We start from the raw sequence: 288,358 nt of genomic DNA on the forward strand, positions 1-288,358 counted from the left end.
GAGGAAGTTTTATTTTCAAAACACGTTTTACATTTATTGTTTTGAATATATTCTTGGATTTCTGTTACAAGATTTTTTTATTCCTAAACTTTTTCTTGCTTGATTCTATGTATATATATTTTTAAAACCATTGAACGTGCTATAACATTAATTTTTCGTTAACTTGCGTGTAAATTTGTGCCATTAGTGCCTCATTTTGGTACTTTATTTATTATAACTATATATTTACATATCATATTTACATCATTATTTTGTTTTAATTTTAAATTCCCTACAAGTTTGGTTCACATTGGGAAAAATTCTACAAAAGTGCTTATTTTACTTTTCTTTTGCTAGCGATCGTTTCAAATTCAACATGGAATTAAATTGCGCAATGAAATTTACATTTAGCACAAAGAACTTCGTGTATCGTCTCTTAAAAATATACACAAAAAGAAACAGAAAAAATAAAAACAGATACAGGCTTACAACAAACAGCGTTTGAACAATTTTCCCTTGAACTCTGTAGTTTCCGAGTATCCCCTGAACGCATCACCATGTCCAGCGGCTGTCAGCGGTGATGAGGGAAATTATCCTTCTTTGGTCTAACACGGATCCAAACAGGCTGGAGGTGATTCCTGAAACAGAAAATGGGAAACGCGGACACCAAACTTCACTTCAGAAAAGCGGTGATTCAGCTCACAACCAAAACGCAGGTCGGTTTTTCAAAATAAAACTCTAAAAATGACAGAGACGTTTGAGGAGAGCGTCGGTTTGTGGTTTAAAGTCAGCTGGGGAGATAAAGTTAGTGTGCCAGATGGTAGCTTCAGCTGCAGCCCTTTGGATAGAAAGTGTGCTCTATTTACATGGGAAACACTCCAAGCGGTTTCTAAAATAGGATTTCAATCAATTTACACAATTATCTTTTGAAATATTGTGATTTTTTTGAGTTTTAAGTCTCATGAGAGGCTTGCTTTTGGCCTTCAGATGACACAACTCCCTCTCATTTTTGTTTTACTTCTTAAACGAACCTTTAAACGCTGCTAAAGGAACATTTATCTTGAAATACATTGATTTTGATATGATCTACAGCACAAAGGTGAGGACTGTATCCCTAGCAGGTGTATTTAAGGTGGACCTAACCAGATAAAGTTGATGTGGCTCTGTTCTCCAACTCTCTGTTCCAGTATGACATTTGGGATGTAGCTACCATGTTAGCCCATTAATATATATACACTGTGTGGACTGAAGTATTTGCCTTCACCAGTTAATTATTGAATTCAGGCGTTTTGATCAGACTCGTTGCCACCGGTGTTTAAAATCATCACCTAGCCATGCAGTCTCCATTTACAAACATCTGTGATCCTAAATGGGTCGTTCTGAAGAGCTCAGTGACTTAAACAATCAATAAATAACCCACTAAGGGAAAATGTGACTTTAAATATGTGAAATTTAACCGAATTTGACTCATCCATATCTGGGGCATGATCTGACTCTGTTATCAGACCTGCTTTGGTTTTAAATTTGGGATGCAGCTGGAAGAAAAGTCCAAGTCTATATATTTTAGCAATCAACAGCTTTATTCAAGCCAAAAAAAAAAAAAAAAGTTACTAAACATCTGTATTTTTGTGTAGAACAAAACTGAGAGAAGTTAAGTTGCAGCTTAGGTAAATATATTGTTTGTTTTTACTGCTTTTTGGAAACTTTATGACAAATTGAATAATCCATTTATCTTTAGGGCACAAAAAAATTGCAAGCAAACACCATCACACTGTGTAAATTGGACAAACAGATTGGCAGCGTTTCAGTGCTGAAACCTTGCTATTGCATTTGTACATTTTGCAGGATTTTGCATGCAACATTTGATGGATTCATTGCTCCCCTGCTGACCTAAATATGTAGTTTTTTTTAGATGCTATTGATAAGTAAACAACTCTGCAAAAAGAATTTTAGTATAAAAAATTCTGGCGCCCTTAATCGATGTAGAAGCTACCTTTATGTTTCCTTTAGCATCTTAAATGCACTCTTTATGTCTAATCCAGACCCATCTATGTGTGGATTTTTAAAACAACTGTCAGATTCTTCTTTCTTTTTTACCAAATAACCAGCTGATGGAGTCATAAAGTAGTGAAAGTGTTAAAATAGCACACACAGGATGTAGGCAGATTGATGTATACCCTTGCTGTGATTGTTTTCTCAGTAATATTGCTGCCTGTTGTCATCAGTCTATCTTTAGCAGCTGCCATGAATAATGAATGAAGATGAGTGCAGAATCACAGCTGGAGCTCATGTGGAGGTCACAGCTCTGAGATGCGGTGCTGCTCTGGACTGAAATGAGGATACTTGGGTCAAATTAAAAATACTTACATACAAACTCAATGACATATTTGTGTTTGTCCTCCTGCAGCCCGTAGAGGCCACAGACGACGCCTTCTGGGATCAGTTCTGGGCCGACACCTCCACCAACGTCCAGGACATTTTCGCTCTGGTGCCAGCCGCAGAAATCCGAGCTGTTAGAGAGGAGTCACCGTCAAACCTGGCAACCCTCTGCTACAAGGTAACCTGGGTTAACACCAGGGTCTTTTTTGACCCCAGCCCGCAGCACTTGAACTTCCTCTCAATCCACCACTGTCTGTGCTCCATCCTGGATACAGTCAGACTCTGAGGAATGCTGCTGTTTGTTGTTCCCACCCTTTAACTGTTACACCTCATTGTTGTGAACATTAAAGGTATCTGGGGAAAGCAGCTAAAACAGGCAGGAAGCAGACATTTTTATCATCAAAAAAATTGCAATTGCATGTTTCTGTTTGCAAGCTGCAGAGTAGAGCAGATAGTTTTGAGCTGGATTGATATTTACTTATTTTTCTGATCAGATCTGTCTTGGTTTCGAGCCAGTAGTTGTCCACTTTAGGGCAGAATTCTTTCTCCCTTCCTAGACAAAGTCAAGCAGTTACCACTGACAGAGTATTTGAATGCATACTTATTTTGGGGGGAAATGCTCCTTTGTTTTTTTTTTTCCCCTTAATTTCAAGTTAGTCGATTATTATAAACCAACAAGAAGCACATTCAGACTTCTTTCTAAAGTGGTCTAGGATGCCTTTAACCTTGTATCCTTTATTCTTTCAACACTAATGGGTCCAGATAAATAAGGGCCAAGGACATTAATTTTATGATCTTTGTAGAGTATCTTTGTAGAGTATCTATCACACAGTATCTGTGTGGTCCTACCTCTTCCCCTTGTTCTTTTTTTATTCTTAGGCGGTGGAGAGGTTAGTCCAGGGTGCAGACTCCGGCTGCCCCTCAGACAAAGAGCGCCAGGTTGTCTTAAACTGCACCCGCCTGCTCACACGCATCCTGCCCTACATCTTCGAGGACGCCGACTGGAGAGGCTTCTTCTGGTCCACCGTGCCTGGAGCCGGCAGAGCGCGGGTATGACTCTGACACAAATGCACTGACAAGATCTTTTAGAGGAGCGATCATGCAGGTGTAAACCTGCAACATTTAGAGGTTTCTTTAAACTACAATGATGATCACAACAGTGGTAGATTTATTCATTTATAACCTCTAAATCAGTGATGCTCAATGCCTGGCTCATTTCTGATGATTTGTGGCTCTTTTATGTCTTAATTCGATAGATTATTCCCCCAGAAAATCTTAAAAAGGAAATTTTTTCCTTTGTCTGGATATTTCTATTGCCCTTATTTCAATTTTTTGCTACTACTATTCCATTTTTACTGCTTTTAGCCCATTTTTGCCACTTCTTTTTGACACGTTTATCCTGCTATTTGCAATTTTTTTTAGCCTTTTTGAGTCTTTTTTTTGCCACTTTTCACCCATTTAAGCTGTATTTTGCAATTAAATGCCACCTATTTCCCATTTTGCCAGTCTTTGATGCTTTTTGCCCATTTTCCCACCTTTCTTCTGATTTTTTGCCCATTTTAAACACTTTTCACACATTTTTTTGCCGCAGTTTTGCCACTTTTGGACCATTTCTGCCTCCTGTAACTCATTTTTCTCCACTTCTCATGCATTTTTTGCCACTTTCTGCCTCATTTTACCACTGTTTCTCCCCATTTTTGCCACTTTTCTCCCAGTTTGTGTCACTTTAAGCCCATTTTTACAACTTCTTTCTGTCAATTTTCAACGATTTGTAACACTTTTATCCTGCTTTTTGCATTTTTATGCACTTGTTGCCTGTTTTTTGCCACTTCTAGCCCATTTAAGCTGCCTTAAAATGCCACTTTATTCTTGTTTTCCAATTTCAGTCACTTTTCACTTCTTTTTTGCTAGGGGTTTGCCACTTTTGGACCATTTCTGCCACCTGTAACTCATTTTTTTGCTACTTCTCATCCACCTTTTGCCTTTTTCAGCCCTATTTTGCCACTTTATCTCCCCATTTTTGCCACTTTTCTCTGAGTGTTTGCCCCTTTTTGCCTAATTTTGCCACCTTTTTTTCTGGCATTTGCCATGTTCCCCACCTTTTTTTCTGATTTTTGCCACATGTTGACAATTTTTTGTCACTTTAACTTCTTTTTTGGTCACTTCCTGCCCAATTTGCCACTTTCTGCCACTTTTGTCTCTGTTAACTTATTTTAATTGTCACATTTACACTTACAGTGTGGCTCTTGCAAATGTATTTTTCAACAGTTTGGCTCTTTGGTTAAGCAGGGTTGAGTAACACTGCTCTAAATGAATAGTATTTTGATTATATTGTCTGTCAGTCCTTTACCTAGGCTCTAATAGCAAAATACTGCCTCAAAGGAGCAATAATCCACCTTCTCTTCTAGCTGAACTCACCTCTTTCTGTGTGGCTGTGGTTGTTTTTACTGCAAGAGTTAAAGGCAGTCCCCGTCTTTATCTCCTTGATCGACAGTGGTGTTAAATGATTTTTTTTTTTTTTTAATTTACAGGAAGTAATTTAGTGGTAGTGACTGGAAACGCCATTAACAGTTTGATGTGACAACAGCGGCTAATCACATAAGCACGCTCAGACAGACTTTGGCTGGATACAAAGACAACAAACAATCTATTATGTCACCTTTTAAGGGAGCAGTTCACTCAAATAATCATAATTCTCACAATAGATTTGAAGTTAGAGCAAAGATGTTTGTTTTTTTTTTTTTGTTTTCTCTATTAGCTTAAATATTTGAGAGAATAAAGATCCTCTACAGCAGTTGTTCTATACTGGTCAGGACCCACCACCAACTCTTTATGAGAGACTGTGACCCATTATTTTTTAAAATTCAACCAGTTAAATCAATTTAATGGAAAATTTCGCTTTTTTGGATCTAAGATGGAACAAACATAGTTGAACACATGCATACATTTCATTTATACTGCCTTTACTGAGATATTATGGAAATGTTGGTGCTTTCTTAAAGAATTACCTCATTATCTCATTGCTATGTTCATAATAAAACAAAGAAGTCAAAACCTTAAGAAAATCCTCAAATGTGTTTTTGAAGAGAGAACAAAATAAAATAGAAGTATGGATGTGTGTCCACTTGGGGATTCCATACATCCTAGACTTTTTTCAGCTTTATTTCTTAAGGAACTCATTTGTGACCCACTCCTGGGTCCTGACCCGCCACTTGAGAACCTCTTCTCTGCAGCTAATATAAGCTAATAGGTTTCTGCAGTGATGGTGTATTTTTATAGCCTAACCTAGAAGTTAGGATTACGCTGGTTTTATTGGCCTATGGGTTTTTGGATTTCTACTTATCAAACATAAGTTCTGTTGTAAAAGGTTTAGGCTTTAAGTCCTGTGCATGAGCTTTAGGCATGCAGGGTGATGAGGATTCATTATGGGGCCTGATGTGACGTCAGGAAATCCTTCGATTTTTGGAAATGGATGAGAAAGTTCCACATTTGAGTCAATTTCTGTGAGGTACTTTTACATCCCTTGGTTTTTTTGTATGTTTTGATGCAAATGAAATGATTATATTGAAGTGAAGGGTTTTAAATGGTCATAAAGTTCCCCTTTTCTCTCCGAGTCTCCCTCCTGTGTTGGGACCCTCAGGACTTCATAGACGAGAATCCATCAGCGGTCTTTCAGCTCCGCAGACATCAGAGGATTGTAAACCCTCTGAGATTCTCAGTTCTGATAATCTGCAGCGTTTAGAGACGATGCTGTGGTCTGATCCAGGATCTGGACTGTAAGATGAGACTGTTGTTGCTGCTGTGATGCTGTCCAGCTCAGACCCCCTCCTCTTCCTCCCCCCTGTCCCGAAGGCAGCTGGTTCTCTGGTTACCTGGTCGGCTGGGACCCGCAGTGCAAACACTGCCCATATTGTATCTCCCTCTCCTCCTGGTCAGTGGTTGAATTAAGGAGGGATTGAATGTCCCTTAATTAAAGTGTGGGACCGAGGCAAAGAGCAGAGCTGCTGCAGGAAGAAACAGGCTGATGGTTGTTTGTTTAAATTCAGTTTAAGATTTAGAGAGAAAATACTGATGTCAACTTCATTTAAATGAGGCATATCTGTCTATTACATCTGGCATGTTACTTCATACATATTTGTACTGAACTATTGTTTATGCTTGGTGCATAAAAGAGCTGTTGATCCTAAAGAAGAGTTATCACGATACTGGAGTTTTGAAAATAAAATTATATCAATACCTGTTTGTTACCAGTGCAACAAAAATAGAGGTCATAGGCACTAAAATAAAAAAAAAAAAAAACATTTTTAAATTTTAAATACCAGGAAATGCAAGCAAACTCTTGCACATCGAAACTAAACTGAAATGCTTTAGCACCAAACTGATCTTACCCATATTTCCTCCACTGATGTCTGTCCAGTCTCACTCGTTGTGACAAGAAATCTGTTTTTTTTTTGTTTTTTTTTTTTAAGAGATCCAGATTATTTTGCTCAGCTCAGTACAGTTGGTTAGCTCCATAGACTGTAGAAAGAATTGGACAAACCCCATGTGACGTCAGCCGTCTGCTTAAAATAGGCGGACTCAAACAGCTCTTGAAGCCAATCCGCGGAGGCTTCCATATTGAAATCGCTGTCTCAACCGAACTTTGGATCAACCTAACGACCCGCCAACTAAGCTCGACTTCCTGTCAGCTAGCTAGCTAGCATTCTGGTTGACAGAAACGTAGCTTCTGCCTGTCGAGCTATCTGTCAATCAAATAAGACGCGGCAATCAGTGCGCAGTGAGGTTTTTCTTGAATATAATCTAAACCATTGTGGTGCAAAAAAATTCACACACATGAGGACACTAGCTGATGAGACATGTTTGCTTTTTTGAGCCAGGCTGTAAACCAGTTTATTTCTAGTGTAAAAACCAGCTGTTTAACAGGTGATCAGACGTGACCTCCAGTGTTCCTGCAGCCAGCCTCAAGTGGACACTCGCGTTATTGCGATTTTTTGCACTTCTGCATCAGCTTCATTTTTCAGGACAAGAGGTTGCCACTTGGTAAACTCTCAAACAGCTCTTCATTTGGTCCAAGTTTGGCTTTTTAAGTGTGGATTAAATAAAGACAAAGGATGGAGGTCCAGTGAGGTTCATTTGGTCTACTGTTAATTTATTCTTAACAATTCTTTTGACAGGCCAGAAAGTTTTTTCATACCTGACAGTTTCGACTGCTCACTCGCAGTATTCTGCACACGAGCAACAAAACACAAAGCAGAACAAGAACAAATCTGCCATTTCCGACCATTGCAAAAGAGAAAACCACATCATGGACTGGGATGGAGAAAACATCACTGGGACAGAGGACAACAAACATCGTGGCTGGATTAAAGAGGCAATCGAAACACGGAAACGCGCCCACAGGACTATAAACCGGGATGAGGGGGCCTTTTTACCCTCACACACCTGGGATATTGTCCTGAAGAAGTCGGACTGCAGATTGCGCTGTTGTCCTGCCTCTACCGGTAGGAAGACAGTGCCAAAACCTGTGTAAATCAGCTGACAAGACACGTCACAGCAACATCACGTGACCACTCTGAGGGAGACTGTGAGTGAGCTGTCAAAACTGTCAGTTATGAAAAAACTCTCTGGTCTGTCAAAAGAATCGTAATATAATATTGAAGAGTCGTTTTGCAGCACAGGCTCGTTAGTGTACTGCACATCTTTCCTCAGAAACTCACTCCACAAGGTTTATTTAGTTGGAAGTCTATTGCTGTTTAAATTTAGAGAATGTTTGTGACAAAATGAGGGATTTTTATGATATATTAAGGAGACTCCTGTTTTCCTTTATCCGGCTAGAAAAACTAGGATGTCTGCAGGACTGAGTATTTGTGATAATGATCACCTCCATGCCAGGTAAATCAGTTAAACTGTCCCTTTTTTGTAAAGTGTAGGGATCGTACTCAATGTATGGAGAATTTTCTGATGATAACTGCAGCGTAGAGGCCCATTTAGAGCTGTAAGGTAGAAAACTTTTCAGTTCCCATTCATTCCTAATTGATGTCCCCTGCTTCCTGACCCCAACGCCTCATCAGAATCACGTGACTGCAAAGAACCCATTGTGGCCACTTGCCCAGTACCGCCATCTACCGCCAGGCTGTCCTGGGGCAACCCTCAATTTCCCAGTAGAGACCTATGGCCTTAGTCTTTGAGGTGCTGACCCTCATTCTGACTGCTTCGGACTGGGCTGCAAACTATCCAAGTGCCTGCTTGAGGCCAACAGAACCACATCATCTTCAAAAAGCAGATAGGAAATTCTAAAGTCTCCAAAACGGCAAACCCTCCTTCCCTCTGCAAATTCACAAACAGCTGCCTCATATATTATGTACAAATATTAATTATTTGTACTGATTTTTTCAAATAATTGGCATGAAAAGTGGTGTAGAAAGAAAAAATGCTGTCATGCTTTGTGTTACAAATGGAAAGTGCGTCTTTATGGAGTAGTTTTGCTGTTTTGCCACTTCACTTAAACTTCACCTACTTGTCTCTTTATTCTGCAGCATTTGGATGATGATGGTGACGATGATGAAGCTCGACCGCTGGCTGAGTCTCTGCTTCTCGCCATCGCCGATCTGCTCTTCTGTCCAGATTTTACCACTCAGAGCCACAAGAAGAACAGCGCAGTGAGTCCACTACAACTCTTCATGTACAAAATGTTAGAAAGGATCGCTCAAACATCTGAGGTGGTAATTTAAGAGTCGTTCCATGTAAGGAGTCAAACTCGCGTGCTCAAGCTCTGTTTGCTTTCTTTCAGCCCTGAAGCTACAACAGTTCAAACACCGCACTGCTGGTATAAAAGGAGGCTTGTCTGTATTACTCAGCCCGTGGTGATACCAGCTATCTCCTTCACACAATCCTCTCAGGCAGTAGCTTCTGTTAATGAGTTACTCAGCAGGGACCGAGAGTGGGAGGAGTGGCCATGTTTGTCTAAAGGGCTGAGGAGAGCAGGGTGGACGCGTCTCAACTGTGTTGAGTAAACACCGTCTGTCCGTCCTGTAGGAGCAGCTCTCACACCTTTAGAGTCTGCCTCCCTCAGAGGAAATGTTTGAGTCAGTGGAGCGTGTTTAAAAATGCAGCAGAAGGTGGAAAATGACCAGCGGCGGTCGTTTGTTCCCACCTGGCCTCATGCATGAGAAGTCTCCTCCCAGTAAGGGTTTTTGAGGTCAAATTGTGTTTGTATTAAAGGCTCAGGTCAACCAAATTACCCAGAAAGCCATATCACCTGACTCTTAATGGTGTAAACAGACTGAAAGTTCAGGTTTCATTTGCAAAAGATACCTGCAGCTCCCTCATTACTACTGCTTCATCCACTGTCCGAACAAAAGAAGCTCAAAAATCCATACATCCATCTTCTTCTGCTTATCTTAAGTCGGGATGCGGTGGCTACAGGCCAAGCAAGTCCACCCAGACATCTCCTTCCCCAGCAACGTATTCCAGCTCTTCCTCGGGGATTTAGTGGCATTCCCAGGCCAGATGAGCAATATAATCCCCTCAGTGAGTCCTGGGTCTATCTCCTGGGGTATCCATCCAGTTGGACGTGCCTGGAAGACCTTCACAGGGAGGCGACCAGAAGGCATCCTGATCAGATGCCCGAACCACCTTAACTGGCTCCTTTCAAGGTGAAGGAGCAGTGCCTCTACTCTGAGATCCCTCTGGATGTCTGAGCTCCTCACCCTGTCTCTGAGGCTGAACTCAGACGCCATCCTGGGAAATCTCCTTTTGACTGCTTGAGCCCACAATGTCATGCTTTTGTCAAGCTCATGACCATAGGTGAGGGTTGGAACGAAGATCGACTGATAAACTTAGTTTTGTCCCCAGCTCAGCTCTGTCTTTACCAAGATGGTATGGTAGAACATCGTCAGTACCAGTCTGCCTTTCGATCTCATAGTCCATTTCCCCCTTACTCATAAACAAGACCCTGAGATACTTAAACTCCTTCACTTGGGGCAAAGACACCCTCCCCACCTAGAGAAAGCAATCTACCGTTTTACAGCACAAAACTATGGCCTCGGACTTGGAGGTGCTGACTCTCGCCCTGACTGCTTTGCATTCAGTCACAAACCCAATCGACAAACCTCCTCCCCCTTGAGATCCTGTCTGTGAAAACCACAAACAGAACTGGGGATAAGGGGCAGCCCTGGCAGAGGCCATCATGCACTGGGAACGTGTTCGACGTTGTGCCTAGGATGCAGAAACAACTCTGACTTTAGTCATAGAGGCTCGCCACTGCATCCACAGAACCCCGTATTCCTGCAGCACCTCCTGTGGGAGTCATAAGTCTTCTCCAAGTCCAGAAAAATCATGTTAACTGGATGAGCAAACTCCCATGTTCCGTCAAGGTGCCTTGCAAGAGCAACGAGCCCTGTCCTCTGTCTCATGACCAGGATGGATCTGCGTTATTCCTTCAGTATCTAAGGTTTGACAATAGGCTAGAGCAGTGGTTCCCAACCTTTTCCAACTCAGGGCCCACTTTTAAGTCTTCACGGCCCACCTCCGACCTCATAAATACGGAGGCCATATAATGCGTTCTCAGAGAACTTTTTTTATTGAAGATTGAACATAAAGGAGTGAACTGAATACAGGAGAAACATGTTGGAAGCTCCACAGTCGCTAACGCAGCATCTGTAACATGTTGCAACACCTTCAATATTACAGTTTTCAAGGAGCTGTCCACACAATAACCTCTAGATAACAACAAAAGTTCCTATCTCTCATGATCTGAAATGATTTGGCGGCCCACTTGCAATACCTTTGCAGCCCACCAGGGGGCCACGGCCCACAGGTTGGGAATCACTGGGCTAGAGCCTCCTTTTCAGCACCCTAGAGTGGAATTTCCCTGGGTAGCTGAGCAGTGTGATACCCTCATAATTGGAGCACACCCTCTGGTCCTCCTTTTTAGAAATAGGAACCACCATCCCACCCTACTGCTCCACAGGTACTGTCCTAGTCTTCCATGGGACAAAGAGGAGGCATGTCAGCCATGACAGTCCTTAAAAAGAAAGATGACAGCTATTAAAATGGTCTTTTCTGCACTTTAAGTTGCATTTTTACCTTTCCCAGCATTAAAAAAATAATTTAGATGCTGATGAAGCAACAATGGCAGTTTACTCATGCAGTTGTTGCCAAATTTGCTCAGCTTTAACCTAATCCAGTAGTTTTAGGGTTGCAAAAGGGTTTAAAGTACAAATATTAATAGATGAGGTTTATTTTGTATTAAATATCAAATAAATATGGAAAAAGTTATTTGCGACTCACGCATCGATGAATTTCATTAGAAATCCCCACATAAACACGGTTTGTGTTTGTGTTGAGTGTCCTGGCCTGTCGCCCTTTGCTGTCAGTTTAAGTCCTGGAGAATGATGGCAGCTCCTCGTCACGTCTATTCATAAAGCCGACGTTATCAGAGCTGAGGTGTCAGACATACAGTTTGTCAGCAGAGGACAGACACTTGTTGAATCACGCTGTAGTAGGTGTTAACATGGCCGCTCTGCTCCAAACAGACCTTTAACTGTGAGAGAAAGAGAACAGAGAATATTAAAATAACTAAAGAATAAAATAATGTCACTTTATTCAGATCCTTATTTACGTTATCAGTACGATAGTAAAGAATACTCTCATAATGCCTTTTTTTGTTAAGTGTTTTTGCCTTCGACAACCTAGAAACAAAATACCTCATCAGTATGTGCCTACTTTGATGCTTTCATCAGCTCAAACACTCATGATGAAGGCATTTGTGTTCTGTGGTGTAGGATTTTTCTGAGGATATCCGCTCCATCGACAGCTGTGAGTACATCTGGGAGGCCGGGGTTGGCTTTGCTCAGTCTCCTCCTCTGAATTACGTCCATGACCTTAACAGGTAAGACGCCGAAAGACCTGTTTTACTATAGTTGTTAGGTTAATATTATAACTTTTAAATTAAACTTTATTAAAAAGTTGCAATCAGTTCAGAATAGAAAACTAGTTAACCTGTAGTTTTGCTTTAAGAAATTAATATTTCTGGTCCAACTGATCAGGACGGAGCTGCTGAAGCTGCTGCTCACGTGTTTCTCTGAGGCGATGTACCTCCCTCCGTCCTCTGACAGGAAAAACCTCAATCCCTGGGTCTCCTTCTTCTGCTCTGCAGAAAACAGGTAACACATGCAGCTACAGAAACCACTGACTCACTTGTAAAAATGTGTTGAAAATTTACCAACCCTAAAATCACTGGTCACATCTCTAAAGTCAGGAGAGTCAAAGCACATGACACAATGTTGCTGCAGTAAAAGTTAAAATGCTGCTGGTCCCCAACCTTCCCTAAAATACCTGTATATTGAATTCTGATGTTATTTTTACAAATGCACTTAAAGCACAGGGACATGACCATTTCTACCCCAAAAGACCTCAGGCTGTCACTGAATTTGCTGCATCTAAGTTGCTGAATTTTTTGGCAGTGGTAGCAGCATCTTAGTTACTTAGCAGCATTTATTGTTTCTCATGCAGTGAGTTCCCTAATGGACCAATTTTATAAGCTTGTTAGTTTAATTAAACCAGGCTGAGGAGTTTTTAGGTTGTTAATAACCAGAATAAATGTGCTGATCAAAGGTGAGTCTGAATGACAGTTCCAGAGGTGATTCAGAGATATCGCACCTATCCAGTGTTATGGAGAGACATGACCTTTAATAACCCTGCATGGACAAACTCAGGGAAAAGGCACCCAGTATGTAAACAACCCTAAACATGTTGAATCTGGTGGAGTTAATTGAAAGGAAGATAAAAAAGGAGCTCCTAGTTCAAATTTGACCTTGACCATGTGTCTATGCTTTATGCTGTGTACCATAAACGTCTCGCCTGAAGAGCCTTTGACTGATCGTCTCTAACACATGGAAACTCTGACAGCACAAAGATAAACAGCAGCCTTACAGCTTTCACTACCTTTAACCTTCACACAGACACGCTCTGCCTCTCTTCACCTCCCTGCTCAACGTGGTGTGTGCGTACGACCCCGTGGGCTACGGCATCCCCTACAACCACCTGCTGTTCTCCGACCACCGAGAGCAGCTGGTGGAGCAGGCTGTCCAGATCCTTATCGTCACCCTGGAGCACGATGCCGGGTCGGCCACCAGCGCCGCACTCAAGGCCCTGGAGACCGCCGTGTCGTCCTCAGGTGTGGAGGATGTAGAGGTAAGAGCAAATGAAAAAGTTAACACTTTAAGACATTACATAAAAATATAATGATAAGGTTTCTACGGTGGCCCTGAAGGGCAACAACAAAAACATTCAAAGAGACACAAAAACATTTCCTAAGATATATAAACAATGTCCTATTACAATAATTACAATTTTTTTTTGCTTTTTATGTTTTTAATGTCATGTTCTTACATTTCATAAAATGTTTTTGCATTTTACAAAATGTTTTTGCATTACGTGTTTTTACATTTTTCAGATGTCTTTACATTTAACTTTGTTGCATCACAAAATATGTTTTCACATTGCTCAACATATTTTTCTGCATTTCATGTTTTTGCATTTCTTTTTGTTTTGGATTCTGCAAAATATTTTTGCATTTTACAAAATGTTTTTCCCTTTTTTGCATTTTACAAAATGTGTTTGCATTTTACGTTTTTGCATTTCATAATATTTTTTACCATTTCACAGCTTTCAATCTTACAAAATATTTTTGCATTACATGTGCTTGCATTTTACAAAGGTCTTTGCAGGTATTATTTTTGCATCACAGAAATTATGTTTTTTTGGCATTGCACAGAATTTTTCTGCATTTCATGTTTTTGCATTTAATTTTTTTTTGCATTTCACAGAATGGTTTTGCATTTCAAACATTTTTTTTTTTTGCTTTTTTGCATTTACAAAATGTGATTGCAGTTTAGTTTTTGCATTTTACAAATGCCCTGACATGTAATTTTTTTCACAAACTTTTTTTTCACAAAATGTCACCAAACATTTTGCATGCTGTTTTTTTTTTTTTTTAAACCTTTTTTTGCATTTCATGAAATGTTTTTGCATTTCATGTTTTTGCATTTCATGAAATGTTTCAGTATTTCACAAAATGTTTTTGTTTACATTCATTGTTTAAGTTTGGGTGTTTCTTTGCATCTTTGCATGTCATTAAATTATTATTATTTTTCTTTTTTTGCATTTAATAAATTATTCAAATGTTTCACATTTTCTTCTTGTTTCTCAAAATGTTTTTGTTTAATGAAATATGTTTCACTGGCTTTTGAGGGTTTTAGGAAATAATTTTTGTTTTTGTGAAACACTTATGTAGTCATTACTGATTTTTGCGGGAGAGTTTATGGGCTACCGTACAATCAAGACTTTGTTCACTCTTCTTTTTGTTTTTCAGCCGGTGGGACCTGATAACCTCTTTGTGAATTATCTGTCCAGGATCCACAGAGAAGAGGTACTAATACACCTAAAGACTTAGCATCAACTGTGGTGATTTTTCATGATGTTTAAGTGTTTTTCTGTTTTTTTATCAGGACTTGAGCTTCATCCTTAAAGGTCTGGCCCACCTGCTGAACAACCCTCTGATCCAGACGTACCTGCCTCGCTCCACCAAGAGGATCCAGTTTCACCAGGAGCTCCTGATACTCTTCTGGAAATTCTGCGACTTTAACAAGGTAAGAAAATAGATTTTTTTTTTGTAGAATGGCCTCAGAGCTCAAAAGAATCAGCATGAATGTCACTACAGTGCTGACTTGTTCAGCTATAACATTTCAGAAAGGAAATTTGAACACAGCTGTTTTCTGAATGAAAGAATTACTAACAACTCTTAAGACTCCTGTAATACTCGTGAATTTTATGTGAGTGTTAAAATGTAAGAATCACATGAAGTCCTGACTCTGTTGTGTTTGTAGAAGTTCCTGTTCTTTGTGCTGAAGAGCAGCGATGTGTTGGACATGCTCGTTCCCATCCTCTTCAACCTGAACGATGCCAGAGCCGACCAGTGTGAGTCACTGCCTCTGTTTGTTCCAAAGATCAAATACTGATTTATACATAAGCATATAAAGATAGGTGTTAACATGCATGGATTATATTCAAATCTGCTCTAAAAACACCATGTTTTTGTTTCATGAGCAGCTCGTGTGGGCCTCATGCACATCGGCGTGTTCATCCTGCTGCTACTGAGTGGAGAGAGAAACTTTGGCGTTCGTCTGAATAAACCATACACGCTCAGAGTCCCCATGGATATTCCTGTTTTTACCGGAACCCACGCAGACCTGCTCATCGTGGTAAGAGGTCATGGGGGAAACAAAAGATGGCTGCTTTAGGTTGTCTGCAGTCATGTGACCCTGACAACGTGCAAATGTGTGATGGGGTCAGGAAGTGAAGAATGCTGTTAGAAATCAATGGGAACAGAGGAAGGTTAGTACATTAAAGCTTAAAAGAAAAAAACACTGTAGTTATCATCAGAAAATCCTACATATATTGAAAATGATTCCTGAATTTGACAAAAAAGTGATTATTCCCACGGGTTAACAGATTTACCTGACCTGAAGATAATAATATCACAGACTACACATCTAACCAGATGAAGAGAGATAAGTCTAGGGAAGTCTAGTACTGAGAGAAGAGGCTAGCTGAGCTTTTTTAACAGCTTTTCTCCCTTGCAGAAGTCACTGTCTGCCCCCCATCTGGGGTTCTCTGGGCAGACAGCATCAGATGTGATGCTGTCTGCCAACAACTCATAGTAAATTCACTATTTGTGAGCGATTGGGGCTGAGGCTACGAAGCAAGACTATATGATTTGTTGTATCAGTTTGTAGGAATGCTCAAAATTAGATTTATGCCAGTATCATATGACAATATTAATTACAAATTTCTTTTGGCTGATAATGATATTAAGACTAAAGTTCAGAACTAAAATTTCAATCCTGAAAAAGACCTTAAAGTTTGAGAAAAAAAGGATTAATAAAGAAGAAGACTTCAGCTGATAAAGGTCTGCTATCTTGCCCAAAACTCTGCAAAATTCTTTGTACATCAGGCTGATACTTACAGCTGATAATATTGGTTGCAAATGTCTGCAGAAATCTGTACATCTGTTGATACCAATAAGCCACTATCTGCCAATAGAGGGTATGCATTGATGCCACTTTTAGCACAGGATATCCGTACATTATTGGGACAGACAAAAGCGAGAGGAAAAACAGGCTAATATCCACTTAAATAAGGGATAACTGGCTTTGAAAGAGATCCATACAGTTTAATCAAAATGAAGTTGACCATAGTTGGTATGTATCCAGAGCATTTACTGGTCTTTGGCTGGTTTCACAGGCAGAAGTACTGCAGATATGGATTTAATGGGGACATATGATGCAAAAATCACTTTTTCAGGCTTTTCTAAAAATATGTGCCCCTGGCCTGTCCACAATCCCCTCAAGTACCAGAAAAATCCATTCCCTCACCCTCTCTTTCTCCACTTTACAGAAAATGTGTGCTGAAACAAGCCGTTCTCAGATTTTCCCCTCATGATGTCGTGGGGAGTTTGCCCCGCCCCCAGGTTCGGTTGGCCCTCCCCACTTGGAGGAAAGTTCTGCCCTCCTCTCAGAGCCATATCCAAAAGCCACACCCATTTCCTGAGAGGAGCGGAGTCAGGGGCGGAGTTAGATAGCTCAGTAACATCTAAAACCACAGACACAGAAACAGCTTATTTCAGAGCAGGGCTGAAACAGAGGGAGTTTTAGACATGCAGAAATCCAGTACTGGAGTGTTCAGCAACAGACTTCACAGGCATAAACTTGTCTTAAAGGGGTTAAATATGTCCCCTTTCAGTGGATATTAGTCTGTTATTTTTTTGTTTTCACCCAGTGAGCACACAGACATCTTTTGCTGCTCAGACTGGCTTTCAGCTCTTCCTGAAAGTGATGTGGAACTCCCTTTGGGTTGAGTGGAGAAACATTCTGAAACATGGCTGTCTGCTAAATGGAGAACAGGAGGAAAACAGACTAATATTCACTCAAATTAGGGATATTCAGTCTCAACAGAGATCCATGCTGTTAAACAAAGACACAGTGGACCATGGACATTGATATGTATTGACAAATTCAGTTTCCTGACCTTTTATTGACCAGATTTAGAGCATGGGACCTGAAGGCAAAATGAAGTTTTGGGTTCCTTAGAAGCTACAGATCAGTTCTTATTCTGTATTTTAAAAGCTAACTTTTAGTTTGTGTGTTTTACTTTACCTAAAACACCTTGGCTTTAAAGTAACATTTAAGATATTTATATTCAGGAAAATGCTTTTTAATAGTTAGAAAAATCATCATTTTTATTGTCATTTATTGATTCTGATTTATTGACCTGGGCTGCCGGTAGCTTGGCAGTGAGGTCATGCCCAATATACTGACTACAAAAAAATAAACCAGCTAATCCAATGTTACTCAACCCTGCTTAACCAAAGAGCTAAATTGTTGAAAAATACCTTCGCAAGAGCCACAATCTAAGTGGTGAAAAGTGGCAATTGAAATAGGTTAAAGCTGGCAAAAAGGTGAAAAGACGGCAAAAAAGTGGCAAAAACTGGTTGAAAAGTGACAAAAGTAGGGGAAGAAAGTGGCAAAATTTGACAACATAATTACTTATAGGTGGCCAAAACAGTCAAAAAGCAGCAAAAACATGGCAGGAAAATGAGTGAAAAGTGACTAAAATGAGCTAAAAGCAGAAAAAGGTGGGGAAAGTGGGTCAAAAGGGGCAAAATAGGCATAAAATGGCAGAAACTGGGTGAAAAATGGCAAAAATAATCAGATAAAGTGGCAGAATAAGGGCAAGAAGTGGCAAATTGGATGAGAAGTGACAATAAAATGAGTAACAGGTGGCAAAAATGGTCAGAATAATGGCATAGCCATGGCAAAAATGAGTGCAAAGTGAATTAAATGGGCAAAGGGCAGCAAAAAGGTGGGACAAATGGTCAAAAAATGGAAAAAAGTCGGGGAGCAGGTGGTCTAGTGGTTAAAGGCGCTCCCTATGTATGCGGGCGGCCTGGGTTCGAATCCGGCCCTTTACCGCATGTCTCTCCCCCACTCTTGACCCTGTTTCCGGCTCTATCCACTGTCCTCCTCTATCTAATAAAGGCACAAAAATGCCCAAAAATAAATCTTAAAAAAAAAAAAGAATGGAAAAAGTCCCATTAAATGCAAAAGTGGGCTTAAAGCAGTAAAATGGATTAAAAGTGGCAAAAATTGAAATGAAGTGGAAAAAAATGCAAGTAAGGGCAATGGAAATATACAGACAAAAATAGGATTGACAAATAAAGCAAATTCTCTGTGTGGGAAACGAACTGATTAATGTGACTTGCAATGGATAATTTCCGAGGTCAAAGTTTCCCTTTTTTTGAGGTTTTCTGGGGGAATAGTATTTCAAATTAAGGCATAAAAGAGTCACAAATCATGACGAAAGACCCACATGTGGTTTAAGAGCCAAGCATTGAGTATCACTGAGTTCATCTGTCCTCCAAGCTTATCTTCCACTTTTCCTCTTTTGTGTTCAGGTCTTTCATAAAATCATCACCAGTGGACACCAGCGTCTCCAGCCTCTGTTTGACTGTCTGCTCACCATCATAGTCAACAGTGAGTATTACTCATGGAATGCTGCCCCCTGGTGGACAAACAGATGTATTGCATTTGACTTTTTGTGCCTCACTCCACCACAGTCTCCCCTTATCTGAAGAGTCTGTCCATGGTCGCTGCCAACAAGCTGCTCCACCTGCTGGAGGCTTTCTCCACGCCGTGGTTCCTCTTCTCCTCCTCCCAGAACCACCACCTGGTCTTCTTCCTGCTGGAGGTCTTCAACAACATCATCCAGTATCAGTTTGATGGTGAGAACAAAGACTCAAGTCAACATTCAAATCGCTCCCAGCCTCCACTGATTCTTAAATCCCCCTCACAGGTAACTTTAACCTGGTCTACGCCATCATCAGGAAGAGGAATGTTTTCCACCAGCTGGCCAACCTGCCGTCTGATACGGCGTTAATCCAGAAAGCTCTGCAGAAGAAGAAGCAGACGGGGATTTCTAGAACAAACTCTAAGGAGAATGAGTCCATGGAGGGCTCCAGACCGGCTGTACCTGCTGAGCCCGGGACGTTTAAAACCAGTTTAGAGGCCACTCCAGGTAGGAAGTTTGAAGTATTTCATTAGCACTGCCATCAGTTAAATTTGCAAGCTGCTCTTGAAAATACCTTTGTGTGTCCTACAGGTATTGATAAGATCACAGAGAAGTCCCAGGTGAGTGAAGATGGTACGATGGTCACTGTTCCTCACTCAGAGCCTCCACAGATGATGGCTGACGGCAGAGCTGCAGCTGGAGCAAGTGACACAGAGTCGAATTCTGGGAGAGAACACGAGGTACAGCAGATCGTTATAAAGGAAGCTCTCTCTGTTTTAAGGTGTGTTTACCTGCCTTTAGTCCTATGCTTTTATTTTGTTAACAGTTGTACCACACAGAGTCAGAAGCAGCAAGGAGTCGTCTGTCCAGCGTGTCATCATCAGCAGCCTGGAGCGCCAATCCTGACTGGGTTAGTACAAATCTGTCCTGCTATAATACTTATCGTTGTTTCAGAAATATTCATCGTCTTGCCTGCCTCTTTTTTCTCTCAGGTGTTGTCCTGGAAGTCCAAGCTTCCTCTTCAGACCATCATGAGGCTCTTACAGGTTCTGGTCCCACAGGTGGAGAAGATCTGCATCGACAAGTAAGAAATTATTCAAGTTTTTATCTTAGACAGATTACAGTCGTTTTTTTCCACCATTAAAGGATGTATAAATCAATAAGTAAAACTTCCTATTTTAACTTTATCTTAATTTTAATTTCATGAGAAAGTAGAACTACCACCTGGCAGTTTCTTGCCTCAGAGAATTTTCCATTTGTCAGCCAGTGGAAGTACAATGGTGGGTTGGGCTGGTGGTTGGAGGTTTGTGTTGTAAAAATGTGTGCAAAGGTTGAAGAAAATCCCTTATATATAAGTTATTGTGCATAAGAATGATCTGGAAGACAAGAGATGAACATGAGGTCTAATTACATGGACCAGTGACAATCCAGTGATTTTATCTTTGTGTCAGGATCAACATTTGTGCAAAGTTGGATGAAATTTTACAAAGGGATTTGAGATAGTGCATTCACAATCTACAGCTCCCTGAATAAACTGTCATCTTTTTATGGTAATTTATTGAAATTCTATACTTTTACATGCTATATCATTGTTTATTGTAGGCCTGTATATTTATTTGCTGGCCTCGTTGATGTATTTTTTCTGCAGTCTGCAAAGCAAACTGCCCCGTACAGGGATACTTGAACCTTAGCAAGAAAGTCCTGGATGCACATACTGAGAATTTGAAAATAATGCTTCTGACCCAGGCTGTTGCAGGAGCTTAGGCATTAAAACTGACAAATGGATTATTCTGTTATTTCCTCTTGCATCCATAGTAGTTACTTTTTCTCTAAATACTAGAAAATGGACAGAAACGCCTCTTATAATTCCCCAAAGATCATAATAACACCTCACTAAAGTCTTTTTTTTGTCCAAAGTTTTCCCTCTTGTGGTGCTGGCTCTTCTGTAATGAATGCACCATTTTCTTCTCCAGCCAGTTGCTCATTTTCAGTGCATCTAATATTTTTTTTACTTTATGAAAACTTACCTTAGCATAGGAGGGGGTGAGGCTGCAGATGGCAGATCTCAGGCACCCTCTCTTGCAGACCACCCCTGTGAGATGCCCTCCTTCAGAGCGAAAGGACCGCAATTGGCCAGTACAGTGTACTTCCCATTTTAGGAGGGTTTTTTTTAATTATTTTTTTTATTCAACTTTATTTATAAACAAAGTCTAGCAGTTATATTCATGAAATAACCACATTACAAACATTACAGATGAAGAAACATATTATAAATAAAACAGAGAAAAAGGTCAGAGCTATAATCCAGGATTAAATTATGTACAGGCCCGTTTTAGAAGTAGTCTCACAAACTGTAGCTTGCTTTAGCTTTCTTACCTTTAGCTAAAGCCAACAAAGCTACACTAGCTATATAGTTAATGTTACAGCATAAGCCAGTGTAGCTACATTTTATTTTGAAAGAAAATGAGAAACTTAGGGTAGGTCAAAGATTATGACATGAACTTAATTGAAAAAAAGAGCTTGTTATGGATTGTAAAGGAAATAATAGAAGAGTAAAAAGACAACCTTTGACCTGTCCACTGAGCTGTCTGTGAGTTTTTCAAAGTGAATTGTCACATTACAGTTTTTTTAAAGGGACAATTAAGCATGCGATTAAAACAAATTAATGCACTATTTACGGACCTAAAATAATCAAAACAATGCTTCAACACTGACAGCCCGTTAAAATTTTTGAAATGACTAAATTGGTCAAATCCCAGGATCTTTTTAAAGTTAAGTGCATGTAAGATAAAGTGATGAAGATAAAATGTGAGTTTCTGTCTTTAGGGGTTTGACAGACGAGTCAGAAATCTTAAAGTTCCTCCAGCACGGCACGCTGGTCGGCCTCTTGCCTGTCCCTCATCCCATCCTCATCAGGAAGTACCAAGCCAACGCCGGCACCGCCATGTGGTTCAGGACATACATGTGGGGCGTCATCTACCTACGGTAAAACATCTGAACATGAGCCTGTGTTAAATGCATGTATTTATTTAGATGTCACAGTAAAACCTAATAATCACAGAGAACTTACTTTCACAGTTTGAGTTTTAACAATGGCCCGTTTCTCTTCCTGTACCCTTAGCAATGTGGATCCTCCAATCTGGTACGACACGGACATCAGGCTCTTTGAGATCCAGAGGATTTAAAGATGCCGGGTGGGATCCACGTTTCTGTTCGTTTCAGCCTGTCCACCTTCTGGGATCCGTGGAACTCCACACACCTTCTCTGGTGTTTTTTTTTTTCAGGAAATAAAAGCAGAGAGTGTGTTTTTCTTGGCTCTTCTTTATGACTGTTAGACCTCCGACCAAAAATGAAGGTGTAAAATATTTTAAGACTTGCCTTAAACTGCTTGTGTTAGAAGTTAGAGGCTGAAAATGGTCATGTAACGTGACAATGATCAATTTGCCAAAAACAAAAGTCATAGTTTCGATTGTTGATTGTTTTTGCACATGGTTTTGCAGCGTATCTTGGACTTGTTCAATGCATGTCTTTCTTGCCATTATCAGAAGCTCTAAACTGAACACTGAAGGATTCTGTCATACGAAAACTGTTCTGCTGATGGGAAACTGGATGATCTGACTGGGAACTGAAGCTCGAGGTGTAAATGTCTTTTTGTGCCATTTTTCTGAACAGAAAAGCACCATAAATGTTTACTGTTGCTTTAACAGAAGGAGAATCATGTGTAGATGTGATTATGAAGTTTTATATCCCGTCAGAATTAAAAAAAAAAACAAATATGAGGATCCAACACCCTCGACGTTGGTTGGACATTCACAGAACACATGGCTGTTTTATTTTGGAAAGAGTTCAAGCTGTACATTTCAGATTTTAAGGCATGCAGCCAGTATTCTGAGATCTGAGATTAAATGGAATGCACCATGACTACGCCACAATGCCCGATAGGAGACAACCTTTGCTCTCACAGAATTTGGACCCAGAAAGTCAGAACAACCCCCAGTACCCCCAGTTACAAACTCCTTGGAAATGGATGAACTTCGGTGCGATGTCAGTCCAAGCTCCAACATCTGAGGTAACTGGAATGCAGCCTGAGCGCATGTGTTATCCAGGGGAAGAGACGTAATGGGGGATGAGGAGGAAGGCAACATTGAAGGGAAAGGTGCAACAGTTTTGTATTTTATAGAAAATCTGTACATATTTATGATTTTTATGGCACCAGTTTTGAACCAGTACACCCAAGAAAGTCTTCTGAGAGGGATCAAGGACAATTGGACCAACGATGTGGCATGCAAGTTGATGCAGACAGTCAGATATGGAGCTATTATTGCTGCAAAACTATTTACAAATGTGCACACAGATCTGTACACAAATTCAGATGTGTAGATTGCAAATGCATGCACAAATCCACAAATGTACAGATCTGCAAGTGTGTCTACTGATCTACAGATGCATGTTTAGATCTGCAAATGCAAAGTTGTGCAAATCTGTTACAAGATATGTAAATTCACACAAAGATCCACAAATGCCAACTAATCCTTAATTTATTTTGGTAAAAGAGAACCTGCTCTTTTTTTGCTTTAAATTGTCAAAATACTCTCAAGCTCTTCTTCTAAATTGGCTGTCGTACACACATGACTTTTGCAAAACTTCTGTATGGAGCTATAATTGTTGCAAAACTATTGAGCAAATGCATACACACATCTGTGTACACAAATCTGAAAATATATTGATAAATGCATGCACTAATTCACAAATTGTGTATACTTATCTGTAAGTGCATGCACAGATCTGTACAAATTTGTATCTTTTAACAGATGTGCAAAACATTGCATGCATTTGCAGATCTATGGATTTGCAGATTTGTGACAAATCTGTTTACACATTTATAGATAGTTTTGCAACGGCAATAGCTCCATAAACAGACATACTGCCAGTTACAGTGGTAAAATGATACAGTGGTTTAGCTAAATGGGGTAGGGCCTCATATTAGCTGTTGCCTGGGGCTTCCAAATAACTAAAACTGCCCCTGGGGTCAGGAATGAGAGACAAGGAAATAGTTCAGGAAGTTTTTTTTTTCATCATGGCTTTCATTCAAATCAAAAGTATGATAATAATGTTGAAATACAGTTAAGGAGTTGATCTTTTTCTCATGTAGGCTAGTTTCCAACAAAAGGCAGGAAAAATGTAAAACTCCAACCAAAAGAATGGAAGTGTGTCCACAAACTCAACCATATTGTGTGTCTTTTTCCCCAAATATAACAGTCATGCAGTCATTGTTTCCCATCATGCACTGAGGAACAGCTCCATCAGAGCGCCTACTGAGTGCATCCTGTAGAAAACACTGAGTGGCTGACCCAGATTCACCAGAACAAACCAGGCACTAAAGCCAAAAAAACGCTTCCCGATCCCATTCTCGAACTGAGGGTGGACTCCGAACGCCGGGATGATCCACAGCTGCAACAAGAGCAAACATCAGCTGAAGAAATGAACATAAAACACGCAAAAGCGTATTTTTCATATTTGTTAGGCATGGGATTTTACCATGATGTTAGAGAAGATGAGGAAAACGCAGATTTCTTTAATCGCTGTTTTCATCCAGGGCTTTTTCCCATCATGCTCTTTAGCAGTGTCTGATGTCTTCCCCTCCGGCAGTGACATTTCTGTCTTTCTCTCCTCTTGTGTCGGATCAACAGCCTTCTTTTTCTTGAGCTGTAGGACACATTATCGTATAAATAACTCATTGGTATCGGCCCTGAATTTTACAATTGGTGCACTTTTCAGTTGGAGAGTGATCTGCATGCCAACAAGACACTTGTATGATACTGCACCTTGAATTTGCTGCTCCACTGCTTCTCTTTCTTCTTGTTGAAGCGACTCGGGTGTCTGTGAAGTCCTTTAATGATGAAGATGTTCTGCAGGACGAGCTGCAGCAAGCTGAGGAGAGAGTAGGACAAGTCCAGGCCCCCCAAAAGCCCTTCAGTCCCTACAGCGCTGGCTGCCACCAGAGAGAAGTAAGACAGGATAAGCTGACCGAGAGCTGCTGCCAGCAGGAGCATCACATCCAGGCTGCGAGTCGGGTTGTGCTCTCCTTCGCTCGCCCTTCTCTCCAGCCAGTGAACCAGCATCCCAGCCAGGCAGCACAGACACATGAGGGGCATAATGGCTAAGTGGTAGCCATAAAACAGGAGGAAGGCAGTGAGGCGTAGGTGGGGCAGATCCACGAAGATCTGGTAAAGAATGAAGATGGTGACGCCCACTAGGAGGACCAGGCCTCCAAATATGAGGCCGTAGAAGATCCTGCTTTCACAGACAACCTGAAGAGTCAGCTTATGAGCGACGTGGTGGTGATCTGGATTCATCCTGCGGCCCACGTTCTTCCACATCACGTAGATCATGCAGCCTGCCATCAAATAGTACTCCATGTGGAAGGGATGAAGGACTTCAATGGCTTTCCTGAAGGCGAGGCAGGCTGCAGTCCCTCTGCAGTGGCAAAAGGTTGAATTTGCAGCTCCTACAAAAGACAGAGAAGACTTTAGTAAAAGCTTGATTTTCAAAATACTTGACAAATATTTTACATGTTTGGAGGTATTTATACAAATTATAATTGCTTATGCAGATTGCTTCAACAGACTTTCAACTCTGCAACCTTGGTCCTGTACTTCTCCAACCCCCCTGATGGCCAACGTCCAGGCCTGACCCATCTCTCCAGGTGTCCTCCCAGCTGACCCCTCCATGATGCATGCAGCCCCTGAGTGCTGGTCCAGGCACCCAGTGTGCTCAGTGCTGGATCAGGCCTGCTAGGTGCCTGTAAAAGTGCAGCTGTTGTTCCCCTATCTAGCAGCACATCAGCATTAGACGCATCAGTGAACTTACCAATGATGCCCAAAATATGCTGAAGGACAGAGGAGTCCAGCAGACATCTCAGTCAGTGACCAGGTCTCATGAGAATACAGTGAGACCTAAAGGACCAAAGACTGAATGACTCTGACTGGACTACATTGGTTTTGAATTGAAAATGAGCACTGCCAGCGGAGAACAGCTGGAGGAGGATTTTGTAACAAATCAGCAACATGACTGGGTATAACAGGAGCATTTTAGTGAGGCAGAGACCGCCAATACCACAATGAATTGTGGGATAGGTAGTTCCCTCCTCCTTGTAAAGACATATGTACACAGTCTTGTGCACAGAATAAGGATGTAGCTAAGGTAACTTGAATTACCTTCTAAATCAGAGGTGTCTGCCTCTGATGAGTTTTTGCTTTGGAAAAGAAGACTGCCTTCTTCTTCTGCCTCGATCTCTTCATGAATGGTTTCCTCTGTCACTGCGTTCAGCCACAGCAGCAGGTCGGCCGAGAGAATCAACATCAGACCGATCCTGCAGCAAACACAGCATGCAAATAGACACGTATTCAAATACGGCACGGAAATGTACAAAAAAACAGTCCCTAACTGAAATGACAATCCTCCTTTTCCAACAAAAAACTACAAACCAAATGTATGAATAAATGAATTTAGAGTTGTGCACCTGGTCATTATCTTGTGTGTATGCATGCAGTCTTTTGAGTGACGCCACAGTAAATATGTCTACAAGAGAAAAAATAATAAGCGGTTAACTTGGCAGTTTAAAAACAGTAAATGTGGCAGAAAAATCCCCACTGGCAAGCTAAGAATTTTATGAGTTTTGTTGATAGGAGTGGCTTATCTGCACAGTAGCGCCCCCTAGAATTATTAAAAATTAGTAACCTAAACATATCAACCAAGAATTTTGAAATTTGGAACACAGTGTATATACAGCATGCCAGGAACAACAGAAAAAAAACCCTTTAGGTCTCATGTTACCAAATCAACAGATCCCCCATTTCAGATTTTTTGGAAAACAAACAAACAAAAAATACGAGAAAGTTCCACAAAGAGATCAAAAATAGGTTAAAGGTGTCAGAAATGAATGAAAAGTGACAAAAGTCAGCAAAAAACTAAAAAATAGTTAGAGGTAGAAAAACAGTTCAAGATGGCAGAAAAAAGTGGCAAAAGTGGACAAAATGTGCAAAAAAGCAGCAAAAATGGCCAAAATGGCAAAAAGGAACAATACTAAAATAGTGTTTAAAAGACATTAAAGAAATGGGCAAAAAGTAGCAAAAATGCATCAAGACTGGGCAAAAATAGATGCAAAGCAGCCAAAAAAAAAAAAAAAAAAAAAAAAAAAACTGACAAAAATGGGTGAGAAGGGCAAAAATTAAAAGAAGTACTAAAAGTGACTGATATTGGCAAAAAGTGTCAGAAATTAGTAAAAAGTGGCAAAAATCTGCACAAGGTTTCAAAAAAGTGGCAAAAATGGTTCAAAGTAGCAGAAAGAAGTGGCAAACATGGGCAAAAAGGAGCAAAAAGTTGCAAAAAATTAGCCAAAATGGGCAAACTGGTGTTGAAAATAACACAGAAATGGGAAAAGAGTAGCAAAAAGGAGTCAAGGTGGCAAAGAAAAGAGGCAAAACAGGAAATAAGCAAAAACAGATCAAATGGAAGCAAAAGCGGGCAAAAATAGACTAAAAACAGCAAAACAAGTGGCAAAAAAATGGGTAAAATGGGCAAAAATTAAAGGAAAAAACTAAAAGTGGCTAAAATTGGTGGAAAGTGCCAAAAAGATGTTACAGAAATTGGTAAAAAGTGGCAAAAATGAGCAAAAAGTGGCAAAATGGCTTGACAATGGCAAAAAGGTGAGGCAAAAAAGGCTAATAAGCAACGATGGGATTAGAAGTGGCAATAATGGACAAAAAAGTGGTGAAATTGTTTATTTGCAAAAATAGAGATTAACTGTAACAGGTTGCCAGAATGCCTCTCAAAATTGGTTTCTAACATCCTCATATCATGCCCATTATATCATACAAAGCTCACAGATATGCTACATCAGTAATCACTGTGATGCTGTATTATACGCCAATCAACAGGAAGTGGTTTCTGAAAGGCCGAAACAGGTGTACTGTTGATTCCAGTCAAAATATTAAAATGATTTCATGAAAAAAAGGATTTCTGGCAGACATGTTCCATTCTAGGGACTACAAAAAGGTCTAATAGACCTATTTAAAAAAACAAACAAAAAAAAAACAAAACAACTGGAAGTCTTGCCAGTAAACAGGAAGTGTACTCTCTCTTAAACATATAAATACATACCAAACTGCCTCAACGGTACTCCTTTGCTTAGTCTTCTTCTGAATAATGCCACCATGAAATATATGTCCAAACACCACCCTGTAAAAACTGCATTAGGTACTTCATTTAATGTTGGATGTTAGACACAACAGGTCTGAGAATGTTGGTACCGCTGTGTCTGGTAGACTTTGCTAAAGCAGCCCATTTGGTGGCTGTGCCACAGTCCTGATGTGAGGGAAGGTGCGAGTGACATTCTGTGCTAGTTTTATATTGTAAATCTGAGAAAGTTACAGAGCAGGTTTCAAATTCATGAAAGTGTATACATCTGGTATTTAAATGTGATCTGCATCTGTAAACAGGATTATCAGATATTTTACCTCTTTTCTTAAACTTATTTAAGGCTTGACTTCATTAAGGCCAAGTTGTTTTACACTATTGTGTTAGAGAACAAAGCTGATGGTGGATATATTAATACCTGCAGAGCGAGAAAAGGAGCCTCGATAAAAGGAGAGAGCACTTTAGCAGCAGGTTTACATTCCCTCGTGCTGATGAAATATCCGATCTTGCAGATGTACAACAGCAGACTGAAGACAGCAAAAACATGGACGACAACTGGACAAAGACAAACACAGATACTGGATGTTTAGTTACTGAAGTGTTGCATTCAACTCCATTATACAATCTGAATAAGAGCTAACCTCCTTCTGCAGATGGATTTCTGTAACAAGCAAATAAAGAGGTGTTCAGAGGCCCAACAATGGTCACCATATTGAAAATGCTGATTGAATTTACTTAAGAGAAACAGCAAAAAGCTGGAGCTGAGGCAAACCAGATCTATCTTTGTTGTTTATATCAAACAGTAACCTCTGTGACTGAAGAATAAAGTGAAGAAGAGGCTTTTAGAGGCTGGCCACAAACGCCTCCTTGTCCCATTGACACCCATATCAAAATATCAATTTTTACAGCAGAAATAAACACGTTTACAATCAAGTTCAAAGAAAAAATTTGGTGCCATTGACTCTTTTTTTTGTACATCTGGTACACCTTCTACAAACTGCAAATTTGTAATAAACAGGAGCTTACAGGTGACAGGGCCTCCTCCAGCGTGGTGGTCCTTGTGTGGGGAGAAGCCTGGCTGTCTCCGAGCCCACAGCAGGTACCACAGCATCCAGAGCATGCTAACCCCCATCAGCAGCAGCATGAACACCCGCGACTCCTGGTTGTTCAATCCTGCAGGGTTTAAAACATGCCCGACCACCAGAGCAGCTCCCAGCAGCACCACGTTTAGACCCAGCAGGCCAGAGATCAGACGCCTCCCGGTGGGAACCAAAAGCAGCATCGACTCAGAGCCATGCTCCTCGATCTGACGATCCGGATCTTCAGCAGGCAAATCCAGCTCTGTGACACCGGGATCTGGATCCATATTCATCCTTTATTCTCCTTCTTTTGCTCCCTTTCTCTCGTGCACCTTCATTAAATCCTTCAGCTGGACATGTGCTGGCATGAATCTGAACGGTGCTCCATCTACCCTTCAACTCTGGTCTAGGTGTGGCCTCGATCCTGCGCATTATGGACAGCCTTTTAACAAGATAAGCAACAGGTGTATTGTTTACCTTTCATGCTTATCTAAGTCAAACCTGGCATACACCTTGGACAGAGTTTGCTCAAGGCTGCAGCAACCTGAAGCCCATGTTATTTAATATGCATTCTTGTTTCCCCAAACCTCAGTGAGGTTATTTTACCTTGAAGGGATTATTAGACAGGCTTGCTGCCAGGCAATATCACAGTATGCACTCATTCAACAGCAGGAACAAGCATATAATTCAGCCTGATCTTATCCCTGCAGAGCTTCAAAGCAGGTAACAGTGCAGTTAAACCTCCTGACACTGAGAGAGAACAATTACAGAATCAGATTGAGGGGATCATTTTGCAAGGTGCATGCAATTTGAAGCTTATTACAAGACTTTATGTCCCAATTTTGTCCTTTTTAAGCAATGCTGCCCTGTATTAACCTGACATGCCAGATGGATGTGTTTCACACATCCATCTGGGAAAGCTTCAATAGGAAATGTTTGAGAAAAGGCAGAGGCTTTGAAAAAAACTCAGAATGTGATTGGATGAACGTTCTGTCCATCACATCTCTACGGGCCAAAAAGAGCGACAAAACACATGATGTAGCCGCTATCTGTGCATGCGCAGCTACTGAGGAATAACACGAAACATGGCGACTATAGACTTCTAAGTTCTCGACTTTTGTTGTTTTTGGAAAGAAAAAACAACTCACTGCTCTTCTTTGTTCTTCTTTTAACCAAGAAATGTTGTCAAGTTCTGATAAAACTGGCGCTTTAGCAGCATCCACGCTAATCTCTTCCTCCATAACTGCACCAGCTCTTGCTGCTGCTTGTTTACGTCATGACTCTGCCATGCCTGAAAATACTGGCCCTCGTTGCTGATTGGTCCTGTCACTTTCTAACCGGACCCAAACGGTTCAGATGGGAGCTTTGCAAGATGGATTCGCCAGTGAGAAACAAGGAAACGGGCGTATCCATCTGCTTTGCAAGGTTAGCCCTGCATAAGACTCCACTCCATTCATTTCAGACATTTATTAACTTGTGCAAACAAAAATCTCTTTTGCAAAAGCAGAGATTTTCTTTTTCATTTAACAAACACAAACATCAAAGTAATGGATCAGACAATGGATCTTACGCTGGATCAAAAATGTCAGTCACATGACCTGGTTTGTTCTCTGTTCATACTGCAAGTTTTCCTTACAAATAAACTGGTTTTCTCTGGGTGTGCTCCTTTATCTTATGCCTTCCTGGTTAAAAACCATTCAGCTTCCCTGGTGCCCGCCCATTCTAACATACCTGACCATTTTTTTGGTGTCTACAGGTGCCAGAACTACAGATTCTTTCAAAATAAAGCATTAATATACTCATATGTTATAAGCTAACTTAATCGTTAAGAATCATCTAACACAGTGTTGCTAAAACCTGCTCAACTAAAGAGCCAAATTATTTCATTTAGTTTATTTATTTAACAGGACAGTGTGCAGTGTCAATAATTATTTAAAAACAATAAAAAGATGGCTGCACCAGATTTAGCGTAACACTATTTTCCATCTGTAGTACTCACATTAAAAACAGACATACACAAAGTGCTATCAAACAGAGTCAGGTATGTAAAATGCAGGTGCTGCGCATGATGTCAAATAGGAGGCATTCACTGTAAAATGCATACTAAAGTGAATAAAAAACATACAATTCTCAATTATCAAAATACAGTCAATGAGTACACAATAAGTCCATTAGATGCAGTGTTATATTCAGTCGTTACCTTGTTTATAGTGCCTATACACTCATGTTACATAATTAAATAACATCACAAATCCTGCTATTTGATGTATGATGTCCATGCGGGTAACCTCTGAAGACTAGAGTCACTCATGGGCTCGGTGCAGTGGTAATCTGATATAATTTTTATATTCCATGCTTTGGTAGCTTTGTAGGAGAAGGCAGACTGGGAGAAGGCAGACCTTCTCTGTGGGATTCTACAGTCACCTCTGGGTGCCGACCTCAACGTTCTGCACAGTGACTGGGAGCAGGGCTGCACAAAGTTCTTCAAGGAGGGTGGGGCAGCATCATGTGAAATTTTCTGTACCAGGCAGACATCAGAGTACATGATTAGATTGTCGAAGCTAAACACTTCATATTTCCCAAGTACATTACATGGATGGTGCCTGCGCGGCTTCTTAGTGGGTTCAAGACAGACGGTTCAGCCTGAGACCAAGATGACGAACAGTAGAGTATGTGAGACAGAATCATAGCGTTCCGCAGTGCTGCCTCGCCACTAGCCGTTGGTGGTATCAGTGGTGCGAGAAGACTGTGAGAACTCCGTGTTATTAACTCTTTGTTTACTCAAAGCTTCTTCTTCTGTTACACAACATTCAGTGGGGTAAGCACTTCACTAGCACCCTCTAGTGTCTAGGTACATATTACCACACATCACATCTCCCGTCTTTAAAGAAAGTTAGAATACTCTATCAATACAAAATCTGACTGTATGCAAACAAAACTAAAGCACTTTAATGCATATCATTTTTAAAGCTTAAAGGTGACTTTTCAAAGCTAAAACCATTAGCTTTTCTTTAGAGTTTTACTCTCTGTAACACATTAACATGTACATTATTTTACTAGTAACACAAACTTTAACAAAGAATACCGGCATAGTATAATATTATTAACAATGCTAACTCAACATTGCATATCCATGCTCTGTAGTTTACAGTAAGTAACGTTTTGGAGTTTTAATCCTTCTGCCAAAGCGGGATGTCTTTACTGGAATGGTTGTCGTTGTTTCTGGTGTTACAGTTTCTTTTACAGGAGTAGGAACAAATTCTGGCATCACCAAAATGTTGTCTGGTGGTTCCTCCAACTCTGTCTGGGATCTTTCCTCACCTCAATCAGTCCTCTCTGCTCTTCAACAGATGTCGCCTGTTTCTGCGAAAGGTGTTTCCTTCAGGTGTTTGGATCCCAAAGGACATTGGCTGGTTATGGCTCTGTTTCACAACAGCTGGCTGCCATGTTTTACCAACTTTGAACCTAACAGTCTCTCCTCCCTGTATTTCAGGCAGGACTCGGGCTCCATGATCAGAATACTGCTTTTGTTTTAGCTGTCTAGTCTTCATGTTTTCATGCACTTTCTTGTGCAGCTGAGGCTTCAACAGTTGTGTAGTTGCTGGTAGTTTTGTTTTCAGTCTTCTACCCATTAACATTTGTGCAGGAGACAGTTTTACTCCATCAAGAGGTGCATTCCTGTACTCAAGGAGAGAAAGATCGGGATCTCCTTTGCTTTCCTGCGCTTTTTTGAGCAGGCTCTTTATGGTCTGAATTGCTCTTTCACTTTGACCATTTGATTGTGGGAATCCTGGACTTGACGTTGTGTGCTGAAACTCCCATTTTTCTGCAAACTCCTCACTTGCAAACTGCAGTCCGTTATTGGATACCATCTCATCCAGAATCCCTTGTCTTGCAAACATAGATTTGAGTGCTGTGATGACATGTTTGCTTGTTGTCTGTGAAAGTTTTGCAATTTCTGGGTATTTGTATTTTCAGTTTTATTATTGGATTATTTTATATGCATGATTTTATGTTGAAATTAAGTTTTTATCTACTTCTGGCCACAGTAACTGAACCATTTTATATTATTGACCACACCTGCGGAGTTGCATGCCTTTTGACTGACAGTTTGAAGGACCAATGGCAGGGAGGAGCGGGGACCACCTCAGCCAATGGCAGCTCAGGGCTGCCCTTTTCAGGAAGAGCAGCACGGAGAGAGCAACACAGAGAGCAGCACGGAGAACAACCCTGAGCAACAGAGAGAGCGACGTCCAGGGCAGCACAGAGAGAGCAACACGGAGAGGCGTCCAGGGCAGCAGAGCAGAGCTGACAGGATGCTTGCAGAGAGGGGACGTTCGACGGATACCAGAAAGTCCAGGTGTTACGACGCGACATTATAACTGCGGCAGAGCGTGAAGCTCTGCCCAGCGCGTAAGTAGCCTAACACCTGTAGTAACACTTTGGCAAAAGAGAGAGTGAGCCGCAAATGTTTGTTGCCTGTGCCCCCCCGCCTGCTGCTGTGATCTCTGTTCCTTAGGGCGGACCGGAGTGCCACCGAGGGGGACACGGACGACGAGTCCTGAAAGGAAGAAGCCTCGGAGTTTCCTGCCTGCTGCACTTTCGGACTTTGGTTGCCATCAAAGACTGGTTTTTATAGTTTTATTGGATTCCTGGGAACATTTTTAGAACAATAGATTTTAGAAAAGTCATTGCTTTTGCTGTTTAATTCATTTGAAATAAATTGTACCTGGTTGCATCTTCCTTACAATTTCTCATTGGTTTTAACAAGTTGCTCACTCCTTAATTTTAGAACCATAGCACCTTTTAAAATAATCTTCTGGGTTTTTTAAATTTTTATTCCTTTTGCCCCCCCCCAACTACCCTCTTTACACATTTGGCACACTTTAAGACCATATCTTTAATTTGTTTGGACATCCCAGGCCAAAAGGGTACATCTCTTGCTCTCTCTTTACATTTCACAACTCCAAGATGAGCTTTGTGAATCTTTTGTAGCGTTTCTACTCTCAGGCTCTGGGGTACAACAAGTCTAGAGTTCTTAAACACAAGTCCTTCTGAACAACTTAGTTCTTCTCTAAATGTCCAATATTTATTTATTCCGGCAGGAACTTGGTTTTGTTGCTCTGGCCAACCCAACAGAACTGCCTTCATCACTTGTTGTAGTTGCACAATCTTCTGCTGTAGCTGATTTGAACTGACTCAGTTTTTCTTCTGAGATTGGAAGATATGCTGTTAAGAGGTTAACTTGTAGTTCCTCTTCAAGCAGATTTTCTGTCTGTTCTTGCAGGTAAGCTCTGCTAAGTGCATCTGCAATATGCAAGTCCTTACCAGGTCTGTATGTGACATGCAAGTCAAAGGCTTGTAGTCTCATTAGCATCCTTTGGAGTCTGGGAGAAGCTTTGTTAAGTCCTTTTTTGAACACTGACTCAAGTGGTTTGTGGTCAGACTCCACCTGTACTTGTTTCCCATACAGATACTGTTTGAACGTTTCACATCCATACACGATAGCTAAGAGTTCTTTTTCTATCTGTGCATATCTTTTCTGTGTGTCAGTGAGAGATCTAGACCCATAGGCCACAGGCTGTCCCTCTTGCATTATCACCACTCCCAGCCCTTCAGAGCTTGCATCCACTGACAATGTCACATCTTTGTCAACATCATAAAACTTGAGCACTGGAGCATTGCTAACCAGTTTTTTAGATTTTCAAAACTATTTCATTGCTGTGTCACCCAATGCCATGCAACCTCACCTTCCAACAGTTTTCTTAGTGGTGCACTCACCTCAGACAGGTTCGGGATGAACTTTAAGAGGTACTGCACCATGCCTAGGAACCTCATTAGTGCAGGTTTGTCGTGTGGCTGTGGCATGTCTCTTATAGCTCTGACCTTTTCTTTGTCTGGCTTCAGGCCTTCTGCACTCAGAGTGTGTCCGACGTACTGTATCTCTGTCATTCCAATCTTGCACTTGTCTTTGTTCAGCTTTAGGTTGATGCTTCGTATTCTGTCAAGAAGCTGTCTCAATCTCTTGTCAAGTTGTTCTTTATCAGCACCCCATACCAAAATGTCATCCATAACATTCACAACTCCTTCCAGATCTTCCGGTCTCTGTGCAATGCATTTCTGGAACACTTCCGGAGCTGATGAAACACCAAAGGGAAGCCGGTTAAAACGGTACCTACCGAAAGGTGTATTAAAAGTGCATAACTTTGAACTGTCTTCATCCAGTTGGATCTGCCAAAATCCATGATTTGCATCCAGAACTAAGAAGATTCTTGCATTTCGGCCACAACCTCCTCCACTGTTCTCAGAGGGTACTACTCTCTTTTTATTGCCTTGTTAAGGTCTTGGGGGTCAATGCAGATTCTTATTTTCTTGTTGGCTTTCTGAACAGTAACCATGCTGTTAACCCTGTCTGTAGGTTCTGTCTGCTTTTCAATCACCCCAAGTTTCTCCATCATGTCCAGTTCAACTTTGATTTTGTCCTTTAATGCCAACGGCACTTTTGTCGGTGGGTGGATGACTGGAGTTACCGCTGGATCAATCTGAATGTGATGCTGCCCAGGTACACATCCCAACCCTGTGAAGTCATTTAGGATGTCTGTTTCTTCTTGTTTGTCTACTTTGTAGAGTCTTTTTATCAGTCCTATTTGTGCACATGAATCTCCTGGGAAGTTGGTTTCCATTATCTGGAATTCCAACTCATGCACTTTAGCTTTATACTCACATTTTAGCCCTGCCATGCCCAATGGCACCACCTTATGACGGGAATATGCCACTAACTTGGAGCTGGACTCTAGCAGCAATGTGTCTTTTCGGGCCACTTGAAATGTTATGAGAGCTAACACACTGCAGTCAGCACCAGTGTCTAGCTTGAATGTGAGTTTTTGGCCATTTACTTTGAGTACTTCAGTCCATTGTTTCTGTCTTGTTTCTGAGGTATTTTGCTTTCTGAAGTGAGCTGTTTTTCTCTTTACTCTTGCTTTTGTTTGAAGAGCTCCTATGAACATTTCATTTTCTTCTTGCTCTATTTTATTTACATTTCTCTCCATTTTCTGAAAAGTTTCCTTTGGTTTTCTTGTTCAGCACATACGAGCATAGTGGTTCTTGTGAGAGCATGCTTTGCATGTTTGACCATATGCTGGACACTTGCAAGGATCATGTTTATGTCCACATTTAGTGCATTCACTTTTATCATTGACACTGTTGTCTTTGGGCTTCTTTGTTCACTTAATCTTGCTTAGCTTGTTAACTGCCACTTCAGTCTCTTCGTGCAGCGCTTTCAGATGGCTCTGTGTAGCTTCATTAGCTCTGCAGATATCAGTAGCTTTGCTCAGTGTTAAATCTGGTTCTCTTAGTAGTCTAGCTCTGACAAGCTCATTTGTGACTCCACACACTATGTGGTCTCTTATAAGTGAATCTGTGAGATGATCAAACTCACAGTCCTTAGCTTTATTTTTCAGGTCAGTCACATATGCATCAATTGACTCACTTTTGCCTTGAATCCTTGTGAAAAACATGTGCCTAAGGTACGCTATGTTCTTACTGCCGAAACTTTTCTTTCAAACCATCCAAATCATCCACATCGTCATCAAAGTCCATGGTATTGAACACCTGTATAGTTTTTGTCTCCAGCCACATGTAGAAATGTTGTGCACTTCACCTTCTCCGCCTTCTCGGAGATGCTGCTTGCTACGAGGTAAAGCTTGAACTTCTGGATCCAAGAGCGCCAGTTTTCCGGCAGGTTTCCTTCGAGGCACAAGCTGTTCGGTGGCTTTAGTTGCTCTATTGTTTACTTCTGAAACCATGTCCTGTATTTTATGTGTGGAGTCTAATGATTTGGAAATGAATAAAGCCTGTGAGAACTCAGTGTTGTTAACTCTTTGTTTACTCAAAGCTTCTTCTTCTGTTACACACCATTCAGTAGGGTACGCACTTCACTAGCACCCTCTAGTAGCTAAGTACATATTACCACACATCACAAACATGTTTCAAAAAGAGCTGATGCTCTAATAAACTCTTCAGCAACAAGTGACACACAGCTACCCATGTGTCTGTGTAACCTGCAGAGAGGATCTCATGCAGTGTCTTTGGATCAAACCAACTATGGGGAGAGGTGTGGATGTTTTTGAGGTTTGGATATAAAGCACAAGTAGAGGACTTGCTTTGACTTGAAAGATATTAGAGATGACAGGACAGGACAATACTTAAAAATAGGGGGATAAGTGGCAGAAATTACAAGTCGGGAGTCGAGAGGGAAACAGGGTAAAAAAGCTGTTGCAAAATGAAGTTGTATGTAACGAGACTGAACGTGATTGGTTTATGGAATGTTGAGATGGGTGGAGTCAAACACCGAACGTTGAGCACCACCCAATCTGCACGCTGCAGCCAGGGGCATCTCGCTCGTGTGGGCCTCATGCACATCGGCGTGTTCATCCTGCTGCTACTGGGTGGAGAGAGAAACGTTGGTGTTTGTCTGAATAAACTGTACACTCTCCGTGTCCCCATGGATATTCCTGTTTTTACCGGAACCCACGCAGACCTGCTCATCGTGATAAGAGGTTATGTGGAGAAACGGAAGACGGCTGCTTTAGGTTGTCTGCAGTCATGTGACCCTGACAACGTTCAAATGTCTGATGGGGTCAGGAAGTTAAGAACGCTGTTAGAAATCAATGGGAACAGAGGAAGGTTAGTACATGAAAGCTTAAGAAAACACTGCAGTTATCATCAGAAAATCCTACATATATTGAAAATGATTCCTGCATTTGACAAAACAGTGATTATTCCCACGGGTTAACAGATTTACCTGACCTAAAGATAATAATATCACAGACTACACATCTAGCCAGATGAAGAGAGAGAAGTCTAGGGAAGTCTAGTACTGAGAGAAGAGGCTAGCTGAGCCTTTTTAACTGCTTTTCTCCCTTGCAGAAGTCACTGTCTGCCCCCTATCTGGGGTTCTTTGCACAGATGTGATGCTGTCTGCCAGCAACTCAGTAAATTCACTATTTGTGAGTGACTGGGGCTGAGGCTACGAAGCAAGACTATATGATTTGTTGTATCAGTTTGTAGGAATGCACAAAATTAGATTTATGCCAATATCATATGACAATATTAATTACAAATTTCTTTTGGCTGATAATGATATTAAGACTAAAGTTCAGAACTAAAATTTCAGTCCTGAAAAAGAACTTAAAGTTGAAGGAAAAAGGATAAACAAAGAAAAAGACTGCAGAAGTACTGTAGATGTGGATATTAAAGGGGACATATGATGCAGAAATCCTTTTTTCAGGCTTTTCTTACAAAAATATGTGCCCCTGGCCTGTCCACAATCCCCTCAAGTACTAGAGAAATCCATTCCCTCACCCTCTCTTTCTCCACTTTACAGAAAATGTGCGCTGAAACAAGCCCGTCTCAGATTTTCACCTCATGTCATGTGGGGAGTTAGCCCCGCCCCCAGGTTCGGTTGGCCCTCCCCACTTGGAGGAAGGTTCTGCCCCGGGCCACATCCAAAAGCCACACCCATTTCCGGAGAGGGGCGGAGTCAGGGCAGAGTCAGACAGTTCAGTAACATCTAAAGCCACAGAAACAGCTCATTTCAGAGCAGGGCTGAAACAGAGGGAGTTTTAGACATGCAGAAATCCAGTACTGGAGTGTTCAGCAACAGACTTCACAGGCATGTTTTGGAGCCCTCTGAGACAAATATAAACTTGTCTTAAAGGGGTCAAATATGTCCCCTTTCAGTGGATATTAGTCTGTTATTTTTTTGTTTTCACCCAGTGAGCACACAGACATCTTTTGCTGCTCAGACTGGCTTTCAGCTCTTCCTGAAAGTGATGTGGAACTTCCTTTGGGTTGAGTGGAGAAACATTCTGAAACATGGCTGTCTGCTAAATGGAGAACAGGAGGAAAACAGACTAATATTCACTCAAATTAGGGATATTCAGTCTCAACAGAGATCCATGCTGTTAAACAAAGACACAGTGGACCATGGAAGTTACGCTTTAAGATATTTATATTCATGAAAATGCTTTTAAATAGTTAAAAAAAATAGTCATTTATTTTTGTCAGTTATTAATTATTAATTCATTGACCTGGGCTGCCGGTGACTTGGCGGTGAGGTCATGCCCAATATACCCACTACAGAAATAAACCTCTTAATCAATCCTCCAAGCTTATCTTCCACTTTTCCTCTTTTGTGTTCAGGTCTTTCATAAAATCATCACCAGTGGACACCAGCGTCTCCAGCCTCTGTTTGACTGTCTGCTCACCATCATAGTCAACAGTGAGTATTACTCATGGAATGCTGCCCCCTGGTGGACAAACAGATGTATTGCATCTGACTTTTTGTGCCTCACTCCACAGTCTCCCCTTATCTGAAGAGTCTGTCCATGGTCGCTGCCAACAAGCTGCTCCACCTGCTGGAGGCTTTCTCCACGCCGTGGTTCCTCTTCTCCTCCTCCCAGAACCACCACCTGGTCTTCTTCCTGCTGGAGGTCTTCAACAACATCATCCAGTATCAGTTTGACGGTGAGAACAAAGACTCAAGTCAACATTCAGATCGCTCCCAGCCTCCACTGATTCTTAAATCCCCCTCACAGGTAACTTTAACCTGGTCTACGCCATCATCAGGAAGAGGAATGTTTTCCACCAGCTGGCCAACCTGCCGTCTGATACGGCGTCAATCCAGAAAGCTCTGCAGAAGAAGAAGCAGACTTCAGACCGTCATGAGGCTCTTACAGGTTCTGGTCCCACAGGTGGAGAAGATCTGCATCAACAAGTAAGAAATTATTCAACTCTTAATCTCAGACAGATTAGTCTTTTTTTCTACTGTTAAAGGATGTATAAATCAATAAGTAAAACTTCCTATTTTAACTTTATCTTAATTTTAATTTCATGAGAAACTAGAACTACCACCTGGCAGTTTCTTGCCTCAGAGAATTTTCCATTTGTCAGCCAGTGGAAGTACAATGGTGGGTCAGGAAGAAGGGCTGGTGGTTGGAGGTTTGTGTTGTAAAAATGTGTGCAAAGGTTGAAGAAAATCCCTTATATATAAGTTATTGTGCATAAGAATGATCTGGAAGACAAGAGATGAACATGAGGTCTAATTACATGGACCAGTGACAATCTAGTGAGTTTATCTTTGTGTCATGATCAACATTTGTCAAAGGGTTTTGAGATATTGCATTCACAATCTACATTGCCATTATTAATTTAGGCCTATATATTTATTTGTTGACCTCGTTGATATATTTTTACTGCAGTCTGCAAAGCAAACTGCCCCGTACAGGGATACTTGAACCTTAGCAAGAAAGTCCTGGATGCACAGAGGCATAATAATAATGCTTCTGACCCAAGCTGTTGCAGGAGCTTAGGCATTAAAACTGACAAATGGATTATTCTGTTATTTCCTCTTGCATCCATAGTAGTTACTTTTTCTCTAAATACTAGAAAATGGACAGAAACGCCTCTTATAATTCCCCAAAGATCATAATAACACCTCACTGAAGTCTTTTTTTGTCCAAAGTTTTCCCTCTTGTGGTGCTGGCTCTTCTGTATTGAACACACCATTTTCTTCTCCAGCAAGTTGCTCATTTTCAGTGCATCTAATATTTTTTTTTACTTTATGAAAACTTACCTTAGCATAGGAGGGGTTGAGGCTGCAGATGGCAGATCTCAGGCATTCTCTCTTGCAGACCACCCCTGTGAGATGCCCCCCTTCAGAGTGAAAGGGCTGCAAATTGCCAGTACAGCGTACTTTCCATTTTAGGAGTTTTTTTAATTCAACTTTATTTATAAACAAAGTCTTTCTAAACTAATTTTTGAAACGACTAAATTGGTCAAATCCCAGGATCTTTTTAAAGTTAAGTGCATGTAAGATAAAGTGATGAAGAGAAAATGTGAGTTTCTGTCTTTAGGGGTTTGACAGACGAGTCAGAAATCTTAAAGTTCCTCCAGCACGGCACGCTGGTCGGCCTCCTGCCTGTCCCTCATCCCATCCTCATCAGGAAGTACCAAGCCAACGCCGGCACCGCCATGTGGTTCAGGACATACATGTGGGGCGTCATCTACCTACGGTAAAACATCTGAACATGAGCCTGTGTTAAATGCATGTATTTATTTAGATGTCACAGTAAAACCTAATAATCACAGAGAACTTACGTTTACAGTTTGAGTTTTAACAATGGCCCGTTTCTCTTCCTGTACCCTTAGCAATGTGGATCCTCCAATCTGGTACGACACGGACATCAGGCTCTTTGAGATCCAGAGGATTTAAAGATGCCGGGTGGGATCCACGTTTCTGTTTGTTTCAGCCTGTCCACCTTCTGAGATCAGTGGAACTCCACACACCTTCTCTGGTGTTTTTTTTCAGGAAATAAAAGCAGAGATGGAGTTTTTCTTTTTCTTTCTTTTTTTTAATATTTTATTTTCATTTCCCAAGCAACAAAAGTTACACAGATGACAACAGAAATATACAATTATCATAAAAACAACCCAAACAAGAAAAGAAACAAAAACACACAAAAACAGAACCAAACAAAACCATTACACAAAAATAAATAAGTAAATATACAACATAGAAGTACAACAGACCCACATGAACAACAAAGAAGCTCAACTTCCTCCTCTCATGTCCTTTATCATAACTTTAATCACTATAATCCAGCAAATTCAATATACTCATCTCTCTGAACAATTCATATAAATTTCCATATATCAGGCATTGCTATTGAATTAACCTACTGAAAAAATAAATCAATACTCCATCATCAGCACAGACAATTCATACACAAACAACAGGGAGTACCAGAATGGTATACTAGTAAGACATAGACTACTTATTTGTTAAATATATAATTTTACGAATTCAGCACTTGCATTATTTTTCCCCATATGTTCTCAAATTGAGTCACTTTTTTTTTTCAATGGCAAAAAACTTTTCCATATTCAAATAATAAGATAATTCATTTTTCCAGTGATTAAGGGATGGAGGATGTGTAGATTCCCATTGTTTTAAAATAAGTCTCTTTAATATCAGTGAGGAAAGGAGAATGATCCATTTTTGTGGAAATTGCACACTATTATTTGAAACATCTTGTAAGATACAAAGTGATGGGTGGAAATTAAGCTTCGTACCGAGAGCCTCTGATAGCCAGTTCTCTATTTCCAACCATATTGTCTGAATTTTACCACATTGCCAGAACATACAAAGAGTCTGTGGTTCCACACATTAAGCAGTTCTTTGAAACCTTCCCATCAGACTTATGCATTTTATCTCTGGTACAATAAATTCTATACATTATTTTAAATTGAATCAAATGTAAATTTTCATTGACTGTAATATCATTTGTTATGTTCCAACATTGTTCCCACTTGGAATTTATATCCTCCCTTCCTAAATCCTGGTTCCATAAACAAATTCTGGATTTCAACAAAGCGTCAACCAAATAAGATTTCTGCAAGATTTTATAGACTTTATCTGTCAGTTTGTTACATGTTTCAGACTTGAATATAACTTCCTCTAACTCACTGTGTTGTCCAAAAGATTCAAGGTCAAAACTTTGTAATAAACTCCTCAGCTGCATGTACCTGAAGAATTCCCCATTGGACTGACCATATTTGCGTTTAAAGTCAGTCCAGGAAATAAATTTTGTTACCATTCATTAAGTCCTTCACCGTTTCTATACCTCTCTCCCTCCATGTAGACCAATTTAACACTTTATTATGAAGAGTTATCCAAGGATTATTCCACAATGAAGTATGCTTTGGCAGTGTTATAGATTCCCTTAAAAGACTCTTCATTTTTTTCCATGTTGCTGATAAATTTCTAACCATAAAATTAACAGAGGTTTTTTCTTCAGTTTTAGAAAAGATGGAGTTTTTCTTGACTCTTCTTTATGACTGTTAAACCTCCGACCAAAAATGAAGGTGTAAAATATTTTAAGACTTGCCTTAAACTGCTTGTGTTAGAAGTTAGAGGCTGAAAACGGTCATGTAACGTGACAATGATCAATTTGCCAAAAACATAAGTCATAGTTTGGAATTAATGATTGTTTTTGCACATGGTTCTGCAGCGTATCTTGGACTTGTTCAATGCATGTCTTTCTTGCCATTATCAGAAGCTCTAAACTGAACACTGAAGGATTCTGTCATACGAAAACTGTTCTGCTGATGGGAAACTGGATGATCTGACTGGGAACTGAAGCTCAAGGTGTTAATGTCTTTTTGTGCCATTTTTCTGAACAGAAAAGCACCATAAATGTTTACTGTTGCTTTAACAGAAGGAGAATCATGTGTAGATGTGATTATGAAGTTTTATATCCTGTCAGAATTAAAAAAAAAAAACAAATATGAGGATGCAACACCCTCGACGTTGGTTGGACATTCACAGAACACATGGCTGTTTTATTTTGGAAAGAGTTCAAGCTGTACATTTCAGATTTAAAGGCATGCAGTCAGTATTCTGAGATCTGAGATTAAATGGAATGCACCATGACTACGCCACAATGCCCGAGAGGAGACAACCTTTGCTCTCACAGAATTTGGACTCAGAAAGTCAGAACAACCCCCAGTTACAAACTCCTTGGAAATGGATGAACTTCGGTGCGACGTCAGTCCAAGCTCCAACATCTGAGGTAACTGGAACGCAGCCTGAGCGCATGTGTTATCCAGGGGAAGAGACGTAATGGGGGACGAGGAGGAAGGCAACACTGAAGTGAAAGGTGCAACAGTTTTGTATTTTATAGAAAATCTGTACATATTTATGATTTTTATGGCACTAGTTTTGAACCAGTACACCCAAGAAAGTCTTCTGAGAGGGATCAAGGACAATTGGACCAACGGTGTGGCATGCAAGTTGACGCAGACAGTTACATATGGAGCTATTATTGCTGCAAAACTATTTACAAATGTGCACACAGATCTGTACACAAATTTTCAGATGTGTAGATTGCAAATGCATGCACAAATCCACAAATGTACAGATCTGCAAGTGTGTCTACTGATCTACAGATGCATGTTTAGATCTGCTAATGCAAAGTTGTGCAAATCTGTTACAAGATATGTAAATTCACACCAAGATCCACAAATGCCAACTAATCCTTAATTTATTTTGGTAAAAGAGAACCTGCTCTTTTGTGCTTTAAATTGTCAAAATACTCTCAAGCTCCTCTTCTAAATTGGCTGTCATACACACATGACTTTTGCAAAACTTCTGTATGGAGCTATAGTTGTTGCAAAACTATTGAGCAAATGCATACACACATCTATGCACACAAATCTGAAATTATAATGATAAATGCATGCACTAATTCACAAATTGTGTATACTTATCTGTAAGTGCATGCACAGATCTGCACAAATTTGCACATCTTTTAACAGATGTGCAAAACGTTGCACGGATTTGCAGATCTGCACAGCACTAGCAGGTCTGTGCATGCATTTGCAAATCTATGGATTTGCAGATTTGTGACAAATCTGTTTAATAAATAATAATAATAATATCTTGAATTTATATAGCACCTTTCAAGAAACCCAAGGACGCATTACAGGAACACACAGACATAGAAAAACTATGTGAGGAGTAGGATGAGTGTAAGGGGTGGTTTAGTGAAGGCTGCAGGCTGTGGTGAACAGGTGGTGCTTGAGACGTTTTTTTGAAAATGTCCAGAGTCTGCAGGAAGAGTGTTCCAGAGGGTGGGAGCTGCAGCACTGAAGGCTCTGTCTCCATAGGTTCGGAGTTTGGTTTTGGGCATGGAAAGTAGGCCAGTGTCTGAAGATCAAAGGTTGCGGGATGGTGTGTATGGATGGAGGAGATCAGAAAGGTACACATTTACAGATAGTTTTGCAACAGTAATAGCTCCATAAACAGACACACTTCCAGTTATAGTGGTAAAATGATACAGTGGTTTAGCTAAATGGGGTAGGGCCTCATATTAGCTGTTGCCTGGGGCTTCCAACTAATTAAACCTGCCCCTGGGGTCAGGAATGAGAGACAAGGAAATAGTTCAGGAAGTTTTTTTTCATCATGGCTTTCATTCAAATCAAAAAAGGATGATAATAATGTTGAAACACAGTTTAGGAGTTGATCTTTTTTCTCATGTAGGCTAGTTTCCAACAAAAGGCAAAAAAATTGTAAAACTCCAACCAGAAGTATGGAGGTGCGGCCATAAACTCAACCATACTGTGTGTCTTTTTCCCTAAATTCAACAGTCATGCAGTCATTGTTTCCCATCATGCATTGAGGAACAGCTCCATCAGAGCGCCTACTGAGTGCATCCTGTAGAAAACGCTGAGTGGCTGACCCAGATTCACCAGAACGAACCAGGCACTAAAGCCAAAAAAACGCTTCCCGATCCCATTCTCGAACTGAGGGTGGACTCCAAACGCCGGGATGATCCACAGCTGCAACAAGAGCAAACATCAGCTGAAGAAATGAACATGAAACACGCAAAAGCGTATTTTTCATATTTGTTAGGCATGGGATTTTACCATGATGTTAGAGAAGATGAGGAAAACGCAGATTTCTTTAATCGCTGTTTTCATCCAGGGCTTTTTCCCATCATGCTCTATAGCAGTGTCTGATGTCTTCCCCTCCAGCAGTGAGATTTCTGTCTTTCTCTCCTCTTGTGTCGGATCAGCAGCCTTCTTTTTCTTGGGCTGTAGGACACATTATCGTATAAATAACTCAGACTAACATTGGTATCGGTATAAGCCCTAATTTTCACAATTGGTGCACTTTTCAGTTGAAGAGTGATCTGCATGCCAACAAGACATTTGTATGATACTGCACCTTGAATTTGCTGCTCCACTGCTTCTCTTTCTTCTTGTTGAAGCGACTCGGGTGTCTGTGAAGTCCTTTAATGATGAAGATGTTCTGCAGGACGAGCTGCAGCAAGCTGAGGAGAGAGTAGGACAAGTCCAGGCCCCCCAAAAGCCCTTCAGTCCCTACAGCGCTGGCTGCCACCAGAGAGAAGTAAGACAGGATAAGCTGACCGAGAGCTGCTGCCAGCAGGAGCATCACATCCAGGCTGCGAGTCGGGTTGTGCTCTCCTTCGCTCGCCCTTCTCTCCAGCCAGTGAACCAGCATCCCAGCCAGGCAGCACAGACACATGAGGGGCATAATGGCTAAGTGGTAGCCATAAAACAGGAGGAAGGCAGTGAGGCGTAGGTGGGGCAGATCCACGAAGATCTGGTAAAGAATGAAGATGGTGACGCCCACTAGGAGGACCAGGCCTCCAAATATGAGGCCGTAAAAGATCCTGCTTTCACAGACAACCTGAAGAGTCAGCTTATGAGCGACATGGTGGTGACCTGGATTTATCCTGCGGCCCACGTTCTTCCACATCACGTAGATCATGCAGCCCGCCATCAAATAGTACTCCATGTGGAAGGGATGAAGGACTTCAATGGCTTTCCTGAAGGCGAGGCAGCCTGCAGTCCCTCTGCAGTGGCAAAAGGTTGAATTTGCAGCTCCTACAAAAGACAGAGAAGACTTTAGTAAAAGGTTGATTTTCAAAATACTTGACAAATATTGTCTATAATTGGAGGTATAAATGATTAATAGCTTGAATTATAATTGCTCATGCAGATTGCTTCAACAGACTTTCAACTCTGCAACCTTGGTCCTGTACTTCTCCAACCCCCTGATGGCCAACGTCCAGGCCTGACCCATCTCTCCAGGTGTCCTCCCAGCTGTATGCAGCCCCTGAGTGCTGGTCCAACCCACTAGGATCCAGGCATCCCGTGCACTCAGTGCTGGATCAGGCTTGCTAGGTGCCTGTAAAAGCGCAGCTGCTGTTCCCCTATCTAGCAGCTGACCCTTCCTATCCTTAGTCTCCTGAACACATCAGCATTAGACGCATTAATGAACTTGCCACCGATGCCCAAAATATGCTGAAGGAATCCAGCATGCGTCTCTGTCCATCAGTCAGTGTCCACACCTTACGAGAATACAGTAAGACCAGAAGCACCACAGACTGAATGACTCTGACTGGACTACATTGGTTTTAAATTGAAAATGAGCACTGCCAGTGGAGAACTGCTGGAGGAGGATTTTGCAACTAAGTAGGTTAAGTGGCAACAAGCCAGCAACATTACTGGGTATAAAAGGAGCATTTTAGTGAGGCAGAAGCTCACCAATACCCAAAGAAGCTCAAACAGACGCTGATGAGTTTTTAATCTTTGTCAAAGGTTGTTGACTGTTGATGACGACCATTAATGCGCCACAGTATGAAGCAAAAAAATACTCTAAAACATATATCAAGATTTGGATTTCACATATAATTACTTTAAAAAAGGTAAGTGTAGGCAAAGATGGTTTGAAAACTTGAAAAGCTATCAATGACAACAAATAAAATGAATTGCAATGGATAGTGGGACATGTAGTTCCATCCTCCTTGTAAAGAAATATGTACACAGTCTTGCACCCTTTCCTTTTTCTCTGTTTTTGAACACTGTTTTTGCACTAAATCAAATGTTTTACAATTATGAGAACTCCAGTAACCAGTTAGCTTGGTTCATGCATTTACAGCATTGCAATAAGGGTTTTACGAAATGTCTACCGGGGATCTGAATGGTGAAATTTGTTTCCGGAAACAGCGCTACCATAAAAGTGGGCAATTAAAAGAAGCCAACTGGGGCTTTGTTTCTCTCAAAACAGCCACAGTTCAATCTCTATCTATAAAGTTTAGTAAATATTCCTGCCAAGTCTGCCACGATAAAAGCCTCCATTGCTAGCCAGCCTAAGAGAAATAATGCACAGAATAAGGATGTAGCTAAGGTAACTTGAATTACCTTCTAAATCAGAGGTGTCTACCTCTGATGAGTTTTTGCTTTGGAAAAGAAGACTGCCTTCTTCTTCTGCCTCAATCTCCTCATGAATGGTTTCCTCCGTCACTGCGTTCAGCCACAGCAGCAGGTCTGCCGAGAGAATCAACATCAGACCGATCCTGCAGCGAAGCACAGCATGCAAATAGACACATATTCAAATATGGCATGGAAATGTACAAAAAAACAGTCCCTAACTGAAATGACAATCCACCTTTTCCAACAAAAATATCAAACTAAATGTATGAATAAATGAATTTAGAGTTGTGCACCTGGTCATTATCTTGTGTGTATGCATGCAGTCTTTGGAGCGGTTAACTTGGCATCTTAAAAGCAGTAAACATGACAGATGAAATCCCCACCGGCATGCTAAGAATTTTTATAGGCTTTGTTGATCGGAGTGGCTTATCTGCACAGTAGCGCCCCCTAGAATTATTTAAAAATTAATAACCTAAACATATCAACCAAGGAATTTAAAATTTGGAAATATATATATATAGCATTCCAGGACCAACATAAAAAAAACCTTTTAGACTCACCTCACCAAATCAACAGATCCCCCATTTCAGATTTTTTGGGAAAGCCAAAAAAAAAATAAAATAAAATAAAATAAAATAAAAAATAAATAAATAAAATGGGAGAGTCCCTCTAGGTCCTAGAGGGACCTAGAATCTTGGAGATCAAAAATGGGTTAAAGGTGTCAGAGACGAATAAAAAGGGACAAAAATCAGCAAAAACTTTTGAAAAAGTGGAAAAATGGCTTAAGTTGGCAGAAAGAAGTGGAAGAAAATGGTCAAAATTTACAAAAAGCAGAAAAAAAAAATTAGAAAAAAGCCAAAATGGGCAAAAATGGCAACAAAAAAAGAACAATACTAAAATGGTGTTAAAAAGACATTGCAGAAATGGGCAAAAGTAGCATAAACACAAAAATAAGTGCAAAAACTGGAAAAAATTGATGAAAAGCAGGAAACAAGTGACAAAAATGGGGGAGAAGGGGGAAAATTACAAGAAAATGAACTAAAAGTGACTAAAAATGGTGGAAATTGAAAAAAAAAACATGGGAAAAAAATTAGACAAAATGGCCAAAATGTTGATTAAAGATATTACAGAAATGGGCAGAAGTGGCAGAAATTGATAAATAGTGGCAAAAATAGAAAAAAAAAAGCAAAAACACATAAAAAATGTGCAAAAGTGGGCAAAAATAGACAAAAGCAGCGAAACAAGTGGAAAAATTGGGTGAAAATGGCAAAAAATTGCAAGAAAAAGAACTGAAAGTGGCTAAGATTGGTGAAAAGTGCCAAAAAGATGTTGCAGAAATTGATTTAAAAAAAAAAAGTGGCAAAAATGAGCAAAGATTCAAAAATGGGCAAAAAAATCCCAAAAGTGGCAAAACGGCTTAAAAATGGCACAAAAAGGCTAATAAGCAACAATGGGGTTAGAAGTGGAAATAATGGATGATAAAAATTATAAAATTGTTTTTCTTTTTTCTCGTCAAAAATTGTGATTTACTCTAACAGGTTGCCAGAATTTCTCTCAAAATTGTTTTCTAACATCCTCATATCATGCCCATTATATCATACAAACTTTGCAGATATGCTATATCAGTAATCACTGTGATGTTGTATCATACGCCATTTAACAGGAAGTATTATTTAAAAGGCTTAAACAGGTGTACTTCCATAAATAGTGGTAGCAATGATTCCAGTCACAATATTAAAGGGATTGCATGGAAAAATGGCTTTTTGGCAGACATGTCCCGTACTAAGGGCTACACAAAAACCTAATGGACCTATTAAAGAGAATTTTGGTACCTCTGCAGCTGACAGCCTGAGCTAAAGCAGCCCATTTAGTGGCTGTGCCATGAGCCTGATGTGCACCAAACCCTGATATGAGGGAAGGTGCGGGGTCATGTTCAGTGCTGCTTGCAGCTCTGGTTTAAAATTGTAAATCTGAGAAAGTTACAGAGCAGGTTTTAAATTCATGACACCGTTTATACCTGGTATTTAAATGTGATCTGCATCTGTAAACAGGATTATCGGATATTTTACCTCTTTTGTTAAACTTATTTTAGGCTTGACTTCATGAAGGCCAAAGTTTTTTTTTTACATCATTGTGTAAGAGAACAAAGCTGATGGTGGATATATTAATACCTGCAGAGCGAGAAAAGGAGCCTCGATGAAAGGAGAGAGCACTTTAGCAGCAGGTTTACATTCCCTCATGCTGATGAAATATCCGATCTTGCAGATGTACAGCAGCAGACTGAAGACAGCAAAAACATGGACGACAACTGGACAAAGACAAACACAGATATTGGATGTTAAGTGACTAAAGCTTTGCATTCAACTCCATTATACAATCTGAATAAGAGCTAACCTCCTTCTGCAGATGGATTTCTGTAACAAGCAAATAAAGAGGCGTTCAGAGGCCCAACAATGGTCACCATATTGAAAATGCTGATTGAATTTACTTAAGAGAAACAGCAAAAAGCTGGAGCTGAGGCAAACCAGATCTATCTTTGTTTGTTGTATCAAACTCTTTGGTTGAAAATTAAAGTGAAGATGGAACTGTAAGAACCTGCAGTTTCTCTAGTGTCCACTAGAGGCTGGCTCCAAAAGCCCCCTTGTTCTATTATCACCCTTATTAAAATATCTACTTTTACAGCAGAAATAAACACATTTATAATCAAGTTCAAAGAATAAGTTTCAGTGAAAGTGACTCATTTTTGTATGGCTTATAAACTCAACTATTTTGAAATAAAGCTAAAAATTATACATTTTCATAATTAAGGATAACGTTGGTGACAGGTGGGCTTGCATTATGACTGGAAAAAATGGATTTATTTTATATATTAATGTCTGTGAATATTCAGAAATAATCGAAGAGTTCTACTGTAAGCTGTACTTTTTAATCTACAGGATTATTAAACAAACTGATTCTAACATTTCCTTGCAAATTTGACAAGAAAAGGACAGGAGCTTACAGGTGACAGGGCCTCCTCCAGCGTGGTGGTCCTTGTGTGGGGAGAAGCCTGGCTGTCTCCGAGCCCACAGCAGGTACCACAGCATCCAGAGCATGCTAACCCCCATCAGCAGCAGCATGAACACCCGCGACTCCTGGTTGTTCAATCCTACAGGGTTTAAAGCATGCCCAACCACCAGAGCAGCTCCCAGCAGCACCACGTTTAGACCCAGCAGGCCAGAGATCAGACGCCTCCCGGTGGGAACCAAAAGCAGCATCGAATCAGAGCCATGCTCCTCGATCTGACGATCTGGATCGTCAGCAGGTGAATCCAGCTCTGTGACACCAGGATCTGGATCCATATTCATCCTTTATTCTCCTTCTTTTGCTCCCTTTCTCTCATGCACCTTCATTAAATCCTTCAGTTGGACATGTGCTGGCATGAATCTGAAGAGTGCTCCATCTACCCTTCAACTCTGGTCTAGGTGTGGCCTCGATCCTGCGCATTATGGACAGCCCTTTAACAAAAAAGCAACAGGTGTATTGTTTACCTTTCATGTTTGTCCTGTTCAAACCTGGCGTACACCTTGGACAGAGTTTGCTCAAGGCTGCAGCAACCTGAAGCCCCTGTTAATTAATATGCTGCCTTGTTTTCTCCAAACCTCAGTGAGGTTATTTTACCTTGAAGGGATTATTAGACAGGCTTGCTGCCAGGCAATATCACAGTATGCACTCATTCAACAGCAGGAACAAGCATATAATTCAGCCTGATCTTATCCCTGCAGAGCTTTGAGTAGCAGGTAACAGTGCAGTTAAACCTCCTGACACTGAGAGAGATCATTTTGCAAATGCATGCAAATTAACACTTATTACAAGTCTTGTTAAACTTCTGTCCTTTTTAAGCAATGCTGCCCTGTTTTAGGGGTGTTTTAACTCCACTCCATTCATTTCAGACATTCATTAACTCGTGGAAACAAAAATCTCTTTCGTAAAAGCAGAGATGTGCTTTTTCAATTAACAAACACAAACATCAAAGTAAAGACACCCACTGTGGACGGTGATAGTGGATCTTATGCTGGATCAAAAATGTCAATCATACAATCTGGTTTGTTCTCTGTTGATACAGCAAGTTTTCCTAACAAATAAACTGGTTTTCTCTGGGTGTGCTCCTTTATCTTGTGCCTTCCTGGTTAAAAACCAATCACCTTCCCTGGTGCCCGCCCATCCTATCATACCTGACCACGTTTTGGTGTCTACAGGCGCCAGAACTACAGATTCTTTCAAAATAAAAGCATTAATAGATAGACGTGTTATAAGCCAACTTAATCATTAAGAATCATCTAACCCAGTGTTGCTCAACCCTGCTCAACTAAAGAGCAAAATTATTGAAAAATAGCTTTGCAAGAGCCAAAATCTAAGTTGTGAACAGCAGCAAAACTGGGTGAAAAGGAACAAAATAGCATTAAAATGGCAAAAACTGGTTGAAAAGTGGAAAAAATGGGTAAGAAGTGACAAAAAAAGAGTTACAGATTGCAAATGTGCTCAAAAGCCAACAAAAACATGGCAAAAAATAGGTGACAAGTGACAATAATGGGCAAAAAGCAGCAATAAGGTGGGAAAAAAGAGCAAAAAGCAGCAAAGAGTGGCAAAAAGGGAAAAAAAATGGGGGAAAGTGGCATCTAATGGCAAAAGGCAGCTTAAATGGGTGAAAAGTAGCAAAAAATGGCCAAAAGGGGAAAATTGCAAATAGCAAAAAGCAGCATAAAAGTGGCATAAACCAGTGAAAAAGGCCAAAAAGCAAGATAAAAGATGAAACGGATTAAAAGTGGCAAAAAATGAAAAATACCGCAAAAAATGCAAATAAGGGCTGTAGAAATATAAAGACAAAAGATAAAGGTTGACAAATTTGACAATTAAAGCCTACTGTATAAGTGTGGGAAACAAATTGATTAATGAGGGAATAATATTTCAAATTAAGACATAAAAGAGCCACAAAACATCACAACAGAGCCACATGTTAAGTATCACTGCTTTAACCAAATAAATTCTAAAAAAAACTAAAAGGGAAATGATTAAACTACACAACAAAATGTGAAAATCTATAATAAATACAGTTACTTCCACCTGAGTGATCCATCCCAGTTGAGCTGTAATCGAGCCAGAATGCCAGGGTTGACAGAGGGCTTTCAGAAAAAAAGAGAAGAAAGATGACATGTTGAAACATAAAATCACAGACATAAGTTGAGTAAAACCTCAGATAATCATAAAAACTCCTCACATTTTCATTGCTTGATTTTTGCAGCTTTTATTTATCATTTACTCTCATTATGTGGAAGTCTCATGGAAGCAAAAAGGAAATAATAATTGAAATAGAATGGTATATATATATGTATATATATATATATATATATATATATATATATATATATATACACATATATATTCTTGTAAGACTTTATACACACATCCAAGCCATGGTGGACAACTGCTGAGACAGTAAAGAGGCTCCAAAATCCAAATCATCTATTGGTCCAGAATAGTGACGCTGCTGCTCTTTAGAAGAAAATCCAAACTGCTGAGCACTGTGCAGTGTGTGAGACGTATTTTATTGTTTTTACTTTTAAATAACTTTTAGGAAACCGTTTTCATTATAATGAAGAGAGCTCGTGCCAACTCGAGACATTACACGGTTTGAAGCAGAGCCTTAATAAAGGTGTGTAGACACAGGTATGAAAAGAATAGTAGGAAGTTTCTAGAATATAATAATACCGGCTAACGATCATTAGACTATTAGTTCTACTGAATATCGATTAAAATCATCCAGGTGTCTCTTCACACGTTCACCTTCTCCCTACGTACCTGATCGATCAGCTTACCTGTGTCATATGAGAAGGGGAATCACGGCAAACCCGGAAGAGGACGCGTGACGTCTGATCGACCGTTTTTATTAAATATACCTGGTTCTAATATTTCTTCTCATGCATGAACGCTTGTTTCTATCTATCTATCAGTCTAAAAGGAGAGAGAGAGAAAGAGGACAGAGAGACATGTATGCTTTAAAAAATGATGTGTATATATTCACCTTATTCCTGTACTGTAGCTCCAAATATGGGTAGAACTTCCGGTACAGTAACCGAAAAACGTGATTCTTCTTAAAACTTACTAAAGGATTTTGTCGTCAACAGCTGTTATTTTGAAATAAATAAATATTTGCTGTAGTAAATAATGCTTCTTTATTGTTAAATTCAAAATCTTACTTACGTTATTACAAGCTTAAAGTTGCAAATTGTATTTTATGTAATGCGCAGTACGTTCATGGTAATAATAACGTGGCAAAATAAATATATGTCTTCAACAACAGTGTTATAAACTTACTGTTCCCTGTCGGTAAATGATTCTTTCAATATTTATGTATTATCAATTCTTAAAAAAAAGAAGATTTACCAGACTGAAGAGTCGCGGGTAGTAATAAAAATATATTTCCCACATTTTAATAGGGATTAGTTTGTGAAATAAGAATTATAGGAACCCCACAAACTAAACAGAGAAATGTTAAAGCTCTTGACTACATTTTACATCTTATCTGTTAAATCCTTTAACAAACGTGATCGTCTATTTCTACTAATACGATAAAGCTAATAAAATTAGCTACACATGCTAGGCTAGTATTTCTGAGGTAATTTCTTCACTCTGTACTCTCTAGAAGAGGGAGGAAAATAATAATATTATCCCGTTTGAGGGTTGAAAGACTAAGTTAACATATTTTAATCTCCAAATCGCTCTAATAACCATGTTTAACATCGTAAGCACGTTTAGACCATAAGGCAGAAAGGACCGGAAGTTGCACCCACATTTCACGCAATGTATCATGGGGGCTAGAAACATCGTGGATCACTAAGAAAGGTTGTTTCTGGTAGAGTTAAAGACACTACTAACAAAATAATCTGAAAGGAAATGCTTTTGAGTGGTATGAAAATATTCTACTAGCTTTTGAAAACAGAACAGGAGAGCAAGGGCAGATTGTCCACCTACCAGTCAGTCTAGGATGCATATAGAGGACGGATTTTTACCGATTCAGTTATTATATTACACAGAGAACAGGCCATTTCTACATGTATGGCAATTGAAGTTGGCTAGTTGTGTGATGCATACAAGTGTGATTAATCATTGAAATTTATAAAGAATTAAGCAGTACATACATGTATATGCAGTTGTTAAAATTCAGTGTTATGTGATATGGAGGGTTTAGGTGAAATGAATGGGCCACATGGCCAATGAAATGGAGATTTTCCAGAGGCATAATCCAAACCGACTGTTATGGTGAATCTCCCAGAATGCCTTGTGAATCACTCTGAAGGTTTAGAAATTACAACAACAATCAGAAATCAGTTTTTTTGTAATTTACTTTTTATTGCCTTTTAGAACATCAACAGCAATAAAAAAGTTACAAATAACAAGAGAAAACAAAACGTAATAGTACACTAAAATAAAAAGTAAAGAAAATATACCAACCATTTAACTAAAATACACACATAAAACAAAATAAAACAAAACAAACAAACAGAAAAAAGGGTAAAAATAGTAAATAAGTAGAAACGGTCACAGGGTAGGCATTGGCAGTGTCCATCACATCTTAACCATTCACATATTGGTAATGTCTTCCATATTTATTTTCATCTTAATCTCATATCACATTTGGCTTTAGAACCTTTATCAGAAAAGGTATTTTGACTTACATTACATACCTGTTTATACATATGATCACAATATCCACTTCTTCTTAGCTGTATTCATAAAAGGGCCTCATATTTTCTTGAATATCTCTTGTCTGTTGTTCAATTTAAAAATTAATTGCCTGTAGTTAGCTATTTTGGTTATTTCTGCCAGCCACTCATAAAATGGGATGACATTTTTTTTTTCCCAGTGTCTAAGGCAAGGGTGTCAAACTCAAGGCCCGGGGACCAAATCCGGCCCGTGGTACAGTTAAACCCAGCCTACCACATGACATCATATTTTTATTATGACTGGCCAACTGGATTGAGGTCTGCAGATTTCCTCCAGTTTAAAAATGTAAACTTATCCCTGATGATCCTTGTTAAGTCATGAAAATTAGAAAAAGTAAAGTGTTAATAATTTGATAAAAAGTCAGGAATGTGGGAAAAGATACGAAGTTATGTTTTTATTCATATTTTCAGTTCTGCAGTTATGATGAAAATGTATGTTTTTGAATTTTTAAGCCATATTTTGACCTTTTCAATTCATAATTTTGAATATTTATTTTATTTTTGGCCTTAAGATTTACAATTTTAAATTTTAAGTTATATTTTGACTTTTTAAACTTATGATTTTGGATTTAATCTCCCATTTGGACCTTTATGGCTCCTTACTTTGACTTTTAATTTAGAATTTGACCTTTTGAATCCTAAATTTTAGAATTTAAGTCATATTTTGAACTCTTAAGCTCAAAAGTGAAATTTTATACGCTTTGACATTTAAAACCTATGATTTTCAATTTTTATCCCAAGATTTGACCATCAAAAATGATGATTTCCACTTCTATTTTATATATTTTTTTCATTTAAAAAACATAATTTTAACTTTAAATGCCATGTTTTGACCTTCTGAGCTAGTAGGTTTTACTTTTCATTTCAGATTTTTTAGCCTTTAAACTTACTATTTTTACTTTTTAAAATCTCAAAAGTATTTATCATCAGTGCTAAGCCCCCCTGCTGTGATTGAGTTTGACATCCCTGGTCTAAGGATAATCATAATAATAATAATAAGGATAATGTGGTAAGGGCCAGTCTGCACCATATAGTCTGTTGAGTCATTAAAGCCATCCCTTCTGTAATTATACCCAATATGCAAAGTGCAGGGCTCTGAACTAAGAAATCTGTTTTATAGTGTTTCAATGCATCGTGGTCCTTTTGATTTCAAACAAACATTTTATAAAATTGCTCATAGTAGAGCTTTCTTTGAAGCCTGCCTCTATTACTCTATTATGCAATATAACACATTATAAGTACATTTATAATTCATAATAACACACGTATAATTTTGTATAACCATAGTTATGAGCACGCCTGGTAATTTCACCCAGTTCCCCATCATAACAAAATGAAACTGAAGAAGTTTTAGCAAATTTATCACACTGACATAAGATCCAGACCCTTTGTAAAAACACTAAATGCAGCTCAGGTTCCTCCCATTTCTCTGGATCTTTGCTGAGATGTTTCTACACCTTTACTGGAGCCCAGCTGTGGGCTGGATGCGATTTGGAAAGGCACACAGCTCTCTATAGAAGGCCTCACAGCTGACAAAGCCACAAGGTCAAACTGAATAGCATGAAAGCCTGCTTGGCTTCCATGTAGAGTATTTTGCCAACTGCAAGCAGATACACTCTCCAAGTATGTATAAACACATATTCTATTTATTTTATTTGTCCTTTAGCAGGGACAGCCTGTTCTCTGTCTTAGTACTCAGATAAAGAACAGCATGCTTAAAACACTGTAGTTAAAGGCACACATTTAACTTTAAGTATTACTACCACGATTAGAGCAACAGGTAGCCTATAGAAAATAGAATATAACTTTGAGCTTACAATAGCAATAGCTGGATGTTTGATCGTAAAAGATGAAGCAGTACCTACAGAACTGAAGAATTACAGTGCCTATAAAAAGTATTCACCCACTTGGATGTTTTACTCTGTTCTTGATTTTCGAAATCAGTCATGGTCAATATAATTTGGCCTTTTGGCTCTAGTTTAAAGTCTCTGACCTAACTCAACAGAGGTCCAGCCAACTGGTGCTAGTAGTCTCACAGTTAGTGAAATGGGGATCAACTGAGTGCAGTGAATGTGTCTCAGGGATTGAAATATAAAGACACCTGTGTATGGAAGGTTCAGTCACTGGTTAACCAATATTTCTGGCTACCATGAAGACAAAAGAACACTCAGAGAAGAGCTTATTGGAAAGTATAAGTCAGAGGAGGGATACAAAAATATTTTCAAGGCTCTGAACATCCCCCAGAATTCAGTTAAATCCATCACCACGAAATGGAAGGAATATGGCACATGTGCAAATCTGCCTAGATCGGGCCGTCCTCACAAACTGAGTAAGCGTGCAAGAAGGAGACTAGTGAGAGAGGCCACCAAGACACCTATGACTACTCTGAAGGACTTCCAAGCTTCAGCAGCTGAGATGGGAGAGACTCTGCAGACTGTTGGCCGGGTTCTTCACCATTCAAAGCTTTAGAGAAAGACACTGTTGAAGAAAACTCAGATTCCATCTGGAATAAAGTTCACCAAAAGGCATGTGGGAGACTCTATGGCTATCAGACAAGATGCCAAACACTGCTTATCATCACAAACACACCATCCCCACTGTGAAGCACAGCGGTGGCAGCACCATACTGTGGGGGTGCTTCTTGACAGCCGGCCCTGGAAGGCTTGTAAAAGTAGAGGGTCAAATGAATATAGGAAAATCCTGCAGGACAATCTTATTCAGCCTGCAAGAGAACTACAGCTTGGGAGATTTATTTTCTAGTAAGACAATGAACCGAAGCATTCAGAGAAAGCTACACAGAAATGGTTTAAAGACAACAAAGGGAATATTCTGGAGTGGCCAAGTCAAAGCCCAGACCTCAATCTAATAGCAAATTTGTGACTGGAAAAGGGCTGTTCACGGATGATCCCTGTGCATCCTGACAGAGCTTAAACAATTAAGCAAAGAAGAATGGAGTAAAATTGCAGTGGTCAGATGTCTGAGCCTGATTGAGGTTGATCCACACAGACTCAGTGCTGTGATTGCAGCCAAAGGTGACTTGAAGGAATGAATGTTTATGCTGTCACTTTTTTACATTACATATTTTTATTTAATTGACATTATTTTTGTAGAAATCTGTTTTCCCTTTGGCATTAAAGAGGTTTTTTGGTATTTTCTGTCAAAAAAAGGCCAAATTATATTGACCACAATTTACATACATAAAAGTATCCAACCAAAGACTCACAGGGTATCCACAAACTCCTGACCCTTCTGTGTGTCCTTTTTCCAATCCAACAGTCACATATTCTTCGTTTCCCATCTCACAGTGTGGAGTATTTCGGTCAGAAGGCCTGTTGAGTGCATCCTGTAGAAAAGGCTGAGCGGTTGGCACAGAATCACTAGAACAAACCAGATGAGAATGCCAAAATACTGTCTTCCAATGCCGTTCTCAAACTGGGGGTGGACCCCGAACTCTGGGATGACCCACAGCTGCAACAAGAGCAAAAATGAATGGTAGAAATGAACACGACAAGTAATGACATATTTCTGTGTAATGTTTACAAGGGTGGAAAGAGTAAAAGACCGCTGTACTCAAGGAAAAGTAAAGTTACCTTGATTACTAAAAGGGATATTTCAGTATTTTTGAAGTTGAGTCACATGAGGTATGCAGCAATAGTGTTGACTAGCTCTGTTTGCAATGCAAGAGCACGTGATGGTAGCCAAGGCCTGCACTGAAAAATAGTGAAAATGCTGCAAAGATTTTTGAAAGTGCATACGTTTGGGCTAACATTGTTTTGTGGCCCATTTTTGCACAGGTTGCCCCTAACATTTCCCAAAACGCATTCCCCAAAATGACAAAAAAGGATGGCCTTCTCCAAAATTATATCTGAAAAAGACGAGCCTCTTACAGTTAAAAGGTGATGGCAGTCACTACAACTGTGGAAGTAAATAAATGGAGATTCACAGAGGAGGAAGATGTGGCTACTCCAGTCAAAATCCACCACAATAAACTGGTGGCTATTAGCGATGGCATATCCGTTATAAAGTTTGTTGTTTCCAATGAAACAGGAGAATTGATAGAGACAGGCAAATGCGAAGTAATACGAAATTACAGACAGTATAAGTACGGAAAAAAGCGTACACTTCTTACGCAAAAACTAAGCAGTCTATGACTGCAACAACTCTGGAAGAGGAGAGCAAAATATTAGTAAAACCAGAGTCCAGAAATGTCACCTCAAAAAGGTCCAACACATCCAGGATATTTTGGCACAGGTCATGAATTCGTAAGCCGGATGGATCCAATCAGAAGACATAAAGAGCCCAATGGAGGCTACAGCCCTGTTGGGGACATATATCTAACTTTTGATGGCACTGAAGCAACAATTGTCCTCTGGAGAGAAACGAATATGACAAAATTTGGCATGGGAAGTCCAATCCAGGGTGACCCATTGACAAGAAAACCCAGTGAAACTGAATGCATTCTGCAGACCACGACGGCGTCAGCGGTGGAAACTGCAACTATGAAGCATGAAGCTGATATCAAGGGAATCAGAACAGTTTCCAATGGAGTGGTGCTTTTGGACATGCACCCCTCCAGAAACCAGCTGAAATTTGGACTAAGATTTACCCAGAGATGCCAAAATCAATCCCACCAAAAAACTAAATTGAGTTTTAAAGATAAGCTAGTCTGTGAAGTTGAAAAGGTGGAGAAATAGCCCCCTGACACCAAAATCACAAAGACCTCTGAACCATTGTTGCATTGAAATAAATTAAAATATTTGTATCAAAGTAAAAAAGATAATTTAGATAATCTATTGTATTTATTTTGTTGTTTCTATTGTTTAAGTTATTTGAAATACATTTGTCTGAATAAATGAGTAAAAAGGAAAGGGTTTCTTTTGTGAATGCATGTATACAATGTCTGCTAGTGGAGCTCAGAATTAGCCACAGCTCCACTTTTGTCAAAACTGAATTACATTTCTTTACTAAACAAGCACAGAGAGAAACACTGAAAGCTTTCTGTGACAGAAAAGGTGTTTTCACTCTTCTGCAGACCTGCTTCAGCATGAGTGTGTGATAGTTACAGGGAAAGGGTTAGTTGTTGTAAAAGGTTATATACCAGGCCTGCTAATGAAGTGATAGCGGCTACGTCACGTGTTTTGTTGCTCCGATTGGCCCGTAGAGATGAGACAGACAGAACGTTCACCCAATCATACTCCGAGTTTTTTTTCAAAGCCTCTGCCTTTTCTCAAATGTTTCCTATTGAAGCTTTCCCAGATGGATGTGTGAAACAAACCCACCTGGCGTGTCAGGTTAGTCTGTTTTGGTATGAGTTTTAGAATATTACGGTAGGCTTGTCTGGTATATCCAGGGCCTGCTGCTGCACTAGCTGTTAGCTCTGATGTAGGAACGCCAGTCAATGCCAGTCTGTGCTGCCGTATAGCCCACATTGAAGTAACTACTAACAATAAATTCCATATAAATAAGGACAGTACCCGGTTGTGTTTCTACTGCTACGTACCTCATTCCGCCTAACCTAAAAAATATTGAAATATCACTTCAAGTAGGGTAAATAAAATGACTGTTGTTTTATATACAGGAGAGGATTAGAACTACTGAAAAAAACATTTTTTTGAGTAAATTTGAATAATTTCTTTCCACCCTTGATTATACATATACGTAACATTACCATGACATTAGAGATGATGAGGAAAGTGTAGATTTCTTTAAGCGCCTTTTTCTTCAAGGGTGTTTTCCCATCATGCTCTTTGGCAGAAGCTGGTGTCTTTTCCTCCAGCAGTGACATCTCTTTTTTCTTCTTTTCTTGTATCCTGTCATCCTTCTTCTGCTTCTTTTCCTGTAAGACAGATTATCATATAAACATGTATGGTTAATGCCTGGTGAGGTAAAAATAAGTAAATTAAATAAAAATATGCAAAATTTAAATGAATGAAGGATGTAAGAGCCATAACCTGTAGCCCAAATTTTTGAGCATTATTGTTCCTAAATTATTATTATATTCTAATTTTCGGAGACACTGAATTTTGGGTTTTCTGTAAGCCATAATCATCAAAATTTCAAGAAATTAAGGCTTGAAATATTTCATTCTACATGTAATGAGTCTGTATAGGATATGGGTTTCACTTGCTGAAATGAGTGACAAAAAATATTTTGAGTTGGAGTCTTGCACCAAAAGAAGCAATGAAAAAACATTGGCACAAATATCAGCCATTAATTACATTGTGATTTTAAATATTGGGATCCTACTGGCCCTAAATTTTAGTTTCAGAAAGAGTAAGGCTGCATGCTAATGAAACACTTGTATAATGTCGTACCTTGCTCCGCTTCTTCTTTTTCTTCTTGGTGAGGTGACTCGGATGTTTGTGAAGTCCTACGAGGATGAAGATATTCTGCAGGATGATTTCCAGCAGGCTGAGGATGGAGTAGGACAAGTCCAGGCCCTCCTCAACCTCTTCAATCCCCACAGAGAAGGCCGTCAGCAGAGAAGAGCAGGACAGGGTGAGCTGACCGAGAGATGCTCCCAGCAGGAGGAGCACATTCTTGCTGCAAGTCCAGTTGCAGGTGCACTTTCCTTTCCTCACCCTGCGTTCCCGTCTGTGAAAAAGCATCCCAGCCAGGCTGTACAGAAACATGAGGGGTAGGGTGGCTATGTGGTAGCTGTAGAATAGGAGGATAGCGATGGAGCTTAGGTTGGGCATACCCTCGAAGATCTGGTAGAGAATGAAGAAAGTGGCTCCCACCAGGAGGACCAGGCCCCCAAATACGCGGCTGCAAAAGATCCTGCAGTCAGACAACCGGTGAGCAGTCAGCTTATAAGGGGTGTTGTGGTCACCTGGATTCATCTTGCGGCCAACATTCGTCCACATAATGTAGATCATGCTGCTTGCCATCACATGATACTCCTTGATGAAGGGATTAAGGACTTCAAAGACTTTCTTGAAGACGGTGCAGGCTGCGCTCCCTGTGCAATGGCAAGTCGCATTTTCAGTTCCTAGAAGGCAAAGAAAATGTGACTACATGCCTCGTGTTTTTAACAATTCACCTAGCAGCAATTATTTTACATGATATAGGTATAAAAGACTGATGGGTGGAATTGAAGTTGCTTCATTTGAGTTTAAATGCTGCATTATCATTCATTATGCAATAAAATGCCTGCCTAAGGTCTGCCACAGTGCTTGTATTGGCAGCAATGTTCTGGAGTTATAGCAAAACTAAACCCCAGCCAACCGAGAAACAGTTGTTTCAGGTGTTCCTTGGTATTGGTCCATCTAGGATGTTACTTGGTCTTGGCCCACTGAGGCTTTTTCTTGGTACTGGTCCATCTAGGATGTTCCTTGGTATTGGTCTATTTAGGATGTTCCTTGGTATTGGTCTATCTAGGATGTTCCTTGGTATTGGTCTATCTAGGATGTTCCTTGGTATTGGTCCATCTAGGCTGTTCCTTGGTATTGCTCCATCAAAGATGTAACTTGGTCTTAATCCATCTGGAATTGCCATGATTTTGTCCCACTAACAATGTTCCCTGGGCTTGGTTCATCTGTGATGTTCCTTGGTCTTGGTCCAGCTGCAATGTTCTTTGGTCTCAGCCGATCTAGGAAGTTCCATGGTTTTGGTCTCTCTGAAATATTTTTGTCTTTATCCAACTTGGGTGTTCCCGGGTTTTGGCCCACAAAGGATGTTCCTTTGTCTTGATCCATCAGGAATGTGCCATAATCTTAGTCCTTTTGGGATGTTCAGCGGTCCTGGTCTATCTGGTGTGTTCCTTGGTCTTTGTCAATCTAGGATTTCCCTTGGTTTAAGTCCATCTGGGGTGTTCCTTGTTTTTGGTCCATCTGGGATGTTCCCTGTTCTTTTTATTTCTGAGATGTGCTACACTCTAGATGTGATGTTACTCAGTCATGGCCCATTTAGATTTGTTCCACTGTCTTGGCCCATTTAGGATGTTCCTTGGTCTTGGTCTATCTAGGATATTCCTTAGTTTTGGTCTATCTTTGATGTTCTACTGCCCATCTGGGATGTTCCATGGTCTTGATCTATCTGGGCTTGTCTGGTTTTAGCGCATTTAGGAGCTTTGTAGTCCTGGTCAACCTGCGATGTTTGCTGTTCTTGATCTTTCTGAGATAATCCCTGGTCCGTCTGGGATGTTCCTTGTCATGGTCCATATAGATTTGTTCTGTGGTCTTGTTCCATCTGAGATTTTGTGGAGATTCTTCTCTTGGCACCCCTGTTTTTTGTCCTCAGGGTTGAGTCTCCAAACCCTTGGGTCCTATTAAAAGTTTAGTCCTTGTTGTTGAAATTGCTACTCTGGGGTCTGCCTTTGGTAGAGTTTGGTTTGCAAATGTCTTACCAAGACCTGGACTTAATCATTTGGGGCCTGCCGTTCATCAGGTTCGGCCTGCAAATGTCTCACTAGTTCCTTGACTTGAAATCTTGGGCCTGCTCTTGAATCTAGATCCACTGATTGAATAATGGACAGTTGGACAATTAATATAATATGAGATACCAAGCTCTATTGAGCAAGGAATGATGAAAATACCCTGTCAGACAATCCTGATACCTTGTCATCCCCCCTTTCCCTTGCTCCTTGTTCATGTCAACAGGAGCAGCTGAGTGGAAAATACAGTTTTGGCAATGGCCATATCTCAGTGCTTGGCGCTTCCTCTTGTGAGGGCCCAAAATCAGGCCTGGAATTTTCTAGTGTACAACCACCCTTATTAAAACCCAGTTTAAAGTTTCTGGAATTACCTTTGAAATTAGATAATTCCAAACTTTCTAGATCTTCTTTGTCTGATGAGTTTGTGCTGGGGAAAGGTAGACTGGAATTTTTTTCAGACATGATCTCATCAAGAATATCATCCTCCATCACTGAAGACAGCCACAGCAGCAGGTTGGCCGATATGATCACAACCAGACCAATCCTGCAACAAATACAGCATGCAGATTGACACATCTTCAAACAAATCAGTTGGAACAGGAAATGAAAGTAATCTTCTTTTTTTTGTCGAGAATAAACCACAGACTAGATGTAAAAATTATAGATCATATTTAGAGTTGTGCACCTGGTCATTCTCTTGTATGTTTGCATGCAGTCTTTGGAGTGACACCACAGGAAATATGTCTACAAAAGAAAAAAAATAAGCAGACATATCCTGAAAAAGCAACTTATTTTTGCATATACTTTGAGTATGCACCGAAATCATTCATTTGGTTATTTTCACCGTATTATTTCTGTTTTGTTTTTTTTTAATGTTCTAAAATTCAGCCCCTGCACACATTACACTTGGGTTAAAGATTTTTGACCTGCATTTGCACCATAACACCACATACAAAAAACCTTTTGGGCCCATGCCAAATTTCCAGCAGGAAGTCCACCAGTGTTAACGCAATTTCAAAATAATGCTTTACAGATAATATTATTACTTTTGTATTATTCTGAGTTCTTCTACATTTTTAGCCAATACCACAGTATCAGATTGAACACACCCCCATGCAAATATTTTATTAAAGTGCCATCTACTGGAAGCAGGAAGTCACACAATTAGGCAACTTCTTTATTCCTCTACTTATGCTGGGCTTTTGTTTTGGTGTCTCGCCATTTGATATGAAGTTGTGGTAACCCTAAAATGAAACACAAAATTTTCTGTAAATTTCACATGAATGATCAGGGTCTGCCCATCTACTCATTAAAATGTCAAACTTCTCCAATAAGCCCTTAACTTCTGTTCCAGAAAATGTCCAATCTTTTTATTCTACATGATAGAGTTCAGTCCTGGCATGATCACTTTTACATGTCAGCATTTTTCTTAGTCATACTGTCACCTACTGTTGACAGATAGTACTACCTTTCATACAATGTGCAATGTGCCTATCATTTGACATTAAATGACAGTCTGAGAGGATGAACACGGCTTTTCTGCTGCTGCAGCACACTGCATGGCCTGCCAACGCCAGCGGTTGCAACACCCTGACATGCACTGTGGTACAAAGGCCCTTTATCGCTGCTTTCAGCTTTAATTTCATATTGTAAATTTTAAAAAGTTGCAGAGTAAGATTTCAATTTTTGGACCCCATTCATACCAGACACTCAAATGTGATCTGAATCTATAAACTAGAAAAGTAATAACCCTATCCAAATGATGATATTTAGACTTAAAACTAATATAAGGCTTGACTTCATGAAGGCCAAAGTTGTTTTCAGGGTTCTGTGAACGGTTGACTCTTTAAGGTGAGTGTATAAATACCTGCAGAGCAATAAAAGGAGTCTCGATGAATGGTGACAGCACTAGAACAACAGGTTTACACTCCCTTGTACTGATGAAATATCCCATCCTGCAGACTTGCAGCAGCAGACAGAAGAGAGCAAAGATATTGATGACGACTGAGGAAGACAAAACAGACATTTGTTGTTTATTGGCTCTGATGTTGACTCCAATGCACCATCTGAATAAGACTAAAGCTTTTTCAAATGGTTGTTGACTGGCAATAGGCAGCTTTTTATGGTTACTAAAATGGTTAATTCTTCATATTCTAAACCTGCAGATATTAACTGTGGACACTGTCTCTGTGACATCACCTATTGGTCATTGAAGAGGCATTTTGAGGCCCAACAATAGTTACCACCATATTGGAAATGTAGACTAAATTAACTTCAGAGAAACAGGCAGAGTTGGAGCTGAGACCAGCTGAAACTAAATGGCAATATTAACATCCACAATGTCAGTTTAGAAACAAACATGGGTAAACTCATCATCTTATGTTAGAGTGATGATAACACTGGAGCTTACTGGTGACATGGGCTTTCACAGCGTAGTGATCCCTGGGTGGTGAGAAGCTGGGCCGTGTCCGAACCCACAGCAGGTACCACAGCATCCAGAGCATGCAGACCCCAATCAGCACCAGCATGAACACATGTGGCTCCTGCTTAATAAGGCCTGCAGCATGTCCGACCACCAGAGCGACCCCCAGCAGCAGCACAATCAGACCCAGCAGACCGGAGCACAGACGCCTCGTAATGGAAACTGGGCGCTCAACTGAATCAGAATCAAGATCCTTGGTCTTCTGATCTAAGCTCTTCCCTGCATATTCAGCAGGTGAATCCATGTCTGTATCGGACTCCATATTCATCCTTTATTCTCCTACTTTGCTCTTATCTCTCTTGCATTCAGTTATCAGCTCCTCTCTTATGCACCTTCACGTCTTGACATTCTGTCAAGATTAGTAGAGCATCTATCTCTTTATTACTTACATCCTACATCTCGACATGTGCTGGCATGAATCTGAATGGTTCTCACATCTACCTTCCAATTCTGTTTTAGGTGTGGCCTCAATCATGCATTAAAGACATCCCTTTCACAGCAAAGCAACAAGTGCCCTGTTTACCTTTCATGTTTACCTGATTCAAACCGGGGACTATATGATTGAGAGACATGTGAGTGTTTTCTGAGAAGTGGTTGGACGAGAACATGCTGGAGCTGAGGCTAAACCAAATAAAATTCTTAAAGGCACGTTATAACTAACGCCTCAGAAATAACAAAACACAGCCAGAGGTTTGAACTCATGTCCCCTTTTGCAGTGTTGGGAGGGACACGTTAAGCAACGCCTTACAGTAACTCCGGTACTGTTTATGGTATCTAGTAGTGTAACGCATTTCTTTTTTTAAATCATTAACGCCGTTACAATTACTGAGAATTTAAATGACTTGTTACTTGTTTCTTTTACAGCTGACAACTCTGTGATGAAGGTTAGAAAACATCTGGTTCGATAGACGACATGACAGGACCACCAAGAACGGTTATTCCAACCTCACAAAGTACAGAGTTTAGCACACGCTTCAGCTGAACTAGTTTCCAGAGAGCCGGACGCTACAAACACCGCTAACCCAGGTATAGCTCACGTTAGCCCTGCAGACCAAGGAGGAGCCATTCCATGCAAACAACCACGACTTGATTAAATCATCGCCAGCTGCAGTATCACCAAGGAAGAACAAAACAGACTGATAGCAAGGTATGTTGTCGAAGACACGCTTCTGATATTAGCCGTAAAGTCCACTGCCTTCAGAGAAATTATGAGAAAAAAAAGCAGATAGGACAAGAGAGAACTGTCATGCAGAAGCACATTTAGAGAGTGGCTGAGATTTAATCTTTACTCTGTCAGTAGAGTATCTATTTTAGACTTCTTAAACAGTGTAAAAATGCTTTAACACTGTCAAAACTTGAGAAACATTTCTGCTGTGTTCTATTGTTTCTCCACTTTCCAACATAATAATAACGGCTACAATGTTATATGACATTAGAGAAATTTCCTCTCACACTGCCACAACAACATAAATTAATTTGATGTGTACAAGAATGAGGATTGAAGCATTATGTACTAGGCAGTATGTACTAGGCTACATACGTCTGCTATTTCCTTGCTGGAGTGCGACGTGATTTGTGTCATGTGCACAGGTGCGATGGATCGCGCACAAACCAATAGCGTGTCAGAATGGTATTATGTTTATACTGCTCATCCAACCACAATCAAATTCACTCGGATGGCGAGATTTATCTGGATAGCTTTTTAGGGTTTTTTTCTGTGCTTTTTTGAACGATGACAAGTCGGAATGAAAAAAAGCTGAAATGAAATAGGAGTAACAAGGCTATTTTTAAAATGTAAGGAGTAGAAAGAACAGATAATTGCGTGAAAATTTAAGGAGTAGAAGTAAAAAGTTGGCTGAAAAATAATTATTCAAGTAAAGAATAGATACCCAAAATTTCTACTAAAGTAGGGTAACAAAGTATTTGTACTTAGTTACTTGACACCTCTGTTATTATGTTGGAAAGTGGAGAAACAATAGAACACAATGGAAAGTTTTCTCAATATCTGACAGTGTTAAAGCATTTTTACACTGTTTAGGAAGTCTAAAATAGATATACTCTACTGACAAAGTAAAGATTAAATCCCAGCCGCTCTCTAAATGTTTTTCTGCATGATGGTTCTCTCTTGTCTTATCTGTTTTTTTTTCTCATTATTTCTCTGAAGGCAGCAGACTCTACAGCTGATATCAGAAGCATGTCTTCAACAACATACCTTGCTATCAGTCTGTTTCTTGCTTCCTTGGTGACACTCTGCAGCTGGCGGTGATTTAATCAAGTCGTGGTTGTTTGCATGGAGTGGCTCCTCCTTGGTCTGCCGGGCTAACGTGAGCTCTACCTGGGTTAGCGGTGTTTGTAGCGTCCGGCTCTCTGGAAACTAGTTCAGCTGAAGCGTGTGTTAAACTCGGTACTTTGTGAGGTTGGAATAACTGTTCTTGGTGGTGGACAAGTTTACTTCCCTGTTCTATTTTCATCCCGAGAAGGGAAAAGTAATGCTTGTATTTCCAAGACAGAGAGCTCACACTCGAGTACTCAGCCATGATGTGTGTGTTTGTTTGTGTTTCTGCAGAGGCTATTCTCTGTCACAGGATGCTGGTGAGCTTATGGTCCCATCATCCGCTGAACCCGATGTTTCTAACCTTCATCACAGAGTTGTCAGCTGTAGAAGTAACGAGTAACGAGTGATTTAAATTCTCAGAAAATGTAACGGCGTTACACTACTAGTTAGGATAAAAAGTAACAGAGTTACTGTAACGCGTTACTTAGTGCGTTACTCCCAACACTGATAACTAGTTACTTTTACAAAGCAGTAACTCATTTACTTTTTTCAAGCAGTAACTAGTAGTTGTAACTACTTACTGTTTGTCAGTAACTTTCCCAACACTAACCTTTTGTCACGTACAGCCCCAATTCCAAAAAAGCTGGGGCGCTGTGTACAAAAACTAGAATGCAATGATTGTCAAATCTCATAAACCCATATTTTATTCACAAGAAACTGAGGCAATTTACCATTTCATGAAAATAAATATGCTCATTTTGAATTTGATAGCAGCAGCTTTTCTTTAAAATGTTGGGGCAGGGCAACAAAGGGCTTGATAAGTAAGCGGTATTATGGAAAAACAGCTGGAGGAGCATTTTTCTACAAATTAGGTTGATTGTCAACAGGTCAGTATCAAGGCTGTGTATAAAAGGAGCATTTTAGAGAGGCAGAGTCTCTTAGAAGTAGAAGTGGGCAGAGGTTTTTCTAAGCTGTGAAAAAATGTCTAAAAATTGTGGAACAATTTCAGGAAAATGTTCCTTCATGTAAAATTGCAAAGACTATGAATATCTCACTGTCTACAGTCCATGATATCAAACTATTCAGAGAACCTGAGAAATCTTTGTGCCTAAGAGACAAACCTGCAGCTCAATATTGGATGCTTGTGATCCTTGAGCCCTCAGGCAGCACTGCATTAGATTTCTATTGTGAATAAAATATGGGTTTATGAGAATTGACAATCATTGCATTCAGCTGTTATGTACATTTTAAACAGCACCCCAAACTTTGAAATAATGGGATTTGAATTTAATTTAATTTTTTCTCGATAAGAGCTACTTAAATTTAATTTAATTCATTTTATTTGATCTTACTTTATTTGTATTTTCTTACTTAAAGTTTATTTTATGTAATTTTTAAAAGCAATTTCACTTCATTTTGTTCAACTCTATTTTATTTTAATATTCTATTGTTTTTAAATTATTTTTTAAATTCTGTTTCATTCTACCTTATTTTCATTCTATTTTATATTTTCATTTTAAAATAATTTTTTATTGTTTGACCCTATTTTACCTTATTTACTCTTTGTTTTACTTTTATTAATTTTATCTAATCCCTATTTATCTAATTTCATGTTTCCATATATTATTTTATATTTGATTTAATTTTACTCTATCTTCTGTTATTTTTAATTATCTTATTTTCATTTATTTCTTATCCTCTGTTTTTAATTTATTTGATTTTATTTTACTAAATTTTTACAATATAATTTTATTCTTAATTTAATGTGACCTAATTTGAGTCAATATCACATTGTCTAGGTGTATTTTAGGTATTTTAATTGTATTTTTTGTATCTAGGTTTATTTCACAATTTTTATTTGTTTTATTTTTACGTTTATTTTTATTCTAATTGAATCTTATTCTATTTTATTTACTTTATTCTATTTGATATCATTTGCCATCCTGTCCTGTGTTTACACGGTTTAAATGACCCGTGGCGAAAGGGGCGGAGCTACAATGACGCACCCCTAACAACCAGCACGCCTCGTGCTCGTCTCTCCTAACAACCAGCCAGTCAGCCCGCTCCGTGCCTCCTCAGGCCGTCTGACACGCAGCGTCCTGGGGTAAAAAGTTGCCTGAAATATCGGCACAAACCCTCTGGAACCTCCATGGAACCGAACTCAGAGTGAGCCGAGGCAGCCGCCATGAACGACCGGTACCACCGGGCGGCCCGGGACGGCTACCTGGACGTGCTGAAGGAGGCCACACGGAAGGACCTGAACGCCCCGGATGAGGATGGGATGACACCGACCTTATGGGCCGCTTACCACGGCAACCTGGAGGCTCTGAGGCTCATCGTGGGCAGAGGGTGAGTCCAGGAATAAGGGGCCAGAGTAAATAATGGGTGAGGCTTTTAATCCAGACTCAGAAAAGTCATCCATCAATGACAATCAGAGCCAAAATAAAAACACGTGGTTTGCAGAAGTCTACTAGCTCATCAGCTGAGATCTGTTTTCACTAAGGATGTCAATATTAAAGTAGATAATTATCATCCATGTTTACACTTTGAGAGGAGGGGTTGAACATTATTTTAAATGAACCTAACTCAAATAACTCCTGTTAAAAACGTGTAGAAGCCTTTCCAGAAGCCACACGTTCACTAAAATTTCAAAGTAATGACAAGAGATGCACAGAGCTACTGGCATAATATTGGTACCGGCAGATATTATTTTAAAAAGTAAATTATAGGTATGATGCACAAATTTTTGCCGATATTTACAGCCAATATTTTGTCTATAAGAATCTGCCTTTCAGCTGTGAATATTGGCCGTATGTACGATTAAGTCAGTGGCGTTTTAGGACAAACAGACCGACATCAGCTGAAGTCTCTTTATTCATCGTCATTCTTTACATTTTAAAGTCTGAAATTTATTAATCCTCAGACTTTAAACTGTGTATTTAAGGGTGGAGTTTTAAGTCCAAACTAAATTTAAACATCAGAATTAAATGAAATAAATGTGCAAGTGTCATCATATTGGATATCAAAAACCAATATTGTTCATCCCTAAAAAGTATGAAAATTTCAGTGAAAAAATCTTGTTTTTTTTTTTTAAAGTATCCTACAAAAAGTGCCCTAAAATTTATTCAAAGCTTCCTCCAGTGTTTCAGTTAACCTTTCTCATAAAGCCTAATTATTCTTATAACACCCCCCCCCCCAATAATCCATGCAAATTTCTCCAAAATTTCAAATAAAAACTCCTAAAATGTCTTAGCAAATTCTAAAGAAAATTTCAAATACACTGTAGGAATTTTTATGAAAATGTCAGAAAACTCCCCCAACCATCCAAACACAGTCCTTGAAATTTCTTGAAAAATTCAAGAGCTACCCCCCATTTTTAAATTCCTGATTATATGTGTAAATACATTTCCTAAATGTCCTTGAATATTAGAGCAACCCCTCCCAAAAAAATCGAATAAAACCCTCAAAAATTACAAAAATATTTCCTAAATTTCCATCAGAATGCCTTTCCTAAATTCACATAAAAAGTCAAAAAATATTTGAATGCAAATTCCCCCCTAAAACTCCAATGAAACACTCCATAATGCACAAACATGTCCTAAAAAATTCCATCAGTATACATGGAAAATTCTGAGTGTACCCTCCCCCCAAAATCAAATCAGACCCCCCTTCCATTTTCTTTTCCAAATTTCCACCAAAACCCAGAAAATAAAAGAAAATCCCCCAAACAGTTTTCATAAATTCCCATAAAAATGCAAAAGAAAATCAATGCAAATTTGACAAAAAATAACCTCCTATAATACTCTTAAATATATCCCAACATATCCCAACATTTTCCATGAAAATCTTTGTTTGACTAATTCCAAGCAAATTCTCCAAAATATCCGAGCAAAATTTCCCAAATTCCCATGAAAATGCCGAAATATGTCATTGCTGAATTCCCATAAAACCTCCAATCAAACTCTATCCCAAAAATTTAAATGGAAATAGTTGAAAAATTCCAAGCAAATTCTCCAAAATGTCCAAATAATTCCCTCTAAATTTCCATGAAATTCTAGGTTCGTCCCTCTCCAAGGACATTTCCCAAATTCCATCAGAATGCCTTGAAGAAAGTAATTTTTAAAAAATCACGCCATACAAGTTTAATGAATTACCACTGAAATTACTTGAAAAATTCTAAGCAAATTGCCCAAAATATCCAAACAATTTCCCCTAAATTTCCATGAAAGTTCCTCAGCAAATTCTCCCAAAATATCAGACATAATGACTGTGGAGTATGTACATGCAGGGTAGATTAGTACCACAACTCAATGCAAAGCTTCTTATACAAGAATGTTAAAGATTTTTTATTATGCTGTCAACTTACATTAAATACTAGTAAATTCATATTTATTCAGGCCATGTTTACGCCACCATATCTCCTCATACTAGCATGAATTCACCACTGTACCACATGCATTCACTCCTGATGTAATCAGTGCAGCAGATGAAGGATGTTACACTGAAAAGCTCAACAACAAAGAAAAGGTCACCAGCAGCAGCTCCCCCTCATATTCCAACACAGTATTAGTAATAAACATCCCCTCACCCCCTGAGCAGAAGAAACCGTGTGTACATTTATATTTCATCCCTCAGATGAGGCTCAGGTTAATCCATTAAATAGACAGTACCTGTAGGTTCAGCTATGATCAGATTATGTTACATAACAGAGGCAGTTTTACAGAGATCGATTACTCAGAGGTCGCAACGTCTGACTGTAAACATTTCATTCACAATCATACAAATATTCAAAATGAAAACTTACTGGGAGGAATTTTATCTTCTTGTTAGATTAAGTTCATGTCAGAGAAGATTTTAGTTTAAAGGTGATAGAAATGCAGCGTTCATGCAGTTAAATCTGATCTGTCTGTGCAGTGTATCATGCGGCCAGTGGCGGCTTTATAATGCAGCAGTAATGTGATTGAGTTGATGCAGTGGAGCGACTCTACAGACACAAGAAAGGTCACAGTGATGGATGAAGCCTCATCCTCCTGGAACGGTCCCAGAGGATGAGGTATAGAGAGGATGTGAGGTGAAGAAACTGTGACAAACAAGCAAAATCTTCGATTTATCCAGAAAAATAAACCACAACCTCTGGGCTGTGCAGTAGTGCCTGAAAATAAAAGCTGAGATTTTTTTCTGTTTTTTTATTTTATCTGATAAAAGAAGACAAAAGCAAGCTGGTGAGCATATAATCCTAGTGTTTCTCATTCTGATGAAATGTTTCCTACCAGTTTGCCCGCAAAGCATGATGGGTCTGATGGCAGAGGAAGTTCAAGAGAAATTTGAGGTTTCATTTTCAAAATCAAGATTTTTATCAAATATTTTTGATCAATAAAATATCACCCATGCCGAATACCCTCTAAAACTTACTACAACAGTCATGTAAAAACTTTGCCCAATCCTTTGTGACAATAGAAAACAAAATAAAACAGCTTTAAAACATAGAAATAATGAGATTAATCATGATTTGAAAAAATATTGTTTGACAGCCCTTATAGATGTATTGTTTTGGGGGAAAACACCCTTTATTTTCAGTCTTTAACTGGTGGGTCGGTACCCAATAGTGGGTTGCAAAGCCATTTTCAGTGGGTGTCCAAAAAGTCTATAACAGGCTTTTATTTTGAAGGATATGTATCTAGGTCAATCTTCCTTCACATCTGTTGTTCCATGTCAAATCTAGACCTAATTTTTCATCAAAGAAAAACCATTTTGTTATGATTGAAAACTATCAGAAATATGGGTTTGCAATTTATTGTCCCTGAGGCGATGGTGTTTCCTGATGCTGGACCAGCTGAGATCTACCGTTTTAGATGGGGATGTTTTCTGTTAAACTTACAAGAGTTATCTTTGCTTTTGTGAAACAACAAAACAAATAAGACCATGCACCTTAAAGAAAACAATCAGCTCTGCTTACACAGTCTTTCATACATTACCCATATTGCTGTGCAAGCACCAGACAGGTCACACAACAAATCAAACGCACACTGAGCTTTATCTTTCAGGTGGAGACTGTCACTGAAAAATGGTTCAAAGTTCAATTCCTGTAACAGGATGAGGTACATGTCTGTACCAGCCTTAAGCCCCGCCTCTTCCTGTTTTCTCCCCGCCCACAGGGCGAGCCCCTGATGAATCATTAACCATGACAGAGGTGAATCTGCATTATTTATCGTTCACACCAGCAGCCATTTTTCTGCAGACACCTTTAACAGTGAGCAGGGTCAGCACCTGTATGAGTGAGCCTGACTTCTGCAGACATTCACATATCACTCTTAGTATTCTGAGGTTTATTTTTATATTTGGCTCTTCTCTGTTTGCATGTCAGCTGAAGGAAATGAACAGATCGTGTTCCAAACAGAGCAGAAATGTATCTCAGTAGTAACACCACGGAGGAATCACACCGAGAGATGTCAAACAGTAACTCGAGCATCTGCAGCTCTGACTCAGAGACACTAAACTCACTCTGTCACACTTTCATAGTGCAAATCCAACAACATGTTCTGTGACTATGAATGGAAATACTGCCAAGGGCCTAATTTTAACAAATGCTAGATCCGTTTTAACAGTTAAACTAAAGAATAATAAAGATAATATGAAAACAAAACTTGACGATAAACAGAAGCCAATTCTCAGTCATCTTTGAGCTATACAATGATGGGTAAATGATGTGAAATAATGCTCAACACTAAAAGAGAGTTGAAATATTAACACTTTCCAGGTGTTAGATTTAATGGCATGGATGTTGTGTGAATGCTGACATGTTCAGTAGAGATGGTGGAATGGGAAGGGCTGGCTGCCTGATCAGACACTTGGTGCGCTTCTGTGGGCCTGATCCAGCTTATCGCAGACTGGGTGCCCAGGACCCGGTGGGCTGGTCCAGACACCTGGGGTGAATGCATGCATCATTGAGGGGTCAGTCAGGAGGATACCTGGAGAGATGGGGCATGGGCTTGGCACAGGCCTGGAGGACCAAGGTTGATATGGGGAAATACCCAACTGGCATATGCTCCCATATCTGATCTGGTGTTGCATTAACACTGATGATTTTGCTGTGTACACTAGAGTTTTAAATACCACCCCACAACATGGCTCTTATTTGAAATTAAAGCTGAAATATGCCTGAGGGATTTCACTATAATATCACAAACCAAAGACTTGTTTTAAAATTTTTGATATTTGACCTAAAATCAGATGTTCTCCTGTGCATTCTGCATTCACCACAGGGTCTCAAAGTATTAAATGTGTTGTTTTACAGTTATTTCTTTGGAGTAATATTTAAGTAAACACAACATTCCCTACTGTAAGTCAAGGAATTGCATGCTGTGTTCATCTCTAACTAAAACAGAGGGTCTTCTTCATTGCTCAGTAGGTGAGCTGAGTTGTATTTGCAGAGTCGTCTTACTCCCTCAGTTCAGTCTGAAAGGGGATCAGCTCGGTCAGGTTGAGTTTCTAAGTGAACCTGGGTTCAGTCAGCATGACGCCACAGATGACCTCAGAGTCTATGAGTCATGACGGAAGTTTAACTCTCATGAGTCAGAGTTTAAGAAATCTGCTATGAGAACAGACTGTTGAAGAATTACAGAAACATCAGAGTGCACAAGAGATGGCTGATCAAAAAATGGGCCATAGAGGAACATGAGATGATGATAGGCTGTGTGAAGTCTACATGGAAAGCATCAAGTAGGAACAGCACACTTTCCTGGCCTTCATATGCTGATAGGGAAAGCATAAGAGAAGCAAAGAAGCAGCAAAAAACACCAGAGCAAAGCAGGCATCAGTGACAACAGAGTGACATTGATTAGGTCAGAATCAGAATGAATTAGGAGCTGGGGTGGAGGAGGGTTGCAAGAGCAGCTTGCAGAGAGCTAGGCTAGAGCAGTTTAAGAGGCAGCATGAGAGCGATTAGCCAATAGCATGCTTAGAGCAAATCAGATGGCCATCAGCTGATGGGGACTTGGGTGAGATCAGCTGATCTCAATTATGGCAGAGGGTGCAGCAACCTGAACTAACGCTTGATTTATAGAACTTTTAACATTTAAAACTCTTGAAAAACAGGCAATATATGAAAATGAATAAGGAAAAACATATATCTGGTACAGATACAGATATCTGGTACATTTCTTGAATACTGGTGACAGAAATCATATTTGTCATGTCTTCCCCCCTCCTTCATCTCCCAGAGGTGACCCGGACAAATGTGACATCTGGGGGAACACCCCTCTCCACCTGGCTGCTGCCAACGGCCACCACAACTGCCTCTCCTTCCTGGTGGCTTTCGGTGCCAATGTGTGGTGTCTGGACAACGACTACCACACACCGCTGGACATGGCTGCCACCAAGGGGCACATGGACTGTGTTCGATACCTGGACTCCATCGCCGCTAAGCAGATCACGCTAAACCCAAAGCTGGTGGGCAAACTAAAGGACCGGGCGTTTCGAGCGGCAGAGCGCCGGATCAAGGAGTGCGCCAAGATGCAGAAGAAGCACCGAGAACGGATGGAGAGGAGGTTTATGAAGGAGTCTGCAGCTTTGGACAACCTGGATGCTATCAGCTTCTCCAGCTACACTAGTGGCAGCACACTGAGCCGCAAGTTCAACACGGTCACCTCCAACATGCCGTACTCACAGGTAGGGGTGTCACCATACCAGAATTTCTCACTGATACAGGTAAAAGTCAGACAATAGTGTTACATGTCGCAGTGCAAAAGTATAAGTCGTTGGGTGATATTTTGGTTTTAATAGACAAAAATTGCGAGTAAATAGTTCAAAGACTGCCCTGCAGAATTTGCAATGTTTCAGAAGGATTTTGCAATTTGTAGAGTGTCTTCTTCTGTCCCAAAATATTGGGGGCTGCAATATGCAACCTGCCAATCAGCCAGTACACCAAAACTTGACCAAAAATGAACCAAAAAGATTTTTGCAGTCCGTTTCCTGTACATTTTAGAGAATAGTCCCGAGAGACTTTTTTTTCCGTCTTATCATAAAACGTGTACTGATTTTCATGCATGTCGCTCTTACCCAATCCCCTGTCTCAGGTTGGGGACCACTATGGGGCCACTATGCAACGGACCTGCACAATTCTAGTTTCAGATAAAAATACCACTGGGGGACAATGTTCCAGAAAGTTTGGAGGACTCTCTAGGTGTGTTAAAGCCCCCAAAACAAGACGAGAAGGGCCAAAATGATAAGATATCTGAGAACATCCACAGTTTCAGTAGGGTTCTCACTCTGAGGTCAATGCCCAGGCCCCAATAAATCATATCTAGTTAAACTAACCTTTAAATTTGAAGGGACCACTCTTTTGCTCTTTTTCTTGCAGCTGCCTTGGGACAATGTCTGAAGATCTTAAGTTATTTAAAGCTCTGGGTACTTAAGAAGCTATAAATTATTAAAATAACAGAATGTATGTAATTTTATACAATTGACAAGGTTTTAACTACCATACTTAAATGTAAGTGCTCTTTAATTTTCTTCGCATTGAAATGTAGGCATAAACTCTTGGCTTTTGCTGTAAAGTATTCTTTCAGTGTATTTTCTGAAATTTACATCCAAAATTAACATATTTGCTACTTGATTTAAAATATTGGCTGCCTTTTACTGTGTTTTGTCCACTGGAAGGGCATCCTTGACGGCATATTATTGCATTTTTTTGCGGAAAGGCACCTTAGAGCAGGGCTTCTCAAACTTTTCAGCCCCAAAATAAAGGTGCCAGAGACCAGAGACCCCCTACTGTACCTGAAGTCGGTTGAACACAGCCATGGGTAATCAAGAACAGTCATCTGCAGTCAAGGCAGTCTGTAAGGGGAGGTAAAAGGGGGAGCTTTTTGGGGCCCAGCCAAACTGCAGGTCCATGGAGGTCAGCAAAATCCTGGTCCACTGTCAAGTTAATCTGGGATAGCCATATTTTATTTTTACCTGAATAATACCCACTCTTGTCCAAGCAACAAATGTCTTTATATCTATTAATGCAGTAGTACAAAGCCATCTTAAAAATGCTACTCACTTCTTAAAAACAGAATTAAAAATGGTTAAAATGGCAAAGAGGAAAAGGTGGTAAAATTGGATTTTAAAAGTAGCAGAAATGGGTTAAGATTTAGATAAAAGTGCCAGAAAATTAGGGGAAAGTGGCAAAAATGGGCCAAAGTGTCAAAAATTGACTTAAAAAGTAATAAAAGTGGTAAACAGTGTCAATATTGGCATAAAAGTAGCAAAATGTGTTTAAAAGGTGGTGAAATGGGATTTAAAGAAAGGGAATATTTTGTGTAAACTGGTAAAAATGGGTTGAGACTTAGTCAAAAAGTGGAAGAAATTGGTAAAAATGGGCACAACAAATAAAAAAATTTGGTTAAAATTGACGACAATTAATTTAGAAGTGGCAAAAATGCCTTAAAAATGGAGGAAATTGGCAGAAAAGATGACAAAATGGGATTAAAAAGTGGCAGAACTGGAATCAAACTTGCAAAAATGTGTTGAAAGTGTCATGAATTTGTTAGGATGAGTAATTTAAATGGGTTAAAATTTGATTAAATTTGTGTAAAGTGGCAAAAAGAGCCAAAAATGGGTGCAAATTGTGCAAAATTAATTAAAAGTAGCCAATAATAACAGTAAAATTGAGTGGGAAAAGGGGTTAAATGAGGAAATGGTTAGCCAGGATGCTAACACCAATGCTACTAATTCCTCACAAATACACTGATGTCATCAATAAATCAGAGCTGGGGACGGCCCATTGTCAGGGGCAGGCCTGTGTGCAGACTTACTTTTCACAGATTACTTTGATTTCAGCACAGATCTCACCAAACCACCATGTTTTATTTTACATTTAAGTAATCAAATGTACATATTTTCATAAAAATATATCTTGCGACTCCTGAGAGAGTTCAAACCCCCACATTGAGAACCACTGCCCTAGGGGTCACTTTTCATATTTTACATACCCTCAGGGACGTCCAAGAGGACAATTTAATAGCCAATGTGAATGAGTTTATTTATGTAGTGCTTTCTAAAAAATGTCCTCATGGTGATTATTATGCCCTCCTCTCCTCTCAGGCCACTCTTCACTCCACGTCCAAGGGGAAGGCTAAGATCCAGAAGAAGCTGGAGAAGAAGAAGCAGGTCGATGGGACGTTCAAGATCTACGAGGACGGCAGGAAAAGTGTGCGCTCGCTGTCCGGCCTGCAGCTCAGCAATGACGTCATGTTCCTCAAACAGGGCACGTACACCAACCCAAAGGAGCGGTCACGTCTGAACATCCGGGACATGTTCTCTCGGGATAACGATGATGACGCGGACACTGTTTCACGTGCTTTGAGCGACCCTGGTCTGTATGACGCTGCTTATTCAGAGATCAGCGCTGACTCTGGACGTGACTCTCTGTTCACCCGGCCGGGGCTCGGCACCATGGTGTTCAGGAGGAACTATATGACCGGAGGCATGTTTGGACTTGGAGGTGAAGGGAGCGTAGCAGGAAGTGAACCTGTGGGACGGGCGCCAAATGTCCGCCTACGGGGACATCTCCCTCGACGCTCGCCTAGCTTTGATGAGGACAGTATTGGCAGCGCTCTGAGCCTTCAGGAGAGGAACCTCCAGGAGCTGCCGTGGGAGGACACTGAGGTTGGGCTGGATGAGGACTTTGAGCCAGAGAACAGTCCTCTGGAGACGTTCCTGGCCTCTCAAAGCCTCAGCGAGTTTATGCAGATCTTCAGGAGAGAGAAGATAGACCTGGAGGCTCTGCTGCTTTGTTCGGATCAGGACCTCACCAGCATTCACATCCCGCTTGGTCCAAGGAAGAAACTTCTGGATGCCTGCAAGAGACGTTTGGAAACGTTAGACGAACCAGAGGCCATTGAAGACACAGAACTTTGAAGGTCAGATTTTAGGAGTACAGGTCTGGTTTTACTGTACATCGGATACACATGAGCTACTGTAAGTGCATGCATGAGAATAATGGAAGACACACAAATGAACAAGTGCAGTTGACCTCAGAAAAAGACTCTCTTTTAACTGTTTCTGCTGCCTTCTGTAGGGAATATTGGGCTATTTAGCTCAGCTTACTAGCTTTAACCACAGGCAATCCACTCTAGATGCAGTTCAAGCTCCTCTTAAATCCTAAAGAGAAACCTTAACATTGCTCAACTTCACTTCTGTTGCACTTTTTGCTAATCCAGGATGATTTTTAAGATCATTCTGGCTTTCGAAGTTGAAGCACATAAAATCCTGCCACCCTCTCAACAATCACAATAGCGGGGCAAGTTGCAGAACTCTCCAACTGCAACAAGATTTTTACATTTCCATGCTACTGAACTTGCAGAAGAGGAAAGAAAACACTTCTGCATACTGTCTATCACATTAAGTTGTACATTTTTTCTGTTGAGTTGTAAAAAATGCAAAAGACAAGTGGAATTTAAGCTTCAAGATGGAGATGATACTTCAAACTTTTTCTTAAAGAATCGTTTTTTTATGTCATTTCAAACTGTTAAAGACTTTTCACAACCAGTCTATTAATATCAATATGTCAGTTCATCTTCCAGCATAATGATTTGCCAAAAATGGATCCAGCTCCATTAGAAGGAAGCTCACATCACTCTCAAGGCAACCTAAAGTCAAGTCTACAGCTGCACCTGTTTTTTTTTTTTTTTTGGTGCATCCGAATTTAACCTGAACATTGGTTTAAATATTTAAAGATCCCAAATAAACCTGTGTGCATGTGTAGGAGAGGTGTAGCGTCTTGTATGAGGCCGTTTCCATTTAAATGGTGCCATCTAGTGGTCACATTTGGTATAACAGGATGAAAAATTGACCTTCCTGGTCCTTTGAGTCGTCATAAAGGTACAGCAGGGCCGTGGTGGGACTCATTTTCAGCCCTGGAATTTCATGGCTTTACTGAAGATGTGTAATTCTGGATTAAATAACCTATGCTCATTTTATCATGTACAATTGTCTGTACACAGTAGGACATCAGGTAGCCCTGGCCTTTGTCTGCTACTCTCAATACTGGTGCTGCACCGACACAAAAATCAAGCTTTAAAAATGTAAGAAAGCCAGTTTCAACTATAAAATATGTAATAAAAACCTACATATTTATTCCAGAATTTAAATATTTCATTATTTTAATCTACCATATCTGTCACTTATTATAATGACGGGCTTTACAGTTACATAAGTGTGTATTTTTAAAAGTTTGCCCCTCATAATAAAAAAATCCAATGATTTGTAAGTCAGGTAAGTTTAATAATGTTTTTTTCTGAGCAGCTTTTATTTAGAATATCTCTATGCTGCACTCTTTTTAACTTCAACACTGACTGAATCCGACCTTTCCACTCTCACGGTTGTGCGTGTTAGTGGTGATGGCTCTGTCTCACTCAGTCAGTAGCAAACTGGTTGAGGAGCTGCAGATGCGGCAGAGGCAAAGTTTCACATTTAGATCCATTATTTGCAAAGATCTAAAATGTGTACCTAAAAACTGCTATGTAGTCTGCAGTGCCATACACGTAATTTGATTTGATTCATGAACTTGGATGGCGGTTTACACACTTTATGTTGTGTTATATGTTACATATCTGGTACTGCTAGCTTGCCTGTGTCATCTTCACCTGTGCTTTAACATCCAGCACGTGGCCTGTAATATGACTGCAGACAGGGCAGAAAGAGATAGATAGGCAGACAGACAGAGTTTTGTCCTTCCTAGCCAGCACACCTTGTTAAATGCCACAGTACACCGGCCCTTCCAGCCCTAAAACCAGCCCGACCCACCTGACCTTCTCCCAGATTAAAGCCACTCCATGTCGGCACAGCACTTCAGTAGATCACTTATTTTAGATTTAATCTGCACAAATCATACATTTTTAATTTTTTTTTTGTTATTTATCTACAAGACTAACAATAAAATGCTGCTTAAATTAATGTTTTTTCTATTCCTTATTCAACAGTACAGCATGAGGACAAAAAGGAATTTGGACATGCAGCTAAAACATGGAGAAGAAGTAAAAAAGACATTTCGAGGAGAAGTTTTGCCACAAACAATGAACAAACACACACTAATGGAGTCTGTGTTGTGCTTTAAACTGTAACTGATAATGTAACACCTCCTACCCCTACACTCTGTATTAATTCATGAATCTATGAATTTTTTTGTTTATACGTTATTTATAAGCTGCTGTACCCATTCTTTTACATATATTGTTTATTATTTATCATCATTGTACAGTTTTCTTACATTAAATGTTATATTTCTCTGTGGCACATACATGTTGACCTATCTTTATGGTTTTGAAGGGTTCACACTGACTGTTGGTCTGCAAACACTGTCACAGCAGTAAAAAACAAAAGGAGGGGGGCTCTGTGAGGTTATGTGTGTGTGATAGATAACACTGTTATCTCAGGTTGCTCTGGGTGTATTTGGTTTCACCAAAGATCTGTTTGTATGTGCACTCAGGAGGATGACTGTGCATGAATGTTGTTGAAGATGTTTCTATAGCCATGATTATATTTTAATGAAATATATATCTATTCTCTGTCTATCTATATGTCATTCATTGCAGGGACTTTCCCCAGGAACTTGGAAGCTTTTGAGGTACTGGAAAGCAGGGACCAGGGTCTAAATTTAGGCCATGTTTACATGACAAATTTGTTCAGAAGCTAGTCTGTATATGTTATCTATAGACCAGATAACTATATATACATATAGTATTTACACAAAATTGTTGTTGTGTAAACATGGCTTAAATTTAGACCCTGGTTCCTGCTTTCCAGTTTCTGGAAAGCTTCCAAGTTCTTGAGGTCAGACCCTGCAGCCAAAAAGCGCCTTGATTTAAAAAAAAACAAAAACAAAACTCAACCAATCAGAAACATGAAGCACAGCAAACCCTGCCAGCAAAGTTCCTGTGCATTTTGAAAGTTCTACAATGAAAACAAGCATTCAAGGTGTAGATTATTCATCCTGGAATTAATTTTAGACTGTGTTCCTGCTATTGCAATGACTAACCAAAGCACTATAACGTCCATATCCATATCCACTTACACGCCTCTGATGAAGCAATTGGAGCAAATTTGACACATAGACGTGTGACTGCTTGATACTGAACCAGCATCCTTCTGATTGCAAGATGACCAACTCTATCTAATGAGCCACAGTCGCCCCAATGTCTGGATATATGCTGACTAAAAGAGGGTTAGGCATCCCTTACTAAACTGGGCAGTTTTTTCTGAATGTTTGCTTTTCCTCTGCACTCTTCAGCTGTCCCTCTAACCTTTTAAGACTACAACATCCACATTAAAAGGGGGTTAGTGCCTGTGTCAACAACAACAAACAACAACAAAAAAAAAAAACAATAAGCTCAAGAAGGATTATTTTCCCTTTCCTGTCATATTTTGGTTAAATATATACAGGCTGTGTCTTTTGGAGCTCACTGTCCTGCTCAGAGGACTGGCACACCTATCAGGTATGTTCGCACACAGATGTTTCATCTCACCTCTGAAAACTAACGCTGGAATTTCAGAACTTTAAAGATGCTTTTTATTCAAAACAGTTAGCACTAGAACTTCCCACTGCACTTAAAGGTCAAATATAGGCGTGAATAACCGAGAGAGATTAGTACTCGGGATACTTGGATTTCTTTTCAACGCACGCTGGTTCTGTGCGCCTGTTTCTTACAACGCATGCGCATTTTTACCACGCCAATTCGTACTCGCGCACCCCCTTCCGTTAATCCGTTAATCGCTTATTGATGCTAAAAGCGTTGTCTCTGTCCGTTGTCGGTGATTCTGAACGTTGTAATAACGACAGGCTAACAATTTAAACGACAGGACAGACACTCCAACGTCTACAGGAGCACAAAAAATGGCAGGTTAGTGTGCGAGCTAGCCGGCTAGCCTGCTAGGAGGATGATATTAGCTGCGAATAAACGTTAAGCTAGCGCTAGCTACACGTCTGACGCGTAATGAGTTGAAATGTTGATTAAAAAGCGTGTGCAGCTTAAATAATGACGGCACACTGAGCACTTGAATACTTCTAACAATCCCAACTCTTGATAAAATCAGGTAAACGAGGTTTTTACAGAAAAGGCAGTATCGAACTGCATTTTTACATGACAAATCAGATTATTACCTGATTATTCCCAGTTATCAGATTAATGTGATCAATTAAACTTACCCTTTGTACCGCCACACCATTAATTTCTACTACTTTTTATAGTAAGTATTGCAGGTCTTATCTCCTAACCCTTAATAGCACATCTATTGAGTCAAAGGGCCTAAAAATAACTACCATCTGAATAACTGACTTACCCGTTTTATCATTAACCTCTGGGTTAAGGCCATTTGTTGAGGAAGGGATGACTTTTACCCTGCATCTCTATTTTAGAGTTAACTTGCTTAAATATAAAAGTAAAACCTCCAAATACTGTGGATTAATTCCACAAAAAGTGAAATATATGAAGACTTTCTTCTTATAATCTTGATGGTAACAACTTACAGCTTATAAACTCAACAATCCACTATCTAAAAATATTAGAATATTACTAAACACCTGTCCAAAAAAGGATTAATAATACATAAACGTCAACCATCTGGAAAATTTGGCTAATCTATGCACTCCATACTTGGTCGGGGCTCCTTTTTCATGAATTATTGCATGTATGTGGAGCCAGTCAGTCTGTGGCACTACTGGGGTGTTATGAAGCGCAGGTTGCTCTCATAGCAGCCCTCAGCTCATCTGTATTGTTGAGTCTGGTGTCTCTCATCCTCCTCTTAACATTTCCCCAGAGATTCTCTGTGGGGTTCAGGTCAGACTCAAACCATACCATGGTCAGCAAACCAGTTTCTGGTAGTTTTGGCTTTACTGTGGGCAGGTGCCAAGTCCCGCTGGAAAAGGAAATCAGTATCCATAAGGCTGCTCAGCAGATAAAAGCATGAAGGGCTCTAAAATCTCCTGGTAGATGGCTGAAAGTGTTGACTCTGGACTTGATTAAGACCAGGGGACCAACAGCAGCGGATGACATGGCACTCAAACCATCACTGGCTGTTGGAACTGAACACACTGGACTGGACAGCAAGCACCTTGGATTCTGGGCCTCTCAGATCTTCCTCCAGACTCTGGGACCTTGATTTTTGAATGAAATTCAAAATTTAGTTTAATCTGAAAACAGCACATTGGACCACTGAGACCACAGTGGTCCAGTTCTTTCTCTCCTTGGCCCAGGTGAGACACTGATGACGTCTGTGGTTAAGGATTGACTCAACACTTGTAGTCCTGGACCTGCCTGTGTGGCTCCCGATCCATTGACTCCAGCCTCAGTCAGCTCCTTGTGAAGCTCCTCAGTTCTTGAGTCTGCTTTGTTTGACAATCTTCTGAAGGCTGAGCTCATCCCTGTTGCTTTTTGCTTTTTGCTCCCATTCTTAGCACACGTTTCTCTTCCAGTCAGCTTTACATGAATATGCTTTGATACAACCTCTGTCTTTTCCACAATAGCCTTATGTGACTTACACTCCTCATGGAGGATGTCAATGACGTCTTCTGGAGAAATTTCAAATTCCCCAATGGTTGTGATTGTGTGTACTGAGACATACTGAGAGAAATTACTGACAAGAAATTGGACTTTTTCACAATATTCTAATGTTTTGAGAAAAGAAATTTTAGATTCTTATGAACTGTAAGCCGTAATCATTAAAAAAAAGGTCTTGAAATATTTCACTCGGAATGAGATAATTCTTGAATTTATGGAAGTTTAGCTTTTTGAATTAAATCACAGCGAAAAATGACATTTTTCATAATGTTGTATTTTTGGGAGGATTGCACCTGTGTATTTGCAAAATCTTGTTGGGCATGTGCATCTGTTATTATTGTTTAAGGGGCGCTGTGATGAAATTTAGGGGTGCTCCAGCACTCCTAAAAGGGTCTAAAAATCCCCTTTGACAAAATTATAGAGCACCAAATATTTCAATACAGATTTTCTCTGACAAATGTGGACTGCTGTTGTAATTATATGGGTGAAACTCTAATATAAATGCATTGTTATACCTAGGATAGCCACAGTAGAAGTGACAATTAATTCATGATTGTATTTCTTAACCATTAGGTATTAAGTGTCAAAGCAGAACTGTTTCAGTTTTATAAAAATACCACCATTGTTGTCAGTAGCAGGTTAATATTTTTTTATATTGTGATATATCTAATCTGTATCTTTTAAATAGCTCACTGGCATCCAGCCCGGATAACTGGCTCGTCTCCATAGTAAAAAGCAGCTCTGACACCGGGTATGTGCACGCAAAATTTATGATCCTCTCACCTCTGCCAACACAGAAACCCATTCAAACTATCAGAGCACATTTCTGTGCATGAGAATCTCCTTTTTTCCATCCTGAAACCTTTCCCCCAGTGAAGAAACAACTGAACTGCCACTGTTAATCCCTCTTTTTCGCCCTCTCTTTTCCCAGGACGTTTGCCAAGGTTACAGCGATGAGGAGGGGAGGAGGGGGGAGCTGACACAAAGAAACACGACATGCAGAATGTATGAGATGGCAGCGAGGAGAGAGACGGAGCTGTGCTGCCTGTGTGAGCATTTTTTAGATCTGTAACGTCACAGGGCAGCCGTACATGATCGGGCCGTGGGATAGTGGATTCCTCTGCTGCTGGATTGCATCAGGAGTCAGCTGACAGAGGGGGGAAAAGGAGGAAACGGTGTAAGGAGAGAGATGAGGAGGAGGGAGGAGAGGAGGGTCCACGCGGCTCTTGAAGCAGCAGGAAGGGGGCTGGGCCTCTCTGACAATGCTGCCTCTGGCCAAAGAACACTTTTGCAATGCTAACTTTGACCTGCAGACTTTGTCCTCAGGGTGCAGCAGCGTGTACGAAACGTTCAGTGCCGGCTGCATGGTGAGTTTGTCTTGAAGAGCTGACATGCAGAATGTACCGGAGGAGTGGAGGGAAGAGGGGACGGAAGTGGTGAAGAGGAGAGGGGATCACAGGGAAGATGGAGGGAAAGGAGGTGAAGAGGTGGAGAAGGAGTCCCTGATGATGGAGCTGACACGGCTGGTGCAGAAGACGGTGAAGGAGAGCAGCTGGTGGGAGAGGAGGGGCATTGACTGCAGCATCCTGGCAGCAGCTTTCCTCTGTCTGCCACCTGGTAAGACTTGGCATGCTCTGTAAACTTCACTCAGCTGCTGGGATCATGAGAGGCACTGTTATTGGTTGAAAGTCATAAATGTCAGCAAAGAGGGGGTACAAGTTATTGCAGACTGCAGAAAAACATGCAGTACCTTTAAATAACTCTTCTCTTGTTTTTGGTTTTTAAGTACAAAGATGATTGCACAGTAGCAAGAAATTTTTAGGAGTTATCAAATGTTTATTTTTCCTGATAAATAGAGGAATTATTTTGATGACCTTGACTTAGAGATGGGTGTAAAGAACTAAAGCATTGGCATGAATAACAGAAATAAACTACCTTTATGTGGAAAAAAACACCAGTATTAATCAGAAATGCTCCTTAAATAATAAACAACAAATAAAATTATAGATCCCAGTTGAATCTAAACTTTTCTAATAGATCTACCATTACAGCTTCTCGCCATAAACAGTCAGTTTATTGAGCAAGAGTCCTTATTTTTTTCCCAAATAAATTCAATCAATTCATCTTCATCACAGTGGCCAATGGCCAGATGAAGACAGAGCAAAGGTCAAGCATTACTTTCATGCAGATTGAGCTGTATGGATAAAAATAGTATTGTGTTAAAGGGGTAGGCTGCAAAATGTGCAGATTCCCCCCTGTAAGTTGTCAGCAAAGGCCTGTGCACCTGATGGTTTGGTTCGATGATTGGAGCTGCTCCGATTAGAAATCGTAAATTGAAGCATGTCCAGTATTTGTTGTATGGAAGGGGCTTTAAGGGCAACCAGGCATGCACTCTGTAGATTGTCAGGTGGATTTGAAAGATAGCAAGAAAACAAGCTGACTAAAGGAGGAAGCACAACAAACACAGTCATAGCAATGATAATAAACATGAAGCTTAAAGCAAAGCGTGGCACACTAAAAGGTATTTAAATCTTACCTTATATTTAAAATGTGAGACTCCATACATGACCCCAGATACTGACAGATTTAACAGTTTTGTTCTCATAGAATGTGGTGTACAACGAGATGGCCAACACAGCACACCACACACCAATAGTTTCATTCACAACACCCAAAGTCTCCAAACTTAAAACTCCAAATCTCACGCAGTGATGCAGGTTAAAAGTAAACAAGCTAAAAGTGGCTGGCTGTTAGCTACCTGCTACATCCACTGTGGTAACAATGTCAGTCTAACAGCTTTCTTTGTCAGTTCAATTGTGGTATATTTTATAGGACACATTGCATAAACACTTGTGTTGTTGCCATAAACCAAGAGGTTGCTCCTCCAGGTCCGACCTCTGTTGAACTCTGTGCTTCATTTTTATTATCATCATTTTGGCTGGGTTTGTTGTGCTTCCTCCTTTGGTAAGCTCCACAGAGAAATCCTGCTCATGTCTGCTTGGCTGTCCTCTGTATTCCCCCCACACTGCAGGATTTCTGATAAGATTTACTGTTTCAAATCAAGGCAGTAGTGATCGTCTTCCAAGGAGATTGTAGGGAGAAAGATCATCCTAAACACACCACAGATAATCTTTAGAACCATCAGGTAATCAAGCTTTTGAAGACTCAGGTTGGGGGGGGGGTCAGGACTAAAACAGGCATTTTTTGTTTTATAACCTTGAGATATAGTTGATAAATTTCTTCAGCGGCACAAGAAACTTATCAACTAGGAAAGTGTGAACAAATCCTTCATAAAAATGTATCTGGGGTTTTCAGACAAGACTGCCTTTACTATTTAGAATTTAAGTCAAGACAACACAACACTTGACTTAGAGAAAGAAGATGGTAGAATACAATATAACTTGAATAAGCACAGGCAACATTAAAATGAAACAGGAGGTTTATACAATAGACATTCTATTCATTAAAAGATAGTTTAAGTGACACATATTGATTCAACAGTAACATGTTATACTTACTAGCAGCTAGTTTTATACACAGAAAATGTATTGGATATACAAATGTATCATAAATCTTTGAAACATGAGGATTTTTTAGGTTAGAATGGTCCAAAATTAAGATGGTGACAACCCTCTAAAGCAGTGGTAATCAGCTAATCCTACCTGAGGATCCACCACCACCTCTTTAATGAGAAACTGCAATCAAGATTCCAAAAGTCTTCAAACCCTCCAGTTTATTTAGTGGAAATGTTGAAAATTGGAGCTTAAAAGGAAATAAACATGCCTAAATGCCCACCATTACATGCCTTACAATCTCATTAATTTGTAAACATCATCCAAACACAATCCATCATGCATGTTTGGATTTCTGAAACACAAACCCTTCTTCGCTGTCACCCCTCAGTCCTGCTCTGTTGTCATGAAGGCTTCACACTCTCACTGTATCCCATGATTCCCCTCTAACTGGGTCACTGCTGGTCAGCTCCTGACCTCAATTAGGATGAGTGTCTTTTGTGACTCATGTCACTCGATCATTAGAAGTGACATCTCTGAGCAGCACTGCAGGACACTTTATCTAAACCTACAACCAGCTGCAGAGTATTTACATCACATTCAAGCTGTTTGAACCGCTCGTTTTCCTTAAATTAACCTCTAAGTGTAGTTTTAGAATGAAGGAATACACCCTTCTTGAGTTGAATTGAGTCCCAGCGTGGCTTAGAAGGTCACTGATATGTAGATCTTGTGACATATCAACTTAAAATAGGCTGACATGAAATATGAGGTGCTGAATATTAGTACCGTTTTATTGGGTTAGGAAGGAAACATGTAAGCATGCATGCTTTAAGAGAGACAAACAGCCTCTGCATTGATGCTTGTGCTGCAGGATTATCAAAGATTTTATTTTAAATGCAACAAAAGTACAAACACAAAGATGCTGCAGTCATTAATTATTCAAAGTGAAGGCTAACAGACATTTTATCACCCTTTGGGATTTAATTACGCGAAGTACTGATGTTTGAATGTGGTATTGATTGATTAAAAACGGGGCAAAGTGAGCAGTAAGGAGTTCTTAACATCTGCATTATGTTAAGTGGCTTCAGATGGGGGTTATTAGTGCGAGTACGCAGTGATGTAATCATGTAAGGAACCCCCGTGTGATGAAATGCTGTCAGACACAAAGCAGCACAGTCACTGCGGTGAAGGATAGAGTTTCATTTGTTCACCTGATCATCCCGCCTGTCGTCATGGTTGAAAGTCACACCGCTGCTCACACATTACACCTGCAGCAGATCCTCTCTGCGTGTTTCTGTCCACACAGCGGCTCTGCTGTGGGTCAGTGGGTCTGTTGATCCCACTCTCTGGCTCACAGTCAGAAACCTCCACAGCCACCCGGTGGATTTACAGCTCTGTGAAGACGCTTTTTATGGACCGAAGAAGATTCAAGACACAAACTCTCCTGATCTAAGAGTTTTAAGTAGCTGCAGCAAAAATTACAGCACAGGTTCTCTCAGCCTGAGCTCTACAGGAAGACAGTTCTGCTGTTAGCAAGGCTGGTGTCAGTAGTGTTAGTTTGACAACTAACTTCCAGCTAAGAAGGAACACACATCATCTTATATCTATGAAAAATAAGAATTTCTATGCCTTGAGAACTGTTGGAAACATGGAAATTAATGTAAAAACACATAGAAGTAGTCCTATGTTAATTAATGCAGATAAAAATCTACATATTTTAGCTTTTAAAGCAACCTATGAAATCTTAAAACAATCTTAACACACATATTAAGGCCATAAAAAGAGAGGTAAGGATTGGGGTTATATTGTCATGTCAGTGAGGAAACCTGTGGAAGCATTCTCTAAAAGATGTCTGTAGATCACAAATTTAAACCAGCATAGGAAGAATAACAGTAGTTAGAAGGGCTGAACAATTTGGGGAAATAATCTAATGCATTTTTTAACCCAATATTGTGATTGTGATTTAATATGTGATTATTTCCTAAGATCCTCATCTCATTAGCAGTTGGCAGCAAGAAAGATGCACTCTTAAGTTATATCTTGGACTTGTAGTGTTTTTCACAATTAAGTTGACAACATATGTTGAAACCTGTGAAAACAAAGAAGATGGATGGTCCAGGACACCTTTAGGAGAAAAAACAGGAAATTTTCATCAAGAAAACCCCCAAAAAGGTGAAAAGAAGATCTCAGTCTCAACTACAACTCCTGGGTAGCTTAAAAGCTAACAACAGCTGCCAGGAACTGCAACAGAACACTGCCTGATCAACAGGAGGCTACTGAATACTACCTGTTAAGGTAGCATGGGGTGGTGCTCCATCACTAGCAGCAAAACAAAGTCCTACACCAGAACTGACAGCGTGCCCAAGGAGTTTACATCTTTCCTGATGAAGATTATCCAGAGAACGGGGCGCTCGGAGACTGACAGGAGGAGCACAACAACTACAGCCAGTGGGGAGGAGGCAGCGAAGGTGAAGAAGGCGAAAGCGGGGCAAACAAGCCGGGCTGCAGGCAAGGCTAAGAGTGGCCCCGCACAAACCTGCCGTACTGAGCATCTTTCTCGCAGGTGACCGCTCCCTCGCTAGCAGTATGGATGTAAAAGGGTATGACACACAGGGTCTATAAGGGCTGCAGCAATACCAGTCTTGTTTAAAAGTGGCCTCCTGGTTGGCACCACAAGCTACTCACTACTCAGATTACTCACAATGGAAGGGAATTTAGTGCCATTTTTAGCAGCTTTTCTCCCTCAATATGTAAAATGTATCGATGGAAAAAAACTGGTGGTTTAGTAAAAACACCTTATGGAGTGCCATTTCTGTTGAACACAGTCCTAACTACAAAACAAGTACGAAACAGGTGGGCACACCTGACTAGCATGTCTCTTCCTGAACTGAAAAGGTCTTATAGGGCCTCACCGGTAGGGATGAGGTGATGAGGGATAATCTAGACTGAGATTAATTTAATTCATCATTAAACTTGAGCCACTTGGAAAATGAAAAAGTCTGATGTTTCTTTAAGTTTCATGTACTAAAGATAAACTCTTTTGGTGCTTAGAATTTAAACGTGACCAATCCTGGAACACAAAGAAAAGAATTAGAAATCAAACACAGATTGTAAAATAACTTCCTGAGTAAAGTAAATGTTTAAGTCATGTAAAGAAATGCTGAATATGTGGATGATATGTGTTGTGTTTTCTCTCCAAGGTCGTGGCCTCTCTACCTTATCTTATTGAGTTTAGATTGAGCTGTGTGTTTTCTGTCCCGTAGCCTTCCTGTTGCTCGGCTCCTCTCAGCTTCTGTGGTTTTCAGCCGGCATGCTGCTGATGGGCGTCGCTCATGCCATCATCACCGTCAAAGGGACACATCTGGCCAGCCACGGGGCACTTAGTGAGTCACAGGCCTGGGGCAAATTCTGGGCCATCTTTTTCATCGAGGTGAGAGGTGCAGAAATAACCCATGTGCTGCTCAAGCAGGACATATAAAGGAATAGTTATGCTTATCCAGAGATACTCCAGAAGGCTGGTGCCACTCTCATGACTGTGGGTTAAACATAAGGCTAGTATTGAATGTGGTTCGCCTCATATAAAGACTGGAAACAGCTGGCCTGACTCACACATAAAACGTCCTCCTAGACATAGCTTGGCTTGATATTCACCCGTTTTTTTACAACATTTATGCAAAGCTACCTGGTTCTAGATTCATGTTTTCATAGTTTCTTAAATTATCATGCAGCAATAATAATAAAAATATGTATTCACCTTTGATCAAGCACACTTAAATGACCTATTTCAGTGCGCAGGTTTAGCTCGGCTGGTAGGGCAGGCATCTTTAAACAGCAGCTATTGTCCTCGATACATTGTTTTTACGATTAAATTTTAATCTCAGTGCTGTTTGTTGCATGTCTTCCCCTTCTCTCTGTCCCCATATTCTCTGTCTCTCTTTAACTGTCCCATCAAAATAAAGGCAGCTGGTCCCAAAAAAATTAGAAGGAAAAAACAAAAATTCATTTTACTGCTATTATTGGCTAAAGAAATATAGTTAGAAATGAGAAAGCTTAGCTGGAAAAAAAGGGAAACAGCAGATCCAACTTTTTCCATGGTAAGTAAAAACCACCTTGACTTGCTACTAGAAAGATCTGTTTCCAGTGCCTATGCTAAGCTAACCAGCTCTGGCTGCAGTTTTCCTTAAATATTTATTTCTCAGAAGTTAGTTTAGGAGTGTAAGTAGAGCTGTCAGCATTAATGCATTAGTCCCGATTTAGTAACATTTATGTTTTTAAAATCATGTATATTGTTCCTTTCAGTTACACTACATCAGCCTCTCCCTGCAGCCACAGTGATGTAAAATAAGTCCACTGCTCCTCAATGTCTCATTTCACTTTAAAAACTCACAGACAGCTCAGAGGACAAGTCAAAAGTCATCTAAACCTTGTTATTTAAGTGTTGCCTTTTAACTGTTCTGTTATTTCCCTAAGTTCCTTTTTCCATTGTTTAAGTTCTTGTTATAATCTTCAATCCACCCAAAGTTCCATATTTTATTTCAGAATAAAGAAGGTGTCTTTCCCAGATAGGAAGTCAATTACCCCTAGTAGTTTGAGACAATACAAAGATCAGAATTTATCCACTTGTAAGCCCTTATAAATCTGTCTTAGTTTCTTATTATTCCATACCACAGACATTGGCACAATGCATTCAAAATTTTGATGAAATTCAGACTCAATTTCAGTGTTTTGTTTTTAGTATTCATTCGCAGCTGGCATCACTACTCTTAATAGCCCAGCAGTTTTCAAAGTGTGAGGCGAGCCTTCTCTAGGGGGTGCCATAGCACTTCAGGGGAGGCGCAGAATCATAAACCAGAGCTTCTACTTTGCATGGGGCACACTGGACAGATTTATATTTGATATAGATACTGTACTAGAGTTGACTATTGAAGTCCGGGTTTTCCTGCATTGGTCCTGATAATGCTCAACAGCCACGGTGTTTGACAGAGATGTACAAGCTAATGAGAGCATAAGGCTGTGTAAATCCTGGTGTCATATTGAGACAAAAGCACTAAGTCTAGGGACCAAAACCAGGGAGATTTTTACACAAGAGGTAGAAGAAATTTTGATCTCTGAAGGTAACTGAGACATTTAGAGCTGTAAACACTGAGGCAGCCTCTGAGAGTGCAGGTTTTTAGCACTGACAATGATCCAAAGTGAGTTCCAGGCAAGGCTGAAGGTGGAGGATGATCTGCAGTTATGCAATCTTGCAGAGACTTAAACTCATAGTTCTGACTAAATTAGAGTAGAGTATAACAACTTCCCCACACTTTGAAAACTCCTGACCCAGATGATCCTGAATGAATCAAACTGTCCACTTTTCAAGGAGTTCTTGCTACCCCCGTCTGGCTGCAGATATGTCCTTCCAACATGTAAGACAATTCAACCAAAATATATAATGCTATTAGCCTTATGAATAGCTCAGTGGGATTATATGTGATATTTATTCTGTTGATCTTCTGTTTGATTCTTTCTTTTCAAACTTTATAAGAATGGTTTATGTGGGACTGATAGCTGTGAAGCAGTTTGTCCCTCAGAGGGACAATGGAGGTATCCTTGACCCTTGAACATTCCAACTATCTTTTCCAAGATAAAAGTTGAGATGCTATTTATGTTTATTTCACACTTAAAGTTTCTGAATACCTCAGGCTCATGAATATTACTTCTACCAAGAAAAACAAACTTATTTTAAAGTTTATAAGTCGTAGGAATAACAGGATGGTAGTCTTGTTGTAGTTGTAATCATGAGTCATGCTACTTGAGGTAGAATAGGGAGGTAGAGCGTCATCCTAGTCCCGTGGGGGTGAATACTAGCCCCAGTCAGGGCACCTTGCCCCTAGTTCTGCTTCCTCCAACCTCTTGCCAAGCCTGGGACTGTTGATGGTGGCCATGCTGTTTGGTCTGTGATGGCCATGTTGGAGGGTAGGCAAAAAAGAGAAAAAGAGCATGTCTCTGTGATGGCATGGTGGATGGTGAGAGCTGGCATGAGGGGGTGATGGCTCTGGGATGCTGGAGATCACTGGTCAGCTTTATAAAGGGGGGGCTCCTGCTTGACAACCCTGGTGAAGTGTTGGCTTCTTGCTGCCCTTCTGTCAGCACCATTGATATGGAGGCGAATATTAAGGGTTTAGCTGCGTTTAGGAACCTCTTCATTGAGCGCTTATCCTTTCTGTAGAGCTCAGGTTTCTTGTGTGTGCTTCAAATAACAGAGTTTATTATAAATTTTCTTACAATAGCCAGGCAAGGATGCACAAGCTGCACCACTGAAGTCTGCAGGGAACCCCAGCGACAGCAGAGGGCACTCAGTGGAAACTCATAAGAATGCATTATGAACAGAATTTATACTATCCAAGTAGAAAGTAAATTCAAAAAGTGGCAAGTGATGGCAAGGGGAATTATTAGGACAGCTGCATGTACAGACATGAATGTGGCATCAGTTTTCTAACAGCACATGCAGGAGTCATGGTCAGGTAACCCACCCTGAGTAAATAAAAGTGTAGGGGACTGTTTATGACCCTTGGAAAAAAGAAGATTGTTTACAATCTTCCGCAACTTCAGTGCGACAATAATCAGTTTAGTGAACTTTTGAACCTGTTGACTCGGATGTTCACTGAAAACAGATACTGCTCACTGCTTCCTATCAAATCTAATATAAATGCCAAATTATCAAACAATGTTATCACTCAGTAGCTGTTTTCCCTCTCCTGTCCGCTCACTGTAATGAGCCCAGTAGCTGTAATTTTGTAAAGCTGTGCCAAGAATTTGCAGGCTTTAACACTGATAAAACCAATAAACTTTTATTCATGACAATATTTCTCATTTGCGCTTCCCCCTCCAGATCTGCGGCTCGTTCTCAGCTCGAGCCGGCGTTCAGGGTCACATTAAGATGCATCACGCTCACACTAACGTCATCGGACTTGGTGACTCCAGCGTGTGGAAGGTCCCATTTCTGCCTCGTACTATCTACCTGTTCATCGCCCCCCTGGCTGTGCCCATCATCACTCCACTTGTTGCACTTGGTAAGAGATGTCCCAGGACCAAAGAGGGGGCTAAATATTTCAGAATAAATGTGATGATGGGCATGAGCTCAAGACATAGTTCTTACCCCCTATAAATTTGAGTTATACCCAGCTGTTTTTTAACTTTGTGACAGTGTTTGTTTTTCTGATTTACAGCTCAAATGAGAGGACACTCTCTGCTCATCATCTGTAGGACCATCCTGATGGTTTTTCTGGGTCTGTATTCTCAGTACTGGCTGCTGATCAATGTCTCCGGGTTCCAGTCGCCTATCAGTGCTCTGCTGTGTATGCTCGTCTGCAGAGCCATGTTCTCTGTGCCGTACATCCATGTCAACATTTTCCAGGTGAGAAACAGCAGCAGCCGGTCTGCGTGTTCATAAGTCTACAGCCATGCTCACACTCAAAGCTGATTTATGCTTCTGCACGGAGGCCTTATGCACATAGCTCATAGCTTGACCATTACGTAAGTTTTTCTGTTTGGCCCTCATCTTCTGCTTCTTTTTTCCCCTTTTGTTCACAAGTAGCCCCACCTGTGGTTAACCTGTTGATTCCTAATGCTCACATAAAAGAAGTGCATGAAAGAAGCATATAATTACTTTTGCATGAAAAAAGTTCATTAAAAATGGCGATTGAAACCTAACTAGTACCTGTGTACAGAATGACAAACATGGAATTCAAACATTCACTGCCTCTCACAGCTTTGATGGATTTTCTGGCCCTATTATTTTTTGTTGGATCATAATGAGTGTATCTTTTGTTATTGAGAAACTTTGTCTGAATGCAGCTTTGTGCTCTCATAGATCAGAGCAGCAGTGAGTGAACTAAAGGGATAAACTGGAACTATTCATGCGTGATTTCCCGTGTTGGAGTCCGGCAGGTCATTGTGCATTGTTCTGATCAAAGTGTGGATTAGAAAACAGGTTCTTGATGTGAAGTCGAGGGTCTGACAGAGAAATATGTTTGTTCTCTGTGGGAGGTCTGACATGCAAACTGCTCTCCTGTTCTCCTGATGCTGTTATTGGCGACTGTCCGGTTGTTTTTCTCTGACTTCTGCGTTCCTTGAATCCTGAACTCTGGATAACTTTTGATTTGGTTGGCCTGATGTCTCTTTGTAAACAAGGTGGAGTAGAATTCCTCATTTTCTGACAGGTGTCCTTTTTTAAACATATTTTAATCCCCAAAAACATTGTGAAACACATGTTTCAGTGCTTGACTCTTTTGTCTGAAGGAGGCCATTAAACAGGGGAATGTGACACCTTCAAAATAATTTAGATGAAGCTGCTTAATCACTGTCCAACATTAATACACTATCAGTCCTTACTTTAATCAGTAACCAGACCAGCAGGGACTCAGCCAAAGATAATTCAACACAAACTTTCAAGATAAGGTTGTGCTTTGGCTAGATTTCTTCTTTAATGACAAACTGTTCAGGGGTATTGGCCAAGTTTAAAGTACAGATGGGCAGAACTCCATCACTTACTACGTAAAGGTGCAGATCACTTTTCTCCATGTTAAGACCCAATACAAGAGCAGTCTGCCCTTAGGAGGACAACTACATAGGCGTGTTTACATCTGGATATCATTAACATTAAATGGTTTCTGAATTAGGCCCCAATGATGTTCAAGTTTTGGATATTGCAGCTGAAATCTGTTCTAAGTAAATCAAACCCTCTGTATAAAGAGTAACACATCAGAACCAAACCTGCAGGAGCAAAACACATCCACATTCAGCTGTCATCCCTGTGTATTACTGACATTAACATCCTTTTGTCACAAGAACACAAGGTTCTTTTTCTGCCAATTCTTTTATTGTGTAGCAGAGAGAAATGTGAACAGGCATAGATGGCATCTTACAAACTGAAGCAACTGATTAAAGCTTAAAATGTCAGATATGGGAGTCCAGAGGCATCAGACTATACTTAAATAAAGATCAAAGATGGGTAAAATTTAATATCATTCTTACACAAGTGATGGAACAGGAGTTCAACGTCCATGTAATGTTAGGGTGCAAGGCTTAATAAGAAGGTATTGGAGAAAACGTACAGGGTTTGAGTTTGTAATAAAAGCAACAGATGAGCTGAGCTAGAGGGGATCATGCGTCTTTTCAGTTTGCTTCATTATTGCATTATTACATCAAGTTTGGTCTGTGGTTAATTAGCTACATTAATAAATTAGCCAACATCCTTGCATATCTCACACCTCTGACCACGTATATTCAGCATCCTTGCACCCTCTGCACATCTTGAAATGCACACAGACGCAAAATGATACCTTAGAGGAGCTTTTACATAATCAATAGAGCTGTGAAAAATATCGATACGGCAATATATTGCCGATACAATACCGATACTTCAACTCTTAATATTGTTTTTTTGGTTAAAAAATAAAAATTCATATTTTAGTTGAGTTGTTCGTAAAATACTACTTACTCACACGTTTGTGTGAGCACAAACAGTGAGTTTAAGAAAGGAAATGCCGTTTGCGAGCTCTGTCTTGCTGCCGTGAAATATAGCGGGAAGACCACCAACGTATTGTGTGATTTACATATACATCATCTCTATATTTTCTCAGTTAACTGTGTAGAATATTGCAATATATCACAATATCGGGATATCCTGATATATCGTGATACTATCGTATCGTGACCCAAGTATCGTGATGCGTATCGTATCATGAGGTTCTTGCCAATACTCACCCCTAATAATCAAATCTCAAATTTTCTAAATCTTTCAGTTTTATTTATTTTTTTCTATTTAATGTTTAATTCCTGTACACTGAGAGCAAAGCTAACCAGAATCAAATTCCTTGTTGCATATGCATACTTGGCTGATGGAGCTGATTCTGATTTGTAGGAATTTCTTTCTTTCTTTTTTATTCAAGGTATGCAGGCATGATACTTTGATACTTTGACCTGAGATAAATAAATATAAAATTAATAATATTAGTGTTGTACTCAAGACCACACTATCTGAGACCAAGACTTGCCCAAGACCAGAGTGCACCAAGACCAAGACAAGACAACGACTTTTGGGGGTCGAGACCAAGGTTACCATAGTTAACTAAAACTAACTATATAACTTAAACTAAAAGGTCAAAATCGTTTTAGTTGACTGAAGCTAAATAAAAACTGAGCTTTATGAGAAAAACAAAACTAACTAAAACTCAATTCTGTGCTGAAAAAACTAAATAAAATGAAATAAACCTCCTTAGTTTTAGTCTTTGTCAGCAGCAAACTGTCTGAAATAAACACCCAGGCCCAGAGAGAGTAAAGTGGCCTGATTTGATTGCAGAAGACTTCACCTAATAATAAATTTTAGGTCTTGAGATGTATACAAACATAAAAATTGAATTAAAAAATGAAAAGTGATGAGCCTTTTTTGGTCTGGCCCTTGACAGGTGTCTCATATTGCTAAAAAACTAAAATTTATAAAAACTAAACTAAAACAAATGATTTTTAAACTAAACTAAGAAACCAGCAGGAAAAACTAATAAAAACTAAACTGAAATCTAAAGCAAAAGGTATAAACTAAATAAAAATAAAAACAAATTAAAAATCCAAAACTATTTTAACTTTGTTTGTGACCAAGTCAAGACCAAGACCATAAAAATCTATTTCAAAAAAACATGAAAGGTTGCACAGATAAAGAGCATTCGCTCTTTAATTTAAGTTTACTTTTAACTAAATTTGACAGATAAAAACAAGGTGTCTGCAACTCTTTCAAAGCACAACATGCAAAAATCACAAATCTTGATAAACTTGTTCAACTAACTTCTTGTAAAAAATAAATCCTTGTATGTATTTAAAAGCCTCTGACAAGTCAGGAATTATTTTAAATATCTGAAAATGAGATGTTTATGTAGATTTGTCAGGTGAATGAGGCCTAAAGTAAGAGTTTAGAGGTATTTCTGACTAGAAATAAGATGGACTGCTGTCTGAGTTTTTGCAGGTAAAGATATTTGTTGTTTTAGCAAGTGCTTGTACTTATTATTACATTAATGAAGTTGAAGAATAGCAGGTCCAGCTGGTCTCGACTGGTCTTGATGAAAAATCCCAAGGCCAGTCTGAGACCGAGACAAGACCAAGATCTTCAAAATGTGGTCTTGAGACCAAGACCATTTTTGAGTACTACAACACTAAATAATACAGAGTTACAAATAAATGTTAAATACATACATCCATTTAAAAATCCATGCATTAATGTTACCAACTTACTTAGCCAGGAGGGAAAGGGGAATTTTTTCATTTTTTTAAAAATACCAGTCTTAAAAATGGATTAAGACAACACTGTGAAACAGTTCCCCTATGTACACAGAGAAAGCATGGACACCTCAATAAAATAAGCATCTTTGTTGCTGAAACAGCTTCAGGCCGTCTCTACACATGTGGATGAAGTGTGCTGGACTGGGGTGAAATCAATCTAAAATGTCCAGAGAGAGAGGATTGTCACTTGTTGGTCAAACTATTTTATTGAGTCTACAATAGAAATAGAATGGAATACAATAAAAAGCAGCTGGCTGTTATTGTGACTACTTGGTTGTTTGGCTGACAGCTGGTCCTTTCTGAAAGTGCTGGGTTTAGCTGACTAATCAGGCCCTGAAAGTCTTGAAGTGCAGCAGATGTTTCAGTAGTTTACAGCTCCACTGAGCTGCACTTTAAAGTAAGGTCTCATACTCTTTGGAGGATTGGTGGGAGCCCACAACTCCATAGAGGCCACAACAAACACACAAGCAGCAGTCCTGAATAGGATCTTCCAGGTTTTTCTGTCCTCATCGGTGTATTTGTGGGTAGTAAGTGATAAAAACCTTTGACCACAGTGTCATTATAGTTTGTTATTACAACTAAGAGCTTTAATTTAATATACTTCTGCATCCATTAGATTCAGAAAGGCACCACTAAAAGGTGACACAATCAGATTGAAAGTCTTTAGAAACCTCAAATCTCACCACAGCATTCACTCTGCAGCATCAGTAGTATAGCTGAAACCTCTAGGGAAGCTGCTAAGTGCACGCTGTGGTGAGGTCAGCTTGTCTGTTTGTCTGCAGATAGGTAATGTTTTTCTTTCTAAACCTCTGTGCACACCACAGCACATCGGCCTCCCCATGTTCTCCCCCACCCGCCGACCGAAGAGGGTCTACCAGATGACACATGGGGTCCTGAACCTGCCGAGGAACTTTGTGCTGGACTGGATTTTTGGACACTCGCTTATCAACTGCCACGTGGAGCACCATCTCTTCCCCTTCCTGTCTGATAACATGTGTCTGAAGGTATGAATCAATCAGAGCTAAATCTGTGTCATTTACCAGCAGTCATTAAACTCATGTGCAGCCAGGTGGATTTGAACTGCAGGGCTGTTTGTTTGTCCAAGTTCAGGTCACAAAAATCCACGAGTTGCTGCAATCCTAATGTATCAGTGGCAAATGCTTAAAAGGAAACTGTAATGATTTTACCTATTATTATCAGACCACTTAAGCCCCCTTGAAAATTTCTAGAACATTTCAGACAGCCTTCCCCCTAAATCTTCCTGATTTGCTTGTTTGCACATGTCTCTTGCAGTGGTAGATTTCCTCTCTCAGGGGGCAAGATTATACTCAGGCTGGCATTCTTCAGTCACTTGGCTGATTATTTCTAGTAGTTCTAGTAGAGCTAAGATGCTGTATTTTGTGCAGCTCCCCCTTTAATAACAGCTACCATACCTGCTGCCTGTTTCACTAATCTTTTGGCAAATTCTTTCTTAATCAATGTTGGTTACATGCTGTTACTCTGATGTACCTTGTTAATGGAAATTTGTGTGTGCTTAACTGTTCTTAACTTAACCTAAGTTCCCCCTGTGGGACAAAAAAGCTCTGAACTGAACTGAACTGCATTAAGAGCAGGCATGATCCTGTACTGGAAATCCCTGCATGGGCTCAGGAACATTTCCAGAAATCATTGTCTGTCAACACAGTTGGCTGTGCCATCCACAAATGACAGTTAAAGCTGGATCATGCAAAGAAGAAGCCATATATGAACACGATCCAGAAACGCCACCGTCTTCTCTGGACCAAAGCTCATTTAAAATGGACCGAGGTAAAATGGAAAACTGTTCTGTAGTCAGAAGAATCAAATTTGAATTTTTTTTGGAAACCATGGACACCGAGTCCTGTGGACTAAAGAGGAGAGGGACCGTCCAGCTTGACATCAGTCTGCATCTCTGATGGTATGGGGTTGCATTAGTGTCTATGGCATGGGCAGCTTACTCATCTGGAAAGGAACTATCACTGCTGAGAAGTAGAGAGAGGTTGTAGAGCAACATATGCTCCCGTCCAGACAACGTCTCTTTCAGGGAGGCCTTGACTATTTCAGCGAGACAATGCTAAACCACATACCATATCCATCACAACAGCGTGGCTCGACAGTAGAAGAGTCCATGTGCTGACCTGGTCTGCCTGCAGTCCAGATCTTTCACCAGTAGAAAACATTTGGAGCATCAGCAAAGGAAAAATCCAGAAAAGATGACCCAGGACTGTTTAGCAGCTGGAATCCTACATCGGACAAAAATGGGACAACATTCCTCCCCCAAAACTCCATCAACTGGTCTCCTCACTTCCCCGACAGACTGTTGTTAAATAAAGATGGGATGCTACACAATGGGAAGCATGGCCCTGTCCCTACTTTTTTGGGATGTGTCACTGCTGTCAAAGTCAAAATGAGCTAACATTTTCATGAAATGGTAAAATGTCTCCATTTCAACAACATATATATTCTTTATGTTCTATTGTGAATAAAACATGGGTTTATTGCATCTGACAATCATAGCTTCTGTTTTTATTTACCCTTTACACTGCGCCCCAACTTTTTTGGAATTGTAGCTGTAGTCAGTATTCAGTGACCCTTTCTAATGTGTAAGTTGAAAATCAAAATTACTCTCAATTTATGAGTTTTAGGTGTCCAGGAGGTAATTCAAGCTTATCAAAACAGATATAAAAAATGTCAGATAATATTTTCTCATAGACTTTGATGCAATTTCATTTAGCAACCAGCCGAGTTTGCCCCCTGCTCGTCAACAGAAAAAATGTAGCTTTACCATAGTAGTTGGGTATATCCTGCAGATGTTGTTCTTTTCAAAATTTTTGTCCATGTTCTGACTGTTATTTTCATTGATTAACCCATAAATACTGCTGTGTTTCTACAGGTGAAGCCTGTTGTGTCCAAGTACCTGGCAGAGAAGAAGCTTCCATATCAGGAGGATGGTTACCTGTCCCGCCTTCACCTTTTCTTCAACAAATATCAGGAGCTGATGGTGTTTGCCCCGTCCATCACAGAGCTGGTGGGGGTGCAGTGACGGAGGAAAATATCGTCCTGACTAATGACTGCTGCTGCTGCTGGAGAGCACAAACTTCTGCTTTAAAGTGCTTTTTTTAAAGACATTACAATCACACACAGTATGAGAGTAGGTTTTAAATCAGTAAGACATCAACATATTTAATGTAGTTTGATATTAGGGGATAATTTATGTCCTTGCAGCTGATTTCTGAACAATATGTGGACTGAATTGATCTTATATACTTAGGAGTGATTAATATAATAGCACAAAAACAAGCACTAGACCTAAAGTGGACTGTATTTGGTGTTATCACTGATCTGGGGCCTGTCTCATGAAGTTAACTAAAGCTGGGTACACAACACAAAACAATTGTGCCGATTTCAGGCTTGATTCCCCATCTGACCAAGTCAGCAATGTCCAGATTGTCTAATGGTTCTACAGGTTATGTGGCCAGGTTTTCCTGTGGTGTGATGTGTGTTAAAAGAGATTTTACCTTCTCTGACCTGCTCTGGACATGGATCTGACCTTCTCTGATTTGAATTTTAAATATTTTACATCAAGGATGCACTAAACGTCTGCTGAAATCTGTTTATTTGTTCATCCTTAACGTGCATCTAGAGGACTGAAGTTTTGAACATAATTTAGATACCTGTATTTCTATCTATCAGCTAAAATTAATTTCTAAATATCAGTATATCAGATATCTGCAAAATCCATTATTGTACATCCCTGTTAAACATGTTCTATATTTATGATCAGAAATCCCTTTGTGTAGGTGGAACATTGAGGACAGCCAAGCACTCTGTGGATTGTTACATGGGACTGAATGATAGCCAATCAGGAAGCGAGGTGACTGAAGGAGGAAGCGCAGCAAACACAGCCATGGTGAGGATAGTAAATGTGAGTTATAACGTTAGACAGACATAAGAAATGGAGGACCAGCTTGTTGATTTGTGGCGACAACAGAGTTTTAATATAAAAAAATACCACAATCTAAGTGACAACAAGTTACCACAATAAATGTAGCAGGTAGCTAACAGCTAGCCACATTCAGTTTGTGTTGGGTCTCTAATATTTTCAAATTTAGTGAGGATTATTAAAGTCTTGTCTGTGCAGGCTGTTGTTTTTGCACCTCTAGTTTGTTCTGTATTTACCAACATCAAGAAATTTATGCTACTTTCACATTTGAGGACCATTAGAGCAGACTTGAGCTAAAGTCTGCTTTAGTTTGGTCAGTGTGAGAGCCAAGTGAATGCCACGGTTGCTTCTTATTGTTGGTGGGTTTGCAAACAGCCACATGAATTCTGTCACCCGCTGTGTTGGACTGTGAATGTACACAAGCAGGCCAAGGCACAGGAAGATGTTAATAATGTAAAAGCAAACCAGCAGGGAGGAGGGAGGGTGGAGCAATCATGCCAGGGTTGGGGGTGGATGGCAGAGGAGATTGACTACCCATGATGAATTAAAAAGTGTTGGTGAACCCTATTCTTCCTGCTCATGGTAAATAATATGGAATTCTGCTCTAAAAGTCAGATGTAGCTCTAAAAGAAGGCTTCTAATCCCATAAAGTACTAAAAAAAATAATCCCAGTAGTGATAAATACAAATTCAACAGTATCTGTTTTGCTTCAAACAATAAAAATGACTTTAAAAAGGCTCTTAATGGGCACCGAACATCACTAATCATACTCTGAGACAGGCCCCTCATTTCCATTGTGACAGAATATAGAGCTCTGGTTGTAATGCAAAAGATAATTTATCAATAAAGACACACGTGGACTGCACTGTAGTAACATTATGTCATAGAGAAGTGGTTCTCAACTGGTGTGGAGTCAGGACCCACCAGCTATTTATCGACCAATCACGACCCAAATTTCTGACAAGTTTCAACCGTAACCAGGTGTTTTTAATGATCAGATTAGACTTGGAATAATAACGTGACAAAACAAAGATACAGAAATCATCAAAATAAAAGCATATCATGGACTTTCCACTACAATGTTTTTGCTGGTAAACATCTGCAGCTCACTTCAGACCCACCAGTTGAGAACCAAGACATAGAGGAGTCCCAGTATGTAAGTTTTTCTGTTAATAAATAATTTTTTCATGATTTAAACTTTGTCTTACTGCTTTATTGACATATTTTAGGATATTTCATTTAAAAAACTGTGCTTTAAAGACCACATTAGAATTCAAGCAGGAACCTTTGACCACTAGAGGGCAGCAGAGCAAACCTTTAGGCCGTTACAGGCACATTATCACCTCATTAAGGAGCACACAGTGATCCGCCAAATCCTGTTTACATCCAGATAGTTTCTTTCTGCTGATTCTCTTGTCATGGGAATGGGAAATTCATGAACAATCACACACTTTTACAGCTCTTTGATTCAAACAAAGGGCACCAAGCCTTCTCTGGAGTCTTTCACTCCATCCTTATTAGCCATCTGTCTATTTTCTTCACTCTGAGAGTATTGTTTGGCTCTGTACCTTGTAAAAGCTTCAGTTTTAAGACACTCAACAAAGTTTTGAGTGTGTGTTGCATTACATGTTTTGCAAGCTGCATGCTGCATTTGCAAACAGGGTTGTTGGGAAAGTATAAATAAAAGTAAATTAATGTGTAGACTACAGCCCATCGCCAAAGCCACTCAGTGCTGAGATCAGGTAACTAGAGCACTCAAGAAATGTGTTCTCCTGGTTTAAACTTGTCATGCTTTAAAACTTCCTAATAGTGGAAAAGTCACTTAATCCACACTAAAATCCACAGCCAGGTACATGTAAAAAACAAAAAAAACAAAAAAAACTAGAATATCATGTTTTGATACCATATAACTTTCTGGAGTAAAACTTTGTCTTCAACTGCAGGCTGTGGTCACTTGGTGGCAGCGTTTACCCTGATTTTCCCTTGAGGCTTTGCTGATTCACCACTCTGTGTTTGCATTTTTCCTGGACTTTCTACTTTGCCTTCAAGAGTTGAAGAACAAAAGCAGCTCACACGACAAAGGGCAGCAGAGTTCCTCAGTTTATTGTGACGATTTTATCAGCTGAAAAAGAGGAAACAGAGCCACGGTGACCAAGCTGGGTAAGATCAAACTGTGAAGAATCTCTTCAAGTTTCAGTTCATGTTCAGACACGGTTCATGTGGGAGAATGCTGCCAGACGTCTTTCTGTTCCTGGTTTACATTTGGGGCTCCACCCTGTGGTTTCTTTTTCCTATAGGGAGGGAGGGAGGGGGGCTGATTGTTTGAGGGGAAGGATAACACAGTGAAACTATGAGCTCTGAGTGACATCCTCTAGGTGTGGCTGTCCAGCCTCTTTATTGAGATCCAGGAACTACCGGCTGATTAGAGTCACCCAGCCAGTTCTCCTCTGACAGCAGAGGAGAGAGGAGCAGCAGACACCAGAGAAGCCATGGCAGATCCAGCAGTAGAAGCCCCTCAGCTCTGCTCTGTGTGTTCAGAAGCTCTGAGTGGAGACAAACCTGCAGCCTGCTCCCACTCCGTCTGCGCCTCCTGCCTTGGAGACAAAAGTAAAGGATGTCCTGAGTGTCTGAAGAGTCCGGCCAAGCCTGGGCCTGTTGCTCCAAAACAGAATGGCACAGTGGCTGAAGCTCCGGTGATCCAGAGCAAAGACGAGCCTGACTCCAAGATCTCTGAGGAGACAAAGATCCAGGAGGACCTGAAGGAGTCTGAGGCCCCCAAGAAACCAGAAGAGGAGGAGAAGAAAGAGGCAAAAGAGGAGAATGAAGAGGCAAAAGAGGAGGAGAAAGAGGTAAAAGAGGAGAATAAAGAGGTAAAAGAGGAGCAACAGGAAGCAAAAGAGGAGAAGAAAGAAGAAAAGGTGGAGAAAAAAGAGGAGGTTTGTATATTGTAATTGTATTGTGTATCAAAATAAGCATTTTTATTCCTTAGTGGGGTTGTTTTTCTTGAAGAAAAATCTTTTATCTATATGCCCAGATGCAGACAATGACTGAATCTTGTGTCTTGAAGGGGAAAGAAAAGGAGCCTCTGGGACCCGATGATGTGGTGTGCGACGCGTGCATCGAGAACCAAAGAAGGGCCTTCAAGTCCTGCCTCACCTGCATGGTGTCCTACTGCGAGCCCCACGTCCGGCCTCACCTGGAGAACCCCAAGTTCCAGAACCACCGGCTGGTGGACCCTCTCAGGGACATTGAGAGGAGGACCTGCGAGAGCCACAAGTGGCCCCTGGAGTTTTTCTGCTCCGCCGATAACTGCTGTCTGTGTCGGGACTGTGTGAGCGAGGATCACAGGGGCCACAACACCGTCACTGTGGTAGAGGCTCGCAAACAGATAGAGGTGAGTTTTCTACACTCAGTACGGCTCCACAAAAGCACTTTTATACATATTTAGACATTTAAGTCCACCTTTAACATCACTGTAGAAAAATGCAAAAGATTTAATAACAATTTAGATAGACCGTTAGTCAAAGCGGTTATCTTTTCTAACCTTTTTAAAGGTTTTATACATGTATGCATGAATCTGCGTGGATAGAAATGATGCTCTTACAGCCTACTGAGTCACAAACAACAAACAGGTTGAAAAACATCATATTCAGTGGATTTAATTCCAGTTAACAATAAGATTTAGAGCAATTAAACATTCACGTTATCATCCAAGGACAGCAATAACAGCGCACTCAAAGTCTTGCTATTGGCCTTTTTTTCATTAAATCTGAGTGGAATATGGTCTGCATGTTTAAAAGATAGTTTTGGATATCTTCAGTGGATTTCATGAGCTTTCATTGTAGACATTTTTAGCTATGAGCAAACATGTGATGCCCTCCCACCCAACACACACACACACCCCCACACACCCACACACACACACTTTTACCAGTAAGGATGTTACTCCAGAGTTTGATTGATAAGAGCAGTCCGTCACCTCTCAATCACTAGAGAGACCAGGCCCACATTTGATTGGAAACCAGCCCTAAAACTGGATGAGGGTAGATCAGAAAACAATAGTGGCTATGCAAGTAAATATGAGTGCATTGTATTTGTGCATGGAAAATGGAAAAGCATACTTTAGGATACATTTTTCATCTTCAGTTAATGGTGTAGTGTAAAAAAAGAGCTTTGTGCTGAAACTAGAGAGGAGTAAAGTGGTCAGATGTTGTGTTTGTGTTATCATTAAGCCAGCGATCGCTCTGGGACAGCAGGAGTTGTAGTCTTCCTGTCTGTTATCTGGTTTTCACACATTTACTGTCTGAATAAAGTCGAGTAAAATCTGTAACTATTTATTTTATGATGTTATAATGCCAGTCAGAGAAGCCATCATTATTATGTTTAACTTACAGTTGTCACATTTTCAGCTTTAAATCCCTAAAGTCCTTCATTCCCACCACCATCATGCATTCAAAAGAAATGTTTTCACCCAGAAAGGGGCAGAGTCTGTTTTGTTCGGGCAAAGTATAGATTACTCTTATCAGTATTTCCCCCAGTGCATGCACAACTATTTTGGCAGAATTCTATCCACCACAAAAGTACTCACATTCTGTACTTAGAAAAGAAGTGTAGATTATAATGTGAAAAAATTAGAAGTACTGATTCAGCTCCTTTACTCAAGTAAAGGTAAAAAGTACAGGCTCTGAACTGAACTTAAGTAAAAAAACAAAACAGACTGGCAGACAATTTTTTAGGATTTATAACGATTGATAAAGGGCATTTTGATTAATGAGCTCTGCTCCACTCAAAAGTTACTGTTTAACAACATATCAAAAAGCCTTTAATAACTCAAGTTTTATTAGTTGTATTAAACTCTGTTTGAAGAATATCCACAGCGAATTTTGCAGGAGACTTTAGTGGTTCATGAGGCTTAGAGCTCATTGAGCTTGACTTGTGCTTTTACCTGACTTAGCAAAGCCTTTTAGAAAAATTGCTGCATTGGTGCATCCTTAGTTCTCTTGGGTATAGAAAATAGCCTTATATAAAATAAGATTTAAAGTGGCGTGTGACTAAGTTAGAATCAAGAAAAGTCTTGAGGAAGACACTGCACATTGCATATCTTTGGGAACAAAAACTGTGAGCAACGGAACCAAAGACACACATTTTCTCCAAGGATTTCTCTTCCTGACGTGCTTTAAAACTCCTCAGTCTATACAAGTATCTAGCATATTATGAGACAGAAAGCTCAGGGTGGTTAAAAATAAATCACTTCTCTTCTCTGTGACTTAAATTCTCCTTTTTCTTGGCTCTGAGTTTGGAAACACTCATGTAAAGCATCCATCAGACAAAATGTCAAACATTCACATCTTGTTAAAATTGAGCTTTTCCTGCTGTTTGCTGTTTTACATCACCGTGAATCTTTACGTTTACAAAAATCTCTTCTTCAGAATGAAAGGTACAATATGTTGATTTTTAGCTCTGAAATGTCTTCATTATTTCGAGTCGTCCATCTTTTCTAGGCCACTTTCGTGAACAAAATATCTCAGGAATACTTGGACAGATTATCTTCAGACTTTGCACAAATAATCACTCTCCCTTGAGGTTGAACTGAATAGATTTTGGATTAGGTAAAGATCATCCTTTGTTTTTGACGTTTGTGCCTCAGAAAACTACCCCGTCCTTCCTCTTCACCCCACTTGACTTTCACTGTCCTGCAATCGTAAACTTCTTGGAGGCATAACCACCAGGAGGTAGTTCTAATTTGAACCAGGATTTGGACAAATAGACTCGCTTTGATTTGATTTTTTTCAGGGTTGTAGTGGCCTCTAAAGACGACGTCCACAACAATATCCACTGACATAAAGCCTCTTTTGTGGATGTTATCTGACACCAAACCTCGCTGTTGTTTTCTTTATTTATGTTTCAATCTGTGTCAAAGGTGGACTGAGGTTCTTCATGGATAAACGCCTTTATTTACACTGAAAAACTAAAATATCAGCAAGTGCATTTGCCTCATTTTGAGTCATTTCACAACAATTAACATGCACATTTTCTTCATGCATTGTGAGATATTTTTTTAAACTTAAAAAAATCAAGGCTTAATTTTCTGCCTTTTATAACATAAAATAAGATGTTTATCTGGACTTGTAGGGTGAATATGGTTAATATGGCATGTAATATTTTTTACCTTAAATTATAGAAATAGACTCGCTGAGATTTAAGTCTTTACAGTCTATAAATCAAACAAACTATGACAGCAGCACTGGTGCTCTAATTTGCAATTTGAGCCTTGATATAATCCTTAAAATCCCTCCCTTGCTTTCATTCTTAAAGAGCAGATATTTATAGAAATGTGGGACTAACTGAGAGGCTGTGATGGATGTGGCCATCAGCGCTATGAGACTGGGGATCTTCTAAATGCATCACAGTTGTTCTCACAATGCTGCTTTCATCACTTTTAATCCAATCAGGACGCTCATTCAGACTTATTATCCAATCAAGAGCTCATTAAATCACAGGCTCTCTGTCTTAACATGATTGTTTGGGTTTCCATCAGTCAGGACACTCAATCTTGGGTCTTTTTCGTTGCTCTGACGTAGCTGAAGTGTCAGCCGTCTCGTCTCCTGACAGCTGGTGACCCTCAGCTTTGAGCATTCCTGTGCAGATTCCTGAAAAGATCTCAGCCCACAGCGGTTATTTGAAGTGTTGTTGCAAAACCTCAAATAGCCTCATTAGGGCTATAGAGCAAACAGTGAAGTGTAAATAGTGCTGTTTGAGAACGTGGGTGAAAACATCAGGAACACGGCACGCAATCGAAACTTATGATCAAATGTACTGACCTGAGTAACCAGTTTTAACTTCTCTGATTGCATGTGAACATTAAACAAGAAAACAGGGGAAACATTCAAGTTTAAAGGTAAATACAGGCAGGTAAAGAGGATAATTCAGGTCAGAAACACTCCCTCCCTTTCAAAGAGATTCATCTCCATGAGGACAAACACAAGAAGTCAGAAAAACAAGAGACAATAGAGTGAAGTGACTTCCTGTTCAGAGCTCATGACCCTTATTTGCAAATCAAACCTTCCCTGTAAAGAGTTCACCACACATCTGTTTGGCTTTTGAGTTTATTCCTTTTATAGCAGCAGAGGTTTCTCTCAGAGATAATTTGAAACTTTTTAAGCAACACTTTCCTCACATCTGAAGGTAACTCTGAATCCCTGAAGCCTCTTCAAATTTTCTGGAGAAATATTTCCTGTAGCTGCACAATAAAAATGTTTCCTTCTCATGTCGCTGGAAATAGAACATCTACTCACTTTTTATAAAGCACACACTAGTTCTTTTATTTTAAGATCACATATGGTTCAGAGTAACACTAAAGATGATTAAAGTCAGTGATGTGGCTCTATTTTTTGGCTAATGTTGCACAAATTTTGCGAACACAAAGCAGGTGATCCTGCAACAAGTCCTTACCTGTAGATTCACATGGCATTGTGGGAGAAAACGACACAGCAGGAGCGGGACGTTCACACGAAGTCATACTAACCACTGGATCAGCTGACCCCATTTTACCTCTGTTGTCACTCCTGATGACAGTGTCACCCCTCTCTGCATATTTGGCTCCATTACATCTCCTTTACGTTCATAACAAAGGTGAAACATCAGAGTGCTGATCCATGTGGAACCCCTCAGGAAATGCTAAGATTTTGTGACATGAAGTTGCAGAGAGAAACTAAAAAATGTTCCTTCCTTTAAAAATAACATGAACCAGTGCAGGACTGATTGTCCAGTAACGTTTAAAGTCTGTATAGAGCAGTGTTACTCAACCCTGCTCACCCAAAAAGCAAAATTGTTGAAAAATACATTTGCAAGAGCCACAATATAAGTAGTGAAAAGTGGCGGTTAAAATAAGTTCAAGGCGGCAACAATGGCCAAAAAGCGGCAAATGATGGGAGAAAAGTGACAAAAGTGGGCGGGAACTGACAACTAATTTAAAAGTGGCAAAAAAATGAGTGAAAAGTGACTAAAAGGGGAAAGAATCATAAAAAAACGTATGAAAAATGGCATTTAATTGCAAAAGGCAGCTTAAATGGGTAAGAATTGGCAACAAGGGGCAAAAAAATTGCAAAAAGCAGGATAAAGGTGTCAAAAAGGGGAGAAAAGTGACAAAAGAAGTGGAAAAAAGGGGCTTACAGCGGCAAACGATGGGAGAAAAGTGGCAAAAATGAGTGAAAGGTGACTAAAATGGGCAAAAATCAGAAAAAAAGTATGAAAAATGGGCAAAAACTCTCAAATGTCAGCAGTGAGCTCCACTTCTGCTTTGGCCTTCTATTTCCCTAAAAATAACTCTGTAACCTTAATGTTTACAAAAAACAACCAGGATGAACTTGGCAGTAGCATAGAGATAGAAGACAGTGAAGATCGCCTAAAGAAATGAACAAGTTTTAAAGAGTTTGCTAGAAGAGAGAAGGAAGTCCGTGGTTGAGTTTTGGTCTGAAACAGGAAGAAAGTTCTAGAGTTCAGGGGGCCTGACTGATGATATCTGGGTCAGCCTACAGAGTTTGGTAGCTAGAGCTCTTTTGAGTCACAGGAGTATGTAGAGTAGATTTATCACAAGAGCAGAAAGGAATAAAAGCTGGGGTCGTATTCAAAATTTGGTCAAATACATCACATGATCATCTGCATATAGATGAATTTTACTAAATGTTTATACAGCAGCAGTACATGTGCACAAGTTTGTATGACATTTAACTGATACACAAGGTGAAAAGTCACAGTGGCGATGTTCTTAGTATCAGCACATGTATAAATCTCATGTCCGGTCAGATTCATTGGTTAACTCTTTATGATGATATTCATCCGTATGGACCAATTAACGTTCCTGATATAAAAAAGTGAACTTTTACAGTTCATTTTGATTTTCATGCTGACCAACCAATCCTAAATGGATTTGATGATTCTTAACCAATCACAGGAGACCAACACATCTACTGAAAACAGTTTGACACATGGTCATTCCAGCAAACATCTTTGAGGTGTCAAATGTGGCTTTATGAGCCACTCAGCAGATTTTACAGGTATGTTGACTGATAGATTTTTATAAGCTTGTTAGTCACACAAAGTGCCCAACCCTCATGAGTTTACAAGACACCAAGAGAATGTCACTACAGTGTTGCAACAATTAACTTCACTATGAGTCATTATAAGGTGTCATGTTCCCTTTTACAGCCTGGTCTTAAGTATTTTTTCTCCAAACCTTTGCAGATAAAATCTACTCTGTGAGATTCCTCTTTTGAAGCACAACTCAACTGTTTTAGTCTGTAATCAAACCAGAGGAAATCAGCATTAATGGAGGACATATTTCTTAAAGTACATCCCTTATGTCAACATGAATAGGATGGTAAAATATAAAATAACTGACATTGCCAGTAGCTACATTTACTGCTGCTACATTTTCTGCTAAAGTTAACAGAAACAGTCAAATGCAAGGGTCACCAGTTTGTTAGCACGTTAGCTTTGCTAGCTGAGCACTGTTACTAGCTACACTAGTAGCTGATATGAGAGATGCACTACCTGGACAAAAGTATTTGGCCGCTTGTCCATTACACAAACAGGGACTGTAATGACATTGTATTTGTGCTTTAATATGGAGTTGGCCCTTCTTTTGCAGCTTTAACAGCCTCCTCTCGTCTTGGAAGGCTTTTGGGAGTTTCTGTGGGAATTTGTGCCCATTCATTCATAGAGCATTTGTAAGGTCAGGCACTGATGTTGAACCAGAAAGGCCTGGCTCACAAGTTTTAGTGCTTACATTAATGTCAGTGGAGGTTCAGAACTCTTCAGCTATGGAATCAGCAGAGCGTTGGAGTCTTTTACTCACCATGTGCCTTAACAGTCATTGACTCTGTGATTTTACATGGTCTGAGGTGATGTTGTTCCTAAACTCTTCCACTTTCTAATAATATTACTTACAGTTGACTGTGGAATATCCAATCGGGATAAAATTTCACCAACCGTCTTATTGCAAAGGTGGCATCTATCACAGTACCATGCTTGAAGTCACTGAACTCTTCAGAACGACCCATTTAAGATCGCAAATGAAGACTGCATGGCTAGGTGATGATTTCATACACCTGTGGTAACAGGTCTTATTGAAACACCCGAATTCAATAATTAGCAAGTGTGGCCAAATACTTTCTTCCATGTATAGCAGTTTACACACCTTCAGCCAACATATCTATCATTTTTATCTTTGCCTTTTCCTTATGATGTGCCTCTCTTAGTGACCCACATGGCCCATAGTTGGGTTACCGGATGGTCCATCACTATATTACACTATTAGTTTGTAGTTTTGGTTCACATTATGTACAAACAGACCATTATTCTCTGCTAATTTTGCGTTATTTTTCAAACAAGGCCTTGCATCTTTCCAACCCTGTATCCAATCCTCCTTATTTTTTTCAAACAGCCTACCTCGGTTGCTTTTAAACCAAAGAAACTATAGTAAAATGCAACAATCAGAGTCTTTTCTAAACTTAATGGAGATGGCATATTTAAAAGTTTGGATCCAAGAAATGCTGTAGCAGCATTATTCTTTTTTGTGCCAGGTATTAGTGTGAACATGTGCAAATTGATGTTTTTAGATTTGTCAGAGTATGCCTATGAGCTACAAACAGATGTAGCTGGAGAAGATGTTCCTGCCCCCTTTTCAATATAAACCTCTTCTCATAGCTGAAGGTTATATCAGGTTTATTCACTCTGGTTTTAAGCTTCTGTCACGCTGTCTGAAGCACAGGAAACTTTCCCCTCAGGGTCTAAACTTAATGGAAAAGAATTCTCCTTGGTAAAAGCTTCAGCTCCAGAGTGGCCTCAACCTGCCTGAGGAATTCAGACTTGACTCAGAAGAATAGCAGATGCCTCCCAAAAACCTCAGCGTAGATAAGGATGTTTGACCTCCTAACACAAAACAGAGGAAGCAGAGGAAGCATAGAAACAGCACAACTTTCCTGAGGAGAAAGCCTCAATGTTTACATCAGAAAAATACATTTGTTTTTTCATTTGTATGGGCCGTGTTTTCAGCCTGATGTCATGGCTGTGGTTTCACTAAGGAGACTGAATTCTGTTTTACAGAAAGAGCTGAGAGACAAGCAGACGGAGATGGTGAAGACGGTGACGGCAGCAGAAAACGCCATCAACAAACTTCAACTAAACACCGTCTCTATTGAGGTAAACCATCACATGACTGATCTGAGATTACTTCACCGTGTGTCACATGGTTGTCATGATATTTGCTCAAACATGAGTTGGCTAACACTATTTTTGGCTTCGGATGAAGTGTAAAAGTCGAGGTGAGGATCCACCCAAACCGGACAGGTTTCCCTCAGGTGTGGGAGGAAGTCGTTTTCAGGCTGGTGCAAAAGCAGTGAAGCATTCCCTCACTGTCATTACATAATGCCGTTACCTGATGCATTCCTGTCTGTTAGCGGTCAGGGTGTTTGGTATGCATCTGTCTCTGAATGTGAAGAATGCCTCCTTATGAAGACATAATGTGATGTTAACCCTGCAGAATTCAGTGACAGAGGTACGAGCTGTGATAGAGAGCCAGTTCGAGGAGCTGCAGGCCATAGTGGAGCGGGCGAAGAGGGAGGTGACGGAGATCCTGGAGGGCGAGGAGAAGCAGGCGCTGAGGCAGGCCGAGGGCATCAAGACCCACCTGGAGCAGAGGTGTACGGAGCTGAAGAAGACGCAGACGCAGGTGGAGAAGCTCTCAAAGAACAAGAATGACGTGGACTTCTTACAGGTAAAAACAAGGATGGAATAAGATTGCACTATGGTCCTTTTAGAGGTTAATAATCAAGTGTCTGCAGCTAAAAGGAGCACTGTATGTTTGATGTAGTGTCTTTATGTCAGCTGATTGATCTACCAACCAGTAAGTATGGAGCACATCAACATCATAAATGTTAAACTGAAATGCAGCCTCACCTGCTGAACCCAGTAAAGGCATTTTATTTACTTTCATTTAGATTTATTCAACCAAATAATGTATGTATAACCCTAAACCCTACACAGAGGTCTGTGCACGTAGCTGGTGTGCACCCTCTCAAAAACAAGCCCTGTGATTGGTCCGCTGGGTAGCAGAGGTGACTGCAAGTCTCTGAGAAATGTCTACAAGCGTGTTGTTTATTTCTAGTGAGACAAATAGTTGCAGATGTTTAAACAACTAGTCAAATCAACCTGTCAGCATCAGTACTGTCTATCGCCTCCGATGTCTCCTCTCTTTGCTTCTATGCCATAACTGCAGTTTAATCAACAGTTGATCAACATTTATCCGCTCCAACAACAGTTTAATGTTTCAGTTTTATTTGCCATGGTTTCCTGGACACAAAAAAAGCAGAAAATGTGGCTGCAGAACTGGGCTTCAATGTTGCAGAGCGACATGGCAGGCATAGCTCTCTATGTCATCGCTGCAGTGTGGATTTGCCTCACCATGCTAACCAACTGTGAAACCAGCTGCCATATAAAATCACCAAATATGACGGGGATCAGTATCAGCCGATCTTATAGATGATCAGCACTGGCAGCAGGAAAATGCTACCAGGTCATCTTATATAACCTCATTCTGAAGGTTGAGGTCATGCCTAGAGGCTGCATCCGTCCCGCTCTTATCTCTGAATGTCTCTGTTTGTTTTTCAGGAGTACTCAGAGTGGAAGAAAGAAGCCACTGATATTTCTCTTCCTGGCGTCTACATCGGCCTGATGGACTGCCTGAATTCCTTCAGCCGCGTGATCGTCGACTCCACTCAGGAGCTGTGTGCCACGATTGTGTCTTCGTACATCGACAAAGTCAAAGAGACGTGTAAGAACGGTACGGACCAAATAAAAAGAGAGGCTCTGCTGTGAGAAATCACACTCTGACATTAAATCACAGATGCACAGATAGTTGTGTGTCCGGGCGTGCTCACACATGTGAGGAATTTTCAGCCTGTGTGTCAGGGCTGGAGAGCTCAGGTAGAAAAAAACACCTGGAAGCCGCATGACTCACCTCCATTATGAACGAGCAAATGAGGTCAAGAACAGGCTGAAAAACAGAAAATACTTGTTTGTCTCGTTCATTTTTCAGTCGGCTGAACACAGATGATAAACCTGAGCCTGCTGGTTATCAAAAACTGAATTTATGTTCTTTTTTTTTACAGACAAAATGGGCATAAAAACGACAGTTAAAGCAATCGTTGCACATAAACAGAACATGACCATTCCAGACCCAAAGACACACGAGGACTTCCTCAAATGTAAGTGACTTTTCCGTATGTTAATATGGACAGCTAACGTTGGTGTCATTTTTCTGATGCTACTTCAGCAGAAACGCTGATGATTGCAGCAGAAATGCTTCATGCTAAAGCAGCGTTAGAGAAAAGAAAATGGGTGAAGATGGTTTCCTTTGTGGACTAAGTGCTGAACAACGTTTATGGTGTCAGCACGCTGCCCCTGCCCAGATTTACACCCTAGGACGGTTTTCCGTTTAGACTGCTCTGTTTTCTTGTTTCTTTGTTGTGCTCATATAAAGGTTTTTTTTGGAATATCCTCCTATTCTGGTGCCTGTTCCAGATAATCTAGTTTTCTAAATCTATTTAAAATATCTTGATCAGATAAAATACACGTTTGACGACCAGAACTCAAAGAACCCACGGCCTGGAAGCAGGAGGCAAAAACAATTCGGCTAGAAGCCAACACAGTCAGCGTATTTTAACGCTTCTAGCACTATATATTACTTATAATTTTACATTTTTTTAAACCATCTTGACTGCATGAACGTGGATCATCAGGGCTGGGTAACTGGGGTGGCCTCGCTCCTAAGTGTAAAGCAAGTCGGTTAAGGTTAGACATGAAAAAAATCTGCCAGAATACCAGCATTCCCATAATGAAATGGAAATGAAATTGGAAATACAGTTGGCTGTAGTTGATTTTTTAAACTCTTTAGAGAGTACTGTCTAGAAAGTGGTTCCCAACCTGGGGTCCTAGCATCCCCGGGGGGGCGCCAAGGATCTCAAGGGGGGGCCGGGGACCCTTTCTGCTCTGATGTTGTCAAAATTAGATAAATGTTTAAAAAAAAAAATCGTCATTAGAAACAAAATGTATTAGGGTCATCATAAAGATGGAAAAAAAGAGAAAATCTGTTAATTTAGGAGCAAAAAGTCAAAATTTAAAAACTTGAGATTTTTGATATTATAAAGTTTTAGATTTGCAAAAAAAGCAAACTCAGAATAGAGAGTTTAAAACATTGGAAATTGTACAAAGAAGCTCAAAATTTTCAAGTTTAAAAAGTCAAAACTTTTGACATTAGAAACTCAAATATTTCAAGGTCTTAAAATCATAAATTTAGAACAGTGGAATGTCAAAAAATTACAAGAAACCAAACTGAAAACAGTGGTCGGACTTTCAATTTTTGAATTAGAAAAATACTAAACTTTGGTTCACGTACATCTCTGACTTTCAAGGTGAAAAATTTCTAGTTATGAATATGAATATGAATGACTTTATAAACCTGACAATTATTTTAAAAAGGGATTTTTTAAAATGAACAGCTCATTTTCATTGTTTTTTCTTCTATAGTGGCTAAATGACTGTTAAAGTAACAGATACTTGATGATTAGATGATTAGATCTTTGTCAAGAACAAGTGTATGTTGGCCTTTTATGCTGAGATTTCTTAAATATAAGAAGGGGGGCCCTTATGTTATAAGGTTGGGAACCACCCAAAGTGGGGCTCGGGACCTCCTGGAGGGTCTCGGGACACTGATGGGGGGTCGCGAGATGCTTTCTAAAAAGAAATATTTGATATGACTCAAAGTGGTACATTTCATCCAATATTGTACAAAATATTGTTGAAATGGGTTTAATTAAAATAAAAGCGTAGATATCCAAGGTTTCTGCTGAACTGTTAGTAAAATGTACAAAACTATCCCTAAAATTTAAATTTATAAATGATGCTTTGTGCAACATCATTGGCTTTAACCACCTCCAGGGATGGTAGGGGTCCCAGGACTATGCAGCTGTTATTTTGGGGGTCATGGGCTGAAAAGTTTGGGAACCCCTGGTCTAGACCTGCCCTCTTTGTAAAGTGTATTAAGATGACTTTGGTTATGAATTTGTGCCATACAAACAAAGAATAATAAAGTGTTACTAAATAAATTAGATAAAACTGGAGATTTTGGTAAAAATAAACTTTAAAAATGTGTGAATATTCTGTAGCTTGAATCAACTTTGACTATGCCTGTATGATGAAATTCAGCATTGCTTTTTGCATTTGATATAAAAAAAATGTAAATGTTGGTGTGCTGATCTATGCTTAAAGCTTTACTTTTTAACCCTCCGGGGTCCCCCCAGTAAACGTACATTTAGGACCCTCGGACCCAAACCAGTCGCTGCAGAAAAAAATGCTAAAAAAATCATAAAAATGAATCATACAAATATTTTTTCCAAATTCAAATCTTAAATCTTTAAGTCATCTTCATCCCTAATAAAACCCTGAAAGTTGTTATTTATTTTAGATTTTTTTTTTTTTACATTTTTATCCTATTTTTGTCATAATGGTAGCCCATTTTTTTACAAGTAAAACACAAGATAAAAATTATGAATTATACAGTGTAATGTTTGGTTATTAGTGCCTTGTGCATTTCAGTAAATTATAACAACACTGATTTTGTTGCATTATTATTTTTTAAGCAATACAGATTTTTTTAAAATCAAAAACTCACTCTTAGGACCCTTGGGACCCAAATGGGTCCCTGCAGAAAATGTACTCAAAAATATATATATTAAATAGGAATTTTTCCCCTTTCAAAGCTTAAATCATTAATCAGCTTAATCAAGTTTTTATTTATTTTATAAATTTTTCTTTTTCATTATGGCAACCCCTAATAAAAAAAGAAAACCACATAATACGAAACATTTTCCAAAGTCCTAATCAGTTCATTGAAACCTTAACGTGTTAACACAGGGAAAGATATTGTCTCTGGCAGTGAGAATAAAATGAATGTGGCCCTCTTATTACCCACGGTTCCCCAGCTTTAATTTACAAAGATGTTCTTCTTGGTCATAAGTTTCCCTCTTTCTCACCAGAAGTGCTGCTGTCTCTTTTTTAAATACAGTTTGTTCCCTTTTTCCATTGTGCTCCTCTTTGGTTGCCAAAAAATCTCATCCTAATCCCCTAAAGACGAACCAGTCCTGACCTTTTAGTCAAATCAAAAATCATCTGTTTGCAATATATTCGCAAAAGGAGCCAAGTTTTAGTTTAAAAAGCAGCAGAGGGAGTGCTGATGGCCAGTTCGTTAGGTTGCAGCTCATGTATGGAGGCTCCAAGTGGGGCATTAGGATTCAAATCCAGTCTGTGGCTCCTTTCCTGCATGTCATCTCCGCTCTCTCCTCCTGATTTCCTGCTCCATCCACTGCCCTGTCTCTACTAAAGGCGTAAAATAAATATCCATCAGTGAAAATCACTAGTGAAGGCCTGTTCAGATCCTCTGTTTTTATATAAAACAATGTAATACGAGTCAAAAGCATGACAAGCTTAAGTATCAGGAGTAGGTCAGTAGTATTTGCAGTGTCTGACGTTACATAACGTTTCATAATCTTCTCCCAGATGCCGCCCATGTGAGTTTCGACGCTGACACGGCTCACAAGTTCCTCCGCCTCACAGAGGAAAACAGGAAGGTGACTAACACCACACCCTGGCAGCACTCTTATCCTGACGTACCTGAGCGTTTTGAGAACTGGCGCCAGGTTCTGGCCACAGAGAGCTTCTATCTGGGGCGCCACTACTTCGAGGCGGACATCAGCGGCGAGGGCACTCACATTGGCGTGACCTACAAAAGCATCGACCGCAAAGGGACCGAGAGCAACAGCTGCATCACAGGGAACAACTTCTCCTGGTGTCTCCAGTGGAACGGACGCACATTCTCTGCCTGGCACAGCGATGTGGAAACCCCCCTGAGTGTGGAGAAGTTCACCCGTATCGGGGTTTACGTGGACTATACTCGAGGCCTGCTGGCGTTCTACGGCGTGGGGAAAACAGTGACGCTCATCCACGACTACAAGGCGGAATTCCTGGAGCCGCTTTACCCGGCGTTCTGGTTGTCTAAGAAGGAGAACGTTGTCGCCCTGGTGGCGCCAGGGGAGCCGTTACGGCTCAAAAGCCCCTCTCCTCCCACCTTACCTTCAAACGGAGCTGTCGACTCAAAAACAGCAGCGTAGCAAAGTTCAGAAGTCTACGGGAGCCCTAGAGGGTCATGGACTGAGATAATCAAGTCTATGGTACGCATAAATATCTAACACGTGTTCAAGGTAGAATTTCTTCTTTTCTGTGAACCTGCATTAAACTCTTGAGCACTGGTGGACTCAGAGGGAGGACGGGGGGTGACTGCCCTCCCGGGTACCCTGATGTTTAAAAAACAATGCCTAAATGCCCCCTGGGATGCCCCTTAAATTATAAACAAGTTAAAGTGCCTGCTCAGATGCCCTGCATGTGAGCATTATCTGACAAAGTGCCCCACTTTAGGGCCTTTTGGCAGGAAATATTTGACTAAGCGCCTTCTTTTGGACCTTTTTAGCAGGATATATCTGACTAAGCACCTTCTTTGGGACCTTTTCAGTGAGCAAATTTTGATAGAGTGCCCTCAAAGAGGTCAAAACTTGAAAAAATTCCCTCTTTGTTGCCCTTGAAGTGAGCAAAACTTGCAGACACTCGTGCACTGGTGCCTCACAGCACACGGCAGGTGCCCTTTTATGATTCTAACCCCTGAACCGAAACATCCTGAGTCCCCCACTGGTCCTGAGTGCTGACATGAATCTCTTTGATGCTCACAGAGTTTTTTGTTCTGCATGTTCACAAGAAAGTTTTGCCCCTGATAAAGTTCTGTGTGGTCATGAGGTTTCATGAGCCCAAGAAAGTTTTACAAGCTTACAAGAAAATTTCCTTTGCTTTTCTTTTGCTCACATGGAAGTTTTGTGAAAAGATCATTGAGCACATGTGAAATTCTCTAATACACCTCTGGTGGTGGTTTAACATTAGGAACTCCGGCCAGAATCCAAGTTTGCTTGACCCCAAAGTCCGGTTCCATTTGGTCATTGTGAATGCATGTCTGCTTAAAGGCTTGTTCTCAGGTACTCATCAGCAAGTACAATTGTAGAGACCATTCTGCCAGGATTTTTTCCTGCCAAAGTGAAAAAAATTGGCTATATATGTGGAGCTTATCCTGAAAAATCAAGAAACTTTTACTGTATTTGTGCCTCTGAGAACAGAGCTGCTAACAAGAACTTTCATGCACATGCAGACCTTTCTACAGAAACGATCTTATGCATGCAACATTTTCTTGTGAGCTCAAACTGTCTTTTAAGCACAGGATGCCACAGGATGCAATTTGATTTAGTTCTGCTCATGTCTCCTCAGGGCGCCGTAGACGTCTGTTTGTCCAGGATCATTTACTGACACTTTAACAATGTAAGACTACTGTTTGATGGACTTATTATCTGAAACTTAAAAGGACAAATATGGAAAGTCACACCACACTAAACCAGTTTACCTGTCTGTAGAACTGTAATGATATGTTGTGAATGTTCATCTCATGTATATTTGGGTTCGGTTCATATTTATATTCAATAGTACGTTTTGGGAAAACTGTTACTCTTTATTATACTGTGAATTCAGAGGTGTGTTCTGTATGCCAGTAAAACCTTTTATTCTTATTTTTGTCCGTTTTTGATCAATTTCAAGCATTTAAGATGGCTCAAATAAAAAAAAAAATCACATAAATACTCTAATGTGGATCTGTGCCATTATAGATACTTTGGGAATATATTTATGTAGCTTGATGGGGAATGTGCCACGTGGATGAGGGTTGATAAATCAGATATAAGTTTGAAGACTGGTAAATTCTTGAATACCATAGAAACAAAAGCAGAAATTTCTGGCATCTAACATCGGACAGTTTCTTGTTTTAAATCATTTAAAACTGCAGGAAAACGCTGGCACACAGAGGAAAGTGCACAAATACGCTGGCAAGATTAAAGTACCAAAACAATGCTGACATATTTGGACTGTTCGACTATGAGCAGGAGCTTGCTTGCAGTTTTTCATGGATTTATTTCTCTGCAAAGCACCTGTTATGTAAAATAGGTGAAGTTTTTTAAAGTCTTGACACTTCTAATTCCACCGATCGTTAATATTAAAGAGATTAACATTGATGTTTTGGGTTGTTACTAAATTTTGCTTCTAGTCTTATGGGTACTAGTCAAAAATTGTTAAAATAATACAAAATGTAGTTGCAATTTGACAGGATGAAATAAAGCAATGGGCATTTAAATGAATTTACTGATAGAATAAAAGCAGAAATGGTGTTTTGTACCTATAATCCAGCTTTGTATTGTTTAAAATAAAGCTAAAATTAAGTTAGGCTGTTTTTAATCATAATATTTTCCTATTGTTTTCTACCAGGGGTGGACACGTTATAAAAATACAACTTGATACAGTAAACCAATACAAAAAGTCTCATAAATACACTTTTAGAACTATAAATAACGGAATTAAAAATTGAGAGTATTATGTGATGAAATCACAATGTAAGGCAGTTAGGACTCTTGGTTTTTGCCTGGGTTAAACTCCCGGTATGAGAAGACTTTCTTCGTGGTGCAATAATCCTCAATGTGCCATAAAAAGCGTTTCATGAAACGTAAAACTCAGACTTTAGAAATGACTTTTGAATATCTAGTAATTTCCATAAGGGTTTCCAAACCCCTCTGCCAAAAAAGGAGGGGGGTTGACTGGCTGCTCAGTGTGACTAAGGTGCTTCAATAGTAAACCAAAATTGGGTGCTCTTGGCAAACAGGGGGAAAAACTGTCCAACAAAGGGAGAAAACCAGGCACTCCAAACACAAAAAAGTGCAAATGAGGAAGGAAATACTAAAAAGCCTTTATTGTAATGGCTAAATCATTAAAAAGCCAACATGTTCTGACCAAACCGGTCTTCTTCAGGGCTAACAAACATTTGTGGTGCGGTCACAACTCTATGTAGACGCCAGCCAATGACCGCAGTCATATGACTCAGAGAAAAGAGAAGCCAGGTGAGAGTCTTCACTAATCAGGTATTGGCCACTCCCAATACCGATGATGAGCTATTAGAGGCAACCACAAACTCAGAGGAAAGACAAAGCAGGTGAGAGTCTTCACTAATCAGGTATTGGCCTCTCCTAATACCGATGATGAGCTATTAGAGGCAACCACAAACTCAGAGGAAAGACAAAGCAGGTGAGGCCCATTACAGAGTAATCAGCAACACATGAAGACACAGAATAACACTAATTAATAATGATAATAATAACAAACAATGCAAATCACAAACAATAACCCAAACACAATAACTCAAATTAACATCTTCATAGGTCTGTGAGAAACAGGAAGGACACACTAAAATACATTACAAAAAATATGATAGGTCAAAATCATCATTCAAACCAGGATGTCTTAAGGCATCCAGCTGATGGATCCAGAAAGCTTCCCTTTGATTGAGCTTCTGGATTCTAATATTACTATTTTTTTTAATAGAAAAGTAGCAATAGCCTATTATTTCTTAACCCCAATTTATAAAAGGTAGGTGGGGAATCGATTTCTCTCTTGTAATGATTAGCATTTCCCCTGAGAATCTGATGAAGTGCACCCAAATTTAAACGTCTCAATATGTGAAAAATGTACTTGTTAACACAGGATTTTCTTTCTTTCGTCTTAATGCGTAATATGTTTACATGTTAAGACGTACAAATTTGACGTTTTAATGCGAACGCCGAAGTAGACGTTATGGTCCAGTTGGCGTTCCATATGTTGGGCCTATCTGTGGCACTACGTGACGTGGCACGACGTTACGTCGTGTACAGTGACGTGTATTCCAACTGAGCATGTAACCAGGAAGAGGCTGCTCAAATTTCAAGATGTTAGCTGGAGTAAGTAAAATGTCACTTTTTCCATTTTATCTTTAACGTTTTTTAACAAGTAGTACATGTAACGTCCTGTTGTGTGGCCAAAAGGGGAAAAGAAAGAACCTGACAGCTAAGGATAGTCCTCAGCTGAGCCGAAATAACAGTCGAGTTGACATTGCTAAGTACAGCTAGCATGCTAGGTTGGGTAGTTATTTACATTTTTGTTTACCGTAAATTCAACTTCGTTGTCATAAAACAATACAAAGTTCCCATGTGCCTTGATAAAACGTGTGTAGCAGAGTTTGTTCTAATTTTTTTAAGGCTTTCCTCATCTAATTGCGAGCTAACGTTTGATAGCAGCCGTGGTGTTTCTGATAACGGCTGTTATGGTTGATCTTGTAACCGTATTAGTTGATGACTTTCAGCTGAATGCGTCTGCGGTAATGGGTATGTAAATTGGAAAATTCTCGCTTATTTCAACAGTTCGTTTTTATGACAAAATGGACTTATCATGCACTTCTTGATACACACCTAAACAACGAACTTCCACATTGTTGGCAAACGCAATCAGAGACGCATTCGGGTTGAGGACACCACTTTACACGGTAACTCATTAAAGCATAACACCAGCTAACATAGCGTAAGCTAAACACTAACTCAGGCATGAGAAAACCTTGATAAATCATAAAATGTACACACAAAGCAAGTAGCTGAAAACACTGCACCTCTTTTATACACTTTATAGTTGTATTTCTAGTTCATTCTTTCATTTAAGAACAAGTTTAAGGTTTATTTCAGAGTAAAGGTAAGCGTTTGTCTTCATTTTTCAGCTAACTGCTAACGATAGTGTAGGTTAATATGGCCAACGTCTAACTGTTAACATTAAAATGGCCCCATTTTACCAATTGATGCTTTATTTAACCTTCAACAGAATACCTCACATAGTGTAGGGATGTGGTGTGGAATCAGTCTCTCTCTCTCTCTGTGCTACTGTGCAGACAACAGAGGTGGAAAATAATGCAATAGTATTGTACTTGGATTAAAAATACAATTAATCAGGTTAAAACTTAAGTAAAAGTACTGATTTCAAAATGTACTCAAAAAGTATAGGCACCTAAAAATAAAAGTAATACAGTTTGTATGTGCTTTACTTGTTTCAGTTGGTGTAAGTATTCTTAATTTAAAAACTACATACGTTATCATTGCTGAAGACCAACAGAAATTCCATATGTCATCAGAGATGAGGCTTTAGTACAGATTGCCATGTGTATTAAACCTCTAAGGGTTCTGTCTCTTCCTTATTGATCCCCCAGGAAACCAATGATGAAGACGTGTCTCTGTTTGATGCAGAGGAAGATGCAGGGAAAAGGTCAAAGAGGACAAATATTAAGTAAGTTAACAGATGACAAATGTTCAGTACAGTATGGAGGGGACAGTGAGGAGCAAGGAAGATCTGCACAAGAATTGATTGTTTGTAGATATTTTACAAGTATGAGTTTAACCTGAAGTCCACACTAAACTCCATGTTGAACTCGATAGTTTATAACTTTTAGTTGCGTTTGTCAACCTTACCGTCGGCCCTAGTTTGGGCCAGACTCAAGGGGAGTCAAGTTGATTTTTGCGTTTCCAACTTCCCTCACTGCAGACCCTCTGCAGAAATTAGAACTACAAGCATGCTGTCAAGCTCAACTGAGAAAATGTCCTGAATTGAAAGTCTTTTTCTTAAAAACAAAACTCCAAGTGGTATATGAACTAAACATTATACTTCTGTTTTATTTACGTTTTTTTTTTAATTCAATAAAAAAAACTTCCAAGGCACTTCAACCAGCAGTGTTACAAAAAGCAAAGAGCAGAAATAAGAGTCAGAAGACTGTAGGCAACATCTTAAAACATCACAATTAAGAAAGTAAAAAAAATGTAAAAATAAGGACACAATGAGGGATAAAAGCTGTTGAAACTGGTGCTGCCAGTGTAAGTCAAAGTCATCATACATTTCTAAACAGTATCCAAGTTGTCCCATCTTCTTAAACCACCACCATGAAAACCATATTTCACAGAGGACTTTACACCAACTAGAGGGTAGATATATGCTTTGAAACATTCTGAGCTGATAAATCTGAATTTCAAAGTTTTATCTTAAATTGGAACGTAGCTGGTCCAACAGTCTGACAGTTTTCTTAAGCTCACATATCTCTGTGCATTTAATGTATCAAAAATGTCTCACCAGGCATCCAGTGGCGTCCTTCTTCCACCTCTTCTTCAGAGTGGCAGCCATCTTTGTCTACCTGCTCTGTGAGTTTGTCAGTCCAGGTTTCATCGGCTGCATGGTCACAATAATCCTCCTGCTGTCATGTGACTTCTGGGCTGTTAAGGTTTGTCTTGTCCTGCTTTTATCAGATAAATATTCTCTGATTGAATATAGAACTATTCATTTAAATATTATTTTTAACTCCAGAACATCACAGGGCGACTGATGGTTGGTTTAAGGTGGTGGAACCAAGTAGACGATGATGGTCGTAGCCACTGGGTGTTTGAGTCCAGGAAGGTGAGAGTCTCTTTAGCTTGTTCTGTGTTACAGTAAGTGCTCTGTCTTCAGCCTCATATGACTCTGACCTCTTGAACTGTATGGGGTTGATAAATGTACTTGTTTACAGTCGTTGAGTCTTATAGCATTTGCAGATGTCCTTACTGTGAGAATTTCCTGTTTTGTCTTTTCTTTTTAGGGAACTGGGAAGCAACATGCATCAGATTCAGAGTCCAGGATCTTCTGGCTGGGGCTGATTATTTGTCCAGTCATCTGGGTTATCTTTGCGTTTAGCACCCTCTTTTCCTTTGAGATTAAATGGGTGGTAAGTGCTCACTTCATAATTACTGAACTGATGCTGTTTTATCATTATTAGTGAATTCTATAAGAGGGTGGTTGTCAAACTCTGAAGCCTGTCCTCACTCTCCTTCACAGCCTGTAGTGATCATGGGTGTGGTGCTACAAGGGGCCAACCTCTACGGCTATGTGAAGTGTAAAGTGGGGGGAAAGACCAGCTTAAAGAACATGGCCACCAATTATTTTGGACGCCAGTTCCTCAAACAGGTAACCGGAATTTTAAGTCAGGGATTGAATGGTTATATAACTTGATGTTTTTCAATTCTCATTTGTGTTTTGTGCTTTCTCCACAGGCCATGTCTAAAGAAGAGGAATCGTAGAGAGCAGCTCTGCGATTTTCACGTTTGCATTATTCTTAATGCTGTTTTATATTTTCTTTACCAAGTGGATAATTAGAAAAATTCCTTTGCAACATGAGCTAAAAGTAACAGTGTTTTTTTTCTTCTTATTTTTCTTTAATATGTGTGACTCAGTAGAGAGTTTTTTTTTGTTTTCCACGAGGAGCTTTGAGGTCTAGTAGCCGTTTTCAAGAACTTCAAATCCAGCCTTTTTATGTGACACTGAAATGTAAATGCATGATGAAAAGATGATGTAACGTTAAAGCATACAGTGGTTTGATGGCTCATTTAATCTCACAGCTCCCTCAGTAATGTTCTTAGGTTGGTATATTATTTAATTTAGTTTATGTTTCGGTTGCCTTTTAACTCTGATCTCCATTAACTGAAACACTGTAGTCTGGAGGAGGGAATGGACAAACGTTCATGTTTGTATGATAGACAAGCTTGTAAAGAAAGAGTGTAAAGTATTCCATGTAAATATGTATGTAAAGAAACTGTGGAATGTCTTTATTTGTGCTAATACATTTGTAACATTTTTTTTCTGAATGGTGTGGGCATTTTTTTGTAAATACATTTTTCCTCGTTTTTCACGGCACAGGTTCTTGGAAAAATGGCAGGTAGTTAAAATTGTTTTGCATCACAGGTTTGACACAAATAGTGGGTTTTGTTTAGGGATTCATGATATTATCTGCTGATATTTACAGATAGTACATCAGCTGTATAAATCATATAACAGCCTTAAATATTTGCAATATTTACAACTGTACTGTCAGGAATAGGTTGTTGTCTAGGGTGCTGCACACTCAGGGAGGCCCATTGTGGCATGAGTAGCCACGAGTAGCATTAAGTAGAACAAACTTGGTAAAAATGAAACAGAATATGGGAATTATCCCTATCTGAGTAAGTGTTTCATCACCTAATTTATAAAATTGTTTAGTTTTTTTTTATTATTAACTTTGAATAAGCCTTTTATTCATACATAGTGATGATCTTTTCCAATGAGTCCGCCATCTTTGATTTTTGCAGTTTACATGTTTCTGCAGCACCACAGAGACGACTAAATAACAGAACCCCATTTTTAAAGATTCCACTGGATGCCACTGTTACCATCAGAAGAGAGCATAGCATTTTAGAATCTGACTCTTAGATAAGGCTAATTTTACACACTGCACCTTTAACGCTTTGAATAAAGCCTTATGCTTTACAATCAAACTTATTTATATAACATCTTTCAGACAAATTCAACTGCATTACAAAGTGATAGAGGAAAACAGTAGAATAATAAAATGATTTAGAGACTAAAGTACACCAGGAATTCGATAGCATAATAAAAAGATGGTTGATTAAAAGAAGAAACAAAAAATTACAGACAGAATTTGAGAGTAAGGAACAGAAAATCCCCCCAAAATATAAAAACAAAACATTTAAAGTTAACATATAACTAAACACTGACCAAAGATTAAGAATATAAAATGATTAAATGGCAGTTATATTGGACACAAAGATATGACATGGCCATATTAACGAATGGGATACTAAAACATATTTCAAACACTAAAATGTGAAATTAAATGTTATGTTAATAATGATAAGCAAAAAAACCAAACCAAAACAAACAAAAAATTTAAAAATAGAAAGTACATGAACGCCAGAACGAAAACCCCAATGTTTAATTTATAAATCAACCTTAAAAAGTTAAACAAGTAACTGTAAAAAATTAATCTAATTCAGAATTCATCTTAGAAATGTATGTTATTACATTGATTTTAAAAAGGCTATCAGTTTTATTTTCCATCTCCATATTGAGTATTATTCCTCTTTAAGAATTTCAGTGTCTTTTTATGCTAGTTTTATGACATTAATTAAGTCATGATTTTTTACTTAAACATTCACAATTTTATCTGCAGGTATTTTGGTCCTTATGTGGACTACAGCTACTACTAGCGTTTTAGTCATGTCCCTGCTTTAAGACTGTAACAAACTGTCTTACAAACGTCTTCAAACGACCTAAGTGTATTTTTAATATTTACCTCAGCACAAAGAATATTTAAAATCAAAACGGAAAAATATATTAGAGGAGGGGGAAAAGCAAAATACATGGAAAACATCTAATAGTTATCAGATAGCCAACAAAACACATAAAAATACAAAATAATCCATACACATTGTAAAGACGGGGCTATCAGTACGGTGTCTATTTACATCGACACACTTGTTTTACTTCCACAACAAACATGGCGCCCAGCTGGTTCCAGTCGCAGGACCTCACGTACCCGGAAAAAAGCCTCGCCCTTTACGTTCATGTAAGCCACCAGAACTTGAAGTGCTACGCTTTCAAAATAAGAACAACTAATTTCGCTAACCTTAAATGCATACCCGTTTATATATTGGATATGCATATGTACAAAGCGTATCTGTTCTATTTTGCATCATTAATTGAATCATTGTATTTTTAAGTATGTTTTAAAGTTTGGAACTAGAAATACTCAGTGGGTGAAGCACATTGTTTATCTTACTTTGAAAATTAAACCGGAAATGATTCCATTCTAACGGCTATCCGTTCTAGCTTGACGTCTATGCTTTTAGCTAATCACAACAGTAGCATTTGTCGCCCTTTCCTGTCTTTTATGACATATATTAGTGCTTTATTCGTTTTCTGATCCACTGGTGGCCGTCCTTTGGGTGGAATTACCTCCAGGATGATTCCCACCGAGGATGCGTCCGCCAGGAAGCGGGAGATAGAGGAGAAACTGAAGCAGGTCAGACATGGCAGGAGAGGAAGGAAGCATCCCAAACCGACCATTTTGGTGGAATAACGATCCCATGAGCTCGTCTAGATGATTATGTCGTTATTTATTGACAATCATAAAAGGGTCAGCCTAATGTCAAGATGAAATAATGAAGTTATTGCATGTATTTCTGGTGTTATAGGAGCAAGAGACGCTGTCATTCATCAGAGAGAACCTGGAGAAGAGTGATCAGCTGACCAAGGGCATGGTATGATGGAAACATACATGCATGTATTATTTATGACACCTTAACTCAAACGAAACACATACTAGTATATATTAGCCTTAGATAACGATTAATTGATTAGTTAACTTGTATACGATTCTAGCAAAGCCCAAACAATATGATAATACAAATCCACGTCTTAAGCACCCAATAATGGGTCATTTCTTGTTTTTAATTACTAGAAATCAAACGCAATCTCCCAGAAAGTGTCTGAATTGAACTTAAACATTAGTACGAAAAAAAATAAAAATGCTGCTTACAATTTAGACAGTGCTCTCTTTCTCTTGTGGAAGCTTTTGGGTAAAAATTTGACTACTTAACATCAAAATAACAGGTATCATATCGTTTTCACACCAGGAATATTAAGGGGTTACAAATTTGCTTCAGATTATCTCCTGGGACTGCATGCTCATCCAACTGTGATCTGCCTAAAAGTATATTTTCATTTTTACTGAATGGAAGCTGAACTAACTGGGAGTTTTCCTTCTAAACTTGAGTAGTTTTTCTCTTGTTAAAATGTGTTTCACTAAACAGATAGCTCAGGTCCAGTTTTAATTTTCATTTATGACGTGCATTGATGTTGTTCTTTTTCTGTTAGGTGTCCATCCTGTCTTCGTTTGAGAGTCGTCTGATGCAGCTGGAGAACTCCATCATCCCGGTCCACAAACAGACAGAGAATCTGCAGCGCCTGCAGGAGAACGTGGACAAGACCCTGTCCTGCATGGACCACGTCATCAGTTATTACCATGTGGCTAAAGACACAGATAGGATCATCAGAGAGGGGTAGGACTCTGGTCTTAAACAGAAGTGGTTTGTTTTAAATGTGTAGATTAAGTTAAATGTTTTATAATCTGGCATTTGCCTGTTTCAGGCCGACTGGAAGGCTGGATGAGTATCTCGCTTGCATTGCAAAGATTCAGAAAGCTGTGGAATACTTTCAAGATAACAACCCTGACAGTCCTGAGCTCAACACAGTGGTACAGTATTTACTTTCATTTTATACTCTCTTAAAGCTGTAGCTCTACTATCCAAGAATTGACCCATCTTTCTTTACTTTTTACCCTGCATTAAATGCTCCTTGGGTGCTCCTTTGTTGGGTAGTTGCTTATCTGACTGCATTCAGTTTTAGGTTGTAATGTGGAAAGAGACAGCGATTTTAGAAGAAGATGTATGATGAGATTTTGTAAAGTAACTGTCTTAGACCACATAAGAAGGTAATAATCAGCCTGAAGTTACCAACATTACCAACACTTTCTCTGAATTTAAAAGCTCTTTTTAACCTTATTTTTGGACAAACTTGCAACAACTACATACCAGTGCACACTGACTTTTCTGATTTATTTTGGTTAGTGATGTTGATGTTAAAAGGTGATAGTAAGGGGATGAATGAAAAGAAGTTTCAAATTAAAAGTTTGTTCTGCTGGGGTAGTTTTGGATTGATGTGGAAAAAAAAACTCTCTGCAGAAAGCACGCTTTGAGAAAGGTAAAGAGCTGCTGGAGGCGGAGTTCCGCAGCCTCCTCACCCGCTACAGTAAACCCGTTCCCCCGATCCTCATCCTGGATGCCATCAGTGTGGACGAGGAGCTGGAGGTCCAGGAAGATGTGGTTCTTGAACACCTGCCTGAAGCCGTTCTCCAGGACATCATCTGTATCGCCGGCTGGCTGGTGGAGTACGGACGCAACCAGGGTACCGTTGTGATTTTTGGGCTAATATAGCCCGCCTTGTGCTTCTTTTTTACACTTAACACTCTCTTAATTACACAGAGTACCTTAGTTCAGTGATTTACTCAAGGTAATTTAAAAACAAGTATTGTTTGTTTCTACTTTACCCCTAACCTGACACGCCAGATGGATTTGTTTCACACATCCATATGGAAAACCTCCCATAGACGGTGTTTGGGAAAGGGCAGAGCCTTGAAAAAAAACTTGGAGGGTGATTGGATGAACGTTCTGTCTGTCATATTTTTACAGGCCAATCAGAGCAACAAAACTCGTGACGTTGTAGCCCCTACCGAGGAGTAAACTCCGTAGAGAGCTGCATAAAGCAAACATGGCGACTGTTAACTTTTGTTGTTTTTGTAAAGAAAAAAAAGCTGTTCTTTTTTCTTCTTTTAACGAAGAAATATCATCAAGTTCTGATAAAATTTTAGCAGTATCCATGCTAATGTATTCCACTATAATTGCACCGGCCTCTTCTCGCTGCTTGCATACGTCACAACTCCGCCGCACCTGAAAGTACTGCCCTTCGATGCTGATTAGTCCTGTCACTTTCTAATCAGGCCCAAACTGTTCAGACGGGAGCTTTGCAAGATGGATTCGCCAGTGAGAAACACAAAAATGGCCATATCCATCTGCTTTGCAAGGTTACTTTTTACCCCCAAATTCAACAAAATCTAGCCGCATAGCGTTTCGCCCACACCATGTACTCTGAGGAATTTTTGAGTTTCCAAAGCACAAATCTCTTTCTCTCTCTCTCTCTCTCTCTCCCTCTCTCTCTGCAGATTTCATGACCGTTTACTTCCAGATTAGGTCAAATCAGCTCGATCGCTCCATTAAAGGTCTGAAGGACCACTTCCGTAAGAACAGCGCCTCCTCTGGGATCCTCTACTCGCCTGCCGTCCAAACCAAACGCAAGGACACACCCACCAAAAAGGCTCCAAAGAGACCAGGTCAGCATGAAATGCCTTATCTGACAAAATTCACCCCCCTTCTTCTTTGATCTCACACCTTATAGACGAGTCTATCAAACCCGCCTGATTCTGCATATGGTTGATTATTTAATGATAGCAGCACCTTTCACCACATGAAAACCCTCCTCTTCACCGCTCTGAGTCTGTTTGATTTGATTACCATCCAGGCACATTATTCTGTTTCAAGTATCCTCTCCATAATGATCCTTTTAACCCGCTGTAACACCCCCACCACACACGTACACACTTCTCTGTTTCTCTGTGATTTTACTCGGCTCACACTAACCCTTCATCCTTTCCTCTTTCATAATCCCAATGTTGTGATGACAGTCTACATCCCAGGTAAACACAAAGCTTCAGTGTGTGCCTTGTGCTTGCTTCTGTCTGTTAGGTGTCACATTTAGAGGGAAATAAGAGGCTGAATGGGTTGGTACGGTAGTGAAATGTAGGAGCAGACATGTGTTGGTTGTTGTTTGCATAGATCCAGTCTTCTAGTTTCTCTGTGGTGTTTTACAGGAAAATTCAGTGATTTAAAGGTTGAATTAACTGAACACACTGATCAGATTTACCAGACAAAAATCTATCTTGATCTATTATCCTGATAATCAGGACTTTTATCTCCTGCTCTGTCAAACCTAGTGGGGGATTATAAATAAACCCATGGCTTTAGTGAGGCTGCAAAGGGAAATTATGCAGATTATCTCCCATAAGAATCAGTTTACCACCTGAGATTAAAAATAGAAATGTTCAGTGTTGTCAAAATGTGGTTTTGGATGTTTTCACACCCTACCAGATTGGTTCAGTAAAAGCAAGGATGTCAGACTCAATCACAGCAGGGGCCGAATTCTGAATTTGGGTCTAACCTGAGGGCCTAACTGGGTCAAAATTTCCCATAAACTGTCAACCTCATTGATGACATTGATGATAAATTATTTTGAGATAAAAAAGTCAAAAATTAAAATCATAATTTTTAACAGTTTAAGTACTAATTGTAATAATAAAGGGAATAAAAATTATATTTAAGAGTTGAAAAGGTCAATATGTAAGAAAAAAATTCAAAATCATAAGTTTAAAAGGTCAAAAGATGAGATAAAATTTAAAATTATGAGTTTAAAATGTAAAATATGAGACAAATTTTAAAAACAATAAGTTAATTTTTTTAAATCAAAAAGGTCAATAATGGGGAATAAAAGTTATATTTAAGAGTTGGAAAGATCAAGATGTAAGAAAAATTTTTTAAATCAAGAGTATCGAAGGTAAAATATGAGATAAAATTCAAATTCAAAGTTTTGAAAGGTCAAAATTTAAAATAAAATTCTAAATCAGAAAATTCTAAATATGAGATAAAATTCAAAATATTGAGTTATAAAAGTCCAAAGATGAGATAAAAATGCAATATTTTATATTGAAAAGTTTAATATTTGGGATTAAAAATTTAAAATGTCAAAATATTACTTAAAAATTTAAATCTTGAATAAATCTTCAAATGGTCAAAATATGCAAAATATGAGATAAAAGACAAAATTATGATTTGAAAAGGTCAAAATATGATATAAAAAGTTAAAACCATAACTCTAAGTCATAATTGTGAGATGCAAATTAGAAAATACGAAAATACAAACTCTTTCTGATTCTTATGACTCTACCAGGACCTTTTCAATTGTCGAGGTTAAGTTTACATTGTTATATCTGAGGAAATCTGCAGACCTCATACTGGTGGGCCAGTTATAATTAAAACTTGATATGACCTGGTGGGCAGGGCATAACTGCCGTGGGCTGGATTTGGCCCCCAGGCCTTGAGTTTGACACCCCTTAGTTAAAGTTATGGATGCATGATGTCACTGGAAGGATGTCTGGAAGTTTAGAAGTCATACATTTAAAAAGAAATGTAGTTATTTTGAATATAAAGTAGTGCATGAGGATGTGATGCATAAAAGTGGGTGTTTTAGTCCTTAAGTACTAGTTCCTTGTTTGAATTAGGTTCTATCAAACATCCACATGAAACAGGAAGCTGTAGAGTTCAGTGTTTGTGTGATTTAGTGGTTGTTTGTTTGTGGAATAACTCCGTGTGTGTCGTGTTGATTAGAGGATTTTGTAGCCATCTAAGAGCAGGTAGTCGTGTTCATCAGACTTAAATCTGATTGCACTGAGCAGGCTTTTGTTTTGTGTGATTATTCTTTTATTGACAGCACGGCTTGATCTTAATCAGCACTCACAGCTCCGTCCTGCTGCTGCTTCTACTGACAGCGCTGAAACAAAACATAACATTAGAATAAAACAGTAGATAGGAGAGGTTCAATCATAGAGAAGGGTGATCATTAATAAATCACTAATCATTAATTCTTTGCTCGACTCTGTGAAGGGGTAAACTCAAGAACTGAAAGCTTCTTAGCCTCTGTTAGCCCCTCGTTTTGGTTTGAAGTTAGGTTTTATGAGTTTTTCATCCTGAGCAGCTTTATCAGGACAGTAGCCAGCACATTTCGTGATTAGCTGAGCATAAAAACATAAAGTTCCACCTTTTGTTCAGCAGCCAGCTGCATCATTTGAAGTGTTTTTGTGTGAGCTGTCTGCCCACATTACAAAAAATGCCTGAGTCAAAATGAATGATTATATCTAGACTAATACAGCATATTTCTTGGTTAAAAATCAAACATGTTGGTGCTGGTTACATGTAGACCATTTCCTCTATTATAGGTCGTTTCCACTGAGTGGTCTGGTTCAGTTCGGTACCGCACGGCATGCATGTTTTTGCGTTTCCATACATCAAAAGTTGTAAAGAAATCCCAAAAAACCTGCCTGTACTGTCCCATTTTTTGGCACCCTTAGGTTGGGGTGTCATCTTACCGATCCGTCCCAAAAAAGTGGAGCTACACTGAACAATAGGGGTTTGCATTGACGTCACTATTAGTGCGCGGCTCGACTGCTCATTGCACAATGAAACATGGCTGTCAGCTCTGTGAGGAGGGGGAGAAAACAGGAAAAAACAGACTAATATCCGCTTAAATCTAGGATATTTGGACCCATCAGAGAGCCACACCGTGTCCTGGACTGTCACTTGCATAACCTCAACAGTCCACCCACCTAGTAGGGGCACAGGTGTCTGTGGAAACACAAACTATTTTGGGGTTCAGCATACTGAAACATACCAAACCATACTCAAACAGGACAACTTGATGGAAATGTGGCTTTAGTGGACTAGACCAGGAGTTCTCAATCTTTTCAGCTTGTGACCCCTGAAAAAGGTGCCAGAGAGCGGGGACCCCCACTATAACTTGAAGCTGGCTGAAGCATAGGTGCTGTGCACATTCAGGAATAGTCGTGTGCAGACTTACAGTTTAGGACTTTTTAAACATTACCTACTCATTTTATGCATATATTTTTTAATTACATTTGGTAAAATATGCATATATATATATATATATATATATATATATATATATATATATATATATATATATATGCAATATATTTTTTGAAGGCATCTGGCGACCCCCTCTCAGTGTCTTGTGACCTCCCAGAGGGTCCCAACCCCATGTTGAGAACCACCGGAATAGACAGTTGTTCTAAGAAATGTAGAAAAATAGTCAAAATGCTGCTTCATGCTTCCTAAACAACTTTAAACGCTTTATTTGTTCACAACTTAGAGATATTTAGTTTAATTTTGTGAATGAAGACAGAAATGTTAACATCAAAGGAGCTGCATTTATTTGGATCTAATCATTATAACAATTAAAATCAATATAAATTTAAGGAATTCAAATATATTTCATAATGGTGCATTAACAGTGTTCCCCTCTCTTAATTTACATTGTAATGTGAAAGCATGAGAGCGCATGGCACTTCTAACCTGACACATCCACCTAGACAACCCCCATAGATGGTGTTTTGAAGGCAGAGCCTTTCAAAAAAAACAAACATCTGAGCAAACGTTCTGTGTATCACATTCATTATAAGCCAAGCAAAGAAAGCAAGATGATGACGGGTGTGCACTGTACCAGGCAGTTAACTACATAAGGCAAGATTGACAGGCATCCTTTGTTGTTCACCACCAGTAGAGCCAGTTTATAAATGAAACTGTTCTAAGAGCTCAGTGGAAGGAAATAAAAAATATTTTTCCACCAGTATAAGCTTTCAGTGCAGCTCTTTGTGCTCCTTTTAATAAAAAAAATGTTCAGTTGTGGCAAAACTGCATCAATAGCTGCAGCCAAGCTAATCTCCTCAACAGCCACCATTGTTTACAGGCTTGGAGTACAGTAGGGGTCACAGCGGTGTAAACGGCACTGCGAACTGGGCTTTAGATACTAAATCAAGGACAGTTTCACATTAGAGGCCTTAGCCTGGATTAGAGTGCTCATGACCCCCAAAGTCTTGTTCATTTGGCCAGGGTGAACACAAGCATACCGTACTAGAGCCCTGTGTCTAAGTAAACTTGTTGGTGACTTGCATGATCCATGTGGACTCTGGCACAGTGTGCAGAAGATGTGAACCTGACTTTATCTGAGTTCAGGGTTCTCATCTGCTAGTAGAATGAAAAAGGCAGTTCTAAATGTTTCATGCTTCTTTAAATACATTTTTATTTGCCCAGCGTGGGCCTATTTCATCCTCTGAGCTGCAGGATAGATGTGGAAGAAGGAAGAGGGCTGTTGTGTGCATCTTTAAAATAATAAAAGCATCCATAGCAGTCTGCAGGATGGACTCTGCTGTCGACACTAGGGGTTGCCTTTTTTCCTCTTCTTGGAGGATTTGCCCGTGCAGTACATGCATATCGCAACCTACTGTTTAGACAGAGTATGCATCTGCACACATACAGTATGCAAGTATGTGCAGGAAGAGAAGATGCTCACAGGGTAGAGTGGAGCAGTGACGCCAAGGCATGGTACACAGCAGGTGTAGGCATGATAAGGCAATAAGGGGACTACAAGGAAATAAACTGCTCTATAAAATATTTTCATTCAGATAATTTAGTGACAAGTAGTCTTGATTTCTTCATGGAAGCGTCATGCAGTTAGACCTCCTTTGCAGATAGTGAAGTTGCCCCCTGCTGGCCATTAAAGAGTATGTAGGTTTAGGGCTCCAGCTGGCTGCAGCGACATGTTTTTAAAAGGCGACTGTTTTCTGGCACCTTCCACAGCATCTTAAAGCCACTGCTTGCAGCTTTTAACTGTGTTCTTCTGCTCTCTTGTGGCAAATAAGAGCCATAAGAATCAGTAACTGCAGCACTAAGTGTGCTGCATGCTTACTAACTCACTAACTGAGCCTTAGTACTGTGTTTAATCTGAATGTTGAATGTCTAAACCATGTAACAGACTGTTATTATAATAATAGATTTATTAATGCTGGATATGAATGTTGATTGTATTAATTATTTGGCTGTTTAATGTGTTTACTCCTGATCTAACCTGTTTATTCTGCTCTTACATGACCTGGGTTACAAGCCCATGTACCCTGGTGTGTTTTCATGACATAGCCGTAGACGCTCTGTCTCTCACTGGCCATCCTGTTGAGTAGTGGTGGTGTTAGGCTGTGCCCCCCCCCTCTGCTGCCTCTGTGGTGGTGGTTTCTACATTTCATCACCTAGCTCTCTCTTCTTCTTCCTCCTCCTCCTCTTCATTCTTCTGTTTCTTGGCTGTCTGGACCTGCTGCCCTCCCCTCCTCTGGACTCTGTCTCTGTGTTCATGGGACCAGGGACGATTCGAAAGGCTCAGAACCTTCTGAAACAGTACTCACAGCATGGGCTGGATGGGAAAAAGGGGGGCTCTAACCTCACTCCTTTGGAAGGTAACGCACCTCGGTCTTCTGTCTTTCCTCTCCTCCTCCTCCTTGCTCATAGTGTTGTTTATGTTGTGCCTCTGCATCATGTTGTTTCTCAGTCAGAGAAACAAGCACACATAAATTTCCTCAGTCACAACAGCTTTACAATTCTGCAGATAGTACAAGGAGAGTTAACTAATGCAATGAATATAAATGTGATGGCTTTGTCTATCCCACATCCTTACAGTCTTTGCAGAGAGTTGCATTTGCGAATCAGGGACATCAAAACAAATCATAAAGGCAATGCGACATAATCAGGTCTTAGTACTCCTGATCTTTTCAAGCATTTTGCACCCAACACTGCACACAGGGGAGACTTATTTGTCTGCTGCATCCTTAAAGTTGGGACTAACTTCAGAGCTAACTAGAAGGAGAGACTAGCTTGAGCCTCAGGGACGTCTGCTGCTGCAAGGACAGCTCCAAAGACCAATGCGTGCAACTGTAAACATCCAAAATGTAATTCTTTCTCTTTGAGGCTGAGAGTTAATATTAGTTAAATTGCACATATACAGAGGGTAGACGTCGAAACGGGCAGCCTTGATTCAATCTGACCTGCAGCTCCTTTCCTGCATGTCATTCCTCAGTATCTTTCCCTGATGCCCCTCTCTATGAGCCGGCTCATTCTAATAAAGGAGTTAAATTCCAGAAATATTTTATTATATTTCATGTTTGAAACTCTGAAGCAAATGACCTTTAAAAGCTGCTCCAAATCCAAAGCTGTTGTGACTTCCCTTTATGTAGCTGCGACACACACAGACTAACACAGACATGACTCACACACAAACCCCCTCCCACCTGACTGTCGTGGGTGTCCGATGCTTCCCTCCCCCCCGCTGGGTGCTTGGTGGTGGTCGGTTCAGATCTTCCAGGTTCAGGTTTGCCCCCCTCCTCCTGGCCTAGTCATGACCCCTCAGGTTTGACTAGGCCTGTTCCCCTACTTACCCCCTCCAAACCCCCCACCCACCAGGTTTTGATCACGACCTGCGGGTCAAACACCTGTCTGACGCCCTGACCGAGAAGCACGGGGCCGCCGCAGGTGAGTGACGGGAACATTGGGGAGAGAGGACACAAAGCGGGGTTATAAGATGGGTGTATTATTTCATAACATCTCACTGCATCATATTTCATTTTACCAAACATGCAGTCACAGTTAAGAAACATCTTCATAGTTGAATATAGACCCACAGCCACTTTAACTGCTTTTTAAAGATCATCCAAACCACTGGAATAAAAATGTTTTAGTGCACCTGCTGACTGGATCTTTTCTGGTGCAGGGAAGGACGACGTTCTGGACATCGAGATCGACTCGTACATCCACTGTATCAGTGCCTTTGTAAAGCTGGCTCAGAGCGAGTATGCCCTGCTGGCTGAAATCATCCCAGAGCACCACCAGAAGAAGACCTTCGACTCCCTCATTCAGGTCAGACACAGGAAAAATAAAAGTTTTCTCTAAAATGTGAGGTCAGGGTTGCTAATAGATGGTTAACCCACATCATCATCAAGTTGATCAAGACGTCTAATATTTAATCTTTAAATGTAGAAAATATCTAATGCTCCAACAATCAGCTTTAGAGTATTTAAAATTATTTTAATGTAGAAATCAGCCGTAGTGGTTTCGTGAATGGCAACAACATATTTTGGACCTGTTGAGCCAAAGTTCTAATCGATATAGAAAGACACGGAGAATTTATCGTAATTTTAAAAATTGTCCAAATATTTTTATAGCTTTCATCACAATTCTTGAGAAGCCACAATTCATTATTAGCATTCATTTTGCATTTAGATTATTTGATTGGTGATCCTGATTAAATATCATTTTAGTTGTAAAGGGACCATATAAAATACTATTGCTATTTGATGAATTGTACCAGAGTTAGCTTAAAAACCCTGTAAAGGCAAATTTGTGTATTAACACACTAGATATGTTGGAATAAGGCTGCTGTAAACATGCTAAAACATGGAGATCAGGTGTTAATTTTGTTGACTAAAGCTATGACTAAACCTATTCGTCGACAGCCTCTTTTTCCATGACAAAAACTAGACTAAAACTAATAAAAATAGACCTGTGATGACTAAAACTGACAAAAACTAAGTTTAGTTTTTTTCAAGATGACTAAAACTAGACTAAAATGTCATGTAGTTTTTGTTGGACATTCAAAATCTGATATTTCTCCACTGTAGGTTAATATGTCAAAAAACAATGCAGCTTTAGCTATCCCGCCTCTCAGCTGTAGAAAGCAGGGACCTCAGGTTTGGCAGCGTGAGTAGAACACACTATCATGATTTGGTGCCAGATTTAGGCAAGAGAATAAATGCTTGGACTAAAAGTAAAGACTAAAATGTGAAAACTTTTATGGACTAAAACTAGACTAAAATGTCTTGAGTTTTCGTCAACCAAAACTAGACTAAAACTAAAAAGGGTATAAATGACTAAAATGTGACTAAAACTAAAATGCATTTCATTTAAAGACTAAAACTAAGACTAAAATTAAAAATAGCTGCCAAAATTAACACTGCTGAGATCCATGTGTAATTGAATTGTAGATTAAAACTGTTAGAAAGTTGTTCACCTCTTTCCTTGCATGATTTAATTTGAGCAGGGCAAATATGGAAACCCATTACATCAGTGGTCGCTTTGAGGAATTACACTGCCCCCTAATGCTACAAAGATATAAATCAGAGCTGTTCTTAGTACAGTCTGTTAGCTGATGTAAGTGCCTTCACTGAAAGTTAATGGTTGCTGTGTTTTTGTTCATTATGAGGCAAATTTCCCAAATCTACCAGCCACAGTGGCCTACGGGTCATTGAAAGTATCATAACAGAGAGATTTGTGCCAGAAAACAGTACATCTAATCCCCGACTTCTGTCTCCCTGCTGTGGCACAGAGCCAGACAGCTCTGACCAGAGGTCACTGTAAGGTCAGGGGGCAGGCTAATTGCTGGAGTGCTTGTCTATATTTCACTTGAACCTGATGCAGCAGGAACAAACATCTTACCTGCTGAAGGTGTGTTTTAATCCACGTGTCTGTAGTCCTGGATGATTAAAAGAAGCAGGGTGTGGCTTTGTCTCTCTCAAAGCAGAAACAGTTCAATCCCTCCTGTCTGTTTGCACTGCAGTGCTAAAGTTTAGTAAAGTATCCGATGATAGACATGGTTTATTCCCGCCTAGTCTGTCACAATAAAAGCGTCCAGGACCAATCATCACTGAAGACTTTTATTTTGAAGAGCAGCGACTTAACTTCAAAGATGTTGCATAAACGAGAGAGACTTCACATAATTAAGAAAATGAGATATCAGGAATGCCTAAAGGGTTGAATACAGGACGAGAAAATGAAAGAGAGGCTTTTTAGCTCTGATCTGTCTGTCCATAATGACATAAAACAGACACACAGCAAAAATCCATGATCAGGGCAACCCTAATACCTGATAATCATTGTTGAAACCTGCAACAGTGAAAACAAGTTTAAAACTTTCATAACATGGATTCATGTACGTCTCAGACTCAGTGGTAAAAAATAATAACAATCGCTGCACAACCAAACTTAGGGAGAGAATTTAGATTCATGATTTATATCTATTTGCTTTGTGTTCTCTCGCCGTCCACAGGAAGCGTTGGACAACCTGATGCTGGAGGGAGACAACATCGTGTCTGCGGCTCGCAGAGCCATAATGAGACACGACTACTCAGCCGTCCTCACCATCTTCCCCATCCTCAGACACCTGAAGATGAACAAGTCTGACTTTGACGCCACGCTGCAGGTCGCACTCTTTTGTGTTTAAAATGCACTGAGGTGTCTGTTATAGTTTGTATCGGCAAATTAACACCTTTATGTCCTTAAAAAGTTTGTTTACATTCTAGATCGATTAGTTTTACTGCATTTTAGGATCTTGTTTATTGTCGTCGTAGAGTTTCCTAATGTTTGCATTTCTTTGATTAGTGTTAGGGCTAATGACCTATGTTAATGTTTCTTTAATTCCAAATTTTAGGTTAGTTTCATGCATCTCTTTAACAATCTCGGGCTATATATAAAGATAATCTTTAATCCTGTGAGCTTTTCATCTTTAGGGAACAGCAGCGAGCACCAAGAACAAGCTGCCAACTCTCATCACCTCCATGGAGACGATTGGAGCCAAAGCTCTGGAGGAGTTTGCAGACAGCATCAAGGCAAAACATTGACCTTTGTTTTTACCTACCACCTACCATCATTCAGTCATTCTTTAATAACTGCATTCTCTCCTCTTCAACCACAGAACGACCCTGATAAAGAGTACAACATGCCAAAGGATGGAACCGTCCACGAGCTGACCAGTAATGTAAGCCTCTCTGTTACGTAACTCTGCTCCACATGTTTACTCTCTAAACTCTTACACATCTCTGCAAGGTCTCCTCTGTTTGTCCATGTCTGTCGGTCTCCATGGTAAAAGCTAACAGCGACAAGCAGAGCGTGTGCGTTTAATGAATAAGCCGAGGCCGATAACCTTTGACCTCTCCCTCCTGCAGGCGATCCTGTTCCTGCAGCAGCTGCTGGACTTCCACGAGACGGCCGGAGCCATGCTGGCCTCACAAGGTACGGACCCAGCTGCGCGACCTGTTAGTTAATGGTTGTGTCTGACCTCCTGCTGGCTGCACCAACACGGTTTTATTCAGAGCTAATAACTGCCATGAGTGTGGTTAGCATGTGGAAATTAAATAAGAAGGCATCACACATTCACAGCTGGAGCTTCAGTGTAGGTCTGCAGTTAATCCTCACATTTAAAACCTGACGCTGTTTTTCTACTAAGTGGTGTGGTTCAGTTTGGTTGGGCAATTATCGGCTTTTCCACTAAGAAATGTTAGGAAAGGTACCAAAATGATAAATCTGTACAATCCAGCTTTTTAGCCCTCCTCTGATAGGGTACCAAGGATATCAATCAGACCCTAAGGAGTGGAGCTGGACTCACGATAGTCCATTCAGTTGTCATGAGCTTGTTTTTTTTAGCCCCCCCAGGGCCCACAAGGAAAAAAGTGCCATTTTTGCTGTAAAAAATAACACATAAATTTGATTTTTTTCATCATTTAAACCACAAGTGTTATTAGCAAAAGACCTTGGTATTAACCATTAACATGGGTTTTATCATGATTTTAGGTAGTCTGAGTGAACCAACCTCAGAGCAGACAGATCATTGTGCCCCTCCCTGAAATCTCTGGCCCCATCCCAAGGCAGCCCCGGACCCCAGGTTGGGAACCAAGGGTTTAATAGACATAAAATTCCCAAATAATTCCAAATGAAGAGATGTTTTTGGCTCTTAGACCAGCTTTTACTGCTGAGCAAAATGATTCAGGTCTCTAATTCCCATTGCTACGAGCGAGGTTGGGAGGACATTAGCTGTGGAAACGCAATCAAGATCAGGGTTTACTACCAAACTGGGCTGAACCAAACCATACCACTTGGTGGAAACGCAGCACTGGTTTTTAGTGAGGAAGTGTTTGGACTGTGATACTTTTTCAGCTCTTTACCCCAGAGATAGACATACAGGTCATTCAGAAAGTATTCAGACCCCCTTCACTTTTTCAGTTTTATGTTGCAACCTGCTAACCTTGCAAAGCAGATGGGTACGCCTGTTTCTGTGTTTCTCACTGGTGAATCCATCTTGCAAAGCTCCCGTTTGAACCGTTTGAGTCGGTTTGAAAGTGACAGGACCAATCAGCGGCGAGGGGCAGTACATTCAGGCGTGGCGGAGTCGTGACGTAAGCAAGCAGCAACAAGAGGCAATTATGGCGGAAGAGATAAACGTGGATGCTGCTAAAGCGCCAGTTTTATCAGAACATGACGACATTTCTTCGTTAAACGAAGAACAAAGAACAGCAGTGAGTGTTTTCTTTTCAAAAACGACAAAAGTCGTGTACTGACATGTCTATAGTAGCCATGGTTCATGTTATTCCTTGGTCACAGCTGCGTCACGTGATTTGTTGCTCTGATTGGCCCGAAAAGATGTGACAGACAGAATGTCACATCGAGTTTTTTTCAAATCTTCTGCCCTTTGCCAAATGCTTGGTACTGAAGGCGTGTCAGGTTAGCAACCTGCTATAGTAGGAAAAAATCGTTTTTATTCTCGTGTATCTGCTCCTACTTCCCTGTCAAATGAAAACAGATGTTTGGAGAATTTTTCAAATTTATTAAAGCTAAAAAAACTGAAATATCCCATTGACATAAGTATTCAGAGCCTTTGCAACGACACCGTAAATGTAGCTCAGGGTCCTTCCATTTCTCAATGATCAAGAGAAATGAGCTACATTTACAGTGTCGTTGCAAAGGCTCTGAATACTTATGTCAATGTGACATTTCAGTTTTTTTATTTTTAATTAATTTGAAGCATTTTCTAATTTTCTGTTTTCACATGATAAGGCACTGGGTGTAGATTAATGAGAATAAAATGATTTTTTTTGACTATTGCAGGTTTTAAGATAGCAAAATTGAAAAATATGGAGGGTCTGGATACTTTCTGAATCTACTGTATGATTAAAAAATAGTACCTGATTTTAATATTTTTATTTCTAATATTTGTGCCAGACTGGGAGAGTGGTGGCCACGCAACAGCTATACCATGGCTTGATTTTATTTCAGCATGTGTACAAGAATTCAAGGCTTTCAGACTGCCTACATGTGGGCTCCTTCTTAACTGCAGAGGATCATGAGAATAGAGAGCATGCCTATTTAAACCCAGGCTGCATGCCAAAATTGTAGGGAAATGATACAATGTCATATTCACCTTGTATTTGTAGATATGCATGTTCACATTGGTAGAATTTGTCAGGTGGAAGATGAACACAGCACAGTTACATTTTGTGCCTTTTCAAAGTAAAAGCCCAGTTTGGCTTTTATGAGGAGAAAGTCAACTTAATCTGATTTTTTCCAGCTTAGGTATACAGGGAATCAAGCTACTTTAAGACATATATTGAAGTAAAACTTATGAAGAAAGACAGGGCTGTGACAGCAGCGAGAGGCAGCACACATGACCTGGCATGAAAGCTGTGAATGCATGTGCTGCACCCAGTCTGAGACGGGTGTTATCTCAGGTGTACAGAGCTTTTTAAAAGCAGGCATGTCAGAGTCTAAACACTACTGCTTCAGAATCTTGCTCCATGAGTCCAAATATGTCATGATTTAATGCTGATAAATGAGCTATTCTTTGGATATACTAGTATACTGCTTCTATATAAAGACAGACCTTCTATTACACTGGATCCTATACGTTGTCTCCAATAGAAGCTATAGTCCATCATTCAAAGCAGTTTCCTTTTTCTCCCCCTTCATTCTGTGTCTCTTTTTTTATTCTAGCTCTGCTCCTCAAACTTTCCCTTCCTCTCTGGCTGCAGCTTCAAACTGCTTTCCTCTGCCTTCAGACAGCTTCTGAGACGCACGTGCATGTCTTAAAACAAAACATGGATCCGATTTCAGAACTGTAATTAGCATTAATCCCCCCTCCTGCAGGGTCTGTTAATTGCATCTTTATTTCCTTCTTTAAAGTCTGCCTTTATTTCAACGCTCGCCCCCCCTCGCTGCCTGGCTGATGACTGTTTTGCTTACTCTGCACTAACAAATCTTTTCTAACCTTTTTGCACTTGTGCCTCTTTCTCTTCTCTCTTGCCTTGCCTCGGCCCCTTTAGTACTTGGGGACACTTACAATATTCCTTTAGACCCCCGAGGTAAGCACAAGACCCCGATGGTGAAGAGAGAAGTATCATCTGTTAATAGCAGTGAAATGGACTTAGAATAACTGAAGTAAAAGTAGTAGGTGTGTAGAATGTCTCAGTTTAAATTTCAGTAGTGATTATGAATTTTATCTGCTGGTAAGAGCTTCTTTGAACTCTTCAGAGTAGTCTAATCACATTTAAGTGCATATTTTATGATCTGATCTTGTATTTTTATGTTTAAAATCTGCACGATTTGCACAAATTGACCCTTGAAGACCTGCCTCCACTGGTTACTTCCTCTGCGTTAGACAAAATCTCGTCAACAGGCTCCTTCCCATTTAAAACAACCGAAAATATCCTGCGTTTTTACTGATGTGTAGTTCAAGTTAAACTGACTCCTTTGTTTCATAAAGTTTTCTTACATGGAAGAATGCAGACAGAGATTCAAAGACCATATGGCCCAAAGACCATATCAGGCCCCCTAAAGCTTGGTATCCAGCCCCCAGATGATTAAATACAGAAAATATGAGGTTAAAAGGATTTTGCCTGCCATGCTTGACATTTATTTTGTTTTGAAAATCCAAATAACAACCTCCAGCCTAGCTTGTGTGGTCACTGTGTGGTTGTTAAGGCTCTGGCAGCTACCATGGCTGTGAAAGAGCTGACTTTACTCTCCAAATGTCAATAATGCTGGAATTGTATTTCAACTTATTCTTGGCATTTCATCTTTCATCAGTGACAGAGATGTGTTAGGGACTGGTTTCACTGTTGAAGGCAAAAATAACATAGAAGTAGATAACTATATTTCAACAAGTATATCATGGATATACATTTGTTTTAGGGATGCATTATAGTATCTGCAGATATGCGCTTAAAAAGTGAATTATTAGTGTTGGCAGGTATGGAAATTTTGGCAGTAAAATCTGCATTTATCAGCTGTTTGTATCAGCTGAGTTGAATTTATGGCTGGACCAACAGACGTCAGCTGAAGTCTCTTTGTTATTCATCACCATCCTTATACGTTAAAGACCCTGTAAAGTCAAATCCTAAATTTATGTCTTAACACCCTAGATATGTTGGAATATGGTTGCTGTAAACATGTGAAAACACTGAGATTTATGTGTAACTGAATTTGTTATGTCGATTGAAAGTTTTTTCACCTCTTTCCTGGCTAGGTTTAATGTGGGTGGGGCAAATATATGGGCTGGTGATGTCACTGGCCCACAGTGGGGAATGGCCCCGCCCCTCTAACACTACAATATAAAATCACAGCAGTTCATCTCAGTACAGTCTGTAGTAAGCTTGTGTTACTGCCTTTATTGAAAATGAACAGTCAGTTAAATGCTGTTTATTGTTCATTGTGAGGTAAATTTGCGAAAGCCATCAGCCACAGTGGTCTATGGATCATTGAAAGCATCAGAACAAAGATTTAAGCCAGAAAACTGACTTTGTCTCTTCTCACAGACCCAGGCAGCTGTGCTCTGATCATGTAAACGTAAGATTGTTGCGTTTTTCAGAATTAAGAGGATCATATTTCTTAGAAGTGGGCGTGGCTTCAGCTAATTTAACAGACACACCTACACCATCCTGGAGCACATTTTACTGCCTCATTTTTCATGATTTTGAAACTTAATTTCGTAAATTTGGATGTTTTATTTGACTGAAATTTGACCTGGAGGTTCATAACACAGTGGCCTGTCATACAACAAACCTAAATACAGATTAATTATCAGTTTACATGGCCTTTAAAGTCTGTTTTAAGGACTGACATTTGATTTTGTTTTCCTCCCTAAATTTGAAACTGTGTGTTTTAAGAACTGAAGGTCAGGATTAAATATTTGGTGATTTCTGTGTTAGCTAAAATTAACTTGTAAATATCTACATATTGGATATTGGCAAAAATCTAATCTTATGCATCCCACGATCAGGATTTATCCCAGGATTAAGACAAAAAGTTTGTACAAATTAGTGCTGCACAAATAATCTAATCACAACAGGCATATAAGGCTGTGCATTTATGTATATAATTGCGTAATAGAGGGTTATTTTTGTATCAGTAGTACTTGAAAGGTTTACAGAAGTTCCTGCAGAAAGGCCTTTGAGTTTACATAAGTGCCAGTATCACACTTTGTAGAAGTTCCTTTATTTTAAAAAAAGGAAAAATGATATTTCTTGGAAAATACTATGTTATTTTGAAAACATTACTGTGAAAACTTCAGGTTTTTTATTTTTATCCTGACTAATATTTGTATTTTTGAGTTGAGAATTGCAAAATTTACATCACTGCCTGCAGTTACTATATAATACATTAATAGTGTTATGAGTTTACTTGCTTGGATATCAATGAAAATGCAAATCGCATTATTACACTAAAAAGACTAGGCCTGGGTGGAAGTTTGTCTACCTGGAAGGAGTCCAGTAACAGTGCTGTAAGAGGGAGCTCTCTGATTGGAGGGTCAGCTGACCAAGCAGAGAGCCAGCTAAGGGTCAGTTCAGTGCAAAATGTTGAGTAAATGGACCTCCATCCCTCCATTTGACATTGATTTCTGTAGTGAAGCTCTTTTTTTAACACTGAGGTTTAAACTGTAATAGGAGATAATTATTTCAGAGACTCATCTGTCTCATGCAGGTTGATTAAAATACTTTAATACACTGCGATAAAAACCTGAGTGCTCTCTGTGTAATTAATATTCATCATGATGAGTGAAGAACTAGATTTCCTTCCACCCTGTGTTTAAAACCACTGAAGTGTTATCCTATTAGACTGTTTAATTGAGGGTTATTCAGTTAACAGAGAGTATTTTAGTACCTAAACTTCCTTTTTTCTTTCAGAGACGAGTTCATCAGCGAGCAGCTACACCTCCGAGTTCAACAAGAGGCTCCTCAGCACTTATATATGTAAGAATAGAAGAAATACACTGCTCCTGGGGTTTAGAGTATTTAAATGTTGTTTGTGTGATCTGATGAGTGCTTGTTTTAATTTCAGGTAAGGTTTTGGGGAACCTGCAGCTAAATCTGCTCAGTAAATCCAAAGTGTACGAGGATCCTGCTCTGAGCGCCATTTTCCTGCACAACAACTACAATTACATCCTGAAATCACTGGAGAAGTGAGTTCTTCCCTTTTATAATATACATTTTTATAAGTATGCTGCAGTCCGATTAGAAACCTGAAACTCTTCTAGGGCTCACTAAAACCTTCATACAACCAAAACATGTGACTTGAAGTATTCATGTTCATATCTGTAGTTCATAAACTGAGAATTTCAATGTGAGTGTTCCATCAAAAAATACTATATTACCTGCTCATGAAGGAAAAGTGGATTCCCTTACGACAGTGGTTTCTAACCTTTTTTCCTTTGAGCCCCCCTCGCTTTTATCCCCCCAGGACTGACATGAAAAAAAAATATTGATACTTTGTGGCCAAAACTTAATTTGTGTGTGTGTGTGTGTGTGTAAATCCAAACAAAGTAGCCTGAAACACACATTCTTTTGCCCAACAACCATGGTATGAATTATTTGTTATACCCTGATTTCTGTTGATATGTGCAAATCTAATTTAAACAACCTCAGGGCAGACAGGGCCTTACGCCGCCCCTGAGATCTCTGGCGCCCCCCCTTAGGGGGTCCCAGACCCCAGGTTGGGAGCTAAGGCCTTCGGTGCCATGGTTTAGTTAAGTGGTGAATTAATCAGTATTATGTTCAGCAGACTTGCCTCCCCCATATTTACTATCAGAGTAACTTCAATTATCCTTCTTAGATGCTCACTTCCCTGCTCTTGTAATTTAGCAGATAACAAGAAGAACTGAGAACAATTGGAGATAATCAAAAGAAATCAACAGATGGCCATTTCAGAAATGGCCTGCTATTCAGGAAGTGGATTTAATGTGTTCTTTATAGGGATTATATTGTGAAGTTGTTTTATAAGTGAGTGGATTTTAGGGCTGATCAGGCACTGTTCACATTTTTTTTTTTAATATATTATTGTTGCTCAGATACAAAGTGACTGCACTTCAGCACGTGCATCCAGACTATGGATTATTAAGACATCTCCAGTGACAACCTGATATCAGAACTCTCTTTCCCTCCTCTTATGCAAACAGTAACCCATACTTCATTTCTGTGGCTCTCCTACCATGGCTCGGTATCCCTACATGATTTGTGCAGTGAAGCCGCTGTAGACAAGAATGAATCAAGGCTATGTACCCATGAGCTAGCAGTGCCTCTGAAACAGGATTTCTCTTTCATGTTGTCACAAACATGCTTTTCAGAGAAATGATGCTGTACTCTTAAAGAAATAAACTTTGAGGAGTGAGCAGCCATGATGATTTGCCAGTTCTACGAGCTGGCTCTTTTATATGAATGACAGGAGATGGCTGCCGTTTGAGAGCCTATTTCCTTTTTGCTATATTTGTCATTAATTAACACACATTTAGAAAGCCAAGCTGGCAAACATCGAGCTGTTTGGAAGCCAGTAAACCGGAACTAAATGATCTAGATCTCTAAAAAGAGACAGATTTCCCATCACAGCAAGCAATGTTCTCTACAGTTTAAGTCCCCAGTTTTTATGTTGCTTTGATGCTTTCATTATGAAACAGCTATATCAGGAAAAAGGGGCTGTTTTCAGAAGGAGATTAGCTCAACTTCACATTCAAGAAACAAAACTTCAGACCACACAGATTGTGAGATAGATGCCAACAAGCTACCGTGCACTCAGAACTGAACGCTAACGGTTAAATTTAAGGACAACTCTAGACAACAAGTTATGAGGGAGTCAAGGTGTTTCGTTCACGGATAAGCTGGCTGCTTTTGGTAGTTATGGTAGCCAGCACACAATCAAAGAGTAGGTTCCCTTTTATTTCATTTTAATTGCCTTTTTAAAGATATTTGGAAGGCAAAATGGAACCGAATAAAGAGCCCTTTGGGAATAGAAACACCAGCTCATATTTTTGGTTGGACCCAAATGATCTGTATCTCTCTCTTTTTTAAAGATGTATTTCTGGGCTTATTGTGCCTTTAATTGATAAAGGAGGGCAGTGGATAGAGCCAGAAACAAGGATGAGAGAGCGGGGAGATACGTCAGGAAAGAGCCACGGGTCAGATTCGAACCTGGGCTGCCTTTGGACACGGGGCGGGCCTTAAACCACAAGGCTGTCTGTGCCCCATGATGTGAATCTCTGAAAAAAGAGCTGCATTCCCCATCTTTCTGAGCAAGGCTGTACAGACATACATAGCCATGTCTTTGTTTATCAGTGGAATAAAGCAGATTATGACTCTCGCTGGGGCAGTTTTTATTGCATGCCTGTAAGTGTTGCATCTACACAACCAATCCAGTCCAGTCCATGCCCTGAATGCCCAGAACAGATGTAAATCCCTGTATAAATATAGTAATAGTCATTTACATGTGATGCTCTCTCTCCTGTAAACATGTTCAGGTCCGAGCTGATCCAGTTAGTGACGGTGACTCAGAAAAAAGCTGAGAGTTCATACAGAGAGCTGATAGAGCAGCAGATCCTTACGTACAAGAGCAGGTAAACTCGTAAAATTTCACACCCATACATCCTAAAACCTGTAAATATTCTAATCTGGTTTATCTTTTTACTGTTTCACAGCTGGGTGAAAGTCACAGAGCACCTAACTGACAGAAACATGCCCGTCCTCCAGCCTGGCACCAAGGTCAGAACTTTATTGTATTATCTTTCTCAAATGCTGGGACAGACGTGTCAACTTCAACACGTCTGTATGATCTTTGGCACGAAGGAGAAGTTTACATTGTGCCACTTTTAGCAGAGGCCCAGTGAGGCCCGAGTGTCTCCTACAGGTCATATTTAAGACAGCACTGAACACTGATAACTCTTTCAGGCTCTAAAAATAAAGTCATCTTGTTTAATATGTCAAAAAGCATTCAGATTAAAGCCTTGATACTTCCTGTGCCTGATGTAACTGAATTCTTCCCTTCCTGCAGCTGAAGGACAAAGAGAGACAAGTGATAAAAGACAAATTCAAGGTGAGTTCTGACATCTTTCAACACCAGATCCTGTAAAAATCCTCACGTTTGTAGCCTCACCATGAAAAACAAGCTGACCTCTTTGGTCTTCATGCCTTTCAGGGTTTTAATGACGGCTTGGAGGAGTTGTGTAAGATCCAGAAGGGTTGGGCCATCCCCGACAAAGAACAGAGAGACTTCATCCGTCAGTCTCAGAAGAAAGTCGTGTCTGAAGCTTACAGGAACTTCCTGCAGAGGTGAGAGGCACGCTGATGGAGATAAAGAGTTTTCTGACGTCAGGGGCAGAGAGAAAATGTACGGAGGAAACAAAGCTTCAAGGTCTGAAAAGCAAAGCTAACGCAGAAGAGCTTTAAGGCTGTGTCTTTCAAGTAGCCAGCAGGAGAAGCCTTCACTGGAAGTTAAATAATACTGATCTTAGACTGATCTGAGAGAACGGGCATACTTCTCACTTTATAAATCTTTTTACTTCACTAAACATTTTCCAGATAAGTTTATGGTCTTAATCCTTAGTTCCAAATCGTCAGTGTATGTCCTTTTTGTAAACTATGGTGCCATTTAAGACCTCAAATAAAACTTGCTTCAGGTGCTTTTTGACAGCAAGAATTCCCCCCAGGAACTAGGAACCTTTAAAGAACTGTGTGCTATCCGACTGGGTCTAAATTTAGGTTGGGGGGTAAAAATTGTACCCCTTAAAGAGTCCCTGCTCAGTGGGTAGAAATCTCCAGAGGCCCAGGAACTATGGGGTCCGGCTGCAGTGCTGATTGGTTCCAAGGTCAGGGACTGCCAACGACTCTGACATGACCATCCAGATCTCTGGCTTTCTAATATTTAACAAGTACTTACATTTCCCTCTGCCTCCAGATAGTTTAAGAGCTGAAGCCTCTCAGAGGAGGAATGGAATGTCTTGAAGGACCTTAACTAAGTCCAGTTATCTGTTTGGATCACGCTTTCAATAACCGGCATGACCGAGCATTTACACAGACAGATTCTAACTAGATGCTGTAGATCAGCTTTTCTTTGTAAAGAAGATGGGTTGCCCAGATTTCATGTCTGTTATCAGGCAGATCCATCTTGAAAAGCTCCAAGCTGAAATGTTTGTGCCTGGATTGAGAACAGACCAGACCAATCAGCACCATTTAAGGGGAACGTGGCAGTAGCTACAAGAGGGGCTCAGTTGTATTGGAAGCTGTTAGTCATGGCTACCGGTGGTGTAGCGATTAGCTCCAATGTAGCTATACCATAGCAACAATTTTATCAGCACTAGACCACATCACTTTAGTAAAACAAGAGTAAACTGTAAAGGCTTTTCTTGGTAGAAAAGATATTTTTGCTCTTCTCCCAGCCTGCTTCAGCATGAGTTTATGATGGCTACCGCCTGGGTTTGGTTGTATTACAGGCTGGTAGGAAAGACTGCCACCAGTGTGGAGACCACCTCTTTCTGATGCCATCACTGTCAGGATGTGGATTTACATGAAAACTTTAAAAATCAAATCTGATTAAACATCCACTTAGGGTAGATGAGAGTGAGGACACAAAATGCTAAAATGCTAAAAACCTTAAAACCTTTACCTTAAAAACCTGCAAAACCTGGTTAAATCACATTAAATATATATGGCTGTTGTCATGAAGTACAGGCTGTTTATTGTAACTGTAACACAGCAAATAAAGCCAAAGCTTACAATGCAATGTTAGCTTATGTAGCTAAAGCTGACATTGCCAAGGCTAACTTTGCTATGTAGCTATGTTACCTTCATGCCATATGTGGCCATGTTTGCTTTAGTTATGCTTGCTTAAGCTAACACTGCTAAAGCTAAAGCTACTTTTGCTGCTTTGACTTACATAGTAACATGTCACTAGCGTAGCTACATTAGCTTTGGCTATGTCGCTTAATGAAGCCATTAGCTGATGGAAATTGTGTTGCTCAGGGGTGACCAACTGGCGGCCCTGGGGCCATGTGCAGCCCTCCACCGCACTCAATGGAGCCCTCAAGTCAATTTCAAAAACAACTGTATAAAAACATGAAGAAAATATAACAAGATCTGCCCAGAAAACTTGACAAAATAAACATTTTTGATTTTTAGTGTATAAGGAGTTCTTTGAAAGAAATGATTAGATATAAATGGCTATAATTACCTCCGCCAAGGAGGTTATGTGATCGGGTGGGTTTGTTCGTTTGTTAGCAACATAACTCAAAAAGTCACGGACAGATTTTGATGAAATTTTCAGGAAATGTCAGAAATGGCATTAGGAAGAACTGATTAGATTTTGGGACTGATACGGATCACCGTCTGGATCCAGGAATTTTTTAAAGGATCCTTTACTATTGGGAGATAGGGCCAATGGTGGAGGTCTGCGCGGTTATCACTTTACACCAGGAGATGGCGGACATGAGTAACTTCAATCCCAGCAGCATTTTTTAGTGTGTTTCTATTCAAAGTTTTGGAGTTTATAGAGTTTGAAAGACGCATGCCCGGTCAAGGAGACAAGTCGGAGCGTAACAGAGAGAAAGACAGCGAATTGTAGCGAGAATACTCACAATGCTGGGAGGAATAGAGGAATATTCTCCCTCTGCCATGACTTTCAGTAGTCCAGTGAGACCATGGGTGCTTCTACCATGACAGTCCACACGTAGCGAAGCCAATGCTTTGCCTCACTGTGCCTCCACCCCACTGGGGATGGAGTAATCGGCGAATTCGATTTTGGGAGTGATCCGGATCACCATCTGGATCCAGGAATGTTTTTAAAGGATTCTTCACTATTGGGAGATTGGGCTAATGGTGGAGGTCTGTGCTCTCTGAGTGCCTTTCTAGTTGTTTCTGTAAACGGTTGCATCACTAAGTATATATGTGAAAAAGTATGCACGTAAAATATGTTAAAATGTGTAACAATCATGCTCACTGCATTGAAAAAAGAGCACAAAATATATTTACTTCTGTTTATCTAATAAAAACAACTGATTTTGTTTAAACTTGACTGAAAGTTTGTAACAACTTAGCATTGACAAAATTAATGCAGCCCTCTTGGCAAACAAACTTGCCCATCCCTGGTGTAACTACTCAAATGGTATGATGAACCGGAAAATTACGTCACTTTCATCCTGATGGTTGTGGTGTGTCTCACAATAGCTGTCTGCAAGAGGCGCATCTGAGAGCTGCTGTCTGCAGCCAGACCTGCTTTGCCAGTGTTGCAGTTAGCAGCAGTTTTATCAGATCTGGACAGCAGAACTACACTGATGCCTCAGCATAAGTTATATCCACCAACAAGCTCCACAGTCGTAAACGAGTAGTGCCTGCTTGCAGAGCTCAGAGCTGTGCATGTCTACTACCTCATTTTGTCTTGTCGCTTTGATTGGCCTGAAATAGATGTACAAATACGTGTTTTGGATATAATAAATGTTGATGCCTTAAAGTGTCACTAATCAGCCCTCCATGGTCTTCACATCTCACCCTACTTACTGCTTTTTGTCTGTTTTATCTAGATGTGCCAACATCTCGTTCACTAAGAACCCTGAGAAGTATCACAAGTACCGACCGGAGGAGGTGGAGGAGATGATTGAGAGGCTGTTTGACACGTCTGCCTGATTTACCCTGACTCCTCATCCTCACGCTCTCCAAACACACATCACCCTGAACACAACAGGAGCTCCTCCAAGAGCCCAGACTCCTCACACTGCTGCTGCCCTTCCTCTAATCTCTCTTTGTGTTTGAATGTTTTGTACAAAGAAACCGACCTGATGTATTTATGTAATTTAGCCTCTCCAGCTTCACATTTCAAACTAATAAAGGGAAATCAGAGAATCTGCCCGGGTGTCGTTTGTTTTGTTGATGACGGTTACACAACGGAGCAGCAGATCATTAGAGCTGAAAAAAAACGAACAATAAGTCTCCTCTGTTATCAGTTATCCTGGTCTGAATCTCCATAATGAGAGCAGAAGAAACAACAGATCACAGAAATAGCTGCTCTTTCCCGAATGTCCACTGAGGTCAGAAATCACATCATTAAAATGACTAGCAGCTGGAACGGTGCATCCTAACGAGCATTCAAGGGTTTTTACTGTAGGAGGACATTTGAAATGTCAGTGAGACATCATCAGGTCTGACCTTCCTGCTCGTTAAAATTATACATTTTCATGGGAAGAGTGTACATGTTCAGCATAAGAGGCTGTTCGTAAGAGATGGTTCAGATGTGTTTGATTCACATTTACATAATGATCAGCTAATGTTAAAGGGAAAGAACGGAGCGTGCTCTTCAGGATATCTTTATTTTAACAATGAAATCTTGCACTAATACAGAAATACCGCATAGACTTACAACATCTTTATTAGTATATACTCTTCTGGCTCGCTTCTTTTGGCGTTCCAGCAGTAGTAAATGTAAAAAGCAGCGTGCACTTGACACCTGCTGAGCACTGGGGAGTTTTTGACTGACTCAATCATGCACACAATGGAGCAATAGTTGCATAAAGCTGTTCCCATGGAAAATACACATGCATGTGCTGCAGCTGCATGAAGATAAGATATTCGAAAGTATGGAGAATAAGACGAAATCATAGAAGAAGACAGTATGTCTTGATTAGAAACCGATTACTATCAGACAGTTTTAATTAGCAATTTCTACTCAGCTTCTCGGAAATTATTTATCTAAATTTATTTAACCAGGAAAATGGCTATAAACAGGATTTTGTTGATTCAAAGAGCTCCCCAAGAGACTAGTTTTTCTGCAGCAGAGTTCAGGCAGCTGGAGCAGCGTACCTAAAACCTCCATAACCCAGCCACAAATATGGTTTGAAATGTATAGAAGCAAGGGAGTCTTTAGGCTGTAGCCTCCAGCTCTTTTCACGCGAGTAGAATCACACAAGTATGATGGAAGAGTCAGGTCAGGTATGGGAGCGTATGCCGGGTTGGCAATTTGCTATGCAAACCTTGACCCTGTACTGCTCTGGGATCCTGATGGCTATTGTCCACCAGACCCATGCCCCATCTCTGAATCTTCCCAGCTGATCCCTCCATGGCGCATGCAGCCATCCCCAACATTTGGCCCAACCCACCGGGTCCTGGTCACCCAGTATGTGGTGAGCTGGATCATGTCCAAAAAAGCGCACCAACGTTGGTTGTGGCTTATAGACTAGGGTAACTTATTTACCAGTATAAAGGGCTGAGACACTGGACATCAATACTCCATGTTTGATGAGAGCTAATGCAGTTGAAATTCATCCTATTATGTATTACAATTGGTTGCTTTGGCTGCATTGCTTGAAATGTGCTAAAAGACACAAACACCAGAGGGGGCTGATGCCATTTTTTATCTGCTTTTCTCCTTGTGAGGACCTAATTGTGCAGCTAGTAAACCATGCGGAGTGCTGGTTTGACTGGAAACGCTCCTCAGTAAGGACAACAGGTGATACTTGCAGGCTTTGAGTCTGTCTCATCACTGCAGGCTGAGAGCTCAACTACCATATTATAGGTAGTAGATGTGCAAACTCCTCACAGCGTTAACAGATGGACTTTAAACAGAAATCTTCACACAGGACGGTTTAAGTGGTTTGGCACTTTGCCACATCACTTTGGCACAGATGTGGTCCAACCCACCTGGTCCTGGATACGCAGTCTGTGGTTAGCCGGAGAGATGGCCTACAGATGTTTCTGCAGGCCAGGTCCCTGCAAAAGTACGCCAGCATTAGAGACATGGTCTCGCCAACGATACCCAAAGAGATGCAAAGTCGTCACAAAGGAGTCCAGCTGGTGCCTCTGTCTATCAGGCCTTGGGAGAGTATAGAAAGACTGGGAGGACCAGGAACTGAAAGACTTTGGAGTGTTCTACTTTACAAGAATTTACTTAAACTTGGTTAGCTTGGCAATTGTGCTCACGGTATCTGACAATGCCAATGAAAGCCAAGGACTTTGTCTACAAGAGTCCATGGAAGACCGTCATACAAAGTACAATGGGTTAGGACCTCAGAGCCCCATAGTACAGAACTAATTTCAGTGGGTCTTGAATACATCTCTGGAAAAGAATCGTGTTAAAGTCTTTGATGCACAGAAGCATCAACTAAATTTATTTTACTTTGTTTGCTGTGGCAGCGAGTCAAGTTTGGTTGTTTTGGAGTTCCCTGTCTGTCCTTCTGGGCCATGACTGAGAGCTCGATATCTCAAGAACGCTTTAACTTTTTTTCTTCAAACTTGGAACAAATATTCACCCTAACCTAAGGATAGAGTGATACCATTTTGGAGGTCAAAGGTTAGGACCATGGTGCTAATGTACCTCCCCCTGTGTTCCAGGCAGAACACTTTTAAGATTTTCTTCAAACTTTGCAGAAAAGTTCACTAAGACTCAAGATTACTCAATCAGATTTTTAGGTCAAAGGTCATAAGTAAAGGCCATCAGGCCTCGCTGGCCTTTGCTCAAACCACCTGTACTCACACAAGCCCTCATTAGCTGACAGAAAGCTAGTTCACTCTGAGCACGCTATTGGTTAATTGCACTAATGTTGCCATGTTTAAACTGCTCTTGCCTGGCTTCGCTTTGCTGCTCCCTCTGCTAGCCTCTTTTCCCGGCCTTCCTCCACCCCAGCTCCTCCTTTATCCTGCCTCTAACGTTATCAGCATTATAACTGCTAATAAAGAAAAACTACAACCACAATGTATGTTTTCTGACTGAACTGAAATTATTAAGTTGCAGTAATTACGTATGGTTTGTATATATTCCCATGGCACACCAAGACTTGCCACACCATTTGAGAACCACTGATCTGGAGTGTTAGGACAAAAACATGTAAATTCTCTGTTTAACTCTGAAGAGCTCCGACAGACCCGTTAAAGCTGATGACAGTATCAGTCGCCTGTTGCTGAAGCAGACACAGAGGGCACTTCTGATGGCTTTATTATTTAAATGTGACGTTCTTTACTGCACAGTAATACTGCAGACGTGCATAAAACACAGAAAGCTGTTCTCACATCACATTACAGTAACAACACTGAAGTTCCAGTGACTCTTAATCATGCAGCACATTTTAAAAACCAGAACAGGAAACACAGAGGCTCTTTGACTTTTCTGTACAAGCTGCTTCATTACAAACACAACAGTGATGTTAAATCACGTTAAAGTGACTGAAAATGTGTCTGCAAACTGCTGATTATATAACAGAGAAAATTCAGCTTAGAGTCCAACGCCGCCCCCGCCTCCTCAGACCGTAGGGGTGTTTCTCAGACTGAAACCTCCTGAGTGATTTTTAATGCTAAAGCAGAGTGAGTCATTCTATCTGTGAATATGTTTTCAACACTTTTGGATGATTCTGGTCACCTACATCAGACAGGAAACATCTGCTTCTTTATTTTACTCTCCTAGTATTTCACACCTGTATTTTAATGTTCTTATTTTTAACATTGACATTTTATTTTCAATTTGTTTGCATCACATTTAGTGACAGTATGTCTCACTGTGATTCCTGCATTTCCCTCACTGGATAAAGTACTTTAGAACGTCTGCATAACCGTCCAGCTGAGCCTGCATACTGGCACTCTGGCCTCCGTCTCCTGTTATCGATAAAAAACTGAATATTATGGAAAATATTTTTTTACATGATTAATCTAAAAAAGAGACTTTGATGTATTTTAGATTCATTGCGCATAAAGTTAAATATTTGAATACTTTTTTATCTTTACTTTCACAGCTTGAAGCTCACAAAATAAAAGTTTGATAAGACCAATCAGAAATGGACGTATAATACAAAAATATCCACCTCCAGAAAAGTATATTCATTTATGCCACTGATCATCAACTGGCGGCCTGGGGACCAAATCAGGCCCCCCAAAGCTTCCTGTCTGGCCCCCAGAAGATCATTAAAGTCAGAAAAGCAGGTAAAGAAAATGTTGTGATTTTAAGGGTATCTTTTGACTTTAAATGTCTGCAGATGTGAAATCCACCCCTGAAATAATTAATTTTAAATTGGTTTTAGAATGACTTCACATTTGATCTGTTTTTACAGAAATTCACTTGTCAGCCATTGTCAGTAAATATAAAAAAATGCATTAAAACTGGCAAAAAATGGCCAGATAAAGTGGTGAAAAGGGGTTAGAGTAACAAAAATGGGCAATATGATCCAAATGGATTGTGGAGTGGCACAAAGGGACAAAAACTTGCAGGAAAAGTGGTGAGAAGAGGTTAAATGTGGCAAACCATTCGTATAAAAGGAAAAAAGGAGCAAAAAGTATATCAACATTGGGTAACAAGTAGCAAAAATCATAAAAAACCTAATGAAAAGTGGCAAAAACAGACAAAAAGGGGCAAAAATGGAAAAAAAGACGGATAAGATAGGCAAGAAAAGTGGTTTAAAGGAGTTAAAGAATGACAAAAAGTTGGGTTAAAGGGGAATGAATGGGCAAAAAGTATCAAAAATAGCCAATGGCAAAGTAGTGAAACGGCAGGAATGTGGGTTAAAGAGTGATAAAATAGCAAAAATGGGTTAAAAGTGGCACAAAATGTTGCAGAAATGGCGGCATGAAGCAGTGAAGAAGTGAAAAATGTTAACATGAGTTCATGTTGGTGCTAAATCATAATTGTTGAGGGCCCATTCTCTGGGCTTTTCAGGCACCCAGCCAATTGTGTGGACAGGCCTGTCTCCTTGTGCTCTACAGCATTGTATATTGGGATAGATCTCGCTGGTAATGCCTATAAATGTCCTGCATTTTGAACAACAATACAAATACTAATACAATACTGTTAATCAGAACAAAATATTGATTTGATTTTTCTTTATTTGGAAGTCCGGTCCCCAGAGACTCTGTCAAGAATAAATCTGGCCCTTGTGCAAATGTACTTGATGACCCTTGATTTATGCTCTTAAAACTTGGCCGGGGCTTCTTTGCCTGCATGGGCATGGGGGCGATCATCCCATGTTACTGCAGGCCAAAACTGCTCTGATAACAGCCTTAAACTCAGCTTCAGACATTTCTATATTAATAGTACTTACTTCTGTAATGTTCTGATATTTTGGGATAACAGATTTTTTAAAGACTATTTGTTGGGTCTTTTTCAATTTATTCAGATAGGACATCTGAAGAATGGCTAGGGAGTTTCACACTAATACATAAAAAGCTAAAACCTGTTTGCATCCATCCATTTTCTATACCGCTTCTCCCTTTGGGGGTTGTGGAGGGGGCTGATGCCTATCCCAGCTGTCATTGGGCTAGAGACGGGGTACACCCTGGACTGGCTGCCAGTCAATCGCAGGACTGACGTGTAGAGACAGACAACCAGTGTTGGGTAGCGTTACTTTTGAAACTAACTCGTTAGATTACTGTGTTACTGAAAAAGTAATTTGTTATGTTACTGCGTTACCTACCTCTAAAAGTAACGCGTTAGAGTACTTTTGCGTTACTAAATATTAAAACCCTTTAGCAACTCGCTCCACTCGGCGGTTGTAAAAACGACAGAAAACGATCACACGTCTGCATTTAAATGTGCAGACTCTAATGCCAATGTACAGCGTAATTTACAGCCCATAACTGGTATCTCTGCAGCCTGAGAACACCGCTAACAGACAGGAAAACCTTTGCATCTCTTTAACATGCTCACAATCAGACAACAAGCTGAGCAGAGGCACACAGAATCACTAAAACGCTGTGCATAATAACAGCGCGTAATTTGAATGAAAGCAAACGGAGCTTTTAAACTTACATTTCACCAGGATGCTGTTCTTGTCCCTTTCATCCAAAAATCCATCATAACGGGGATAATTCCACAGTAGCCCGCTGTCCTCTCTGTAATCTCACTGGCTCAACAAGCTAACAATGCGTGCGTAATGGCACAGAATGTTTACCTTCCGCTTCCACGTGCCAACGTGACTACAGGAAGAGAGAAGGACAAACAGAGCGAATGCTTCAAGGAGCTTTTTTTCTTTCTCTCTTTTTAAAGACATGGAAGAGAGAGGAAATTTGGGATTTTTCTTTCAGTAACGGATTACTTTTATGAAATTGTAACTAGTAACGGGGTTACTTGAATTGTAAAACTAACGCGTTACGTTACTCATTACTCCAAAAAAGTAATCTGAGTACTCTAACAGATTACCCCCAACACTGCAGACAACCCAACACGTTCACACTCATGGCCAGTTTAGAGTCACCAACTAACCTAATGAGCATGTTTTTGGTGGTGGAGGAAGCCAAAGTACCCGGAGAGAACCCACGCATGCACAGGGAGAACATGTAAACTCCACACAGAAAGGCCCTGGCCGGGACGCAAACCAAGGACCTTCTTGCTGTGAGGCAACAGCGCTAACCCCTGCACCGCCGTGGAACCCTAATAGAAAATATAAATGAAGCAAAACAGTCAGACAGACAGCAGTGGAGAGTCTGTGGACACTTCCTCCAAACAGACACGCTATATCAATCCTGATTCTGACAAACGGTTGTCGTGGATGGACTTCAAGAAAGAGCTGAGAGTTTGTGAGAGGTTATCTAAAGTTTACTATAAGCATCGTAAATTTTACTCTATCAGAATGTATCCGTACAAAAACATAATTACCCCCTAAATCACAGAGATGCGGATTCGCACAGGGTTAGTGTTACCTGTGGACTTCTGTGTGCTGAAATACGGTCACGTGTTAAATCTGGAATTTTCACCCTGTGAATTAAAGACATGGTCAGTCCGCACGGGATTAAAAACACAAAAGTCCTGCCCGATTAACACAAACAAGCAGGCATCCCTAGGTAATACTAATCCTGTGCAAATAGGGCATAAGACTGATAAAACTTTTTTGATCCTCGGAGGGGAAACTCTGGTACTGGAGCAACATTAGTCAAAAAAGAAGTTCAGAAAAGTACAAAAAAATATGAAACATGGAGAGATAACATAACCAAGATGAAATAGAAAGTATATACATGTAGCTAGAGTTATTTCAGTTATGTGTAATGAATCCAGAATATATGAAAGTTTTGAACTGAATTCTGAAACAAAAATGACATTTTCTACACTAGTTAGATGTTCTAGATGCATCTACAATTACTACTGGCAAATACCTCTAACAGCCAAACCATCACTGCAAAAACTCCAGTCTGGACAGGGACTGACCTCCTAAGATCTATCTTCAACATTCATTTCAGTCGCTGGAGTCACGCTTCATGCCAGGAAGGAACTGAAAAAAGTTGCATTTGTTTATCAATCAGTCTATGTGATCCATGGACCTGGTTTAGCAACATCATCACCATAAAAATCTAAATATTTGTGACTATTTTAGCCACCAGAATGATGGCAAAATAAAAGCCTTACACTATGTTAGATACTTCTTTTGTCTTTGTTCACATAAAAGCGTTTCTATACTGTTTTAAATGATTGAGCGGTGGAGGAGCGCTGCAGCTTCTTGGTTGTCTTTGGCGTCATCGGTCATTGAAGTCGGTCTCTGATATGAGTCTACTTGGCCCAACATGTCTTTAACAGTATTTACAGTTCTCAATGTTCAGTTGGCTCTTCTTTCTCTAGGTCTCATGGTCTGTTGTCTTCACTTCGACGTCTCCTCACTGCTCACCGTATTCACCACCTGGACCACGTGCACCTTGTTGACGTCCCTCCTCCTCGCCGAGCAGCTGAACACCTTCCTGAACCCTTTCCTGAAGTGCTTTGAGACGAGCGCGTAGACGATGGGGTTGAGGCAGGAGTTGGTGTAGGCCACCAGGTGGGACAGGATCCGGAGGACGTAGGTGGTGTGGTTGAGCGGGAAGCGCCCGAACCACATGCAGAGGATGACGAGGTGATGAGGGAGCCAGCAGAGGCAGAAGAGGGCGGCAACGATGATGATCAACTTAGTGACTTTACGCTTAGCCCGTCTGGACTCAGACATGTCCTTCATGGGGTCCACGCTGGTCCACAGGTAGCGGATGGTTCGAGCATAGGTGAGGCTGAGCACCAGGACGGGGACAAGGTAGCCGAAGATGAAGGTGCAGACGTCCATGATGAAGCGAGGTTTGGACTCCCAGGCTGGAATACAAACCAAAGAACCCGCCAGGTCCAGCTGGGAGTAGTAACTGAGGTACGGACCGGAGAAAACCAGAGCTAGGACCCAGACCAGGCAGATGGAGGTGAGAGCATTCCTCGGGGTTCTCATCTGTCGAGAACGGAGCGGGTAGCAGATCGCCAAATACCTGAAAGAGCAGAGAGTTGACACAAGATTCAAGATTGTTGTACACCCATTCACACAACAACTAACACTTTCTTGTGTAAGTCTCACACATTCATGCTGAAGCAGGTTGGCAGAAGGGTGAAAACATCTTTCCCATCATGAAAAGCTTTTAGTGCTGTTTTTTATTCTTTATTTAACCCTTTACCTACTGACACAGCACCAGCGCTGTGTTTTATATGTCAGGAGTATTATTACTGTAACTCTGTCAAAGTTGATCCAATCAGAAAAATTCCAACGGCGTTGGAAAGCTGAGAATTGTGGGCATGCGCACATACATGGTTCATTACGGTACTCACAACCATATGACGTCGGCATTCATAGCAAAACACCAGAAGTACTGCGAGACCGCTACGTGGATTCTCAACACCGTAACTCCTGGAAAGTTTGCTCAATCTAAAAATTCCAATGCTGATAGAGAGCTGAGAATCTGTGCTTTCCAGCAATATATGATGTGTGGTATGTCTATTACGGTAATGTCGAACAGCACCGTGAAAATGGCAGCTTTGGCAGAAGACAAGTGAGAAAGTAGAGTGAAGGAAGAGAGTAAAAGGAGAGCGAGCGAGAGTGGTGTTTTGTTTTCAAAAAATAGCTTTAGATAGTGGCATTTGTGCGTGTCTGTCATGTGCAATAACAATATGTTACTGAGAATGTTGAGAATGCATTTTTCCACCTTTATTTGCACTAATTGTGGCCTATGTATATAGTTATCTTTTGCACTGTGTTTTGCACACCCAGAGTCCTAGACTCAAAAAATGACTGCTGATTGTTCTAAACATGTATAGGTTCACATTTCAAATGCCAAATCAAAACTTCATGAGCAATAACAAAATTTCTTCTCATAATAGCCATGAAAAACAAATCTGTTTTTGTGTTTTTCTTCTTTTAAACTGCTGACAATATCATATAATGTGCAATAATCATTAACCAGATGTTGAAAAGTCAAGTTCAGGTACTCCTGGGAAAAGGGACCAAAGCTCAGACTTAGGGCATTTCCTATTTTACAGCCATAATGACAAAATATGTCCAAATCACCATTTTTAGACTCAGTAGGTAAAGGGTTAAATGTTACTGAGCTGTCTGACTCCGCCCATGACCCCGCCCCTCTCAGGAAATGGATGTGGCTTAATGGATATGTTTCTCCTGATCTGATGGCAGCTGAGAGGAGGATCAGGAGAAGAGGGCAGAGCTTTTTGTTGAAGCAGGGGGCGGGGCTAACTCCCCACATGACATCACAAGGGGAAAATCTGAGATTGGCTTTTTTCAGCACACATTTTCTGAAAGGTGGGGACAAAGAGGGGGAGGGAATGGATTTTTCTGATTCCTGGGGGGGTTGTGGACAGGACAGGGGCACATATTTTTGCTGGAAAAACCTAAAAATGTGATTTTTGCATAATATTTGACTGTGAACCATGGGAGTTAAGCCTCATTAACAAGGTGTAGGTGCAGAAGATGGAAGGGGAGACAAACCTCATAACAATCACATTACTCGTGTTTTACAAGTTATTTTACATATTTGTCATAAAAAAGGGTCAACGCAGGCTGGATGTTTGGCACTAAAGAACTAAATCTGACCCACACGCCACCCTTTAGGGATCTCTAAGTTATGGCATAATGATGCAGCTTTTCCAAACCAACAAAACAATGCAAACATTTTAAAACTTTGTTTTGTTTTTAATGAGGCTGATTTCAATTTTGATGCAACCTCGTCAGAATAATCTCCCCGTCTGATTGGCGTCTTTAAATTACAGACCCAAAGAATTTCCCATTTCCTCTTGTTCCATGTCATTTCATTGCAAACACAGTTGAGGTCAGCAGTCCTGCACGTCAGTGTGTTCTGGAGTAAACAGATGTTAAAGAGCTGAACTTTTCAGTGTCCTCTGAGGCTGCCTACTTTATAAATAAGCAGGATTTTAAGCTGGGGTGGATCTTTCTGCCCAGCTGAAATAAAAAATACCAACTCTGACAGAGCAGGTTTAGTCTCTGCAGGATTGACGTTATAACCATTAAAAACAGGATGCAGGAAACATCCCAGTAATCTGACTGAGGGTGTGTTTATTTGCATACCAGGACTCTAACGAGTCTGACAGTTTGTTTGTTAGAACAGGTTCATCAATCACTGATGATTGGAGATATGAGGAGAGCTTATGAAAGCAGACTGGAGGAGAAAACATTAACTTAAAACAGCCACAGAAACCTGCCATCTCTGTTCAGTTCTTCATAAAGTTTCATTTACATCTTAAATGTAGCCACATCTCCAAGTCTGACATGTTTACAATGTTTGCTCTCTCGGCTCTAAGGTCTATCTGATACTATTCTGTGTACTGAGCAGGTGTTTGGTGCTCACCTGTCCACGGACACGGCCGTCAGCGTGAAGATGCTCGCGTACATGGTGAGAAAAATGCAGAAGTGCACGAGCTTACAGAGCACCGCTCCGAACACCCACTCATCCAGGGTGTAGATGGTGGCCTGGAACGGCACACACAGGAGGATGAAGCTCAGGTCTGCGATCCCCAGGTTCAGGATGAACATGTTGGTGGTTTTGTGGTTCATCTGTCCGTTACGAAACAAGACCGCGAGCACCAGACAGTTCCCCACCGTGCCGAGCACGAAGATGAGAGAAAACCCCAGAGAGATGAGCACGGACTCGGCTTTCCACGACGAGGAGTTCACGGAGGGAAGGTCCATCTCCGTGCCGGATTCATACAAAACTCACGCGGACTGGTTTCTGTCCACAGACATGACGGCTGCCCCGTGGAGACGCGCCTGCTCTCTGCGCGCGCTGCGTTTCATCCAGACGCAGCGCAACAGGTGACAGAGCCATTAACCATTTCACTCACCACTCAACTGGGATACAAGACGGTAAACAAGATAGTAAACGAGATACAAGACGGTAAACAAGATAGTAAACGAGATACAAGACGGTAAACAAGATAGTAAACAAGATAATAATAATAATAATAATAATTATCAAGATACAAGATAGTAAACAGGATAGTAAACAAGATCATAATAATAATAACAATAATAATAATAAACAAGATACAAGACATAAAAACAAGATACAAGGCAGTAAACAAGATAATAATAATAATGATAATAATAATAAAAAAAATTAATAATAATAATAATAATAAACAAGATATAAGATAGTAAACAAGATACAAGACAGTAAACAAGATCATAATAATAATAACAATAATAATAATAAACAAGATACAAGACATAAAAACAAGATACAAGACAGTAAACAAGATCATAATAATAATAATAATAATAATAAACAAGATATAAGATAGTAAACAAGATACAAGACAGTAAACAAGATCATAATAATAATACCAATAATAATAATAAACAGGATACAAGATAGTAAACAAGATACAAGACAGTAAACAAGATCATAATAATATTAATAATAATAATAATAATAATAAACAAGATACAAGATAGTAAACAAGACACAAGACAGTAAACAAGATCATAATAATAATAATAATAATAATAATAATAAACAAGATACAAGATAGTAAACAAGATACAAGACAGTAAACAAGATCATAATAATAATACCAATAATAACAATAAACAGGATACAAGATAGTAAACAAGATACAAGACAGTAAACAAGATCATTATAATAATAACAATAATAATAATAAACAAGATACAAGATAGTAAACAAGATACTCATCATCATCATAATAATAATAATAATAATAATAATAATAAACAAGATACAAGATAGTAAACAAGATACAAGACAGTAAACAAGATCATAATAATAATAACAATAATAATAAACAAGACACAAGACAGTAAACAAGATCATAATAATAATAACAATTATAATAATAAACAAGATACAAGCTGGTAAACAAGATACAAGCTGGTAAACAAGTTAAAAAATAATAAACAACATACAAAATAATAAACAAGATAAACAAGACACAATATAATAAACAAGATACAAAATAAGAAACAAGATACAAGATTATAAACAAGATAATAAACAAGATACAAGATAGTAAACAAGATAATAAACAAGATACAAGCTGGTAAACAAGATACAAGCTGGTAAATAAGATACAGAGTAATAAACAAGATATAAGATAATAAACAAGATAATAAACAAGATACAAGATAGGAAACAAGATAAACAAACAAACAAGATGATTCAACAGAGATACAAGACAGTAAACAAGATAATAAACAAGATACAAGATAATAAACAAGATAATAAACAAGAAACAAGATAATAAATAAACAAACAAGATATATCAACAGACAACAAATGAATCAACTTTGAGATGTTTATAAATCATTATGTAAATATAATATAAAAGGTACTGATATTTGAGTTTTTTTCCACTGCGGTAAAAAAAAAACAAACAGTTAATAAGATTAAGTACATCTGTCATCCAGCAGTTCTGAGGACTCTCCGGAGTTTTTCCTATTTTATTGCTGTTTATTGTAAACATGTTTGTGTGTGTGTGTATATATATATATCTATTTGTGTATGTATGTGTATAAAGGCGTACAAATAAATACCTCCACCACACCCAACCTGTAATATATCCAACCTGTACACAACAGTTTGTAAATAATATTTATAATTTATAAGTTCACATTTTATATTTCAGATATGTATTAATTAGTGCTCTTGTAACACTGCTTCTATTTGTCCTTTATTTCTATTGTGTTATTGTCGCCAATTATGGCCTGCTTGTCTACAATACTTTTTGCTGCTGTAATTTGATATTTCCCCTTGGGGGCCTAATAAAGGAATGTCTTATCTTTTAATATATGTGTTAATCATGAACATTATGAAGGTTATTTTTAAATTCTAATTCTTTTAATCCATTATAATTTTATCTTTTCACATAATCTTCTGTCTCTTGTTATGAATCAGTCGTTCTGAGAGGAGATCCATGAGTAACGTTTGGTTGAAGTTCATCAGGTTCTCAGTCCAACACCTAAATCAGAAAAAAATAGTGAAATACTGGATTATTCCTGTTGTAGGGAATCATTGTGTCTCCAGCTGAATGTTTTTATTTACCTGTTGATTTTTTTTTCTTTCATTTTAGAGAGAGAGCGTTGCGCCCCCGTGTGGTCAATCTAGTACAAAACTCAAAACTCTGCTGTGATCATCTGAAGCAAACTAAAGAAATCTACATTATTATTTCTACAGAAAACAGCTCTTAAATGTGACATGTCAGTGTGTTTATTATTGTACATATTTAATATCTGTATTAGATTCCAGCTTTTTATCATTATAATTTAAAAGATTTTATTTTGATCTCAAAAATCAATAGCGAGTCACTTAAATAACCTTTGATTAATCTATTATCATTGGTTTCTTTTCTTTGTCACAGCATGTTGGTCAAATACAGATTAAGTTTCTTAAATATAATTGTTTTTATTTTAAGTCTATTTTATCATTTCTTCCCATTAAATGAAGTTTGACCTATCAGTTTGGATATAAAATGCATGTTTTTTCTTCTTCCTAACCTGATAGTTGTTATTTTTGTTCAACCAGCAGTAGAACTCTAAAATTTCTAAGTTAACGGTTTTACTCACAGATCTCAGATTGTTGATATTTAGTTGATTTATTGATTTAAAAATGAGCTGAATAATCTCTACAGCTGACTCAGAATAAAAGCAAACTCTGGGGTGTGTTTTTCGGCACATCTTTAGACTTTAAGAGGAGCTGCAGGTTCATCTTCAGGGGAATAAAGTCAGCACTGAGAGTTCAAACGTGTAAATCTGTAGAGACCCGACTCTCAGTCTGCTTCCTCTCCGGCTCAGTCTTGTTGGTCTGTTCATCGTCTGACTCCTGCATCCTCCATGTCTGACATCTCACACCTCCACTCAGAAACATTAACGTCCTCCAGCCGCTGCACAAACAGCCCTGATCTAAATTTAACACGTGTGCTTGTTTTAACCTGGAGGAAGCTGCTGCTGCTGCTGTTTCCTCCTCTGGGAGTCTGAAGCTCAAACATCCTGAGAGTCTGACAGAGAGAACACAGTCCTTTTTACTAATAATCATGTTAGTAGACTTCATCCCAGGATGCTGCTGAGTCTAAAAATGAAGCTACAACTTCTAATGAGGGGTTTAATCTGGTTTAATGAATCTATTTAGCTTAATATTCTGGGTCAGGTCAGGGTTAGAATAGAGAGCTCTGATCTGAACAGGACTAACCTGGCTGAATGAAGGTTAATGCAGCATGAGGGCAAAAATAACAACGTTAATGATAATGAGCACATTTATATAACGCCTTAAAAACAGATGCATGCAAAAGACTTTAACAGACGATATAAAGGAAAGAGCTGGAGGAGGATTTATAGATAAGCTCAGTGTACTTTACACTGAGGGAAAGATCGCCAAAGTCCATGAAGAAACCTAGGAATTAAAAATTATTTTAGCATTTAACAAAGTAAATTTAAATCACACAGAAGAAAGTATTCTGCAAATCTAATTTATATCATGATGTACGATAATCATCAGCTGGCAATCAGCTGATCACGGCTGGGTGTATGACTACCGTGTCCTGCATGAACGAATGCAAACCTCCATTTTGAAAAATGCACTCACTGTAGAAAGTATAAAATTTAATCTTCTGTATTTCTTTTGACCTGCTTGGCTAACATATCATTCATTTTTAATTTGCAGTCTTCTAATGCTTTAATACAGTGGAAATATTGGCTTAAAAGTGGCAGAAATTGGTGTAAAAGGTGATGAAATTGGATTAAAAAGTGGGAAAAATTGGCTTGAACAAGCTATAATGGGCATAACAAATTTTGAAATGTAAAATAAGTGAGAAAAAGAGGAGAAAATGGGTTAATAGTGACAATAATGGGCCAACAGAGAACAGAAAGTTGCAAGAATTGGTTTACAAGTTGCAAAAAATGGGCAGAAATAGTGGTGGATAGGGTTTTAAAGAGATAAAAATGGCTTAAAAGTGGAAGAAGTAGGCAGAAGAGGTGGGGAAGAGGACTACAAAGTGGCAGACATTGGTTTAAAGGGGCAAAACTGGGTGTAAAAGGTAGGAAAAATTGTTTTAAACTTGCAAAAATGGGCAAAACACATTATGAAATGTATAACAGGTGTAAAAATAGGAGAAAATGGGTTAATAGTGGCAATAATGGGTCAAAAGAGAACAGAAAGAGGCAAGAATTGGTTTAGAAGTTTCAAAATGTGCAGAAAGAGTGGTGGATAGGGTTTTTAGAGAGACAAAATTGGCTTAAAAGTAGAAGAAGTAGGCAGAAAAGATGGTGAAGAGGATTAAAAAGTGGCAGGAATGCATTTAAAGGGGCAAAAAAATTGGTGGGAAAAGTGATGAAACTGGGTTAAAATGTGGGAAAATTGGTGTAAAGCTAAAAAATGCATACAAGTTGGTAAAATTGGGCACAAGCATATATTGTCATAAAGTGAGTAAAATTTACAGTTTGAAATCGTTTAAAACTATTCTTAGTTTTTTAAGGCATCTGGTGACCCCCTCTCAGTTTCTCACGACCCCAAAGGGGGTCCTGACCCCCATGTTGAGAACCACTGCTCTAGATGAGAAAAGATCAGTGAATGAAGACTGTTAAATTTTCTCAGATTTATCCAATAACCAGAAGGGTTTCTGACTGATGTGAAGTTTCTCCTACTCTACACTAGATGGCAGCAGAAGCACAATGAAAGACATTCCCCAGTCTTTCCAACAGTCATCTGCAGATGCTTCCTCTGAGGAGCTGCACATGTTTACTCCTCTGTCAGCATCCTCCAATCACAGAGACGAGCTGCTCCAGCTTCTGTGAGGCATTAAGTTGTTGAGTTTTCCATGTGTCACTCCTGCCGGCTCCAGATAAGAGCAGAGACCTGACAAAGAAAGGGCTCGTCTCTGCACCAGGGAGCCACTTGTTGAAGCTGATGAAGTTTCAGAAATTAAATCTGCAGCTGTTTATTCATTACTCACATTTTACTGTAATTCATCAGAGAATGTTTTCATGTAAAATTAAAGATAAGCTTCCCAGTCTGCTCCACAAGGAAACAGTCAGAAGTATCAGATCAAGACGAACCTGAGTCATGTTTGAGATACCGTCTGCTGCTGCGTGCACCGCCAGGTTCAGAGACAGAGCCCTCGGGCAGGAAATGACATCACCATAGTCAGGCAGTGCAGGAATGTTGAACGCAGCCTGCTGGGTGAGAGCGGTGGCAGCAGATGGGAATGTTTGAAGACGTTTAATCAGAGGAAAACATCAGAGACAGGTGGAGGTGATGGGCTCTGACCTGGGATAAACAGAAGCTCGAGAAGACGTCACCGAAAAATCAAACTACTGCAGAGGACAAAACACTGTCAGGGAAGAAACGTCAGGAGAAAAAAGACAGAACTATTTAGATTATAGGAATTATTAGGCTATGAAACAGTCAGTGTTTTCAAATTTAATAGTTAATCCCTATGGATACTGGATCTGTTCTCATTCTTTCACTTGATTGGCCTGTAAGATTTGTAATGGGAGTGCTGGAACGCTTCCAGCAAAATCTGTGACTTCTGTTAGACGTTAACAGGCCGGCTCAACGGCCATAAGAGGCGGATCCTGAGGATGGCTAATGTAATACTCTGTTTCAGTGTACGTTTGACCTTTCACCCTCATATAAGTATGTTTTAAATAATCTTCAAGTGTGTGGTGTCCACATTTATTTAATCTCTCCCTGCTGTGTCAGAGCCTCCCCAACCTAGAACGGCAAATATCCAGCATGCTTACGATCTTATATTTAAAGTTCACAAACAGAAGACAAAGAGGAAAAAATTGGTTTAAAGAGGGAAAAGGGGCAAAAAATGGGAGGGAATTTGGTTCCAGAGAGGCAACTGGGGCAAAAAATGGGAGGGATTATCGCAAAAAGCGGTTAAAAAGTGGCAAAAATCAGTTAAAAGAGGCAAGGTTGGTTAAAAGAGGCAAAAATGGGTCAAGAGAGTAGAAAAAGGGGAAACAATTATGCATGGGAAAATGGTGAAAAGTGGTGCGAAAGTGGTAAAGATTGGTAGAAGAGGCAAAAATTTGTTTAAAGAGGGAAAAGGAGCAAAAATGGGAGGGAAAATGGTTCCAGAGAGGCAACTGGGGCAAGAAATGGGAGGGATTATGGTAAAAAGCGGTTAAAAAGTGGCAAAAATCAGTTAAAAGAAGCAAAAATTGGTTAAAAGAGGCAAAAATGGGTCAAGAGAGTCATAAAAGGGGCAACAATTATGCACAGGAAAATGGTGAAAATTGGTTCAAAAGTGGCAAAAATTGGCCAAGAGAGGCAAAGGGGCAAAAGTGGGAGGGATTATGGTAAAAAGAGGCAAAAATCAGTTAAAAGAAGCAACAATGGGTCAAGAGAGTCAAAAAAGGGTCAAAAATGAAACATAGGACAATGGTGAAAAGTGGTTCAACAGTGGTTAGAGTGTTTAAAAGAGACACAAATCGACCAAGAAATTAAAAGGGGCAAAAATGGGAAGGAAAATGGTTCCAGAGAGGCAACAGGGGCAAAAAAAAAAAAAAAAAAAAAAAAGGAGAAATGGTTAAAAGTGTTTATGAAGCGGAAAAATGGGTTAAGAGGAAAAATGGGTCAAAAGAGCTAGAAAAGGTCAAAAACGGGAGGGAAAAATGGTGTGAAGTGGTTAAATAGTGGAAAAAATGGGATACAAGTGAAAAAATGTGGAAAAAAACTTTGCAAAAATGGACAGAAACAGTGATGGAAAGGGCGCAAAGAGTGCCAAGAGTAAGTAATTTCAACATCAGAACCCAATAACAGCTTGATACTCTCAGCTCTAGAATAAAGTAGCTGTTAGCCAGGACGCTAGCACCAATGCTACTGATCCAACACACATGCACTGACATCATCAATGAATCACAGCTGGGTAGGGGTCCATTCTCTGGGTTTGTCTGGGCCTGGACAATTCTGTGTGCAGGCCTGATGCCTGGCATATAAACTACAGCGGTTTCAGTGGTTATTTTATTTATTTATTTTTTAAAACATTTCCTGCAACTGTAATACACGCCACTTCTTTCCACTAAAAATAGACTGAGGTAGTGGAGTAGTGGATCAGAGCAAAGTAGTGCTTCTGGCTGTGCGAAGACAGACCAGATGTGAGCTGTGGAACTGCTAAGATTGACAAGAAAGAGAGCGATTTGCTGCAGAGTGGGCTTTGCATGCAGATTTCTTTGCAGATGAAGTATATGCAATCTGAGGTTGCCTGCAGGGACCTTGAAGGTGCACTGCATTTGAGCATCATGTCCAAGTCTTCGGGCTCAGTTGCATTCACATCTCTTGCACGTGTCTTGTTTGCAATAGATTTTTAAATTCATATCTTGATGGCTTCATTCTCTTTACTTGGTGCTGATCTAAAACAGTATGGCGGATTTGGAGACGGATCACGACACATGGTGTGGAATTACAAAGGCTGACTGAAAACTAAGGGATTTTCTCCTAAGCGCGCAGCCTAGATAGATGTTGCAGAGACAGAGTATGTGGAATTTGAGGGTATAGATTGTCAAGGTAACAATTATGTCACTTTGGAGGTCAGCTGGATCAGTCAGAGGCTTTGTAGAGTCATGTAAGCGCCTAAACATAAGAGAATACCTTTTTATAGGGGGTTTGAGAATAGCATGCAACTTTTCCAAGTGACAGCATGCAGTGCAATACAATTATTTGAATTTATTTAATTTTTTCCTTTGCAAAATGCACACTAAATCCTGCTCTCTTCAGACTGATGCAGAGTCAGAAATTAGATTGGGTTATTTTGTATGAACTATGAAATAAATCCTGCACTGGCAAATACTCAATAGATTCCTTTGTTTTCCTGCTTTAATAGAATAAAACATAAAAAGTGCAGTAAAATCAGAGGTTTAGAGGAGGTCCTAATAATTTCAGTGTGTGAAAGCTCTGTTAAATCATAATGTGCTCTGTCACTTTGAAACTAAATGGTGTTCATAGGCTGGAAATATTTTTATGGTGCAAGCAACGGAAATGTTTGACTCAGGTCAGAATTTTCCCCTTGAACACCAACCTGAAACATATGGACACAATAATAAATGCACACGAGCAAACACTTGATAGCACATCATCAGGCTGAGTGTATCATAAACCCTTGGACCTGAGACGGTAATAATGACATGAGGAGAGACGGATCGCTGATATGAGGTTCAGTGCACGCTGCTCTGACGTCAAGAGAAAACAGAGACGCTTCTGTCCAGGTTTCTGCGGTTTCTGTGCTTGAAAGAGACGGCGAAAAGTCCACACGAACTCGTCTCTGAGAAGCTCGGCTGCTGCTCCTCCGGTTCTGGCTGTCCTCTGTGTGGCTGCGCTGAACTTTCTCAAACCTGGTCACACACCCATGGGAAGAGCTGCGTTTCAAAACAGATACTGTGCAAATGTGAGAAATGTGACGGACTCCTCTGCTGGAAGGAAAACCAAAGAAAGAGCTTTGATGAATGGAAAGAAACATAAACTTTAACGCCTTAAGCTCTGGTAGTTACAGCATGTATGTACTAGATATGCTGCAGCCAAAAACATCAAAAATGTGGAAAGTAGGTGACCACTGCAAATCCAGGTGTGCTACAGGGCTATGCATGCATGTTACACAGCATGCAATATATAAAAGAGCAACAGCACTGAAGAAGTGAAGCCAGGGCTTAACTATCTCCAACACCGGCCATAAACGCTGCCATCACTCAGGGTGTTTTCACGAAGCATTTCCACAACCGCACCATAACGAAGCTCCACTGTCTCTACATTTGACATGTCCATTTTGATACCGCGATATTTGGTGTCCCCTATGTCAATTCGCAGTTTGTTTCAGCCAAGTAGGAGAGGAGAGACTGGAAGATGGTGGCAGACATAATCAATCACAGATCAGAAAATCATCAGCCAAAACATCTAAAAACCTGAAGCATAATCCTCTAATTCAGGGGTGTCAAACTCAATCACAGCAGGGGCCGGATTCTGGATTCAGGTCTAACCTGAGGGCCTAACAGGGTCAACGCAACCTTAAACTGTCAACCTCATTTTCACCAGTAATAAAATATGGAAAAGAAAAACCCAGCACTGATGATAAATGATTTGGAAATTCAAGAAGTAAAAATGACAGGTTTAAAGGCTCAAATCTGAGATAAAAATGACAATATATTAGTTCAAAAGATCAGACCATGATATCAAAAATATAGAAAAAAAAGAGTTTTAAAGAGCAAATATATGAGAAAGTTGAAATCACAAGTTTAAGAGGTCTAAATATCAGATCAAATTTAAAATCAAGAGTTTAAAAATCAATTATGTCTTAAAATTTTAAATTGTGAGTCTGATAGTTCAAAATATGAGATTAAGAGGCCAAAATTCAGAGTTGAAAATGTTAAAAATGTGAGCTAGAATTCAAAATGATGACTTGAAAAGTTAAAAATATGACTTGAATACGAAATTGGGAGTGTAAAAGGTCAAAATATGGTATAAAAAGTAAAAATCGGTTAGTTAAAATACCAAAATAAGAGAAAAAATTGAAATCATGTGTTTAAAAGTCAAAATATGGGATTAAAAAGCTAAAATTCAGAGTTGAAAATGTCAAAATATGAGCTAGAAATCAAAATGATGACTTGAAAAGTTAAAAATATGATTTAAATTTAAAATTAGAAGTGTATTATGTCAAAATATGATTTAAAAAGTAAAAATTTGTTATTCAAAATGTCAAAATATGAGAAAGAAATTGAAATAATGTGTTTAAAAGTCAAAATATGGGATGAAAAAGCCAAAGTTAGGAGTTGAAAAGGTCAAAATATGATTTAAAATTTGGAATTCAAAAGATAAAAATATGACATATAAAGTCCAAATTAAGAGTTGAAAAGGTCAAAGTATGAAATGAAAAGTCAAAATCATAAGTATGACATGCAAAATTGAAAATATGAAATAAAACACAAATCAATTTGCTTCTCCACATTCTTGACTTTTTGTGAAATCTTTATTAATCTTTACTTTTTCAGATTTTTATGACTCAACAAGGATATTTTAAATAATCAAGTTGAAGTTTACATTTTTATACTGGAGGAAATCTGCAGACCTCATACTGGTGGGCCAGTTAGAATACAATTATGATCTCATCTCGCGGGCCGGATATAATCGTTCCACGGGCCGGATATGGCCCCCGGGCCTTGAGTTTGACACCCGTGCTCTAATGCCTTCAGTCTAACTTTATTAGGATTTAAGGAGACCAGCTCCTCAAGATGTAAAACCACCTGTAGATTCCAGGCTGCAGGAGCAACGTACCTGAATCTCCTTTTACCCATCTTAAAGCGGGGACACACATAAAGATAATCAGGCTGTTTTTGTCCCGATTGTACCCCTTCCCGACCAAGGACAGCAAACGCCCCATTATCTTATGTCTCATAAGATTATCCTGTGGTCTGAGGTGTGTTCGGAGTGAATCTATCCCGATAATCGACGGGGCCGACAATCGTAAATATTAAACTTGATCAATATTTACAACCAAAAATCTTCGTGTGTGTGGTGGAAAGCCGACGACTCCCAAGTCATGACTCCGTGAATTGTGACATGGAACGGAAGTAGCCAATCAAGAAGCGAGCTGACTGAGGAACAAGGAAGCTGGCGTAAATAAAAACAAGCATGGCTGACCTGCTGAAGCATCATAAAGTTCAGTGGACTTCTTTTTTTCACTTCGGGATGTTTTTGCTAAAAATTGTCCCAAGAACACCATCATTCCCTCTTCTTGTATGTCCTCTTCCATGTTGGGTGTTGTGTTTTCCAGTTGTTGCTGTTTCTTCTTCGTCATTTTTGTTGGATCACGTGTGATCACACGAGATTTCTGGCTTGGAAGACGAGATTCTAGCTCGGTGGTGGGACAGAATCATGATGTGTGTGGTGTGCTGTGTTGACATTATCGGGGAAACACCACACACGGTATGATCAAAACCGTTCAATGCCTGATTTTTTAAATCATCATGTGTGGGGTCTCTAACAGATAAAAAATCTCTTAAGATTTAGAAAATCCTTATGTGTGTACCCCGCTTTAGACGGATTTTGGGTCCAGGGAGCAAAAGTAAATTTTGTGACTGAGTCAGAGTGAAGCCTGTAACTTCCAGAATTTTTGACATGAATGAAATCACAAAGGTATGATGGAAGAAGATTAAGTGGAACCTCATAAATAAGGTCAAAGAAGGCTAACCAACCTGATCATACAGAACACAATGATGAGTTCAGGACTTCAGATTGGTATTAAACCTCAGTGCCTCAGTAAACAGTGTCCAAAGATTTAAGGCATTGAGAAGGCGGTCTTTCTTCAGTTGTTCTGTGCAGACACTTCAACTCTCCTCCACCCCAGCATCCTCCATTCAGTGAACCAGCATCTAGTCCAGATCCTCACTAGTAGCCCTCAATGCAATGTGCAACTGTGGGTGGTGACCAATGAGCGTTGCCCACTTTTAAGAAACAGGAAGTAAACAGTATGCTCCGCAAATGATTCCAAATGGAAATCACTCGTTTAAATAAAACATTTGGATATACTTTTTTTTATATATATATATGGATATAATTAATGTTTTAGTTGCCATCATCTCCACATATGGCATTGACATGTTTCATGTTCAAACATGCATTTTTTTGGGTTTTTAATCTTGTATTCACTTCAGGATAACTTGCAGGATAACCAGCTAGCGACATGAGACGTCTGCTACTGATGAAGAAAAACATTTAATGAAGTTGTTCTCATTTATCTTCAAAAATCTATTACACTATAGTTTATAAAATATAAAGTGTAACACACTCACAAATAGATTAATCTGACTTTTTATATTCAGTTGATTAAAACTGAAATTTTTTTATCACATAAAATTCAACTGTCAATCTATTCCACTTATGTTGTTGTTAAACCTTCAATTATGATGATGATGATGAATGATTTTTGTCAGATACTCATTTTTCCATTTAGCATTTCTAAGTATTGTTTTATTGGTGGGTTGCAGGCTATCTTTTCCGGTGCTATTTTCCTCGTACCCCACAGGTTTCATAGGAAGGGTATGGCAGCGTATAGGGGGTGGAGCCCAATGTTGAGCATCGCCCACATTGGGCTCCGCCCCCTATTGCACACTGCATTGAGGGGCTTCTCGATCCTCACAGGTCTCCTGTTTATTCTGCATAGCTCAGTCTCCCCCTCCATGTCACCTCAGGACCTCACAACACCACTATCAGTGTCTCCATAGGGGGGTATCCTATTCCTCCTTGCTTCACTTCCCCTTCAAATACATTGAATCATTATGGTGGAGTCTAATAGCCAAGGACTTTGCACAATTCTTTCATTCAGTTTGTAAAATAAATTATTGTTAAACTCGTATTAAGTCTCTCCTGGTTGAAATGGTCTTTAAATGTGAGAGTCTCAGGTCAGGCTTTTTAGAGTCTTTTAAGAGTTTTTGCAAAATCCTCTGGATTAAGGCTGGCGTTAGCTAAAGCTACCCATACATCAGAAGACTTTGAAAAGATCTGGAAAGACTCTTGGCAAACAACCAGCTCACACCTGCTCACATCTAAAGACAAGTTTTTAGAGTTTTTAGTCACAGCCTGGTCTCAGACTGAAATTTTACAAAGACTAAGAAGCTTGCAGGGTCACTATTTACAAGACTACTACTAGATTCTTTAAGCAATTTTTTCCCACCATGCAATTTTCACATCGAACAGGCTGGGCTGATCTGCCCACAGCTCCACCAGCCGCTCCTCTTTCTGGACGGTCCATATTGGTCGGGACCTTTGACGCTTCACTGCCAGTGTTTCTTATTCGTCCATGCCACTCTGCCTTTTTTGTGGTTGTTTTGACCGGCAGATTTCCTGTTTCCAGTTTTGTCAGAGCTCATCTATTGGTTGTTGATAGTGTTATGTCACTGCAAGTCCAAGACTAGAAGAAGACTGATATAAAACAAACCTTAAACTTAACGATAGAGGTGACGGGAGTCCTAAGGTTTTTTCCTCCCCATAATTCATTGCTGCTGAAAATGAGGTTGAAATGCTGGCCCTCAGGTTGGACGCAAAGCCATTTGAACATCATAACAGGAATATTTCATTGTAAAAATATAAATCAGAGCGCCATCATGAACCGTTCAGTAACCTAGACTTCTAAAGAGTTCATTTTCAGCTCCATAGCTGTCATCATCCTCTCCTCTGCTCATTTTCCTCAGGTGACTCAGCAGCTGTGTTAAAGTTGTCCTAAGAGCTCCTCATCTCTTCTTCCACAGCTGCTCTCTCTGCAGACAAGAGGCCATTTTCTCCCTTTTTAGGGTCATTAGGCCTCAATTTTCCAAAATGCATCCTTTGAACTGGAGCTGCCATAGCCCAAGGCCTTAAAGCCGATCACGTTTCCTGAATCAACGAGGCAGCTTAGACTCCTTTATTCTTCCAAATGCATCAGCACCTGATGAAGTATAAAAGGCATACGTAGGAGAACACCTATGACCATGTCATCAGGACCCAGAGAGGCTCACTCTCACGAGAGGACACTTTACCTTATTGCCTGATGCCCTAAAACTCTTTCTTTCTTCCCACAGACCACATCAGCTACACGTCTACGTCACGCTCACACCAGCCTTGGAGGGGACTCAGTGTAATGGCTCTGATGACCTAATTGCCCTGAAATCGAGGCAACGTAATGCCAGGCTGCACAAACATCAGCCAGAGGTCAGATGATGGAGCAGGAAGTGAGGAAAGAGGTGATGTAATCTGCGGGAATGTGAGTCTTTGTTCTTAGACCTGTAGGGGAAACTCTCTGCTGCCAAAATGTAGACTGATTTAAATTTTTAATTCCAGGACAATCTTAATGCTTTGCTGCCATCAAATCATTTACATAGGTATACTTCTAAAGCTGTGCAAAGAAAAAGAGGGAAAGCTTTTTACACTGTTACAGCACATTTTGTTAACCTGACACACCAGATGGATGTGTAACATCCATCTGGAAAACCTTCAATACACAGCATTTGGGAAAGAGCAGAGGATTTGAAAAAATTCGGAGTGTGATTGGATGAATGTTCTGTCTGTCACATCTTTACGGGCCAATCAGAGCAACAAAACACGTGACATAGCAGCTACAGAGGAGTAACCTCCATAGAGAACTGCATAATATGAACCATGGTGACTTTAGAGATGTTAGTACATGACTTTTGTCGTTTTTGAAAAAAACAGAAGACAACAAAACAACGCTCTGCTGTTCTTCGTTCTTCTTTTAACGGAGAAATGTCAAGTTCTGATAAAACTAGCACTTTAGCAGCATCCATGCTAATCTCTTCCGCCATGATTGCACCAGCCTCTTGTTGTTGATTGCTTACGTCACGACTCCGCCGCACAGGAAAGTACTGCCCCTCGACGCTGATTGGTCCTGTCACTTTCTAACCGGGCCCAGACGGTTCAGATGGGAGCTTTGCAAGATGGACTTGCCAGTGAGAAACATGGAAACGGGCGTATCCATCTGCTTTGCAAGGTTAACATTTTTTTTAGCTTGACATAAAGACCAAAGCCAGGGACAAGGTGGCTACTGGAGGTTTGGAAGGTCCTCTGACAGTCGACGCATTCTAGGCCTAAACATCCAGTGGTCGTAAAGTTACTATTTTGCCACTGCTTTTAAATTAGATGCAAATAGAAAAGCATGCGGTGAGCGCAGACCTCCTCCATTAGCCCTATCTCCCAATAGTGAAGAATCCTTTAAAAAAAAACCCTGGATCTGTCCCCATGGGCCCCTCACCACGGTTTTTGCCGATCACTCCCTGCCCGGTGGGGTGGAAACATGGCGAGGCAAATCACTGGCTTTGCTATGTGTGGACTTTCATGGTGGAAGCATTGCCTGCCGGTGCCAACAGATGCACTGACAGTCTCATCCATGGTCTCACCAGACGACTGGAAGTCATGACAGAGGATTGAAGTTACTCATGTCCGCCATCTCCTGGTGTAAAGTGGTAACAGGGCAGACCTCCGCCATTAGCCCTATCTCCCAATAGTAAAGAATCCTTAAAAAAAAAAATTCCTGGATCCAGACGGTAATCCGGATCAGTTCCAAAATCTAATCAGTTCTTCCTTATGACATTTCTAACATTTCCTGAAAATTTCATCAAAATCCGTCCATAAGGTTTTGAGTTATGTTGCTAACAAACAAACAAACTAACCAACAAACCAACAAACAAACCCACCCGATCACATACCCTCCTTGGCGGAGGTAAAAATAACAACTACAGACTTTAATTGTGAAGAGCTTGACGGAAATACCATGCCTATCATTAATTTCACCCCTCAAGCTCTAAGCTGTTTTTTAACCATTTTGTCTCTCCTGGACTTTTTGTTTTTAAAATCTTGTAAAACATGAACCCTGCGGTGCACAGTCAGGCTCTAAACATCCTGTTTTTTTGGAACAACCTGGGCTTTAACACTATGTGTGCTGCAGTAATGCCACTTGAATTAAAAGAAAGTTATGGGACTATTAAGACAAAAGAAAAATGAAACGGAAATAAAAACTAAAATATTTTTATGTGTGACACAGTAGACAATGATAACGAAGACTTTTTATGCACAGAGTTGTGCAGACCAAAGACTTGGGGATCAAAAGGTGAAAAAAATAATCATACTGTGACAAAAATCCTTCTAAATATTGATCCATTTACATTTTTGTTTTATATTTTAATTCACAGCAGTTCCTGTCTGCAGTGACAAAGAGGGCCACATCACAGGCTGTCTGTCTCTCTCTCTCCATTATGAACAATGTAGGCCGTCTCTGTCATGCTCTTAGTGTTTAGGCATGCAACGTTTGACAAACCATGACGTTACAACAGAACAGCCTACCACTGCTTGCCTGCCCTTCCCAGTTCACTCTGGGAAAACAATATGGCGGTTTGCATGAAAAGCCAGGCGCAAAATAAATTGATTTTTGATAAAAGAGCATTCAGTATTGGATTTATTGGTGTGGATTAATTCTTCAAGGTCCCAGAAAAGCCACCCTGGTTCCAGGCTCGCTAGAGAAGCTTATGTAAAGGGTCTGGTCTATTACAGCTGTGCTGCACCACTGGACTGCTTCCTCTGCGAGACCGAGGAGTTCACATGCCAATTACAGAATCATGCCTGGCCATGTGAGGAGATAAAAAAATTAAAAAACTACTTATTAACCAGGGCATGGGTTTTTAACTCTGTGTTTATGTGATTATTTTCACCATGCTTTTCTTATTCTGTATTGTTGCAGGACACCCTTGGAAAAGAGACCGTGGTCTCAGTGTGTTCTCCCTGCTAAAATAAAGGATGAATAAAAATAAATACTTCTAAAGTGCTATAAAACAAACATAAAACACATGTGTAAAGCTATTGTTCTGAACTGCAGGAGTTGGATCAGGGTGGACTTGCTCAGATTAATCTCTTCCTTGTCCTTTCATTTGTAACTAACCCACTTACAAATAAATGCACTAGATCAGTTTAATTTGATAGCTATTTTATATATATATATATATATATATATACATACCCATGTAGGAAAGGAGCCACAAGCTGGACTTTAACCTAGGAACCCTGCATGATCAGACAAGTTCATCTTACTGATAGATATTTCTACCTCTTATACAGTATGTTTACTGAACTAAAAAAATTACCAAAATCCAGATATCCTAGATATCTGGATTTTGACTGAGTTTTTGCTTATAAATTCACCAGGAGGCCGCCATATTTTGGTCCACACTGGTAGTGTGATGTCACAGTGCTCCTCGCCGTTCCTACGCAGTCATCGCTATTTCAGACTGGTAGTATGTTTTGCTGCCATAACAGCTTTCAAACCAGGCTGCGTGTTAGCGTTGTCTCCCTGCTGTCAAAGCTCTGTCATTCCTCCTTAGTTTCACCTCAGTAAAAATCCCTACAAGTGACTTGAAGTGTATAGTGGAAGTGTGCGGGTAGCTTTTCAAAATAAAAGCATTATGTACATCAGTGTTAATTTCGCCGACTAAAACTATGACTAAAAATGTTCGTTGACAGCCTTTCATTCCATGACAAAAAACTAACAAAAATAGATCTGTGATGACTAAAACTGACGAAAAGTCAGTTTAGTTTTCGGCAACATGACTAAAACTAGACTAAAATGTAATTTAGTTTTGTCGGACATCCAAATATTTAGATATTTCTCTACTGTGAGTAACCTGACTCGCCAGATGGATGTGTTTCACACCCTTTCTGGGAAAGCTTCAATAGGAAACATTTGAGAAAAGGCAAAGACTTTGAAAAAAAGTCACAGTGTGATTGGGTGAACGTTCTGTCTGTCACATCTCTACGGGCCAATCAGAGCAACAAAACACGTGACGTAGCAGCGATCAAGCTGCACGTGCACATACTGAGAATAACTGGAAAAATGGCGACTATAGACATGTAAGTACTCGACTTTTGTCGTTTTTGAAAAGAAAACAACTCACTGCTGTTCTTTGTTCTTCTTTTAACAAAGAAATGTTGTCAGGTTCTGATAAAACTGGTGCTTTAGCACCACCCATGTACACGGGTAGCCCGGGTTCGAATCCAGCCTGTGGCCTTTTGCCGCATGTCTCTCCCCACACTTGTCCTTGTTTCCAACTCTAACCACTGTCCTCCTCTATCTAATAAAGGCACAAAAATTAATCTTAAGAACTTCTTTAAACAGACATATTTCAGCCTGTGGTCTTCATCAGGTTCATCAAGAAATAGATTTCAAACATATTCATACATATTTGCAACAACAAGGTAAATATGGCTCTGTATGTATCATTTTCCAGTCTGGTTTGACCGATAACTGCTTGTTGTGCAAGGGAAAATAGAAGAGACCTTAAATCTTAAAATTCTCCTTGCATAAGACATACAGCTTCTCTGAGATGCAGCCCTTACACTGGCTGCCAGTTTGAAACAGCGCCTACTGCATGGGAACGGTGAGGAACACTGCGGCACTGAGACGTCACACTACCAGTGTGGACCATAATATGGCGACCTCCTGGTGAGATTATAAACTCAAATTGATTCAAAATGCAGACATCTAGAGAGTTGTTTTGTTCAATATACATTTGAAAGATACAAATATCTATCCAACAAGAGGAATTTGTCTGATCATGCAGAGTTCCTTTTAACCACTTGGCCATCTGTGCCCCTTTATTCTGAAATTCAACCAGAAATTTAATTTGGTTTTGGCGAAACTTCTTGCCTCTTTGGAGCTTTTCTGTGCTAAATCAATGCGCAATGATCAGGCATCTGGCAGAACAGAAGTCCCGTGTGGAGACTGAACACGTACCTGGTGGAATTTAGGGGTAAGGGATTCAAAGGCACGGATAGGATCGTTGGAATGGCAAAACAGCTAGAGTCAAGAGGGGAAAATGTTAACGTTTGTCACTTCTTACTGTAAATGACAATGTTGGGCTGGAAGCGTTAATTAGCAGCAGTGCCGGAGAGTTTACAGCTGCTTCTTTGACCTAATTTAACGCCACAGTCCACGATTTCTAATCAACAATGGTTATTTAAGCCCTTATGAAATTAATTGCTACACTGCTGGGCTAAAAAAAAAAAAAACGTGAGTAGCACACAGCGTACGTTAAAGCCCGGGACAGGCTGACAGAGACGCTGTGCAAAGTGAGGACACTTGCTGTATGTTGCTGTTATTACACACATTAATCTTAGAGAAGAATGCATGTTTTTCCTGCTTTTTGTGCTGCATGTTTACTAAAACATCATGAATGAGTGGCGTTCAGATAGTCACCTGGCTGCTCTTTTAAGTGACAAGATTTCTCAGCCGATGCATTGTGTTGCAAAGAGGCTGAATTTCAGTCGAAATCTACTAATGGATAAATCAGCTAATTTTTGAGTCTCCTCTGGAGTCTGGTGTAATATTACTGACTGTGCATATGCAGCACATGTGTTGTAATATTTAAGTAGCTATAAAAAAAGGTCAGCAGGTTCTTAAAACCTACAGATTTTATTGGATGAGGGGGATTGACGGTTTGGCTGACTTTAAACACCACTTAAATTGGACGTTGAGCCGTTTTAGGGTTATTTTTTCATAAGTGTGATTGATTTCTTTATTTTTGCAGTAGTAGGTTGTGAATTCAGAGCAGCACATAAACACAGCCCTCTTTGTGACGGAGGAGACGATCAAAACGAGGGGAAAAAGTGACATCATGAGGCATACCATAAGTCAGGACAGAGGGTTTGTGGTTGGTTGTGTTTTTCAGTAGTTACAGAAGCTGGAGTCGCGTGTGCCTGCCTCCTCCGTGAATCTTTTATGTGAAAATTTTCATTTTCCGTTTTACAGTTTTTGTTTTGGTGGATGGTTTCAGTTTATTTTGTTTTGCTTTTCTTGTTTTGTTTTTTTCCACCCCTGCCAGCTCTTGCGGTTTTCGCATGACGAAAGTCCGCGAGCACGGCCTTTTCCGGAACGGGGTGAGCGCGCTCGGCCAATAGGTCCTTGAGTTTCCACCGCATAACAACAATGTTTCAATTTGTCTAATCGGGGGTATTTAGGCTAAGTAAACTATCACTCTTCAGGATTTCATGTGCAGCCACAGCCCAGTCATGCAGACCTCTTATTTAAACCATTTGTGGAGAGAGGGAGCGGGGAGGGCAGCCGGTGCAGATGACAGGAGGATTGGATAACTGAGGGAGAAAGTCTGGGACGCAGAGAGTGAGAGGTCTTGGCAGGGAACGGGAAACCACACACAGTTTGCGTGATTCTGCCTCTTGCACAGACTTCAGCGGCTCTTCCCTCTCCACTTCCTCTTTCAACTCTCTGAAGCACCTGCACGCCTCGCCGCCTGACCTTTGTGACCGATGAACTCTAAAGAGACACACATGTTCTGCTGTTACATCATCCCAACAATGGAGCGGGGGCTGGAGGGACCTAGAGACCCGTACCCTTTGTTTTGTTTTGCTTTTTTTGAAAACTAAATATCAATAAACTCTTAAGTTTTTTTGAACTTAGGGTGTTGGCTTCTATAATTGAACAGTGTAGAAAAATATCGCCCTTCCTTTAAGGAAACAGTTTAGATCATTTTATTTAACACATCCTGCACAAAATTCTAATCTCTAAACCAGCCTGAGAGGATCTTTCACCTTCAGTCACAGTCAAGTTCTTCCAGCTTACAGACGAGGTTCTCTGGAGGAATAACGACACACCAGTGCAGTAACCGGGGAAATCATGCTAGCTGTCAGCTGTAAACTAGTGTAGGAACTAAAAGTGAGAATCTAAAGGTAAATAACAAAATATGATACCATGCAATAACATACAAAACAACGTCATATTATAAAATAAGATACAGTACATATGCAATATACAATACATGTATACATATACAATATTAAACAATACCATACGATGCAGTAAGTTAACGAAAAGTTAGTTTGGATATGATACATTAAGATAAATTTGATACAATATGAATAAATATTAACCTTAGAAATTGACGGGACCAATCAGCATCAAGGGGCAGTACTTTGGGGCGCGGTGGACTAGTGACGTAAGCAAGCCACAACGGCTGGTGCAATTATGGCGGAAGACAATAGCATGGATGCCGCTAAAGTACCAGTTTTATCAGAACTTGATGACATTTCTTTGTTAAAAGAAGAACAAAGAACAGCTGTGAGTTGTTTTCTATTAAGAAATGACAAAAGTCGTATACTGACATGTCAACAATCGCCATGGTTCGCGTTATGCAGTTCTCTATGGAGTTTACTCCTCCGTAGCAGCTACGTCATGTGTATTGTTGCTCTGATTGGCCCGTAAAGATGTGACAGACAGAACATTAATCCAATCATCCTGAGTTTTTTTTTTAAGGCTCTGCCTTTTCCCAAACACAGTCTACGGAAGGTTTTCCAGATGGATGTGTGAAACAAATCCATCTGGATAATAGCATCCATCCATCCATCTTCTTCCACTTATCCGAGATCGGGTCGCGGGGGCAGCAGCCTAAGCAGGGAAGCCCAGACTTCCCTCTCTCCGGCCACTTCATCCAGCTCTTCCCAGGGGATCCCAAGGTGTTCCCAGGCCAGCTGAGCGACATAGTCTCTCCAGCTATCCTGCGTCTTCCCCGGGGCTTCCTCCCAATGGGACTTGCCCGGAACACCTCACCAGGGAGGGGTCCAGGAGGCATCTGGACCAGATGCCCGAGCCACCTCATCTGGCTCCTCTCAACTTGGAGGAGCAGCGGCTCTACTCCGAGTCTCTCCCAGATGGCCGAGCTTCTCACCCTATCTCCCCCCGTTCATGACCATAGGTAAGGGTGGGAACGTAGATCGACCAGTAAATCGAGAGCTTCGCCTTTTGACTCAGCTCTTTCTTCACCATGACAGACCGATGCAGGGACCGCATCACTGCTGACGCCGCACCGATCTGCCTGTCGATCTCCAGCTCCATTCTTCCCTCACTCGTGAACAAGACCCTGAGATACTTGAACTCTTCCACTTGGGGCAGGATCTCATTCCCAACCTGGAGAGGGCATTCCACCCTTTTCCGACTGAGGACCATGGTCTCAGATTTGGAGGTGTTGATTCTCATCCCAGCCGCTTCACACTTGGTTGCAAACTGTTCCAGAGAGAGCTGGAGGTCCCGGTCTGATGAAGCAAACAGGACCACATCATCCGCAAAAAGCAGAGACCTAATCCTGAGGCCACCAAACCGGATGCCCTCAATGCCCTGGCTGCGCCTAGAAATTCTGTCCATAAAAGTTATGAACAGAACTGGTGACAAAGGGGAGCCCTGGCGGAGTCCAACACGCACTGGGAACGAATCTGACTTACTTCCGGCAATGTGGACCAAGCTCTGGCACCAGTCAGACAGGGACCGAACTGCCCTTATCAGGGGGTCCGGCACTCCATACTCCCAGAGCACCCTCCACAGGATTCCTCGTGGGACACGGTCAAATGCTTTCTCCAGATCCACAAAACACATGTAGACTGGTTGGGCAAACTCCCATGCACCCTCTAGGACCCTACCGAGAGTGTAGAGTTGGTCCACTGTTCCACAGCCAGGACGAAAACCACATTGCTCCTCCTGAATCTGAGGATTGACTATCCGATGGACCCTCTTCTCCAGGACCCCCGAATAGGCTGAGGAGTGTGATCCCTCTATAATTGGAACACACCCTCCGGTCCCCCTTCTTAAAGAGGGGAACCACCTCTCCAGTCTGCCAGTCCAGGGGCACTGTCCCTGATGTCCATGCGATGTTGCAAAGGCGTGCCAGCCACGACAGCCCTACAATATCCAGAGTCTTGAGGAACTCAGGGTGGATCTCATCCACCCCCAGGGCCCTGCCACGGAGGAGCTTTTTGACCACCTCGGCGACCTCAGCCCCAGAGATAGAAGAGCCCACATCCTCAGCTTCCTCATTGGAAGGTGTGTCGATGGGACTGAGGAGGTCTTTGAAGTATTCCTTCCACCGACCCACAACGTCCTGAGTCGAGGTCAACAGCGCGCCATCTCCACTGTACAAGGTGTTGACAACGCACTGCTTACCCCTCCTGAGATGCCGGATGGTGGTCCAGAATCTTCTTGAAGCCGTATGGAAGTCATTCTCCATGGCCTCTCCGAACACCACCCACGTCCGAGTTTTTGTCTTGGCAACCTCTGAAGCCGCAAACCGCTTGGTCTGCCGGTACCTGTCAGCTGCCTCTGGAGTCCCACAGGCCAAAAAGGCCCGATAAGACTCCCTCTTCAGCTTGATGGCGTCCCTCACTGCCGGTGTCCACCAGCGGGTTCGGGGGTTGCCGCCACAACAGGCACCGACCACCTTACGGCTGCAGCTCCTATCAGCCGCCTCAACAATAGAGGCACGGAACATGGCCCACTCGGACTCAATGTCCCCCACCTCCCCTGGAACGTGGTTGAAGCTCTGTCAGAGGTGAGAATTGAAGCGCCTTCTGACAGGGGACTCTGCCAGACGTTCCCAGCAGACCCTCACTATACGTATTGGCCTGCCAGGTCTGACCAGCTTCCTCCCCCACCAGCGGAGCCAACTCACAACCAGGTGGTGATCAGTTGACAGCTCCCCCCCGTCTTTACCCGAGTGTCCAGAACATGTGGCCGCAAGTCCGTTGATACGACTACAAAGTCGATAATCGAACTGCAACCTAGGGTGTCCTGGTGCCAAGTGCACATATGGACACCCTTATGCCTGAATAACGGTGCTCGTTATAGACATCCCATGACGAGAACAGAAGTCCAGCAACAGAACGGTCCCTCTCCCTGAGCTGCCACCTTAACGTCGTGAAGGGGTTTATGTGTCCCAAGGATCCTGGGAGCTATGTTGTTGGGGGCTTCAAGCTCCTGGTAGGGTCTCCCAAGGCAAACAGGTTCTGGGTGAGGGACCAGACAAAGCGCAGCTCAAAGACCGTATATGGATATCAGCATGTCAGGTTGATATATGATACAATACAAAGATAAAAAATGATACTATACAGTAATGATATAATACAGCATGATCCCATATATCACACAACAAAATACTGTACATTAACTCATTGAGTGCCATTGATGTATATAATAAGATACAATGACAGGATGGGATATGATATGATAAAGTAGAATAAGATACGATAAGGTAGAATAAGATGTGATATGATCAAATACAGTAATACACAATATGATACATTACAATACAATATGACAAATTATGATATACAATATAATGGAAAACAATAACATATGATTTGATACAGTAAGACACAATTAGATTTGATATGATACAATACAAAATGAAATGAGGCAATGCTATACAATATGACATGATTTGATACAATATGGTACAATACAAAAAGATACAATATGACATGTTACAATACTTTAAATTATGGTATGATACGATATAATGCAATAAAATACTAAAGTTATGATACAACACAATATAATACAATATGATAGGAAACAATAAGATACAGTACAATTAGACAGTACACTACAATACAATAAGACAGAACATGATACACTACAGTAAGGTCTAATATGATACAGTACAATACAGTAAGATGCAATATGATATGGAATGATCCAATAGGATATGATCTGATTTAACTTGATATTATACAATACAAAACAACAGTAAGATCTGATAAAGAACAATAAGAAGTGATTCAATATGATATGATTATGGTATTATTAGATATGATTAATATCATAAAATATACTATACTATACTGTAAGATATTATAAGCTATGACACATTAGGATAAAATTAAATAAGAAATGACACAGTAATTTTCAATTCAATAAAATTAAATATTACACCATACAGTAAGATACATTATAATACAATACAGTACAATCACATATGATTGGACACTATATGACACAATACAGTTAGATATGACCCGGCACAATAAGATTCAATAAAATATGAAGGAATATGATATGATCCTTATGATAAGCACGGCCTGACATTTACACTCGCCAACCAGCAAAATGCAGGTGGGTTTATGCCATGGCAGGTACCAGATCGACTCCAACTAGCCACTTTGGCCAGTGGAATTTATCAGTGCCACAACATCAGCATTCTCTGGTGGAGATTTGTCAGAGTGAGAACTAGATATGTTTTTAAAATCATCAGCATTTCCGATTTTTTAAATAAAGTTAAGTAACAGTAAGTGCTTTAACCTAATATCCATTAAAGAAGGAAATGGAGCATGTGTTTCATCTCATACCAGACTTTCCCAATTCGGCAAAGAGCACATAATAGTAACTAGTAACTAGGCTAGTAACTAAGCTAGTAACTTTCCAAAAGCAAGTGGCCACAGTGGCCAGTGAGCAAAAGAAGTTAATGTCAAGCCCTGTTGATAAAGTATATGATGTACATCACCATATGATACTATACGGTACAGTATGATACCTATTGTTAAGACTACTAAACAATATACTTTGATATCACACACCTGCCACAATACGATTGATAGATGACAATATTTACCAATTTTACCCACTTGAAGAAAAGAAGCAGTTTTGGTGTTACAGCAGACAGCAAATTTAATTATTTAGCTTTTGCAGACTCTGGATTCTGATGTAGAGAAGTGCTTTACCAACACTTTCCTGATGGCGTTTAGCTACTTCTACCCTCATATTCTCTTTGCAGGCCTGTTTAAAGAAAGTGCTATTCATTATTTAATAGGACTAAATGCTCCTTCTTGCAACTTTAAATCAAACAATGATGCCTCGCCTTCCCTGAAAACAGCACCATGTTTCTGTACATGAGTTATGCCTCATTCCTATTGGATAAAACAACATCCTCTGGTACATTAAGCCACACAGTTACCACCACTAGCTTTTATTTTGGGGTCACGGCCCTTCTTACCTTCCCTAACTCCTCTGTTTAAGTTTCCTGCATCGATTTGGGATCATAAGCGGCCTCGTAAAATTTTTTGGAGTGGACGTGAGAGCCAGAATCCAGACCCAGCCAGCGAGTTTTAATGGAGCAGGTTTATAATGAAACACTCCTTGAGCCTTTCTCCCAAAGCGCTGACGTTATCCACTGGACACATGCGCATATTAAAAGAGCACGCTATTTATAAAGTGTGGGACTATCAGCAAGGAAAGGTGGCGGGAAGTAGAGAGGACATGGAATAGGAGAGAGAAGGAGTGAGACGGTTTATCTGCTTGTAGGGTTTAGTCAGGAGAGGTCTGCATCGTTTGAGCGGATGAGGCTGTGTTGTTGTAAAGAGCAGATGTTTGGAGGTCACTGCTGCTCGATCCGCCTCCATGTGAGTGTTGAGGGTTGGAGTCGGACTTAATGAGGGAATCAGGATGTGTGGGTTTTTGACCCATAGGAAACAGAATGAGCACTGTGACTGCTCATAAGTTAAAACAGGAACTCTACATCCTATTACAGCTTCTCTTCTTTGAAGTTTTACATGCTATAGAGGCATTTCAACTTCCATTAGATACCTCCTCAAAATATATGTAGACAGGAATATTTGGCCACACCTGTATAGTATTAATTCAAGTGTTCCAATCAGACTCGTTGCCACAGGTGTATAAAATCATCACCTAACCATGCAGTCTCCATCTGCAAATATTTGCGATCCTAAATGTGTCGTTCTGAAGAGCTCAGTGACTACAGGCGTCCTACTGTGATGGATGCTTCACAGTTCATTTCATACCTGCTGGATATTCCACTTATTAGAAAGTGGAAGAGTTTAGGAACAACAGCAACTCAGCAATGAAGCAGAAGACCACATAAAACCCCTGAAGACCACATTGGCAGTCAGATGGGTGAGTCTGGGTTTTTCAGATGCTGGGAGAACGTTACCTGCCTGACTGCACTGTACCAAATGTGATGTTTGGTGGAAGAGGGATAATGGTATGTGGCTGTTTTTCAGGGTATGAGCTAGACCCCTTATCTCCAGTGAAGGCCAATCTTAATGCTTCAGCATACAAAGACATTTTGGACAATGCTATGCTTCAAACTTCGTGGCAACAGTTTGAGGAAGGCCCTTTTCTCTTCCAACATGACTGTGCCCCAGTGTACAAAGAAGGGACTATAAAGACATGGTTTGATAAATTTGGTGTGGAAGAACTTCACTGGCCCACTCATAGTGCTTTCAGACGGTCTGCTTCTGGTTCTGGCTCAGCTTCCGTTCAGGAGTCTCAGAACCTTGGTGCTTTCTGGCGAACCAGCCCTTGCTCACACCAGTTTAAGCAGAACCAAAGTGGGAGGATATGATGGGTATGTATCACCACAACAAGCTCCACTTTTGCCCAAGTCTATCTTGCTCTACCAGTAGTCCTTCTTCAGTTTCTTGAGTTTATGAATTATTTGGACTGGTGCTCAGGTGAACCCACCCTTCGCTACCTCTTCTGCATGTTCCGCATTTAACTTGCCTCTCCTTGTACTGATCCCCAGCTTTACCAGGATTTCTGACGATGCCCAGGTTACAACCAAACATTTTGTCTCCCCAGCAGACCACTTCTTCATTTTCTGCTCATCTTCACAACCTAAAAAGAGACATGCCCACTGATGATGTCACAGTTCCCAAGAAAGAACCAATTTTTTTTTTTTTTTGTTCCAGTTGAGAACCAACTTTTCAGATTCAGAATTTTTATTTTTTTTTTTTCCTGTTTGAATGTGCTGGCCGGTTCAAAATTATGTTCAAGAACCGGAACCGGCACGGAGCAAACCTGACACGCCAGATGGATTTTTTCACACATCCATCTAGAAAACCATCAATACTAAGCGTTTGGGAAAGGGCAGAGGATTTGAAAAAACTCTGAGTGTGACTGGATGAACGTTCTGTCTGTCACATCTTTATGGGACAATCAGAGCAACAAAACACGTGATGTAGCCGCGACTGAGGTGCACATGTGCAACTACCATGAATAACGCAAACTATGGTGACTATAGACATGTCAGTACACGACTTTGTCAAAGAAAGAAGAAGAAAACAAGTCACTGCCGTTCTTTGTTCTTCTTTTAACAAAGAAATGTTGTCAAGTTCTGATAAAACTGGCGCTTTAGCAGCATCCACGCTGAGCTCTTCCGCCATAACTGCACCAGCCTCTTGTTGCTGATTGCTTACGTCATGACTCTGCCACACCTGAAAGTACTGCCCCTCGTCGCTGATTCGTCCTGTCACTTTCTAACCGGGTTCAGATGGGAGCTTTGCAAGATGGATTCACCAGTGAGAAACACGGAAACGATCGAATCCATCTGCTTTGCAAGGTTAACAGGGAGCCCTACCAGTCTGAAAGGTCTATCAGAGCCCTGACCTCAACCCCATCCAGCACCTTTAGGAAGATCTTGAATGGAGATTGTGAGCCAGACCTTCTGGTCCAACATCAGTGCCTGATGAATGGGCACAAATTACCCGTTAAAAACACTCCAAAATCTTATGGAAAGCCTTCCAAGAAGAGTGGAGGCTGTTATAGCTGCAGAATGGGGGGACATTGCAGTCCCTGTTGTCATAATGGGCATGCGTCCATATGGTGCATATCCTCGTCTCAGGTAAGCAAGGGAGAAAAACTGTTAAAAAGGCTCAGTTAGCCTCTTAGCTCAAGACTTGCCAGCCTTCATAGGCGTGTTGACGGAGGTGTGAAGGACTGAGTCATTCGTGATTTCGATTGGGTCCAAGCCAGGTGAACTGGTCAACCTGCCAGAAAAATAACTTTTTGTAAAGTACAGGAATCATCTGTTTTTCACTTCCTGCAACCCATCCGACATTGGCATGTCGCTGTAGTTTTGTTTTATGTCGGTCTGTGCAGTTTTTCTGCACCTTTATACGATTGAAAAATAAAGGTAGAACGTTGCAAAAAAGACTGAAATGTTAGGCTATTTATAGTGTATGCTCACAAATAACTTGCCTAATTATTTCCTTCAAAGTTCACTGTCCAAAGAAAAATACAGACAAGTAAACAGACACCCGAAGAGGAGGGTTAGAAGAGTTAACTGTTGTGTTAATGACCTATTTCGTTTGATTCTTGGCTCTTTGATTCCAGTGTTTTATAAGCCTACTGCTTAGCTGTTAACATAAATTTGGTCAAAATTCATGGAACTGTAAATGTCCCCATTCTGTTTGTCATCATGGCAGTAATTAATGGTTTTCATCTGTTAAACTGGAAATGTCCCCAGTTTCCATTCAGAAATCTGGTCACTTTCCTTAAGCCCTGTGAGCACACATGAACTCAGTGACCTCGGAGGAAAATATCTGACCATTAAACCCCGTTATTCACCCAGAGAAAGTTTACAAACCTCACACGTAGCAGGTGAATAAAAAAGCTGTATTTTGTCTTTCTCTTCTGTCTAGAGGAGCTCTGTTATCCTCCACACAGCAGCCCCGCCAACGCCACCCATCTCGTCCCCGTTCCTGGAGAGAAAAATAAAGGGGCTCACTGCCACGCCAGGCAGCCGATTTTCCACTGCAGCTTTAATGAGAATCACAGACAGAAGAGAGGAAATGTGCAGGGTATTTATAGAAAAACGACAGGAATGCAAGTCCCTAATTGTGCTTACTTTCTCTCTCTCCTGACGGACCTGCTCAGCACCGCTCCTCCTCACTCCTGCATGTGGAGGAGAGAAGGAAACATGGGACTATATGAAAGAAGGAAAGATGGTTTAAATGTGCTTTAGAGATCCCTCTAGGATTTATTTGGTTTGTTCCTTTCTTCTTTGTCAAAGAAAGTGCACACTCATGGGAGCCACAGAATATAAATATATTCTTATTTTTTTGAAAACTAACATTAGCTCAGATGAATGAAAATTATATCACATATTACATATATCTCACTAATTCTTGTTTGCATTAATACTGATGTACCAAACTGCTGCTGCTGCTGGCAAAGCCTCACCTCCTCCACCCCAGCCTCCTCCTTTATAGCATAAAACTCACAGGCAACTCGGTGGACAAGTCAGAAGTCACAGAGCCCTGTGTTAGCAAACAACTTCCTTTTTCCTGTGCTTTTCAAGTCACAATCTTTGATCTACCTGCTGTTCCTGGTTTTCTTTCAAAATAAAAGCATACATGTACCCACACAGGAAGATGATTACTCGCACTTCGCCACATTAACCTTTGTCCTGTAGTGCTATGCCCTCTTGATGGCCGTTGTCCGGGCTCTTGCCCCAGCTGATCCCTCCAGACCAGTCTAGTCCATCTCATTGGGTACTGGAGGGGGCAGTGGGCTAGATCAGGCCTTGGAAAGCGCAGCAGGTGCCCATAGAAATGGTGCTGCTCCTTTATGCAACAGCAGACAGGCCTGTCCTTGCTCTCCTGATTACATCGGTATGAGATACATGGTATTGCCAATGTTTCCCAAAGATATAGCAAAAAGAAGTCGACATAGAGAAGACCGGCTGGTGCCTTTGGCCATCCGTCAGCATCCAGGCCTCAAAGGAATATAGTAAAATCAGGAGAGCCAAGGACCAAAGGACTGACTTTTATTGGCAGACACAGGTACCAGGAGTGCCAGATCACTTTGCCCAGTGAACCCATCACCCCAGGTGTGAGTCCAAGCCTGCGGCTGATCTCAGCCTCACAGTTAGCAGATTGATGGATTATGGTTGAAGGGGTTGGTGTCCTTTGCCTCAAGAGCCTCGGTGTACCTGCACTGTGTGCAAACATTTACAAATGAAGGATCCAGGCAGGAGGAGTACTCCTGACGTTACAGCTGTTAGACGAGCTGCATGTCCCATGAAGATGAGGAGGAAACCTCTGCACGGCAAAGGTTGATCAGGTAGGTTGAATGCTGCTGGTGGAGCTAAGGTGTCTTCCACAGAATCTTAACTGCTTCGGCCCAACTTGAGGCAGTATTTTTGCACCTAGAACGCGACTTCTCTTCAGGAGGACCCTTGCCTACCTTAGATTACAGCTGTGACAAAAAGTGGAGGTTAATTGTGATTTACTACTAACCATGATTAAGAATTTAAACCGTCATAGATAGATGGATGGACAACACAGTATATCAGAGTTTTCAAGAAAAAGCAGTGGCCAGGCTTGACTTCTTCTCCCTTCACCACCCACCCACATATCTCCTCTGTCCCGCTGACCTCATTTGATCAGTCGATTTCCTCTGAAAGCTGTTAACTGTTTAGTGGGTATTCTGACATTTTCTTGCCAATATAAACTAATCAGACTTTTGCATGAGGATTACTTCTGCTGAATTTATAAATGTCAAACCATGAAGCCTAAATTAAAGCATTAAATCCAGACATTTTCGCACAGCAGATGCCTCCATACCAACTTATATTTTATTTCCACTGAATAAGTTTTCCATGTTTGTAAGTTTTCCTCTGAACTTCGGGTCAAATCAGACTCCTTTCCAAACCCAGACCTCCCGTCTTGGTACGTTTAAGCTTTATGCAGCTATTTAACGTAAAGTTATCATGTTAACATGTTTGCATGAAGCTCATCCTCGTCTCCCTGGAACCTTCGAGCAAACTGCCAACGGATAAATCCGGCCTCCGTATCCACACACGACCACGCCGTCTCTAACTTTAGGAAAATCCAAGCAAACAGCCCTAATTCAACACACACTCTTTCCTCTGTGCATTGAACCATTTGTGGTGTGACGGTGTGTTTATGTCGTGTTTGTCCCCTCCATCAGCGACGCTCTGCAAGGTGCATGCAGAAAAGAGCTTTTCCATTTCATGTATAACAAAGTGGAATCAGGCTTATCTTAAGTCAGTGATTAAGTGCATTAAACACGGCTTTATAATCAGTTAAATTAGTTGGATAATACATCACAGGGATGAGCAGCATGGAAAATAAACGTAATCTACTTCCAGTTAAAAACACACGAGCATGTGCTGTCAACCTTATGTCATTTTGCATGCGACCAGCGGCTCAGAGCGTACACATCTGTGAGTGCAGGACGTGTGGTGTAAAAACACCCAAACATCGGGTGCTTGACTGTTTGGATTTCTCTGTAATGAGGTCTGATGATAGATGGAGCCGTGGGGACTACAGGATATTTTATATGGACCAATCAGAGCTCTAATTTGGGATGTTTTTGCAGAAGTCCTGCTCCCCGGGCGAGATGTTTTGTCATTTCTTTATTTATTCTGCAGAGCCACATGGTGGTATTTACCCTCAAACACACAGTGGATCAGGAAGGCTGAGAGATTGGATCGGACTATTTACTAAACAGGCAGTAATACACCTGCTTTTACCCTTAATCTCTGCCTGACCTCCAGCTGTCCTTTTGTTTCCCTCCTGTGCTAAATACCATTCCTGTTTCCATTCTTTTAAAGTGAGGTGGTCGGTTTCCCTCCTTAAAGATGTAATCGTAGCAGTAAATGACACTTCAGTAAGCAGGGAGATATCTGAGCGCACGTGACGGGAGAGCGCATGCAGCTCCTGCTGCTGCAGAGGCTGAGTAATATACTGAGTATTTAAGATACAACCACAATTCCAAAAATGTTAGGGCACTGCGTAAGATTAAACAAATACACAATGCAGTCATCTTATAAACCTATATTTTATTCACAATAGAACATAAACAACATATCAGATGTTGAAACTGAGGCATTTTACCTTTTAATGAAAAATATTTGCTTATTTTGAATTTGATGGCTGCAACACATCTCAAAAAAGTAGGGATGGTACAACAAAAGGCTGGAAAGTAAAGCTAAAGGAGCATTTTGCAACTAATTAGGTTACTTGGCCACAGGTCAGTAGCTGACTGGGTATAAAAAGAGCATTTTAGAGAGGCAGAGTCTCTCAGAAGTGAAGCTAGGCGGAGGTTCACCAATCTATGCAAAAACAATGCCTTAAAATTGGGGGACAATTTCAAAAAAATTGCAAAGACTTTGAATATCTCACCATTCACAGTCTGGAATACCATCACAAGATTCAGAGAATCTGGAAAAATCTTTGTGAGCAAGGGACAAGGCTGGAGGTCAGTATTGGATGCTGGTGATCTCAGGGGTCACTGCATTAAAAACAGGCATGATTCTGGGCTGCAAATCCTTGCATGGGCTCAGAAACACCTCCAGAAATCAATCCAGAAACACTACAGATTGCAAAATAGAAACCTGTTCTGTATTTCAGTGCAGACGCTGCAACCCTCCTCCACACCAGCCACCTCCATTCAGTTCATCAGCATCTAGTCCAGATCCTTGCAGGTCTCCTGCTCATCTGATCCTGCATCCCTCATTAACACCAACAGCTTTGATCCAAAATCTTAAACCAGGGGTGTCAAACTCAGTCACAGCAGGGGCCGGATTCTGAACTTGGGTCTAACCTGAAGGCCTACCAGGGTCAATATTTAACCATAAAATGCCAACCTTATTTTCACCAGAAATGAATTATTGGGGTAAAAAACTTGACACTGAGGATAAATGATTTTGTGATTAAAAGGTCAACATGATAAGTTAAAAACTCAAAATCGGAGATAAAAAGCCAAACTTATAAGTTTAAAAGGTAAAAACACGACATTTAAAGTCAAAATAATATTTTTAAAAGGCAAAATATGAGATAGAATACTGAAACCATTCATTTTAAAAGCCAAAAACTGACATAAAATTCAAAATCATGATTTTTAACAGTCAAAATATGAGGTGAATATGGAAATCATGGGTTTCAAAAGTCAAAGTATGAAATAAAATTCACGAGATTTTATGGTTAAAAAATGACATAAAAGTGAAAGCTAGGAGTTGAAAAAGTTCAAAACGTGAGATAAAAGTAAAAATCATGATTTTAAAAGGTAAAAAAAAACCAGAGATAAAATTAAAATTATGATTTTTAAAGGTAAAAAAGTTAGATCAAAGTCAAAGTTAGAGTTGAAAAAGCTCAACACATGGAATAAAAGTCAAAATCATGACTTTAAAAGGTCAAAACAGGATTTTAAATTTAAAATTATGAATCCAAAAGGTAAAAATATGAGATAAAAAGTAAAAGTTATGAGATGTAAAGGTTAAAATATGAAAGAAAAGGTCAAAACCAAAACTTTTGGTCGTAACTGTGAGATGCAAAATTGAAAATAAATAATATAATTGAAAACATGAATTTCTTTCCCATGTTTCTGACTTTTTATCAAATTATTTTTACTGTTTACTTTTTCTAATTTTTGTGACTCAACATGGATATTAAAAACCATCATGGTTAAGTTTACATTTTTATACTGGAAGTAATCTGCAGACCTCATACTGGTGGGCCAGTTATAATAAAAATATCACATGATCTGGTGGGCCGGGTACAACTGCACCACAGGCCCCATTTTGCCCTCAGGCCTTGAGTTTGACACCCCTGTCTTATACAGAATGATCTGAGCCTTTCAGTCTGATAATAATGACAGAAACCTTTCAGATGCACACTTTCTATCAAAAACAAGTGTTTTCTCTGCATCTCTGCACAGTCATAATACCGATACTCACATACTGATTTAAAAACTCCTCTTTCTCTTTCTGATGCCTCTCAGATCTGTGTTTTATTCTCTAAATGTTCTTCTTCTCTGGATCAGCTCAGGTCAACCATGAAAAACTGGAATAAGAGTCTCTGCCAAGAAAGGTTACAACAACAAAAGAGGAGGATTAAATCAGGGACACAGAGACTCGACTAAACAAGAGAACAAGACAATGGACCACACTAGATGATTTGTTCTTTCGCTGACATTTTTGCAACTTTGGCAACTCAGTTCAGCTCAGTCAGGACCACTTTAACTCAAAATTAGAGTTTTAAAACTGAGAAATATTTAGTCAATATTTGTATTTATTGCAGTTATGTACAGATTTGGCAGATGGCCCTGCTCTGGGATCTTCCAGTGAAATGTTCTTTTTAGGGAGACTAGAAAGAAAAGCATGACAGTAGTCAGTTCTACAAGCGATAAAAGCATAAAATTAATGTCTCTGCATTTGCTTGAGAGAGAAACAGTCTGGACAAGAGAGGCTATTGACTGAGCCTTTCTGGTGCAGTAGACATATCTGATATTAACCGGATCTGCCTCAGAGTCAAGTTTGAAATGTGTCGCCAGTAGGGCTGGGCAATTAATCACAGATGATATTAAATCACAGTATGGCCTGCTGCAATTTACAAATCCCAAAAGTTTCAATATTTCTTTAACTTGAAATTTGTCAAATTACCAGTTTAATGCATTCATGTTTTGCAGTAGCAGAGATTTTATGCACATTATGTCAACATTCAAGTGTTTTTTACATTTAGAATGGTTTACAAAAATCCTCCTTTCTTGAGCAAAAATAATTGCAATTAGATATTTTTTAATTGTTCTGCCCCAGTTTATTCCATATAATATTGGTAAAACTTAGTTCACAGAAGTCATACCCACAGCCACAATCACCTGATAGCTAGCATAGGCCTGGGTGATATGGCCTAAAAATCATATCATGGTAATTTTCTTGCCTTTGATGGTAAATTATTAGGAGATAATGTTTTTCAATCCAAAAACAACATCTAGCAACTTTTTCTATGCAGTCACTCGATGCAGGGCTCTGAATTTCACCATTCCATAGCGATCCAGCAGAAAGTGCCAGCAGACCATTTTAACCCCTTTGGCAAAGACGCATGCAGGATTTCTTCCATGGACTCAGAGTGTTTGAAGCTCTATTTCATCCACTAAACATCATCAGAATTAAATGAAACGATTCGTGCCACTAGGTATGGATGTCTGAGAGTGGGCTACATGTGTAAGGAAAAGTTTGTGTGCTGCTACGTGTGCTTGGGTGCGAATCTGCATCTATGTTTACATCTGGACATGCTATAAGTGGAGAGTTTACAGTTGAAGATGCTACTTCCGGGTTCTGCAGTCTGGGAGAAAGAAAGAGTGACATTTGGACAATTTCAACGTTGCCCTCACTTCATAACAGGTGGATTGACATGCATGAGGATGCATTGGTCCTTTCAATCAATAGGTAAGAATATGTCATATCTCAAATATGCAGTAAATTTATATATGCGCGTTATTAGCATAATCGTGGTCACATTTTGGTTAGAGGTGGAAATGTGTGTGTTTGTGATTCATATCCTACATATTTCCTCTAATTTTTTAAGCCTGTACATAAAATAAACCTAACATGAACAAATGCATGCGCTCTCAAATGCTTTGGTAGAGGATGAGGCTTGAGAAAAGGATGGTGAAACTGACGTATTTTTTGCATCTGTTTAGCATGGGGACTATCTCACTGAATCCAAGTCATAGGCATAGTGGACAATAACTGGCATAAAACGGATGTAACATTGAATTTTATTTTATTTATTGATTTATTTAGTGGTCAGGGTTGAACTTGTTGAAGGGATTCTAGTCAGTGAAAGCAAAAAAAAAAAAAAAAATTTAAAAATGAGTGTTTTATTAACAGTTTTCTGTATGTCCAGAATATGGACAAACAAGGACAGATGGAGCTAAAGTATGGCATTTGGCACTACAAAAATATTTCAATGCATCAAAATCAGTTTTACTACTCATCACTGACATGGCCAAGACAGTACTTATTTATCTTTCTAGACCATTTTATATGGGAAATATGGTGTTTTTTTTTTTAACCATAAAAAATACCAGTGACATGGTGTACAATAACTGGCATAAAAAGGGTGTAACAGAACAGACACCCACGCTGCCAGAGATGCAGCACTGACATTTAGAAGTAAAGTGCAGATTTACAAAGTCGAACAGTTGTCAAATAATTAAAGTTGTGGGACAAAAGTGGCCTGAACTTAATCCTGACTAATCCTGCTGTTGTTAAAACCATTAGAAACTTGTCTTAGAGTCACTGTTTGATGGAGTTTGTGTTTCTAATCCTCCGGTCTTTGAAGTAACGGTATGAATTCTCAGAGTCTTAGTTCATTTAGAACCTTTTAAGATGTGAGTAATGATAAAATGATGTTTGCATGAGCCTGTAATTTAGGGTGTTGTCTTTATCACGTTAATATGGGAAATATTACCTTGCATGTAAATGTTGTCTGTGTACAGCTGCCAGAGAAAAGCCTAACCACGTTTTTGTCCAAGCAGGCTGGAGGAAGTCATAAAACCGCTCTGAATATGAGCTCTACAGAGACAAGAGAGCACATGTAGTTGATCTGTGACACTGAATAAAAAAAAAAACAAACAGTGAGAGGAAAAGTGTCCTGAATCTCAGCGAGTGAAAGTCTGGCCCTCCATGTTTCCTTCTCCAACACATTTCCTCCTGCTCTCACAGCTGTGCGGGTCATTAGCAAACAGTTGCACGGGAACAGCGGGCCCTGCCAAAACCTCCGCTGCAACTCCTGCACTACATCCCGAGGTCACGGCAGGCCTCCGGGCCCGGATCCACCCGAGGTCTGAGCCTAAAACGATTCACTCTCAGACATCAGAGCTTCAGGCGATGACAGATCCTCCGGGCTGGACAGGATCACGGCTGCTGATTCGTGACCTGAGGTCTGAACAGTAGGAAGTCCACAGCACGCAGTGGCACTCTTAAAGAGCGGCCTGTAAGGTGGAGCTGTGGACTGAAGACTTTGACTCAGTGCACAAAAATGAAGACGTGAGATTTGACTTTAGCTGCCTCCCAAAGTTAAGGATGTGTATCATCAGCTGAGAACACCCAGACTCTACTCTTTTTATCTAAGTCCGAAGTCTGAGCTTTCGTGTTTTTAGAAAGTGGCGTATAAGGGTAAATGCTCGGCTATGGTTAGAATGAATAAGATTAAGAACAAAGGGAAGCAGATTCAGAAATGTTGCACAACGAAAAATCCTAAAATAGTCCAACTACTGAAAAAGGCCAATAATTTATTATTATTGAAATTAGGCAAGGACTTGAAATTTTTGGTTTTATTAGAAGATTGTTTGACAACACAGAGCAGTGTTTCCCCTACCATTATATTAGGGGGGAGTCCCGTCAACTTCAAAGGGAGTTGTGCGACTCAAATTCGTGGCTGAATCGGACAAAAGTCAAGCTAGAATTTCACGTTACTTGCTTTAAAGGAGCAAATCACTCCCTCTCTAGTCTATCGGAGCAGTTCCACTGCTAGCACTGGCACTCTGCTCAGCTTAGTTGGAGATACACTGCAGGTCTGTTTTCAGCGCCGGCCGGCCGCTGCCAAACCACGTCTGTCTCTACCAATCAGGAAGCTCCGAACAGAAAGTCGAAAGCAAAGACTATCTGGTACTTTCAAAGTACAACACAACGCACGGACTCTGATCATAAATCATCACTATATCAACATCATGTCTCATTCCCAACAAGAGCAAAAGGTCATCTGGAGGTCAGAGGGTCACAGAGCCACAACAGTGCCATTGATGAGGAAAATTCCACTTTTGAGGACATTTGGCCACAGAATTTTACATAAAACCACACATCCTTAACTTAACATTAACCTTTTAAACTCCTAATGTACTCACCCAATGGTAAATGGATGCTAAATTAACCCCAAAAGGGTAAAATAATCCTCTGTTGACATTCTGTCCCTGTGTGATCTCTGCCTTCTGATCTAGACACACCTCCAGTGGGCGAGGTCGCCCACCTTTCGGTTGGAGCAAAACCATGGTGCTGCAGAGCATGGCGCAGCCGGTGTATGTGGAAATTATGGGTAAGAGTGCTGTGAGAACTACAACACACACGTTTTACACATCCATCTGGAAAACCTCTGATAGACAGCGTTTGGGAAAGGGCAGAGCATATTTTCGGGCCAATCAGAGCAACAAAATACATGACTTGTAGCCGCTACTGAGGAATGAACTCCATATAGAACAGCATAACACAAACCATGGCGACTGTAGACATGTCAGTACACAACTTTTGTCATTTTTGAAAAGAAAACAACTCACTGCTGTTCTTTGTTCTTCTTTAACGAAGAAATGTCATCAAGTTCTGATTAAACTGGCGCTTTAGCAGCATCCATGCTAATTTCTTCCGCCATAATTGCACCGGCCTCTTGTTGCTGCTTGCTTACGTCACGACTCCGCCACGCCCAAAAGTACTGCCCCTCGACGCTGATTGGTCCTGTTACTTTCTAACCGGGCCCAAACGGTTCAGATGGGAGCTTTGCAAGATGGATTCGCCAGTGAGAAACTTTGAAACGGGTGAATCCATCTGCTTTGCAAGGTTATGTTGTTTTAGCATTGTGCTAGATTTGTTTTGGATTTATATGTGCTCCTGAATTTACATGGTTCCTGAATTCTTTAGTGTTGTTTCTGTTGAACCATCACAGCTGATCCGTTCACCCAACCCTTGAACAAACAGGAACTGAGTCAGTCTTTAGAATATATTTTCATAAATGCACACTTTTTTTTGTGAGCAGATTTTCATCTAGAAAAAGGTCACGTTGATATTCATAGTGTATGTTTGCTTTGTTTCAAACGTTGCTTTGTGTTTCCTCCATCTCATCTCCTGGTGTTGGTGTCAGCTGGTTGTTGTAGGTGACAAAAGACCGAATTGAACAAAAAGAAAAATAAAACTCAGCTGTGCTTGGAAGGAAAAATGAGGATGCAGTCCCTAAACTCAGCCTCTTAAACTGGAGCAATAAAAGCCAGTTTTTCACTCCTAAGCCAAGCCTCATTGAGCAGGTGTCTTTAGGCATCTCCTGTCCAGCACATGTAGGGTACAGTTGGCTTTTCTGAACCAGGTACTTCAGCATGGTGATGCATATTTCTTTAACTCCTTCTCCCATAATTGCTCTTATCTTTTAAGATGTAAAACAGGACACAAACTCAGAAATGATTGTATGAGGGTTACCAAAATACACGGGCTGCGCGATGATCTGCGTGTTGTCACAACACAGGCAGAGCCTATCATGTCAGCCTGGAGGTGTTTAGCAGCAAAGACCATCATGACGCTTCTATTGTCACTCTGCTGTTTATGGTGACAGACTCTTCTTTGAGCGTATAGAGCAGAAACAGAAAGGCACACGATAGAAGCAACCTATGGCAGAATAATCCAGACATAAAACACTTCTATGAGCATGAAAACCTAGAATAAATTCAAAGAAGCAAAAACTATAAATATGTGAGTTACAGCAGTTTATGTAAAGAAACATGAATAAGAATATCCAGTAATGAGACAAAAAATACCAACATGAGGCAGCAGAGTGAGAGCTGCAGACATGACTGTGCACAGGAAGTGGTGTTCTAGGGAGTTTGAGGGGTGTAATTTAGCCACCAACCACTAGTTGGGGCTGCATCTCCAAAAAGGAGGACACTTTGCAGCACTTGGTGAAGAAAGAATAATCGCAGCATATAAGACTCTAGTGTATTCTCTGCTACAATTTTGTTCATGATAGTGATGGTATAATACAGTGATTCTGAGATACTCCATTCATTGAAGGATAATTAAAGTGAGGCCCTAAGCAGACTCTGATATGAGGCCCCCCAACACTGCCGCCACTATCGCCCCAATATACTCACTTAACAATTCTCAAAAGTATCTTAATATAACTAAAGGATATATTAGCCTACTACAGTAATAATAAACACAAAGTCTTTCCAATTTAGCCCGACATAGTCACCTATAAAAGACACAGTTATTAGTAAAATTATCATGATTTTAATGATGATGTTCCTTGTTGCAATAATATATGATATTTTTAATTTCCATCTGTCTAAAAAAAAGTGGTCACTATGGGTTAATTATTTTCATCATAACCTTAATTCCACTTTATTAGCTATCTGTTTTATTGGGGTCTTCTCAAAATGCACATCTCCCCTTCCCTCACCCTGAATTTCCATATACAGCGTGCGTGCCGTGCACCGAAGCACCGCAGGGCGCGGGAACTTCACAGAGTTTTCTCATAAATTCACAAATTAAACAATGGCAGTGTTGACGTTTGACAAGAGAGGTTGCAGAATAATGGGTGAATTTACGGGACAGGTTTGATGAAAGTTTCTGTGCAGCTAATATCAGGAGAGAATAAGAGAGGGAGAGCGAGACACTGCGCACACTTCACTGATCACGGATGGCATGGATCTCCAAAAATAGATATCTTTACAGTTAATTTACTAACATGTGAAGGCCAGGTAAAGTTTTTGTTTGGTCAATGTTGCATATACATTACCAGGATCATATTTAACATTCAAACACCAGACTGTCGTGCAGAGCAAGAGAGCCATGGTCAATATGTTGCATTATGTTCAGGTGTGACTCCAGAGGAGGACAAATAAGCATCCCCTTGAGGCTTCGCCTGACGCCAAACAAGGCATGTAAATCCGGACTCACACGAAGCTCTGGTCACCGGCTTCTGTTATCTACTCCCAAACTTTTCAGACCACAGAGCCCAACAATAAAGGTGCCAGAGACCGGAGACCTCACACTGTACCTGAAGAAGAGTCGAGTGTTTAAGCAAAGCTGAACACAATTTCAAGAGTAGAGAGTCATGTGCATCTTTTTTAATTTTTACTTTGATTCCAGCCTAAATCTCACCAAATTACCATTTTTTTCTTTTTTTTTTTTTACATTTAACTTATTTTATGCATGTATTTTTCATAAAAATGGTAAAATATTCTTTGTTTTTTGGAAGGTATCTGGCAACCCCCTCTCATTGCCTTGTGACCCCCCAGGGGGTCTTGACCCCCACATTGAGAACCTCTGATCTTGTCTAATATTGCATTTTGTCTTTCAGAGTTCACCAAATTTTTAAAAACGGTACAGTGAGGAGAGAAATCATGTAACACAACCCGCTTTAGCAGCATTTTTTTAATCAACAAAACAGAACTAAAATTCATTCATTTCTTGCAAAATGGACCTACAGTTTTACTTGGTGGAGAACGCTCTGCTCTAAAGATGCTCCCTGACGCAAACTGGGAGTTTGTTTCAAAAGGACCACACAGCTCTGTTGTGGGTGCACCCTTGCCTCTGCTTGCACAGAGGCATAAAAGTATGCAAGTTTATTTAAGTCCCCTTACAAGATTCAAACAGATTTAAGAATAAGAAAATTGGATTATTCATTTTTATGGTCTGAGATTTGAAATTAAAACCGACTTGGTGCTTTGTATCATTTTTACTTTTCAGTATCTACAGTAGAGAAAATCTGAGATTATAATCTCATCCTATGATGCTACTTTGTTATTAGAACAAATGTCATTGGCTCATCTTTCATAACAGTGCGTCCCTGATAATAGTTTGATGGCTGGAGAGATTCGAGTTCTGTTCATGATCTTTATTTGTGTTTTCATTGTTGATAAAATCCCCCCGAGTCTGCACGTGTGCCGCTCTGTGCCGCCTTCATTTGAAGCTTTCCTTCAGGCTAATTCTGATCTTCATTCCCACCCTCGAACCGCGGCCCCCCGACGGCGATAGTTATTCAGCGTCCGCTGTTTTTCCCAGTGTTTGCTCGATGTGCACAGTGGGCTCCGGTGACCGCTCAGAGGGGTCCGGGTGAATGGGCCCACACGAAGCCGCAGATCGTGTTGATTCAGTTGCCTACCCCGAGGCTTGACAACAGCCCCTGAAGAGAGGGGCCGCAGAATTGGATCGGGCCCCCGGCAGTGACCTTCTTCCCTGTTCACCTCCCCTCAGACGGAAGAGGTCGCCGCCCTCACAGCTGAGCTCCGAGTCTTGCCGCCACCCCGCCGGCCGTATCCTACTGGCCTGTATTCTCCAAATGGACGTTGATTATTTACCTGCTGCTCGCTGGGACGCCTGTTTCTGTCGCCGTACTGGATCCGATCCAGACATGTGACAGTGTCAGACCCCGTCAGGCATGAGCAGAATCACCTGAAATCTGAACATCCACATTTAGTGTCTCTGCAGCCGAGCAGACTTTACATCATCACAATTATACTGAAAATAGGAAAAAGTCCAAACATCTCTGGGCGGAAGCCATGAACCCTTCTCACCAATCAAACGGATTTGAACAACACACAAGACCACCCTTCAGCAGAGGAAGTACTGTAGATCTCTCACACTGAAGGAAAATCTGAGTCATTGCTTATTTCCAATAAATCCTTTTAAATCGGACCAGAGTCCAAGCACATGCCCGCTCAGGAATTTAACACAATTTCATAAGTGGGGATATGTTCTCAGAGTGACCCGCTCTGCTGTTCAAACTAGACTCCAAACCAGAGAGACGACAGCGCAGAGAGAAAAAACACCAGGGTAATGGTCAGAACTCGCCAACTGGTAATTGGCAGTCATTTGAGCCACACTGACGGATGCTTTGACATTAAATCAGAAGAAAAACAACTCCATTGTAAGAGTTTTTGTCCTCAAATATCCTGATGACAAATGTTTAAACTGAGGCAGTCACTGAATCTAAAAATACCCAGATTCTTGCTCAACAAGATCTTTAACTCACAGTTTAGCTGTAGACAAAGCTAAGAAGAGTTTTCAGGCCTCCATAAAGATCCAGAGACTTAAGATGGCTGATACAGGGATGCGACTGTTAACAGAGGCCAGAGTTTAGTTTATACCTCAGTTTAAGGGTCACAGTTTTGTTTAATAGCAACTACCCCCATCTGGCGATTACACAAGGTATAAAAATGCCTCAGTCTGACCCTTAACTACAATAAGAGTAATCTAAAGGCAATGTCAACCACACGTCAGCTTAGATAAGGTATGGTGAGGTAGCTTTATGCAAGTCATCCTGAACAGAGTGCCTGCCAAGCTCTTGTTATGAAGTTTTCATGCCAACTACATCATTATTACATCATTATCTCACAAGTATTCATGGCTACCATTACACCATGAAGAGAAAGGAACACTCCAAGCAACTCAGAGAAAAGGTTATTAAAACGTTTAAACCAGGAGATGGATACAGAAACATTTCCAAGGCTCTGAACATCCCCCAGAGTTCAGTTAAATCCATCATGAAGACATGAAGGAATATGTCACGTGTAAATCTGCCTAGATCAGGCCGTCCTCACAAATTGAAGAAGGAGACTAGTGAGAGAGGCCACCAAGACACCTATGACTACTCCGAAGGAGTTCCAAGCTTCAGCAGCTGAGATGGGAGAAACTCTGCAGACAGCGACTGTTGGCCGGGTCCTTTAAAGCTTTAGAGAAAGACACTGCTGAAGAAAACTCAAGGTGCATTCACACCAGAGCTGTTTGGTCCACTTTAAACGAACTCTGGTCCGATTCCCCGGATAGTCTGGTTTGTTCGGAGTGTTGTGAAAGCTCACGTGGACTCTGGTGCGGACCAAACAAGCGGACTGTGGTATGCTCGAAAAACAGGGGGTCTCGGTCCGCTTCCAAACGAACCCTGGTGCGGTTTGTTAGGGGTGTGAAAGCAGACCAACTTGTGAACCAAAGGCAGGAAGTGGCATAAAGCGCAATGATATACGGATTTATATGTGATTTAATACGTTCAAATACATGTCGGTACCTCGCTTGGCATCTGTGTAGCCATAGTAACATGTTGTAGTCCGTGCTGATTTATTCGTCTCATGAAAAGGACGACATGCTGGACAGCTCACCACCTTGCTGGCTGCTCATAATGCCGCAACGCAAGAGTAGAAACCACAAGACAATGTAAATTCTGTGTTTATTCATTGTTTATGTGGAAGAAAAGACCGGCGGAAAGAGTTTCGTCTTCTTCTACGCCTTCTGTTCTTCTTAGTCACCGTTTGTTCGTGGTGACAGCGCCCCTAGTGGGCAGAGGTTGTAGGTGTTCAGACGGTTTGGTCCGTTTGACTAAGAGAGCAGTGTGAATGCAAACCAAACCAAAGGAAAGTGCAACAATGTTGTCATTTCTGTTCCAAAATGGACCGAGTCCCCAGGACTATCAGGTGTGAAAACAACCTCAGATTCAATCTGGACTAGAGTTCACCAGAAGGCATGTGGGAGACTCCATGGTCAAGAGGAAGAAAATTCTTTTGTCTGATGAGACCAAAATGGAGCTTTTTGGCCATCAGACAAGATGGCAAACACACCATCTCCACTGTGAGGCACAGTGGTGGAAGCATCATGCTGTAGGGATGCTTCTCGATGAAAAGTCTGCAAGAGAACTATGGCTTGGAAGAAGATATGTTTCCCAGCAGGACAATGACTTGAAGCATACAGAGAAAGCTACACAGAAATAGTTTAAAGACAACAAAGGGAATGTTCTGGAGTGGGCGAGTCAAAGCCCAGACCTTAATCCAATAGAGAGTCTGTGGCTGGACTTGACAGGGGCTGTTCATGCCTGATCCCTGTACAACCTGATGGAGCTTGAGCAGCTTTGCAAAGAAGAATGGATTAAAATTGCAGACTCCAGATGTCTGATCCTGATTGAGACCTATCCACACAGACTCTGAGCTGTGACTGCAGCCAAAGGTGCATCCACTAAATACTGACTTCTCAGTCTCACTCACTTATTTGACATTACATATTTTTATTAAGTTGATAAAAGAGGCAAATTATATAGACCATGATTGGTTTATAAAATCAATAAAAGGACTGAACATCCAAGGGGGTGAATACTTTTTGTAGGCACGGTACACGTGGTCTCAGAAAGGCTTTTATGTATTCTGGTTGAAGCGATCCATAAATAGTCACAAAAACGTTCTGAATTTGGCACCCATCTTGACTCAGATGCATTGTTAGTAAGTGGTAAAAGATTTACTACTCTGAGTTTTTAGAAAAAAAAAAATATTGTAAGAATAAATTAAAGCCACTCTGTAGCTCTTTTGTGTTGATGTCACTCAAAAATGCAAATGCCAGCATCTAAATTTGTCACTGCACGTCTAAAAGTTGCTCACACGTTCCCCCTGCTGCACGTGCTGCTTGCTGCTCGCCCCCCTGGAACTGTGAACAGTCTAACCCCGGTCACTGACCCAGTCCCCGGGGCCAAAGGCAATAATGTCCTCCAGTAGACAGGCAGCACTCACCGCTTTCCATTCAGGCTCTGCAGCTGTATGTAGGCCTGCTGGACTCCTCATTGGTACAATCGATGTGCTTTAAAAGCTGAGCACAGACTCATTTGGGTGACGACCCCCATCTGTCAGTCTTTACATTGTCCAGCAGCAGTGATTGTAAACTGACGAACTTTCAGAGCATTAAGTAATCTGTTATTTATGATCATTACACCCTTTAACGGCTCAGTAAGGTGTGTTTTCAACACCCCACCTCTCTGCTCGGGACCTCTCCCCGGGGAGGGAATGAGGTCATTCTGTTCAGGAACCGACTCATCCATCAGGACAATGGACCACTCATTATTTCCCAGGGTACAGTGCTGAGTGGCACCAATCAGATGGCTTGGAGTCACTGCCTGTGCCTAGATTTTTTTTCCCAAGAAGTAAAAAGGGTACAACTTTCATCTGATACCACCAAACTGCTTCCTTCCTTGGCGAGCGCTGAAGGAAACCCAACAAAGCAAAGCTAACACCCAACGTGAGCGGCTCCTCCCTGCATCAACAATAAGGCCTGCTGCTAATTATGCAGTGATGACGTGAGGCAGCCATGATGAAAACTCAGCCACAGAAAAAGATCCTATCTAAAAATGACTGATTATTTGATTGGCTGCTATTTTTAATTGGAGTTTAAGAAAAATACAAACCACATATAGACATCGAGATTGTACTGGCACCGTCCCAGTTGTTTCATACCAACTTCAAGTGCTTGTAACACCATTAGGTGTAGTCACAACTCCACCCAAACCGTCATGGTGAGGTAGGTGGGCTGAAGTCATTCCATCAATGTAGGGTTGATCCAGAACAAATCTGATGGATGGCGTTTTTTACTGCGAACAATTACCAAAAAGCCTAACCCTTAACATTAAGACCAGGCCCACCCACAGAACTGTCTGGGCCCCTAAAGACCCAAAGAATAGGCCCCTGAAAACCCAGAGAACAGGCCCTCCCCAGGTACGACTTAGCGATGATATCGATGCATGTGTGCTGGATCAGTAGCATCAGTGCTAGCATCCTGGCTAACAGTAACCTAATTAGCTGATAAGCTTATAAAGCCATTTTAAGGTTCTGATGTTTAAATTCATGCCACTTTCCAATCCCTTTGCATGAGGGTTTCCACCTATTTTACAACATTTGTTTTCACATTAAATCAATTTTTCCTTTTCCCATGCTTTTCACCATTTTACTGCCCATTTTTGCCACTTTAGCCAATTTGTGCCACTATTAACCATTTTTCAAAGAATTTTCTTTTAACCGTTTGCACCCCCTTTCTTTGACAGTTTTTAGCCAGTTTTTCTACTTCTAACCCATTTTTGCCCCTTTAAGCAAATTTTTGCCACTTTAAACCCGATTTTACCATTTTTTTTTTTTTACTGCCTGTCACTATTTTTACAACAAATTTTTGCAACCCTTTCCTTTCCTAACCCATATTAGCAGCTTTATCCCTTTTTTGCCCTCATTAAATCTGTTTTTGCCACTCTTCATCCACTTTTTTTTGCAAATTTTTGCCACTATTAATCAACTTTTTGCCACTTTAACCCATTTTTGCCAGCCTTTAACCACGTTTCACCTTCAATACTACCCATTTCTCCCTCTTTTTAGCAAATCATTGCCAATTTAAACCCAATTTTGCCATTTTACTGCTTTTCACCTGTTTTTACCACCTGCTTTTGCAACCTTTTTTTCTATTAAATCCATATGGCCTGCCTTATCCCATTTTTGCCTCATTTAACCTGTTTTTTCCACTCTTAAACCACTTTTTTTTTTTACTGTTTTTTACAGTTTACACCATTTTTTTCCACTTTTAACCATTTTGTGCCAATAATAACCCATTTTTGTCACTCTTAAATTGCTTTCCACCATTTTACTGCCACTTTTAGCCAATTTTGTGCCAATTACAGTCTATTATTGCCACTTTCCTTTTTCACCATTTTTACCACCATTTATACTTCCCATTTTTACCTCTTTTTAGCCAATCTCTGCAACTTTTAACCCATTTTTGCCAACCTCAGCTGATTTTTTTCCAATTTAAACCTTTTTTTAACCACTTTTTATCATTGTTACCACCAGTTTTTGCAACCTTTTTCCATTTAAACCCTATGACCTTTTTTAATCCTTTTTTGCCTCATTTAACCTGTTTTTTTCCACTCTTAAACTTTTTTTTTTTTTACAGTTTGTTTACGCCAATTTTTTCTACTTTTAACCATTTTTTCCAATAATAATATTTTTGTAACTCTTAAATTGCTTTTCACCTCTTTACAGGCCAGTTTCCACTTTTTTTTTACACTTTTCACCTTCAATACTACCCATTTCTGCCTCTTTTTAGCCAATCAGTGCCAATTTAAACCAAATTTTGCCACATTTTTTTTGTTTTTATTGCTTTTCACCATTTTTACCACCTGTTTTTGCAACCTTTTTTCTTTCTTAAAAGGATCAAGCTTAAAGTGCATTTTTTGCTCTTCTTTTAATTTAGAAATGTTGTCCAGGTCTGATCAAACCTCTGCTTTAGATTCATCCATGCCACTCTCTTCGCTAGCTGCCATTGTTTACAGGTCTGCAGTCGCTTTAACTAAATCACACCCCCAGATACCACCTTTTCCTCCTTAAACTAAGCTGATTGGTCCGTTCTTTCGCTGATCTGGAACGAGCATTTCAGCTTGAAGCTTTGCATGAAGAAACCACCTGATGACAGACATGGAATCTGGCCAATCCATCGGCTCTGTAATGTTAACTGGACTACACTTTCGAATTCTGATTCTTGACAGCTGGATGAAAGCGTGGGAATGCTCACAACCATGTCTCCAGGAAGAGTCAAACAGAGTGTATAAACCCACATTTTTTGGAGCTGGTGTGTCTGTAAAGGCCCTCTGAGGTGAAGTGTTGGACCTCAAATCGGTTTCTAAAATAGCGTGTTGTTAGGGAACAGACAAAGGTCTTTGTCAGATCTGGACACTCATCAGAGGAAGTTTTCTCTCCCCAAATCTCCGCTGGTGTGACTGCAAAGATTGATAACGCCTGAGGAGGATTAAAAAGGATGACATATTACTCAGGTCTTCACGGAGCTTCTTTAAATAGACGTGTTGACTACATCACCTCTCACTGACCTGACACACTTTGCTCTCTACATGGACTCGACCACTTTCTGCTGAGCTGCGATGATAAAACAATGAAAGAGAAGATGTAAATCAACAGAATAGGGTATGTTAGGGTTAGGTATGCTGTTAATTTACCTCTCTTATCAATCCATGTAAAAGTCAGTAATCCTAAAGAGGATTCAAACTAAAAGGCTGTCATGGAAGGAGTATTCAGTAGAATTAAAGATGCTGTGCTGCAATGGCTCACGTCCAGCTTGGAGGAGACCTCAGGGAAGACTAAGAGTGCACTGAAGGGATTATGCTCTCACCAGCCACTTTATTAGGTACACCTGTTCTATTAATAGCTACTGGCCAATCACATGGCAGCAGTTAAGTGCATTTAGAAATGAAGATGTGGTCAAGAAGACTTATTGAAGTTCAAACCAAGCATCAGAATAGAAGAAAGAGGATTTAAGAGACTAGTTGAAATGTGGCGTGGTTGTTGGTCTGCAGATCTACTGGGATTTTCACTCACAACCATCTCTAGGGTTTACAGAGAATGGTACCAAAAAAAGGGAAAATATCCAGTGAGCGGCAGTCGTGTGGATGAAAAGGCCTTGTTGCTATCAGAGGTCAGACTGGTTCGAGATGATAGAGGCAACAGTAACTCAAATAACCACTCATTACAGCCAAGGTATGCAGAATACCATCTCTGAACGCACAACACGAGGAACCTTGGAGCAGAAGACCACACCCTTCAGCACGGTTCATAAGGCCTCACCAAAACTGGACAGTAGAAGATCTGCCTGGTCTGTTGAGTCTTGATTTCAGCTGCAACATTCAGAGGGTAGGGTCAAAATTTGGCATAAGCAACCTGAAAGCATGGATCCATCCTGCTTTGTATCAACGGTTCAGGCTGGCGGTGGTCTAATGGTGTGGAGGATCTTTTCTTGGCACACTTTGGACCCCTTTAACCTTGCAAAGCAGATGGAAACGCCAGTTTCCTTGTGTCTCACTGGCAAATCCATCTTGCAAAGCTCCCATCTGAACCGTTTGGGCCCGGTTAGAAAATGACAATACCAATCAGCAATAAGGGGTAGTACTTTCGGGTGCATCCGAGTTGTGACATAAGCAATCAGCGACAAAAGGTCGATGCAATTATGGCGGAAGAGCTTAGTGTAGATGCTGCTAAAGTGCCAGTTAAAAGATCAAGGAACAGCAGTGAGTTGTTTTCTTTTCAAGAACAAACGCCATGTACTGACATGTCTGCAGTCATCATGGTTTGTGTTATGCAGTTCTCTATGGAGTTTACTCCCCAGTAGCAGCAATGTCATGTGTTTTGTTGCTCTGATTGGCCCGTAAAGATGTGACAGACAGAACGTTCATCCAATCACCCTCTGGGTTTTTCTCAAAGGCTCTGCCTTTTCCCAAACACTGTCTATGGAAGATTTTTCCAGATGGATGTGTGAAACAAATCCATCTGTTGTGTCAGGTTAGGTCCAACCTGGAACTTAATGAAGTCGCTGGGGGTGTATATGTCTTCTTGTAAGTTGTACAAGAAATGACACCCTAAATGTTGTATTTTTCAACGGTGCGTATACAGTTTAAAACGTTAGTTATGTACTGAAAATGGTATTATTGGCAGTGACAACAGGAACCATTACCTGCGGGGGGAATGAGAGTGTCGGTGATGGAGTAGGAAGGTCCGTTAGCACTAACATAATGTAGAAATGTAGGAGTTTCAATGATAAGCCAGGATTTTTGATGGGTTCCTGTAAGTCTTTAGAAACTGCGGAGTACTGGATGGCACATACAACTCTCTGTCCTGCTTTTTTTTTTTTTTTTTTTTGGATTTGGCCATGGTGAAGCATTTTGATTGCAAAAAAGTGGCTGCATTTTCTTTGTAGTCCCCTTTCGTGAACTGGTTCTTCAATTCGTTGGACTGGACATGGAAATTTACAATGTAAATCTGTTCTAAAACTGCTCATTTATTAACATGAGATGACACTGTGATGCTTGTCTTTATGAAACTGTGGAGGTCTTGTCATGAAGTCTGTGGTCCTGTCCTGAGAACTGGACAAAAGAGCCCTTGGTTTTTCCACTGAGGTCCTCAGGTACAGAGCTACTCCTTCCCCCATCTGACCTCAGACTTACAGTTGAATACTAAAACCCAGACAAACAAACAAACAGGACTGAGCGTTTAATGTATTGCAGATCAGAGTAGTCGGGTTTTCTACGAGTTCCAGACTCTAGACACCCCCACCTCTGTGACCACACTGCCTGAACAGCAGCAGCTGACGGTGGAATAACCGCTGATATTCCAGCTGGCTCTCATTTAGCTACCCCCCACCCTTTCACTACATTTTATTATTATTTTTAATCATAACAGTTTCCTCTTGTGGTTTTGTTAATATCTGGAGCTACACTCCTGCAGCCTCAGAAGTGTTTGCGTGGTTTGTGATTAAGGGCGCCTGGCGGGCCTGAAGTCCGGCCTTCGCGTGGGTAGGCAGAGACAGCACAGTGGCAAGACCTTCCAGGAATATCTCAAATAAATCAGGTGTGATAGCTGAATGGAAAGAACTGCCCATTTTCCATCTCCACTATCCAAATATTCCTCCTACCAGGAAGCCAGGGTCTAACACCTTTTGTCAGAGAACACTTCTGCTGGAATCCGAACAAAAGATGAGAAAAAAGCATTTTTTTCTGTGAGTGTAAAAGTCTTTTTCCACCCGTTTGTTTGTTGTATTTTCCCAGGCAACAACAGAATCATCCGTTTACGCACCTCCGTCATGCTATCAGCCATTTTCCCTCCTCCCATTCACCCAAAGCTTTTCCAATACATTCAGCAACACTCTTTAAATAATTGTAGTGGTTAACGCAGCAGGCCAAAGATCCAAACAGGAAACAGGAAAAAGAGCAGGAATTATTCCGATCCAGTCCGAGCGGCTGAGGAGAAAGTGCTCTCTGGAGGTCAGCTTCACACCGCTGCTTGTTTTGATTGAAATGATTAAAAAGGACAAAAGCAGCCATCTTGATTTTATCATAACAGAATCCTCTGGAAGTATTTTTAGCTGCATGCAGCCATGTTATCAGAGGTGACTGGACTCAGCTGTGTGGGATTATGGCGAGGTGAGAGACGGAGGTTTTTGCATGCAGAGCGGTCATTCAGAGGTCTCTGCATCAACACTGGGGCTGCTGCCATCAGAGGCTGGTCATGTTGTTGGCCTCTTCTTCTCTGTTGATGTTTGGATGGAGAAAATGAAAATGGAGTGTAATTTTTGGATGAGAAATTCTCCTTTTTCTCTCCTTCTAGCCGTGTTCTGCCAGCAGCGTCTATTCTGCGAATTAGTAAATATTGTCCTGTGAAGCATTAGTGAGAGAATTGGATTAGATCACTTTCCTTTCATAGCGCTCCCTCATGTCTCAGCGCACTTTAGCGTTTATTGGTTTGCTGAGAGGCAAATGACTTGTATAATTTTTTGAGGTTTTGTTTGTGGTGTTGCCATAGGAAATAATATCAGGAGACTGATGGAGGTGAAACAGAGGATCTCAGCCTCAGGACGGTCAGTCCGGCCCATCCTGGAAGCACACCCATGTCTTACTCATCATCCTTGTTTTCTCTTCTAAAGGGCTTTTTACTGCCTGAACTAATCAGCTCTGAGTGACATTTAACTCAACGACAGTTTAAAGGCAAGGAAAGTTTATTTAAAGTTTATTTAGAGTTTATTTAAAGTTTATTTAAAGTTTATCTAAAGAGCAACAAGCAGAGAGAGCAACTGAAAAAGATTTACAGAAGAGAACACAGAACATTTATGACACAAAAGACATAAGACATCGAAATGGAATATATAAAACATCCATCCTTCATCCATCCATCCATCATCCATCCATCCTCCAACCTAACCATCCATCCCTTTACCCATCCATCCATCCATCCATCCGTCCATCCATCCATCCATCCTCCCATCTAACCATCCTACATCCATCCATCATCCATCCATCCATCCATCCATCCGTCCATCCATCCATCCATCCTCCCATCTAACCTTCCATCCGTCCATCCAACCATCCATCCTCCCATCTAACCATCCATCCATCCATCCATCCATCCATCCATCCATCCATCCTCATCCATTCATCCATGCATCTATCATCCATCCGTCCATCCATCCATCCATCCTCCCATCTAACCATCCATCATCCATCAATCATCCATCCATCCATCCATCCATCCATCCTCCATCCGTTTATCCATGCATCTATCATCCATCCATCCATCCATCCATCCATCCTTCATCCATCCGTCCATCATCCATCCATCCTCCAACCTAACCATCCATCCCTTTACCCATCGAACCTTCCATCCGTCCATCCATCCATCAATCCTCCCATCTAACCATCCATCCGTCCATCCATCATCCATCCATCCATCCATCCATCCTCCCATCTAACCATCCATCATCCATCCATCTTCCAACCTAACCATCCCATCCATTTATCTATCCATCCATCCATCTGTCCATCCATCCATCCATCCTCCTATCTAACCATCCGTCCATCCATCCATCCATCCTCCCATCTAACCATCCATCATCCATCCAACCATCTGTCCATCCATCCATCCATCCATCCATCCTCCATCCATTAATCCATGCATCTATCATCCATCCGTCCATCCATCCATCCATCCTCCAAACTAACCATTCATCCCTTTACCCATCTATCCATCTAACCATCCATCATCCATCCTCCTCCAACCTAACCATCCATCCCTTTACCCATCCATCCATCTATCCATCCATCCATCCATCCATCCTCCTTTTTTTGTTGTCTCATTCTTGTACATCAGACAAGAATGGGACAACATTCCTCTCCCAAGACTCCAGCACCTAATCTCCTCACTTTCCTCACAGCAAATATTGTTCATGAAATGGTAAATTGTCTCTGAAAGTTGTTTGTGATTGCCGTCAGTCATTGCATTCTGGTTTTATTAGTGCCCCATCTTTTTTGGAAAAGCGGTTGTACATGAAACACTAACTGACCCCACTGGAGCAGATCATGCATATTATAAAGACTCAACTAGTCGTGAAAGAGTCGCTGAGACGTGCCGACCCAAATATAGATCTTCTGCTTTCCTGCCGAGTCAGCGTCTCTGCCCTGGCCAGTGACAGTGGGCATGTTGACGCAACAAAGGACGTCAACCTGTGTTGGTGTGCAAGTTCTTTACAAAACAAGAACCACAAGTGTTTTGAGGCATGTCTCATGTTGGCAACGTAACCACTGTTTAAATGTCAGGAAACATTCAAACAGAAATTCCCATTCCTAATCCTAATGTTGATCCTAGTGACAAGCAGGATTTGTTTGCTGCCTAAATGAGTTCAACATAACAGTTTAGCTGTGCTCGGGCCTGCGGTTGACCAGTCAGCACTGTTCAGCAGTGTAAACTTCAGTCAGATGTTTCCTGGTAGGAAGGAACTCTTCATAAGCCAGAAACCCAAACTTGGTGTAGACTCGAGCGCTTGAATCACGGCTTCAGAAAACTTTTGGTGGGAAAGTGAAATGTAATTCTGCAGATTCACTAGCTGCTGTATTTAACACTGAAAACACAGGAAAGAATTTGGGTTAAAAACAAAAGATATTGTAGATCCAAACACTCCTGACTCATACAGACTGTGGACTAAATCAAAGCCACATTCCTGCTTGAATTCCGCAGCTTTTCTTACATTTGGTGATGGATACCACACGCCCACTCACATATGTGCAAAAATAACGCCCACAAACGCATCAGTCAAAGGAAATATTCTCCATTAAGAGTTCCTAATCTCCTCCCAAAGTGGCACCAAAGCAGATGTTTCTAGATTGAAGAAAATGCCCACAGTGAATGTGTGGTTGTGATTCACCGTGTTTACACTGAGACTCTCCCCGCAGAGTGGCTTTGGCCACCCAGCCATAACGGTCCGTGAAAAACGCAGGGTCACGACATCAAAGGCCGTTTCTAGATCATTCCAGTCAGGAGCATGAAATAACACTGTGACAAATACAACTCGCATGGCAGGATACAAAGTCCCTCATCCGTTCACATTCTGTTCTCAATCAGATTATTTAGAAACGTCCAAAATTAAACCCGGCCGCTCCCTGGAATGTGGCTTCATGGTTGTACTGGGCCGTTACACAAACAGGTCAACACTTAACACCAGGACCAGACTTTCCTCTCCTCACCACGTCAGGTGCATTCTCTATCTCGGTCAGTAAATTCATTTAGATTTTTGTTATGTAACTATGCAAAAGCTTCAGCACACTAGAAACTGCAGTCTAGTCAATGAAAATCTAATTATTCACCTTTTATCGGCTTTTAGACAAAAAAAAACCTCTTTAAAGGTCACATATTATGGAAAATACACTTTTTCAGGCTTTTCTAACAAAAATATGCACCCCCGGCCTGTCCAGCCCCCCAAGAATCAGAAAAAATCCATCTCCCCGCCCCCGCTCTTTCTCCACCTTTCAGAAAATATGTGCTGAAACCAACCGTTCTCAGATTTTCCCCTCATGATTTCATGTGGGGAGTTAGCCCCGCCCCCAGGATCGTTCGGCCCTCCACGCTTGGAGGAAAGTTCCACCTCAACTGCCAGCTGAGAGGAAGATCAGGAGAGCCACATCCATTAAGCCCCATCCATTTCTTAAAAGGGGCAGAGTCAGACAGCTCAGTAACATTTAAAGACACAGAAACAGCCCTTTTTAGCAGGGCTGAAACAGAGGAGTTTTTAGACATACAACAATCCAATACTGGAGTGTTTTTTCATCATCAGATTTACAGGCATGTTTTAGGGACCTCTGAGACCAATATAAACTTGTCTTAAATGGTTAAAATATTTTCCCTTTAATGCCAAAGTGAAAACATATTTCTACAAAGTTATGTCAATTAAATTAAAATCTATAAAGTAAAATAAGTGACTATATAAATATTCACCCCCTTTAAAGTAACTGACCTAAATCAACAGAAGTCCGGACAATCTGTGCCAGTAGTCTCACATTTGTGAAATGGGATCATCTGAGTGGAGTGAGTGTAGTATACAGACACCTGTCTGGAAGGTCCAGTCACTGGTTAATCAGTATTCCTTACTACCATTACACCATGGAGACAAAGGAACACTCAGAGAAAATGTTATTAAAAGTCTAAGTCAGGAGATGGATACAGAAACATTTCCAAGGCTCTGAACATCCCCAGAGTTCAGTTCAATCCATCATGAAGAAATGAAGGAATATGGCACATGTGTAAATCTGCCTCACAAACTGAAGAAGGAGACCACTGAGAGAGGCCACCAAGACACCTATGACTACTCTGAAGAAGTTACAAGCTTCAGCAGGTGAGATGGGAGAGACTCTGCAGATGACAACTGTTGGCCGGGTTCTTCACCAGTCAAAGCTTTAGAGAAAGACACTGTTGAAGAAAACTCTGATTAAATCTGGACTAGAGTTCACCAAAAGACATGTAGGAGACTCCATGGTCAAGAGGAGGAAAGTTCTTTGGGCTGATGAGACCAACATGGAGCTTTTTGGTCATCAGACAAGACGGCAAACACACCATTCCTACTGTGGAGCACGGTGCTGGCAGCATCATGCTGTGGGGATGCTTCTCAGCTGCTGGCCCTGAAGGCTTGTAAAGGTAGAGGAGTAAAATGAATGTAGTGAGGACAATCTTACTCAGTCTGCAGGAGAAATACAGCTTGGGAGAAGATTCTTTTTCTAGTAAGACAATGAACCGAAAGGTACAGAGAAAGCTACACAGAGATGTGAGCGAGTCAAAGCCCAGACCTTAATCCATTAGAGAGTTTGTGACTGGACTTGACAGGAGCTGTTTGCACCTGATCCCTGGGCAACCGGACAGGGCTTGAGCAGTTTGGCAAAGAAGAATGAGTAAAATCCACACAGACTCAGAGCTATGATTTCATCCAAAGGTGGCTCTACTAAATACTGACTTGAAGTGGGTGAATATGTATGCAGACTTATTATGCATGACTTATTTCTATTTAATTGACATTACTTTGTAAAAATAGCCAAATTAAATTGACCATGACTGATTTTTAAGATCAATAAAAGGGTAAAACATCCAAGGGTGAATGCTTTTAACAGGCACTAAAAGTACTTTGCGGTATCTTCTCCTGGAGTTCAGCGCTTTGCCTCTCTCGTCTTTATCCCTGTAGTTTCACTCTCTTATGTGCTCTGGGAAACTTTAGCAGGAAGTTTAGAGTGTAATCGAGAGTGTGCGTGTGTGTAACGTCTGCATGTGAGTCTCAAGTACACGCAGCCTCAGACAGCTGTGAAAACAGTCCATGCACTGACCGCTGCAGAGCGATGCCTCAGATGCTGCACATGTGGTTGAACCTGGCGAAGACGAGCACAGGTGAGCCAAAAGCTGGGAGATGATGTTCTCCTTTCACTGTTTGTTTGGGTAATAGTGCTGTAAGCATCAATACGAACCTGATACAGGATGAGAAGAATGTTTCTGAGCCAAAGGACTGCATTCTTTATTTATTACCTCCCACACGTCCCCTGGCTCCACTTGTGCTTTTCAAATTGTTCCACAAATTCGATTCATTTCAGGGAACCTGAGCAGGTTCGCTCTCTTTCATGAGAAACTCTCTGAACTAAAATAAGACCGCTCAAAATAAAAAAGAAAACAATCTTCTCTCCTATCACAGCAGAGCTAATACAAGACTGTCATCAACGTACGACTTTAAAATGTGAGAACTTTCTCATCTCCTGATGGATGGCGAACGAGACACGAGACGCTGCGAAAAACACTGGCTTCACACGTGTGCAGTCTTTTTATTTTTGTTTTTGTGTGGGATTAACAAGAGCACAAGAGTTCTGAAGGCTATCTGCTGTGTAATTAGTGTCCATGGTTAACGAGCTCCCAGCAGACACTTTTAAACACTTTCCAGGACTGCACACCTCACACGCCAAGAAGCACAAGAAGGGAAGAAATATAAGGAAAAAAACTCTAGAGATGCAATGTTTGCAATGCAAAGGTAAGATAGATGGAGTGGCAATACCAATCATATTCCCAGCTTTATATCAGCTGCTTTAGTGGTCTAGGTAGCCTTGTAGTGTACTGAGATCTCCTACAGATGGCAGTGTAACCTGATAAAAGGAGCACAAAAGTCATCCTTATTCAGTCAATGCCATTTCTTTACTTCCTTTGTTTAACAGAGCAGAACAAAAACCTCCAAAGGGGCAACGAAACAAGCTTCTTACCAAAACCTAAGTTTCCTTGAACTCATGATTAGTGCATTACATTTTTGATTGTGATTAATCTCACGCTTTACTGTCCCTTTCAGCACACTTTGGTTAAGCCACATCAGCGTCTCCCTGCAGCCACACTGATAAAAAAACAAGCTTTCACACCTGTTCAGGTGGTTCAGACGTTTGGTTCAGACTTTCAGATGTTTAAGTTTGAGCCTAAATGACGGGTATGAAACCTCCCCTAGATTTAAGTCTGGACTGAAGAGCCATACCTTAGACCTGTGGTTCTCAGCCTTGGGGTCGGGACCATCTTTGGGGTCCCAAGACACTGAGAGGGGGTCCCCAGATGGCCTAAAAAACTAATAATATTTTTAAATGACACTGTTGGCACTTTACACCAATATTGCCACATTTCTACCCCTTTTCATCATTTTTTTCCCACCAATTTGAATACATTTTTGCCATTTAACACCTATTTTGGCAGTTTAAAACTCTTTCAACCATTTTTTTTCTGCTTGTTTTTGCCACTTGAGCTTTATGTTGCCCCTGTTGACCCACTATTGCCACTATTAACCCCTTTTTACACCCAATTTTTTCCCATTTTAACCACAATTCACCAATTGATATGCTCAGTTCTGGTAGTTTAACCAAGTGGTTCTTCACCTTTTCAGCCCGCAACCCCCAAAATAAAGGCCAGAAACCAGGGACCCCCACTGTACCTGAAGGTGGTTAAACAGTCATGCACAATTCAGAACGGTCATATGCAGACAAGGGTGCCCATAAAGAGAGATAATTATTTATGGTGCCAAGCCAAACTGGGGGCCTATGTAGGTCAGCAAAACCATGGTCCACTGTGAAGTTAAGCTGTGGGATCCATAATTTATATTTAACCAGAATAATAACCACACTTATCAAAGAACAAAGTAGTAGGTAGTAAATAGCCTTTTTAATGTAAATCCCTTTTGTTAAAAATATATTTAAAATGGTTTAAAAATTGCTAAAATGGGTTAATAATGCAAAAAAATATTGGAAAAGGTGGTGAAGTTGAATTTTAGAAGTGGCAAAAACAGGCATAAACAGTGGTAAAAGGGAATTAAAAAGTGGCTGACATTGCTTAAAACTAGTAAAAATGGGTGGAAATTTATATTAACTTTTATTTATATTTACAATATATATTATATATTTTCTGCACATGACTATTCTGAATTGTGCATGGCTTTTTAACCACCTTCAGGTACAGTGGGGGTCCCCAGTCTCTGGCACCTTTATTTTGGGGGTCGTGGGCTAAAAAGGTTGAGAACCACTGTCTTAGACCAAAATAGGTGCATCTTCCTGTCTATTTTCACTGAGAGACATGTATGCCATCCATCCATTTACTACGTTTATCCCATTGGGGGTCGTGGGTGGGCTGGAGCCTATCCCAGCTGTCATTGGGTGAGACAGCCCGGACTGGTCCCCAGTCATCCACAGGGCTGACATATAAACGTCGTTTACACCAAGTGGTCTGGCTCAGTTCAGCACGGAACAGCACACTTTTTTTTTTTTGCGTTTCCATATAGCTGAAGTTGGAAAGGGTCCCAAAAAACCAACCTGTACTGTCCCACTTTTCGGCACCCCTCCGTAGGGGTGCCAATTTTACCTGTCAGTCCCAAAAAAGGTGGAGCTACACACACAACAATAGGGGGTTGTACTGACATCACATCAGTGTGCGACACAGCTGCTCGGCTCCGAGCTGCAGAACCCGGAAGTCTGCTCTGTAAGGAGCAGTGAAAATGGGAGGAAAATGGACTAATGTCTGCTTAAATCAGGGGTATTTGGACTCGACAGAGATCCAAACTGTTTCCTAGACAGTGGATAACGTTATTAAGATGTAATTATTTCTTAAAAAAGCTCTTTCAGCTGAAATAAAGCTGTTTAATGCTTCTTCCCTTCGGATTTCTGTCACTCGTCCTTTTTACAACTCTGCTGCCAGACCAGCTGACTCACGCTGCATGTGACTTCACATTCATAGCCTTTACAGCCCGCCCACCAAGTGAAGGCATGGATGTCTGTGGAAACGCAAACTATTTTGGGATTTAGCGTACCAAACCGTACTCAATTAAACCAGACCCCCTGATAGAAACATGGCTATTGAGACAGACAACCAGGAACGCTCACACTCACATCTACGGGCAATTTAGAGTCACCAGTTAACCTAATGAGCATGGTTTTTTGGTGTTTGGAGGAAGCCAGAGTACCCGGAGAGAACCATGCACGCACGGGAGAACATGCAAACTCCACACAGAAAGTCAGCCAAACATTTTGGCTGCTTCATTTTTTTATCTTCCTGTGAAACCAGCCAAAGAACTGCGAATACCAGTTAAGGGAAGCTCATATAAATGTCTGTCTAGTCTGCATTTTCCTGTCTATTTTAGCTGAGAGACGTGCATGGCTCAAGGAAAAAATAGGCAAGCCATTATGCTGAAGATTGTCCACATAGAGATGCAGTGCTAAGGCCAAACGTGCACGCCACACGGAAAATCAACCATGATGCTGCCAAGATACAGACCCATGTGCCCAGTCTGAAATGGACTTAAGGTGTATTAGATATCAGCCTTAAAGTAATTAGACACAAAAGATAAAATCTGCTTCTCCCATCTGTTCATGCCACATTATTCCTCATGTGCTCATGTTTGTTAACAGGGCTGATATTGCAGATGAACCCATGCATTCCTAATTCTCCGCCATTTAAAATGTACCTCACAGGCGGATAAAATAAAGCTCCAATAGCTCGTGCTCACAGAATCTGAAGCTCCTCAGTGGAGGTTTCTAAAAGTCTGATAAAATGTTTGATAACGTGGCTCAAAGGAGCACGGGATCTGAGCTGACCCTGGAAATGATGCAGCCTGACACACGGCCAGAGCTGGAGTTTTCAGAAACTCAGTCTGGCTGCACTAAAGAGATCTTAACATGGAGAAAATGGAAATATATAACACGGTACATTCTTACAGATGTGTGGGAGCATGTATGCGTAAGGGTACGTGAGAGAGACAGAGACAGCATGAGATAGAGCTTCTATTTGCATGCAAAGGCATCTGGATGTGATCAGTTTCCCACTGAGCCGCCTGGTTGTGTGGTCATACAGTGTGTGGTGGTGCACGGAAGAGCAGCCTGATGTGTTTGTGAGGCTCATGGCAGTGCTGTGACATAAGGACATCTATAAGCCATCAATGGGGGGTTTCAGTTATATAACATGAAAGCCAGGGAAGGTGAGAAGATGACAGAACAATACAACATGTTTGGAAGTGATGACTCCCATGTTTGTTCAGGACTTGAGACGTGAGAAGAGTGAAAACAACTTTTAAATTGAAAACTGTCCTCCAAAACAAGACGGTCGGGGGAGACAGAGAAATATTTGTGGGTAAAGTAGCCGCCTTTTTCCCATGTGTTGAACTGGAGAATAAAATTCAATTACCGAGTTCACTGCTGTCAGTAGGAGCACATGTAAACAGAGGCAGGAGAGCCAGGTTAGCCGGGTTAAACATTCCTGTGAGTCAGACGTTGCGTGGCCTCCGAGCCGCTGATATCTTCGCTCATTAATGTGTGGCATGAAGGGAGAACACATGGCAGCAACGCGCCTTGGCTCGCTTGCACAAGTTTATGAAAGTGGAAGAGACCAGACACGCAAACGGATCCCGACAGCCTGCTGGCCCCCGCTACAATGGACGTCTACATGCCTGGACGTGCGTGTGATCGTCTGAGAGTGGCTGCTGTATTTCATTTCTCAACATTTATCTGCCCGGGCTGTGGCCTCTGAGCTCCGGCACTTGTCCACCGGAGCTACAGATGTATGCTAACTAGTAACAGAGCTCTCCCTCTCTCCCCTCTAAAAGGGTTTGGCCGAAGCCGCCCACCAAACACAACCGCCCATACCAGACGAGTGCATCACCCCTGTTCGGAAAGAATGAACACATTGCTTCCTAATGTGTTCCCAATGGGTGCAGGTATTTGTCAGTGAGCTGCGCTGTAATTGCTTCTCAAAGTAGGCCATGACGCTGCGCAGACAGATCCTCCCTCTGCTGTGACATCTGCACGTTATACAGCAGAGACAAAACAGCAGTTTGTAAACAGTTAGCTCTGAGATCACGAGTCAAAGCAGTGAAAACAAAGAGTTTCCCATGAAACACTGCCTGACAAATCAGAACATCCTAACACTTAACGCCTCTTCCTCGGAGACGCTCTGATCTGAACCGCACGCCTTTGTCGCCACGGGGTCAGCACAGTTTGTTCCTTTAACAGCCAGCGACCCGACTCGGTGGTCGCTCTGATTAGAGCCCAGCTGAGATCAGACATCAGGACCACTCCAGAGACCCTTAAAAACATGCCCTTTAATTATTTTTCTAAGTGTAAGTGAAGGAGTGAGTGGAAACTATGTGGAGTCCAGCCTCCCTCTGCAGGGGAGCGGGGCTGTTAGCGGTACAGCGAGGGGGTAAGATGCATTTACACAACTCATGCTAAAGCTAGTCCCAGTTTGGTCCATCCAGGTGCTGCCCTATATAGCAGTGTTTATTTCATTGACTCATTTAGTTCATTGACAACTTTTTTTCTCCAAGAGAGAGACAGGATGAATGAGCTAATAAAGATACTTGATAAAAACTCTAAAGGCAGAGCCCAAACTTCAAGATAGTTGTGCCACTGCCTGATTCCCCCGTTCCACGAAAGTCAGCAAAGGCCCGATTACCTCATGGCTCAAAATATTTTCTCGAAAAATGATCCTGTGGTGTTAAGAGGGATCTTTTTGTCTCTGATCTGCTTAGAAGATAATTGGAGCTAACCTTGCAAAGCAGATGGATCTGCCCGTTTCCTTATTTTTCATTGGTGAACCCATCTTGAAAAACTCCCGTCTGACCCGTTTAGGTCCGGTTAGAAAGTGACAGGACCAAACAGTGACAAGGGGCAGTACTCTCAGGCACGGCAAAGTTGTTACGTAAACAAGCAGCAACAAGAGGCTGGTGCAATTATGGTGGGAGAGTTTTGCCTGCATGCTGCTAAAGCGCCAGTTTTATAAGAACTTGACAACATTTCTTCATTAAAAGAAGAATAAGGAACAGCAGTGAGTTGTTTTCTATTCAAAAACGACAAACGTCGTGTACTGACATGCCTGCAGTCGCCAGGGTTCACGTTATGCAGTTCTCTATGGAGTTTATTCCTCGGTAGCAGCTACAAGTCACGTGGTTTGTTGCTCTGATTGGCCCATAAAGATGTGACAGACAGAACGCTCATCCAATCACACTCCGAGTTTTATTCAAAGCCTCTGCCCTTTCCCAAACGCTTTGTATTGAAAGTTTTCCAGATGGATGTGTGAAACACATCCATCTGACGTGTAATGTTACTTTTATGCCACATTTATAACCGCTTTTCACCCATTTTTGCCATTTTTCTTCCTTTAGTAAACCATATTTGCTGCTTTTAGCCAACGTTTTGCCTTTTTTTAAAAAAGTCCTGCCCTCCCCAAATGCTTTCTATGGGAGGATTTCCAGATGCAATGGAGATAGGAAACAGTAAATTGGGCATGTTGGGTTACAACAAACCAAACAATAGATCATTCACCAACAACTAGACTTGGTGGTTTAACGTTGCATTTTTGGCACCATAGAAATGGGGCATGTCTGCTCTTGCTGTGTGATTAGTGTAGCATTCGCAGCTGTTTCAAAGTGTGGACTTTATCATCTTGCTGTTCTTTGTCCTTCTTTTAAAGGGGCTCTATGTAAGATTTTTGCTTTAAAACTTCCCACTTTTGAGTATATAATGGTGCACACTTTATCCTGATGTGAAGAATGAGGCTCTTTATGTCTTCCTTGTTTGCCTGTATAAGCCTGTGGAGTCATTTCTCTGTGAAGACTTGGGGCCGAATTTTCCGCAAAATCTCAATGGAATTGATGTCAAGTACTACGTGATGCGCGCACCCCCTTACTCTGTTTATACCTGACAACAGCGTGTTGAATGGAGAAGGCTGCTTCTGCGAGTAAACGACAAGATATCTCAGCCCAAACACCCACATAAACTCCGCGAAAACATAAAAAACCAAGACAGTTTTATCAGCTGAAGCCCGCCAAGCTAAAAGAGAGTGTGACCGATGCAGGGGGAAATTGAGGATAAATATCGGTGGAGCATTTGAGAAATGAAGGGAGCATTGCTTGGTGCTTGGGATAAATACCGATCCAGAGATGGCCGTCTTTCTGTTGAAAAGATAAGGTATCACTCTGGACCATGAAATACAATGTAGTGTTTTACGTTGTATAAACCATACGCTACATCACGTTAGCTTGCTTACAAAGATGCTATCCAAACAATGAGAATGTCACATTGCTCATTTAGTGTTTTCCGGATAATATTGCATCTTTTTCTTGCTCTCTGGCACTGGACTCAACTTACTGAGTTTATTTTTTGTTACTTAGTTCGTAAAATATCTTCAACACATAAGGTTAGCTATCTGATATCCGCGGTCAAGGCACCATTATCAGAGCTGTTGCTTCTGCTCTAAAAAGCATCCCATTCCACACACATTACACATTACACATGTAAAAAGACAATAAAATTGGTCAATGCTGCACTAAGTCGCGAAAATATCGTCCTTTTTTAATCGCCTCATGTGAATCAATATTTAATTTTGTGCCATGTCTGCAATAGAGGTTCAAACATACTTTATTCATTTTCATTTTTAGTTCGTGTAACTTTTAAGTGTTACTTCGCTTACCTCCTCTGTATCCATGATGCCGGTAAATCACCTTGGTCTGTGTGTGTATCAGCTGCTCGTTCATAAGCAAGGAGCGTGTCGTCGTGGATGAGGCCGGCAGTGTCCCTACACTGATATTTTTCTGAATCTTGCATAGAGCCCCTTTAATGAAAAAATGTGGTCAAGTTCTGATAAAACTGGCACTTTAGCAGCATCCACGCTAAGCTCTTCCGCCATAATTGCACTGGTCTCTTGTTGCTGCTTGCATACGTAACGACTCCGCCGTGCCTGAGAGTACTGGCCCTCGTCGCTGATTGGTCCTGTCACTTTCTAACTGGGCCCAAACGGTTCGGATGAGAGCTTTGCAGGATGGATTCACCAGTGAGAAACACGGAAGCGGGCGTATCCATCTGCTTTGCAAAGTTAGCATAAAAGGGTTCACAGTGGCTAACGTAGTGAAAAGGGGCTAAAAAGTTGCAAACATTGGTGAAAGGTGGCAAAAATTCAGAAAAATTGCTGAAAAGAGACAAAAGTATGTTTAATGGGTAAACAAATTTGGCAACAATGGGCAAAAACAGTGATGAAAGTTAGTCAAAAAGTGGCATTAAAGATTACTTCAACATTAGAACCCAATAATAACTTTCAGCTCCAAAATGAAGTAACTGTTAGCTAACACACATGCATGGATATCATCAGTAAATCACAACAGACGAGGGCCCACTCTCTGCCAAGAACCAGCCTGGCTCACCGGGAATTCACCCAGTTCTCCAGATTAGCCAGTCCAGGCCTCGGTGAGGGACATCTAGAATTATAAATCTTTTTAAATGAACCATGACCCCATAACCGAGGTACGGACCGAACCGTGATCTCTCTGATTAATGTTTTGTTTGCAAAGAGTGTGATGTAGAGCCAGTAGATCAACTCAGCACCCCACACACTAACAGATTCTGTTCACTGACTTTCAGACTCTCGGCCTTGTCTCCATTCAAAATGCCACATCTGGTGCTTTCAAATGCTAGTCAAGCCTCTAGTGTGGCTAGCTTTTAGCTACCTGTTAAGTCCAAAGCCGTGGCTAAACACTTATTTTGTTGCCACAAATCAAGTTTCAGTAGGCCAGAGCAGGACAGGACTAGGGTTGATGGGGCGAAGAGCCAAGCTGACCAGGTAGGTGAGAATTTAACAGTCCAATAAAGACCTGCAGACGCATGTCTTGTTCATCAGAGAGAAAATGCCACTCTTTAGTCAAGTCGTCTTGAGTTTCCTTCAGACCTTCCCTCTTACATCATTGTTGTGTGAATGGCCCGTCTATCACCCTCTGTCCTCTCCAATTGGCCGCTCCCTTTCTCAATTATCTTTCTCCTTTCGTGCTCTGCTTGTCCCACCCTTACTCACCTCAGCATCTTCACCGCACACTGTCCCGGTCAGCCTCCCATTATTTAACCCACCAGAATGTGGACCAACTCCTCTTCATGCGAATAAAAAACCACAAGTTCTGATCTGCCTGGACAGCACCCAGACTCAAGAGCCGCTTCAAGTCTGATCATCAGCATCTCTGCCTTATAAACGCACTGATATATGAGGGCAGAAAAGAGAGAGGAAGTGAGAAATAATGGGTTTTTGGAGTCCAGAAGTCATTAATTCTAACACATCCATCACTTACATCCAGCTCCCACCATAAACCTCTAAACTGGGCGAAACAGAGGGATCTGAGTAAGAAGAAAAGGAAAACATTAACTTACTGCTCCGTTTTTCCCCATGTCAGCTCTCTCAGGATGCTGGCACCTCTCCATCACATTATGAGCTTTCCGGTAATGCTTGCCAAGAAGTCGGAGTAGCAAAGTAGTGACCAGAAATGTGAGAGTGAGCCTGAGAAGATCTGTCACCAGGCCGTACGGTGACGGTGTAATGACGTCAAGGTTAACACAACCCAGCGATGTAACACCACAGCTGGATTCGCCACCTCTCGTAGCCATTAACACTTTCATTCATTTCTTAAAGGTTCAGTTTGAAACACTGGCAGAGCTCTGAAGTAGGTCAGGTCTGACAGGAAACTGGCTCATTTTTGGGGGCAAAAGTCTACAATTGTTCCTTTATTTAAAGGTATAATAAGTAGAATATTTGCACTAAACTAAAGCTGTAAAAACTACTTATTTGCAGGGCGCCCGAGTATCTGAGGTAGAGACACCAACTGTCCCCTAGTAGCTGGGACGTCCCGTATTTTAGCTAAATTTGACTTAACAAAAACATTCAGCACTGTGCTAACAAAAGGTGCCAGCAATGTTGGTGCAATTTTTGCGCCAATCCCGGCTCCAATGCACCGTGGTGATGTCATCACTTGTCATCACTTGTAGAAGCTTTGCAGACTTGAGTAGCACCAAACTTTGAAATACCTGCCGGATTCCCGATAGAAGAAGAAGAAAGTAAAATCCAAACAGTGCTTCTTCTGGCAAAACAAATCCATGATAACTTGAAGCGCAGCCTGTACTTGGCGCTGTATTGCTGCCATTGAAATGCACCAAAAGAAAGAAGAAGATCACAGAAAACTGACAAACTTTCTTCTAGTTGCCCTTCTGCTTGTTCTCCACAGTGGATTTAAGAACATCTGGTGTATGCTGTTCTCTGTGGCGGTAAAGGAGCATCAGAGTTTGCTGTAAAAGCCCTAATAAGCTCAATAGCTTCTGCAGCAGGAACACACCCCTGTATCCGCCATTGTTGTTTCGGTTCATTATATGCATGCGGGGTAAGTGGCTTGTGTTATTGTGATGTGCAGCGTAATCGTTTCAAGAAAGATGCAGTTGGCTGTCCACACCAGGAGATGAGACAGTAAGCACATACAGATTTCTCTCGGACCTGGTTTCAAATTGTAGTGTTTAAGGCTTCCCAAAATGCTGTTTACGTGTTGATGAAATGCTGATACTACAAAAATGTTGCGTATACCCCTGAATTTGTCTCCGTGTGGACGGGGCCTTAGAGGTCTTATCCCTGTAAGTGGGGTAGATGATCTTGGGGCATGAGTTTGCTGTGCCCCTGAAAAACTGAGAGATAGGGCCCCCAGTTGGGATTTATTGATATCAGTAGCATTGGTGTTAGCATCCTGGCTAACAGTTACCTCATGTTAGAGCTAAAGGGTGTGTCAACTGTTTATGGGTTGTGATGCTGAAAATATGCACTTGCTGTACTTTTAAAACAGATTTTCCATCCATTATTGCCACATGTTTAGACCCTTTTAACCAATTTTTGCTGCTTATTGCAACTTTTTTCCTACCTTAGCCACCTTTTCCAAATTTTGCCCATTTTACTCCACTTTCTTGGAACTTTTTTTTTCAGTTTTATCAATTTTTTGCCCTTTTTCACCTATTTTGGCCATTTTTCCAACACATTTTGTCCCTTTTTGCCCATATTTGCCATATATTGACCCCTATATGCTATTTTCTGACACTTGTTGCCCATTTCTGCAACGTCTTTTTGCAACTTTTCCCTACTTTTGACATCTTTTGTCAGTTTTTTCCCATTTTTTCTTGCTTTTAATCATTTTTAAAAAATTTTTTCACCTGTTTTTACCACCTTTCTCCCATTTCTATCCATTTATGCCCATTTCAACCCATTTGCACATTTTTTTTGCTGCTCTCTAACCAATTTGGCCATTTTTGCAACATCTTTTTATAACTTCTGCCTACTTAAGCCATCTTTTGCCAATTTTTTTTTTTTTTTTTTTTTTTTACCAATTTTTGATGCTCTTCACCCATTTTTAGCACCCTTCTCCCATTTATATCAACTTTACCCATTCTTTGTCACTATTTGACTATTCTTTGTCACCTTGTACCCAATTTTGCCCATTTTAACAGCTTTTTGCCCACTTTACTCCACTTTCTTGGAACTTTTTTCAGTTTTATCACCCTTTTGCCCATTTCAGCCATTTTTTTCAACACATTTTGTCCCTTTTTGCCCATATTTGCCATATTTTGACCCTTTATGCCATTTTCTGACACGTTATGCACATTTATACAACATCTTTTTGCAACTTTTCCCTACTTTTGCCAGTTTTTTCCATTTTTTGTTGCTTTTAACTGTTTTTTAAATGCTTTTCACCCATTTCTGCCACCTTTCTCCCATTTCTTTCCATTTTTGCCCATTCTCTGTCACCTTGTACCCATTTTTGCCCATTGCAACCCATGTGCCCATTTTTTGCTGCCTTTTGCCCAATTAGGCCACTTCTGCCATTTTTGCCACTTTTCACCCATTTCTGCAACATCTTTTTATAACTTCTGCCAAATTTTTCTGTTTTTTTTTTTTTTTACCACATTTTGATGCTTTTCACCCATTTTTACCCCCTTCCCCCATTTCTATCCATTTTGCCCGTTCTTTGCCACTTTTCGACCACTGTTTGCCATCTTGTACCCATTTTTGTCTATTTCTGTCACAGTTTTTGCTGCTTTCTGCCCATTTTCACCACTTTACCCATTTTGCCACTGTTTACCAATTTCTGCATTGCTTTTTGCAATGTTTTGCCCTTTTTTGTCACTTTTAACCCATTTATGCCATTTTTTTTTACTATTTTAATCCATTCTTGCCACTTTTTATCCATCTTTTGTCTCTTTTTAAAATTTTCTTACTCTTTTCCAAATGGTTGTCTTATTTCCTTCTAGTTTAATTTCAGGCAACCTGACATTTGTGCATATTTTTGCCTAGCAATGAAGTCTGACATTACTTTCCTAATTTAGTTCAATGTGTTTATCTACACTGTTAACATTCCTAATAAGATGGTATTGTGCTGTATGAAAAAGCTTTATTGTACTACAACATATGAAAAAACAGTTTTTGATGCTTTTATAGCAGTGATTTTTTTCAGGGTAAAATAAAACAATATTATCACAGCTTTACCTTACAATGGATCCTCCCTGCTGACCCCTCCATGGTGCACATGGTCACCCCTGGTGTCTGACCAATGGGTTCTGGGCACCCAGTGAGCTGGATCAGGTCTGGGAAAGCTTGCCAAGTGCCCATGAAAGTGCAGCTGACCCTTTCCGTCCCTGCTCTCCTGAGTATGTCAGCATTAGACACACGTTCTCGCCAATGATACCCAAAGATGCACCGAAGAGAAGTGGTCCCAAAGGAGCTCAGTCAGTGCTTCTGGCCATCAGTCAACCTCCAGACCTCACAAGAGAATGGCAAGACCAGGAGGACCAAAAGACACTGACTTTGCTCAGATACCAGGAACGTTATAATGTCTTGCTTGGCAAACCCATCTCCACATGTGCAAGGCCAAGTCTGTGGTTGATCTCAGCCTTGCAGTCAGAGGATCGATGGATTGCACTTCCAAGGTAGGTGAACTCCTCTACAACCTCACACAGACACGGATCCAAGGCATCCCCAAATGCCTGGATCTTTGTTTAGGCCCAGGAGACGTGCATTCCCAATGCTTTAGCATCCTCCACAAGGATCACAGCATCATCAACCTGGACTTTGCCAAATGACTGTGCACAGTTCACTCCCTACCTGCCCCATGATCCAGTCCACGCAGGTACTGAGGAGCGCAGGGGCTAGGATGCACCCCTACCTCGCCTCAGAAACAACTGGGAAGAAGTCAGAGATGGAGCCACCACACTTCAAAGCTCTCTGGAACAGAATATAGGGCAGACATGAGCTGGATGAGCGACTCACAGAGCTCCAGAATCTGAGAGTCAGCATAGGCTGCAAGCAACCTATCAAATTCCCAAATGCGGAATGTGATTCTTCACCACTTTTGAATTTCGTGTACGTTATGGTGAGTTTTAGGGCGTATTAAAGCCCCCATCAATCAACAAGTATGACTGGTTCTTCATAATTTCCCGTATTCTCATCAGGCTTTCGTGCCTTTTCAATGTTCAGGCATGACAATAAGAGAAATTCTTACCATTATTCTGTTCTTTTAGTTTCCTGGTGACTGTATCAATGAGGTATTTGGTTTTCAGCTCAGCTCATGCCAAGAAATACATAACAATGAACAGGGGAGGGGGTTAAGGGGGAAGCTCTGATGCTGTTTAAAACAATAAAAAGTTTCTATCAATTTAAAAAAAAAAAAAACATCAAATAAACCAGGCAGGCAGAGCTCACACTTAAAGCTGTTTCAGGTTCATATAAAAGGGATATGTTTTTCCATGTCATGTCTCATTTGCTTGTTCAGCAATCAAAATCAGCCCAACCGAGCCAAATAATTGAGTCCAGCCCTGAGAGTGTGAGAGAGAGAAAGAAAGCTGAATTGATTTATACACCGAAACATCTATAATCGTCAAATAGTCGCTATTAAACTAAAACAGAAGGCAAGGATTCAATTAAAAAGCGCCCTTACAATGTTTTACTCAACAGAATAATGTGTCTGCGGCCTAACAAGAAACACAACCCAATAAGCTCTTTATAATGAGATGAACACTTCACATGTTGCCTGCAGCGCTGCTCTGCTTTGTCTTAGTGGAAAACATTTACTATTTGGTTTGCTAGTTCAAAGTCAGAGCAGTAAATTTTTTTATGTCGACAGGACAGGAGAAGCAAACCGTACCTTTGTTATGACTCTTCTGAAGCCTTTACAGCCGCAGGTTAATGTGAGGAGAACTGGAAGACCCTCACACTTTGGTCCTGACTGTTCTGTTCCTCGAGTCCCATAAAGCTAAAAAAAGAAATCAAACATGATCGAGTGGATTTCTTTGAAAGTAAGCCTCGGAGGGCACTCTGCTGCCCAATCATAAACCACTAATAGAAGTTTGTGGAAGCAAGGAGGTGGAAATCTAATCAGTAATTAAACTGAACACAGAAATGTAGTCCTGTCATAAAGGTTTACGTAATCCATCCATCTCGTGCTCTCAAAGCAGAGGGTCCAGAGGAAATAGTGCCAGTCGTGTAGAAATGACCTGCAGAGTTTACATCTGCAGGATAGACTGCCAGGTCATCAGCTATTTGAGAGTTTCAAAAGTTTTCAGTGTTAAAGTCTCCAAAGCAAAACTAGGGAGCAAATCATCATAAATAGATAGTCGTTTATTTTCATTGCATTGTAAAAACACCTATCTCCCAATTGTGAAGAATCCTTTAAAAAATTCCTGGATCCGACCCATGTGCCCCCCATCACGGCATTCACTGATTACACCCTCCACGATGGGGTGGAAACACGGTGAGGCAAAGCATTGGCTTCGTTACGGGTGGACTGTCATGATGGAAGCATTGCCTGCCGGTGCCAACAGATACACTGACAGTCTCACCCATGGTCTCACCAGATGACTGGAAGTCATGGCAGAGGGTGAATATTCCTCTATTCCTCCCAACATTGTGAGTATTCTCGTCACAATTTGCTGTCTTTCTCTCTGTTACGCTCTGACTTGTCTCCTTGACTGACATGCGTCTTTCAAACTCTATAAACTCCAAAAACTTTGAATAGAAACACACCCACAAATGCTGCTGGGATTGAAGTTACTCATGTCCGCCATCTCCTGGTGTAAAGTGGTAACAGCGCAGAGCTCTGCCATTAGCCCTATCTCCCAATAGTACAGAATCCTTTGAAAAATGTCTGGATCCAGACGGTGATCCGGATCAGTCCCAAAATCTAATCAGTTCTTCCTTATGCCATTTCTGACATTTCCTGAAAATTTCATTAAAATCCGTCCTCAACTTTTTGAGTTATGTTGCTAACAAACAAACAAACAAACAAACAAAGGAATAAACCCACCCGATCACATAACCTCTGTGGCGGAGGTAATTATTATGTTAGGCAGTCTCCTCTGTAGCAGCAAACACAGTCGTCCAAGCAGTGGTTAGAAATCTGCAGCCTCACGTCGTCCATCCTGCTGGTGAGGGAGCGGGCACTTGGGAGAAAGATGCTCAATCTGACAGGTTTGTGTGAGCCGCTCTTAGTCTAGCCTGAGGCCCGGCTTGTTTGACCCACTTCCACCTTCTCGCACAACACTGTCTCTGCCTCCTCACCGACTGTAGGTGTTGTGCTGGGTGGGTTAAAAGCGGCAAAAATTGGCTCAATGTGGTGAAAATGGATAATAAATGGCACAAACTGGTTATTATGGCAAATATGGGTCAGGAAAGGAATAACGTCACAGCAGTGGGCAGTAAAAATGGTGAAAGTTGGTTCAAAATTTGTGAAAATGGGCTCAAATGGCAAAGATGTGTTAAGAGTGGCAAAACTTGGTGGTTTATAAAGGTGAAAAGCTGTTAAAAAGTGGCAAAAGTGGGTAATTCATGGCAAAAAAAGATTAAGAGTGGCAAATATGACTGGTAAAATGGTGAAAAGCAGTTAAAAGTAGGTATAAATGGGTCAGAAATGGCATAAATTTGTAAAAAAAATGGGAGAAATTACAGCAAAGAAGCAAAAGAGGGATAAAGTCACAAATATGGGTTGGAAAATGAAACAAGTGGCAAAAACATGACAATAAAAATGGTGAAAGATGGTTAAAACTTTGCAAGGAGTGGCAAAAATGAATTGTAAAATAGTGAAAAGCAGTTAAAGAGTGACAAAAGTTGTTAATATATATCGCTAAAAAATGGCTAAATGTGGCAAAAAATGACATGAAAGATGCAAACAAAAAAAAAGGAATAAAGCTGCAAATATGTATCAGAAAACGTGTTTACAGCATCAATGAAATTTCACCCCGAGGCAAAAATGGGTTGAAAGAGGCAAAAATTGGCTCAATGTGGCGAAAATGGATAATAAATGGCACAAACTGGTTTTTATGGCAAATGTGGGTCAGAAAAGGGAAACCACCCCAAAAAATGGGCAGGAAAAATGGTGAAAGTTGGTTCAAAATTTGTGAAAATGGGCTAAAATGGCAAAAAAGGTTTAAGAGTGGCAAAACGTTGTGATTTAAAAACAGTGAAAAGCAGTTATAAAATGGCAAAAGTGGGTTATTCATGGCAAAAAATGGTTAGAAGTGGCAAATATGGCTGGTAAAATGGTTAAAAGCAGTTAAAAGTAGGTATAAATGGGTTAGAAATGGCACAAATTGGTTAAAAATGGGAAAAATTACATTAAAGAGGTAAAAGAGGGATAAAGCGACAAATATGGGTTAGAAAATGAATAAGTGGCAAAAATATGGCAATAGAAATGGTGAAAGATGGTTAAAAAATTACTAGGAGAGGCAAAAATAAGCCAAAAATTAGTGAAAAGCAGTCAAAGAGTGACAAAATTTAAACGTATATGGCACAAAGTGGCTAAATGTGGCTAAAATGGAAAGAAAAGTTGTTAGCATCAACAAAACGTTTTACCCCTGGTGCACTCAGATTCAGGCCTGGATCCCCAACATGAAACCAGCCTGAATGTCAGTGATGACTTACATAATGCTGGTTTCTTGAAAAGAGCTTCTTAAATAAACTTTCTTTTACAAACCACAAACTTGATGTTAAAGCCAAACTAAACCAATCCTGTTACCAGAAGTAAACAATCTCCAAACATCCCACTTGTCAGGCTGACAATGACCTCACTCAGAAACTGTTTTCTTGTTGTTTAGGAGAAAAGAGATGTGACATCCTGTGAACTCCCGGTTCGTGTGTTTCCTCCCGCTGCTGAGACGCCAACGAGGACTTTGTCACACGGCGTCGGAGCTGTTCCATCAACACGTTTTAATGATTTAAGAAGCAGGTCTGGCAGAAATGCAGAGTGAGTATAAATGGCTGACATGTTTGTTAAAGAGTTCATTGGACTGTTCTCTCAACAGTCAGCTGAGAGGTGTTACCGAGCCATACGTCTGTTTTCATAAAGGTTAATCTGCACATTAAAGAGGGCACACTTATTGTGTAACATGAAGAAATATTGAGCAGGCAGAGTAGATAATGTGTGGGTAATGTGTTGGGAGTGATTGAGAGAATGTGGGAAAATATCATGGAAAATATTAGCAGATCGGAAAATGTTACAGGTAGTTGGAATAGAAGAGATATTGTAACAATATAATATGTTCTGAGCTTGTGATGACAAATCTTCCAGAACAACATGAAATCTCAGCCTGCGCTCTCCAGACTCACACACACATAAAGCAGAGAGGATTGTTGTTTCACTAATGAGTTGGTTTGGCTGAACTTGAGTTATGGGCATGAGCACATGGTGGGACCTCACCCCAGAGCAGCCTGGGAGAAAGTTATGAGTGCACCTAACGCCACGCTCTGCCAAGGTCCTGTACCGACTGATTTATTCCCCTCAGACCGCTGACTGATGAGATGGAGTAGACGCAGGGTCAGAGAGTGATGCCATGACCTGGTAGAAGAGTCTGCAGGAAGTGTTTATACGCAGAAAAGAGGGGAAAAGGTCAGCTCTCTCTTCGGCTCCTAATGAGTCATTTTAGATCATAAAAGGCAACGTTTTCATCCAGATCTTCCTCAGAATTGCTGATCCAAATGTTGAGAGAGAGCTGACCTTTCCCCTCTCTGGTGCATCTTCCTGTCCTGCACCTGTATGCATTGTTCCTGGATGTTCACTCATTAGTTATCTTTAATAAGGAAATACATCCCAAGATAAATTCAATGCAATTTCCCCCGTCTCTTTAAAAACTTGACAAAGACTGGCAAAGCAAAATACTTTGTGAGAAGCCAAAGAATCATGTCAACTGTAAAGAAACACAGTCATCTGTAAGTGATGGAAAATGGAAGCGTTTAGGAGCAACAGCAACTCAGCCATGAAGCGGAAGACCGACCAGACCGATGTAAAAGTCACAAACACTCTGTTGAACTTCCGCTGGCAATAATGTACACAGCAAAACTGTGCAGCTAGGGCTTCATGGAATGGGTTTCTATTAACCTGACACGCCAGATAGACAGTTTCAGCTATCATTGCATGGATATATTTCACATTATCTGGGAAAGCTCCCAAAGAGAATGTTTGGGAAGGGCAGGACTTTTCAAAAAATTCTCAGAATGTGATTGGCAAACCTGTCTGTCACATTCATGATGGTCCAATCAGGGCGACGAGGCAGAATTACGATGTATACACATGCCCAGCTTGAGGCGAACTCTGCTGTATTGCATACACAGTGGAGCATGACGTAGGCAAAACTTGCCAAGGTCGGTCAGGAGAAGAGCAGAAATATCTTTTCTGCCAAGAAAAGCTAACATTGTAATGCTTTGCTCTTTTCTTAATAAAGAAATGTGGCCCAGTTGTGTTTAAACTGCTGCTTTTCTACAGCTAATCACTTCAGTGGAAGTAGCTTTACAGTAGCAGCTTACAGCAGAGATCAACCTCTCTGCATTGATCACAAACCCATTATGGGGCAGGTTAGTCAAAGAGCGAAAACACCTTCACCATCATATAAAGCAAAAATGGGTTAAAATGGCTAAAAAAAGTGGCAAAAATGGGTTGAGGAAAGTAAAAAATGGGTAATATAGGCAGCAATGATGGGGAAAAGCAGTTTCAAAGAGGCAAAAGTGGGTTATAAATGGCAAACATGAGTTTAGAGTGGCAAAAAATGGTTTGGTAAAATGGTAAAACGCAGTCAAAAAGAGGCAAAAATAGGTTCTAAATTGCACAAACTGGTAATTTATGACAAATATGGGTCAGAAAAGAAAAAATGTCACAAAAATGAGCAGTAAAAATGGTGAAATTTGGCTTGAAATTTGCAAAAATGAACTAAAATGGCAAAGATGTGTTGAGAGTGGCAAGACGTGCTAAGAATGGCAAAACAGGGCAGTAAGGAAAGTTGAAAAGCAGTTAAAAAGGAAAAAAACTGGGTTATTAATGGCAAAAATTGGCTGAAAGTGGCAAAGGTGGCAGGTAAAATGTTGAAAAGCAGTTAAAAAGTGGCAAAAGTGGGGTATTTAAGGCAAACATTGGTTTGAAAATGGCAAAAATGGCTGGTTAAATGGTGAAAAGTGGTTAAAAGGTGGCAAAATAGGTCATAAATGGCACAGAATGGTTAAGGTAAAAATTACACTAAAGAGGCAAAAGAGGCATAAAGCAATAAATATGGGTTAGAAAAGGAATAATCTGGCAAAAATATGGCAATAAAATCGTGAAAGATGGTTAAAAAGTTGGAAGGAGTGGTGAAATGGGTAGTTTAAAGTGGTGAAAGTGGGTAAAAGAGGCAAAAAAGGGTGGTAAAAATTGTGAATAACTGTTAAAAGTGGCCAAAATGGGTAATAAATGGCTCAGATTGGTTAAACATGGCAAAAATTACATAATTAATGCAAAAACGGAATAACGAGTTAATTTGTTTTAGAAAAAGAAAAAACTCTGAAAAATATGGCAATACAAATGGTAAAAGGTGATTAAATAGTGGCAAAAAATTGGTTAAAGTGGCAAAGATGGGTTAAACAGGGCAAAAATTAGCACAAAGTTGCAGAAATTAGTTTAGAGTGGGAAGAGATTGTCTAAGGATGGCAAAAATAGGTGGTAAAAAAGATGAAAAGCAGTTAAAAGGTGTTAAACATGGGTTATAGATGACAAAAATTGGTTAACCGTTCAATAAATGTGCTTAAAGTGGCAATAATGTGTGGTAAAAATGGTGAAAAGCAGTTAAAAAGTGGCAAAAATGGGTTTAGAGGGGCGTTAATGGCTGATATTAAAACAAATCTGGCAAGATGGGCAGAAACTGTGATAAAAATTGACACAAACAAACTATCTGAACATTAGAAGCCAAATACAGCCTTACACTCTTTTTAGCACCAAAATGAAGTTAACTATTAGCCAGGATGCTAGCAGCAATGCTACTGATTCTCTGGGTCTTGCAGGGTCCAAGCCAATTCCATGGGCGGACCTGCTGCCAAATCAAGAGGCTGAAGTGGTCAGATCTCTGAGAGAATTCAGAACCTTCTCGGGGTTGTCCAGGCAACGTAGGACCCAAAACAGAGTTCTCTGAGCAACAAACTCCAACAATGAGGTTTGCTCTCGGTGTCATTTTTCCCATTCGTTTTGGGCAGAACTAACCAAAGAAGTACAGACCTGATCTTAATGAAACCTGGTGGAAAGGTGTGACACTGGCTGAGGAAGAACACCTCTAAGTTTGGACTGGATTAGTTAAAGTAATCATGAGGCAGCTATCCAGACTCATTTACTGCTTGTAGATTTACATATTATGGCTGACTGGTTTATTCTAAGCTGTCCATGTGCCTTCCTAGTGACACCAAGGTCAAATTTACAAGCATTAAAGCACTAAATTCCTGTCAAATAAATACGGTAAATAGGTCAGATGGCATTGCTTAAACTCTGCTCAAAGTCGGCCATCTCTTCCCCAGGTCATCTTTAGGATCTTTACTGTACGAGCTGCACATTTCTGGATGGATCTGTCCCCACGATGATCCCAGAGAAAGCATTAAATGTTGTCAGTGGACAGGAGGAGGTAATGAAAGTGTTTATTGTCACAGGTGGGGCAGAGTGAGCGATGGCGGTGAGGTTGTAGGCCCAGCTGGACGAACCAGCGGTGTTCAGAACGAAGCCCCGTCCGGACCATGCCTGAGGGCCCTCTCCATGATGGAGTGGACATGTGGACATGTGACTGCAGTGCAGTGACTTCTCAATGGAAAAATAAGGCCTCTACTGTTACGCATTCTGAACGACTTATTGGCCTACTTTCCAGCAGCTCCATAAAAGAATGTTAGCTTTACCCCCCGTTAAACATACAGCTCTTCAAACACCTCTCAGTGAACGGTCATTAAATCATGAGGTAAGACCACACAGCTCTGTGAGAGGGGTCTTTTATTAGGCCAACACAAATGACGAAGCAGCATCATGAAAATCAGATTTTTTATTCAGATGAAAGATTATTTGAGTCAGAGAGTTTTCTCAACAAACAGAATCACCATTTTTGATTCGGTCCATGGTCGGTGTCTTGGTAGAGCCGCAAGGTTTTTCAAGAAGTACTTGATGATTATTGTTAATAATAATGATAATAATAATAATGTTTTATTTGTATTATTATTATTATTATAATTATTGTTATTGTCATTATTATTTATAATATTTCCTGAGATGGCAGCAACATTGATTTGGATGCTTGTTATTTTTTATTTATGTATTTATTTATTGCAGTGTCACATAAAAAAGAAGCCTAATCAGGTGGGAATGACTGCTTTACACCTGGTTAACCAGCCACATTCAGCTAGTTTTCTCCAAAGTTGTGGTTGCAGTTTTGAGTGAGGTGACTCTGGTGGTGAATGAATCCATTAGTGCATGGCATGTTTGTCGGTTTTCATGTTCCACACCACGCTATCCAATCCAGGGGTGTCAAACTCAAGGCCCAGGGGCCAAATCCGGCTCGTGGTGCAGTTTTATCCGGCCCGCTGGATCACATCATATTTTAATTAGAACTGGTCCACAGTTCTGAGGTCTGCAGATTTTCTCCAGTATAGAAATGAAAATTTAACCTTGAAGATTTTTGTTAGATCATAAAAATTTAAAAAAGTAGAGTGTAAAAATGATAAGATAGAAAGTAAGGAATGAGGGAGATACATTTATTTGTGTTTTCATTTAATATTTTCAATTTGCATCTGAAAATTCTGACTTAAACTTAGCATTTTGACTTTTTAATCTCATATTGTGAACTTTGAAATTCCAATTTTAAAATTTAAAGATCATGATTTCAAATTTAATCTCATATTTTGCCCTTTTTTAGTCCTAACTTTGATTTTTAATCTCATATTTTCACTTTTAAAACTCAGTTTAGAATTTCATCTCATATTTTGACCTTTTAGATTCACAGTCTTAAATTTTAAGTTATGTTTTAGCCTTTTAAACTCAAAACTTTGTTTTTTTAATCTCATACTGTGACCTTTTGAACTCCTAATTTTGATTTGTAATCCCATATTTCAACCTTAAAAACTCTTTTTGTATTTTATCTCATGTTTTCAACTTTAAACTCGTGATTTTTACTTTATATCGCATATATCTGCATTTTGAAAACATTATTTCCTGACCTTTTTAACCAATATTTTGACTTTTTATCTCAGATTTTTGGCCTTTAAACTTATAATTTTAAATCTCAAAATCATTATTTCATCAGTTTTTCTCCCCCTTAATGAATTACCTGTGGAAATCAGGTTTACAGTTTATGGTGAAATGTTGACCCTGTTGGGCCCTCAGGTTAGACCTAAATTCATATTTCGCCCCCTGCTGTGGTTGAGTTTGACACCCCTGATCTAAACAAAATGGTTCAATCTGTCATTGCTGTCACATGTGGACTCTCTTGTTAGGAAACACTGTAAGGACTGAAGATTGTTCAATCCAGAGAGCCCTCAAGACTCGATGTAGTTGAAATGATAGTTCTCTTAAAAATAGCACTAAGACTTCCTGATTATATAAAACGTCCTGTAACACTTGTGGTTCTCTTGCTGGAGAAAAGTGGAGCTTTGGAACAGAGAGGCAGAGGAGCTTATGAAAGAAAAGGTACAGCCAGAGTCCGAGTTCACGGGTGCCACTGAGAGGAAGCGACTGTTAAATGGCTTGTCTTTACTGTGGTCTACAGCGGTCCTCTGGCTCACATCTGCCCCCTTTCTCCCACCGTGACCCTCTCTGGTGGCCGCTCGTGGTCCATCCTGTGTCAAGTACTGCAGGCTCTTGCCAGACCACCGCACACTGGCAAGGGACTCTGGAGCGGTTTCGTCCACTGGGACAGTCGCTGCGACAAACTGAGTTCCTCTTCTCTCTCTCCTCTTTCCTTCAGCTGAGCGCCGTGGTTCAGATCAGGCCCATAAATCCAGAATCCTTTCAGCGGAGTCTTTATTACTACTCCCTCATGAGATGTGGATTCAAACAGGCACCGTTTCTCTACATTTCATCTTCTCCTCACTCAAATGACTCATCACCCGCTCCGGCGGTTGCTGAATAGGAAGATATATCCCATTTATTTCAACTTTTAACAAGACTGGGACGCTCAAGTGTCTGGGTTCACAGAGTTTCTCTTGTTTGTCATCCAGCTGACTAATGCTTCAAGTCCCACAATAGCTCTCATCTTACTGAGATTCTTGTCAGTTCCTCTCATAACCAATTCTTAATCCTGCTTCTGATGTAGAGCAGCTCATTGACCAGAACAACATCTCCATTATCTGTTTCTCATCCTGCTTCCTTCTTTTTCTCATCACTGTGGCCGTCCAAGAGAAGGAACAAGTAGTTACAGAGAACGGTGGTTGCAATTTCTGCAATCTGAAAATGAAAGGTCGGCATGTGCTCGCATCTGCAGTGGACGTTCAAAACAGTACATGTCCTTAAGAGCTGACTGAAAGAAAAAGTGAGGTGAAATGGTGGAAAAACCCAAATGGCTGGAAACACTTACAGGCCATTCTCTTCCACTGTTTCAGTCTACAAATAAACTCCAGAGAAGTTTCCAAAGCTGTTCGGAAGTGGAAGGAGAAGGAGATTGGGAGAGAAAGGAAAAGTGACCATTAATTGTCCTCTCTCATGCTAAGTGCATTTACATCTGCACGATGTCAAACCTCCCACGTGACTCCAGAGAGGACCCACACAGAAGAGTCTGAAGGCAGATTCTTCTGGGTGAATGTGGGGACAGGAAGTGATAATCAAAGAAAGGATGCTGAATGTCTGAGTTTGTAAAGTAGATGGATTATGAGGATGGAGGATTCATGTCAGTCATCAGGAGTGGAGCTTAAGGCTGAAAGGCTTTTTCTCAGTCAGAGAATGGCCGGACCAATCAGGGTCCTTTGAGTAAAAGGGGCAGTAGCTAAAGAAGTGGTTTAGTTGAATCAAACCTGTGAACGATGGTGAAAAGGTTGGCATGGATGTAGCTATAGCAGCAGTTTGATGAGAACTGGACATGTCTTTGTTTAAAGAAGAGCAAAGAACCACACTCATGGCTGATTTTTGATCTTTTACAGACTGGCTTCAGGCGTCCTGTGCAATTTTAGTTCTGCATAAAAATACTGAAACTGAATCCCAACAATATATGAATCAAGCAGAGATGGCCTTCCTCTGCCATCTGTTTGTCCATCCATCTTTCTCTCCATCACTCCATCCGTCCATGCATCCATCCTTCTCTCCATCCATGCATCCATCCATGCATCCATCCTTCTCTCAATCCATTCATCCAATAATGCATCCATCCTTCTCTCCATCCATGCATCCATCCATGCATCCATCCTTCTCTCCATCCATGCATCCAATAATGCATCCATCCTACTCTCCACCCATGCATCCATCCATGCATCCATCCTTCTCTCCATCCATGCATCCATCCATCCATGCATCCATCCTTCTCTCTATCCATGCATCCATCCTTCTCTCCATCCATCCATCCTTCTCTCCATCCATCCATCCATCCATGCATCCATCCATCCATCCATGCATCCATCCTTCTCTCCACCCATCCATCCTTCTGTCCATCCATCCATCCATCCATCCTTATCTCCATCCATCCATGCATCCATCCTTCTCTCCATCCATCCATCCATGCATCCATCTATCCATCTCTCATCCATCCATCCTTCCTTCTCTCCATCCATCCATCCTTCTGTCCATCCATCCATCCATCCATGCATCCATCCTTCTCTCCACCCATCCATCCTTCTGTCCATCCATCCATCCATCCTTATCTCCATCCATCCATGCATCCATCCTTCTCTCCATCCATCCATCCATGCATCCATCTATCCATCTCTCATCCATCCATCCATCCTTCTCTCCATCATCTATCCACCCATCCACCCATCCATTCTTCTCTCCATCCCTCCATCCATCCATCCATCTTTCCTTCTCTCCATCCATCCATTCTTACTTCTATCCATCCATCCATCCATCCATCTATCCATCCATCTGACTGTCCACTTACTTCCTTCCATTTATCCAGGGCTTTTTCTCAGCAACAGAAGGCGGGGCAAGTTGACTCAGACACCCCTCTCTCTGGTTACTTTTTCTAGCATCTTCCAGAGAGTTCCTGAAACACTCTCAGGATAGAGGGGATTCCTTAAAGGTCTGACTCTGCCCACCAAGTTCTGGGACCTCCCTGAGGTCTACTCCCAGTTGGATGTGCCCAAAAGATCTCCAAAGCAGTGCAACTGGGATAAATCCTGATCAAACCATCTTAACTGCATCCTTTTGATGTGATGGAACTGTACTTCTTCATCCTGAAAGACTGGCACAATATCTGCAATACTGCTGATGCACCAATCTGCCTGTCAGTCTCATGTTTGTATTCACGAACAAGACCCAGAGATACTTGAACTCCTTCACATGAGACTGAGAAGTTAAAGCAGGAAGTTATGTGGTTTTCACAGAATTATAATTTTGCTTTTAGTAGTCAAATTTAAGGACAAACATCACTCTCCGTTTCTCTCTCTGAGCATCAGTATAAACTCAGTGTGTGTCTGTGTCAGATTTCTATGCATCTGAATGGAGCTGTATCCTAACCATAACCTCTTCAACAGTGTTTGAGGCTATTTTTACCTCAGCACAGAGTTTGAAGTGAAAAACAGCCAACGATTTCTTGACAGTTATTGAGAGTGAATTCGGAGCTGAAAATGTGAGCTGTAGTCAAATCATTAAATTACAACATCATGCTACGATCTGAAAACTCGCCCTGCAGAACTCTGTCAATCTGATCGGAAACTTTACGCTGATTCTGGTCCACCAGACGACGCTTGAAGCCGATGATATTTTTAGTGCATCTGGAATGAGGATTTAAACAAAAAGACTTCCAAGAGATCCTGAGAGGCTGAATCATTTTGTTCAGCACAATCAAAGACATGAAGCTTGGCAGGTCGAACTCTGGATGTTAGCTCATTGATTGTTTTTCTTGAATTTAAAGAGAAATGACATAACTGAGCGAGAGACGGAACGGATAATACCAAAGAGTAAAAGCTCCTTCTTTTAAACGTACATTTGGAGCTAAAAACATGCAGGGCTGCTTTTATTGAGCTACCTAGACGGCTGATTATACCGCCTGTATAACAGCCAGTAAACAGCACACGGAGGAAACCGTTTCAGACATCTTGATTTTATAGATGTAAACTCCAAACGTGGCACAATAAACAGCATTAATAAAACATTTAATTTGTGATTAAAACCAAAGAGGATTTAATCTTTTATGAGTCTGGTTGATTGGATTAGCGTCTTAAAGTAATTACAGCTGTTTAAAGAGGAGTAGACTGAACATTATAAGATGAACACAAAGTCAAAGCCAGAACTGAATAAGAGGGAGAAAATGGGCTTTTTATGATGCTTTTATCTGAGAGGAACATTAAACATAATATCAGACTGTGTACCCAAGGAAAAATTAAATAATGACATTCATTGGAGAGATCATAGTAGACACATTCTGTTCAGTTACTTTATGGGAACCAGAGTTTATTCTGCATAGCTGGCTTACTTTGACTCCCTAAGCAAGACTAATAACAACCACTTATTTTTTTCTAAGTACTCCTCAAGTGTGTGGTGTTAGCATGTTTACCTTAAAGGTGCAGTGTGTAATATTTAGCCTAGTAGCATTTAGCTGAACAAACTTGGTAAAATAAAGCAAAACATTTATAACACGGTCTATCTAAATAAGTGTTTGGTCATCTAAATTCAAAAATAGCTATTTGAAAAAAAAACAACTCAAAATAAACCTTTAATTCATACATAGAGAGGGTCCCCTCCATGGATGCCACCATCTTGGATTTTTACATGTTTCCATGGTAACATAGAGGAAAAAAGGAAAAAGGAAAAATAAAGTTATTGCATTGTATTGTATTGTATTCACATTACAGATACACATTAAATTCAACTGGTTGCCACAGTTTCCAACAGAGAAATGCAATCTAGAACCCACTTCTAGATGTTAATACTCAGTTTTACACACTGCACCTTTAAAATCCAGACTAGAAATCGTGCTGGTATATGTGGGCGGGGTTTAGTTGTACTGAAAGCTCGCTGCCTCCACTGCAGTGATTACCTCGGATATACGTAGCTTTAGCCTTGTGTCCACTCCACCGCCATGTTTCTGTATGTAACTAAAAAAGCACTCAGAGAGCGCAGACCTCCGCCATTAGCCCGATCTCCCAGTAGTGAAGAATCTTTAAAAACATTCCTGGATCCAGACAGGGATCCTGATCACTCCCAAAATCTAGTTCGCTGATTACTCCCTCCCCAGTGGGATGGAGACACAGTGAGGCAAAGCATTGGCTTCGTTATGTGTGGACTGTCATGGCGGAAGCACCCATGGTCTCACTGGACGACTGAAAGTCATGGCAGAGGGTGAATATTCCTCTTTTCCTCCCAGCATTGTGAGTATTCTCACTACAGTTCACTGTCTTTCTCTCTGTTACACTCTAACTCGTCTCCTCGACCGGGTGCCCGTCTTTCAAACTCTATAAACTCCAAAACTTTGAATAGAAACACACCAAAAACATGCTGCTGGGATTGAAGTTACTCATGTCCGACATCTCCTGGTGTAAAGTGGTAACAGCAAAGATCTCCACCATTAGCCCTATCTCCCAATAGTAAAGAATCCTTTAAAAAAATACCTGGATCCAGACGGTGATCCGGATCAGTCCCAAAATCTAATCAGTTCTTCCTTATGCCGTTTCTACCATTTCCTGAAAATTTCATCAAAATCCATCCACAACGTTTTGAGTTATGTTGCAAACAAACAAACAAACAAACCCACCTGATCACATAACCTCCTTGGCGTAGGTAATAAAGAATAAAAACTACCCTAAAGGGTTTCTTCTTGTGAAAGGTATTTTTACTCTTCTGACGTGCTTCTGCATGAGTGTGTGATAGTTACAGGGAAAGGGTAACTTCTTGTGTGAATGATTGTATCCCCTGCTAGTGGAGTGATTAGCTCAGAACGAGCCACAGCTGGTCAGAAGTTGACAGCATTTATTTTTTAAACAAGCGCAGAGGGCGACACTGAAAGCTTCCTGTGACAGAAAAAAGCATTTTCAGTGTGAGAGCTGCGGGGAAAGTGTTACCTCCAAATTCCACATTCAGCGACCATGCCGTAACCTTGCAAAGAAGATGGACACGCCCATTTCATTGTTTTTCACTGGCGAATCCATCTTGTTAAGCTCCCATCTGAACCATTTTGGGCCCGGTTAGAAAGTGACAGGACCAATCAGCGACGAGGGGCAGTACTTTCAGGCACGGCAGAGTCGTGATGTAAACAAGCAGCAGCAAGAGCTGGTGCAGTTGTGGAGTTATGCAGTTATGCAGTTATTCCCTCTCTCCTACTAACCTGACATGCTGGATGGATTTGTTTCACACATCCATCTGGGAAAGCTTCAATAGGAAACATTTGAGAAAAGGCAGAGGCTTTGAAAAAAAACTGGGGGTATGATTGGGTGAACGTTCTGTCTGTCACATCTCTATGGGCCAATCAGAGCAACAAAACACGTGACACAGCCGCTATCAAGCTGCGCGTGCGCAGTTACTGACAAATAACGTGAAACATGGCGACTACATGCATGTAAGTACTCGACCTTTGTCGTTTTTGAAAAGAAAACAACTCGCTGCTGTTCTTTGTTTTTCTTTTAACGAAGAAATGTTGTCAAGTTCTGATAAAACTGGTGCTTTAGCAGCATCCACGCTAATCTCTTCCTCCATAACTGCACCAGATCTTGCTGCTGCTTGTTTAGGTCACGACCCTGCTGCGCCTGAAAGTACTTCCCCTCGTCGCTGATTGGTCCTGTCAGTTTCTAACCAGGCCAGAATGGTTCAGATGGGAGCTTTGCAAGATGGATTCGCCAGTGAAAAACAAGGAAACTCTCCTACAGCGTCCATTACAATTAAATGCATACCCATGATTATGCAAATTAGGTGATGATGTCATTTAGAGACTTCTGGCGACTTTTAGGACAGCCAATAGCTAATTTCCTTACTGAGGAGTTGGCAACGCTGGTCATGTAATCATGGATTTAGCCATGTGGATGTGTAGATAAAGCTCTGTATGAAATGTTCTGGAAGGGATTTAAACACCAGGAGCTGTTAGAAGGTGAGCTTTGGACCACATCTGGCTCCATAGGGATCCGGCTCAAGGTTCCTGAGATATTATAAACAATGCATGCGCTACTGCTTGGGATTGTTGTTGATCTAGCAAAGGGTCTTTCTTTATTCCCATGAGCACTTATCTACACATCACTTACTCTTCTGTGCATTTAAGCCGTCTCTGCATTACAGAACATTTAGGTTAGCTTTTGTTACCAAGTCTATAGAGATGGCTTAAGTTTCAGAGCCCTGTTTTTCGAGTCTCAGTGCTCTGTGAGCACACACACTAGAGGATGTGAAGACTATGACGTGATAAAACATTCATTCATTCATTCGTTAGATGCTGCTTGCAGTTTATTAGTGCAAATGCTAAAGATATGACCGTGTTGTCAGCATAAAAATGAAAATTTGCAGCAGGCAGACTCTTTCAAGCATCCAGTAGCAGCTTACAGACACATGACATAGAAACAGACATGCAGAATCCTCCCTACCGTCTATGTTACACATGCACAACTAAAGAGAATCCCTTGAGGAAACTAAAAATAATTACAGATTACATCTTTACAAAAAATTAGAGCAGCGTTTTATGGAGATTGTGCAATCTGTGACAGCATGCAATCATGGTGCCAGTGCATGAATAAGTAGTCATTTAACCTCTGAAGACCCTGTGTGCACATATGAGGACTTTACATTTTGGTTCACCCACAACAAAGTTAGCATTTCTGGAATTTTATAGATAATCCCACTGAAGTTTAAGTAATTGCTCATAATTTTGGAATAATTTCTGCGTGGATATTTGGGGGAGTTTGCTTAGAAATAAGCAAATATTTTCATGGAAATGTAGGGGACATGTTTGAATGTTTTGGAGTTTCATTGGAAGATTTGAGGAGGTTGTTTTGAATTTTTGGGGCATTTTCATGGGAAATTTTGGTGCCGTCCACACGGAGACGAATTCAGGAGTATACGCAAAATTTTTTTGTCGTATTGGCGTGTTATCCACATGGGGTGACTGTAAACAATACTTTTTGAAAACAGGTCCCAGAGTGCACAAATCCGTATACGACTACCATTTTGTCTCTGTGTGGACAGCCAACTGCATCCTTCTTGAAATGATTATGTCACACACAGCCTAACTCCCTTAAGACGCCTGTGTGGGTCTGGCCAAAACAATAATGGTGGACAGGGGTGTGTGTGCTGCAGCAGCTACTGAGCTTGTTATGGCTTTTACAGCAAAATCTGATGCTCTGCCATCAGGAAGAACTGATTAGATTTTGGGAGATCACTGTCTGGATCCAGGAATTTTTTAAAGGATTCTGTATTTTTTGGAGATAGGGCTAATGGTCTGCGCTGTTACCACTTTACACCAGGAGATGGCGGACATGAGTAACTTCAATCCCAGCAGCAGTTTTTGGGTGTGTTGCTGTTCAAAGTGTTGGAGTTTTATAGAGTTTGAAAGATACACGCCCAGTTGAGGAGACGAGTCGGAGCCTAACAGAGAGAAAGACAGAGAATTGTGACGAGAATACTCACAATGCTGGGAGGAATAGAGGAATATTCACCCTCTGCCATGACTTCCAGTTGTCTGGTGAGACCATGGGTGCATCTGTTGGCACCCGTAACGCAGCCAATGCTTTGCCTCACCGTGTTTCCACCCCACTGGGGAGGGAGTAATCGGCAAAAGCTGTGGTGGAATTTCAGGAATTTGCATGGAATTTTCAGGCTTTATGAGGAAGTTTCACAGAAAGATCTGAGGACTATTTAAAGAAATTTGCGGTTACGTTTCTATGGGAATTTTAGGTTATGTCTTTGGAATCTTAGGGAATTTTTTTTTCGATTTTGGAAAGGTAAACTTCCAACAAATTCCTGTTCATAGAAAGGGCTAATGTTTGGACCTATCAGGCCCTACTTATCCCAAATAAGTGGAAGGACCTAAAAATGCTTTCCAGGCAACAGCTCTGGTCTCAAGAGGTTAAATATTAAAGTGCCCAGAAAAACAAGGCAGAGAAATGTCTCCTAGAACAGCTGTGCAATCGTGCAGCTGAAATGTTTTAATCCAAGAACTGGTCACTGTGTTCTGCCATTCCTCTGCCATGACAGAGAGGTGTTGCACAGTCGTATGGCAAAGAGAAGAAATGGGTTTCTGGAACAGGACTGTGACAGGAGTCTACAACAGTGCTGTTTGATTCCAGAGCATGGACTATAAGGCGTCTCTGTGAAGTCACCCACTGGATTCTGAAGCACTGTCAACAGATCAGTTCAGTCTCTAATATAAGTCTTCATCCTCATTAAATCAAACAAGTATTATCATGAGCTTCTGCAGCCAGTCTCAGGTTGACAGCCACTTTTCTGCACCTCTGCTTCAGCATCGACTTCAGCCTCAGACGTTGCCACTTGGTCTAAATGTGCTCTCTCCAGTGTAGTGTTCCCTGCTCTGTTAGGAGTGACTGCAGTGAACCAAAGCAGCAGCTGCTAAACAGCCCCACCAGCTTCCTACTGCACAAATGTTTGTTTGCTTTTCTGCCTTTTAGAAGAAGCTATACTCTGTGTCATTTCATGCCAACCCCACAGAGCAGCTAATGCAGGAACACACTCTGCATGCATGCAACTCTTCACACACACTCACACGCTGCACAGATGGCTAAGAGAGGGATACGCACGCAAACATGATCACGCTCGCACAGGAAACAAATGTAGGATCTCGGCATGGCCAGATTTACCAACAAGGCTTCCTGAGAGGACACTGAGGGGCTCGGCATGGCAGCGGGTCCTGGCACGTCCCCAAAGAAAAGAGACGGGTAAAAATAGACGAGGAGGAAGTTTAGCGGTGGACAGATGTGGGTAAAAATGGAAACTGTGCACCACAGAACAATATCTAAATGAAAGAATGGGATTTTTTAGCTGGGTCAATGACTACTGTGGTACATGCTGTTTAACTAGTGCTTCTTTATTCATGCAGGAGGAGGCTGTTAAAATGCTGATCTGAGAAATGATGCCTGCAGCTGAATGCTTTTATGCCTTTTTAAAGAAATAGTGACTGAAAGTACACACATTTCTGAGTTCTGATGAGCTCTGCTTCATTGTGGACCTGCATGATACTGTGAGGCTGAGAGTTATGGTTTTAATGGGGATCTATTGTTTTAAAGTCTGTACCCTACTTTACTGTGATTCCTCTATGATGTCAAAGTTCACAGTTTCTATTTTTTTCTAGTTTGACTGTATCTGCCATGTGAAGAGAGCTGCAAGCAGTCTGCAGCACAGTCCCAAAAGCTGAAGTACAAGTCTCAACTCTGATGGAGCACATAGCCATCAGAGCTGGCACTACCATATCTAAGAGAATTTAAAAATAGACAAGATATTGCTTAAATTACCACCATGAAGACAGCGCTGTATAATGAATGCCTTGAGAGTGTGTGTCTGTTTCCAGCAGCAGCACTGCCTTGGTGTGGATAACAGTGATGACAGCACTCCTGCTTATGACATTGGGCAAATTTGTCAAACAACCAACCTGTTATAAAAAGAACATGCTATTTAGATGTGTGCATATTCTTGTGCTTCATAGGATAGAACCCTGCGATGGTCTTCTCCAAAGTCAAACTGTAAAAGGTGCACTGCTGGTACGGTGTACGTTTTAGAACATCCTCAGGTCTTGTAGTGAGGTGTCAGGTGTCATACGAAAAAGCATCAGGTCCTTTATGTGTCAGACATCAGCCCAAACGTCTCAGAATTTACAGTCTCAGATTAAACAGCATCAGAAGAAAAGTCATCTGACAAAAAGGCCTCTGATAAAATGGCTTCATTCAAAAAGGCATCAGAAGGAAAGTCCTCAGAAAAAAAGGCCTCTGATAAAACAGCCTCAGGCCATAAAACACGACATAAGAGAGGAACATTTTATTTTGAAGGAACTGGAAGTACATGTTAACCGTCAATATTGTTTTTTGGCTCTACCACATCAGTGGATACGACAGTGAGTTGAAAGCTGTTCTGTAAATTTTTTGCCACTGTTAGATTTATAATGTAAAATTTTCCCTGTATGCTGGTTGTGACATGATCCACGGCAGCGTCAACCTTGCAAAGCAGATGGATTGCTTCTTTCCATGTTTCTAATTGGCAAATCTATCTTGCAAAGCTATTGTTTGAACTGTTTGGCCTCGGTTTGAAAGTGACAGGACCATCAGCGATAAGGGGCAGTAATTTCAGACGCGGCGGAGTCATGACGTAAGGGAGCAGCAACAAGACACCGGTGCAAATATGGCGGAAGAGATTAGCATGGATGCTGCTAAAGCGCCAGTTTTATCAGAACTTGACGACATTTCTTTGTTAAAAGAAGAACAAAGAACAGCAGTGAGTTGTTTTCTTTTCAAACACGACAAAAGTCGTGTACTGACATGTCTACACTTGCCATGGTTTGCAATATTCCTCGGTAGCTGTGCAGGTGCACCTCAGTCGCGGCTACGTCACGTTTTGTTGCTTTGATTGACCTGTAAAGATGTGACAGACAGAATGTTCATCCAATCACACTCTGTGTTTTTTTCAAATCCTCTGCCCTTTCCCAAACGCTTAGTATTGAAGATTTTCCAGACAGATGTGTGAAACAAATCCATCTGGTGTGTCAGGTTATGGCAGCATAGGTTTAACAACACTTGAATTCTTCTCTCTGTCAGTAAATCAGTGAAGGGTAATGAGCAGAAATTTGGGAGTAATTCTGCTGCATGCTCATTAGCAACATCAGGCACAATTAAAATCATAAGCCATTTTCCAAAAAAAGTTTAAATGTCAATTAAGGCAGTCAAAAAATTAAAATCAAGATTAATCACAGGACTACTGTAATTAATTGCTACTAATCGCACCTTTTCTAACATTTTTTGTATTCTAATATTACACTATCTTCCATTTAAAACTATTTCTGTCATTTTGGATTTTTCTCCTGTCTTAAGGTCTTAACACACTTTTTTTTGGATCCGTAATCCAAACAGACATCACACACTCGAACCTTGCACACTGAATTAAATTCGAAGAATGTGGTTAATTGTTTCGCTCTGCAAGCCTGTGGCTCTGTCACTCCTTTATAATCACTTTGAATCCATCCAGCCATTCATACAGCACATGCTCATGCGTCATATGCTGAGCCAAGATGGAGAACAAATTTACCCTTGAGAAGGCTGCAAATGTACGCCTTTATCTGATATCTTTTCCCATGGTTAATATCCACATAAAGCATGGGTGAACTACGGTGTTTACAGTGAGGTTTCAGAGAGAGAGAGAGAGAGAGAGAGAGAGAGAGGAGGGGTTGGGTGGGTGTGAGTGAGCAAGAAGGAAGCAGCAGGTGCTGATCTGAATAATGAATCATGCATTTAAATAACTGATGTGAAAACTCATAAATTTTAACCTGTTCCAAAAAATAATAATGACAGACAAAAATGTCTGCATCACTGGGCAAACACACTTAGAACATGAGATCGAGTTTCTGTTTTGACGTGTGAAAAATTTGGATGAAAAAAACAGACTCAGTGTGCAAAGGCTTTTAAACTAAGGATAACTGACTTCCAGCTTGGATACAGACCTGCTTGTAGAGGTAGACTGAAGATTTTAAATTTAACCACAGAAAACAGAACTTGTTATGGACTGAAAAGGAAATTAGGGGACAATGAAAAGGTAAGTGTTTAATAATGCAAGGTACAGATGAGTTTTCACATGTCTATGAAATTAAACATTAAGGAGCAGTGAACTTATTTTACATCACTGTGTCTGCAGGGAGGCACTGGCATGGCTGAACCAAAGTTTGTTGAAAGCAAAAATAAAGCATGGGATGAATTTAGATTTAAAAAAATTAGTGTGCTAATTGTACATCATAGTTAATTGCAATTAATTGTGGGTAATCTTGGCAACGTAATATTAACACAGATGATAGTAAATTGGTTATTGCTGGTTATTTAGGTACTGAAGTAGTCTGTAACTTTATATAAACTTCCTGTTGAGGAAAGTTGGATGATGCTCGCCATTATTGCAAAATTAAATATTATTAACTACTAACCCTACCAAAACCCAGGAGAAAATGTTTTCCACATCATCCATCCATCCATCCATCCATCCATCCATCCATCCATCACCTGCACTTTACAATAAGGGTTCGTGGGGGGCTGGAGCAGAGTACACCCTGGACTGGTCACCACTAAATCTGACATATAGAGTCAAATAACCAGGCATGCTCACACACACACACACACATCTATGGGCAATTTAGAGTCACCATGTAACCTAAAGAGCATGTTTTTGGTCTGTGGGAGGAAACTGGAGTACCTGGAGAGAACCCGTGCATGCACAGGGAGAACATGCAAACTCTGCACAGATAGGCCCTGTATGACCAGGACTCAAACCAGGAACCTTCTTGCTATGAGGCAACAGTCCTAAACGCTGCTCCACCGTGCAGCCCTTATGCTCAATTCTACACAGAGGAAAAAAGGCAAAAGACTTCATTTGATTCTCACAACTGACTGAACTCATATCATATGCTAAAACGGTTGAATGAAAGACCTGTAGAGGTGCAAAAGCTTAGCTGAATCTAGCCCCATAATGTGGATTTTTGAACACCTGGAAGTTATATGGTTTACAGCTAAATTGTGGGAAATTTTAACTGTATTAAAAAATGGATACTCTCCAATCCAACCTGGGATCTGACACCAAATGGATCATGGTGAAGACCACCAGAGGGAACTTGGGCACACTGGCAGAGAAAAATTGTGGTCCATTAGAGGTAAGCAGCACAAAAACATGACTGCGATACAGCAACAGAACAGCAGCTTGCTGTGGCAGCTCAGTGTCTGTCATGGCAGACAACAAAAAGGCAATTAAAAGTCTAAGAATTATGCATATTTAGGCTTTGAAAGATGTTACTTTGGGACTTTTTTCAGAGAGGACAGGACGGTGGATCGAGCCTGAAACTGGGGAATGACATGCAAGGAAAGGAGCTGCAGGTAACCGCCAGGCTACCAGTGCCCTGTCTTCCTGTTTTGTCCTCTAGAAGCATCAGGCTTAGAAAGAAGTTGTCTTCATCGTCTCGTGCTCTGAGATCTTTCTGGCCTCTTTAATTTTGAGCCTTGGCTTTTCGTTCTGTTCTTTCATCTCAGATCAGTGCACAGAATTGAGCTCATGCATTTTTGCGGATCATTTTTATTGGGAACAAATTATTTCTTTTTTCCTGGAAGTGAATGGATTTGTTATGGGTCCACTTTTAGCCGAGACCCCCGTTAACCCCCCGACTGTGTGCACATGTAGCACATAGACACTGGTGGAGCTGTGGACGCTCTGATTTGTTCACTTTTAAACTATGCAGTCAGGTTCATAAACACAGAAGCTGGCGTTAGCTCTTAGACTTTCTCTTAGACACCCAGAGGAATTTACTGACGACCCCCCACTGAGCTTCAACCAGAGGAATAAAACCACTGAGTCATTTCATACGCCTCTTAGTCTGCACTTTCACAAAGGTGTCAAACAGCAACGAGCATTAAGTACTTTCATGGAAAATCACTGGAAGGATTAATTTTAGGACTTGTGGCCACAATCTCAAACCTTTAAACTTAGGGAGTGATTCAGGCTGTTTAAAAATACTTTGTGATGACTGCAGGAGATTTGGACTGGGTTAAGACTTTGGTGCAGTTTAAGACTTCAGCTCTACAGCCATGAAAATTGGTGCAGATGTTTATGGCCCTTAGACGTTGAAGCTAAATGACTGTTGTCTTAGTTCATAGCAGGATAGATCCCACTCCTCCCAGCTGACATGCTAAAGAGTAAAAGGTATCTTTAAGACAGCCATCAGATAATCTTCATGCCTCTTAAGCTAGGGCCTCTGCTGTAGTACTCCTTTAGGGAGGCTGTCAGTCAAAACTAGAACGAGTAGAGACGCGTTCAGCTCTGCCCACCTCCGTCGCTCACTTCCTGTTTTGAATTGAATTGCCCTCCTAAAGATGCATTTACTAAACTGTAACCAGAATTTTCATTTCATGGATTAAATTGGCAAAATGCAGGAGAAAAGCCGTTAAAAGTGCCCATACTGTTTGGTGGCAAGAGCAGCTTGTAAAGCATTCTAGGATCGCTTGTCTCTGGTGTTCCTGTTGATCTGGATTGACACATTTTTGCTGCAGCCTCCACTGAAAATAGTCCCTACATGTACACTATATTGCCAAAAGTATTCACTCACCCATCCAAATAATTGAAATCAGGTGTTCCAATCAATTCCATGGCCACAGGTGTAGAAAATCAAGCACCTAGGTATACAGACTGTTTCTACAAACATTTATGAAAGAATGGGTCACTCTCAGGAGCTCAGTGAATTCCAGCGTGGTACTGTGATAGGTTGCCACCTGTGCAACAAGTCTAGTGGTGAGATGTCCTCACTCCTAAATATTCCACAGTCAACTGTCAGTGGTATTATAACAATGTGGAAGAGATTAGGAATGACAGCAACTCAGCCACCAAGTGGTAGGCCACGCAAAATGACAGAGCGGGGTTAGCGGATGCTGAGGCGCATAGTGTGCAGAAGTTGCCAATCTTCTGCAGAGTCAATTGCTACAGACCTCCAAACTTCATGTGGCCTTCAGATTAGCTCAAGAACAGTGGTAGAGAGCTTCATGGAATGGGTTTCCATGGCTGAGCAGCTGCATCCAAGCCATACATCACCAAGAGCACTGCAAAGCATCGAATGCAGTGGTGTAAAGCACACCGCCACTGGACTCTAGAGCAGTGGAGACGCGTTCTCTGGAGTGATAAATCACGCTTCTCCATCTGGCAATCTGATGGATGAGTCTGGGTTTTGCGGTTGCCAGGAGAACAGTACTTGTCTGACTGCATTGTGCCAAGTGTAAAGTTTGGGGCAGAGGGGATTATGGTGTGGGGTTGTTTTTCATGAGCTGGGCTTGGCCCCTTAGTTCCAGTGAAAGGAACTCTGAATGCTCAGCATACCAAGAGATTTTAGACAATTCCATGCTCCCAACTTTGTAGGAACAGTTTTGGGATGGCCCCTTCCTGTTTTAACATCACTGTGCACCAGTGCACAAAGCAAACTCCATAAAGACATGGATGGAAGAGTTTGGTGTGGATGAACTTGACTGGCCTGCACAGAGTCCTCAACCCCATAAAACACCTTTGGGATGAATAAGAGCGGAGACTGAGAGCCAGTCCTTCTTGACCATCATCAGTGTGTGACCTCACAGATGCACTTCTGGAAGAATGGTCAAAAATTCCCATAAACACACTCCTAAATGTTGTGGAAAGCCTTCCCAGAAGAGTTGAAGCTGTTATAACTGCAAAGGGTGGACAGACGTCAAATTAAACCCTATGGATTAAGAATGGGATGTCACTGAAGTTCATATGAGAGTCAAGGCAGGTGAGCGAATACTTTTGGCAATATAGTGTATTTTGCATAGCAGAGCAGAGTGGCGTATCTGGCATTGCCAGTGATAGATGAAAGCTGGGGCTATTGATTAGCTAGAAAGGCCGCGATTTGCTTCAATATGCAGACAGAATATGTGGAATTTGAGGGTTGAGGGCCACAAGGTTACAGGGTTTCTAGGATTGGGGGATGGAATGATGTGTTACAGGGAGCTTGGGTGACTGAATTTGCAGCCGATGGCCAAGAAGAAACACCACAGAAGCAGTCATGGCCACGAGGAAGCAACTGAGAAGTCAGACAATGATGTCAAAGAAGCAGGGTTCAAGAACCTAAAAGAACCAGCGGGATATGATAGCCGAGACTTGTTACAATGCACACTATAAGATTAACCTTACAAAGCAGATGGATTTACCAGACTGTCATCAGGCAAATCCTTCTGGCAAAGCTCCAATCTGCAATGTTTGTGCTGAACTGAAAACTGGTGTTAGCTACAGACGGGGTTTAGTTGTTCTTAGCAATGGCTGCTACAAGTTTAGTGGTTGGTTTGGATGTACAGTGATGTGCAGAACTTTTAGGGATACTTGGGCCAAACAATGAGGCTGCAGTGAGGTGGGTAAGGGTCGACACAACCCAGGTAGTGCTCTAGATGTCCTTGCATATTACAAGGGCATGGGAAATAATGTGCTGAAACATCAACGTCCACAACTTTAGAGTGGGATGGATGTGGTGAATTAGCACAGCCTGTGGTCTAAGGCCAGGGGTGTCGTCAGAGGTCTCTGAGTGTATTACCAGGTGTGAAGACCCACACAAAATGCTGTCGAGGGCTGCCCCCCTCTAGCCTGGAGTTGTGGCATATCTGGCCTGTGATAAAACCTTAGCGCCCTTCATGCATGAAACTTATGCACATGACTGTAGCTATAGTAGAGCAGCAGTTTAACAGAAGAGGACCACATGGTTCTATGAAATAAAGAGCAAAGAACAGCACTGTAGGCTTTGCACGATAGAAAGAAACATTAGCTTTTCTCCAAACCTGCCTCAGGTGGGTTTGAGTTGAACCATCATCTGGTTTATACAATAGCTGCTGGTGGAGCGATTAGCTTGGATGTAGCTTTAGAAAAGCAGCAGTTTAATCAGACCTCAACCCATTTATGCCACTTTCTTTCCTTTTCTAACCCATATTTGCTGCTTCATCCCTCTTATATGCCTCTTCTATGTAACTTCTCCCATGTTTAACCAATTTGTGCCATTAATAAGCCATTTTGCCACTTTTTAACTGCTTTTCACCATTTTACCACCCATTTTTGCCGTTTTTAACAAGTTTTTTTGCCATTTTAATCCACCTTTCCCCCATTTTTACCACTCATAGCCATTTTTTCTACCACCCTCAACCCATTTTTGTCATTTTCAGCCATTTTTTTGCTTGTTTTAACTATTTTTAACCATTTTTTTTGTAAGTTTTTTTTTAAAGATTTTTTGGGGCATTTTGGTGCCTTTATTTGATAGAGGACGACAGTGGATAGAGTCAGAAACAGAGACCAGAGCAGTTGAGAGGCATGCAGTGAAGGGCCTCAGGCCGGATTCAAACCCAGCCGTCCGCGTACATGGGGCGCACCCTTAAACCACTAGGCCACCTGTGCCCCCGATTTTTGCTTTTATGCTGGAAAAGGTGTTTTCACACTTCTGCCGACCTGCTCCAGCATGGGTTTGGGATTGGTGCAGGAGAGGTTGAGCTCTTCTTTAAGGTGTGACAGCAATTGCCACTTCCACTGAAGAGATTAGCTGTGGAAAAGTGACGGTTTAATCAGAATTGGGCCACATTTTTTTATTATAACAAGAGCAAAGAACCACACTGAGAGCTTCTCTCAGCAGAGAAACCTTTTATATCCTGAGCAGGTAACCTTGATTTACCAGGATTTCTCACTATTTCTCAGCACCTTGGGATGAAACATGCACATCAGTAGATCAATAAACACCAAAACACTCTTAGGTGGGGGCATCACAATGCATTTTAATCATTGCACACGTTTCAGTGCAAAGAGAAGTACCATTTCTGTTCAGTTACATGAGTAGTTGGTGGGTTAGGTTAATTATGCTTTCTTAAAGGCTCTGTACTGAAACATTTTTGTGCAGTTCAGACATTTTCAGGATTTTCCTGCAGTTTTTGACAACTTGAAACAAGAAATGACACAGTACTGGGTGTCTGGGACTATTTGCTGCCTTGGTTTCAAACCGGGACTGTCATTGTTTGATTTTGACTTTTGCCATATTGAACTCTAAAATTCCAGCATTATGACAGCCCTGTCATGGACCTTCATTAAGAATTTAACAACAACAGAATGATCAACATTCCAAATATTAGTCTCAAAATTTGGTCACCTGCAGGTTTCACATAGTCCTTTTGTGTATTTGAACTTTTAGGATTTAAAAATGAAGATGAACTAGAAGGGCGCTCAGAGAGCACAGACTCTGTTAAAGCCAATAGTCCAACATGATGCACAAATCTGCAAGAGCAACCACCATGTCTGGATATAATGGTCAGATCCGCTATTACTGCTTGTTTGTGAGTCAGATCAGGATCTTGTCCACAATTTAATGGCTCCTTCTGTTTGCCAGTGCTACGCCCTTCCACCAAGGTTCATATTAAGTGTGCCAGTTGTCTGTAATCCTGCTGACGGACAAACTAACTCAAGTCAAGCACATCCTCTTGGCGGAAAAAGAGACAGGTCATTAGATGAAATTGCTACCTTTTATTTACCAAAGTTTAGGTATTATATCCTTTATCCGGTAAGTGATGGTAAAAGATTCCAAATTATGGTTGTGCATGATTGTATCTAAAAAGCTATGATGTGTAGAGTTTATGCACTGAAATGTCTGCTTTTTGAAATAAATTCTCCTTTTTTTTTTTCAAAGCCAGATCAATTCTGAATATGTATCGTTTTAACAGAGCTGTTTTGGTGAGAGTGTTTATTTTTACTATAGAAACTCTGGATGTTAAGTCAAAGTTGCTCCATAATAAAGTGTGAACTGCTACTGAAAGCTGCCGTTCTGTTGCTGTATCTCATTTATGTTGTCTTCTTGCGATGGACAAGGATTATTCTTTCCCCACCCCGCTTTTCCTGTATGACTGCATGGATGCATGTTTACTGCATGACAGCTGCAGGGCATTTTAGCTCCACTTGTGCTGTCACAGCCTTCATATTTGTAGGCTGCATCTCCCTGCTGGCACAGCCCTGTTTTGCTTCCTAGGTTTTATTTCAATAAATCTCACTGAGTTCATTTACTATACAACTGAGGAAAAAAAATCATAATAAAAGAATTCAAGACAGATAAGATTAGTTTTTCCACAGGTCAGGTCTATTTGACCAAGAGATGCAAACACCTCATGGAAAAAATAGGCAGCTTTTTATTCTGTTCACTCCCATCCACAGCTGCAACAGCTCTGCCTGATCCCACCTGCATCCTGCAGAGTCATACGGACGGAAATATTTGTTCATAGTCTCTTGGAAGTTCTTAAAAGTGAAAATAAAAACACCTAAGACCATCATGTTACCAACTTTGTCATAAGATGCTCAACACAACAAGCCCAATTTGCATGGAAATGCCCCCATCCACTAACCTGACAAACCAGATGGATTTGTTTCACATATCCATCTAGAAAAGCTTCAATGGGAAACGTTTGAGAAAAGACAGAGGCTTTGAAAAAAACTCGGAGTGTGATTGGGTGAATGTTCTGGCTGTCACATCTCTACGGGCCAATCAGAGCAACAAAACACGTGACAGCAGCTATCGAGCTGCGCATGCGCAGCTACTGAGGAATAACGCGAAACATGGCGACGATAAACATGTCAGTACTCGACTTTTGTCGTTTTTGAAAAGAAAACAACTCACTGCTGTTCTTTGTTCTTCTTTTAACAGAGAAATGTCGTCAAGTTCTAATAAAACTGGCACTTTAACAGCATCCACTCTAATCTCAACTACAACTGACAAATAACAGCAAATAAACTATGATTTCTAACATCAGCATGTGACACATCTCCTGTTATCTTGTTAAATATGCCATACAGAGGTGAAATTGTTTCCTGATCTCTGGAAAGTTTGTGCATCATAAAAATAAAGCATACTTCCATCAGCTCTCACAGACAGTAGACTAATCTTTACTCTATTTGCACCTTGCTGTTATCATCTTCATTATTAGATGCTTAATGCAATGAGGCCAATTAACATGGAAACGCCTCACCTCCACCTGAAACAACTGCATAATGGCTCAGCATCTCTGCACAAACCTGGTATTGTGGACCAGGTGTCTCATCACATCCAGGTGTGCCAGATACATTTCCCTGTGGGCGTGTTTCAACAAAGTCCAGTTGTTTTGCTCCGAAGTGAAAGGTGCTACAATTTTGGATTTAATCTGTGTATATTTAGGATTTTTCATGGCACCAGTTTCAAACCAGTACACCCAAAAAGTCTTCTGAGAAGTATTAAGGTAAACTGGAGAAACAGTGTGGCGTGCAAATCAACACAGACATACTTACATGCTGACAATTATAGTAGTTCGATTCTTGCGTGAGACATGGACTCATGCAGGCTGTTTGAAAGCCCTGACTTCTGAATATGCAGACCAAAATGAAAATCAAACCATGACGCTGCCATTTGCATGGATGCCATGTGACCTGTCTAAAATGGCCATGACAGTGATGCCCACACCCATTGCTTACCTCTTAATAAGAGGTGAAGACCCTATTTAACAAAATCTGTGCTCCGTTAGATGTATATTTTCTTAACAGTCAACCATGGTTTCATGGATAAATTTCACAATGATGGAGAAAAGCTGTTAAAAGTGGACTTCCTGGTTCAGACTGGGAGTGATCCTAGAATTCTTTGTGGGTAACTTGCAAATTCATAAGTGAACCAAAACGTCCTCAATTTAAAATGGTAAATAAGCAGCAAAAGTCGGGGCTGAGCAGGGCTTCTCTACTTGATCTCTTTTGTTATTTTTTCGATTGAGAGCTCCCCCCCTAAATTAACATTCTGTGTTTTACAGCCAAGCTTTTTCACCTGTCCATAACTTCCCATAGAACTGAAATATTCTCATGTAAAAGAATCTGACCTCCCCTCTGCTGCTGGAGCTTAAAGTCCCTCATTCACAACAAAGATTACAAATTCTCTAACACTCTCCTTCCTTTGTTGATGTGTGTCTGAAAGACTTAAGATCCCTTATTCCCAGGCTGAAACTCCTTAGAGAGCTTTACTCCGCAGTCTCGGCCTCTCCACCTTAATAACGGCTCTGAAACAGAGCTCGTCTCATTGTCTGGGGAAAAAGGCTTCACTCAGGTTTCAAACATGGAAATCTTTTGACCGTCAGCCTTCTTGGTGTTCAGAATAGGCTGACATATTGTGATAACACTGAAAGTCTCTCTTATGTACCCACAAACAGATCTGGGACGATGGAAACGGGAGCCTACGGTCAGGTCAGCGTGACTCTTCCCTCATGGTGGTGCTGAGAATGTTTATTGTATGAATACTGCGTCGATGACAGAGTGAATGGCTGCTCAACACTGCAGTATGAGGGTGTCTGGGCCTTTATCAGACTAGTCCTGGAAGATTTTTCTACATGTATGTGAATGTATGCAAGACTGCTGCTTTTATAGTTAAAACCATAGTTTATCCAAAGTAATGTAGAGATTTAACTTAGAATTAGAATCCAGAATGGGTTTTAAGTTAGAATCTACCAGCTGTTTCATTAGATTTGTGTGCATACTTTATGGATTTTTGTTTGACCATAAATGGGCAAGGAACCTTGACCTTAATTTTCACCATAATAATGATATTCAGTGAAAGCCAACCAATAATTCTGGGTTCCAATGAAATCTTAATTAGAAATTTCTGTCCTTGGGGATCACATCTGTGCACCATCCATCCATCCATTCATGATACATCCATCCGTCTCTCCACTAATCCATTAAACCATCCTTCTGTCCATCCATCCATCCATCCATGCATCGATCCTTCTCTCCATCCATCCCTCTCTACATCATCCATCCATCAATCTATTAATCCATCCTTCTCTCCGTCCATCCCACTGTCCATCCATCCATCCATGCATCCATCCTTCTGTCCATCCATCCATCCATCCATCCATCTCTTCATCCATCCATGTGTCCATCCATCCATCCATGCATCCATGCATCCATGCATCCATCCATCTGTCCATCCATCCATCCATCCGTCCATCCATGCATCCATCCTTCTGTCCATCCATCCATCCATCCATCCATCCATCCATCCATATCTGTGGCCTGGTTGTGCAGGCTAAGCAAGTCGACCCTTACATCTCTCTCTCCAGCATCACTACCCAACCACTTTTGGGGAATCCTGAGGTGTTCCCAGACCAGACAGGATATATTATCCCTCCAGAGCATTCGGGGTCTTCCCTGAGGTCTCCTCCTACCTGGACGTGCCCGGAAAACCTCTAAAAGGAGGCACCCAAGAGGCATCCTGATCAGATACCCGAACTATCTTAACTGGCTCCTTTGATGTTGAAGGAGCAGGGGCTCTACTCCTAGTTCCCTCCAGATGCTGAACTCCTCACACCATCTCTAAGGCTGAGCCCAGCTACCCTCCAGAGAAAACTCGTTTCAGCCGCTTGTATCCATGGTCTTATTCATGTGTTCATGGCCATAGGTGAGGGACGGGAGGTAGATTGACCGTTAAATGGAGAACTCTGCCCTCTGGCTCAGCACTCTCTTCACCACAACAGTGCAGCACCAGCCTGCAGTACTGCTCACGCTACCAATCCACCCGTTGATCTTATGAACAAGACCCTGAGATACTTGAACTCCTTCACTTGGGACAGAGATGCACTCAGACACACCTGGAGAAAACCCCAGAATTTTCCGGCAAAGAACCATGGTCTCGGACTCGGAGGTGCCAATTGTCAGTCCTCGCATTCAGGAGGGACAATTTGAATCTGCGCAATAACTTCATAAAGGATGGAAAAACTAGAAATGATATGCAAACAAGCACACAGCCACCTATTTTGACGGTAGAAGGCGTTCCATGTAATGCACATTCTACACAGCGATTTGGCCAGACTTTAGATTTTAGGCCAGGTTTTAGGTCAGGAGTGTCAAACGTCACAGCAGGGGCCAGATTCTGATCTGGGTCTGACCTGAAGGCCTAGCAGGGTCAATACTGAACCATAAAATGTCAACCTTGATTTCACCAGAAATGAAATATGGGGGGAAAACTTAGCACTGATGCTAAATGACTTTGATATTAAAAAAAACGTTAACATGGTGAGTCTAAAGGCTCAAAATCTGAGATGAAAAAGTCAAACTTATTGGTTCAAAGGTAAAAACATGACATGTAAAGTCAAAATAATGTATTAAAAAGGCAAAAAAAAAAAAAAGAGATAGAAAGTTGATATCATGATTTTTGATGGTGATAAAAGTCAAAATCATGAGCTTAAAAGGTCAAATATGGGATAAAATTTAAATTTTTTGTTTTAACCCTTTAAAGCCAATTGTATCATATTTGATACACACTTTTTGATACCTCTATCTGATCAAAATGATTAACAATTTCCTAAAAAATTTTTTTGTATACAATCATATAAATGATAAAAATGCCCTCCAGTGGATTATCAGTTTCAAACAATTTCTATTATATTAAACGTGGTACAAAAAATGTAAATGTGAAATTGTATGGCCTTATTTCTTTTTCTGGACTTCAGTTAAATAAACATCTCATTTCCACATTTCCAAAAAAAAAAATTTCTGGCCATTATTTGAGGTATCAGGCTTTAAAGGGTTAAAGGTCAAAAAATGAGATAAAAATTCCAACTCACAAGTCAAAACAATAAGACACAATTCTTAATCATAAGTTTTAAATGCAAAATAAGATATGCAAGTCAAAGTTAGGAGTTGAAAATATCAAAATGTGAGAAAAAAGTAGAAATCATTTGTTTTAAAGGGATATTTCAACATTTTGGCAAATTCGCCCATTGCCATTATTCCTATAGTCTTAGTAATAGGTTCGTTACCTTCAGTTGTTGGTGCAAGCTATTTTTAAATCGGCGCTGCCGAGTTCAGAGCTGCTGTGCCAACTCAATGTAAGCAGACAATATTACGGCTTTCCCTCATCAAACTCATCAAATACACAATCCAACAACTCCAAAACACTCTCGTTGACAAGTTGTGACCTGTACATTCACCACGCTATGAAATAATAATGTATACTTATGTAACATTACAACACATGAAGCAAATACTCAGAACTATTTCTTGAGTAAACCACTGGGCGGAGTGACACAGTGCAGCAGCCATGTCTGGAGTGTAGTTCCGACTTTGCATTTAACTTTAAAACATCTCCGTCTCATAATGTTCCATGATTATTTCATAGCGTGGTGAATGTACAGGTCATAACTTGTCCACGAGAGCGTTTTGGAGTTGTTGAATTGTGTATTTGATGAGTTTGATGAGGGAAAGCTGGAATACCGTCTGCTTACATTTAGTTGGCACAGCAGGTCCGAACTCGGCAGCGCCGATCAAAAAATAGCTTGCACCGACAACTGAAGGTAATGAACCTATTACCAAGACTATAGGAATTATGGCAATGGGTGAATTTGCCAAAATGTTGAAGTATCCCTTCAAAAGGTCAAAATATGAGATATAATTCATAATCAGTAGTTTTGAAAGTCAAAATATTGCTCAAAATTTAAAATGGTGGATCAAAAAGGTCAAAATTATGAGTTAAAATTCAAAATCATGAGTTTTAATGGTCAAAAATGTGGGATAAAATGAAAAAAATATGAGTTTAAAAAAATCAAACTTTTACTTTGAATTTAAAATTGTGATTTAATATAAGACAAAAAAGATAAACCATAACTTTGAGTCATAATTGTGAGATATAACATTGAAAATATGAAATAAAAACAAATTTCTTTTCCATGGTCCTGACTTTTTTTTCAAATAATTTCTGCACTTCACTATTTATAATTTTTAGCACTCCTCAGGGATACTGTCAATCATCAAGAGGCAGTTCACATTTTTGTACTGGAGGAAATCTGCAGTTATAATAAAAATATGATCTGATTGGGGCGCAGGTGGCCGAGTGGTTAAGGCACCCCCCATGTACACGGACAGCCCGGGTTCGAATCCGGCCTGAGGCCCTTCACCGCATGTCTCTCCCCGCTCTCGTCCTTGTTTCCGACTCTATCCACTATCCTCTCCTCTATCAAATAACGGCACAAAATGCCCAAAATAAATCTTAAAAAAAAAAAAAAAAAAAGTGATATGATCTGATGGACCGGGTATAACCACACCAAGGGCTGGATTTGGCCCCCCGGGCCTTCAGTTTGACACCCCTGTTTTAGGTGCTTTAAGGAGCACAGCATCTTTGAAGACAAAAACATCCATTGGTGACAATGGAAGCACAAGTTCATTTGCTTTTTAATCAGCATGCATGCAAATGGTTTAGGCACCTATGCTGCATGATAAAACACGTCCTAGTATGGGAAACATTGATTCTGTTCAACCTTGTGCATGCTTTTGGGAATGTTTTTCCCATATTTTCCTTTTATTGCAAAACTTTTAAGACATAATAACAAGCTCTGTAACGAATTAATCACAATAAATCACATATAATAATTCTAAATATATGAGTAGGATGGTGCTGATATAAATCTGGCACTCCTCTGTTGTAGAATGCTGTATCTTAAAGGCAGAATATGGTCGTACTAAGTTGTCCAATCGTGCAGCTCAGTAAACACCTGCATGTCTGATACCTAACTTGGACTCATGCATATTCAAAGAAACACAAACACAGAGCTGTGAGTGTGACACCATGTGATGCTGAGGGTGGAGGAGGTGTTAATCTTTAGTTTTTGCAGGGACAGGCGGGCCGGTTCATTCCAGCAGGTGACCACTGAGCTACTGTACAACCCTGAGGAGAGCGTCACAGCCAGGCACAAACACTCCTGCAGCCGAGTCAGCTTCAGTTTTTTACTTTAAGGTAGGTATTGATACACAGATTCTGTTCTTATTGTGCTTTTCTTGTGGGGATCAATAATCAGGGTGTGTTTTTTGTCCAGGATCAGGTCTGGGGTCATTCTATGACAGTTTAAAATCATGTAAAAAGATTTTTAGGGTACTTCTAAATACTATGATGTCAGTGTAAGACATTATGGTTGAATATGAAAAATCCCACTAAAACTGTCTTATTTCACTTGTTTCTCAGAATAAATGCTCTGCAAAACATTAACTGCAGTGTTCTGAAGTGACGTAAATCTTTTATTCTGGCTGATTTATAACTTCTCTCACTACTAAACCAGACTTAAACCGTCATTTATTTTCAAACACCATTATTTGATTCTAAAATGAGACACTGCTGCTTGTTTGAAGCTGTTGATCTGATAAAAATCTGAAGAAACAAGCAGGTGAAGGTTGTAGTCTGCAGAACAATCAGTAATCTGAGCCGCAGTATTAAGAGCAGTAACACAAAGCCTGAATGGGTCAAACACCAAACGAGATGTGGTCAAGGTGATAAGTGGATCATGTTTCCAGATTAAATCAGTTTGAATTTAGTAGTAGGGATAGAAAAGATAAACATTGCACATTTTTATAACAAGAAAAAGCTGCTTTTTAAAACTGGCAAGCTAAAATGTATATTTTTGCAAAATTCAAAGGGATGTTTTATATAAAAGTAAGTCCAAGTGTGACCCTAAAACAAGCCTAATGTGATACCTGACTCATGCAGGTGCATGTGACCAAAGGAAGAAGTTTTTACATGTGTTGTTGTCTTGGGCTGCTCCTTAAACAGCCCACTTTCTTGATATGGCTATTTCATAACAAAAGCATGCAAGCTACATAACAAGGGGGGACCTCGCCCACTGGAAGCGAGTCTAGAGCGCAACACCGCGGCGCACAGACCTGATCAGCAGGCAAAGATCACGAGAGAACTGTGAGTTCACGCAGGGATAGTATGTCAACAGCGGACTATTTTACCTTTTGGGGTTAATTTATCATCCTTTCTAGTATAAGTCCATGATATTATTGCTTCCACCATTGAGTGAGTACATTAGGAAGTTAAAAGGTTAATGTTTGCTTAAAGGATCCGTGGTTTTATGTAAAATTCTTTGGCTAAATATCCCCAAAAGTTAACTTTTCCTTGTCAATGGCGCCGTTGTAGCTCTGTGACCCACTGACCTCTCAGTGACCCTTTGCTCTCGCTGCAGGATGAGACGTAATGTTGATATAGTGATGATTTATGATCAGGAGTCTGTGTGTCGTGTTGTATTTTGAATGTGCCGGATGTTGTTTGTTTGTGACTTCCATGGTTGGTGCTTTCTGGACAACAGTGAATTTACGAGGTTTGGCAGCGGCCGGCACTGAAATAGACCTGCAGCGCTGCCAGTCTGGAGCGCCGGCTATGGAAATGCTCTGCTAGACTAGAGAGGGAGCGATGTGCTCCGTAGTATGATTCGCTGGCATTCCACGGCGCACACGCTGTATATGGAGGTTAGTCAGAGCCTGCTTCTCTGAATCCTCTCGTGTTTTCAACCAAATGATCGAACAAGTAGTTCCTGGGTCTACTCTCGTAGGAACTAAAGGGTTCCTGTGGTTCACTATCATCTGAGGCTCCACCAGGGCTAAAGTCCTGGGAAGAAAATTCAAATCCTGCATCCTGATCTTGTCAGGTTTCAGGAAGACATAAGTCAATATATTATGTACAACTAAATTTCATTTCGTGAAAACGGTGTCTGTATTTTACCACCAATCACTTAAAAAATATAGCATAAGAAAATGTAGCAACAAACATTGATTTCCATGATTTCTAGCACAAACTGCTAACAGATATTGTAGCATTAATAATATATTTCTTACATGCAACAGCGGCGTTGGGAAGTAACTAATTATATTTACTCAAATTTCTGTAATTGAGTAGTTTTTGAGTACATTTTGAATTCAGTACTCTTACATTTTAACCAGAGTAACTGAACTTTATTGAGTACTATACTCTTGTACGTTCTCCACATCTGTTGACTCCACAGTAGCAAAGACAGAGAATGAATCCACATCAAATACTAAAACAGTGAAATAGTCCTCAGAGATGGAGGGTTTTCACTTGGTTGATCCACCAGTATTAGTCCAGCTTTGTAAAAAGCTGCAGCCAGTGCAGTTTCAAATCTCCCATCATGCCCTTGGGCAGAGAGTTAAGGTGTGTTTAGTTGTGTGTGGATGTCACCTGTTAAACAGCGATCCTTGCTAGGGTTCTTTTGCTCATGTTTCTGGGGGATTGTTGTTTTTGGACACATTTGCACCATGAGTGAAGTTACCCACTGAGTTAGAGTTCTGCCTGTGACTTTAGGTGTTCCTTAAGGTTGTATAGAGTGTGTTATTGATCAGGATGCATTGCCTTCTCTTGGGTTGACTTAGATCAGATTTTACTGTCCAACTCCTTAGTAGATACCAAAAGTAAACTTTAAACTAAATACTTTTACTTGAGCAGATTAATGGATCAGTACTTTTACTTCAGTAAATCTCAACCAGAGTCACCGTTCTTTTTCTTGAGTACAGTAGTCGTGTATTTTTCCACCCCTGCAACATGAAAACATTCAGTGGTTTTAGAAGTAGGTAAAAGTAGAAGTTGACAAATTGTTTTAGCAAAATCACAATCTTTTCCTCACAATGCACTTAAATCTCTCTCTACAAATAATCAAATTTCATAAGTATTTCTGGAACTGCCTAGAAATCTGGCCACTTCTTTGAAATAAAATGTGATTTAAATAAAAAAGAAGAGTGTTGTATGAAGGTAAATAAGATAGTAGTGTGAGGCAGCCTCACTGCTGACACAACAGCTCTGACTGTGTTTGATAAATACCAGACTATTGATCTTCAAAACAACGGAGCATGCAGGAGCAGAGACTCTGAGGGTCGGGTTGACCTTTAACCTCTTAGGACCCTGCATGCACACATCAAGACATTACATTTTGGCTTTCCTACAACACTGTCAACATTTCTACCGCTGGAATATTTAAGAAAAGTGTCTGGACTGTCCATCCAAGTTAAAGTAATTCACTTGAAACACTGGGAGGATTTGATGTGAAGTTTTCAAGAATTTTCATGGAAAATTTTGGATATGTTTGTGAATATTTTTGAGATTTTTTTTTTTTTTTTTGGGGGGGGGGGGGGGGTGTTTATGAAATTAATTTTTAAGTGTGTGCATGGATTTTTTATGTTTAAGTCATTGTTTTTTGAATTTTTAGTCATTTTTGTGTTAATTTGTGAAATTTACTTGTAATTTTTAGATAATTTTATTTGAATTCTTTGGAGAAATTTTTCTTTGAAATTTCTAGGTATGCTCACAGAATTATTTTTTTTAATTTTGTGAATTTGATTGGAATAATTGTAGAATTTGATGGGATTTTCATGGAATTTATTGGCATGTTTGAGGGAATTTAAGTGGAATTTTTGGAGACAGTTTTTGAAAATAAAATCTAGGCTTCCTAAGACCCTGCATGCACACATCAGGACATTAAATTCTGGCTTTCCTACAACACTGTACCAAGTTCTACAACTGATATATTTTAGAAAATTGTCTGGACTTGAAATACTGGAGGAATTTAATATGATATTTTTAAAAAATCATGGAAAATTTTGGATAAGTTTGTGTATTTTTAAGAGGGTTTTTTTGTTTGTTTGTTTCTTTTTGCAATGCATTTTTGAGTATGTGCATGGATTTTTTTATTTTGAGGGGATTAAAAAAAAAAATCGAATAATTTTTGTGTTAATTTGGAAAATATACGTGTAATTTTTTTTGGAGAATTTTATTTGAATTCTTTGGGGAAAATTCTCTTCAAAATTTTAAGGCATGCTCACAGAATCTTGGGAAAAAATTATATTTTTTTATTTTTGGGAATTTGATTGGAAAATTTGTAGAATTTAATGGGATTTTTAGGGAATTTATTGGCATGTTTTGAGGAACTTTAGTGGAATTTTTTGAGACTTTTTTTTTAATCAAATCTAGGCTTCATGATAAAGTGTCATTGAAATATTTGGGATTGTTTGAATACATTTTGAGGTGTTTTTAATGAGAAACTTTAAAAAATATTCATGACTTTCTCACAGAAATGCAGGTAATTTCTTTGAAATTAATAATAATTCCTGTTCTAAGACAAGGCTGAGTTTTTAAACTTCCCAGGTCCGAATCTTCCCAAATAAATGGGAGAAACTAAAAATGCATTCCAAAGAAAAGCTGAGGTCTCAGGAGGTTAGGGAGGAGAAACTTACAGTTACAGGCCAAAAATCAAGTGTTTTAAATTCAGTAGCTGAGTCTAAAGTCAAACATCAGTCTTGTAAAGACAGAGGGAGGAGAGAAGACATGGAAAGACTTTGAACGCTGACATGCAAGAGTTAAAAAGCTGCACCTTCTGTCCAGTTTAAGAGTCATGAAGCAAAGAGTCGTTCTGGTCCGCTTGGTTCTTTACAGCTGAGGATAAATCATCAACTTTAGGAAGAGAAAATGAAAGACATCAGGCTCTGCCTCGACTTTGAGCACATGAGACATTAACTGCATTTAAATGAGCTTGTGGACAGCAAATAAAGCTGAGTATTTACACGTTTTACTGGTGTATTTAGAGAACTATGGCAGGTTCTTTTACCACCTGTTTGATTTAAAGGTGCAGAGTCTTGTTGAGATGGAAATATTCTGCAGCGTGCTGCTTTTGAAGGTCATTAGAGGTGGCAGAAAGCTCCAGGGCAGAGTGAAGTCTAGCCACCCATGTACTCGGTTCTGTCCCAGTGAACCACAGATGGGTGGCACAATGTCATTTGCAGTAAGTGAGCATGTAATGGAGTTGTAAGTGCCCCGAGCAGGAGGGGAAACAAGCCAATTGCCTAAGTTGTTTCCAGAGTTCATCGTGTTGTCAGCGGTGGATGACGAAGCTCCGGTCTAACTTTAGAACACAAAGGCTCCTCAGAGGAAGACCAAAAACGAGCCTGACCTCAGAAATATAAAGCTTCAAACAAAGAGAAACTGAGTGCCGGAGGTCGGGCTGTGTTGTTCTCTGTGATGTCTTGTTTTGTACACAGAGCTGCTTGTTTCAGGTCAGAAGCTGCACAAAGGGACAGAGAGAATGTGGAGAAAACAGCTCAACCTAGTGGGTCAACACGACACCGGGGACACGCAGGGCTGCTCTCAGGGTGAGGCTAAAGCATGCATGGAGAAGACTAATGATTCACGGAGCAGAGCTTTGGAGTATCAAAGATAATCTGCATGCATAGCTTCATTGACTTTAAAACAAAACAAAAGTTCATTCATTCAACCCTCTTTGAAAATCCAGAGTCTACATCGGCTGCCTGTATGTAAATCTTCATTCTGCCTCCTCTGTGCAGGAAGAAAACGCTGCAGTCAGCAGTTTTCCCAAAGCAAAGTGACCTTCTGTTTATTTTCTCATAATCTGAAGTTAACATCTGTATAATAGTTGATATATCTGACCAGTGAGACAATGACTGAGTTATGAGGTAAACAATAACACCAGTCGGTCAAGAAGAAACACGTGATTTCATATTTATACACAAATTAGGTCATCTGTCAATTTAATGCTCACCATAACGCAGCGTTACTCAACCCTGCTCAACCAAAGAGCCAAGATGTTGAAAAATACCTTTAAGGGAGCCACAATCTCAGTGGTGAAAAATGGCGGAAACAGCTTGAAGTAGCAATAACTATAAGTTAATGGTGGCAAAAATGGCCTAAAAGCAACAAAAAAAGGGGTGAAAGTGCAAAGAAAAAGTGGAAAATGGGTCAGTAAGTAGCAAAAATGAGTGAGAAGTGACAAAAGAATGAGTTACAGTTGGCATAAAATGGTCCAAAAGTGGTAAAAACATGTCCAAAAAATGAGTCAAAAGTGACTAAAATGGGCAATAAGCAGTCAAGAGGGGCAAAACATAGGAAAAAAGTGGTATTTAGTGGCAAAGGGTAGCTGAAATGGGTGAAAAGTAGTGAAAAAGGGCAAAAATAGGAAAAAAGTGGCTAAAAGAAGTAGCAACATGGGCAAAAAAAGAGGAAACAAGTGGTATTTAATGGCAAAGGGTAGCTTAAATGGGCAAAAAGGGGATAAAAGTGGCAAAAATTGGAAAAAAGTGGCAAAATGGGTAAAAAGTTGGAAAAAAGTGGTATTTAATGGCAAAAGGTGGCTTAAATGGGCAACAAGTGGCAAAAAAAAATGGTGAAAAGAATACAAATATGATAAAAGTGGCACAAAGTAGTGGCCAACATGGATAAAAACTAGGAAAAAAGGGGGTATTTAATGAATAACAGTAGCTTACATGGGTGAAAATAGGGAGAAAAAATGGGATAAAAAGTGGCAAAATGGGCAAAAAAGTAGTGAAAAAAATGGTTTATAATGGCAAAAGGTAGCTTAAATGGGCAAAAATGGGATAAAAGTGGCAAAAAAATGTTAAAAAGTTGCAAAAAAATGTAAACAAAAAAGTTTCAAAAACAATAGGAAAAAAGTGGTATTTAATGGCAAAAGGTAGCTTAAATGAGCAAAACTGGGATAAAAGTAGCAAAATTTGGAAAAAAGTGGCAAAAAAATGTTAAAAAGTTGCAAAGCAAGTGGCAAAGTGGGCAAAAAAGTAGAAAAAAGTGGTATTTAATGGCAAAAGCTAGCTTTAATGGGTGAAAACTGGAAAAAATGGTGAAAAGAGGTAAAAAAAAAAAAAGTTTACCTTTCATTAAGGTGTTCTGGGGGAAAAATATTTTAAAGACACAAAAGAGCCAAGAATAATCATAAAAGAGCCACATGGTGAGTATCACCAGTATAAAGCATTTTGGTACAAACCCTAAATGTGACTTAAGACAAAATAAAATGATTTGCAAATCCTTTTCAACCTATATTAAACTAATTACAGCACAACAACAACACATTACATGTAGAAGTTCATGATTTTGATTGTTTTTTTTAAATTTACATACATTCTGAATGTGGTACCCACAACACATTACAAAAACACTGGGACAGCAGCATGTTTACTACTGCAGTCTCTCACATTTCCTCTAACCAGTGTTCATTTTGTCGACTAAAACTGTGAATAAAAATGTTCGTCAACAGCCTTTTTTTAATGAAAAGGACTAAGACTGGCCAGAAATAAATGACTAAAACTAGACCAAAATGTGATTTAGTTTTCTTCAGACGTTCCAAATCCATGACATTTCTCCACTGTGGGTAAATCTGTCAAAGTACAACTCACCTGCAGCTATTCTGCCTCTCAGCTGTAGAAAGCAGGGACCCCAGATCAGTCAGCATGCAGAGAACACACGGGCATGATCTGGTACCAGATTTAGGCAAGAGGATTTATGCTTGGACTAAAAGTAAAGACTTGAATGTGAGGGCTTTTATGGACTAAAACTAGAAAGGGTAGAAATGACTAAAATGTGAATAAAACAAAAATACATTTAACCTAAAGATTAAGACTGAGACCCAAATTAAAAAAAGCTGTAAAAATCAACACTGCCTCTTAAAACATTCTGCAGGCATCTGAGGACGGTTGAAGTATTGGAAGTGCATTTTGAGGTTTTTATTTAAAAAAAAATAATGGTCATTATGAAGTTTGTTCAAAAACATTTGAATTATGCTCTAATGGCTGATGACTTGAAAAATATTCTGACTGTCATTTGCATTAATATTTAGAAAAAAAGACAAAATGTAATTTGCTTAATAATGTGGAAAGCAGTGTATTCAGCTGAAAATAGGTTTAAAAAACTTTACAAATCACTGTATTTTACACAATATCCCAACTTTTCAGAAAATTGTTTTGTTTATAATAAAAAATTATAAAATTCACAAAAATGTCCAGCTCGCTGCTGATCAGGAAGTACTAATAACAGCGTTTACGTCTCTTTCTCCTTCGAAAAGAACACCGTCATGGCGGACAGAGTTTGTTCTGAAACTGAAACTGATAACCTATGCTCGCTACAGTGACCCATCCTCTGGTTTTCCAGAAGGATGCCTCGTCGTTCTCCTTCCTCTGTCCCAGGGTATTTAGAGGATCATGGGAAGCTGAGAGGACGCTGTTTCTATGAGCTCATGCAGTCTGGCAGAGTGGACTCCGGCTGTAGCCAGGAGAAAGTGGAGTCTGTGAGCGGAGCCCAGTTCCCTCAGTCAGATAGCGGTGATTCAAACCCCATTTGTTTGGGCGTAGAGGATGCTCTCAGTGGTTTGGCTGTGATTGATCCTTCCTCTGCCCGTGATCGCACCGTGACACTATTCCAGTTTCCACATTCGTTTTCCCCCGGCTCACTTAGACCAGTTCAGAGCTGTGGCGCTTCCTTTACTGGCCCTCTGACAGATCTGACCTCCACCCAGACAACAAAAAGATATCAGGACGTTCCTTCAGACTGCAGAAACCTTTGCATGGAGACAGGACTCTGTGTGTGTGCAGACAGAATGTGATAAAAGACCTCCCAACCTTTAGATGCATTGTCAAAGTGTATCATTTTCACCCAACTCATGCAGATTCCTCACATAAACTGTCTTTATTATGCAATCATTGGACTGTATCCTCTGTGCATTTCTTCACTGCAGAAAGTACATGTTTCTAAATGAACCAGTAGTTTGTAGATCATAGATATATACTGAGCCTTATGTGACCTTGGTTGGGCAAACAAGGAAAGAAATCCATTTAAAAATTAAGATACGGTGCAGAAAAAAGTTGCAGCTCAAGCAAAGTCTGTTTAAGTGAGTCTCTGTTTTACTATTTGAAGCACTGAGTCAGTGAAAGCAGACAAAAATGGGAAAAAAGCATTTTCATTAAGAAAAAGCATCTCTGGAGATGTCAAATCAAAGGCAGAATCAAAAAATAAAAATTTTGAATAAAGCCACAATGGGAAATGTCGACCCATCATCTGTGTTAAAGACAGTTACAGCAGGTAGCAAACTTTACCTGGAACAATGACTCGACCCTTTACATAGTGACTCAAAACAAATTGCTGTAACTGAGCTGAACAAGCTGCAGCAATATTTTTGCGCAAGCAAATGTGTTTATTTGAGTCTTAACTCACTGAGTGCCAGCCCTTTTATAAGATGGAAAGTGGCTTGTGCCAGTGTTTTTGGCCATTTTGAGTCATCTTTCAAGACCCACTGAATTTTTTGTACTATGATTCTGAAACACCAAATAGCTCAACTGAAAGTAGAAACTCTCTGTTTCATCATGGAAAAAATGTTTGTTTCCACCTTGTTCCATTCTTGATTTATCTGAAGTTGAATAGAGGCTAGTTTCACCAAAAAGACCACTCTTTTCTAGAAAGCTGAGAAAATGCATTTTTGTAAAATAGAGTCTGTCAAGCAAAACTGTGATTTGAATGTTATAATTTTGCCTTCAATGACATAAAAGACATCTGAAAATTGTATTACAAATTTATTTTATTGTAAAATAAACAACAATGCTTCCAGTCACTGTCATTCACACACTGGAACTGGACGGCCTCCACGGGACCTCCCTATATGCCCACGTCCTCTCCTGCTTGCGTGTACCCTGGCACTACCTGTAAATAATAGATGTAATATAGAATAAATGTAAGATGTAATATGAATAAAGCTTTTAAATGCTCTTTCTGTTTTTCTCCACAGACTCTTGAAGATGCCTAAGCAGTATACCTCAGTCAGCCCCACTGACATCAGTGTGAAGTCGGAGAATGGGCCCCAGCCGAGGAAATATCGATATGTACGTAAAGAAGGCACCTGCAATGTCGTGTTCCGCCATGTTCCGGAGGAGTGGCTACTGTTTGTGACCGACATCTTCACCACGTTGGTGGAGATCAGATGGAGGGTGATGTTCCTGATCTTCGCCTTGTCTTACATCCTGTCCTGGCTCTTCTTTGGGATACAGTATTGGGTTATCGCTCTCGCTCATGGAGACATGCAGAACCACACTAATGATCCGTGCATGTATGAAGTACGCAGCTTCACAGCTGCCTTCCTGTTCTCCCTGGAGACTCAAACCACCATTGGCTATGGTTCTAGAGGGATGTCAGAGAACTGTATGATTGCTATTATCATTGTGACTATACAAGATGTGATCAGCTGCTTCATCGACACGTTTGTCATTGGAATTGTTGTCGCCAAAATGGCGTCTGCTAGAAAGAGGGCACAGACGGTCGGCTTTAGTAATTGTGCAGTCATCAACCTTCGCGATGGTTTCTTGTGTCTCTCCTGGAGGGTCGGGGACTTCCGCCGGAATCACCTGGTGGAAGGGACAGCTCTCGCTCAGATAGTCCGCTCTACGGTTCACACTACAGGGAAAGTGGATGTGACCTACGAAGATCTGCTCATCAAGCAGAAAGACATCATCCTGGTCACTCCGACCACAATCTGCCACAGGATAGAACCCGGCAGCCCTCTGTTCAAGATGAGTCTAGCTGACCTAAGGAAAGCAGACTTTGAGCTGGTGGTGTCTTTTACCTACACGGACGACTCTACAGGTATGCTGCATCAGACCCGGACCTCGTACACTCCTTCTGAGATCCTCTGGGGCCAGTTGTTCCAGGAGATGATCCGGGTCAGCAGAAGGCACTACAGAGTGGACTACACCTTGTTCAATCATACCGCTAAGGTTCTAGTCCCTGAGGTCAGCGCAGAGGAATACGAAATTAAGAAGCAGCTGAGGCCTTCTCCCCGACACTCGCCCCGACATTCTCCTCGCCTCTCACCTAGATCCTCCCCACGTGCTGCTCCAAAGTTACAGCTGCAAAATCATGAGGACAAACTTCTGAAACCCCCAACGGTTATGGTGGAACTCGTGAATGACAGCCATCCCGATGCAAGTCATTCAACGTCTGACGCAGACAGTCATCATCCAAATACTTTGACCCTGCCTAGTGACCTTAAAAGTTCAGATGTATAAAAGAAGGGCCAGGATGTTTGAGGAGTCCTCATACTGTGGTTATTGTCCATTTCTACAAAAACACACACTGATAAAGGGAACTACAGAGGAACCTGACTTGATGTTAGCTCTGCTGGTGATTGTATTTTAGCAAGTTACTTTTTTAATGAGATGCTCTGGCTGCGTGTGCATTTTTTGAACAAAGACCCAAGCACTGTCAGCTTGAAAAATGGCTGCCCCTTTACTCTAATGGAAGGTCCTTATACATGTGTTAAACACAGGATTCTGAAGGGATGTGTTTGCAATATGGTGCAGGATTTTTTATGTAGTGGGCGTAGTAATCATAAGCACTGTAAATGACTCATTAGGGTTTCAAAAAGCTCCCTCAAGTCTTCTCTAAGGAAATACCAAAAAGGCACCAGCAGATGAACAAGTTTAGCTTAGTAGGAGTCTTGAATGCAAAGGCTGCAATCCATGACCCATCAGCCTCAGGTTCATCTCACCTTTAGTGTTTTTATTGATTTCTACCTATTTCCCTTTATCCCATATTTTCTTGTTTGCTGTCCAATCAAAAATGCAAACAGCCTAACACTTATCTTAGAAAATGAAACACTTTCGAGAGGGACCCGGATGCATCGGAGGACCTCCACTTCACACCGGAAGTCGGACGAGCGCCGCCATATCTCGTCTTCTAATACAGGAAGTCACTTGAACTGAATGGTTGTTTTCATTGTGCATCGCCACCATATTAATACAGGCAAGTTCGTCACATAAGGAAATATAAGTAGACAAAAAACGTGACTTTTCGGACTAACAAGCACCCCAATTACATAAGATACATTTTATTAAGTCGATTTATGATCCCAATTCAAGTATCACTTTGCACAGACATAATATGTGACTGGACTGTGCACATTTTTGGAATAAAAAGCTCAAGCAACAAAATTACATGGATTTTAATATATCATGTAATAAATTATCCATATAAAAATAATAACTAATGGTGAAATATAAGTAAATAAAAAGAAGACGTAAACCGTTTTTAGTGTACAGTCTATTTTGGCGGAAGTGGTCCGGCACAATAAATGCTGAACCGGAAGTACTTCGTATACGTGTGAAAAGGCCTTGTTGTGCAAGTTATGGGAATAAAAAGGTCAAACAATCAGATTAATATATATATACACAGTGCTTAACAAATTTATTAGACCACCACCCAAAGTAAGGTTTATGCCACAGATGCCCTAAATTAACAGCATTGGTAAAAAATTGGTAAAACCAAAATCATTTTTTAAGTTTCTGCAATGGTTAATAGACCAATATGTAGAAGCTCTTTAACCCAAATGATATTTTTAATGCTAAAATAGAATTGTTATTGTTATCCATGAATTTTCAAATTTACTGATTACAAAAAAAAAAGAAAAAATAGTAAAGCACATTATTATTTCTTGATTAATATGTCAAATGTAAGATTATAGTTATTTACTTGCGTTCCTGAACAGAAAAATGAGTTTTAGTGGTTGAATGTTATGCTTGATTCATTTCTGACTTCTCAGAGAAGCCCAGTGAGCCGGCTCAAATTTGGATGAATTCAGTTTGAAATCCCTCATTCCTGTTAAAATGGTAAACGTGGAGAACTGACTGAAAATGAAAGAGTCCGCATTAAAGCACTTCATGATGCTGGATGGTCTTTGAGACAAATATGACAGGTGGTCTAATAAATTTGTTAAGCACTGTATATGAAACTGTATTATATATAAAATTATTTTATTTTAAGTCATGGAGTATATCTTTTCATTTAACTAAGAAAATATAAGAAAGCAGATTCTGCTTTTATGTGTGACTTATTATTTTAACATGGATTATTTGTTATAAAGATTTATTAAAATCCATGCACTCTCGTCGTTTGAGCTTTTTATACCAAAAACTTGCACAATCCTTGTCTACTGTATTGAATGACGTAACGACTTGCCTCTGACAACATGGCTCCGACACCGACGTCTGACCAGCCAGTCTCCAGTCACATATTATGTCTGTGCTCACGTCACTTTGGATCATAAATCGATTCATTTAAATAAATGTAACGTTATCACTGTGCTTGTTAACCAGAAAACTTGCAAATTTTTCGTCTACTTGTACTTGGCAGACTTGCCTCTATTTTCGTGTCGCGACACGGAGAAAACAACAATGAAGACGTTCAGCTCAA

General features: G+C 40.4%; 12 protein-coding genes and 1 long non-coding RNA gene across 22 annotated transcripts; 9 read left to right on the forward strand and 4 right to left on the reverse strand.

The window, feature by feature from the left end:
- Nucleotides 1–538: 538 nt before the first annotated feature.
- On the forward strand, nucleotides 539–22,294 carry LOC121528813 (protein HID1-like). Its single transcript, XM_041816422.1, has 19 exons — nucleotides 539–695; nucleotides 2,387–2,536; nucleotides 3,238–3,408; nucleotides 8,895–9,017; nucleotides 12,144–12,250; nucleotides 12,408–12,524; nucleotides 13,323–13,554; nucleotides 14,735–14,791; nucleotides 14,871–15,011; nucleotides 15,249–15,339; nucleotides 15,472–15,623; nucleotides 18,875–18,953; nucleotides 19,037–19,201; nucleotides 19,273–19,494; nucleotides 19,579–19,727; nucleotides 19,814–19,897; nucleotides 19,980–20,071; nucleotides 21,814–21,972; nucleotides 22,109–22,294. The coding sequence occupies exons 1-19, from the start codon at nucleotides 630–632 to the stop codon at nucleotides 22,170–22,172; spliced, it is 2,421 nt and encodes an 806-aa protein (XP_041672356.1). The 5' UTR covers nucleotides 539–629; the 3' UTR covers nucleotides 22,173–22,294.
- A 1,973-nt stretch (nucleotides 22,295–24,267) lies between these two features.
- On the reverse strand, nucleotides 24,268–29,551 carry LOC121528027 (proton channel OTOP3-like). The gene is made up of 7 exons (XM_041815131.1): nucleotides 29,212–29,551; nucleotides 28,604–28,740; nucleotides 26,510–26,568; nucleotides 26,205–26,359; nucleotides 24,813–25,495; nucleotides 24,526–24,693; nucleotides 24,268–24,438 (listed from the first exon to the last, which is right to left on the reverse strand). Exons 1-7 carry the CDS (start codon nucleotides 29,549–29,551, stop codon nucleotides 24,268–24,270), a joined length of 1,713 nt encoding a protein of 570 aa, XP_041671065.1.
- Nucleotides 29,552–33,450: 3,899 nt separating this feature from the next.
- On the forward strand, nucleotides 33,451–34,007 carry LOC121528814. The gene is made up of 2 exons (XR_005993502.1): nucleotides 33,451–33,677; nucleotides 33,784–34,007. It is a non-coding gene; the product is annotated as an uncharacterized LOC121528814 (long non-coding RNA).
- Nucleotides 34,008–37,596: 3,589 nt separating this feature from the next.
- Nucleotides 37,597–41,595, forward strand: LOC121528028 (protein HID1-like). The gene is made up of 6 exons (XM_041815133.1): nucleotides 37,597–37,815; nucleotides 39,468–39,546; nucleotides 39,627–39,791; nucleotides 39,863–40,041; nucleotides 41,180–41,338; nucleotides 41,475–41,595. Exons 1-6 carry the CDS (start codon nucleotides 37,597–37,599, stop codon nucleotides 41,520–41,522), a joined length of 849 nt encoding a protein of 282 aa, XP_041671067.1. The 3' UTR covers nucleotides 41,523–41,595.
- Nucleotides 41,596–44,999: 3,404 nt separating this feature from the next.
- Nucleotides 45,000–51,960, reverse strand: LOC121528029 (proton channel OTOP3-like). Its single transcript, XM_041815134.1, has 7 exons — nucleotides 51,070–51,960; nucleotides 50,196–50,376; nucleotides 48,362–48,415; nucleotides 48,057–48,211; nucleotides 46,054–46,736; nucleotides 45,753–45,914; nucleotides 45,000–45,665 (listed from the first exon to the last, which is right to left on the reverse strand). Exons 1-7 carry the CDS (start codon nucleotides 51,413–51,415, stop codon nucleotides 45,495–45,497), a joined length of 1,752 nt encoding a protein of 583 aa, XP_041671068.1. The 5' UTR covers nucleotides 51,416–51,960; the 3' UTR covers nucleotides 45,000–45,494.
- A 7,147-nt stretch (nucleotides 51,961–59,107) lies between these two features.
- LOC121528030 (proton channel OTOP3-like) lies at nucleotides 59,108–66,955 on the reverse strand. Its single transcript, XM_041815135.1, has 4 exons — nucleotides 66,616–66,955; nucleotides 62,146–62,822; nucleotides 61,500–61,667; nucleotides 59,108–59,299 (listed from the first exon to the last, which is right to left on the reverse strand). Exons 1-4 carry the CDS (start codon nucleotides 66,953–66,955, stop codon nucleotides 59,108–59,110), a joined length of 1,377 nt encoding a protein of 458 aa, XP_041671069.1.
- A 4,016-nt stretch (nucleotides 66,956–70,971) lies between these two features.
- LOC121528429 (Usher syndrome type-1G protein homolog) lies at nucleotides 70,972–83,232 on the forward strand. Of its 2 annotated transcripts, none has more exons than XM_041815894.1 (4): nucleotides 70,972–71,311; nucleotides 77,182–77,629; nucleotides 80,048–80,865; nucleotides 82,927–83,232. In XM_041815894.1, the coding sequence occupies exons 1-3, from the start codon at nucleotides 71,148–71,150 to the stop codon at nucleotides 80,861–80,863; spliced, it is 1,428 nt and encodes a 475-aa protein (XP_041671828.1). In that variant the 5' UTR covers nucleotides 70,972–71,147; the 3' UTR covers nucleotides 80,864–80,865; nucleotides 82,927–83,232. The 2 variants fall into 2 exon arrangements, with proteins under 2 accessions (XP_041671828.1, XP_041671829.1); XM_041815895.1 differs by having other exon boundaries at nucleotides 82,932–83,232.
- A 1,469-nt stretch (nucleotides 83,233–84,701) lies between these two features.
- Nucleotides 84,702–106,435, forward strand: fads6 (fatty acid desaturase 6). 3 transcript variants are annotated; one of them, XM_041816520.1, is made up of 9 exons: nucleotides 84,702–84,843; nucleotides 87,188–87,250; nucleotides 87,431–87,548; nucleotides 87,826–88,116; nucleotides 93,275–93,441; nucleotides 96,886–97,066; nucleotides 97,223–97,410; nucleotides 102,152–102,331; nucleotides 104,239–106,435. In XM_041816520.1, exons 4-9 carry the CDS (start codon nucleotides 87,891–87,893, stop codon nucleotides 104,386–104,388), a joined length of 1,092 nt encoding a protein of 363 aa, XP_041672454.1. In that variant the 5' UTR covers nucleotides 84,702–84,843; nucleotides 87,188–87,250; nucleotides 87,431–87,548; nucleotides 87,826–87,890; the 3' UTR covers nucleotides 104,389–106,435. The 3 variants fall into 3 exon arrangements, with proteins under 3 accessions (XP_041672454.1, XP_041672452.1, XP_041672453.1); XM_041816518.1 differs by having other exon boundaries at nucleotides 87,431–88,116; XM_041816519.1 differs by lacking the exon at nucleotides 84,702–84,843 and adding an exon at nucleotides 85,018–85,036 and having other exon boundaries at nucleotides 87,431–88,116.
- Nucleotides 106,436–107,638: 1,203 nt separating this feature from the next.
- On the forward strand, nucleotides 107,639–124,004 carry trim16 (tripartite motif containing 16). 4 transcript variants are annotated; one of them, XR_005993449.1, is made up of 8 exons: nucleotides 107,639–108,224; nucleotides 108,323–108,682; nucleotides 116,395–116,490; nucleotides 116,831–117,064; nucleotides 117,958–118,129; nucleotides 118,458–118,553; nucleotides 121,903–122,573; nucleotides 123,709–124,004. XR_005993449.1 is itself a non-coding variant. In XM_041814922.1 (8 exons), exons 1-8 carry the CDS (start codon nucleotides 107,778–107,780, stop codon nucleotides 122,511–122,513), a joined length of 1,935 nt encoding a protein of 644 aa, XP_041670856.1. In that variant the 5' UTR covers nucleotides 107,639–107,777; the 3' UTR covers nucleotides 122,514–124,004. The 4 variants fall into 4 exon arrangements, 3 of the variants coding, with proteins under 3 accessions (XP_041670856.1, XP_041670854.1, XP_041670855.1); XM_041814922.1 differs by having other exon boundaries at nucleotides 108,323–108,564; nucleotides 108,646–108,682; nucleotides 121,903–124,004; XM_041814920.1 differs by having other exon boundaries at nucleotides 121,903–124,004.
- A 2,141-nt stretch (nucleotides 124,005–126,145) lies between these two features.
- tvp23b (trans-golgi network vesicle protein 23 homolog B (S. cerevisiae)) lies at nucleotides 126,146–129,984 on the forward strand. Its single transcript, XM_041814927.1, has 7 exons — nucleotides 126,146–126,251; nucleotides 127,541–127,617; nucleotides 128,455–128,599; nucleotides 128,683–128,772; nucleotides 128,951–129,076; nucleotides 129,187–129,315; nucleotides 129,402–129,984. The coding sequence occupies exons 1-7, from the start codon at nucleotides 126,240–126,242 to the stop codon at nucleotides 129,426–129,428; spliced, it is 606 nt and encodes a 201-aa protein (XP_041670861.1). The 5' UTR covers nucleotides 126,146–126,239; the 3' UTR covers nucleotides 129,429–129,984.
- Nucleotides 129,985–132,002: 2,018 nt separating this feature from the next.
- exoc7 (exocyst complex component 7) lies at nucleotides 132,003–158,441 on the forward strand. 4 transcript variants are annotated; one of them, XM_041815201.1, is made up of 20 exons: nucleotides 132,003–132,205; nucleotides 132,378–132,443; nucleotides 133,060–133,244; nucleotides 133,333–133,438; nucleotides 133,926–134,148; nucleotides 134,963–135,130; nucleotides 135,482–135,493; nucleotides 140,837–140,929; nucleotides 142,237–142,382; nucleotides 144,568–144,720; nucleotides 145,028–145,126; nucleotides 145,213–145,275; nucleotides 145,463–145,529; nucleotides 151,469–151,534; nucleotides 151,623–151,743; nucleotides 154,069–154,164; nucleotides 154,246–154,309; nucleotides 154,599–154,640; nucleotides 154,743–154,876; nucleotides 158,119–158,441. In XM_041815201.1, exons 1-20 carry the CDS (start codon nucleotides 132,146–132,148, stop codon nucleotides 158,219–158,221), a joined length of 2,067 nt encoding a protein of 688 aa, XP_041671135.1. In that variant the 5' UTR covers nucleotides 132,003–132,145; the 3' UTR covers nucleotides 158,222–158,441. The 4 variants fall into 4 exon arrangements, with proteins under 4 accessions (XP_041671135.1, XP_041671136.1, XP_041671137.1 ...); XM_041815202.1 differs by lacking the exon at nucleotides 135,482–135,493; XM_041815203.1 differs by lacking the exons at nucleotides 135,482–135,493; nucleotides 140,837–140,929 and adding an exon at nucleotides 141,930–141,998.
- A 6,161-nt stretch (nucleotides 158,442–164,602) lies between these two features.
- On the reverse strand, nucleotides 164,603–169,783 carry LOC121528478 (galanin receptor 2a). Its single transcript, XM_041815956.1, has 2 exons — nucleotides 169,157–169,783; nucleotides 164,603–166,774 (listed from the first exon to the last, which is right to left on the reverse strand). Exons 1-2 carry the CDS (start codon nucleotides 169,495–169,497, stop codon nucleotides 166,135–166,137), a joined length of 981 nt encoding a protein of 326 aa, XP_041671890.1. The 5' UTR covers nucleotides 169,498–169,783; the 3' UTR covers nucleotides 164,603–166,134.
- Nucleotides 169,784–275,192: 105,409 nt separating this feature from the next.
- Nucleotides 275,193–287,391, forward strand: kcnj16 (potassium inwardly rectifying channel subfamily J member 16). The gene is made up of 2 exons (XM_041815630.1): nucleotides 275,193–275,284; nucleotides 284,904–287,391. Exon 2 carries the CDS (start codon nucleotides 284,914–284,916, stop codon nucleotides 286,174–286,176), a length of 1,263 nt encoding a protein of 420 aa, XP_041671564.1. The 5' UTR covers nucleotides 275,193–275,284; nucleotides 284,904–284,913; the 3' UTR covers nucleotides 286,177–287,391.
- Nucleotides 287,392–288,358: the final 967 nt, after the last annotated feature.

Source organism: Cheilinus undulatus, linkage group 20, assembly GCF_018320785.1.
Source record: "Cheilinus undulatus linkage group 20, ASM1832078v1, whole genome shotgun sequence".
NCBI classification, from domain to species: domain Eukaryota; kingdom Metazoa; phylum Chordata; class Actinopteri; order Labriformes; family Labridae; genus Cheilinus; species Cheilinus undulatus.

Excerpts from the sequence above, each read along its gene's own strand:
- LOC121528813 (XM_041816422.1), top strand. The coding sequence starts at position 630 with ATGGGAAACGCGGACACCAAACTTCACTTCAGAAAAGCGGTGATTCAG. Across the intron at positions 19,495-19,578 it reads CAGTTTAGAGGCCACTCCAG|GTATTGATAAGATCACAGAG; the intron begins GTAGGAAGTTTG and ends TGTGTCCTACAG. Across the intron at positions 20,072-21,813 it reads GAGAAGATCTGCATCGACAA|GGGTTTGACAGACGAGTCAG; the intron begins GTAAGAAATTAT and ends TTCTGTCTTTAG.
- LOC121528027 (XM_041815131.1), bottom strand. The coding sequence starts at position 29,551 with ATGGATCCAGATCCCGGTGTCACAGAGCTGGATTTGCCTGCTGAAGAT. Across the intron at positions 26,360-26,509 it reads ACACACAAGATAATGACCAG|GATCGGTCTGATGTTGATTC; the intron begins GTGCACAACTCT and ends TGTTTGCTGCAG. Across the intron at positions 25,496-26,204 it reads AGACACCTCTGATTTAGAAG|GAGCTGCAAATTCAACCTTT; the intron begins GTAATTCAAGTT and ends TGTCTTTTGTAG.
- LOC121528028 (XM_041815133.1), top strand. The coding sequence starts at position 37,597 with ATGGGTGGAGTCAAACACCGAACGTTGAGCACCACCCAATCTGCACGC. Across the intron at positions 39,547-39,626 it reads GCTCACCATCATAGTCAACA|TCTCCCCTTATCTGAAGAGT; the intron begins GTGAGTATTACT and ends CTCACTCCACAG. Across the intron at positions 40,042-41,179 it reads GAGAAGATCTGCATCAACAA|GGGTTTGACAGACGAGTCAG; the intron begins GTAAGAAATTAT and ends TTCTGTCTTTAG.
- LOC121528029 (XM_041815134.1), bottom strand. The coding sequence starts at position 51,415 with ATGAATATGGATCCAGATCCTGGTGTCACAGAGCTGGATTCACCTGCT. Across the intron at positions 48,416-50,195 it reads TTGTTCTCTTACACAATGAT|ATGCCAAGTTAACCGCTCCA; the intron begins GTAAAAAAAAAA and ends ACTGCTTTTAAG. Across the intron at positions 45,915-46,053 it reads AGTGGAGCAGCAAATTCAAG|AAAAAGAAGGCTGCTGATCC; the intron begins GTGCAGTATCAT and ends CTACAGCCCAAG.
- LOC121528030 (XM_041815135.1), bottom strand. The coding sequence starts at position 66,955 with ATGAATATGGAGTCCGATACAGACATGGATTCACCTGCTGAATATGCA. Across the intron at positions 62,823-66,615 it reads TGTGAAAGCCCATGTCACCA|GAACTGAAAATGCGACTTGC; the intron begins GTAAGCTCCAGT and ends TTTGCCTTCTAG. Across the intron at positions 59,300-61,499 it reads TCATCATCTCTAATGTCATG|CTGTGGGTCATCCCAGAGTT; the intron begins GTAATGTTACGT and ends CTCTTGTTGCAG.
- LOC121528429 (XM_041815894.1), top strand. The coding sequence starts at position 71,148 with ATGAACGACCGGTACCACCGGGCGGCCCGGGACGGCTACCTGGACGTG. Across the intron at positions 71,312-77,181 it reads AGGCTCATCGTGGGCAGAGG|AGGTGACCCGGACAAATGTG; the intron begins GTGAGTCCAGGA and ends TTCATCTCCCAG. Across the intron at positions 77,630-80,047 it reads CCAACATGCCGTACTCACAG|GCCACTCTTCACTCCACGTC; the intron begins GTAGGGGTGTCA and ends CTCTCCTCTCAG.
- fads6 (XM_041816518.1), top strand. The coding sequence starts at position 87,891 with ATGCAGAATGTACCGGAGGAGTGGAGGGAAGAGGGGACGGAAGTGGTG. Across the intron at positions 88,117-93,274 it reads TTTCCTCTGTCTGCCACCTG|CCTTCCTGTTGCTCGGCTCC; the intron begins GTAAGACTTGGC and ends TCTGTCCCGTAG. Across the intron at positions 93,442-96,885 it reads GGGCCATCTTTTTCATCGAG|ATCTGCGGCTCGTTCTCAGC; the intron begins GTGAGAGGTGCA and ends TTCCCCCTCCAG.
- trim16 (XM_041814920.1), top strand. The coding sequence starts at position 107,778 with ATGGCAGATCCAGCAGTAGAAGCCCCTCAGCTCTGCTCTGTGTGTTCA. Across the intron at positions 117,065-117,957 it reads ATGACGTGGACTTCTTACAG|GAGTACTCAGAGTGGAAGAA; the intron begins GTAAAAACAAGG and ends TTTGTTTTTCAG. Across the intron at positions 118,130-118,457 it reads CAAAGAGACGTGTAAGAACG|ACAAAATGGGCATAAAAACG; the intron begins GTACGGACCAAA and ends TTTTTTTTACAG.
- tvp23b (XM_041814927.1), top strand. Across the intron at positions 127,618-128,454 it reads TCAAAGAGGACAAATATTAA|GCATCCAGTGGCGTCCTTCT; the intron begins GTAAGTTAACAG and ends ATGTCTCACCAG. Across the intron at positions 129,316-129,401 it reads GACGCCAGTTCCTCAAACAG|GCCATGTCTAAAGAAGAGGA; the intron begins GTAACCGGAATT and ends CTTTCTCCACAG.
- exoc7 (XM_041815201.1), top strand. The coding sequence starts at position 132,146 with ATGATTCCCACCGAGGATGCGTCCGCCAGGAAGCGGGAGATAGAGGAG. Across the intron at positions 133,439-133,925 it reads GTCCTGAGCTCAACACAGTG|AAAGCACGCTTTGAGAAAGG; the intron begins GTACAGTATTTA and ends AACTCTCTGCAG. Across the intron at positions 154,877-158,118 it reads TACAGGAACTTCCTGCAGAG|ATGTGCCAACATCTCGTTCA; the intron begins GTGAGAGGCACG and ends TGTTTTATCTAG.
- LOC121528478 (XM_041815956.1), bottom strand. The coding sequence starts at position 169,497 with ATGGACCTTCCCTCCGTGAACTCCTCGTCGTGGAAAGCCGAGTCCGTG. Across the intron at positions 166,775-169,156 it reads ACGGCCGTGTCCGTGGACAG|GTATTTGGCGATCTGCTACC; the intron begins GTGAGCACCAAA and ends CTGCTCTTTCAG.
- kcnj16 (XM_041815630.1), top strand. The coding sequence starts at position 284,914 with ATGCCTAAGCAGTATACCTCAGTCAGCCCCACTGACATCAGTGTGAAG.